General features: G+C 39.5%; 2 protein-coding genes across 2 annotated transcripts; one reads left to right on the top strand and one right to left on the bottom strand.

Annotated features, from left to right (window-relative positions):
• Nucleotides 1-12,039: 12,039 nt before the first annotated feature.
• On the top strand, nt 12,040-13,505 carry LOC131997638 (uncharacterized protein DDB_G0287625). The gene has a single exon (XM_059368801.1). It carries the CDS (start codon nt 12,191-12,193, stop codon nt 13,367-13,369), a length of 1,179 nt encoding a protein of 392 aa, XP_059224784.1. The 5' UTR covers nt 12,040-12,190; the 3' UTR covers nt 13,370-13,505.
• Nucleotides 13,506-64,867: 51,362 nt separating this feature from the next.
• Nucleotides 64,868-261,881, bottom strand: LOC106083260 (uncharacterized). The gene is made up of 10 exons (XM_059368800.1): nt 260,928-261,881; nt 228,987-229,164; nt 227,179-227,405; nt 217,318-217,471; nt 182,041-182,180; nt 179,465-179,594; nt 133,176-133,304; nt 126,567-126,767; nt 65,369-65,547; nt 64,868-65,292 (listed from the first exon to the last, which is right to left on the bottom strand). The coding sequence occupies exons 1-10, from the start codon at nt 261,747-261,749 to the stop codon at nt 64,993-64,995; spliced, it is 2,460 nt and encodes an 819-aa protein (XP_059224783.1). The 5' UTR covers nt 261,750-261,881; the 3' UTR covers nt 64,868-64,992.
• Nucleotides 261,882-288,358: the final 26,477 nt, after the last annotated feature.

Genomic DNA, 288,358 nt, shown 5'->3' with positions numbered 1-288,358 from the left:
GATATGAGATCATAAACTAAATTTTGCAACATCCACTGAAAGTTGACATTTGTCGCTGCTAATGACAATGATGAAGCAGGAGTTGATCTTCATGCTAAGCTGTATGCTTGGCGCATGCGCACACTGCAAGAAGCAGCGGGCAGCAAGACCAGCCAATATGTGTAGCAGGTTTGCATTTCTTGGGCCACCACTCACTCACTCACTCACCATTTAGGTAATGCATGAAAAGCTGGCAAGGTAGGCAAGCCTTGTCGATACCTTTCGTGGGTTGGGGGGTTGGTCCACCGTTTATCTCAGTGGCGTTTTTTGCTTTTTGCTCGCTGACATGTGTGATTGTTTTCATTTAAGTTTCTTTATGGGTTCGTTAAACGATGCTTATGATGGTGGAGTGCCGGCTTGGCCACTTTGGAGCTGCAGTGAATGCGGCTAAAATGGTCGAGTGAGCGCGAGCGTACGGTGTCGTTCATAAACGGTGTTTGTTTTGGCTGTGATTGTTTATGGGCCCTGTTGTCTAGAGTCAGTGACCGTAAAGTGTCATAAGAGTGGTTTTGCCAGTCGTTATTTGGTGACAGCCTTTCCTATGGCTCTCCATATATATTTTTAGCTTCAATTTGTTTTTTTTTCGATGTCATGAATTATGAAAAAGTTACATAATCGCTTCGTAGTTTTTGTGTGTGTGTGTGTGTGTGTGACTTTAGATGGTGTGTGTTTGGGTGTGTTTATCAATGATGCCGGATTTTCTTTTTGCCTATTTATATTTTGGTATTTTGGCAATGTTAAGGCCAACAGGCCTAAACATATGACATGTGAAAATATTCCACGATTTTTGTTACCGGCAAAGGAAAGCCATCATGCATTTGTAATTGAAATTTACAATTGTAATTTATATGATTTTGTCTTGTTTACGTATGTTTGTTTGTTTGTTTGCCCACATGTGTTGGCCCCAGTGCTTTTTGAAGATTTTTGATATGACAACTGACACGATAATGACGCATTGTTTTGCAAAACTTTCAAACAAAAGGAAATTTTAATTAAAATTGTATGAAAAAGTAAAACTTATCATGATTTTTGTTATAGACAATTAACAAAGTCATCATTGTCTAATTAACCAGCAAAGGGTTTCTTGTGCGATGTCATTTTGATGACTTTGGCAAAAGAGCAAGGTCGTGGCATTTAATGTTTGGTCTTATGCAAGAAGTAAAGCATGTTAGGGAAAACATAGGAAAAACGACGACAATCAGCGATAAGAATCTGTATAGAAAATAATTAAGTGAAATTGTATCCTATGTTTTCACAAAGCCTTTTTGAAAAGCTTTTGAACTTAGAAAGTCATATAACTTATGAATGTGTTTTTAAATACCTTTTGTTAACCTACACCCCATGCAAGTGTTAGCAGTGAGTAAAATGGAATGAATATCATCACCTTGAATTAGATGAGAAAGTAAAAAGTAAAAGCGTGCTAAGTTCGGCCGGGCCGAATCTTATATACCCTCCACCATTAATCGCATTTGTCGAGTTCTTTTCCCGACATCTCTTCTTAGGCAAACGAAGTAAAAGCGTGCTAAGTTCGGCCGGGCCGAATCTTATATACCCTCCACCATGGATCGCATTTGTCGAGTTCTTTTCCCGGTATCTCTTCTTAGGCAAAACAGGATATAGGAAAACATTTGCTCTGCTATTAGAACGATGTCAAGATATGGTCCGGTTTGGACCACAATTAAATTATATGTTGGAGACCTATGTAAAATGTCAGCCAATTCGAACAAGAATTGCGCTCTTTGGGGGCTCAAGAAGTAAAATAGAGAGATCGATTTATATGGGAGCTGTACCGGGCTATCGACCGACTCAGACCATAATAAACACGTATATTGATGGTCATTAGGGAATCCGTCGTAGAAAATTTCAGGCAAATCGGATAATAATTGCGACCTCTAGAGGCTCAAGAAGTCAAGATCCCAGATCGGTTTATATATGGCAGCTATATCAGGTTGTGAACCGATTTGAACCATACTTGGTACAGTTGTTGGATATCATAACAAAACACGTCGTGCAAAATTTCATCCCAATCGGATAAGAATTGCGCACTCTAGAGGCTCATGAAGTCAAGACTCAAGATCGGTTTATATGGCAGCTATATCAGGTTATAAACCGATTTGAATCATACTTGGCACAGTTGCTGGATATCATAACAAAACACGTTGTGCAAAATTTCATTCCAATCGGATAAGAATTGCGTCCTCTAGAGGCTGAAATAATCAAAACCCAAGATCGGTTTATATGGCAGCTATATCAAAACATGGACCGATATGGCCCATTTACAATACCAACCGACCTACACTAATAAGAAGTATTTGTGCAAGCGGCTAGCTTTACTCCTTTGGAAGTTAGCGTGCTTTCGACAAGCAGACGGACGCACGGACGGACGGACGCACGGACGGACGGACGGACGGACACAGGGACGGACAGAGGGACGGACATGGCTAGATCGACATAAAATGTCCCGACGATCAAGAATACATATACTTTATGGGGTCTCAGATGAATATTTCGAGTAGTTACAAACAGAATGACGAAATTAGTTTACCCCCCATCCAATGGTGAAGGGTATAAAAAGGCCTTAAGTTCGGCCTGGCCGAACTTTGGATACCCACCACCTCAGGTATATATGTAAACTCCATTTCGTCAAAATCCGGTGAAAATCATCAAATTCCTGTGAAACAAAATATTGGTCTTTTTGGCAAATATATTCAATTATAAACCGATCTGAACCATATTAAGGTCGGATATCGTGAGGCTCAGAAAAACTCACTGTTTCAGCGAAATCGGGTAATAAATAAAGCTTTTACGGGCTTCAGACCCTTATCGGCAGATGGATATATATGATAGCTATATCTAAATATAGCCCGATCAGAACCATAGATAGGTCGGTTGTCAGGAGGCTAAAAATAACACGCTGTTTCAAATTTTAGCGAAATCGGTTAAAAAATAAAGCTTTTATCTGCTTTAGAACCTTTATCGCCAAGTTCTGAAAAAAAGACACTCTAGTCTATAACTCCTTCTGACTACCAGTGCGGGAAACACACACTACCTATGTTCCTTAGTTTCTTCTTCCCCGATCTCCTCACAAAAGTCTGTACTTGCAACCTTCAATGTATAAGTATGTTTTCCGAGCAGACAGTGAGTGAACTGTCATGACGGACACTATGATTGAACCATCTATTCTAGCCTATGACAGTAAAGGGGTAGACCTTTTCAAGTCTAGATAAGGCCACATAATTTTGTAGTGTTCATTAACCCCACTTTGTGAATATCTGTCATTCGTTGACCTTCAGGCCTGCTATGCTTACATGTCGCTAGAGGCATATCCACAGATTCCAGTTCCCCTGGAATGTGTAAGGTAGTTCCTAGTGTTTTAGATATGAACAGTCCTTCTTCTTCAAAGTAAACCCCGAATTCTACCTGGTCGTCTAGATCGGAATCATCCGCATAGAAGTCTATCCAACGTCTCAGGCAATCCGTCTTAGACGGATTTACGCCTAGACCACTTGTGGTAGCCCCCTTAGGGCTTTCTGAAGTATATCTAGGAGTGCTGGGAAATTTTCCCCTAACCGCAATAGTCAAATCATCTGTATAAGTATAATGTTAATGTCAATATTCCTAAGTAGAAGACAAATCTTTTTAGATCCACTAAACCCAAACCTGCGGCAATGCAAATAATTTATTCGTAATCGTTCTAACGGTGGAAGTGATGCTTACAAATTCCAAATCCTTCATGATTGTCGACGGTTTTACAATTTTGAAAGCATCTTCAATGTCAAGGTAGAGAACCCTTTATGTAGCCAACTAGGTCGTGAAGGGCCGTTTCAGAGGACTTGCCCTTACAGTATGGATGCTGTTGTCGAGACAGGCGTTCTCCAGGGATCTTATCCCTAAGATATGTTTATATCGAACTCTTTAGAGTCTTCAGCATAGAGGATGAGAGACTAATAGGGCGAAAATCTTTCGCCTTCGTGGTAAGGTTTTCCTGCTTTCGGAATACAAATGACCTTTGTGTCTCTCCATCCCACAGGTATATACTACATGGTAATACAATCAGTGACAATCTTTTCTGGCGCCACGTTGTCGGTTGAAGAGTTTCGCGGGAAATATGTGTCAACGAGAAGTGTTTCCTCACAAGACATTTTCCATACATTCTTTGACTTCTGAATGTATGCCACCATAAAAGGTTTCGAGGATAGGATCTTCCTTAGCCTAGAGGCCTCAGATGTATACTCTACAGAGCTACGGAACTCCATCCAGGTTTTGTTCTGAGACTTTCTCAGCTAGCCCTTGTATTTTCTTAGCTCTGCCTTGTAGAAGTTCTAATCGTGCAGTACCCTTGTGGCTTTCGCTCTGTTATAGAGCCTTCTGCAACCTTTCTTTAAAACAAGCAGTTCTTGGATCCACCATGGCGGTCGTGTTTTGTCTTGGTTTAGCTCTAGGGCATGCTGACACAAGCGAGTCATTTAGGGCTGTCGTGATCTTTTTGACCATAATGTATATATCCTTCGTAGTTTCCACTTCCTTCTCAAGTCTACCTGGGATGGCGGTGCAAAACGTTTGCCGAAAGGAAAGGAACGCGTCCTTTTGTTTAGCCGAGGTAGCACTTCTGCAGTATTTCCCCCATGGTTGAAACAAAAATAACGATGATCAAAGAAGCAGTGGTTATCCTTCATTTCCCAGTCACATATCCTTCCGCCGATATTCTCTGATACTAAGGTAACATCTAGTACCAGCTGCTGGTAGTAGAGGTCGGTATATTCCTTTTATAACAAATCGGGAGATTGTACCTTACAATATTTATATTCGATAAATAGTTCACCCCTTTCGGTGATATCCGAACTTCTCCATATCTGGTGGTGTGAATTAGCATCACTTCCTACAATGAGGCTCTTCTTCTCTACATAAATGGTGACAACCAGGAACTTAAGGTTTGAAAGTGGCAAAACTTGAATCGTGTTCCACATAAAAGAAAACCTGCCAGTCATGAGACTTATTAGTTTCAAGATTGGCCACTACTGATTCTTCAGTGAAAAGCAACGGAAAAAGAAAAACATTTAAACTATTCTTTGCAGGAATACAGGCTCTGTGTCTCCTTTTCCCAGTACCATCAAGTAGATTAAATCCAGGAATTCTTAATTCACGAACCACATTCCTCCACACAACCATGGTTCCTGGATAAGAACCACGTCAAATCGCCTTTAATGCTGCCGATGCGGCCTTACAATGATGGAGATTTATCTGCAGAACCCGGACCATAGCAGGATTCAGAACTTCCACCAATTTTTTAGATCTTAGTTAGATCTTGTCATGATGAGCTTTTATACGCGTCCAGGGGTAGGTGAGAAAGTAATGGAACCACTCTTCCTCAGGACACTGGACACTTGTGCTGTGGAAGATTCCTCCTTAGATGCCTCACTAACTGCTGCTGTCGAAGTTCTTTTTGAGTTCCGGCCTTCCCCGCTGAAGCACTCCTTGATCCCAGTCCATCCGATAGTAAAGTTAAGTCAACTTGTTGATCCGTGGGACACAACCCCTTATTGAGATCAGACTTATTGAGATCTGCGAGACAGTCGCAGTTAAGTACGAATACTGCATGTCTCCGGTCACCATCAGACTCATCCAATCTACCAATCTTCCAGACGGTGGTTGAAAGATTGGGATTATATTCCCTTAGTCTTCTAAGTATGCATTTAGGATCTGAGGGAATTTTTGGAATCCAATCATGCCCTATTGGTCGAGAAGGAATATCTTCCTTCTTGACTAAATCTTGTGCTGGTTCGATCTAGTTTTTTTAGGAATTGGATGCCTTCTAGGTGACTGCAGCTTTTTGGCTGACTGTGGTGCAGTTTCCGAATCTAGATGCGTAGTTTTTGGGGTAGCCTGTGCAGCGAATCCCCGAGCCTAATTAAGGTCTTTGGATCATTAGCACCAAGCCACTCAATAAACCTCAGAGCGATGCGTCTTCTATTATTTTAACCTCTTGAAGAGCGTGTTAGTTTGCCGGGGAAGGCCGATGGCCTAGGCAAAGTGTAGGCATGCGAAGATAGAATAGCTTCGGCCTTGTCCTTAAGACTTGAACCAGGTGCCTTCGTCACAAAGACCTGTTGACAAGTCCGCTGTCGGCTAGTGGAGCCTAGAGCTGCTGCTCCACCAGTCGAGGTTTCAGTAGCAGATAACATGCTATGGCCTGATACCACCACCGCAGCTGTTGGGTCTTTGGAGTCCATTCTAAGCCTACTCCCGGGCTCTAGATTTGCAGCTCCACTGGAAACAGACGCAGATCTTTAACCACCTAATGCATACCACTATCGTATCTATCCTTGAGTGACCTTAATTTGTCCTCCAAAAATTATGACCTATTACGAGTTACAGAAAAATTCTTGAGGAGCGAAACAACAAAACGTCCGCTCCACTTAACGGTTTAAACAAGATACTTCGCCCTAACGGGCAAATAATGTTAGAAATTAATAAAAACAAGTAAGAGCGTGCTAAGTTCGCCCGGGCCGAATCTTATATACCCTCCACCATGATCGGATCTGTCGAATTCTTTGGGCAGTATCTCTTTTTAGGCAAACAAAGAATAGTGAATAAGAACGGAGCTGGAGACGAGTAGGAGGAGGAGCTATAACTAGTTATAGTCCGATTCGCGGCTCAAGAAGCAAAATCGGGAGATCGGTTTATATAGGAGCAGTATCAAGCTATAGATCGATTCTGACCATATTGCACACGTATGTTGAAGGCTATGAAACCGTTGTTCAAAGTTTCAGCCAAATCGGCTTATAATTGCTCTCTGTAGAGGTTCAAGAAGTCAAGATCCCAGATCGGTTTATATGGCAGCTATACCAGGTTATAGACCGATTTGGACCAGTTGTTGGAAGTGATACCAAAACACCTCATGCAAAATTTCATTCCAATCGGATAAGAATTGCGTCCTCTGGAGGCTCAAGAAGTCAAGACCCCAGGTCACTTTATAGGGCAGCTCTATCAGGTTATAGACCGATTTTAACCGTACTTAGCACAGTTGTTGGAAGTCGTAATAAAGCACCTCATGCCAAGTTTCAGCTAAATCGGGTGAAAATTGCGCCCTCCAGCGGCTCAAGAAATCAAGATCCAAGATTGGTTTATATGGCACCTACACCAGGTTATGAAACGATTTGGACCGTACTGCGCACAAATGTTGGAAGTGATACCAAAATATCACGTGGACAATAAAAGCTAAATCGGGTAAGAATTGCACTCTCTAGTGGCTCAAGAAGTCAAGACCCCAGGTCACTTTATAGGGCAGCTTTATCAGGTTATGAACCGATTTAAACCATAATTAGCACAGTTGTTGGAACACTACGTGAAAAATTTCAGTCAAATCGGATAAGAAGTGCGCCCTATATAGGCTCAAGAAGTCAAGACCCAAGATCGATTTACAATCCCAACCGACCTACACTAATAAGAAGTATTTGTGCAAAATTTCAAGCGGCTAGCTTTACTCCGTTAGCGTACTTTCGACAAACAGACGGACGGACGTACAGACGGACGCACATCGCTAGTTCGACTGAAAATGTCACGACGATCAAGAATATATATACTTTATGGGTTCTTAGACTCATATTTCGAGGTGTTAAAAACAGAATGACGAAATTTTTATACCCCCATCCTATGGTGGAGGGTATAAAAATCGGCTGAGCCACGCCGTGGTTTGAACCCATGACGTACGCGCAATGATGAAAAAAACCATGTATATGCCCTGGAAAAAAATTGTAGGATGTGGAAAACAAATCCTCGCTGCAATCAGACAAACACACATGCATCGAAAAAGTGACACAGCCAGTAGGACAAAGTATCGGAATTGGTTAGTGTGTTGTATGCATTACATAGAGGATCTTTTGCAGTTTCTTCGTGATAAATACAGAGACAATGCACGACCTTAGTAGCCCTCACACCTAAAGATGTTTGATGGTGACCCCCCACTATCAAGAGGTCGAAACGCGTCAATTCATGGTTGGTGTGGTGTGGTGTATCTCATGTGGCTTTCATTTTTCCATTGTATAAAATTTCGATCTTTAAGCTCATCTTGAAAGGAAAATTGACACATCATTTGAAAAATGATCTTCGGCCTAAAGGGCAAATAAAATTTTTGCTGACCAGTCAATTTTAGCTCAAAACATGATTCCAAATGACTAGAAGTTGTATTTAAAAAGTTTCTTCCGTACAATTTATGCCAATTAAAACATTGGGATAAACTCTTCCTCGGTAATGGGTAAACTTATGAATCTTAGCTATTGCCATGTTTTTTAGTGATGTTTGCCAGCTGGCTTTGCGGTACAAAAATTTTCATTCACAATTTATTAAAGTTAGTTGTTCCAAAGCATTTACGCAAAATAAGTCTTTGTTATGGATGTTGACACTTATATTTGTAACATATTATGCTTCAGTATTATTTTCGTTTGATTGTTTTTTGTTGTTGTAATTAGTAAATTTTTGGAAACCCTTAGAACCATATTAGTGGTGGGTCTTCACTTCTTCAGTGAGCTGTAGTTTTTGTTACCCTTCTACAGTAAAGGATGATGATCTTGTGGGAAATGATGATGTGGGTTTTGCTGTTGTTGTTGTTTTTGTTGGAGATGTTTACCTCTGCTCTCGTTTGAGCCAGACTTCTAGCTCGTAGTGTGTGTAGGATTTCTGGTATTTCATTTGTGTAACTTTGTGTGGTGTCCTTAGAGCCTTTGGCTGGGTTAACATGTCTAAGACTTTGACCGTGTAATTTAAACGATGGCAATATCACGCAAACATTCATGGGAACCAACCTTTTAATTCCATTAAAATCGAGCAGAAAGTTAAATATGTGTATTTTTCTTTTTGTTTTGTTTAATTAGTACAAATTGTAAGCGTTTGGTTTTCAGTTGTTACTCAAGCGAATTTCTCTAACACTTCAACACACTCACACACTGTATGATATTTAAATTTGCTTTAGATTCACTCAAATTAAAATCCACTGAAACTAATCCTGGGCTTAGCTGACAGTTGTTTTTGCAGATTTAGAGGATCATATTACGATCAATGTCCAAAGATGGACATAATGTTTGAAATTTTTCTCTTTTCACTTCTTTCTTTATTTAATGGTTATTAATTCATAAGGATTTATGTTGTTGAACGTCTCTTTTGTTTCTTTTGATACTTTATGCAGAGGGTATAGTCGGACGTCTTTTCGATTGGCACAACCGTTGCTTAGCCAACTCACTGAACGAATGAAAGTGAAATTGAAACGACTTGAACATTTTCTTGCTGTTATCACAACCATCATCAACGGCATCATTGTCATCGCTATGATCATCAACATTAGCATCATCATTATTGTGTTGCCTCACAACATCGTCGTCATGATCAACAGACTGTCGTCATCTGAGAGTCACCAACTTAAATGGCATTGCATAGAAATGGAAACAGACCCAAGTAGCAGGAAATTTTGCATGCTTGGACAATGGCGACCCAGGAAGAAAGCTATAATTTGTGGAAATAAAACAATGTAATAAAAACATTCTAATAGTTCCAAAAGGAAACAATTTTGACAACATTTCCTATAAAAAACAAATTTGGAGAAAATTTCCTTCAGAAACGTAATTTTGGCAACGGAAATGAATTTTTATAAAAAAAAAAAACAATCATAGAAAAATCAAATTTTGACAAAATCTATTATATAATAAGTAAAGCTTGCTAATTTCGGCCGGGCCGAATCTTGGGAACCCACCAGCATGGATTCTGCCAAATATTTATTCAAAATAAATATAGTTGAAGGGCATAATTTTATTCTACATACAAAACTTATGTCAAACCAGAAAAAAATTAAAGCTTCTAGCAATCGAACAAGGATGATCGAGGGACCGGATTACACGAGAATTTAAAGAATTTCCCAAAGAATATTTTGTTAAAAATTTTCGAATTAAAATGAAATTTTGACTGCACGAGGATTTTCGCGTATGCGGACGACATCGTGCTGCTGGTCCATGCCAGGTTTTTGTCGACGATCAGTGAGATCATGGAAGGGTCACTAAGGTGGGCTAACAGAAATGGGTTGAGGACCAACCCAGGGAAGACGAAACTGGTGTTCTTCACGCGTATATATAGGATACTGGAGTTCAGACTCCCGTCCTTAGAAAGGAATTACCCATGCGGCAGTCGAAGGAGGCGAAATACCTAGGCATAGTCCTCGATTCGAAACTGTCCTGGATGAGGAACATCGAGGAAAGAAGCCGTAAGGCACTGTGCGCTTTTTACTCCTGCAAGGGGATGTTCTGTAGGAAATGGGGGATAACTACCAATTGGATGTATACGGCCATCATGAGATCAATACTGACCTATGTAGCACTGGTATGGTGAAATGCCGTAGAGAAGATGGCGCGTGCGAGGGAGTTCAAGAAGGTCCAGATACTGGCCTACGTCGGGGTCACAGGGACACTGAGATCCGCACCGCAGGCAGGCATGGCGGCGATGCAGCACATTGAGGCCTATATATGGGACTGCGTCGCCAGGGGCTTAGGTGTTACGACATCAAAAATAGAAATTATATAAAAACAAACAAATTACAATTAAAACTACAAATCAGCAAAATTATTTGGAACGACATTTAAGATTCCAAATAATTTTATACATTCGATTTTGTTATTTCCAAAATTCCAAATAATTTTATACATTAAATTCTATTATTTCCAAAATCGGATATGTCATCACAAAATATTTTGCATCAACCCAATTGTTAAATTGTTTGTAACGACAATGTTGCGATTCCAAATAATTTCACTCTTTCAATAAAAATGCTTTGTAAGACATCTTGAATCCAACACTTAAAATTCCATAGACTTTTATAACACTGTTTCGTTCCCAACAACGATGGAAGCAGGAAACGAAACAGACTTAACAAATAAGCAAGAACCAAAAACGCTTTGTAAGATATTTTTAAGTAACATAAGTCATTGTGGACAACTAACATGTAGAATGAAATAACATTAATAAAACAGAATTATTCTCACCTCCAAATCGCTTGGACGTTTTTTTATTTTGAGTTGCCCTATCGAAATAATCGAAGGGATTACGATTCAATTTTTTTTATTTCAATATCGAGTTGAAATAATAAGTGGCGCAGTCGGTAGGATCCGCGCAAAGGATCCTCGGTGTAAATTAATTAAACCGTACCCCTTTGTTCGTTTTTACGCATTAACGCGGTGAAAGAACTCAATGTGCATTCAATAAGTTAAGTAAATCAATAAGCAAATGAAAGTGAAACGTGACAAATAAACTAAAGTGAAAGATAAGAAAATTAAACAAATCAATTAAATAAAGAAAAACTGTTTATTAAAATAAACAAAGATATTAAAAGAAGAGTTTTATTTTAATAGAACAAATAAAAAAAAAAAAAAAACACAACTGCTAAACGATCAAAAAAAAGAAAAAACAATTGCGAAACGAACATACAACAGTGAAATCTAAGATCAACAAAGACTACAACACAAAGAGGAAGTGTCTATTAAAATCTAATCTGTGAAATTTCCCAAGAAAAGAACCAATTCCAATATTGACAACACAGGATGAAGATCCACAGCAATCAACTGACATCAAAATTTTAGACGACAAAAAGCCAACCCAACATCTAACAACATCTAATACCAAAAAAGAACCAATTCCAATATTGACAACACAGGACGAAGATCCACAGCAATCAACTGACATCAAAATTGAAGACGACAAAGTAGCCAACCCAGCATCTAACAACATCTAAGTAAGCCTAGATCTAATTCTATATACGCTTTATTTATATTGTGAAATGCATTCTTAAATTTTATGAAAATATTACCGAATTGTCCTTTGAATCTAGATAAATTCATTAAGGTTAATTTTTATTTAAAAGTAAGAAAATTCTCTCAATATATTGCTGCGATTCCCATTTTAATAAAAACTAATAAACAAAAAGAGAATATCTTTGAACAAAAACCTTGGGTAAAATTTTTTTTTCCTTCTCTAAAGTGACATTCAAATTGATTAATTAGTTTTTCTTTTGTTCGATATTTTGTTTCAAAATTACGAATGTAGAAACATATTTAACAATTACACTAGACAGCGGTAAACATTTTTTTTCCCCAGTATAAACTTTTCGCTTGACGATATGGCTACTGACACTTCAAATCCACCTCCTCTATCTGTTAGAATTGATCCCCTTAAATATTTAGGAAACCTTCCAGAATTCAGTGGAGACTATAGAGATCTCCAAACTTTTATCAATTTAATAGACAGAGTCCACCCTATCCTTAGAGCTTACGATGAACCATCTCAATATCTGTTCTCTGACATCATAAAAGGCAGACTAAGAGGGAAAGCTAGGGAAATTGTTGAGATAAATTGCCAGGCCGAATCCTGGAACGATGTAAAACAGATCCTTATAAATAATTTCGGCGACAGACACAGCTTAGAGGAATTGTTCGACAAACTGAAGAGCGTGACGTTCAGATCAAATAGTGTTGAATTTTATAATGAAATTAAAACTGGCCTTAGGAGTTTAAATAACAAGACGATTACCCTACTAGGATCGGGCCCAGCAACTAGTGAATGTGCTAGGAATAACATGAAAACGGCGTTGGGGATATTCAGGGAAAAATTGCCCGAACCCATGAAGACTATAATAACATGTAGAAATCCAGACTCTCTGGAAACTGCTATGGATATACTGTTTCAGTCCGGATATGCTTATACTACACAGGCAAATGGTATCTTCAATTCTAACACGAGACAACCGAACAGATCAAACAATTCATACCAAACCCAATATAAAGGTCAGGAAAATAAAACAGACAAGCGTCAACCCCAGAATAATAACAGACAGCAACAAATTAATTCGTATCAAAATAATAGATATAATCAAGGAAATAATAGCTACAAACCGGTACAAAATCAGGGCAATCAATATAATAAAAGCTTTCAGGGTAATAGTTTTCAACAAAGGGATAACAATTACCAACCAAACAAATACAATGGAAACCCTCCTAAACAGCATAATAATCAATATTATCCTCAACAAAATATTCGAAACCCTAACTACTACCAAAGAAACAACCTACCACCTGCAGAACCAATGGATATAAATATGGTGCAGAACAATGATCAAATCAACGTTAATAACCAATATACTTATGGCAACAATTGGGAGGAGCAGATCACAAAACAAGAACAGATAGAATACCAAGGACCCCCTTCTAATTACCAACCAGCAGATAACCCGGCTCGAAATAATATCGAATCATCCCAAAATTTTCTTACAGTAGCCTCCGGGGAAAATTACCCCATATAATCGTGAAAGATTATTTAAAGTTCATTATAGATACCGGAGCAACTCATTCAATAGTGAATCCCGGTTTATGCGACCCAAAATGGAAAATAAAGACAGGACCCTTGACCTTGAAAACACTGCAAAATCGCGTCGAAACCACTACCATTTACCGTGTTCCTTTATTCTCTGAACTAGGAGATGATAAGGAAAACTTTGACCTAATAGAATGTAAATTCCACGATTATTATGACGGAATAATTGGGAATGATGTTCTAAAACGTTTTGGGGCAATAATAGACTACACGAGCGACAGTTTGATGATAAATGATAAGAAAATTCCCTTATTTTATGCGGGCACACACACAGTACAATTTATAATACCAGAAGAAAATGGACTTGTTCATTTTTCAGAACAACGAAACAACACGGGAAGCGTAATCCTAAAAGAAGGCATATACAATGTCCAGAATTTTAAACTTGAAATACAAACGTCTATAGATAGTTTAGACCAAATCTATCTTAATACTGATGCAATAACATCAGTGAATTCCAAGAACTTTTATATTGTGAATGAAGAATTTCAACAAACAGAACCAATTCTTCAACAGATCCGTACATCGCACATGAATTCAGAAGAAAAATCCCAAATATTAAGAATTATAAAAGAATACCAACATGTATTCTATGAACCAAATTCTAAGCTAACCTTTACTGGTGAAATAAAGCACAAAATAGATACGATCGACAACATTCCAATTTGTACAAAAACATACCGATACCCCTACATCCATAAGGATGAGGTACAAAAGCAGATACAGGAGATGCTTGACAACGGAATAATTCGACATAGCAGCTCACCGTATTCCGCACCAATATGGATCGTTCCTAAAAAGGAAGATGCCAGCGGTGATAAAAAATGGAGATTAGTCGTGGACTACAGGAAATTGAATGAAGTGACCATCAACGATCGGTATCCAATACCAAACATTGATGAAATCCTCGATAAATTGGGGAAAAGTATGTATTTTACTACTTTAGATCTAGCAAAAGGATTTTACCAGATCGAAGTCGAAGAATCTGATGTGCATAAAACTGCGTTTACTGTGGAAGGTGGGCACTATGAATTCTTAAGAATGCCCTTCGGACTTAAAACAGCCCCCGCGACCTTCCAACGACTAATGAACACTGTATTGAAGGATTATATTAACAAAATATGTCTCGTTTATCTTGACGACATTATAATATTTTCTACTTCACTTCAAGAGCACATAGAGTCTTTGAAACTTATCTTTAATTGCCTGCAGAACGCGAACCTAAAAGTTCAACTAGATAAGTCCGAATTCTGTAAAAGAGAAACACAATTTCTTGGACATATCGTAACTCAAGATGGTGTGAAACCAAACCCATCAAAGGTAGAATGCGTTGTAAATTTTCCGATACCAAAGACACCAAAACAAATTAAGCAATTTCTTGGACTTACGGGATATTACCGGAAATTTATTAAAGATTATTCTCATCTAACCAAACCCATGACCAAATACTTGAAAAAGGATGCCAAATTGAACATAGTAGACCCATCATATCTCCAATGTTTCGAAACTTTGAAAAAGATTTTAACTAATGATCCTATCCTAGTATATCCAGATTTTTCTAAAATATTCACTCTAACCACAGACGCCAGTAATTATGCCCTTGGTGCAGTACTATCACAAAATGATCGACCTATATGTTTTGGAAGCCGAACCTTAAACGAACATGAAATAAACTACAGTACTATCGAGAAAGAGTTATTAGCCATAGTCTGGGCTACTAAATATTTTCGACCCTATCTCTTTGGTAGAAAATTTATAATAGAAACCGACCACAAACCCTTGACATGGTTATTTTCGATAAAGGAACCTAACTCTAAACTGGTTCGTTGGAGATTGAAATTATCAGAATTCGATTATGAGATCAGATACAAGAAAGGCACCAAAAATGGAAATGCTGATGCACTTTCCAGAATAAGACCCGAAACAGCAGAAATAAACACAATTGAAGAAAATACAATGATCACAGAATGCAAAACCCCGATAAATTTCTATAAGAACCAAACTATAATCAGGAAAATTACATCAGGCTCGACCAAAATAAGATCATTGACTATATTTGGAAAAATTAGAAAAATATTTTACTTTAAGGAATTAGACAGAGCTTCAGTTATAAAATTGTTGAAAACCCACTTTCATCCTACCCAAGTCAACGCAATAATTATCGACGATCCCTTCTTCAATATATTCAGTACCACATACAGCGAAATATTTTCGAATGATAATGGATTAAAGATAGTAAGATGTACAACTCTACTCGAAGATATTGAAGATGAATTAAAATTAACAGAACTAATTAAAGCAGAACACTTGGACAAAAACCACAGAGGCATCCAAGCTGTTTACGAAGAATTAAAACTGAGGATCTACAACCCAAAATTGAAACTTAGGACCACACAATTCATAAATAACTGCGAAGTATGCAATATTGAAAAATACGATAGAAATCCGCCTAAAATACCGCTTCAGATAACTGATACACCGTCAAAACCTAGAGAAATCATACACATAGACGTATTTTACTCCTTGAACAAAAGTCTTTTTATGACGTCTATAGATAAGTTTTCTAAATATGCAATGGCATATCGGATAAACGGAAGATCTTGGACTGAATTTAAAGTAAAACTACTTCAAATGATCAATACCCTCGGAAAGATGGATAAGATTATCGTCGACAATGAACTCGGATTTAAAGCCATACCGATGCAGCAATTTCTAACAGAGGAAAACATAGAAATACACTATACGTCTAACAGCAACCATACATCAAACGCCGACATCGAACGATTACATAACACAATAAATGAACATTTAAGACTACTACGACATGACGACAGGAACAATAGCGAGACAATAGAGGAAAAAATGATTAGAATCATAGGATTCTATAATAATACTATTCACAGTACCACCGGACATAAACCTATAGATTTTATTAATGGAAAAATTCACGAAGACTCCTATAAAGGTATACACGATCTAATGGTCTCGAAAAAGGAAAAGACAATTCATAAACGAAACGAAGGTAAAGAAGATGTTATTCTGGAAGATGGAACAAACTTCATTAAAGAAATTAGAGGTGGCAAAAATCACAGGAAATACAGGAAAATAGATAGTAGAAAGATAGACAATGATCACATAGAAAATACTGTAACAAAATTAAAATATTATAAAACACATGTTAAACCAAAGAAGCAATACCAAGACAGAGACAATCCGACAATAACTACATAGAAATAACTTTCAATTCTTTCCAGGCTATGGACCGGATACTGATATTGACTTTAATTACAACTATTACGGCTCAAACGATGGACATCCAGGACTTAACTAACAATAACGGATACGTACCAATAAAGACAGGAGAATTCAGACCTATTGAATATTATAGTAAAATCTTACACATCTTGAATCTGACCGAATACGAACGCACACTGGATATTATAACGGAAAACATCAATGCCCTCAGAATGACTACATTTAATAATAAACCCCTTTTAGACACAATTGATAAGAACTTTGAATTACTTCAAGTTAAAGTTGATAATTTACATCCTCGTCTTAAATCAAAACGCGGACTAGCGAATATAATAGGAAAAGGACTTAAACTAATAGCAGGAACAATGGATAGTGACGACGAATTAGAAATAGAAGACAAACTTAAATCTCTCAATGACAGACAAATTAATCTGACTGGAAAATTAAATACATTTACACAAGTTAATAATTTTCTATCCTTACAAATACAAAACATAACAAACCATATAAATCGACAACAATACAAAATCGGCAAATACTTAGACGATTTCAAAAACATCCTTCAAAACAAGATAGCTACGCTAGAAGACGAATTTACGTACATGACACAAATTTACCAAATAAATAACGACATTCTCTTATTCAAAGACCATATAGACGATATAGGACAGATAATATTTTCTAGTAAATTAGGAATAATCCCTTCAAACATCCTAACCAAAACAGAACTAGACCTCATAACCGACTTTGACAGCTATAAGGATATTAAAGTTTCAGTTGCATTTCATAACGAAAGTTTAGTAATTATTCTACAAATTCCACATTTGTCTGAAAACTACTTTTCAAGAATTCAGTTCGAACCAATACCAAATATGTTAAATAAATCTATTATACTCGACACAAACGAGGTATTAGTTGACTTAAACAATAATATATTCGAAAATAATGTGAAAAACAAATTAATGAAAAATATGATAAAAGTAAACAACGAATGTCTAAAGAATATTTTACTATTTGAAGAGGCAAATTGCCCAATGGAATTTTTGAAAGACACAGAGATAATAGAAATAATTCCAGGTGTCTTAATATTTAAAAATTTTCTTTCAAATATTACTCATAACTGTAACAAAATGAAACTAAAACAAACTGGAAATTTTATAATCAAATTTGAAAACTGCCAAATTGATGCTTTAAATAAAACATATATGAATGTAAACATAAAAATTTATGATAAAATCATTTTACCCAATATTTTAACAAAGGTTAAAGAAACCGAACATTTTACACTGAATAATATAGAACTCGAATCCCTTTTCATGGAACAAATAAAATATAAAAATAACCTAGATCAAATCATTTACCATAACAATAAATTTACAATAATAAGTAACAGTATCGATGTAATAATAGTAATATGTATAATAACTATATGCGTAATGTTAATTTCTAAATCCAAACAAAAATTTGTAATTTCGTCGGAGCCTCATACTAACGGTGGGGGTGTTACGACATCAAAAATAGAAATTATATAAAAACAAACAAATTACAATTAAAACTACAAATCAGCAAAATTATTTGGAACGACATTTAAGATTCCAAATAATTTTATACATTCGATTTTGTTATTTCCAAAATTCCAAATAATTTTATACATTAAATTCTATTATTTCCAAAATCGGATATGTCATCACAAAATATTTTGCATCAACCCAATTGTTAAATTGTTTGTAACGACAATGTTGCGATTCCAAATAATTTCACTCTTTCAATAAAAATGCTTTGTAAGACATCTTGAATCCAACACTTAAAATTCCATAGACTTTTATAACACTGTTTCGTTCCCAACAACGATGGAAGCAGGAAACGAAACAGACTTAACAAATAAGCAAGAACCAAAAACGCTTTGTAAGATATTTTTAAGTAACATAAGTCATTGTGGACAACTAACATGTAGAATGAAATAACATTAATAAAACAGAATTATTCTCACCTCCAAATCGCTTGGACGTTTTTTTATTTTGAGTTGCCCTATCGAAATAATCGAAGGGATTACGATTCAATTTTTTTTATTTCAATATCGAGTTGAAATAATAAGTCTTAGGCTGAGGGAGCTCGGCATGCTGAAGGAGGATGGTTGCGGCCACAGTTCGATTCTGGGTGTTATGGATGCGAAGGGTAGACTGAGTAGTATCTCCGACTACGTAGCACCAATACCGACTGGAGTAAGGGCATTCAAAATCCAATGTCCTGGGAGGGATGGATGGAGGGCGAATGCTGTGTTTGAGGAGGATGAGATCTCGATCTACCCCGATGGCTCCGAGATGGAGTCAGGCACTGGATTGGGGTTTACTCTGATGCACTCAATATCAGTATGTACGGTCGATTGTACGGTCTTTCAGGCTGAGGTCTGTTGCACTGTAGTGGCTCCAAGGGAAATTCTGGTGAGGGATTTACCGCCCTACTCAAACTCAAAATTTATGTGGATAGTATGACGGCGCTCAAGGCCTTAGGGTCGAGGATGGTGAGGTCGAGATGCGTGGCGGATTGTTTGGAGTCCATGGATAGGCTCCGGACCCACGACGAAACGCTGACATGGGTTCCGGGGTATGAGGGGATTGCAGAGAATGAGAGGGCAGACGAGTGTGCCAGGAGGGGTTCGTCTGCACTGGGCGGACCAATCATCGATCTAGCCTACGTACCCTTTGTCGACCTACTGAACACAGTAGGGGGGATGGTCAGGGATGGCGTCACAGGCGAGGTGGGACTCGGTGAATAGTTGCCGGACTGAAAAGGCGCTATGGCCGGTCATGGACCGGAGGAGGACGAGAGAGTTGCTGGTGTTCGATAAAAGGTCGAAAAGTAACTTGATAAGGGTCATAGCCAAACACTGCGCCATAAGCCTCATGGGGCGCGCATGCGAATACCACACAATGACTTCTGTTGAAGTTGCCTCGATGAGAATGAAGAGGCGACTATTGAGCACTTGCTGTCTTCATGTGCGGATCTGCAGGGACGTAGGCTCACCTTTTCTGGGAAGCCATTTCTTCTGTGATCTGGGTGAACTTGCGAGTGTACTTTTAGGTCTCCTGAGATTTGTTGTAGGAACAGGATGGTTCCGACTGGGGGTGCCATTACCTCCGGCGTACGTACATCGGTGCTTGCGTGGGGATGGCCGTTTCTTCACCCCCCGCTGGGGTTCTCCATTCCTCCTGTCTTTCTTTTTTCGTGTATAGCCTCTTGTCCGAGATTTTTTTTGTATGTTGACAAAATTTCCGATACAAACTAAATATTGAAAAAATTTCAATAGAACTAAAATTTTTACAAAATTTTCCATTTCCGGAAAAATTTCCAAAAAAAAAAGAAATTTTAACAAAATTTTCTATAGAAATTAAATTTTGTCAAATTTCATTGGAAAGAGAAATTTTGAGATATTTTTTAAAACATTTTTTAATAAATTTTTAAAAATTTTTTAAACAAATTTTTAATAGTTAAAATAATTTTTATAAAAAATTTTGAATATTTTTTATAAAAAATTTTAAAATTTTCAATATTGAAAGTAAGTTTTATGTTTATTTTATTATTTTAATTTTTAAGATTTTCTCTAGTCATATCCTTTGAGTTTCTGAAATGACCTCGACCAAATTGTAGCTCAATAATTGAAGCAAGTAAACAGCTTCCGAAAGGCTTTTTACAGAAGTACAAATGCCGATGTTGCTCGTGTAATTTTAAAATTTTCAATATTGAAAATAAGTTTTATGTTTATTTTATTATTTTAATTTTTAAGATTTTCTCTAGTCATATCCTTTGAGTTTCTGAAATGACCTCGACCAAATTGTAGCTCAATAATTGAAGCAAGTAAACAGCTTCCGAAAGGCTTTTTACAGAAGTACAAATGCCGATGTTGCTCGTGTACTATTGCAACAAGCCTGGCTGGTTGTTATGACTTTGCAGAGGTCCAATTGCGCAATTGTTATTTTGTTGTTTTTGGTTGCTGTTGTTGCTGGTGACTTGCACAATGCATAGAGAGCATGCGTAGCATTGTTATGACCAAAAGCGGTGGCAAACAGGCAGTGAGTGTAGAAAAAGGGGGAGATTCAAGAAAACAAGTTTTTGTTTTGAGTTGTCTGCAGGTTTTGTGTGTTTTGATTTCGTTGCATGTTTGTTTGCCTTAACTGGCTACCACTGGGGCCAACTTGCAACATTTTGCACATGACCTTAACGCTGCTGTTGCCAATGAGCTAAGAAATTTTTGGTGGCATGCGGTATGCTGCATAATATTGAATGAAGGCAGCAAAGCGTCACACCAGATCACAAAATATTGTCAGCTCATAGTTGCAGTGTGCACATTGGCGAATCAAGCAGATGGGAAATTTTTGGAACTGGTTTTGAACTTTGTTGTGTGCAGCTATGGAATTTTGGCATTGTCAATTTTAGTAAGGAGAAAGCCCTTCACTGAATTATAATAACAAAAAAAAAAAAAAATTAAAACATACCACATAAAATTGCTTAAATTATTTGGCAGCTTGATGTATGCACTCACATGACGTAATATTGTTAAATGAGGTGCACCAATTATGAAGCAAAGAAAATTAGTTATTTAGAAATATGGTTGGAAACTGAAATATGTATGGTATGTTTATGCGAATTTTGATAACATTTTAAAGAAAGCTTGGTGATCATTAGTTATTGTTAAAAGAGAAGAAGAAGGCAGCACACCTGGGATCAAGTGGAGTGTTATAAACGGTGAGATGAACTGTTATTGGTATTCTTCGCGAGCCGTATGGAATGAAATAGCTGTAGGTTGCGTACCGAATTTCTATCAAAGCAGGAAAAATTTTAAGTTTCTAGAGGCCATAGAAGGCTAATCGAGAGATTCGTTTATATGGTTTAGCCCGAATTGGACAATACTTAGTATGGCCGTTGGAATCATAACAAAACACTCTGTGACAAATTTCAGCCAAATAGGACGACAAATGTGATTTCCGGGGACTCAATACGTCAAGTCGGGAGATAGCTTATATGGGGACAGCTTTTCAACCTAACATAATCACAAATACGGCTTCTAGGTGCTCAAGATCTTAAATCGGGAGATCGATTTGTATGGAAGCTATATCTGGTTTTACACCGATTTAGACCATACTTGTCAGGAAAATTTACCCATATAATTTTTTTTTTTATCTCGAAGACAAAGGCTGTGAAATTTAGTAAAAATCAGTTCAGATTTAGATATAGCTCCCCCGCGAGGCGTAAAAATCTCGCCGCGATGTGGGGGCTTAAGGTTTGAGTCTAGAGTCAATGCATTCACATAGGATATCATTCTGACTTAGGGCGCTGTGGTTTCCTAGTTGAATGCAAGACTTCGAATCCAACCAGATCAAAAAGTTATCTCAAACAAGTGAAAGTGAGCTAAGTTAGGCCGGGCCGAATCATATATGCCCTCCACCATTGCTCGCATTTTTCGAGTTCTTTCCCGGTATCTCTTTTTAGACAAACAAAGGATAAAAGAAAAGAATTGCCATGCTAATTGAATTGAGTGTTGGAGGCCACAGTAGAAGTCTATGTGTAAAATTTCAGCCAAATCGAATAAGAATTGAGCCTATTAGGGGCTCAAGAAGTAAAATAGGGAGATCGGTTTATATGGGAGCTGTATCAGGCTGAAGACCGATACAGACCATATTTGACACGTTTATTGAAGGTCATGGGAGAAGTCGTTTTACAAAATTTCAGCCAAATCGGATAATAATTAGGCCCTCTTGAGACCCAAGATGTCAAGATCCAGGATCGGTTTATATGACAGCTATATCAGGTTTTGTGCCGATTTAAACCGTACTTGACACAGTTGTTGGACATCATAACGAAACACATCGTGAAAAATTTCAGTCGAATCGAATAGGAATTGCGCCCTCTAGAGGCTCAAGAAGTCAAGACCCCAGATCGGTTTATACGACAGCTATGTCAGGCTCTGGACCGATTTAAACGATATTTGCCACAGTTGTTGAAAGTCACAACAAAACACCTCATGCAAAATTTCAGCCAAATCAGATAGGAATTGCTTCCTCTAGCGGGTCAAGAAGTCAAGATTCATGATCGGTTTATATGGCAGCTATATCAGGTTTTTAACCGATTTAAACCATACTAAGCACAGTTGTTGGATGTCATAACAAAACAAATCATACAAAATTTCATTCCAATCGGATAAGAAGTGCGCCCTCTAGAGGTTCAAGAATTCAAGACCCAAGATCGGTTTATATGGCAGCTATATCAAAACATAGACCGATTTGGCCCATTTACAATTTCAACCGACCTACAGTAATAAGAAGTATTTGTGCAAAATGTCAAGCGGCTAGCTTTACTCCTTCGAAAGTTAGCGTGCTTTCGACAGACAGACGGACGGACGGAGGGAATATTCTCCGCTGAAAATTTTGTCTGATGTTCGCGCCAGGATTCGAACTCTGGTGTTCAGCATCATATGCCTACATGCTAACCTCCGACAAGATAACATTGACTTGTCCCCCTGCGAGGATACCTGCGATGGATTCTTGGAAGTTGGAGAGATCCAGTTTTACGAAACGGATGAGGAGGACATCCAGATGGTCTCCTCAGATCTGAAAACAACTGGAACCTCAACTCCTGGTGAGAGGGAGGTGCCTCGCAAAGAGATAATCGGAAAGAAGACGGACAAGCTCGATACGGTATCTGATGAGATAGAGCCATCCAACCTGACTATCAGTGACAAGCGTATAACTGTTTAGCCTTGGCCTTTCTTTGATCCTGCTGCCAAAGTCATTAAGGGTGGTCAGGAGAGTTTCTTCCCGGCAAGGGTATCTCACTCAGGTGACAGGCCCAAACCAAGGAATAAGTGGTCGCGACTTAGCGACGCACGAGGGTCTAATGGCAAACGGGCCAAGAAATCGCCCAGTTTGCCATCAGCACCTGAACTAGAAGTGGTTACCTGGACCGATTTAGTCCGCAAGACCGGCTATCCGAGGAAGATGACTGATTTACGAAGAGTAGTTTCCCCGAGCTTTATCTTAAACTATTGGAAAAGGCGAGGACGACTCCTTGGCGGCTTTCTATGACGCCAAGCGGCAGAAGAGCGCCAAGGTCATTGGATACGTAAATGAGAAAACATTCGACTTTCTTTCGAAAGAGAGAAAGGTTGTTGAGGAATCACAATGGGTCACGTTATGGCCCCTGGTATAATCCTCATCCACACTAACCTAATGGGCATGATCTTGTGCTAGGAGCCGACGCCAATGTACACCCCTATCTCTGGGGAAGCACGGATACTAAAAATGGGGGTGATTCACTTTTTGATTACATTTTATTCACGGGCCTACTTTTTACAATCGGATCAGTTATAGAAGTAATGCTTGTGATAAGCCCAGTACTCATTTTCGGATCACTATAGGATATGAGATGGGGAGGAGGAGGCCATTCAGAAAGAAGGACCAACTGAGAGAAGTTCAGGGAACAGAGGCCACCAACAGAGGCTTCTGGAGGTTGCAAGGGAACTGCAGGCCGAGGTGGGTCTACTCACGGGATGCCTGGACGAGGCCTTTTTGAAGGCATGTCCCCAACGAATACCTCCGCATAAAACCATCCAGTCATGGAAGTCACCTAAACTGGTAGTCACCTAAACCTAGAGTGCTAGGGGGAGAACAGGAGGCTTTTTAATAAGGCCAAGAAAGAAAACACAGCAGAGGGCTCGAACAAATATCGTAATGCCATTGGCATGTTCATGAAGGAGACGAGGAAGGCCAAGAGGAGTTCTCCATTCTTCCTGTATAACCTCTGAATATGGTACGAGGTCTCACATCCTCTTCCACTTCTCTTTCTTTCTATAGTATCACAATAGACCGAACTGGCCTCCGAGAAAACTCACCTATGGTGGTCAATCCATTCAACCTAACCTAACCTTACTTAGATATAGCTGCAAGCGAAATGTTCTATTGCGAAGTTATTCTAATCAGAGAGCATTATGTTCGGAAATTCATAACGTTCATACAACCGCAGCAACTCTTTCAAATGTTGTTTGTTGTGATACACAAAAATTTTATTTATGTATATATATATATTGGGTTGCCCAAAAAGTAATTGCGGATTTTTTAAAAGAAAGTAAATGCATTTTTGATAAATCTTAGAATGAACTTTAATCAAATGAATAATTGCCATTTTGTTCGATAACCTTTTGCCATCTTCCTGGCAAATTTTGTATTCCACGCTCATAGAACTTCTGGCCTTTATCTGCAAAAAACTGAACCAAGTGCGATTTTATAGCCTCATCATTGCCGAAAGTTTTACCATTTAAGGAGTTCTGCAAAGATCGAAATAAATGGTAGTCTGATGGTGCAAGGTCAAGGCTATATGGTGGATGCATCAAAAGTTCTCAGCCAAGCTCACTCAGTTTTTGGCGAGTGACCAAAGATGTGTGCGGTCTAGCGTTGTCCTGGTGGAATATGACACCTTTACGATTGACCAATTCTGGTCGCTTCTCCTTGATGGCTGTATTCAATTTGTCCAATTGTTGACAGTAAACATCCGAATTAATCGTTTGGTTCCTTGGAAGCAGCTCAAAATATACCACACCCTTCCAATCCCACCAAATAGACAGCATAACCTTCTTTTGGTGGATATCAGACGAAAATGCTTCTTTGTGGGCTCAATATTAAAATTGACGCCAAACAAACAAATGTAAACAAAATTTCGCGCACTTTTTTTCTAAAGCAAGCTAAAAGTAACAGCTGATAACTGACAAAAGAAAGAATGCAATTACAGAGTCACAAGCCGTTGAAAAAATTTGTCAACGCCGACTATATGAAAAATCCGCAATTACTTTTTGGGCAACCCAATATATATTTATATATAGGTATGTAGGTTTGCCAACAGTCGCAGGTTGTGATTTTCCAGCCAAACATAACGCGATTGAACCAACTAAATCTCCCATTAACATTCCATTTAGAAACAGAAGATACTTCTCTCATATTAATAAGTGCAGTCCGCTAAAGTCTAATCTTAATGACAAGGGGCTCCTTTTTTATGACGATTCCGAACGGCGTGTCAATACCACCTGGTAGATAAGTTTTAACATGTCAGGATATCTCGCAAATGTGGACAGCATTAGTAAGGGGATAACCACCACTGAAAATTTTTCAAATGTTCATTTGAACCAAGGCGTTCGGCGTTATCGGCGTACCTCTACGCCACGTTGGCCTCCGAGCATTATCAGGAATAACGATCTTTTTTAAATATACTCAGAAGCTTACGCTTTTGGTGGCTTATAAACCATGTAATGAGTTCTAGTTTGACAGATATAGCAGTGTGAACTTGGTATAGCTACGCGTCAGCCACACAGTAAAGACCGAAGCTGTATTTGTACCAAACTCCACCCCTTAGAAATATATTTCTTTTAAGTCAATAAAGAAAATATATAAAAATGGGTTAGAGAGGAACATATCTATGCGTTACAAACATAATGTCAACTTAATAAACATAACTTGTATCCTTAACAAAAAGTAGAAACATAAAAAATGGTCCACATCACAGACTTCCTGTGTTTGTTGTGCCACATTTGGTTCGACTAACTTCCCCAATCGTCTAAACAAAATCTTTGGATTCAAAAACAAAACTAATTCCAATGAATTGATATTGCACCATATATCAGTTTTTTTAAGCCACTGGCTTGGTAAAAAACCTCCTGAAACACCAAAATTAAATCACTTCCTTCCTTACATACCACATACATGTATGACCACTTGATCATTATTAACAACAACGCCTTGGACAAACACAGCAACACCTGCAAAGTTGCACTGAAATAAGATAACGGAAGAAAAATCATGGACATAGTGCTCCATATTAAACAATGCGGTAAAGAAGACAACACCCAACATAAAAAAAATTGAAAAAAAAATCACAAAAAACAGACCATAACTGATGTGCGTTTTATTAACCAAATGTTTGATGTTAACGTTTGAATCCAATAATGAATGACAAGGAAGTGTTTTGTGCTGCTTTCGACAGCCATCATTTCACCATCCATCAAAACCCTGTACCACCATTGAATTCCCCAGCCATCCAGACGCCTAACATCTATCATGTATTCAGCTTGGTTTTGTGAGTGCATTAATTTTTTCGGGATTAATTTGGTTTTTTTGCTTAACCATGCATCTGCTCTCCATATGCGTTTTGAAATTGTGATTGCAGTAGATTTGTACTCATACATGATATTATATAATATGTTGCTCTGTTGTTTGTGCAATTCAATTTATTTGGTTTGCATAAGCTACGATTAAAGAAAGTATGTTAAGTTTATCAATACGTTTCACACTGCCAATAAGACGATATTGTCGAAATATTGGTATAAGACTTCTACGACAGGTGATGCTAAGGGCAAAAGACTGGTTGGACTTCCACAGCTAACAACTTGCCATTCAGAAAACGGAGTTCCTACTCCTAACGAGAAACAAGTAAAAGCGTGTTAAGTTCGGCCGGGCGGAATCTTATATACCCTACACCATGGATCGCATTTGTCGAGTTCTTTTCCCGAAATCTCTTCTTCGGCAAAAAAATTATATAAGAAAAGATTTGCTCTGCTATTAGACCGATATCAAGATATGGTCCGGTTTGGACCACAATTAAATTATATGTTGGAGACCCATTCGAATAAGAATTGCGCTCTTTGGGGGCTCAAGAAGAAAAATAGAGAGATCAATTTATATGGGAGCTGTATCGGGCTATAGACCGATTCAGACCATAATAAACACGTATGTTGATGGTCATGAGAGGATCTGTCGTACAATATTTCAGGCAAATCGAATAAGAATTGCGACCTCTAGAGGCTCAAGAAGTCAAGATCCCAGATCGGTTTATATGGCAGCTATATCAGGTTATGAACCGAGTTGAGCCTTATTTGACACAGTTGTTGAAAGTAAAAATAAAATACGTCATGCAAAATTTCAGCCAAATCGGATAGGAATTGCGCCCTCTAGAAGCTCAAGAAGTCAAGACCCAAGATCGGTTTATATGGCAGCTATATCAGGTTATGGACCGATTTGAACCATACTTGGCACAGTTGTTGGATATCATAACAAAATACTTCGTGCAAAAATTCATTCAAATCGGATAAGAATTGCGCCCTCTAGAGGCTCAAGAAGTCAAGATCGCTTTATATGGCAGCTATATCAAAACATGGACCGATACGGCCCATTTACAATCCCAACTGACCTACACTTATAAGAAGTATTTGTGCAAAATTTCAAGCGCTAGCTTTACTCCTTCGGAAGATAGCGTGCTTTAGACAGACAGACGGACGGACATCGACATAAAATGTCATGACGATCAAGAATATATATACTTTATGGGGTCTCAGACGAATATTTCGAATAGTTACAAACAGAATGACAAAATTAGTATACCCCCCATCTAATGGTGGAGGGTATAAAAATATCCCAGTGGAAGTGGATATGCACATAGACGACATACTGATGAAGACCAAGAGATCGGTCAAATAACTAGGAATGCGACTAGATACAAAGCTGACCTATGCAGACCAAATTCGGCATGCGACAACCAAGGATAACGGCGCAACTCAGCTGACTGATGGAAACCATAGGTGGGCCTCTCCCTAGCATGAGCAAAATCTTAATGGAGACATGCAATAGTATCTTCCTCTATGGGAGTGAAATATGGGGCCAGACACTGCAGAAAGAGAGCCGAGCGGAATCCCGCTCTCGGTACAGAGGACGGCGGCTCTTGGGGCCATATAATACTACCGGACAGTGGCGGCACCTACATACCTTGTAATAGCTGGCCTATTGGTCTATAGACCAAAAAGTCATGGCTCTAGGCAGGCTCTACGCCGCAACGTGCAACAGCCAGATAGGACAGGGTGAAATTTAAACGAGAGGAGACTATCGAGAGATGGCAACAAAGGTGGACGAATCGGGCCAAGTGAACGCGAGGACTAATTCCCGATGTACGGGTGTAGAGATTTGGGAAGCACGCCGACGTCAACTATTATGTCACACACCTGTTGAGAGGCCACGGTAACTTCCGAAAATACCTGCATAGAATGGGCAAATGCTTCGCAAGCAGGTGCATTTATGAGGAGCTAAAATTTGCAGATGATGTGTAACAAACATGCTTCCATTGCTAGCGCTGGGTTTAAAGACGAAGGGAATTGGAAACAGCGATTGGTGACGTTTCGCTGGAGAGAATAGTCCAGTGGATGCTGAAAGACGAGAAGAGGTGGCAGGCAATAATGAGAAACGCCGAGCAAGTACTGCGCAGGTAAAAGGTAGACCTGGACGCAGCGGCGTTGAGTATGAATGCCGAGGTCTGGACGCTGACACAATAACGATGATAATCATCTGATACGGGGTCCACCTCGAAGTAATACGAAAGCGGTCCGATCCCCAAGGGCGACACAGGGTGGGCTTTTAGCCGATACCGGCATTTTAACCCCACTCTTATTAGTGGCCACCATAAATTACCTATCACGGATGCTGACTGAGAAGGGATTTGAACCCGTATGCTACGCAGACGATGTTATAATACATCTAAGCGGTAAGGATCCGAACCAGCAATGCAGAAGGGCCGAAAGTGTCTTATATATGCCATACGACTGGGCTGGACTCAGAGGTCTCAATGTTAATCCAGAGAAGACTGAAATATGCCAGTTCACGAGGAAGACGAAGGTGTCCAATTTAATGCATCGCTTTTCCTTAATGAGACGATTTCAATATCTGACAAGGTCAAATACTTTGCAGTGATCTTGGAGAGGAAACTGAATTGGAAGTGCCACATTTAGGAGCGTACTGAGAAGGCTCACAGATGTTGGGCACTATGTAGACGGGCTGTAGGCTCGAAATGGGGCCTGATTCCGAGGATAGTTCACTGGCTCTACAGGAGCGTGATTAGACCAATACTTACGTACACCTCAGTAGTTTGGTGGACTGCCATGGAGAAAGAGTGCAACACAAGTTTAGAGAACATATTGTCTTGGCATAGGCAAAGCAATGAGGAGCACGTCCACTAGGGCATTGAAGACTATTGTAGATATCCGACCCATTGACATACAGATTAAGTGCGAGGCAGCCACTGCGGCTATGAGACTTAAGGGGATGGGATAATGTATTGAGGATGGGAGCAGCTCACACCATCGCGGTATAATCGAGGCGACGATAGGCAGTAAGGGGGAACTACCGTCGATAAACTTGGTTAACCCGAAGCCTTTCGGGTCGACGCAGTCCGAGTTAAGGGTTTGGGCGACGAATGCGCATGCAACATTATGGAGCAGGACGGCTCAAATCCTATGGGGAGACCCAGATTGTGAGAAGACGAGGCTATTTCTGAAAGGAAGCAAGAAGGAGGTGAGTACAGCTCTCGGTATCATAATAGGACACATAGGACTACGAGCTCACTTATGTAAAATCAGTGCGGCAAGTGATATCATGTGTAGGGCATGCGGGGAAGATGATGAGACGTTGAAGCATTTCCTTCGCCATTGCCCGGCTTTCGCGTCTAACAGATACCGGCACTTAGGTGGGGACACAACACCAGACATTAACCAACTTAGGGGCGTGGCATGGAAAATAATTCAGGATTTTTTAAGCAGCACGGAATTATAACTTAGATTTTCTTTATCGACGTTACTTTTTTTAACCGAACCTAACCGGTACCGTTGATGACAGAGCACGGACTAAGGCAAGAGACATGTCATAGTCATAGTCATGATATTGTAAATCGATCTAGTAGTGTAAGTCTGTCGAAAGCAGGCAAACCATCGAACGAGTAATGCAAGCTTCTCTCAATTTTGCACGAATTCCACTTACATATGTAGGTCAGTTGGAATTTTTTATCTGTCCAATCGGTTCCCATATAAAGCTATCTTCCGATTGAATTTCTTGAGCCTCTGGGGGGCGTAATCTTAATGCAATTTTGCCGAAACTTTGCTCCATGTCGTTACCAACATTTATGTGTAATATTACCCAATTAGATCCATGGCCTGTTTCAACTACTATATATACCCATTTTACGATTTTACTTCTTAAGCCTCTAGAGGGCGCAATTTTTATCCGATTAGTTTGAAATTAGCTTCTAGGTGGCGCAATTATTATCCGATTTGGCTGAAATTTTGCACGATGATGTCTGCTATTACCTTCAACATCAACCGCAAATATGACCGAATCGGTCCAGAACATCATGCAACTCGTATACTGTCTCTACAATTGACTTTTGAAGAGCCCACATGAAGCAATTCTTATCAATTTTTGTAATCCATAATGCATTTTTTTAAAACCCATAGGAATTTGTTCCACATGACAAATAAGATCCATGGGTGCAGGGCATATATGATTCTGTCTAGCCGTACTTAACTCTCTTTTACTTGTTATTCTTATTTAGCTTTCGCTGCTTTACTGACTGAATGACTTTAATACACTTTTTTCGACTAACGCAATAAAGACTGGGATTAAGAGATGGTAAAATGACTACCCAGACCATAATAAAAAAAAATCGTTTAATTGGAATTGCGGTTTGTCTGGCATTAATTATGGATGAAAGAAAAAGCGAATCAATAAAAAAAAAAATCAAATAAAATTGATAAAAATATATGTTAATCATCATTGATAATTCGCATTGAACATCTACCACAATTGAAATTCCCACAACACAAATATGAAATATTTTTGCGGTTGGGGCGGTAAGAAATTTGAAATGGTATAAGGTGGCATAATGCAGGAATTATTAGGGCATATTGTTTATGTAAGGGGAATGAATCATAGCATCATATCATAGACAATATGGATATTTGTATGCCCATCACCGTAGAATAGGGGGTATATTCATAAAGTCATTCCGTTTGTAACACAGCGAAATATGGATTTCCAACCCTACAAAGTATATAAAATTTCTGATCATCGTAAAATTTTTAAGACGATTTAACAATGTCCGTGTGTCTGTCCGTCCGTCGATGTCCGTCAGTTGTAATCACGCTATAGTCTTTAAAAATTGAGATATTGAGATGAAATTTTGCACAGATTCGTATTTCTTCCATACGCAGGTTAAATTCTTAAATGGACTAAATCGGACTATATTTGGATATAGCTCCCATATATACCAATCTGGTGATTTAGGACCTTAAGCTCGTAAAAGTCGCAGTTTTTGTCCGATTTCTCCGAAATTTAAAACATAAACTTGTACTAGGGGCCGCGATATAGAAATCGAATATAGCCCATATCCCATATTGGACCATGTTTTTATACTTCCCAATATCCGACCCAAATGTGGTTCAGATATGACTATACAGGGTGGCTGATGAATATTGCTACAATGATGAATATTGCTACATTTTTTTTTCGGTGTATGGAATACATTTTTCTTTTATTCATGTTAAATTAAATTATTAAATTAATTATTAAATTATTATTAATTAAATTAATTAATTAATTAATTAAATTAATTATTAAATTATTATTATTAAATAGAAAAAAAGTTATTACATTTTTTTTTGGTAGCGGCTTTCATCAGCCACCCTGTATTTAAATATAGCTGCCATATACACCGATCTGCGATAAAGGGTCTTAAGCCGATTTCGCTAAAATTTGAAATGGTGAGTTGTTCTAAGCCGCCCGACATCCGACTCAAATATGGTTCAGATCGGACTATATTTTAACATAGCTGCCTATAGACGGATCTACCGATTAAAAGTCTTGAGCCCATAAAAGCCGCATTTATAACCCAATTTCGCTGCACTTTGACACAGTGACTTGTATTAAGCCTGCAGTCATCCGACCAGCACATGATCCAGATCAGACTAATTAAGATATAGCTGCCACATAGACCGATCATCCCATTTAGGGTCTTTGTCCCATAAAAAGCGGATTTGTTGACTGATTTCGCTGAAATTGTAACTCGCATAAGGGTTCTAGGGACCTCAATCAAATATGATCCAGACCAGTCCCGATTGGTATATCACAATGCCATATAAACCGATCTTGGGTCTTGACTTCTTGAGCCTCTAGAGGGCGCTATTGGAATGAAATTTTGCATGAGGTGTTTTGTTATGATTTCCAACAAGTGTGCTAAGTAATGTTCGAATGGGTCCATAACCTGATACAGCTATTATAGAAACCGATCTGGGGTCTTGTCTTCTTGAACCTTCAGGGGGAGTAATTATTATCCGATATGGCTGAAATTTTGAACAAAGGCTTCTCCCATGACCTCCAACGTGTCAAATATGGTCTGGATCGGACTTTAGCCTGATACAGCTCCACTATGAACCGATCACCCTATTTTACTTCTTGAGCCCCTGAAAGGCGCAATTCTCATTCTATTTGGCTGATATTTGGTACATTGACTTCTATGGTCTCCAACATCCAAGTGTAGTTCGAATCGGTTCATAACCTGGTATAGCTCCAATAGCATAGCAAATCCTATGCATTATCCTTTGTTTGCCTATAAAGAGATACCGGGCAAAGAACTTGACAAATGCGATTGGTGGAGGAAGGTTTATAAGATTCGGCTCGTAAAAAACTTGGCACGCTTTTACTTAGTTAAGAGTATTTTCAACATCGTTCACTTTATTGTAAGTCATTTTTCTTTGAAATGCCAGCTCTGTAAAACCTCTAGTGGTTTTTTTGCACAGAAAAATTCTGTTTCAACAAACGTTATATTTTTTTTTGTCAATTAATTACACTCACATGAAATGAGCTGTGAATATGCATTAATTTTTTTAAGCAATTCTGGTTATTTATTCCGTATCAACATCATCACCAATTGTCAATAGCAACAACGACGACAGCGGTTTTTACAGAATTTTCGCAAGCAGAATTGAATGTGAAAAAGAATGAATTGAACCGTATTAAAAGTGTTGAGATATCGTTCATGCTTAATGATGTAAGGAAATGAAATGAGCAAAGCATACAATCGTTGAATAGTTCGGTTAGATTGAACATTTTACACTCTACTTTCGTTAAGACAAAGGCGCCCCGTAGTCGAGTTGGCAGTGAGCTCAGTTGGTGTAGAGGTTTATCGAAACTCACTCAAATTTCATTAAAATCGGATGAAAAATGCTCCTTTTATGGGCTCACGTCGCACAGTGGGCCAAATGGCAAAAAAATTGGAAATAAGTCTACAACTTTTTATCTGTTGATTTTAGCCATACAAAATGTTCTAGACATTTGTAGAGGAGGACATAGGCTTTCAGAAAAGTGCTGTTGTTGGTCCATATCTTTAATACAGGGTGAGCTACAGGGTGTCAAAGTTGACCACTTTTGACTTCTCCAAGCTTCTGGGGGCCATAACTTTTGATCTACTCAACCGATTTACATGATTTAGGACTCTAGAGAAAGAGCTTGACAAGATCTAAAAAACTTATGCATAAAGTACCATGCCATCGTGTACTGTTAAGGAGTTATGAATTGTTTAATTTTAAAATATGAAAATTTGGCCTTGGTTTTTTTCAGTGTTTTTTTAATAACTCCGTCAATTTTAAAGCTATAAACTTCATACTTCACACAAATTATGCCAGCATATGTGTGCATAAAATACAAAAGGAATCACGTGAATATCTTTGGCGGTTTAAAAATGGCATCGTTTTCAATATGAAAAATATTTTTTTTGTCAAAAAATTGCAAAATTTTTCAAAAAAGATACTCCCATTTCCTTTAAGTTTTCGCAAACTTTGGCCGTCAAAGCATTATCATTTCTTTCCATTTTCACAAAGTCGAGGTATTAAGAAAAGTTTTAAGTGCTAATTTGGCTAATTTCGATATCAAACAACACCGTTATCTTAAGACCAAAATGGCAAATTTTTTTACTAAACTTCAAAAGTTTCTCACTGGAAAAAAAGTTCCACGGGGATTTTTTCGCTTTTTTTGAACTTAAATGAAAGCTTAAAATGTTCCCAACATTTTAAGGTATGTCTCGCCATATCCTAGCCATAAATGAGATCGTAGCGATCAAAATACTGAAAAAAGTCAATTTTCAAGTAGTGCTATATTCATTGCTAAAAAACAAGTATTACGTCACATTTTATTGCAAAGATGTTAAATAAACTTTTATTTGGTAACACTTCTTCTACAAAACACAAAAAGAATCATGGAAATATCTCTATTCTATTCCATTTTATGGAACCGGCAATAAAAAAGTCAATTTTTCAAAAAAGTCGAATTTCCCAAATTTTGTTTTTGTTGTCCTAATTGCACATGACACACTATAGCCATATTTACGCAACATACCTTATCGTAAAGGAAATTTTCATACCTTTCCAACGATGTATAAAACATTTCTCAACTCGGATTCTATCTACTCTAAAATTCATTTACACTTCATTAAACTCTATATAAAAATGTCTATTTGTGAAATGGAACCTTATATGGGGCCTACACTAAAACATTGATAGATTTGCCCAGGGTTTACAATACAAATGTGTTAGAATAAAAAAAGGTCTCCTGCCAAAGTTTAAAAAAATTGGAATAAAAATATGTGTTTTAGAGCGAAAACACTTCGCATCGGCGTGCGTTTATATGTATATTAGCTACTCCCAAAATAAAAAAGCATTTTAGTTTTGTATTATTTGATTTTATTCTCTACCAAATAATCTAAGGTATCAAAATTTAAAAGCTCTTTAATTTGAATGGCATCGGGATCGTCCTTATCTATATCGTCACATATTTTTGGTAGCCATTTAGTTCTGATGCTGTATAGTACCGGATCAGACGATAACAATAAATATTGAAGTAAATCATAATTTTGGTTAAATTTGGTGCTCTTTCGGGTATTGAAAAGCCGGAACTGTTTAACATCTCTATTACGGGATTCCTGAGCTTCTTCTGTAAGTTCTCCTAACGGAAGTATGTTGTATTCCACAATTTCCTTGCCATGATGTAAGACTTTATGTACTGTCGGTGTTAAAGCTTTCCACGAATATAAATCAGATAAAATGTTTTTTGTGTCATTACTATAAGCTTCAAATTTGGTTGAATTTATCATCTTTTTGCTATTGATTACAGCCAAAATCACTTTGAATCGTCTTAGCAAGTGTTCATCAAGACCGGTTATTTTAGATGTCGATACGGGGTCCTCAAAAAACCGCCTTGCCGAGTTGCCATCATTTGTGCTTCCGTATCCGTAAAGAGGTTTATCTATTATAAGTCCCTTTTGTTTAAACTCCAACTGGATTCGATTCTTCTCTTCCTGCCTCATTTTGTGAAGATCTTGGTTGTTTCTAGCAGAGACATCGCGGTTTCCAGGGCTAGTCCGATATTTAAGGTCATACGATAAATGCAAACAATACTCCATGAATCGAATTCTACAGTGCAGGGGCGAAATACCGAAATTGAGCGCATTTTCGTTTACTAAATTTTCATCAGACTTGTCCTCGAATTGCCCATTCTTCTTGCCACAAATATTGCATCTCCAATTGGACATAACGCCAGTTAATGCGTTTGCCACCTTTCCATCGATCATAGTGAGTTGTAGTTGAAACGAAACTTTTATATTTCTTCCCAATTGGTTTATAACAATCATGGGTAATGCAGCAATTTCTTCCTTTATTTCGTTCACCAAAGATCGTGTTGTGTTCCGGTCTTCCTTTGTATACTCAAACCGAATTGGGCGACATAAATATTTTGACCCAGGTGTTCTATTTATCCATATATCTTGAAATGCATTTTCTTTCGATGATGAAGATTGGTCCTTGTACAATCTCATTCTCAATGGTACTAATGATGCCATGAAAATTGATGCGAAGTTGGTATCTATTTCTGTTTGTTGCTTATATTCGGAAAATCCAGATGATCCATCACAACCCCATTTGCTGATCAAAACCACTTCGGAATTATTACATGTGTTCAACTGTTCTTCAGTAAAATTAGAAATAATTCTAACAGCTGTATTTTCAACAAGATCAGCAAGTTTCACTCTTGCTTTTAATTCGTCCACGTATATATTTGATGGCACCATTTTCGTCCTGGTGTTGTACAATTTATGTTTTGAGGGTAAACAACCCCATCCTTTTTCACGAAGAGCCTTCCTCATTGTTGAGTATTTGTTTCTTGAGAGGCCTAGGTTCAAAATCAGGGCCAGTGCATCTTCCTCCGTGAATTCTGTAGTCGATTTTGGAGTTGGAATACTTTCTACCATTCTCTTTACCCTTTTCGGAGATGCTAATGGTAAAACATCGACAATTCGTCCAACATTTTTTGGTTGTGTTTTTAACAATGCTGTTTTGAACGTATCTTTTATTAAATTTGGCGGATGTGCCGCCAATAGTTCCTCTTGTTTTTTCTTTTTGGTTTTCTCCGTAACTTCGTCGTATGCTTTGCTAGGCCGGCCGGGAATCAGCGGTTTAATTTCAATAAGTAGATCCGATTTCAGCCACTTCTCATACATTTTGAAAAACTTGATTTTTGCGAATGAACATTCTGGCAACCTTCTCTCAAATGATTTGTAGAATTTTTCAAGTTTGTCTAAAGCGTCTTTATTTAGCCTTATTCCATATATGTGGTCCAAAGTGTAAACAAGTTCCTTAAATGACTCCGTGTATGATTTGGAATCATTTTTGATGTCCCATACAATTTTCGAAAGAGTGGAATACTTCAGTATGACTTCCATAACTTATAAATGTCCTTTACGCCTCTACAAAATATAATGAAGAAAATTTGGATTTTGTTCAAATATTTATGCAATATATTCACAATTAATGACCCATTTCAGGTATCAGACGCAATCGTAAAAAGGGGTCCAAAGTGCCTCTTTTTACTTACTCTTCTATAATTATTTACCTGGACTCGAATTTGGTTAAAAAAAATGACAATGAATTTTTTATGGGTAGGTTTTTTCACATTCATTGATACGGTGGATTTCCTGGGAATTCGACATAGCGAAACAGGTAACATTTGTCTGCATCAAATCTTAACACAAATATATATATATATGCAGGTATATTTCTAGGTTACTTTTTATTCAAAAATCATCAGCTTACATTAAAAATAGATGTAGGTACTATACAAACGCACGCCGATGCGAAGTGTTTTCGCTCTAAAACACATATTTTTATTCCAATTTTTTTAAACTTTGGCAGGAGACCTTTTTTTATTCTAACACATTTGTATTGTAAACCCTGGGCAAATCTATCAATGTTTTAGTGTAGGCCCCATATAAGGTTCCATTTCACAAATAGACATTTTTATATAGAGTTTAATGAAGTGTAAATGAATTTTAGAGTAGATAGAATCCGAGTTGAGAAATGTTTTATACATCGTTGGAAAGGTATGAAAATTTCCTTTACGATAAGGTATGTTGCGTAAATATGGCTATAGTGTGTCATGTGCAATTAGGACAACAAAAACAAAATTTGGGAAATTCGACTTTTTTGAAAAATTGACTTTTTTATTGCCGGTTCCATAAAATGGAATAGAATAGAGATATTTCCATGATTCTTTTTGTGTTTTGTAGAAGAAGTGTTACCAAATAAAAGTTTATTTAACATCTTTGCAATAAAATGTGACGTAATACTTGTTTTTTAGCAATGAATATAGCACTACTTGAAAATTGACTTTTTTCAGTATTTTGATCGCTACGATCTCATTTATGGCTAGGATATGGCGAGACATACCTTAAAATGTTGGGAACATTTTAAGCTTTCATTTAAGTTCAAAAAAAGCGAAAAAATCCCCGTGGAACTTTTTTTCCAGTGAGAAACTTTTGAAGTTTAGTAAAAAAATTTGCCATTTTGGTCTTAAGATAACGGTGTTGTTTGATATCGAAATTAGCCAAATTAGCACTTAAAACTTTTCTTAATACCTCGACTTTGTGAAAATGGAAAGAAATGATAATGCTTTGACGGCCAAAGTTTGCGAAAACTTAAAGGAAATGGGAGTATCTTTTTTGAAAAATTTTGCAATTTTTTGACAAAAAAAATATTTTTCATATTGAAAACGATGCCATTTTTAAACCGCCAAAGATATTCACGTGATTCCTTTTGTATTTTATGCACACATATGCTGGCATAATTTGTGTGAAGTATGAAGTTTATAGCTTTAAAATTGACGGAGTTATTAAAAAAACACTGAAAAAAACCAAGGCCAAATTTTCATATTTTAAAATTAAACAATTCATAACTCCTTAACAGTACACGATGGCATGGTACTTTATGCATAAGTTTTTTAGATCTTGTCAAGCTCTTTCTCTAGAGTCCTAAATCATGTAAATCGGTTGAGTAGATCAAAAGTTATGGCCCCCAGAAGCTTGGAGAAGTCAAAAGTGGTCAACTTTGACACCCTGTAGCTCACCCTGTATTAAAGATATGGACCAACAACAGCACTTTTCTGAAAGCCTATGTCCTCCTCTACAAATGTCTAGAACATTTTGTATGGCTAAAATCAACAGATAAAAAGTTGTAGACTTATTTCCAATTTTTTTGCCATTTGGCCCACTGTGCGTCGGGAAATAGGTCTGTATGACAACTATATCTAAATATGGTTTGATCTGGACGATATTCAACCAAAAAGGGGTAGAGGTCTATCAAGACTCAGTGTATCAAATTTCATCAACATCGGATAAAAATGCTCCTTTTATGGGCTCAATACTCCATATCAATACACTATATCAAGATCCGAGAACGGTCTATATGTGAGCTATATAAAGTTAAAAACGGATTTGAATCATACTTGGCAGATAAGAATTGCGCCCTCTAGAGGCTAAAGAAAAAACGGACAGACGCACGGACGGACGGACGGACAGACAGACGGACAGACAGACGAACGGACGGACAGAAGGGAAGGGTTGACGCCTAAAATACATGGTACTACATTTTAATATCAAATTCGTATTCTACTCCCAAATACCTTTATTTGAGCCCCATGTTGCGATGGCCAGTAAAGTATTTTGTTTGTGAGGTATTTTGGGAAAGGGGTAGACCCCCAGAAAATTGATCTCGAAAGTGGGTATTAATTCTTGCTCTTCCCACCAATTCCTTTCATTCAAGCCCCACATTGAGATGGTCGGTAACAATGCCCGATTAAGGGGTGTTTTGGGGAGTGGGGTGGTCCCCCAAATATTAAGCCCTGAAAATATATCAGCAACGTGCTCTATTCTCATGTATTTGAACCCCATATTGCCATTGGCCTCAAAATTGAATATCAAATTCGTTTTCTAATCTCAAATACCATTCACTTAAACCCCTTATTGAAAATGCCAGCAGATATGTCGGTTTGGGGTATGGGCCCAAAAAACTACGAATATCAAGCTCCACTGTCTTGAAGACCCAAATTGTCTCGGTGAGTAAATACGGCCTACTTGGCGGTTGTTGTGGTGGTAGGACGTCCCCTAGACAGTTGGTCCCGAATGTTGATGTCAGATTCATCGTCTACTCCCAAATACCCTTCATTTGAGCTCCATTTTTCCATAGTCGGCAAACATTACTGGTTTGGGGGGTGTTTTGGGGGATGGGCGTCCACTCAGTGACTTGGCTTTGAAAATATATATCATATTCGTGTTCTACTCTAAAAACCTTCTTATTTGAAAAAACTTCTTCATATTGCAATGGTCAGCAAATACTTCCTATTTAGGTGGTGTTATGAGGGTGGGGTGGCCCCATAGACACTTTTCTTGAACATTGATATCAGATTCGTGCTTTACTTCCAAAGGCCTTTCATTTGAGTCCCATATGACTATGCTCGTAAATTTGTCTTCTTTGGGGTATGTTCTCGGTGATGGGCGGCCCCCCAAACACTTAGTCCCACATCCGGATATCAGATTCGAATTCTACATTCAAATACCTTTTATTTAAGACCCACACAAAATTTGGCTTAAATCGCACCACCCATCTCTGTGATATGGCGTTTCTGAAAATTAGGTTAAGGGGGAGGGTCCACTCCCCCTTCAGATATCAAAAAATGTAGTGCCCTATTTTCACCACGGGATCATGGTGCACCATCAGTGAAAATTTCAAGAAAATAGGTTCAGCCTTTTCTGAGTCTATAAGGAACACACAAACAAACACAAATTTTTATATATAAGATGGGGTCTAACACGAATATTTCGAGGAGTTACAAACAGAATGACGGAATAAGTATACGCCATCCTCTGGGGGAGGGTGTACAAATTAGGATTCAATTAAAAAATGGTTGATTCAATTATGTTTTTAATTGAAAACATTTTTATACTCACAACCGAAGTATGGGGGTATATGTACTTTGTCATTCCGTTTGCAACACATCGAAATATCCATTTCCAACCCTATAAAGTACATATATTGTTGATCAACGTTAAAATCTAAGACGATCTACCCATGTCCGTCCGACTGTCTGTCTGTCTGTTGAAATAACGTTACAGTCTTTAAAAAAAAGATATTGAGCTGAAACTTTGCCCAGAATCTTTTTTTGTCCAACAGCAGATTAAGTTGGAAGATGGGTTATATCGGATTATATCTTGATAGAGCCCCCATATAGACCGATCCGCCGATTTAGGGTGTTAGGTTCATAAAAGCCATATTTATTATCCAATTTTGCTGACAGTAAGTTTTATTGGCCCCTCGACATTTTTCTTCAATTTGGCCCCAATCGGTCCAGATTTGGATATAGCTGGCATATAGACCGATCTCTCGATTTGTGGTCTTGGACCCATAAAAGGCGCATTTGTTGTCCGATGTCACCGAAATTTGGGACAGTGAGTTGTGTTAGGTCATTCGACAATTTTCTCCAATTTGGTGCAATTCGGTTCAGATTTGGATATAGCTGCCATATAGACCGATCTCTCGATTCAAGGTCTTGGGGCCATAAAAGGCGCATCTATTGTCCGATGCCTCCGAAATTTGGGACAGAGAGTTGTTTTAGGCACTTCAACATTCTTCTTCAATTTTGCTCAGATAGGTCCAGATTTGGATAAAGCTGCCATATAGACCGATTCCTCGATTTAAAGTCCTTCATAAAAGGCTCATTTCGTTGAAATTTGGCACAATGACTTATGCATCGGTCTATATTTGCGTAAAGCTACGAGAAAGACCTATATTTTGTTCTACAAAAGTGAACAATGATTTGTACTTATTAGACCACTTAATGTCCATGCCGAATTTGGTCTAAGTCGGACCATGTTTCGATATAGCTGCTATGGGGGTATAAATTATGCATTTTTCACCCTACTAAGACGAACACAACCCCTTTTTACTTGTCGTTTTCAATTAAATTTTTAATTTAAAAAAAAAATGTCGTGGTTTTTTTCTGCATACGACAAATAATTGATTACAGCTTATTGTAAGGAATGTGTTTGGTTGACTCTTGTATTAATACGAATGAAAATGGAACACCAATACAAATACTTAGTATTGTTACCAACGGACTGCAAAGATAAACATACTTCATATACTGGGGTAAGGGCTTCGAAAGAGGTAAACGGTAAAATTAACGTCCACCTTATTAGGTTCATTATATTAAAGCTTAAGGATGGCAAACAGAAAATATTATTTGGACCTGTTGTGGTTTTCGAATTCGCAAAAGGAAAAAAAATATTTTGGCTATATTTTCTATGTCTTCTTCTTTTATGACTTTAATTCACTTGAAGTTCTTCTAACAATATAGAAATTTCGTTAGAGATGTATTCCATCATAGATATTGCAGCGCTAGCTAGGTATAAGGTTCTGAAAAACTTTCGTTTTGAGTTTTCGAAAAACAGAATAGGACTTATTATTCGAATTCCTTTTTGTATGAGAAGGCGTGTAATAGCACCGCAATAGCATAGGTGTATAATCATTTTGTCATACCGAAATATGGATCGAAGGCCTTAAAAATTTTAACTTTTACCATGAGAGATTTAATTTTTTTTTTTTTTTTTTATTTGGGAAGTGGTAAAAATTTCAACTTTGGCTTATAAAAACAATTTCGATTCTGAAATAGCTGACATCTATTGTATGTATTTTGTGAATTCAATTTATTTAATTTACTACATACTGTGTATTTTTTTTTTGCCGCTGTTCCTCAATGGCATGTTCATGGGTAAATTTGCATTACACACTGTTTATTATTTTCCTTTTTTTGGTTGGTTGGTAATTAAAATTTTGTCAATGCCTGCTCTATTGATGGCGCCTGATGTTGGTTTGGCCACTACAAAAGTTGTACTTGATTGAACACATCGTGTTCGCCTACATCCACCATGGTGCCGGCAACAGCAACAGCATCATCAATTTATATTCAGCAACATGTCACACATATTCATGCATAACTGAACAGATACATCATTACTTATGAAAATGTTTAATTTGCCTATAATTAACTCAATTAAAAATCACAGTTTGATGAAAAATTTAGCAATCATTACACGCACACACATACGCTCAACAGAATACAGCCAGTCGAATGGAAATTGAATTACAATTAAATTGTATAATGAATGAGAATCCTGAAGTGGCGATGTGTGCGCGACATATAATATCGTTTCAAGAGTGACTTCAGTCAAATTCTATTGATTCGAGTTGGATTAAAATCCTTGTCTCCGGTGGGAAGGAAGTGAACAACGATCCCCGATAACGGAGAACATTTGTATAAAATGCTTATTAAAAGTTTATTCCGTTTTATAGCGGGGAATCTTTGCAAGTATTTTACTAAAAGTTTATGTTCTCTAGTACAAACCGTTGGAGCATTGCAAAACGATCCGATAACTTTACTATGAAAGTATATTGTAGGTGATGAAAATTAAATTACGAGTACATAGTAAATGTGTTCATCAAATCCAAAATTTTAGCGCCGAATGAATGTAATTACTGAAATTTTCTAAAAATTACTTCTTTAAGTTTAATGGTTAACAGACAAAATTTCAACTGGAGAGGTAATAAATTTCTAAACAAGTAAAAAGGCGTTAAGTTCGTCCAGGCCGAACTTTGGATACCCACCACCTCGGGTATATATGTAAACCACCTTCCGTAAAAATTCGGTGAAAACTGCATACCTTGTGCCCATAGCAACTATATCAGGTTATAAACCGATTTGAATCATATTTGGCACAGTTGTTGAAAATCAGAACAAAACACGTTGTGCAGAATTTCATTCCAATCGGATAAAAATTGCGCACTTTAGAGGCTCAAGAAGTCAAGACCCAAGATCGGTTTATATGGCAGCTATGTCAAAACATGGACCGATATGGCCCATTTACAATCCCAACCGACCTACACTAATAAGAAGTATTTGTGCAAAATTTCTAGCGGCTAGCTTTACTCCTTCGAAAGTTAGAGTGCTTTCGACAGACAGACAGACGGACGGACATGGCTAGATCGACATAAAATGTCACGACGATCAAAAATATATATACTTTACGGGGTCTCAGACGAATATTTCGAGTAGTTACAAATAGAATGACGAAATTAGTATACCCCCATCCTATGGTGGAGGGTATAAAAATAAACCGATCTGAACCATATACGACACGGATGTCGAAAAGCCTAATATAAGTCCCTGTGTCAAATTTCCGTGAAATCGGATTATAAATGCGCCTTTTATGGAGCTAAGACTTTGCATCGGTCTATATAGTAGCAATATCCAAATTTGGACCGATTTGGGCCATATTGCAGGAGTGCGTCGAAGAGCCTAACACAACTCACTGTCCTAAATTTCGACGACATCGGACAATGAATGCGCCTTTTATGGGCCCAAACTCTTAAATCGAGATATCGGTCTGTGTGGCAGCTATTTCCAAATCTGGACCGATCCAGGCCTTATTCAAATCTGGACTATATTCTAGTCCTCACTGTCCCAAATTTCGGCGACATCGGACAATAGATGCGCCTTTATGGGCCCAAGACCTTTAATCGAGAGATTGGTCTATATGGCAGCAATATACAAATCTGGACCGATTTGGACTATATTGCAGAATTTTATCGAGGGGCTTAACATAACTCATTGTCCCAAATTTCGGCGACATCGGATAATAAATGGCCCAAAGTCTTAAATCGAGAGATCGGTCTATATGGCAGCTATATCCAAATGTGAACCGATCTAGGCCTTATTGCAGAAATATGTCGAGGGGCTAAACTCGACCCACTTTCCCAAATTTCGACAACATCGGACAATGAATGCGTCTTTTATGGGCCCAAAACCTTAAATCGAGAGATCGGTCTATACGGCTTCTATATTCCAATCTGGACCGATCTGGTCCAAATTGTCGAAGGATGTCGAAGGGCCTAACACAACTCACTGTACCAAATTTTGGCGACACCGGACAATACATACGCCGTTTATGGGCCAAAAACCTTAAATCAAGAGATCGGTCTATATGGCAGCTATATTCAAATCTGGCCCACTCTGAGCCAAATTAACGAAGGATGTCGATGGGCCTTACACAATTCACTGTCCCAAATTTTAGCAAAATCAGATAATAAATGTGGCTTTTATGGTCGTAAGAGCCTAAATCGGTGGATCGGTTTATATGGCAGCCATATCCAAATCTAGGCCGATGTGAGCCAAATTGAAGAAAGATATCGAAGGGCCTAACACAACTCACTGGCTCAAATTTCAGCAAAATCGGATAATAAATGTGTCTTTTATGGGCCTAAATCGGCGGATCGGACTATATGGGGGCTATATCAAGATATAGTCCGATATAGTCCATCTTCGAACTTAACCTGCTTATGGACAAAAAAGAATCAGTGCAAAGTTTCAGCTCAATATCTTTATTTTCGAAGACTGTAGCTTCATTTCAACAGACAGACGGACGGGCATGGCTAGATCGTCTTAGAGTTTTACGCTGATCAAGAATATACTTACTTTATACGTTCGGAAATGGATATTTTAATGTTGCAAACGGAATGACAAAATGAATATACCCCCATCCTTCGGTGGTGGGTATAAAAAGACCAACATTTAACAAAATACCAATGGATTCATAAGAAATGCCATTTGATATCGCGAGTGTTAAATCATTTGACTCGGACGAATGGATCTAGTCAATGTCTCTTGGTTGAGATGACTGAAATGTTGATTAGATTGCAGATACGTGTTTTAAATAAATATCCTCAGATGAAGAGGGTGGGTCTTAAGAACATTAAATAAATATTGAAACATTTTTCAAAAATATCTTTACGGCTACAAATTCAATATCCAAGGAAGATTCCACTATTATTTCTTCAGAAGGAAATTCAGTGTTCAGTTCTTTCAAAGAGATCCAGTTGAGGATTTTAGATTTTAGAGGATTGAAATTCGTAAATAACGAATTTAGTTATGTCCATCCGTGGGTCCGTTTATTCTTGTCCTCAAGCTTCACGTCACATTTGCTGTAAAACTGTGAATGAATTTCGATTAAGCCTAACCGTTAAGGTTTAACCATGCATCCGACTATTTATCTGTTTATTTAAATGTATTCAAGAGTAGGTGGTATTTGATATTCTATCGTCACTAAATGATCCATATAACAAATTTTGTTGCAATGAAAAGTACTATTGAATTTGGTGAAAATTAGCTCAGGTTTTGTTGTACCTCCCATATATGTATCGCCCGATTTACATTCACAAGTTTGCAGTAAATGAAGTCTTTCAACGATCTTCCTAAAAAATTGTATGCTCTAACCAGCCGTTTTTATATTAATTTGTTCCATTTCAATATATTTTCGTATATGAAATTCTCGTAAGACATTCTACTTAAAATAAAGGAGCTCAAACCAAAAAAAGAAGAAAAAAATCAATTAAAAGAAAATTGTTTACTTTATTTATTGAATATACAGCTATTTGTATGGCTACACTTTAATTCCATTACCCTGAAGTGGTATGACCATGACCAATGGAGAGGGATGTTTCTTCTTTTCATGTAAAACCCTCAAAGAAAAGAAAATTGTTTCAATAAAATTGTTGGCTTGGAAAAGGTGAAAAGTTTAATACAAAATAACTTTGGGTTAACGTAAAGGAGAAAAAATAAACTTAACTTTTTTCAATTGAAAGGACTACTTGAAATGCATTTCGATTGGAATGGGGAAAGGAAAATCAACAAAATAAAATCGAAAACCTGTTAATATGTAGTGCATACAAATAATCTTCCTTCATTGCTATTCAATTTTACGCATAAAATTTACGAAACAAGTAAAAAGGCATAATGTTCGGCCCTGGCCGAACTTTGGATACTCCCCACCATGAATAAATTAATCATCCTCTTTTACAACAACTCCCCTACCATATCCACAATAATATTAAAATGGGGGCTGGTCTGGATCCCGAGAACTCTTAAACAAGTAACAGTTTCAGCGAAATCGAGCAACAACTTCGCTTTTTATGGGATTAAGACCCTAAATTGGAAGATCGGTCTATGGCACCTACATCGTAATGTAATCTGATCTGGACCATATGATGGTCGGTTGACGGAAGGCTTAATACAAGTCCATAGAAGATGCATTTATTACCATAAAAGATGCATGTATTACCCGATTTCGCTGGAACTTGACACAGTATTCCAGCGAAATCGGGTTATATATACAGCTATTATGGGCTCAAGACCCTTAATCGGCAGATCGTTCTATATGGCAATTATATCTAAATATAGTCCGATCTGAACCATATTTGAGTCCGATGTCGAGAGGCTTAAAACAACTCACTTTTTCTAATTTCATCAAAATCCGGTAATAAATGCTCCTGTTATGGGCTTAAGACCCTAAATCGGCAGCTATATATAAATATTTTCCGATCTGGACCATATTAAGGTGGGACAACTAAAAACACTCACATTTTTAAGTTTCAGCGAAATCGGGTTTTAAATGCAGCTTCTATGGGCCCAAGACCTTAATCGGCAGATCGTTCTATACTTAACCAACTACTAAATTTCCCATGAAGAGGTACAAGGGAAACTTCTCTCATATCAATGAGTGCAGTTCGATTAAAGTTTAAGCTCAATGATATGGGGCCTTATTTTTCATGCCAAGTTTGAACGGTGTACCGTATAGCGAAACCACTTGATAGGAAAGTTTTAATATGGCAGAATGCCTTATAAATGTAGCCAGCATTAGTAAGGAGATAATCACCGCTGAAGAATTTGTTAATGTTCACGACTGGATTTGAGCCCAGGCGGTCGGCGTCATAGACGGACATGCTTACCTCTTCGGTACGGTGGCCTCAGCTCTATATGGCAGCTATATTTGAACATAGACCTATTTGAACCGTGTTTAAGTCGGATATCGGGAGGCTTTAATAACTGCCAACTCTAGTATATATGGCATCTATATCCAAATATAGTCCAATTTGGCCATTCAAAAACTTAACCTGCGTTTCGAAGAAATACAAGTCTCTGCAAAATTTCAACTCAATAATTCACTTTTTAAAGACTGTAGCGTGATTACAACTGACGGACACACGGACATCGTTAAATCGTTTTAGAATTTTACGTCGATCACAAATACACTGTGAAAAAAAGAGGTTTACTAATCTAGTCAATCCGTTTGCAAAACTCCGAAATATTCGTCTAAGACCCTATAGAGTATATATATTCTTGATCGTCTCGACGTTCTGAGTCGGTCTAGCCATGTCCGTCCGTCCGTCTGTCGAAATCACGATAGCGGTCGAACGCGTAAAGTTAGCCGCTTGAAATTTTGCACAGATATTTAATATCGATGTAGGTCGTTGGGGATTGCTTATGGGCCATATCGGTTCAGATTTAGATATAGCTCCCATATAAATTGAACTCCCGATTTGGCTTCTTGAGCCTGTAAGCCTCAATTTTTGTCCCATTCGGCTGAAATTTATCATGTAGTGTTCTGTTATGACTTTCAACAACTGTGTCAAGTACGGTCTGAATCGGTCGAGAGCCTGATATAGCTCCCATATCAACATTAAGTTTTGTGAATACACGTGTAAAAACCTCATTTAATATGTCACGAATGGTGAGGGTTCTATTACAAATAAATCTGAAGAAAAATACGGATGTAATGGACTTAAGACTTTAAAATTGGAGAAAGGTCTATACTAGAAGTATGTCAAAATAAAGTTTAATTTCGGACAATGTGATTACTATTGATTGACGCACAGGCGCTCTGACAAGCAAAAAGCGCCCTTCAATAGTTATAACAGTAAAAATATTTCCTAAGATTTATTCCCAAAACGAAAAATTTATTTATTGAATGTTTACTTAAGTTTCCTTACTATCAATAGACGTTGATTGCAAATACATGGGGGTATATTTTCTCACAACGATAAATGTTCTTTTAACTTTTAAAAAACTTGTCAAAGAAACTCAACTTCAGTGGAAAGTAAATAGAGTTTTCACAATTAGGAGGGAGGGAGGATAAAGAATTTTTGTGTAACATCAAAGGAATATTTTAAATGCAACTTATTCTCGAAATTACAATACTTTGGGGAACATGGACATAACGTTCATGAGCTTCCTTATCATTGAGCTTAAACTTGTATTGCACATTACGCATGGATATGAGAGAAATTTCTTAGCTGTTCTTTAAACCAATGTTGATGGGCAATGCACTTGCAATACTACTGCCTATTGGCAAATTGATCTTTAAAGGGAAAAATATAGTCCGCTCTAGGCCCTGTTTTGTACTGATATTCACCCTGAATGTCTGAGGGCCTAAAGATCTTAACATATCCATCGAAGTACATCACATTTCACTACTTTGAAATTTTTCATCACTTAAGCTGTTTGGCATTTTAAGATAAACCCTTATGACATTTGCAAATATTTACATTCCAAAGTAACAAAAAAGTCTTTTGGAGGAGTAGAATCTTCTCCGTATTGCGTAAATGCAGGATAATATCCCTAACAATGCATCAACTTACTTATAAACTAAAACTTTCTTTTGCTTTGTCTTGAGTGTATGCCTACTTGGAAATGCTTTGAAGTATGCAGACCTGTGCTGAAGGATGCATACAAACATAGTTCTGTGAACTGTTATATTCATTTTTATACCCTCCACCATAAGATGGGGGGTATACTACTTTCGTCATTCTGTTTGTAACTACTCGAAATATTCGTCTGAGACCCCATAAAGTATATATATTCTTGATCGTCGCGACATTCTATGTCGATCTAGCCATGTCCGTCCGTCTGTCCGTCCGTCCGTCCGTCCGTCTGTCTGTCGAAAGCACGCTAACTTCCGAAGGAGTAAAGCTAGCCGCCTGAAATTTTGCACATATACTTCTTATTAGTGTAGGTCGGTTGGTATTGTAAATGGACCATATCGGTCCATGTTTTGATATAGCTGCCATATAACCCGATCTAGGGTCTTGACTTCTTGAGCCTCTAGAGTGCGCAATTCTTATCCGATTTGAATGAAATTTTGCACGACGTGTTTTCTTATAATATCCAACAACTGCGCCAAGTATGGTTCAAATCGGTTCATAATCTGATATAGCTGCCATATAAACCGATCTTGGGTCTTGACTTCTTGAGCCTCTAGCGTGCGCAATTCTTATCCGATCAGAATGAAATTTTGTACGACGTGTTTTGTTATGAAATCCAACAACTATGCCAAGTATGGTCCAAATCGGTTCATAACCTGATATAGCTGCCATATAAACCGATCTTGGGTCTTGACTTCTTGAGCCTCTAGAGGGCGCAATTCTTATCCGATTGGAATGGAATTTCGCACGACGTGTTTTGTTATGATACCCAACAACTGTGCCAAGTATGGTTCAAATCGGTTCATAACCTGATATAGCTGCCATATAAACCGATCTTGGGTCTTGACTTCTTGAGCTTCTACAGGGCACAATTCTTATCCGATTTGAATGAATTTTTGCACGTAGTATTTCATTATAATATCCAACAACTGTGCCAAGTATGGTTGAAATCGGTTCATAACCTGATATAGCTGTCATATAAACAGATCTGGGGATTTGACTTCTTGAGCTTCTAGAGTGCGCAATTCCTATCCGATTTGGCTGAAATTTTGCATGACGTATTTTATTTTTACTCTCAACAACTGTGTCAAATAAGGTTCAAATCGGTTCATTACCTGATATAGCTGCCATATAACCCGATCTGGGATCTTGACTTCTTGACCCCTAGAGGTCGCAATTATTATCCGATATGCCTGTTTGTACGACGGATCCTCTCATTACCATCAACAAACTTGTTTATTATGGTCTGAATCGTTCTATAACCCGATACAGATCCCATATAAATCGTTCTCTCTATTGGCTGAAATTTTACACAGGTCTCCAACATATAATTTAATTGTGGTCCGAACCGGACCATATCTTGATATCGTTTTAATAGCAGAGCAACTCTTTTCTTATATCCTTTTTTGCCTAAGAAGAGATGCCGGGAAAAGAACTCGACAAATGCGATCCATGGTGGAGGGTATATAAGATTCGGCCCGGCCGAACTTAGCACGCTTTTTTGTTCTTTTTTATTTGTAGCAAGACGTTTTTTGTAATGCCGTTGAAAGAGGAAGTAAAGTGAACTTTGTTGAATTACTTAGTTCATTAAGTTATTTATCAATTACGAAAATGATATTGGAATTGTTAAGGAGTTTGAAAAACAGTCCTAACGGAAAGGCTGTAAGTATAAGTTTTTGTTTTAGAATTTTCATTGAGGCAAAATGGAGAGTGACAAAAGCGCAATTTGACAGGCTAAAGTTAGTTGAAACAAGTAAAAGCGTGCTAAGTTCGGCCGGGCCGAATCTTATATACCCTCCACCATGGATCGCATTTGTCGAGTTCTTTTCCCGGCATCTCTTCTTAGGCTAAAAAGGATAAAAGAAAAGAGTTGCTCCGCTATTAAAACGATATCAAGATATGGTCCGGTTCGGACCACAATTAAATTATATGTTGGAGACCTGTGTAAAATTTCAGCCAATTCGTATAAGAATTGCGCCCATTGGGGCTCACGAAGTAAAATAGAGAGAACGATCTATATGGGATCTGTATCGGGCTATAGACCGATTCAGAATATAACAAACACGTTTGTTGATGGTCATGAGAGGATCCGTCGTGAAAAATTTCAGGCATATCGGATAATAATTGCGACCTCTAGGGGTCAAGAAGTCAAGATCCCAGATCGGTTTATATGGCAGCTATATCAGGTTATGAACCGATTTGAACCTTATTTGACACAGTTGTTGAAAGTAAAAATAAAATACGTCATGCAAAATTTCAGCCAAATCGGATAGGAATTGCGCCCTCTAGAAGCTTAAGAAGTCAAATCCCCAGATCTGTTTATATGACAGCTCTATCAGGTTATGAACCGATTTCAACCATACTTGGCACAGTTGTTGGATATCATGACGAAATACTTCGAGCAAAAACTCATTCAAATCGGATAAGAATTGCGCCCTCTAGAGGCTCAAGAAGTCAAGACCCAAGATCGGTTTAAATGGCAGCTATATCAGGTTATCAACCGATTTAAACCATACTTGGCACAGTTGTTGGATATCATAACAAAACACGTCGTGCAAAATTTCATTCTGATCGGATAAGAATTGCGCACGCTAGAGGCTCAAAAATCAAGACCCAAAATCGGTTTATATGGCAGCTATATCAAAACATAGACTGATATGGCCCATTTACAATACCAACCGACCTACACTAATAAGAAGTATTTGTGCAAAATTTCAAGCGGCTAGCATTACTCCTTCGAAAGTTAGCGTGCTTTCGACAGAGAGACGGACGGACGGACGGACGGACAGACGGACGGACAGACAGACGGACGGACATGGCTAGATCGACATAAAATGTCGCGACGATCAAGAATATATATATACTTCATGGGGTCTCAGACGAATATTTCGAGTAGTTACAAACAGAATGACGAAATTAGTATACCCCCCATCTTATGGTGGAGGGTATAAAAAAGCATTATTTACTCAATAAACAGAACATTCCTCCTTCCAAGGTAGCAGGTTCCACTTTTGGTACAATGTTAGGTTAGGTTTAAGTGGCAATCAGACTCACTTAGACGTTTTCGTCCATTGTGATACAACAGGAACAGAAGAAGGAATATGCCTTCTAGTTCCTACCGTTGAACTATGCAGATCGCTTTAAAACTGCCAATAACTTGCGAATGTTCACATCCGCTAAATCAGACAGGTTTTCAAAGAAATGAGAGCCTAAAGTGGAACTGTCTGACTGTCAGTGCGGGACACACATATAGAAGGAGTTCTATAGTCTCTTGTTCTTCGTTGTCCTCACAGTTTCTACAAAAGTCGTTGCTGGCAACCTTCAGTCTGTCAGCATGTTTTCCTATTCGACAATGGCATGTCACGATGGACACAATGACTGAGACGTCTGTTCCAGCCAATGATACCAAAGCCGCAGACCTCTTCATGTCTAGATCAGGCCACATAGTTTTGGAATGTTCAAAGCCCCCTCTTTGTGACCATCTATCATTTGTTGCTCTTCCGTCCTGATCCTGAAAACTTAGCTTTAATGATGCTATAGGCACATCCACAGATTCCAGTCCCCCTGGAATGTGTAAAGTAGTCCCTAGTTACGCAAACTCGTCCGTCATACATTTTCCTGAGATATCTCTGTGGGCCGTCACCCAGAATAGGCGAATTTTGAATTGTTCGGGCATCTCGTTTGAGAGATCCGCGACAGTCGAGGGTGGTTTTTGGGTTCAGAAATAAGTTCTCCTGGTATTTGATTGTGGCTGTCTGAAAAGATATATATTTGGAACCATCCGTATCTAAGAGGATGTAACTTCTGTTACCAGGGATATCGTAGTTCCAATCGGTTGTATCAGAAATAGTGCCAAAGTACTTCAAAAAGCGTCTCAGGCTGGGTGCAATCCACACTGCCTGGAACATCGGATATTGTATCAAGCATAACACACAGCTCGTAGCCGCCACATGACCATAGAGAAAGCTCCCTTAGCTTCACGGCATTGATCGCAGCAATTTGTCTAGCCACAACGTATCCAGAGACATAAGATGTAGCATTAAATTCAGTGCATCAGATGATGTCGTCCTCATGGCTTGTTATGGTTTGTGGTTGGACTTTTGAAGTGGTTGTGGTTGGACTTTTGAAGCGCCCTCCACTAGACAGCATTTTAGCCTTATCGGAAAAATATTAAGACTTCTAGGGGCTCAAGAAATCAAATCAGAGGATAGGTTTATATGGGAGCTTTATCAGTTTATGAACCGATTCGAACCGTACTTGGCACGGATATTGAAAGTCATACCAAAAGTCTTTGTGGCAAATTTAAGCCAAATCGGTTGACAATTGAGGCCTCTAAGTGATCTAGTAGTCATAACCGGTAATCGATTTATATGGGAGCCTATATCCAAATCTGAACCGATATGGTCCTTTTGCAATCTTTAACTGTGTATTAATCTGTGTTTGTTCGATCGCTGTCGTGATGTTAACCCAGAGAAGACTAAAATATGCCTGTTCACGAGGAAGACGTAGGTGGGCCAATTAAACGCGCAACGTTTCCTCCATAAGACGATTTCGATATCTGACAAGGTCAAATACTTAGGTGTGCTCTTGGATAGGAAACCGAATTAGAAGTGTCACATTCAGGAGCGTACTGATGTTGGGCACTGTGTAGGTGGGCCGTAAGCTCGAAATGGGGCTTGAATCCGAGGATAGTCCACTGGCTCTACAGGAGCGTGATTAGACCAATACTTACTTACGACTCAGTAGTTTTGTGGACTGCTATGGAGAAAAAGTGCAACATAAGGACCATACAACAGGTTCAGAGAACATGTTGTCTTGGCATAGGCGGAGCGATGAGGACCATGCCCACTAGGGCACTGGAGACCATTCTAGATATCCGACCCATTGACTTACAGATTAAGTGTGAGGCAGCCACTACGGCTATGAGACTTAAGGCGATAGGAGAATGGATTGAGGATGGGAGCAGCTCATACCATCGCGGTATAATCGAGGCGACGATAGGAAATTTGGAAGGAAAGGAAGAGGTTTCCGATCGGATACCTGAGATGAACCTTGAAGTCATGTGCGAGGCACCGCTGCCATCGGCACAGTTTTGGGTTGACGGAACCCTAGTATTGCCATCTGGAAGATCATGTTACACGGATGGATCAAAGCTAAAGGACAGAGTGGGTCTGGAGGCTTACATTGAAAACCCAGGGACTGATATCTGTTTTAGACTGCCCGACCATAATACGGTCCTGCAGGAGGAGATCCGGGCGATCACGGAATGCGTGAGGTGGTGTGGTGCTAACGCGAGGACGTCAAGTGTGAACATCTTTACCGACAGTAAAATTGCCATAAGGGCAAAACAACCATGATGGTAAGGTAACGAACAGTCTTGCAGTGTAAGAAGGAAATTACCGAATCCTCTGAGGATGGCAAAATCCGCATTGTTTAGGTGCCGGGCCATAACGGAGTAAGGGGAACAGAAAAGTCAGACGATTTGGGGATGAAGGCCAGAGGGCTGCCGTCAATAAACTTGGTTAACCCGAAGGCTTTCGGGTCGATGCAGTCCGAGTTAAGGGAGTGGGCATGCAACATTGTGGAACAGCGAAATGGTCGGTAGGACGGCGAAAATCCTGTGGGGAGATCCAGATCCAGATCTTGAGGAAACGAGGTTATTACTGAAAGGAGGCAAGAAGGAGGTCAGTATAGCTATTGGTATCATAACGGGAAACATAGGAATTCCTAACTTATAATTTTCTTTTTAGAGGTAACTTTATAGTTTTTAGAGCTCACAACAAGCCGATTACTGGCTTAGGTGTATGTCCATAGTGGCATGGGGCGGATTAATATGTGCATCCTCTTTTCAACCTAACCTAAACTAGACCTCCAGAATTATAATTGGAAGGTTGCGCGAAGAAGTGAATTCTCTGGTATTTAATAATATCTGGAATTTGTTTGATCTGCCAATAGGATCTAAAGCATTCAAATCAAAATGGGGTTTTAAGACGAAGAATGACTCAGATGGATATCCGTTGCGATGGAAGGCTAGATTAGTCGCGAAAGGTTTTACGCAGACTGAAAGAATAGACTTTATGGAAACATTCTCTGATGTTGTACGCTATGAATCGATAAGATATTTGACGACATTGGCAGTCAAGCATAATATGATGATTCACCAGAGGAGCGATTACTTAAACGGTTATTTAAAGGAAACCATATATATGGAACAACCAGGTTTGGGAGTGATGGTTCTAAAAAAGGTTTTAAGGTTTAAAACATTCTGGGAGAGTATGGAATGAAACCATAACTAAACTTCTAACTGATATGGGTTTTGTGCGAGGGGATGTTGAACAATGCGTTTATTCGAAGGTATCAGAAGACAAGAAAATTTATATTGCGATATTCGTAGATGATGTTTTTATATTTTCCAATGAAGTAAATGAGATAAAGTCAGTTGAAAACGTTCTTTCAAATACTTTTAAATATCTTTCATTTTAAAAGAAGGAGAAGTTTCAAATGTGCTTGGCATGAGAATATCTCGGAGCGAAGATGGAATTGAAATTGATCAATCGAAATATTTGTCCAATGTACTAATAAGATTTGGAAAGAATGATTGTAATCCATCATCAACACCCAAGGACACCCATTTTTCTGCACCAACACCATATTACAACCAGGATTCTTACCTTTGCATCTTTGCGTATTAAACCAAATCACAATGCACAACAAATCTGTTTGATAATGGCATTTTATTTAGGGGTTTTTCAAAAAATCATTTGATAATTTTTTTTTTACTCATATATATAATACATTGTATATATATACTTTCTGTTGGAATATGTATATATATAATTTGCTTCGGTTGCATGTTTTTCTTCTTTTTTCCGGTTTTTATTAAATTTTATTAATTTTGTTTTTGCTTGATTACCAATGGGAAATATTATTTTAATAATAAATAATACTAAGATTTCTTTGCTTGTATTGGCAAACTTTTCTATGGGAAATGGAACGTGACTTTTGCACATTTAACAATTGGGGGGAGGATTTGGGTTAAAGTCATCGTTAAAAATAAATAGAAAATTAGAATTGTATTTAAATGTTTCCCCAATCATAATAATACAATTGGTTTTCTTTTATTTTTGTTTTGTAGGTAAAACTATGGCAAGGGAAAGTTTAATTATTTTCCTCTTTTGTATTTTTTGGCTTTTGTATTTGTATTCATTTACTATTCAATATAGCAATTGTTTATATTTTTAAACTTTTCTTTTTTAATATACATACATTTATTAAGGGTTTTATCTTGGCTTGTAAATAATTTTTTTTTGTTTTTTTATAATTACGTTTCTTTTGTTTGTTTAATTGTAGTTAACATTACGACGTGTTTTTTCTTGCTTAAATTTATTTTATTTTTATTTTTTAAATAAGATATTTATTATATTATATAACTTGTTTTTTTTTTGTTTCTTTGTTCTCTTTGGGGGGATACATTTTTTTTGGGGGGGTTAAACATAATTGAATTTTGAATTCACCTTTGTTTTGAGGATTTGCCTATATTAATTTTTAAATAACTTATAAACTTGAAATTGGCGTTGCTTTTATTATAATTTTTTTTCATTTAATTTTTGTTTTTTTGTATATTTTTCTTACTTTGTAATTCTGTGTTGTTCGTTTTCCCCAATTTTTACTAATGTATGAAAATTATGTTTAATACAAAAGCTGATAGTTATCGTTTTTTTACATAGTTTTGTTTTTCTTTCCATTTTTTTTTTTTTTTGTTTTAGTTCCTCTAGTATATGAAAGTTTTTTGTTTTATACAATAGTTGATTTTTGGCATTTTTTCCCTCACACTTAGTTATTTCTGAAATAGTTAAGCCATAGTTTTTCTTTTTTTGGTTTGCTTCTTCTTTTACATAAAGTAAGTTTTTGTATTTTTTGTTTTGTTTTGCTTCATAAGTTATGTTTAACTATTTCCTAATTGGAGTTTTGTTTAAAATAATTTCAACAACATTTACATATAATGCTTAATGCTTCTTATTATAATATTGAGCATTTCATTTTAATTTTATTGGTATTCATGTTATATACAAGTCACTTGTAATGATAAAAAAAAACAAAATATAGAGGGTTCTTCAAAATGCTAATCAAACAAAACAAAAATAAAATAAAACAAGTAAAAAGGCGTTAAGTTCGGCCGAACTTTGGATACCCACCACCTAGGGTATATATGGAAACCACATTTCATCAAAATTCGGTGAAAGTTGCATACTTTATAACTTAAAGCAGTTATATCAAAATATGTACCGATTTGGACCAAATACTAATAAATACAGTAGCTATTTTTAAAAATACACCGATCTGAACCATATACAATACGACATATGTCGAAAAGCCTAACATAAATCCCTGTGTCAAATTTCAGTGAAATCGGATTATAAATGCGCATTTTATGGAGCCAAGACTTTAAATCGAGATATCGGTCTATATGGCAGCTACATCCAAATCTGGACCGATTTGTGCCAAGTTGCAGAAAAATGTCGAAGAACCTAACACAAAGCACTGTCCCAAATTTCGGCGAAATCGAACAATAAATGCGCCTTTTATGGGCCCAAAACCTTAAATCGAGAAATCGGTCTATGTGGCAGCTATATCCAAATCTGAGCCGATCAAGGCCAAATTGAAGAAAGATGTCGAAGGGCCTAAGACAACTCACTATGTGGCTTTTATGGTCCTAAGACCCTAAATCGAAGGATCGGTCTATATGGCAGTTATATCCAAATCTGAACCGATCTGGGCCAAATTGACGAAGGATGTCGAAGGGCCTAACACAACTCATTGTCCCAAATTTGAGCAAAATCGGATAAATGTGGCTTTTATCGGAGGATCGGTCTATATGGCAGCTATATCCAAATCTGAACCGATCTGGGCCAAAGTGACGAAGGATGTCGAAGGGCCTAATCTAACTCACTGTCCCACTGTCCCAACTCACGGCGAAATCGGACAATAAATACGCCTTGGGCCCAAAACCTTAAATCGAGAAATCGGTCTATATGGCAGCTATACCCAAATCTGAACCGATCAAGACCAAGTTACCGAAGGATATCGAAGAGCCCAACGCAACTCACTGTCCTAAATTTCAGCAAAATCGGATAATAAATTTGGCGGTTATGGGCCTAAGACCTTAAATCGGAGGATCGGTCTATATGGCGCCATATCCAAATCTGAACCGATCTGGGCTAAATTGACGAAGGATGTCGAAGGGCCTAACACAACTCACTGTCCCAAATTTCAGCAAAATCTGACAAAAAAATGTGGCTTTTATGGGCTTAAGACCCTAAATCGGCGGATCGGTCTATATGGGGGCTATATCAAGATATAGTCCGATATAGCCCATCTTCGAACTTAACCAGCTTCTGGACAAAAAAAAAGAATTTGTGCAAAGTTTCAGCTCAATATCTCCAATTTTAAAGACTGTAGCGTGATTTCAACAGACATGTCTAGATCGTCTTAGATTTTTATGCTGATCAATAATATATATACTTTCTAGGGTCGGATATTTCGATGTGTTGGAAACGGAATAAAAAAATGCATATACCCCCATCCTTCGGTGGTGTTCCATCAATTGTGCGTAGTATGGTTCAAATCGGTCCAAAATCCCATATAAAATTAAAGGTATTCAAGAATAGAGTACGAATTTCATAATAAAAGTAGGGTCCAAGTACCTGGGGGCCGCCCCAGCCCCAAATTCCCTTAAAATAGGTTTATTTGACAATCTTGACAATATGGGACTCTAATGAAAGGTGTTCTGAATTACGAATATAGTCAGGAAGAATTACGAATATAGTCAGGAAGAAGGAATAGGCTTTATAATTTATTGATAACGGAAGGGGGCTGACCCTCCACCGTTACCCCAAAAAAACACCACCCAAAATCAAAAGAAGACCGATAAGGATAATATGGGTATCAAATGAAAATTATGCGGGAGTAGATAACGAATCTGGAATACAAATTCATGTCGAAGTATAGAGGGCCACCCCACCCCCACAAAAACGCCCAAAATGGGCACATTACCCAATCACGGATATATGGGACTCGGTTTGTTTGTTCCGTATAAACTGAAAAGTGTCAGAACCGATTTTCTCGAAATTTTTGCATATTGTATAAGATAAAATGGACCGATCAGAACAATATAGGTATCAAATAAAAGGTATTGTAGAGTAGAATACGAATATGGCATTAAAATTTGAGTTTAAGTACCCATCGGGTCGCCCCAACCCCAAAACTGCCCCAAACAGACATATTGGACGTTCTTTTCAATATGGAGCTCAAATGAAAGGTATTCGGGAGTAGATTTCGAATGTGGTAGACTAAATCAGATCGAAGTATAGGGGGTCATGTCACCACTCAAAAACGCCATTAGACCCTTTATGACTACATGATACTTGGCTGAACCGATTTTCTTAACATTTTCATAGATTGTGTATGTTTGTCAGGAAGGAAACATAGGCTATAAAATGTTTAGATATCGGGTGGAGGCGGACCCTCCCCTTCACCGCAAAATCGTTACCAATATTCGAAAGTGGTCCGATGGGCACAATGAGGGTATCAAATGAAAGGTATTGGAGACCATAACACGAATATGGAATTTCAAATTTTGGGTTCAAGTACCAATGGATTCTCTCGTTTGGATAGTAATTATGCGATTTTGATGCAATACTCCAGTTTTCAAGCAAATAGGAAAGAGTATTGCTTCGTCCAGCACCACTACGGAAAGAGATTTTCCTCGCGAATCCAACGGTGTCTGAGAAATTGTGAAGTTTACAAAACTAAGGAAGTTACAGCAATTGCAAACTCACGTTGGTTTTTTGGATTTTTTTGATAATAATTATGCGATTTTGAAGCAATACTCCAAAGTTTTCAAGGAAATAGGAAAGAGTATTGCTTCGTCCAGCACCACTACGGAAAGAGATTTTCCTCGCGAATCCAACGGTGTCCTTAGAATCTTGAAATTCGCAAAACTAAAGATGTTACAGCAATCTCAAACTCACCTCGATTTTTTTACCATTTTTCGGATACTAATTATGCGATTTTGAGCTTGTTTTTTGAAGGAAAAACATAGGAGTTGCACTAATCCGATTTTTTTGCCATAATCTTCAATACTGTATACTCAACTCAAAAAATTTTTTCGCATCAAAAATTGAAAATTTTCATAAGGGGTTAGCCTTTGCGAAAAAAATGCAAAAAAATAAAATGTGAAATTTTATGTAATTTTGTTTATTGTACGAATCGTTTTCGAATTTCGAACTGCGGAATGCTGGAAAATGATCGAAATTCGAAAAAATGAAGGATTTACAGCGTTTTTAGGCTCGAAAACGACCTTGAATTTTTACGCCCAAAAAAATTGGTTTTTGCGATGTTTTTCACTGAAAACTTTACAGCATTCCTTCAAGTAGCACCACAACGGAATGAGATTTTCCTCACGTATACAACGGTGTCTGAGAAATTGTGAAGTTTACAAAACTAAGGAAGTTACAGCAATTGCAAACTCACGTTGGTTTTTTTGAATTTTTTTGGTAATAATTATGCGATTTTGAAGCAATACTCCAAAGTTTTCAAGGAAATAGGAAAGAGTATTGCTTCGTCCAGCACCACTACGGAAAGAGATTTTCCTCACGAATCCAACGGTCCTTTGAATTTTGAAATTCGCAAAACTAAAGATGTTACAGCAATCTCAAACTCACCTCGATTTTTTACCATTTTTCGGATAATAATTATGCGATTTTTAGTTTGTTTTTTTGAAGAAAAAACTTAGGAGTTGCACTAATCCGATTTTTTTGCCATAATCTTCAATACTGCATACTCAACTCGAAAAATTTTTTCGCATCAAAAATTGAAAATTTTTATAAGGGGTTAGCCTTTGCGAAAAAAATGCAAAAAAAAAAAAAATAAAATGTGAAATTCTATGCAATTTTGTTTATTGTACGAATAGTTTTCGCATTTCGAACAGCGGAATGCTGGAAAATGATCGAAATTCGAAAAAATGAAGGATTTACAGCGTTTTTGGCTCGAAGACGACCTTGAATTTTTAGGCCAAAAAAGATTTGGTTTTTGCAATGTTTTTCATAGAAAACTTTGCACTATTCCTTCATGTAACACCACTACGGAATGAGATTTTCCTCACGAATCCAACGGTGTCTGAGAAATTGTGAATTTTACAAAACTAAGGAAGTTACAGCAATTGCAAACTCACGTTGGTTTTTTTGAATTTTTTTGATAATAATTATGCTTGAAGCAATACTTTAAGCTTTCCTCATTAACTACCACAATATCTGAGAAATTTGCTCAAAATCGGTTCAGATTAAGATAAAGCACCCATATATATGTTCGTCCGATTTTGGAAAAATTGCAATAAAGCGCTCATTTTTTAACGGTAATTTTAACAGTTTGAACATATTTGCCCTAAATTTGATACGGGTTGTTTAATAACCCATCTGAAAACATGCGCCGAGATCCATCAAAATTGGTTTAGAATTGGATATAGCTCCCACAGTGTACTTATAGGGTAAGTGTAGGGTATTTTACCGTCGGCACCGCCCGACTTTTGCCCTTCCTTGCTGGTTTCAAATATATATGAGCTATATGAAGTTATTGACCGATATGGTCCGTACTTGTCATGCCATACAAGTCATAGAAAAATATCACCTCGAAAATTTAGGTCAAATTAAATACTAATTGCGACCTCAAGAGGCAGAGAAAGTCAAATTATGAGCCGATTAAGATCATACTTGGCTCTGTGTTTGGAAGTCATACCAAAACAATATGTGCAAAATTTCAGCCGAATAGGATAAGAATAGTGCAGTCTAGGACTCAAGAAGTCAAATCAGGAGATCGGTTTATATGGCAGCTATATCAGGTTATAGACAGGTCAAGATAATACTTGACACAGTTGTTGGAAGTCATACCAAAACAATAAGTGCGAAATTTCAGCCAAATCGGATAAGAATCACGCCCTTTAGAAGCTCAAGAAGTCCAATCGGGAGATCGGCTTATATAGCAGTTATATCGCGTTATAGACATATTTAGTTCATACTTGTTGGAAGTCATACCATACAGTTGTTGGAAGTCATACCAAAATGACATATGCAAAATTTCAACCAAATTGGATAACAATTGCGCCCTCTAGAGGCTCAAGAAGTCTAATCGGAAGATCTGCTTTTATAGCAGCTATATCAGGATATGGACTGATTTAAACCAAACTTAACACAGTTGGTTGAAAGTCATACCAAACCGATATGTGCAAAATTTCAACCAAATCGGTAAAGAATTGCGCCCTCTAGAAGCTCAGGAAGTCAAGACCCAAGATCGGTTTATATGGCAGCTATAACAAAACGTGGACCAATTTGAACCATACGTAGCATAGTTGTTCGAAATCATAACGAAACACTTCGAACAAAATTTCAGCCAAATCAGATAAGGTTTACGCCCTCACTAAGCTGAAGAGGTCAAGACGCAAGATCGATTTATATGGCCTAAAACGCTGGGTAGCGAATTATCTGTGTGGTCGCCAGTCATTTGTGGAATTTAGAGATAAGAAATCGAAGCACTGTAGAGTGAAACAGAGAGTTCCCCAAGGCGGGATGATATCTCCGGCATTGTTTAACCTCTACTATCCTCCATTCCACCCCCAGAAGGCATAGAGATCGTATCACATTCGGACGATTGAACGATCATGACATCAGGCCCCCGACCCATTGATGACATCTGCGATAGGTTGAAAGTCTAGCTCAACGAACTTGCCTCATATTTTGCAGCAAGAAATTTGAAGATATCTGCAACCAAATCTTTAGCCACATTGTTCACTACAAGACCTAAAGGAAAGGCGGAAATGCTACGGTCCAATACGAGAGATTTAATTGATCCAACTGAAAACAGTCTGTAGATGGCGCTAATTTGGATTAGCCAGCATGAACAGAGAGAGGGCAGAGAGGTCAAAATGAATCATATAGCATTTATCTTTGTTATGACGAATAAAATACAGGAGAGAAATTTCCATATTTAGAGTACTCTTCTGCAACATAGCATTAGGACGCAGCAGAGCGGGGCGATCTCAGCTAGTAATAATGTATAATATGCTCATGGGTCTCAATTGCAGCTACGAAATGTTTTTGTCAATATTTTTAATTGCAAATTCAAGAACCCTTAGTAAAAATTAATAATTTAATTTTGGGTTTAAAACTTTTAACATATCCTTTTTTTCTGTTAAAAATAATGATTTTTTCTCCCAGCTTAATAAATATAATAATAATAATAATTTTTTAAATATTTTTCTTATTTTTTTTTAAGGTTAATTACTAATCAAATGGAAGGAATTTGTTTGTTGATGTATACAAAAAATTATTAAAAATCACTATATTTATATATAAATACAATCGTTAATACAAAAATTAAGAAAACAATGTTTACACGTATTTCATAATGTTAATGTTTTATGTATTTTACAAAATTTTGTTAACAAAAATCAGTCATTTTTGATTATTTTACTCATTTCTTTGTGTGGTTCTATTATCCAAAACGAAATGCTTACATTAGATTTTCCATATCGAAGTTTTTTTTTTGTTTTTTTTTGTCTTTGTTTATACAATCGCTTAGTTTGTTTAGTTGCTTGTGTTTTTTGCCATAAGAAAATATAAATTTTGTCAATATGTAGTTACAAAAATGCTTGACAGTGAGAAAGACAGAGATAGAGATCTAAAGAGAGGAACTTAAATAGTTTAGTTGTGGTTGTTTTCCTTCTCCTCTATTTGATTCGTTTCCTTTTTGTGGTTGTTTTCAAAGATTTGGCGGGTTAAAACTTAAGTTTCACTATATATAGTCGTCGTTTGGTTTTATAGATTTCCGTTTATGGTTTAGTTTTACTTGGCATAAGTGGTGTGAACTTAAAATGTGTTGCATACCTTAGGGGGGAGAAACATTATTTAATAATGTTTTTCAAAGCATACCTTTGGAGGAGTGACAGGAGGTGAAACGCAGTTTACACAGTTTTGCAAATACTAACACAAAGAAAGAAAATGTTCATTATTTTTAAGTGGAGTTTAGAGATGATTTTTGTTGGGGATTATTATTATTATTAGAAGTTTGTTTTTTTTTTTTTGCAAAAATTTTCTTCAATTTATATGATAGTTTTTCATTTTTAGATTTCTTTTTAGGTTTTCTTTTAATAATAGACACAGTATAGCATACGAGTATAAATAGTTGTGGTTTTGTGTATTTTTTTTGTTGGTTTAAAAACTAGTTGAATTTTTGTTTGTGTTTTTTTTTTTTTCATTGTATAGCATACTTTAAGGTGTACCACATAAACTCAGTATATATATATATATATATATATATATAAAAGGGTTAGGGCATTTAAACATAATGAATAGAAAAACCAAAATTTTTACAAAAATTATTACAATTACAAACACAATTTCATTGTTGTTGTTGTCTAATGATTTCCTTTAAAATTTATATCTTAACCATAACAGGGCTATTAACCACAAAAAGTTTTGGCTTAGCTCCATTGCATTGGCGGAAGAACCGAAAACCGGAAAATGTATTTCTTCCGGTTCGCTTAGCTCCTCTTCCTCCTCGTCAATGACATTGGAGAGCGAACGATAGCGTAGGGTGAAATTCACTTTTATAACAGCTTCCGCTACACCACCTGGTGAAGAGACTATGAAGTAAAAAGTACGAGGAACTCGTTCATGCATGCTGACATATGTTAGGCGGGCTTCTTTGCAAAAGGGGGTGGGTAAGTCCTAAAAGCAAAAAAAAAATATAGAAAAAAATTCATTAATTTTTGTTCCAAACACTAGGGAAAGTTAAAAAACCTACCGTAAATCCATAAGCCAACACAGTGTTGCCATATTGGTTACCCGGTGTATATACCCGATCACCATGCAGCCAACGTGCTGCATGCGCCGGTGGATTGGCACAAAATTCAACTGAGAGATGTAAAGGTGAGCCAGGATAAGCAACTGGTGTGGTATTGCGTGCTACAACAGTGGGATGGCCTGAAATGAGAAAAGAAAAAACAAAACATATTAAATTGGTGATTTTTTAGGTCAAATTTTCTTGAAAAGGTTGTAAAAAATATTAACGATATTGCTATGATTCTCTTAAGTTTGCATGTCCTAGATCTAAATCAAGGGGCAAACAACCACCACCTAGTGATCTACAGAATTGTTTGGAATAAGAAAAAGTTGCAGAAGGCTTTTCTATAAACCGTAGGCAACATAGTCACCACAGTACAAGGATATCTATAAGGTTTAGTTAAGATAAATGAAAAACGAGCTGAAACAGACTTTGAACCAATCCGAACGTTCGATGTTACGTGCACACCTAATACATTAGGGTTCATTTAGAAGTCGTCTTTTATATAAAAATGAAATTGTTCCGCTTTGTTTGTTTGTTTATTTGATTGCTTGTTAGTCAGATGGTAGAGGTTAAACCCCCAGTGAAAATAGGGTACTACATTTTTTATTATCCGAAGGGGGGGGGGGGGGGGGGGGGGGGGGGCGGATCCTCCCCCATAACCCGGTTTCCAAAAACGCCAGATCTCGGATATGCGTGTACCGATTTAAGCAAAATTTTGTATGCTACCTTATGGTACCCCAAAAACACGAAATTGGTATAACATTTTTGGGTCAAATAACTTGGGGGGACGCCCCATCCCAAAACCCACCCGGACGGACATGTTTAACGATTGGGACAATATGGGTATCAAATGAAAGGTATTTGAGAGTAGAGAACGAATTTGGTATACTAATTTCGCCCAAAGTGCTCAGGGGGGTCCCCGACCCCCTAAATACCCCCCAAGAGGACTCTTTCATCGCTTTGGACAATATGGGTATCAAAGGAAAGGTATTTAAAATTTGAGTACAAATTTGATCTACAAATTTATTCCTTGATGACCGAGAGAGGAAGGATAATATACTTTGAGGCAATATTATTAATTCGAACTTTCAAAAAAATTTGTAGTCAGAAGGTGGGTGACAAGGGAAACGCCTCAATGCGTGGTGTTCTCGCCGATTCTCAGCAACCTGGTGATAATCGAAGTCCTATTGGATCTTATCGGAGATGGCGTGAAACTGAACGCATATGCGGACGACGGATTCCAGGCAGGTTTATGTTGGACAATCAGCGAGATCATGGATAGGTCAACATGGAGGATATAGGAATGGGCTACAAGTCATGGGTTGAGGACCGACTCAAAGATGATGGAGCTGGTGCTCTTCACTCTGAAACATAAGATACCAGATTTGAGACTCACGTCTTTATACGGCACCACTCTGCAGTTGTCAAGGGAGGCGAAATACCTTGGCGAACAGAAATACGGAGGAAAGGTGACGAAAGCCGAAGTGCACCTTATACTGCTGCAGAAGGATGTGCGGTAGGAAGTGGATAGTTAGCCCGAAGATGATAACTGGATGTACACGGCCATTGTGAGATCAGTACTGACATATGGAGCACTGGTATAATAGAAGACTGTGGAGAAGAGTACACTGGCCAACGAACATCGAAGGCTACAGAGACTGACATGCGTCGGGATCACGGGAGCATTAAAATCCGAACCTCAGGTGGGTCTGGAGGCGATGCTGAATTTACAACCTGTTGAGAGATATATTCGGGGCGCGCCGCTAAGCTCGCGTTAAGGCTGAGCAAACTTGCCATGATGAGAGAAGGTGGACAAGCACTCTGCTTTATTCTGCAAGTCATGGATGCAGGGGGTTGCATGATGACTGCCTGTCACCGGGACGGGATGTTAGATGGGCGGTGATAGGCCTCTGCTGAGAACGTCCAATGGTTTGGCTCTTGATGTTTGTCCGTTTTTTGTCCGTAATGGAAAGTGTTTGTTCTTGTCCGTCCGTCCGTGTTGTCCGTAGAGGGAATTGTCTGTTTTTGCCCGTATAGGTTTCTTGTCCGTGTTTGGGTATTTTGTCCGTTTTTACATCCGCATTGGGTTTTAGTCCACTTTGTTGGCGACCATGTTTTTATCTTGGGGATAGTGGGGGTTCTGGGGGGTAGGGGGTCGGTGAAATGACTTTGGCTGATTTACTTTCAGGTGAAAAAATCTGGAACCGTTCGGGGTTCAACTGGTAGTAGCTTCGACTATGAGGTCTGACCGGTGTCCTTAATCTGGTACCACGGGAGTCGGGAGCCCCTGGGATCCCAGCCCGACTATGGTGAGGCCCCAGTGGGGAGTAACGTGGTGGCTGTGGTTTGGACCCAAATAGCGGGTAGAGCGCAAACTCGATGTGGAACTGGGTGCCGTGTGCAACTGGGTGCCGTGACCCATAGGTCCGGAGGAGTTTTAGATAGTGCTCCGCCCCTAACCAAGGGGGAGAATACGTCCAAACAACGTGCATAGCCTAGGCTATGTGTGGTGGTGGACGCATTATGTTCACCCGGTGTTAAGAGCCCTGCAGGATTAAGGCAACACGGCAGGTGCCTGCATTAAACACCATTAGGACTTGTCACCAGAACCGATTCGGAAAAGGGTTGGGAGGTGGATGCCGTGTTTGAGTTGGTTGAGACCTTGGTCAACACTGACGGCACCAGGATGGAGTCAGAGACGGGACTGGTGTTTTACTGGGAAACACTCAGCATCAATATGTCAGTTAGACTGCCGTAGTAGTTCAAGGACTTTCAGGCAGTGATAAGTGTCATTACGTTGGCCGAAAAGGAGAAACGAAAGTTGGACCTGACACCTTGAAAAATGAGGATATATTTGGAAAATATGACGGCCCTCAAGGTCTTGTATTCAAGTACGATGAGGTTGAAATGAGGACTTATTGCTCATGACGTTGTGTTGCCTGGGTCTTCGGACATATCGGTGTTCTGCAAAATGAGATGGCGGATGAGGGAATTCACCAAGGCTGGTAAACCTGTGGCCGATCTTGCACGCTTGCACATTTGTCGGCCAGTGCGGAGGCGGTAGCGAGGTTAGAGTCTGTGGATGGATGTCGGATTATCAGGACACTCAGGCTGCCTTTTGACTGGAAGAAGACGAGGGAGCTGCTGGCCTTTGATAAGAGGCCACTGAGTACGACTACAGATGTCCCATGGCAGCCGGTTGTACGTACCGGATTGATCCAATGGAGATCTTCATCGGCAAGGGCTGCCGCCTTAGTGTATAACACACTGCTACAACAACAACGACAACAGATGTCATAACTGGATCCTTTACGATGGTTATATGGTCGCGCGTATGGGAGTCACAAACAGCGAGTACTGCGGACGATGGGAACGAACGAGCACCTCCTCTGCTCATGCCCGTATATACAGAGGCATAGGTTTTCCATCCTAGAGAAGGAATCTCGGCGAACAAGCAGATGTGTCTCTGGGGAGTCTCCTCAGATACGCGATGAAATCATAAACACGCCGTAAACCATGCGAAGACCCGAACCATCAATGCTTGCCACTTGGTGAGTGAATACTTGAGTTAGTGTGGGCTTACGCTCCGCGGAAGTTCTCGCGTGCGGGCGTGATGCACAAGCACTTGCTTCCTATTATATACCTATATTTTTGCATTTTTCATATATAGTCTTCTCCCTTTCTCCCCTTTGGGACAGAGCGAGCCAGAATATTTCACCATCATAATTTGTCATCAAATCTTCTTTTTTGTGTTTCTTACTTTTCTTACTAGAGAGTTACAATGAGCTGGACTGTCCTCCAAGTGAACTCATCTCTCGGTTTGAGCTACACATTTAACCTAAACCTGGGACAATTACCGGTATTCACATAACGTAATGTAGCTTTGAAATTGGTTTATTTGTCAGATTTCCTTTATAGAACTGTCAAATAAACCTATTTCAACTCTAAACTAACTTTTGTGAATACGGCCGCTAATAGATATCAATCTCCCCCTAAAAGTATGCCCCAATTTTCTTCAAGCGTTTAGTATTTTCCACAGCTTATAACTATACTACAAATTATGTTATACAAGTGTTTTTATTATTTTTTACAAAAGTTAAAAAGCAATCAATTTAATATTGAACCACTTTAGCTCCCACCAACACAATTTATTATTTAACTACATTAAGTCTCATTTCGCTGGCAATGCAATGGACATAGTCCCCTTGTTAAGGCTAACTGTGTGCATACAATGACACAATGCAATAATAGGAAATTGAATAATTTTTTATACTTAAGAAGAAAAGTTACAAGTAAATAAATGCAAAACATTGCAATAGCTGCCAACAACAACATAAGAGACAACAAAAAGGCCGAGGGTTGCAGCCGTAAGAAAGGCAGCATTTACAATATACTCCTGGAAGTTAGAGATGGTGTACGGTTAACGCAAACGCCAACGCCATTGCCCTTGCCATAGCCACTTTCAGAGAAATGACAGCGGCAGTTGGTTGAGTAACAATTGCAAAAGGCAATATAATGGCAATGTTTTGTAGAAAGCTCTATTCAGAGTTTGTGCATATTTTTTACGCCATCCTCACAGAAATTGCACTCAATGCAGTTTCGTATCGAGGGAATAGTTGTAATTGCTCTAGAACATAGTTGTCGCCGTTTAAACGAATGCTACAAGGACTGTATGAAACTGAACATCAATTGTTTCCTCAGAAACACACAGCTCCTGCCCCACTGTCTCCCTCGTACTATTCACTGTACAATTGTTGTAACTTTTTCAAAATGGGGAAATGACAGTTATTCCAAGAATTGTTAATGCCAAAACACAAAGTGGCAATTTGTTTGGAAAAAATTCAATTTGCAAAAGAAAAATGTTGTTTAGCAAACGCTTTTGTAGTTACACCATCAATTTTTAACAAGGAATTTGCATTTGTATTTGCATTTCCAGTTATCCAACTTGCATTGTCTTTTATTACTGTTGCTATTGCTGTTGTGAAATGAAATTATAAGAAGTGAGAAAAAAATCTTAATTTCCGGAATTTCAACAGCAAATCAATGGTAGTAGAAGTAAAGGCAATGAAAAGTAGGTTGGTTTAGTTTGTAATGGCAGTCACATAGATATTTAAGTCCATTTGAACCATTCGGACCACTTTAAAAATCCAACAACTTGAGTATATTCACATCCTCTAATAAGGACGAGCCACCAAAGAAATAAAAAATCTAAAGTGGAACTTCTATATGCCATATAAAGTTACCATGCACTTCTCAATTATTGGGCTGTAGTGATTGTAGACCAGTGTTGGGCACATGTGCTAGAGTGTGTAATATTTCCAAGCCCATGGGCTTATGTTCTTGTTCCCCTACACAAATATGTGTAATAGTGTGTGTGCCTTTTCCCGCCACTGTTGTAGACTGATTACTATGGTGGTATCTATATCCAAATCTGAATTGATTTTGAAGAAATTTTGCTACATCTTTATAAGTATGCACCGGTCGATATATATGTGGGAGGTATATCGAAATCTTTACTGATTTTTAACAAGATTTATATTAGGCTTCGTACAATAGGCTTCGTCTTCGGTCTATAAAAAAGGCATGTGGAAAGTTTGATGATAATGGGACAACAAATGCGATCTCTTCCTTGATAAAGAAAATGACAGGCGGACAAACGATACGCTATACGCCGACATACGTGCATGGCAAAATCGAATCAGTATGTACATGTGAGTCGAACCATACAGTACATCATTACTGTGGCTGTAATGATGGTGGGTAAAGTTCATGTTCTATCCGTAAATGTCAAAAAGTGTATTTTGGAACTTTAAATCCTCAACTGGATCGTTTAAAATGAATTACATCTAATTTTAGATGCCGTACCGGCTGCAGCTTTAGTTAACCAATTACCATAATATTTGGTACTTTACTTATTTGGATCAAAAGAAAACAAGTAAAAGCGGGCTATGTTTGGCCGGGCCGAATCTTGGGAACCCGCCATCATGGTTTCTGCAAAAACATGGAAGCCCATCTGGTTATGGACTGAATTGTACCGCACTTGGCGTAGTTAGAGAGTCATTACAGATATGCAAAGTTTCGGCCAAATCGAATCGCGGCTTGCAAGGGCTCAAGATATCAGATCGGGAGATCGGTTCATATGTGAGCTATATCACGTACTTGACCGATATAGACTGTACCTTGCACATATATTGGAAGTCATAACAGAACACTATGTGGAAAATTTCAGCAAAATCGAACAAAAATTGCGGCTTGCAAGGGCTAAAGAAGTTAAATCGGGATACCAGTTTATATGGGAGCTATATCAGGTTATAAACCGATTTCGACCGTACTTGGTACAATTGTTAAAAGTCGCAACAGGGCACTACATGCCCAATTTCAGCCAGATCAGTAAATATCGCAGCTATATCTGAATATAGTCCGACCTGAACCAACCATATTTGGGTCGTATGTTAAAATTTCAACGAAATCGGGTAATAAATAGAGCTTATATGGGCTTCAGACCCTATATCGGCAGATCGGTCTATATGGTAACTATATCTAAATAAAGTCCGATCTGTACCATATTTAGGTCAGATGTTGAGAAGCTTAAAACTGCGCACTATTCCAAATTTCAGCGAAATCTGATAAAAAATAAAGTTTTTATGGGCTTCAGACCCCTTATTGGGAGATCGGTCTATATGACAGCTATATCTAAATATAGTCCGATCTGAACTGTATTTTCGTCAAATGTCGGGAGGCTTAAAATAACCCACTGTTGCAAATTTCAGCGAAATCGGGTAATAATTAAAGCGTTTATGGTCTTCAGACCCTTCATCGGGAGATCGGTCTATATGGTAGCTATATCTAAATATAGTCCGATCTAAACCATATTTGGGACATATGTCGGAAAGCCTTAAACTACTCACTGTTTCAAATTTCAGCAAAATCGGATAAAAAATTAAGTTTTTATGGGCATTAGACCCTTTATTGTAAGATCGGTCTATAAAGCAGGTATATCCAAATATGGTCCTGAGCCCCTACAAGCCTCAATTTTTGTCCGATTTGTACAGTCCAAATCGGTCTATATCCTGATATAGCTCCCATATAAACCGATCTCCCGATTTGACTTCTTGATCTCTTACAAGCCGCAAATTTTGTCCGATTTGGCTAAAATTTTGCAGGTAGAGTTTTGACTTCCAAGAACAGTGTCAAGTACGGCCAAGATCAGTCTATAACCTGATATAGCTCACATGTAAACCGGTCTCTCGATCATCTTTATTCGGTTCCTAGACGCTTTAATGTTTGCTGGTTTGACAGAAGTTTGGTATGTAGAATAAAATTATGCCCTTCAACAAAATTTAGTTTGTATAAATTTTTAGGGCGTTATTCTTATTCGATTTGGCTAAAATTTACCACAAAGACTTCTACTATGGTCTCCAATATCCATAGCGAGTATGGTTCGTATCGGTCCATAACCTGATATAGCTCCAATAGCATAGAAGTTCTAATCCATTATCCTTTGTTGGCCCATAGAGCGATACCAGGCAAAGAACTTGATCAAAGAACTCAGCAAATTTTTACTTGCTTCCAGTTGGTTTTCATCTTATGCTGAATATTCCAACGAAAGACCGAGAAAGAATTTTCCAGAGAAACCCCTTCATTGAAACTTCTCAAACTACGTAAATTACCAATTAAAAAGCAAAAATGTTAAAAGCTTTTCTCTAATTGCTAGCACATAGCAAACTTCAATTTACCATTGAAGCGTTGATGTATGGATAGCATACAAAAATTACACTTATTGTGCAATTAAAATGATGTTAGACAATTTATGCTCTAAAATCGTCACAGTCTTTGTTTGAACAAACTCACAAAAAATTGCATTTCCTCTTTTGCTTATAATGGGAAATTTTTTTTTTAATTTTCAAATAACTTCCATACAAAAGATGCGTGGTCAAAAGTTTCATAGTCAAATGTGTGCTTTAGAAAATGATGTACAGTTGCCAGTAGCAAAATAGAGATCAACCAATCAACATTTTAGTGTTATTTCATAGTATGCCACTGCTGCTGCTGCTTCAACACCCAATTCTTCTTTCTGTCATACCATACACAAAAAGAAGTTTGCAGACAGATTTTCTCTAAAAATAAAAGTCCCCCATTGAAATGAAACTCGGGGCGGGATGCTGAAAATGGAAAAAAAATCTGTAAAACTTTTGTCATGTTATGTTTTTAATGACTCCTATTTAATAGCTTTCCATTCAGAATGGCAAACGAACACTATACATTATCAAAACTCGCACACACACACACACACACATACAGAAGCACACTCGAACCCAAGCGCCCAATCACCAACACTTGCATTGATATTTGTATTATATACTCCCACCCCAAAATCTCACACAACTAACCAAATTCTGGCCAACCATTGAGAAACACCCATACAAGCGAAACCATAGTCAAACGGAAATGAGTTCTGAAAAGTTGAAAAGTACCGGATGTAAGCAGTAAAACAAGTTGTCAGAGCTTGTTTGCACTCGCACACGCACACACACACACACGTACAGATAGTCCTTTAGACATTGGTTAGCTTATGCAAAAGACCAGGCAGACATGTGCAATTACTACTCTTTTGTGGCTGTATGTGTGAGATGCTTTTGAAGATAACACTTAACTCCCATTTTCAAAATGTCTAGCATGATGACAAATTTTATACAACTATAATTTAATAATAAACTTTAATGAGATGTAAAGGATCATGTTTGATGTTGGTAGAGGATTATTTTTGTTATTGGGTATTCAAAATAATTTTAAAGATCTATGTTGCCTGATAATGACATTGCATAGATTTTTTCTGTTAATTGAAATGAAAAATCAATCTTTAAATCTACTCTCTCCGGCAGAAGGTACGGTTAGAAGATGTATCGTAGCCAGTAGTGATCTAGACCTCACTATGATTTCACTTTACAGCATTGATGTATCTACCGCATGATGAAAACAATCTCCCGCCAGGGGGCTTTGCATAGATAATGCCAAGTATAGGGGCACAACTTTATACTTGGAGGTGATGCCAAGCCACACCATGATCAATGGCGTAGCACTGATACCAACAATAGAAGTGAGTGTTTTTATACCCTCCACCATAGGATGGGGGTATACTAATATCGTCATTCTGTTTGTAACTCCTCAAAATATTCGTCTCAGACCCCATGAAGTATACATATTCTTGATCGTCATGAGATTTAATGTCATTCTAGCCATGTCCGTCGGTTCGTCCGTCCCTCTGTCCGTCCGTCCGTCTTTCCGTCCCTCTGTCCGTCCGTCCGTCCATACGTCTGTCCGTCCGTCCGTCTGTCAGTCGAAAGCACGCTTCCTTTCGAAGAAGTAAAGCTAGCCGCTTGAAATTTTGCACATATATTACTTCTTATAGGCGTAGGTCGGTTGTGATTGTAGATGGGCCATATCGGTCCATGTTTTGATATAGCTGTCACATAAACCTGTCCGTCCGTCCGTCTGTCTGTCTGTCCGTCCGTCCGTATGTCCGTCCGTCCGTCTGTCCGTCCGTTTGTCCGTCCGTCTGTCCGTCCGTCCGTCTGTCCGTCCGTCTGTCCGTCCGTCTGTCCGTCCGTCCGTCCGTCCGTCTGTCCGTCCGTCCGTCCATCTGTCTGTCGAAAGCACGCTACCTTTCGAAGGAGTAAAGCTAGCTGCTTGAAATTTTACACATATATTTCTTATAGGCGTAGGTCGGTTGTGATTGTAGATGGGCCATATCGGTCCATGTTTTGATATAGCTGTCATATATATAAAGGTCTGGGTTCTTGACCTTTAGAGGGCGCAATTCCTCTCCAATTTGGCTGAAATTTTGCACGACGTGTTTCGTCGTAACTTTCAAGTATGGTTGAAATCGGTTTATAACCTGATATAGCTGACATATAAACCGATCTTGAATCTCGAGCCACTGAAGGGCATGTTTCTTATCCGATTTGACTGAAATTTTCCACGATGTGTTTTGTTATGATTTCCAACAACTGTGCCAAATGCGGGTGAAATCGATGCATAACCTGATATAGCTGTCATATAAACCGATCTGGGGTCTTGACTTCTTGAGCCTCTGGAGGGCGCAAGTCTTATCCGATTTGGCTGAAATTTTGCACGTGTTTCGTCGTGACTTCCAACTACTGTGCCAAGTATGGTTCAAATCGGTCCGTAACCTGATATAGCTGCCATATAAACCAATCTAGAGTCTTGACTTCTTGACCTTCTATAGAGCGCAATTATTATCTGATTTGGGTGAAATTTTGTAAAACGGCTTCTCCCATGACCTTCAATATACTTGTCAAATATGGTCTGAATCGGTCTATAGCCTAATACAGCTACCCTATAAAACGATCTCCCTATATTACTTTTTGAGCCCCTAAAGGGCGCATGTCGTATTCGATTTGGCTGAAATTTTACACAATGACTTCTACTATGGTCTCCAACATTCATTTCATTATGGTCCGAATCGGAAGCTATAGAGAAATCCGAACAAAAACCAACTTATATAGGTTTAGCAATCATGTGCAGAGACTTGTTATGGAGCCCTGGACAGGTTCATGAAAGAGACGAGAAGAGCAATGAGGTGTTTTTGGGCAAATTTCTGCGGAATATTGGAGGGATTTCCCTATTGAAGCATCTACAAGTAGATTGTTTGCCCATAAACATTCCAATAAGGAACAGGAGGATTCAAGTTTGGGCTCAATTATAAGGGACCTACTTTTAATACCCGAGTCCGAACGGCTCGCCGCAGTGCGACACCTCTTTGGGGAGAAGTTCTTACATGGCATAGTAACTCAAAAATATCGTGGAATAACCACCACTGAAAAAGGTTTTATAATGTTCTCGCCGGTACATGAACCCAGGCGTTCAGCGTCATAGACGGACATGCTTGTCTCTGAGCTACAGGGGCGAAAATGCTTTCTAAGAATCCCAGCACCCCAAGCCCTCTAATGAGGGTGGGCGGTATTTGTACCTAAAGCAACCAGGAACACTTTCTAAATAGCCAAGAGCTGCAATAAACACAAGATCTACGTCTAACGGTGATATTGACAAAGGGGAGAAGATTCGCAGTCAATTATATGGCCCAAATAGGACGGATTCATTGTGTCGTTACTGTCTTCTCTTGGAGTTACTCTGCCATAGCTGGAATGGATCTAAAGGAAAACTTGGCTATATCCTAAATACGAATGTCATAGATAGAGGTCAGGGTGGTATTTGTAGCTAAGGCGGGAAAAAGAAACCACAGGAAAAGGAAGGATTATAGGCCCATCAGTCAGCACTTCCATTTCTCCGAAGAGGGAGGACAGAACTAACAGTGAGAGCAACCAGAAGATGGTGAAACAACTGATGGGGACGCAAATTGCAAATTTTGCCCATGAACATTCCACTAAGGAACAGAGGCAAACTTCTTACATATCAATGAGTGCAGTCCGATTCAAGTTTTAGCTCAATGATAAGGGGCCTCCTTTTTATAGGCGAGTCCGAACGGCGTGTCGCAGTGCGACACCTCTTTGGAGAGAAGTTTTACATGGCATAGTACCTCACAAATGTTGCCAGAATTAGGAGGGGAAAACCAAAGCTGAACAATTTTTTCTGATGGTTTCGCCAGGATTCGAACCGAGGCGTTCAGCGTCTTGGGCGAACATGGTAACCTCTGCGCTACAGTGGCCTACTGATGGGGACGCCCTTTCCTGTTAGCCAGGAGGAGGTCAGAGATCAAGATATCGCAATACCTACAGGAGCATCATCTATGGAAGACCCTACAGGTGACATTATCGACGTGTAGAAGAGTGGCCGATTAACAGTTTCCAGACATTTAAATCGGCAGATCGGGTCTTGGAAACACTGCAGGACACCCTTGGAATAACTCTGTCATGGCTGGAACGGATTTTCAGGGCTAGTCTGGCAATGGCCTAAACAACGTAGGCATGGGGAGGGAGAGTTCAGTGTGATATTTAGGGGAATGACTTCAGTGGGACACAACATGCTTTCTTCAAGGGTATGAGTGTTGAGACGGTCCTCTACGACGTGGCTCGAGAAGTCGATATGTCTTTCCCTTTGAAGGAGTACGTGATGGCAGTATTGCTACATACTGAGGGTGCATTTAACAACTCTTAGATAGGGTCTATAATTACCGCTCTGGACTGCATTAATCCACACGATTATTAAAGTGGAAGATAGTGCGATCAAAAGACGGGAGACAAAGGGAATACCTCAGAAAGGTGTGTTCTCGTCGATTCTCTGGAACCTAGTGATAAACGAAATCTTGTTGAATCTCAACGTTGATGGAGGTAAAACTATCGCATATGCTTATGAAGCCGTGCTGCTAATCGAGTCAAGGTACTGTCGATGGTCAGCAATATTATGAAAAGGTCTCAAAGAAGATTGTCGGGATGTGCTACGACAAGAGCGAGCGAGTTTTATAAGATACCATATTTTAGACGCCTGTCTTTAAGTGCGATCACTGTAAAATTGTCGAAGGAGGCGAAATATCTGGCCCAAGATTTCAATTCGAAACTTTCCTGGAAAAGGAAAAGGGAGGAAAAAAAGCCGAAAGACGGTATGCACCTTCTACTCCTTCAGGAACATGTTCGATTGGAAGTTGGGTGGTTAGCCCGAGATGGGTGTACTAGATATGTGGCACTGGTATGGTGGAAATTTGTGCGGAAGAGGAATCTCAATAGGGAATTCCATATGATTCTAAGACTCTACTGCGTCAGAACCACGGTAATATTAAATCCGACACTGTGGTGTAAGTAAGAAGCGATGCTGGATATGTAAACTATTGAGGATTTTATTCGGAACTGTGCCGCCAAGGTTACGTTTAGGCCAAGGGAACTTGGCATGTTGAAAAAGAGCAAAGAATGGCGACGGTTCTATTGCGGTGGATATACTGGAAAGGATCTCAGGCTACTTGGCACCAAGAGCAATTCGAAAGAGTATTTTCTGTTTTGGTTTGCCGTGAAGGATGAGCGGGCGGCGGTTATTGTGTTTGAAGGAGGTGAGACCTTGGTCTTCACAGTTCGTGATTGAGGGTCTACTTCGAGACACTCGACGTCTGTGCCATAAAGAGAAATCCTAGAAACAGATTGATTGCCTTCGAAATTAAGATTTTGTTTGAGAGCACCGTAACGCAGAGGTTGTTATGTCCGCCTATGTCACTGAACGCCTGGGTTCGAATCATAGTAAACACTTCATAAAAAAGTTGGCAATCCCCTCCTTATAGTGGCGACATTTGTGAGGCACTATGTTATATGAAAGCACTGCGGTACGCCGTTTGGACTCGGCTATATGAGGTCCCTTTTATTCTGGCTTTAATTTGGATCGACATGTGAGAAGTTTGCCTTTGTTCTTTAATGGAAAGTTAATGGGCAAATTTGCGGTTACTCAAGTTTTATGTACTGACCACATGGCATCCCTCAAGGCTTTGGTCTCGAGCGCAGTATGTTCGAAGTACTCGTCAAAGTCTTTGGAATCGCCGAATAAATTCTGATTTGAAGACATGGTGTTAACTAGGGTAACCAGGCGCGGCGGTATTCCGGTAAATGAGAGGGCATACGAAGATGTCAGAAGGGGCTCCTCCACTGATAGCTAGCCAGTTGCCGGTCTTGCTTACGTGCCTCTTGTCGAACTACTAAAAACAGTATAGTGCGGAGGCGGTGGCTAGGTGGTAATTTGTACATATACGCCGAACTGCCAGGACACTCTGTCCTACCATCGACCAGAAAAGGACGAAGGAAATGCTGGCCTTTCGTAACAGGCCCTATTACAGGAAGTTTAACTAGGTGTGATAGGCCATATGGCAGCGAATTTGGTAACCCCGCATAGTGATTTGTTTGGAAGCTGGCTTGATAAGGATGATAAGGATAGAACACTTGCTCTTCCCAAAAGAAGTGCTACAGTGGCACGGCTTACTATCTTAAGGAGGAGGTTTTTTTTTATCAAAACATTGACTTATACGGTTCCATTTACAATCCCAACCCATCTATACCATTATTAAGTATTTGCGCAAAATTTCAAGAGCCCAGCTTTATTCCCTCGAAAGTTAGCTTTCTTTCGGCTGACAGAGAGACGGAAGTATATGGCTAGGCCGAATTGACGATCATGACGATCAAGAATATATACTAAATGGGGTCATAGGCAAATATATAGATTTGTTACAAACGGAATGACGAATTTAATATACTGCCATCCCATGGTGTAGGGTATAAAAATTAAATAAAATACTTTTCAACTTATTTATTTTCGTTTCCTTAATGCAGCTTACCATGTAATGTTAGCAAACTATCTGATGTGGTGATTTCTGTAGAAGCTATGCAGATATCAAAGAAAAGTAGTCTTAAGAACACTCAGAGCCTTTATGCCCTATACTTGCTAAAAAATTCCACTTTTGTTTCCATTACTATGAAGATTTCTCTCAAGAGTGATACCAGAAACCAAATTTCATTCCTACCTGTGATATTACAATGCACTGAATTGTCTAAATAAGTCTGAGTCCAGTCAAACACATTAAACTTACTTACGTCTAATCCCAATTGTTCCACATCCGCTACACTTTCGCTTGTTTTTCGCCTAAATCCTAAACATTAATTAATAAATCTCGGTAGTCGAATAAAAGGTCGAATGTGTAGCAGATTTAGCCAAACCCTAGTTTGCTTTTCATTTCGTTACATTCAAATCTTACATCAGTTCTAATCCAAATTGTTTCAATTTTAATTAATACTCTTCCCACTTACAGGCCATACTCAGTGCGTCCCAAGACTAACAATGTTAATGGCTGATAATCAGCCATTGGCCAACTGAGAGTGACCCTTCAACATTTTGCCATAGACAAGCTGAACACAAGCTGAACAAGTTGAACACACCCCAAATCCACAAATGCCGTAGCAACAACAAATCGCAGACAGTCAATATGTAAATTGTACCAAATAACAAATATTTAATCGGTCGTTCGGTTTTTTTTGCGTTTAAGCCTTCACACTTAGCCCTTCAAACAGAGGGTATGGCGAAAATACCAAAAAGGGGGTGTTGTAAATTCTATTAAAATTGAACTAACCAAAAATTCCAATGAATGACTGCTACATTAACATTGACATGGCCACCATCGTCATCATCATCGCCATTGCCATTCTCAAAACACCAGTAAAGTGTGGTTTTCAGTTTCGACCATAAGTGTCTTGAGCGCGACACTGTCTTCCAACAACGTCCAATAAATGAATAGATCCTGGCCTGCCTTATAGTCTTTCAACCCCCCCTCAAAATAAAAAGCCCACTCGGCTTAGGGCAAATTTAAATTTGTTGTCTGCAAAAGTATTTTTGCCTAGGTTGTTAATTGATTTTTCCCCAAGCCATATTAAATGGCGGAATACAACACTCATGAAGAGTTGTAGGCGTTCAAATTGTTGTCCATGTGTTGGTGGTATGTTTATGTGGCTCTTGGGTGGGGATCGAATGGAGATTTTGTTGCTATTGCTTTTGTATTTGTTTTAGATTTTTACGAGTATGGCAAATGGCAGCAAAATTTCAAATTACTTTCATTTCAGAGATTAGTAAAAATGTTTCAAATAAATTCAATTAATTTCAGCCTGAAGATATGCAATGGATTATTTAATAGTGTTGAAGCGTGAAATAGGCAACGTCTGAGCATAATGATTTTTTTTTTGATTAGATGAAATAATTAAATTATTTTTTTAAATATACTTCCCTTAATTGGGTTTTTTTAATGGAAATATTTAAAAATAAATCAAATATTTTAAAATAATAAACCTTCCACCATCGATAATCCTTCAATATGTACTGTGGATGATCTTTGTATATGAACTTTGAATGATACTTGTAAATGAACTTAGGTCATGTAATGTAAGGTTAAGACTTGAGTGTTATCATATACACTCGGAATATAATTAAAGAAAGGACGCCTTCAAGTTTTTGCTTGTAAATTGCAAAATTTGCCCATGAACATTCCACTAAGGAACAGGGGCAAACTTCTCACATATCAATGAGTGCAGTCCCATTCAAGTTTAAGCTGAATGACAAGGGGCCTCCTTTTTATAGCCGAGTTCGAACGGCGAGTCGCAGTGCGACACCTCTTTCTAGCGAAGTTTTACATGGCATAGTACCTCACAAATGTCGCCAGCATTAGGAGGGGAAAACCACAGCTGAAAATTTTTTCTGATGGTCTCGCCAGGATTCGAACCTAGGCGTTCAGCGTTAAAGGCGGAGATGCTAACCTCTGTGCTACGGTGGCCTCGAGTTTTTGCTTATATGCGGTAATTCAGGAGAATCTCTCTAAGAAATTTAATTTCTTATTAGTCGTATGGGATCCATATACAGCAGACGTAATGTTCTCAAGCTATATGAACACTACATTGATCAGTTGGCATTTTTCTATACACGTATGCTAAGCTCTTCATAGTATACCACAAAATTTACATAATCTTGAGCCATGCTCATAGAAGTCTACGTATTTTCATAACAAGGGGTATTGAAGTACTTAGATCGGATTTGATACAGAGTGAAGCAATACTTTCCATCCGGCTGAATATTGAACCATAGGCAAATTTTTTTAGTTCCGTCCACCATACAACAACACCATATAGCATTATAGGTCTGACATAAACGTAGCCCATTACAGTTATATATAAGAGTTCCATTTTCTTCTTTGAGAGATACTGGATTTTCAGTTAAATTATCTTCCGCAAATCTTCGTCCTGCAATATGGGTCTATCAACCTCTCCAAAGTTTTCAACTTAAGGTATAATAGGCTACTGAGACGAAAACCTTTGGTTTTCGTTCGGTTCGGTTATCCTGCTTTTGGTTAGAAAATGACCTTTCCGTCGCTCCATATCAAATACAAGCAGAATTTTTCAGAAAAATCTTCAGAAGTAGCTGATGAGGCGTTCTTTGAGCCCACCACACTCAACTCTTCCATAGATCTTCGACGCGTCACCAATAGGGGGGACAATCAGCAGGATTGAGTGGAGAGTCTCAGTCAGAGGCCGGGCGACACTGGCTCTTGCATAAATATTGAGTACCTAAGTTGCTCGACGTATACCTGATATACGAATGGCGAGGGATAGGAAGAACAGTGACCTCAACTATTACATTACGCAGATTTTGACAGGCCACGGTTAGTACCGGAAATACCTGCATAGAATGGGCAAATGCTCTTCTAGCAAGCGAATTTATGAGGAGCTAGAGGTAGCAGACCATGGGGAACAAATTCTTCAACTGCGAGCCCTGGGCCGAAAAACAGCGTTTGGCTATTTTTCGCCTGGGACAATAGTCAAAGTTATATTGTAAGATAATAAAACTGGGTGGCGGTGATGAGGTACGCCGAACAAGCACAGCGCAGGAAGAAAATGGACCATGAAGCAGCGGCGAAGAGTATGAATAAGGAGGTGTGGACGCAGACACAACGAAAATGATATGGGTAATCACCAGAAGGAATGCGGAAGCGGTTCTGATGTGGAATTACTACCCAGGGGTGACACAGGGTGGTTTTTAGCCGATACCGTTTGAGACCAAAGAGCTCGATAACGTTTGTAAGGCATTTTCCCAGCCTGCCCCACAAAAAAGAAGATGCTTGATACGACAAGGCGAGTTACAGGCTCCTTTAAATAACCAACCGTCCCAAGGCAGCCGGTTGTACGGATTGACCTCATGGAGTCCTTCATCGTTAAGGGCTTCCGCCTCTGAGTACAACACACTGCTAAAACAACAACATGTTCTCGTGGCGATCGGTCCTATGGACCGGATCGAGCTTGCTCCGCTATAAGAGCTTGACGAGGATCTTCAACCCCATATGCAAATGTGGCTACAACTACAACAACAGTAGCCTACTCAGATAAAGTTATGGCTCTTCGATAGGACTATCACAGCCGCAATACGGGCTATCATGATGCAGTCATGGTGCTTAAGGCTCTCTGGCGTCGGGCCATGTGAGGTCGAGACTTGTTAGAAGATGCAAAGGGCATCTAGGACCTGTAGGGATGGTTATCAGGCTTTGCTGAGCAAAAAGCCCTCAAGGGGTGGAAGGGAATTACTGTAAAGTCTTAATCATCGTATTGAAACATTGGTCATCACTGTGTGAACTCTTAAGACAGACAGACGTTTTCTACGATAATCGCGCAAATGAGAAGTAGGCTAATACTGAAGTTACGGGGTAGCCAAGGCCCTGATGTTAAATTTTTTGAGTCGAGGACTAAGGAAGCTTGACCTCGGGCTGCTAATAGCAGTCCTTGGCAGTATTGGTGCTGAAGGCTTTGGCGTAGGGCCATGTGGGATCAACATTTTTAATAAGATGCAAAGATTTTCAGAGATTCATAGTGAAGGTAATAAGCCTGATTGCTGATTATCGAGCCCTTAAAGGGGGACAGGGACTGAAACGTGATGATTGTGATACCGAATCATCGGTCTTCCTGTTTGAGCTCTTAGGAAAGACAGACGTTTTCTATGATGACCAGCCAGAATCAATTTAAAACCGGCAGTTTATATGGCAGCTTTATCAGGTTTTCGACCGATTCGAACCATATATGACGCACGTTGTTGAACGTAATAGTAGGAGGAGTCTCAAGAAGTCATGACATGAGATCGATTTATATGGCAGCTTTATCAAAGCATATACCGAAATGACCCATTTACAATCCCATTCGACCTACGCTAATAGGAAGTCTTGGAAGTCATAACGGAACACCACATGCAAAAGTTCAGCCAAATCGGACTGCGGCTTCTAAGGGCTCCAGAAGTCAAATCCGGAGATCGGTTTATATGGGAGCTAAATCAGGTTATAGACCGATTCAGACCGTACTATGTACAATTGTTGGAAGTCATAATTGAACACTACATGCAAAAATTCAGCCAAATCGGGCAAAAATTGCGGCTTGTAATGGCTCAAGAAGTCAAATCAGGAGATCGGTTCATATGGGAGCTAAATCAGGTTTTTGACCGATTTGTACCGTACTTGGCAGAGTTGGTGAAAGTCATAACAGAACACTACGTGCAAAATTTCAGCCAAAGCGGACAAAAAATGCGGTTTGTAAGGACTCGAGAAGTAAAATCGGGAGATCGGTTTATATGGGAGATATACCAGGTTATAGACCGATTTAGACCGTACACGTCACAGTTATTGGAAGTCATAGCGGAACACCACATGCAAAATTTCAGCTAAAGCGGACACAAATTGCGGCTTCCAGGGGCTCAAGAAGACAAATCGGGAGTTAGGTTTATATGGGAGCTATATCAGATTTTTGACCGATTTGTACCGTACTTGGCAGAGTTGGTAAAAGTCATAACAGAACACTACGTGCAAAATTTCAGACAAAGCGGACACAAATTGAGGCTTCCAGGGGCCCAAGAAGACAAATCGGATGATCGGTTTAAATGGGAGCTATATCTAAATGTGAACCGATTTGGCCCATTTGCAATCCCCAACAACCTACATTAATGATAACTATTTGGGCAAAATTTAAAAGGGCTAGTTTAAGTCGTCCAAAAGATATCCTCTTTTCTACAGACTGACTATCGGACAAACAGGGTTAGATCAAATTAAAATCTTCTAACGATCAAGAATATAACTATACATACTTTATTGGGTCTTAGACCAAAACTTCAGGTGGTTGAAATGAAATGTTGTGAAAGTTAGTATACCGACTTACGTCTCGACTAAGTTTTTTTCGATTTTTTTTTAGATTAAGAACGCCCAAGAAGCCGATTACTGGCTTAGGTGTATGTCCATGTGTATGGGGCAGATTAATATCCGCACACTCATCCAGGTATGCCTACATTCTATGGAGACGTTTAAAAATGTACCAATTACGAAGTGACGTTTCCATTCTTGCATAAGAAATTTAAATTAAAACCACTCCACTGATCGGTGCTGTGATAAGATTGTCTCTATGCTTAATACTTTTCCATGCTTTGTTACGGTGTAGAGTTCAATAAATTTTCGGTCAATTCTTTCTAATACATCCTTTTCGCCAATTATTACCAGTTCTCTTTTGGCCATTGTCTAAGGATTTCTTATTAAATTTCCTAATTTATTTTATTAAGTGTTTAAAAACCAATTTTTGCCACATGTGGTCCTTACGATGCCATCTTCTGAATAAATAATCATAAAAACTCAAATATTTACGATAACAAGCAACCCTTTTTTTGGCCAAACATGAACATGTTCCTTCTTCGGCAGCTCGTTTATCGTGCCTTCCGCCCATATGCAATTTTAATTTGCCAAACAAGATGGGGTTATATGTGCGTGCATGTGAGGTCATCTACTTGTACGTCTGTCTGTCCATCCGCACTTCCTTCCCTCTTGAAAAAAAAGAAACAGAAAAACAGCTTGTCCTCAACAGGACAACCACCAATTGTGCCCCCTGGCTGCCACATATATGGGGTTTAATATTCTTTTTTTTTTTTTGTTTGTCCAGTACATATATCCTGTTAACCAAAGCCAAGTATGGGTTATTCGCAGTAAATTCTACGAAAATTGCTGTGTAACAGATAATGCAATTTGTTTGGACTCTCTTTGGCTTCGTAACTGATTGTTATGACAGAAATGAGTGAAATTTCAATTTCAAGAGTAAAATATATTGGACCCCCCTCAGAGACTTCCACTTCCTTTGGCCTCAATCTGATTCTGCCTGCCCCCATTCACATTTGTTGCCCATAACATGCAAGGGGATAGCAGTGGGTAGTCTGTGTACTCATTGCATTATTGAAGTGTATCATCATGTTCATTAGTTTATTATGAATTTATACGTTTCTTTTTTTCTATGCTGCCTCCTTCTTGCCTGGTTAGTTTGGTAAGCCTTCAGCCTTTGCTGGTTATTCATAACATTGCCCAGGCGTTTACATTATGAAGAGTATCATGTGGTGTTCTAATAAATAAAAGCAATTTTTATTGGCATTTTTGTTTCTCTTTCGCAGTGATTTTATGTCATTAGGGGTGATTGGGTTGTTGATGTTGGTGCCTTTGTTGTTGTAATTGTAGCTAGTTTAATTTTTTTTTTTTGCATTAGTATCGAAAAGAGTTAGTACGAATAATAAATGAAGCAACAAAAAACTTAATATTAGAAGCAAATGAAAGCAAACACATGATACCACATAATGTACAGCCTTAATAATAAGTGAAAGGATTAAGAAATATGGGTATAATAACATTTAATCAAGGGAAAATAGTATAAGGGGAACAAGAATTATAACAAGTAAAAAGGCATTAAGTTCGGCCGGGCCGAACTTTGGATACCCACCACCTCGGGTATATATCTAAACCCCCTTTCGTCACAATCCGATGAAAATAGGATAGCTTGTGCACCCAAATTCGGCACGGACATTGAGAGGTCTTATAAATATAAGTCACTGTTGAATTCTGTATTTCAAATTTCAACAAAATCAGCATACAGCTACATCTAAATACAGTCCTCTTTTTATACCATATTTTCTTCGGATGGCGGGTGGCCTAAAACTACTCACTGTTTCATATTTCAGTGAAATTGGATAAAAAATAAAGCTTTTATGGTCTTCAGACCCTTTATCGGGAGACAGCTATATCTGAATAAAGTCCTATCTGAACCATACTTGGGTCAGATATCGGGAGGCTAAAAATAACCGAATGTTTCAAATTTCAGCGAAATTGGACAATAATTAAAGCATTTATGGGCTTCAGACCCTTTATCGGGAGATCGGTCTATATGGCGGCTGTATCTAAATATAGTCCGATCTATACCATATTTGGGTCAGATATTGGTAGGCCTTAAACTACCCACAATTTCAAATTTCAGTGAAATCGGATAAAAAATAAAGCTTTTATGGGCTTCAGACCCTTTATCGGGAGATCAGTCTATATGCAGCTATATCTAAATATAGTCCGATCTAAACCATATTTGGGTCATATGTCGGAAGGCTAAAAATAACCAACTGTTTTAAATTTCAGCGAAATTTGACAATAATTAAAGCTTTTATGGGCTTCTGACCAGTTATCGGCAGATCGGTCTATATGGCAGCTATATCTAAATATAGTCCGATCCAGACCATATTTAGATTCGAAGTTGAGAGGTCTGAAAGTACTCAATGTTTCAAATTTCAGCGAAATCGGAGAAAAAATAATGCTTTTATGAGCTTTAGACCTTTTATCGGGAGATCGGTCTATATGACAGCTATATCTAAATATAGTCCGATCTGAACCATACTTAGGTCAGAAGTTTCTAAGCTTAAAATAACCAACTATTTCAAATTTCAGCGATCCGATCTAAACCATATTTGGGTCAGATGTTTGTAGGCCTAAAACTACTCACTGTTGCAAATTTCAGCGAAATCGGATAAAAAATAACGCTTTATGAGCTTTAGACCTTTTATCGGGAGATCGGTCTATATGTCAGCTATATCAGAATATAGTTCGATCTGAACCATTCTTAGGTCAGAAGTTTAGAGGGTTAAAATAACCCACTGTTTCAAATTTCAGCAAAATTGGGCAATAAAAAAAGCTTTTATGGGCTACAGGCCTTTTATTGGCAGATCGGTCTATATGGCGGTTATATCTATATATAGTCCGATCTGAACCATGCTTAGGTCAGAAGTTTTGAGGCTTAAAATGACCCACTGTTTCAAATTGCAGCAAAATTGGGCAATAAAAAAAGCTTTTATGGGCTACAGGCGCTTTATCGGCAGATCGGTCTATATGGCAGCCATATCTAAATATAGTCCTATCTAATCCATATTTGGGTTAGATGTCGGGAGGCCCAAAACTACTTACTGTTTAAGATTTCAGCAAAATCAGATGAAAAATTAAGTTTTTTATGGGCATTAGACCCTTTATCGGAAAATCGGTCTATATATCCAAATATGGTCCAATTTGGCCCGTTCAAGCACTTAACCACCGTGCATCAAAAAGACGTATCTGTGCCAAATTTCAGTTCAACATCTTAATTTTTGAAGCCTGTAGAGTGATTACAACAGAAGGGCGGACAGACATACGGACATCGTTAAATCGTCTTAGAAATTTACGACGATCCGAAATATATAATATATACTTTGTAGGGTCTGAAATCGATATTTCGATGTGTTGCTAACTCCCTATCCTACGGTAGTGGGTATAAAAATGGTCCTAGGTTGCTAAAGAGCATGCTTGGCTTAGTTAACTTCGTCAAAATTATGATTATTTTGATAGTTTATAAAATATGAGTACATTTATTTATGTGTCTGTCTAGCTCGCACGCATTTGGTCTGTACATTGAAAGACACTAAGCTACATATGACATATAAAGTGGTCTTGCTTAAGATGTGGGGTCGGAGTCGTGGAGGCAAGCTTGGTCAACCTAGCTCCAGACTGCGACTCGGAGTAAATTCTGTTTACCATCTCCGCAACTCTGATCCTAGCGTAAGATATAAAATCAAGCATTCTTAAGGTTAGGTTAGGTTTAAGTGGCAGTCTGCCATCAAACTTAACATTTTCGTCCATTGTGAACAGAAGACCAAAAGCCCGATGGAAAGATCAAGTTGTGGGAGACACTTGAAACTTGGTGTCAGAGATTTTAGAATGAGCGCAGAAGATCGAGGCGCTTGGAACGCTATTCTACGTTCGGCTAGTGGAACAAATATTCTGTCATAGCCAATTAAAGTAAGTAAAGTGAACAGAAGAATGAAGAAACAGGAACAGAAGAAGTAAGATGCCTTCTAGTTAATACCGTTGAACCATCCAGATTGCATTAAAAAGACCAACAACTTGCGAATGTTCACAACCGCTAAATCAGACAGGTTCTCAAAGAAATGAGAACCTAAAGTGGAACTCCTTCTGACTGCAAGTGCGGGACACAAACACAAAAGGTGTTCTATAGTCTCTTATTCTTCGATGTCCCCGCAGCTTCTGCAAAAATCTTTGCTGGCAACCTTTAGTCTGTTAGCATGTTTTCCGATTAGACAGTGCTCTCTCATGACGGACACAATGACCGAGACATCTGTTCTATCCAATGACGGTAGACCTCTTCAAGTCTAGATTAGGCCACTTAGTTTGGAATGCTCACAGCCCCCTCTTTGTGACCATCTATAATTCGTTGTCCTTCGTGGCTGGTCCTGAAAACTTAGCTTACATGTCGCTCGAAGTATACCCACAGATGCCAGTTCCCCTGAAATATGCAAGGTAGCTCCTTGTCTCGCAATCTCGTCCGTCCTACAATTCTCTGGACAATCTCTGAGGCCCGGCACCTAGAACAGATGAGTTTTTAACGGCTCAGCCATCTCGTTGAGAGATCTGCCACAGTCGAGGGCGTTAATTGTGTTTAGAAATACATTATCCACAGATTTAAAGGCATCCTGGTTGTCTGAGAAGATATTAATGCTAATTCTCGTTATGACATTATATCTTAGCCATTCCACCACTTTCTTAATAGCAAGGATCTCCGCTTGATATGCACTGCAGTGGTCGGGTAACATTTTCGGTATGACCAGTTCTAGATCTTAGGAGTACACCCAGCCCACCTAGTCGTCTAGTTTGGAACCATTCGTATAGAAGTCTATGTAACTTCTACTACCAGGGATATCGTAGTTGCGATCGGTTCTATCAGGAATAGTGGTACAGTACTTTTTATCAAAAAGCCGCTCAGGTAGGGAGTAATCCACAATGCCTGGAACGTCGGAAATTGTATCAAGGATAATACAGTTTCCACTTAACCAATGAGAAAGCTCTCTTAACTTCAAAGCAGTGGACCAGAGGCATAACATGTAGCATTAAATTCAGTGCAATAGATGGTGTCGCCCTCAGTGCGGCTTTGATGCACCAACTAGCCATCCTTTGAATCCGGTTAAGTATTGAGCAGCAGGTGGACTTTTGAAGCGCCGTCCACCAGACCACAACACCATATAGCATTATAGGTCTGACAACTGCAGTATATACCCAATGCATGACATGCGGTCTAAACCCCTCACTTTTGCCAATGGCCCTCTTGCAGGTGCATAGGGCAAGAGTTGCCTTTCTTGTCCTTTCCAAAATTTTGGATTTGAAGTTCAATCGCCTGTCCAGCAAAACTCCCAAGTATTTTGCGCTTATTCTTACAATGCCTGAAGAAGAACAAATATTATGCTTCAATTTTTATTGACCATTTTAAACAAACAGTGAACGACAAAAGTCTACATAGGACTTATGGTATAGTTGTTTTTGAAAACTTTTTGAGTCAAAAACTCCTTCTCTTCTTAAAATGTTAAAGGTATCGATATATACCAAAATATAAGTTTGCACGTAGACTTTTGTCGCCTTCTGAACAAATTAATTCTCTTATAACTTATACTAGATTTATTAGTTTTTCTCTTTTACTTATTTGTTGTTATTACTATTTATTGTTGTTCATCAACATTGATTGGTTTTTGGTCAAGGGTAATAAGTTCCTTTGTTTTCCTTAACAAACTTGAGTTTTCTGCTTGTTGACCAAGTGTTTCATAAGTGCTACCATATGGTTTTAATAGCCTTTGGTCTTAATGGCCAAAGGCAATATGAGGAGAAACAGCAACCCAAAAAGTGAAAATCAGGGTAGAGGAAAAAACAAATAAGAAAGAAAATTTGAAAAATTTCATCTTTTAAGTTATTAGAAAGCACAAAAAAAGGCGTTAAGTTCGGCAAGGCCGAACTGAGTCAAATTACAGAAAGATGTCGAAGAGACTCACACAACTCACTGTCTCAAATTTCGGTCTGTATGGCAGCTATATCCAAATCTGGACCGATCTGGGCCAAATTATAGAAGGATATCGACTAGCCCAACACAACTCACTGTCCCAAATTTCAACAAAATCTGATATTAAATGTGACTTTTATGGGCCTAAGACCCTAAATCGGCGGATCGGTCTATATGGGAGCTATATCAAGATATAATCCGATATAGCCCATTTTCGAACTTATGCTTATGGACAATAAAATAATCTGTGCAAAGTTTCAGCTCAGTATCTCTATTTTTAAAGACTTTAGCCAGATTTCAACAGACAGACGGACGGACATGGCAAGATCGTCTTAGATTTTTACGTTGATCTGTCATAACACAAAAATACATGCATTGGGAAAAGTACAGCTAATAAGCAGCGTTGTCGAGCGTTTTCGCTTTTAATAAGATTCAAATACAATATACCAACACACGGCCCTTGAAGCCATGACACCTAATATGGTTGAAAAGTCTTCTAACCAAAGACGAAACGCGCCCCATAGTGGTTGATGTGTGTTGCTATCTTTGGCTTTCATTTGCATCTCCAATCATTGAGTTCGTCTCGAAAGAGAAACAAACAAAAATTTTAAAATTTAATGATCTCGCCCTAACAGGTGAAGAACTTTAAAATAGTGATCAAGAATATATATACTATACAGGGTCGGAAATGGATATTTTGATGTGTTGCAAACGGAAAGACAAAATGAATATACCCCCATCCTTCGGTGGTGGTTAAAACAAGTAAGAACGTGCTAAGTTCGGCCGGGCCGAATCTTAAAAACCCTCCACCATCGATTGCATTTGTGGAGTTCTTTGCGCGGTATCTCTTTTTAGGCAAACAAGGAATAACGGTCAAGAATTGTTTTGCTATTGGAGATATATCAAGTAATAGTCCGATTCGGATTTGGAATGTTCATTGGGTCTTTGGGTAATATATCAGTCCATTCGGATAAGAATTGAGCCTTGAAGGGGCTCAAGAAGCATAATCGAGAGATCGGTTTATATGGGAGCTGTATCAGGCTGTACATCGATTAAGACCATATTGGACATGTATGTTGAAGGTTATGGGAGAAGCCCTTGTACCACATTTTAGCATCATCGGATAAAAATTGCCGCATCTAGAGGCTTAAGAATTCAAGATCTAAGATCGGCATATATGGCAGCTACATTAGGTTATAGACCGATTTGAACCATACTCGGCAAAGGTGTTGGAAGTCATACCAGATAGCTTCATGCCCAATTTTAGATAAATCGTATGAGAATTGCGCCCTCTAGTGGCTCAAGAAGTTAAGATGCAAGATCAGGATATATGGCAGCTATATCAGGTTATCGACCGATTCGAACCATACTAATCACAGGTATTGGAAGTCATTCCAGATAACTTTTTACTCATTTTCAGCCAAATCGGAATAGAATTGCGTCCTCTAGTGGCTCAAGAAGTCAAGATCAAAGATCGGTTTATAAGGCAGCTATATCAGGTTGTGAACCTATTAAAACCATACTCACCACAATTGTTGGAAGTCATAACAAAACACTTCGTGCAAAATTTCAGCCAAATCGGATAAGAATTGCGCCCTCTAGTGGCTCAATAAGTCAAGATCCAAAATCGATTTATATGGCAGCTATATCAGGTTGTGAACCTATTGAAACCATACTCATCACAGTTGTTAGAAGTCAGAACAAAACACTTCGTGCAAAATTTCACCCAAATCGGAAGAGAATTGCGCCCTCTAGTGGCTCAATAAGTCAAGATCCAAGATCGATTTATATGAAAGCTATATCAGGTTATAGACCGATTAAAACTCTTCTTGGCACAGTTGTTGGAAGTCAAAACAAACAACTTCATGCAAAAATTTAGCCAAATCGGATAAGAATTGCGCCCTCTAGTGGCTCAAGAGGTCAAGATCCAAGATTATGGAGATCCAAGATGTTGTTGTAAGTCGTAACAAAACATTTCGTGCAAAATCGGATAAGAATTGCTCTCTCTCTATAGGCTATAAAAAGTATAATCGGAAGAACTATTTATATTGAAGCTATACCAGGTTGTATACCGATTTGGGCAATCGGTCAAACCGAAACACTTCATGCAAAATTTCAGCCAAATCTGATAATAATTTCGGCCTCTAGAGGCTCACGAATTCAAGACTCGAGATTGTATTATATGGGAGGTATATCAGATTATGAACTGATTTGAACCCTACTTGGCGCATTTGTTTGAAATTAGAACAAAACACTTCATGTGCAATTTCAGCCAAATCGGATAATAATTGCGCCCTCTAGAGGCTGAAAAAGTCAAGATACGAAATTGAATTATATAGGAGCTGTTGTTGGAAGTTAAATCGAAATACCTCATGCCAAATTTCAGCCGAATTGGATAAGAATTGCGCCTTCTAGACGCTCAAGAAGTCAAGATCCAAGATCGGTTAATATGGGAGCTACATTAGGTTATGCATCGATTTGGAAGGTTCTTGACAAATTTATCGGAAGACAAAATAAAACCCTGATCCAAAGTTTCAGCCGAATCCGATAGGAATTTCGCCCTCTAGAGCCTCAAGAAATCAAGATGCGGGATCGGTTTATATGGGAGCAATTTCAAAACGACTCACATTTATAGGAAGTATTCGTCCAAAATTTCAAGCACCTAGCTTTTTCGAAAGTTAAAATGCTTTCGACAGACGAACGGGCAGGACTAAATCGACTTGGAATATCAAGGCAATCAAGAATATGTAAAGGGTGATTTTTTAATAGCAACAGGTAAGTTATTAAATAAAAACCATAAAATTCATAAAAAAAAAATGGTTATTTCTATCGATAGTACGGTCCATATTGAACGTGACTGCGCCTCAAATGGTCCTTCCGCTTAGTCCAATTTTGGCATATTCTTTCCAACATTTCGGCCGGTAACTCACGAATAAATACTTCAATGTTGTCTTCCAATGTGTCAATTGAAGCAGGCTTGTCTGATTAGACATGAGCTTTAACATAGCCTCACCAAAAATAGTCTAAAGTCGTTAAATCGCATAATCTAGGCGAACAATTGATCGGTCCCGAAAGTGAAATAAAATGTTCACCAAACTCGCCTCTCAATAAGTCCATTGTTACACGTGTTGTGTGGCATGTGGCACCGTCATTGTTGAAACCATATGTCATGCAAGTCAAGATCTTGCATTTTGGCCAAAAAAAAATGGATATCATCTCACGAAATCGCTCACCATTCACTGTTACGATTCGCATCATCTTTGAAGATGTACGGTCCAATGATGCCACCAGCCCTTAAACCTCACCAAACTGTGACTTTTTCTGGATGAATTGGTAGCTCTTGCAATGCTTCTGGTTGATCTTCACTCCAAAATCAACAATTATAGGCCCCTTAAGGACCGAAATCCCGATATGACTGCTTGAGACCCAATTAATTTAAATAAGGGTTCATATTTAGCGAAAACCATGGTGGTGGGTATCTAAGATTCAGCCCGGTCGAACTTATTACGCTTTTCGTGTAATTTGTAATTATCTGCCGTGTATCTGTCTAACTTTGCTTAAATTCATGTTGAAAAGTCTAATTGTCAAATTGATTTTCCAGTCTACCTCATCTCTTATTTCCCATTTATTGCTCTTGAATTTTTTTAATTTCTTGCCGAAAATTATAAAAAAAGGAACTTTTCTTTACACATTCATAATCAAGTATAATGGCGCTTTATAGAAGCCCATATGGAGTTTTATATATTTTAATGTCTATTGTTTATGTATATGTCTCAGCGCTTGCATGTATGTGATTGTGCGGCATATGCATTAGTATTATTGGATTTTTGGCTAAAAGATAGAGATGTCTTTCATCTTTTGCTCTTTAGGGATTAGATATTATGTAAAATTTTTGGAAAGGGCAAAACCAGAATGTGATAAAAGTTTAAGGGTGGATGAACCGCACTTTTAGTAAAAAGGTTAATATTTCCGACTAGAACAAGAAAAGATTGCCAAAAATGTAGCTAAGGCGACTTGCAAATACCTAACACCACAAAGGATGTATGTACAAGGCAGTTGAAATGCAAGTAAGGAAAGGCAAATGTCGGGCGGAGACGATCACATAATACCCTGCACCTATGCCATGAGTAGAGATGAGGCGATATCACTAAATGGATGCTATATTCGAATATGAACCTTGGTGGCTAACCGCTTCAATTCTAGAACTTAGGTCTACTGATATAGTGACGAAAGAAAACGGATCATATAGAAAAAGATCTATCTTAGTAGAGCGAAAATCAGTAAATTCAACAAACAAAGGAAGGGTTAAACCGCGCACAAGAAATCTGGTGGAACAGACAGCGACCACTTCAAGCTGGTACAGTAGTCAAGAGCGACGAGAGACCTTAGTGACCAGAACAAATCAATGCACGGAAAGAAGTGTTTACCCACAATTCATAGTGTTCCTCGCGGAATTTAGGAGCAATGACAGGAAAGGCGCTAGGCAGTCCCCAACTCATCCTCGCCATTACAGACCTTGCAGACGTCAGGTGCATCTTGGGTTCAGCCCGAAGTCAAAGGCCTGACGTTACTATGACTACTCAGGTCTTCTATCAGAAGTATGAAGCCATGCCTTTTCAGCGCCAGAATAAGTGACTTCCTGTTCCCCATTTGGCCGCAGAGCTTTGATTACCCCGAATCCCAGGCCTACACTTCATTCTCCTGTTTTTCCTAGAAATCGTCTTCTATCCCAAGAAGCTCGAACAGGGAAGAATCACTGAATAAGTAGCTACATCGACACTCATGCGCTATTCATTCCTGGCTAGTTCGTTGGTCAGGGACCCAGCATAGCCCGCTAGCTTCATCCATGGTTCGAAAAGAATGTTTTTGCATTTCACAACCGATAACGACCTTATATGGGCCGAAGGTGTGACCTTGAGCTCAGCCTGACTGTCAACGAATGTCGTGACAGTCCGTTCGGGCGCTCTTGCAAAGAAATCGCCTCTATTAACTTCAGGATTACGAATACCTCCACCTAAAAAACTACCCGACCAGAAACCTATGTGAATTTCAAGCAACTCCATGTAGACGCCTGCCCCCGACGATGCCATCCACTTAGACACATCCATAAAACACAAGGTCCTAGGAATGACGGAAAACCTCCAACCCAGAGATATCCTTCTGGGAAATTGACATCTGATAAAAGCAGTCTATAAGGTTGTCTAATTCACAGAAACTCAATGTAGATCTCGGCCCCGTTGTTCTCATCCTATTAAACAGTTAAGACTAGGACTGCAGAAACTAGCCCCGGGGTCGGTGTCGGCGAAAGCTTGCTCAATTCCAAACCAAAGTCCGAGCCCCTTTTGGGACAACTAATGTGACATTCCACACTACTTGTAATGCCACAAAGAGGGGTCCTATAAAACATAATTCGTCGAGGAGAGTTCTATTCGAACCTACGACATCCGTGCAATGAATGTCTTTAATCAGATCATATATGGACATAGCTGTCATATAGACCTATCTCACGACTTAAAATCATGAGTTGATAAAAGACGCATTTGTTATCGCTAAATTTGGCACAGTGAGTTGTGCTAGGTCTCCGATAGCCTTGCCGAGCATGGTCTTGATTGGACCATATTTGGATATTGCTGCCAAATATACCGATTTCTCAATTGCAGTTCTTGGGCTCATAAAAGACGTGTCTATTACCGAATTTTTTGGAAATTTTGATGAGATTTAAAACAGTTGGATGTTTAAGACACCTTCATATCCTTCCTACATATAGACGAAATTTAGTTAGTACCTATATATATCCGAGGTGGTGGGTATCCAAAGTTCCGCCGACCTTAATGCCTTTTTACTTGTTTTCTGATGTTCTCGGCTGGTTTCGAAACCAGGAGTTCAGCGTCGTAGGTAAACATGTGTCCAACATTAAGGCGTAAAGGCATAAAAAAGAGCATGTGATTTAGAGCCTCTCTCGGGGCACCATTCTGCGGTCACAGCCGCCCAGAGCCTGATGACATGCCTACGTATCCATCAGTGAGAAACCATGCCTTTCCATCGAGTTGAGGCAGTACTAAAGGGTATTCCGTTGCCTTCTGATCTTTCCTCGAAGTTCTATCTCCAATTTAATTTCTAGTCAAGGGTCACAATTATGCACTTCGCTTACGAAGAAAGTGACATTCCTTTCCTACCTAGGACAGGAGCTGTGGGAAAGCGTATATTTCGTTTTCTGGTGGAAAGTACCATCTCAGTCCTTCTCTTACCCCCAATGGCCGTCGCCCATCTAGGGAACTTCTCAAAGCTTCTCCTCTTTGAAAAAAAAACCTCAAAGTCTTGTTGATAACCAAAAGTCAAAAAATTTCATAATTTTCCTAGTTGAGTGTCTTCTAAAGTTAGGACATTCTTTTAGTATCGTATGCTCATGTCCTCCAGAGAGTCATATTCTCCAAGTCGATCTTTTATAAGCCCCTTCTGTCTCCAAAATGGCCACAAGAGTGCAGTCCCTTATTCCCAAACCCCCTTTCCTTCCAATCACATCAGTTACCTTGTCAATCACCCGACCTTAGAGTAGGGATGCTGATAGCTGGATGCCAATGAAGGCTTGAGAAGGTTTTTAGTCTCCCTCGGGTAGTCTCTTTGAAGTAGTCTGTCAAGTGAAGTTTCTCCAGGGAAGTCTCTCCATGATACTCTCTCTAGGGTGGTCTGTCCTGGGTAGTCTCTTCTATGTAGTCTCACCAGGGTATTCTCTATTGGGTTGTCTGTCCAGGATATTCTCTCCAGGGTTCTCTCTACAGGGTAGCTTCTTCAAGGTATTCACTCCAGTGCAGTCTCTCCAAGGTAGTCTTTTCAGGGTAGTTTCCCCTAGTTAGTTTCACCAGGGGTAGTCTCTTCAGAGTAGTGTCTCCAGAGTAGTCTCTCCAGGGTAGTCTCTCCAGGGTAGTCTCTCCAGAGTAGTCTCTCCTGAGTATTCTCTATTGAGTTGTCTGTCCAGTGTATTCTCTCAAGGGTCGTCTCTCCAGGGTACTCTCTACTGGGTAGTCTCTTCAAGGTATTCACTCCAGTGCAGTCTCTCCAGGGTAGTCTTTTCAGAGTATTCTCTCCATGGTAGTCTCTCCAGGTTAGTCTTTCCAGGTTAGTCTTTCCATGGTACTGTCTACAGGGGAGTCTCACCAGGGTAGTCTCTCCTGGGTATTCTCTATTGAGTTGTCTGTCCAGTATATTCTCTCAAGGGTCGTCCCTCCAGGGTATCCTCTCCAGGGTACCCTCTACAGGGTAGTCTCTTCAAGGTATTCACTCAAGTGCAGTCTCTCCAGGGTAGTCTTTTCACAGTATTCACTCCAGGGTAGTCTCTCCAGGTTAGTCTTTCCAGGGTACTGTCTACAGGGGAGTCTCTCCAGGGTAGTCTCTCCTGGGTATTCTCTATTGAGTTGTCTGTCCAGTGTATTCTCTCAAGGGTCGTCTCTCCAGGGTATTCTCTCCAGGGTACTCTCTACAGGGTAGTCTCTTCAAGGTATTCACTCTAGTGCAGTCTCTCCAGGGTAGTCTTTTCAGAGTATTCTCTCTAGGGTACTCTCTACAGGGTAGTTTCTTCAAGGTATTCAGTCCAGTACAGTCTCTCCAGGGTAGTCTTTTCAGAGTATTCTCTCAAGGGTTGTCTCTCCAGGGTAGTCTCTCCTGGGTAGTCTCCCCAGGCTATTCTATATTGGGTTGTCTGTTCAGGGTATTCTCTTTAGGGTTGTCTCTCCAGGGTACTCTCTATAGGGTAGACTCTTCATGGTATTCACTCCAGGGTAGTCTCTCCAGGGTAGTCTCTCCAGGTCAGTCTTTCCAGGGTAATCTCTGCAGGGGAGTCTCTCCAGGGTATACTGTTCTGGATAGTCTCCCCAGGGTAGACAGTCCTGGGTATTCTTCCAACAATATTCTCTCCAGGGTAGTCTCTCCAGTGTATACTGTCCTGTGTATTCTCTCAACAGCATTCTCTCCGGGATAGTCACTCCAGGTTGACTTCTCAGCAGTAAACTCTCCAGTATAGTCACTATAGGATAATTTCTCAATAGTAACCTTTCCATTATTGGCCATTTATGGGCAATTTAAAGGAGCCAATAACTCGCCTTGTCGTAACAAGCATCATTGGCACTCAGTATTAAAGCAAAAGTCGGTGCGGCTCAGACCCTCGCTGATACTTTTCACTGGATACCGCTGATTGTGCAGGACTAATTACACCGTATGGCGAATTTCTCTATCCTTAACCAGTGGTTGCGCCCACTCGGTATGTAGTTCAGCCAAATGTAGCTTCTAAAATCACCTCAAGGATTGGAAGGAGGCCACCGTAGCGCAGAGGTTAAAACGTCCGCCTGAATCCGAATCCTGGAGAGAACATCAGAAAAGACGTTTTCAGCGGTGATCATCCCCTCCTAATGCTGGCAACATTTGTGCGGTACTATGCCATTTAAAAACTTCTTCCCAAAGACTCGGCTATAAAAAGGAGCCCCTTATCATTATTCCCTCCACAATAGAATGGGGGTTTACTAAATTCGCCATTCCGTTTGTAACACTTACAAATATTCGTCTAAGATTCCATAAAGTATATATGATCTTGATTGTCTTGACGTTTTAAGTCCATCTAGCCATATCCTACCGTCTATCCGCCTGTCCGTCCGTCTGCCCGTCCGTCCATCTGCCCGTCCGTCCATGCTGACTTTCGAAGCGGTAAAGCTAGGCGCTTGAAATTTTGCATGGGTACTTCTTATAAAGTCGGTTGGGATTTTAAACGGGCCATAACTGTCCATGTTTTGATATAGCTGCCATATAAACCGATCTTGAATCATGACATCTTGAGCCGCTAGAGGGCGCATTTCTTATCCTATTTGGAAAAATTGAGCACGAAGTGTTTTGTTTTAACTTTCAAAAACTGTGCCAAATATGGTCTCAATCGGTCATAACCTGAGATCTTGAGCCTATAGAGGGCGCAATTTTAATCCGATTTTATTGAAATTTTGCACAATGACTTCTACTCCAATAGCCAAACCAATTATGGGACTTATCGGCTTATAACTTGGTATAGCTCCAATAGCATTGCAATTCTTATTCATTATCCTTTGTTTGCCTATGAAGGGATCCATGGTGGAGGGTATATAAGATTTGTTAAGCTGAAACTTTAATCGCACAGCACTCATTGATATGTAAGAAGGTTGCCCCTATTTCTTAATAGAATGTTAATGGGCAAAAATGCATTTGCAGTATGCTATCCGGTCACTTTGACTTTTAGGATTCAAACGAATTTACTGCCCAGATTATCTTTCCCTCCTTAAATATGTCCTCGACCAGGGGCAGTGCCACTGAATCATTTGAGAACATCGACCTGCAGGGTATAACTGAGCACCCAGGAAAGTTATCTCTAGCCATGTGCGTCCGTTTGTCTGTCCGTTCGCCTGTCTATGGTTATCACGCTACGGTCTTTAAAAATCGATCAAGATGAAATTTGGTACAGATCAGTATCCATAGGCAAGATAGGTTCGATGATGGGCTATATCGAACAAAATCTTCATATTGCCCCTCGTATACACCAATCTCCTATTAGATATTTTGAGACCATAAAAGGCGTATTTTTGATGCCCTTTGCAAAAATTTGAAACAGTGACTTCATGCCGAGTACAGTCCAGATCGGTTTGTTCGTTGCGTTTTGAAATGCATTGAGCTTAAAAGATTAAAGTTGCAAATTGGCTAGACGCAAGAAAAACATGTAGACGACATCACAAAATGAAGTACTAAACATATAAGGCATGAAATTACAATGATATACAAACCGTATTTGCAGTTATGCATAAATTAAGTTAATAACATTGCATACCTTGCGGCGGAGGCATAAAAACTATAAGGCATAACCTAAGGCTGCTACTCATACAAACAAGCAAACTGTTATATGTTTCAAGCAGATATTTAAGTAACATCTTCCGCCTGTTATCTTACCTCTCCCTCTTAAACTCTTGGGGCATGGGGCCAGAAATGAAAGATATTTCAATATTTTCCCCATCTTTTTTTTTCTCTATTGAATTTTTGGCCATGTATTGTGTACAATATTGATGAGCTTGCCTTTCGTTCAGTCGTTTTATTTTGTACGAAAACTCATTTTAATACGATGCCATCGCAGCATTGGGAAAATGTCAATTCTTGTGCCCGGCATATGAAGTAGGTGTGTATATGCATGCGTTGGTGATATCTTTTCATTGGAGTTTCATAGTTCAGAGCTGATCTGTATTTCGTTGCGATTTGAACTTATTTGACATGTCAAATGATTGATGACATTACGAAGAATTTCTAATCAAAAATTCAACTTTTCACGTACCCCCCACATGCAGGCAAATATTCATGGATTCACAATGGTTAAGGCCAAATAGAGAAGAAGAAGAAAAAAAGAGAAAAACAACGACGAAGAACGGAAATAGCAAGAACAAATGCCGGTCTTCAATGGTGAGAAGTGGCAACGCTTTAACACATTTTTATACCCTCCACCATAAGATGGGGGGTATACTAATTTCGTCATTCTGTTTGTAACTACTCGAAATATTCGTCTGAGACCCCATAAAGTGTATATATTCTTGATCGTCGTGAAATTTTATGTCGATCTAGCCATGTCCGTCCGTCTGTCCGTCCGTCCGTCTGTCCGTCCGTCCGTCCGTCTGTCTGTCGAAAGCACGCTAACTTTCGAAGGAGTAAAGCTAGCCGCTTGAAATTTTGCACAAATACTTCTTATTAGTGTAGGTCGGTTGGTATTGTAAATGGGCCATATCGGTCCATGTTTTGATATAGCTGCCATATAAACCGATCTTGGGTCTTGACTTCTTGAGCCTCTAGAGTGCGCAATTCTTATTCGATTGGAATGAAATTTTGCATGACGTGTTTTGCTATGATATCCAACAACTGTGCCAAGTATGGTTTAAATCGGTTGATAACCTGATATAGCTGCCATATAAACCGATCTTGGGTCTTGACTTCTTGAGCCTCTAGAGTGCGCAATTCTTATCCGATTTGAATGAATTTTTGCACGAAGTATTTCGTTATGATATCCAACAACTGTGCCAAGTATGGTCGAAATCGGTCGATAACCTGATATAGCTGTCATATAAACAGATCTGGGGATTTGATTTCTTGAGCTTCTGGAGGGCGCAATTCCTATCCGATTTGGCTGAAATTTTGCATGACGTATTTTATTTTTACTTTCAACAACTGTGTCAAATAAGGTTCAAATCGGTTCATAACCTGATATAGCTGCCATATAAACCGATCTGGGATCTTGACTTCTTGACCCCTAGAGGTCGCAATTATTATCCGATATGCCTGAAATTTTGTACGATGGATCCTCTCATGACCATCAACAAACGTGTTTATTATGGTCTGAATCGGTCTATAGCCCGATACAGATCCCATATAAATCGTTCTCTCTATTTTACTTCGTGAGTCCCAATGGGCGCAATTCTTATACGAATTGGCTGAAATTTTACACAGGTCTCCAACATATAATTTAATTGTGGTCCGAACCGGACCATATCTTGATATCGTTTTAATAGCAGAGCAACTCTTTTCTTATATCCTTTTTTGCCTAAGAAGAGATGCCGGGAAAAGAACTCGACAAATGCGATCCATGGTGGAGGGTATATAAGATTCGGCCCGGCCGAACTTAGCACGCTTTTACTTGTTTATTTTTCGCTTTCAAATTATAAGAATGTTATTGGAGTTTTTTTTATTGCGTGAGAAAAAACATGGCAACAGTGGCAAGGAAAATAAATTAAAAGTAAAGTTTAGATTTGATTATTCTTATATTTAAAATTCAATTTGTTTTTGTTTGTCGGGTTGCTTGTTTGTTCCGTATAGACTCAAAAACGGCTGAACCGATTATCTTGAAATTTTCACAGATTGTGTAGGTTGGTCTGGAAGGAAACGTTGGCTATATAATTTTTTGATATCAGGATGGGGCAGACCCTCCCCCTTACCCCAAAAGAACTAAAAAAAAGTGGACCGATCGGGACAATATGGGATTCAAATGAAAGGTATTCAAGAGTAGGGTCCAAGTACCTTGGGTCCGCCACAGCTCCAAAACTCCTTAAAATAGGTTCATTTTACAATCATGACAATATGGGACTCAAATGAAAGGTATTCGAGAGTAGATTACGAATAGGCTTTATAATTTATTGATAACGGAAGGAGGCGGACCCACCACTTTTACCCCAAAAACACCACCCAAAATCAAAAGTGGACTGATAAGGACAATGTGGGTATCAAATGAAAAGAATGTGGGAGTAGATAACAAATCTGGCATATAAATTCAAGTCGAAGTATAGGGGGTCACCCCACCCCCACATAAACGCCCAAAATCGGCACATTAGCCAATCACGGATATATGGGACTCGGTTTGTTTGATCCATATAGACTGAAAAACGGCAGAACCGATTCTCGAAATGTTCCCATATTGTGTAGGATAATCTGGAAACAAATATAAGCTGTATAATTTTTCGATATGGGAAGGGGGACGAACCCTCCCCTTATGCCAAAAATACAACCCAAAATCAAAAGTGCACCGATCGGGACAATATAGGTATCAAATGGAAGGTATTGGAAAGTAGAATATTTTATGGTATTAAAATTTGAGTCTAAGTACCCATTGGGCCGCCCCAACCCCAAAACTGCCCCAATCAGACATATTGGATGTTCATTTCAATACGGGGCTCAAATGAAAGGTATTCAGGAGTAGATTTCGAATCTGGCATACAAAATCAGATCGAAGTATACGGGGTCATGCCACCCCTCAAAAACGCCCTTGGCTGAACCGATTTTCTTAAAATGTTCATAGATTGTGTACGTTTGTCTGGAACGAAACATGGGCTATATAATTTTTAGATATTGGGCTATATAATTTTTAGATACCATGTCCGAAAGAGGTCCGATGGACACAATAAGTGTATCAAATGAAAGGAATTAGAACACGAAACACGGTTTTAACATTTGGGGTCACGTACCCAGCGGGGTCCCCTCCCCACCCAAATCCAAAAACTCCTCTAAACAGATATATTCGAAGTTCATGTCAATGCGATACTCACATAAAAAATATAAGGCAGTAGATTACAAATATGGCATAAAACATTAGGTCCAAGTGATGGGAGGTCGCCCACCACCAAATACCCCCAAATGGGCATATTAGCCGATCATGGTTATATGGGACTCAAATGAAAGGTATTAGGGTGTAGATTACGAACATATCATTAAAATTTGCGTTCAAGTCTAGGTGGCACTTTTCCTTCTAAATATACGTCAAATGGGTTATTTGACCCATTGTGATAATATGGGACTCAAATAAAAGGTATTTGAGCTTTTTGGGGCACGCCCTAAAGCACCCCCTAAACTGAACTTCATTTCCGTTGGGTATAAAGAACGAATTTGATATTTATTTTCAGTAAAAAGTGCCGGTGGCCGCCCCAGCTCCAAATCACCCTCCAAACGGTTCGTATTTACCGGCAATATGGGTCTCAAATTAAAGGGATTTGGAAGTGCAGCACGAATTTGATATACATATTTGAGTCGAAATGTCTGAGGTGTCATCTCTCCCCTAATGAGAACTTTACCCTAAGGAAGAACATTACCACCAGGAACCGAGAACGGGCAAATTCTTACACATCAATGAGTGTTTTCCGATTCAAGTTTAAACTCAATGAGAAGGGACCTTTTTTATAGCCCGCAGTCCCGTAGTGCGACACCACTTTGGAGAAAATTTTTTAAATGACCATGCATGGCATTGTACCTCGCAAATATCGTCAACATTAGGAAGGGATAAACACCGCTTTGTTCGATGTTCTCGCCAGGATTCGAACGCGTTCAGCGTCATAGGCTACAATGGCACGAATTCGATATCCTCATTCAGGAGGAAGTGTCCCCAACCTAAAAATATATTAGAGAATTAAAGAAGGCGCAGCGGAGCGGGAACCGGGCCCGCTCCGCTAGTTTAATACAAAAAAGTCTTTCACATATTTAAAACAAAGTAAATGTGAAAAGAGTTTCTAAGGAAAGACTGAAAGGAAGTCTGTAAATGCAAATTTGCCCATGATCATTCTATTATGGACAAACTTATCACAACTAATGAGTGCTGTCCGATTCAAGTTTTCAGCTCAAAAATAAGGGGCCTTCTTTTTAAACCCAAGTCCGAGCGGCATACCGCAGTGGGACACCTCTTTGGGAAGAAGTTTTTACATGGCATAGTACCTCACAAATTTGGCCAGCATTATAAGGGGATAAACACCGCTAAAATTTTTTTTCTGATATTCTCGCCAGGTTTCGAACCCTGGCGGACATGCTAACCTCTGCGCTACGGTGGCCTACTCCAGGGGTGGTAAGACTTTTTTTAAACATCTTCAGATGGTTCTATTTTCATGAAATTTTCGTTTAATAGAGAAAATATTGGTAAAAATATTTTCCATATTTTGTTAAGCTGTTTTTCACTTAAGGCACACTGTACGTACCATCGGCCTTACAACACATAATCACAGAAGCTTTCATCTCTGTATAACTTTTGTTTTTTTTTTTTTGGTTGATCCTTAGCGTTATAAAGTTTTACACACATACACATGTCATTACATCGACAAAAGCAATATTGACAGACAACGGAAATAAAACAAAAATGTACCAAAAAAGGAAAACAAAAATAAAGGCAGAAGACAACAAATATTTTTCTATGAATAAAATGAGTTTTGACAAATAAACGTGATGGAAATTTCTAATAAGCCAAATATACGGCGCCGCCATCGAAATGACAAACGTATTTGCCAATGGGGACAGACTGCGAGTATGTGTGGAAATGAGGGAGGCGGTAGAGATACCGATGGCAGGCATTGTCCTTTGGCATGTACGAAAAAATCGTGATGGTACATCAACCACGATTCTTATACCAAATTCCAATTCGAATGCGATTTTTGTTTTTGTATTTATTATTAAAAGCAATCATCATAATGAAGAGCTAGAGAGAGAGAGAGAGAGAAAGGGACAACAAACAATGTTGGGACATTAACATTCTTCATGGAAATGGACAAATAATCATCCGAATTCCCAATGATTCGTTTGATTTTTAATTATAAACAAAATGAGTTGGCTTTTTTCCGTACAATTTCCATAAAGAAAGGAATTTTTAGTTTTAGTTGTATATCCACCACCATAGGATGAGAGGCATACTAGCTAGGTCATTCCTTTTGTAACTTAATAAAATATTGATATGAAACCCTAAGAGGTTTGATGTGGCTGAATATACAGCCCACCATCGAGGTGAGTTAATTTGAAGGCCCGAAAAGGGATGACTATGAGCATCATATAGGCTGAAACTTTGTGCTCCAATCTGTGTGGTGTTCTTCGTTATCACGAGAAGCTTGCGGATAGTGAAATGCTCCATATGGAGTAGCTGCAACTGCAGATGAGGTGCCAGCTGAGATGAGCAGCTGACACCAGGGATATCTCAGGTATCCGATGTGTCTATTGGTCGGTCCTGTGCCCTTGTAAGCTGGGTTTCGTCACCCTGCCTATGCCAAAACACATTTTCTAAGCCTATTGAAATATCCCTATGTTGCACTTCCTCTCCATCGCCAAATTAATTCGTTACAACTATTTTCCTTCCTATTTCTTTTCCAGGACCATTGCGAGTTTAGGACTAGTCCTTGTGTGCTGTGACAGTCGCAAAGCAATCCCGTCCACCAGAGATGGGAGTCTGTTTCTGGTATCTCGTTTATCTCAATATAAAGTCCACCAACTTCATCTTCCTTGGTTCCGTCCTTATCTAATTTTCTGTCTCCTTTGTTGACAGTTTCTTAAGTGGTCTTTCCATGAATCGCCCAAAGAAATTTGGCCCCGATTAGCAGAACAAAATTTTTTCCACTTGCGACAATTTTCGCGCAATCCCTGTTAATATATTTTAAGACTTTGCTTGTCATAAAGTTCTCAAGAATTACCGGAATTACTGAGGTATCCCTCTTGCCTTCCGCCTTTTAGTCTAACCCCATCCAAAATTTGAGTTGCTGCTACACGGCTTATAATTCCTCCATATTCAGAAAGGCCACCATGACGTTCTTGGTAACAAATGCAAATTTTGCCCATGAACATTCCACTAAGGAACAAGGGCAAACATCTCACCTAGCTCAACGATAAGGGGCCTTCTTTTTACAGCCGAGTCCGAACGGCGTGCCACAGTGCGACACCTCTTTGGAGAGAAGTTTTGCATGGCATATTACCTCACAAATGTTGCCAGCATTAGGAGGGGAAAGCCACCGCTGAAAATTTTTTTCTAATGGTCTCGCCTGGTTTCGAACCCAGGCGTTCAGCGTCATAGGCGGACATGATAACCTCTGCGCTTTCAAATATTTTGAATAAAACCTACCACATTCGGATGAGCCTTTTAGTGGTATATTTTTTCTGACTTGGGGATAAACACCATCGGGTCTTAAAGAAAGTGCTTAGCCGATCAGTTCAACAGCAGAGCAGATCCTGTGGGTAATGTGATATTTTGATCCCTGCCATCAGAAGTTTCTCTGTCTCTTGCTGTTCGCGGTGAAGATCCCGTCATCTTTTTTTTTTGATGACCTATGTTTGTTCGGATCCCATCTTTTGTCATGTCACCCTGCCAAACTTAGCCTGAAAACTCATTGCGGCTCTCCGTCAGTATGTCATCTTTGTCGATAATGTTCCCAATGAAATAGTACACAGAGACAGTAGAAAATGTGATATTATGATAGCAAACCTACTCCATAATGCCTGGAAAGGCATCTCCAATAGAAGTACCATTGCCATTTGTCTGTCAGTGCTGAAGATCCTATCCTCCCATCTCTGATAGCCAAGTGTGTTGTTTTTCTAAGAGAACAGTTTGGATGAAATCCAACAAATATATATTTTGATGATCATCTTGACATTCCAAGTAGCTTTTGTCATGTCTCTCTGTCCACTCGCCTGTCACACAGACAGGCAGCAGCACTTTAATTTCGGAAGGATTAAAGTTAAACGTATGCTTTAAATCAGTTCCGTTCTTATATATAAGTTAAAGCCTGAAAGTATGCAACAATTTTCAAAAACAAATTTAATGTAAAGCCTTAAAATCAGACTGAGGAAAAAAAGCTCCATTACCTTTTAAATATTTTCGATGCTATTTATAGTGTGGTTATTTTTAACGCTGTTTTCCAAGTCAAACATCGTATAAAACCTATTTCGTACCACAAAAATTCTTTCAAAGCAAATAAAACGAAATAAATTAAAAACAACTAATTTGCGAAACTTTTAATTGCTAACAACACTCATCTAATAACATCAAGCCCACTTTTTGGTGGCATCAAAAGGTACAACTTAGCCTTTGATTAATTTGATTAAAGTTTTTTGAGTATATACTCCTTTGGGAGGCACACACACACAAAAACAACCAACTATGGCATACTTGTAGGGGCGGTAATGCTACTGAGTCTTTAATTAACGTATTCGCTACCTTTTTAAGTAGGGTTGGCTTATTTGCAATGGCAAAAATGAAGATATAGTTTAAAAAACTAATGGCAGCCTATATTTGCTGGGAAGTTTAAGCTAAAACTTTTGAAAAGCCTCCTCCCTCATTGTCTCTATCTATTAACTTTTTTCGTAGATTTTTTTCACCCTTCTTTTGAAAATGGGTAAAGTTGTGAATCCTTGAAATATTTTGTTTTCCTATACTTGACCCAAATACATATTTTGTTTAGTTCTGCTTATTTTTCCTACTTTCTGGCCAGAGAAATAAAGAATGAGATGAAAAAAAAAGAAACACATTAACCGAAAAAGGTTGAAGAGAATTCAAGAGCACATGCACAGATGAAAGGGCTTAACCACTGTGGATTAACCATTTACTCACTCACTCGCCCATTCATTCACCCACTCTTCTCATTGGCCTTCAGCTCAAGCCTAGGCGCCTCAAATGGATACATTTTAACATTTTTAAGTTGTTTTTTGTTGGTGTGTTTGCCTGTTTTTTTTTTACTTTCTTTATTTTTTTTTTTTTTTTGCGAAAATGGTCAGCAAATGTAATTCATTAAATTTTCACTTCAATACCATGCCCCAGAATTACGTGCAAAATTGAACGTGGCGGTCAACCGCCTGGAATTGGACAGCAAGTGAAAGCTTAACATTCAGCAAGTGAAAATTACATATTGGCAGCAAGCATAGCAAAGATAATTCGCATAAAACGTGTTTTGCAAAATGTATGGAAAATCCCAATGGTACATTCTTGCAATAAAGGTTAAGAAGATAATTCGCTTTAAATGGACGAAATTGTTTTTAATGAATTCTGAGCATGTTTTTTCTTTCTGAATTCCAAATAAATTTAGCTTTTAAAAAGAAAAAGCTGGACGAATAATAAATTGCCTCATTATATCACTTTTTAAATTTCAATATTATTTGCATAGCAATAATAGAATCATATCTTTGAAATTCGTTGCATACCTTAGGGATGACTACTGAGCTGTCTGAATTATAATTTTGCATGATGATTTGGAGGCCACGCAAATTGAGGGCTAGATGGATGGGTATATGGTTGATGAGCCATAAATTTTTGTGGGCCGGTGGTCATCAACGAAAAATGTTATTGGTAATCAGAAATTGATCAAAAATTTTTTACAAAAGACGGCGCAGCGATGCGATGCGAATCCTTGAGCAGGATAGGGTTATTTTCGTTACTGAGGGGTCCCCGCCTTGACTACGTTCCTATTGGTGGGTTATATAGAAGTATATTTCAAAATAGGTGACTTTACTGTGGCGGTTTTCTGACACATAATGTGTGTTGGGACTCCCTAAACAGCTCGTGGTCGACATTAGAAACCCTCCTCTTTGGTAAATTGGCTGGATAATATGAAGTTCAGAATTTTTAAAACCTTTGTTCTTTTAAAAGAAGTGGCTGGTGTGGGTTCAGGCTCTGGTAGCTTCTGCAATATGATTAAGACGATGTAGGGAACCTTGTCTTGGTTTTCATCCCTAAGCAGGTAAAACGGAACAAGACTACATAAAATGACAACAGTCTAATCAAATCTAATTTTCGGCAACGAAAACCCAAAGGGACTAGTCTTGTTGGGCATGGAAAGTGTTTTTGCTTAAGTGAGTTGGAAGTCCATAAATGGTTCTCTGATGGACAAAAAATACCTCCTCCTGCAAATTTGATTGATATAATGCTGAAGGTCAGGCTGGCACACCATAATGTCGGATTTCTCTCTCTTTTGTGACTCTTGGTTTTGTTAAGAGATGTTGTTATGAGTATTGTTGTCACTTTTACAGACAGTCGGAAACAGACCTCAGCCCTTGGGTTCTCAAAATAGACCCCCAGTCCCACAATGTCCTCAGCATGAATTTCCAGATGGCAGTGTCAGAGTTTATCAATCTAAGCAACAATGCGAACGCTTGTGAACCAGAACAAAAACGGACTAGTCAGGCTTCAGGGACCATACCGAGGACGTATTCCAATGACAACCGACCTCTTTCCATGTTCTAGCGCAGAGAAAGTTCTTTGCTCAACCATCATTGCAGCAGTCAGCCGCTTCGGTGAGACGAGCTTCGCCGAAGCAATCCTACCAGCCCAAGGGTAAGTTCACTTTATCCAATGAAACGTAAACTTATCAGGTTGGTTGGTGGGTGACCACAAGCGGAAGAAAGGTTGGAGCATATACAGACGCAGGTACTTTTATACTTGGGTCCACAGTTAAATTTCCCAACAATCTACCGAGAAACACAATTCTTTTCGCAAAAAACTCCAATTGACTACACATAACGGACTCTTAACGGTGTGCAAGCCATTTTGGCTACATGTCTTCGAGCACCTAATGAAAGAGAAGGCTAAAAATGGCATTCTAAGCAAGGAAGTTCTTCAACGGAGCTGAACCACAGATATTCAATCCAATTAAGTCATGCTATACATATGGAATGTCCTCTACTCCATATGTATAGCATGATCTCCCAGATGGTAATACCAGAGTTCCGTTAATTCAAGACTGTGCCACTGGCAGCAGTTTCTCGCACTCGACCTCAAGGTTCATTTCAGGTATCCTATCGGAAATTTCTTCCCTTCCTTCCAGGTTTTCTTTCGTCGCCTCAATTATACCGTTAAGGTGTGAACTGCTCCTGCCTTTTATCCATTCTCCCATCGCCTTATGTCTCACAACCGCAATGGCTGCCTCACACTTAGTCTGTATGTCTAAGGGTCGGGTATCTAGAATAGTTCCAGTGCCCTATTGGGGGCGGTCTTCAAAGCTCCGCCTATGCCAAAACAACATGTCCTCTGAACCTATTGTATTATCCTTATGTTGCACTTTTTCTCCATAGCAGTCCACCAAACTACTTAGGCATAACTAAGCATTGGTCTAAACAAGCTTCTGTGGAGCCAGTGGACTATCCTGGGATTCAAGCCCCATTTCGAGCCTAAGGCTCGTCTACATAGTGCCCAACATTTGTGAGCCTTCTGAGTACGCTCCTGAAAGTGACACTTCCAATTTAGTTTCCTGTCCAATATCACTCCTAAGTATCTGACCTTGTCAGATATCGAAATAGTTCTATTGAGTGTCGTGGTGAGTCAAATTGGCCCACCTTCGTCTTTCTAGTGAACAGACCCCTGGGTCTAACCCAGCCGTATGCCATCTGCAAGACCATTTCGGTTCTTCTGCATAGGTGATTCGGATTCTTGCCTCTTAGAAGAATTGGAACATCGTCATCGTCGTGGCAGACGGGTTCAAATCCGTCCTCAGTCAGCATCCTTAATGGGTTATTTATGGTGGTCACTCATAGGAGTGGTGATCAATTGCCCCCCTGAGGAATCGGGAAACTATTGTGACTTTCAGTGGCTCAAGATCTCAAATCGGGAGACCGGTTTATATGGGATCTATATAAGGTTATAGACCCATACGGATAGAACTAAACGGTGTTGTTGTTGTAGCAGTGTGTTGTACACTGAGGCGGCAGCCCTTGCCGATGAAGGACTTCATCGGGTCAGTCAGGTACGTACAACCGACTGCCATGGGATTGAGAACTAAATGTGATTGTTGGAAGCCGTTACAGAAAACTCGAAGCAAAATTTCAAGCAAATCAGATAACAATTGCGGCTTCCATGAGCTCAAGATATGTAGTTGGGAGATCAGTTAATATGGGAGCAACATCTAAATTCAGCGGTGGTTTTCCCCTAACTAACGCTGGCTAAATTTGTGAGGTATCCTGCCATGTTAAAACTTTTCTGCCAGGTGGTGTCGCTATGAGGCACGCAGTTTTCATTCGGCATAAAAAAGTAGGCCCCTTATCATTGAGCTTAAACTTTGATTGGACTGCACTCATTGATATGAGAGAAGTATCGCCTGTTCCTAAATGGAATGTTCGTGGAAAATTTAGTAGAAGAATCATATATCTTAACCGATATGTGATCCCTAGCGGCAATCAAATATCAAGCGGATGTATGTTCTTGTTCAACCGCTATCACGATTTCGAAAGACGGACGGATGTACGGGTAGATATAACTGGATCGACTTAGAATGACAAGAAATTATATGCTTTATGGGATCGCTTCTCAATATTTCGAAGTGTTCTAAAGGAACGACTAGGCCAGTATACCCAAATGTTGTCTGTATTCTGAAGAGTTGTATAGAACGACCTCTCTCCTATCTCCAGTCTCAAAAACAGCTGTAGGCTCTACTGCTACCCAGCAGATCATCAGCGCGAATCTCCAACGAAGCACAATACAACTACAACACTTACCCCGGCATGGGATAACTATAAGCATCGCAGAGGCTGGAACTTTTAGCACCATTATGTGTGGAATTCTTCGTTATCCCGGTGGGAGCTACCGGGCGCGTCCACAGGTTGCGGATAGTGGAATGCTCCAAAGGGAGTAGCTGCAACTGCAGTCGCGGACAATCAGAGGTATCGAGTGGAGAGTCTCAGTGAGAGGCCGAAAGACACCGGCTCTTACTTAAACACTGAGTGCCTATGATGCTCTATATGACAAGACGATTATTGGCGCCTTTAAATAAACAATGGCCATCATATTCCCGCGGCGATCGGTCGTAAAAGCCGGAACAAACTTGCAAGCTTATAAGAGCTTGACGAGGACGGCCACCTTCACATGCAAATGTGCCTACAACAACAACTTCACTCACCGCTATCACCATAAATCTCAGACACAATCTGAACGAAGAATGTATTTCGACAGTAAATAACGCGTCGGTTTGACGCAACAACGATAACTTACGATCTAATAAAGCTATAGGTTGGTTGGCATTGTAAGTGGGCCAAAACAGCCCATGTTTTGATATTTGTAGCTGCTATCAATAGTGATCACCTGATTATACTTAAATCTTCTAGAGGGCTCAATGCCTATTCGACTTGGCTGAAATGTTGGACGAGGTGTTCTGTTATGTCATCCAACAAATAGGTCCACAACCTGAAATAGCCACCATATAAACCCATATCCCTATTTTATTACTTGAGCTGCAGTCATTTTCTGATTTGGCTGAAATTTTGCACGAGGTACTAAAATTTTGTTACGAATATGTGGAACCAACATGATTTGAAATTGTATTCAAATAACTTGACAAACGCCATCTATGGTAGAGGGTATATAAGATGAAGTCCTTATTTTCACTACATTTCAAAAAATTTTAAATCTTTGTTCAATTGCTTCCTGTAGCATTATAAACGTCTCAACAATTACTTCATTTGTATTGCAATCTGCTCACTCCAAAATGTTTTTATTATTTATTATTCTTGTTAAACCACAAATCCTTTAATTTCCAAATTACTACCAAAAAGCCAAGAGCCAAAAAAAAATCTCTATGCTAAATATTTTCACGTATTTTAAAAATGATACCCACAGGATTAGAACAAACAGATGATGTGGAAGTCAGTGGTCAGTCATTCCAATTCGTTGATTGTTTGTGTTTTGAAAAGCAGGACTTTGTGATGTGTTGTGGCACAACATCTGGGATGAATAAAAAAACGCTCTAAGCTAAATTTTGACAAGGCCTTTGGGAAATGATTTATGGAAACTGTTAATACCAACACAAACACAGGGGAAAAAGCATTGGGGGGAAGCAGAAAAAAAGGAGCGTATACATTGAGGTGGTATCAAAAGTTCTAACTTATCAATGTGTAAAATCAAACTGGACCATAGTTCATTTAGTGATGTGAGTCCAAATCGTAAACATATGAAGGCGCAGCAAAATTCGAATAGTAATATCGTGCCATTAGAGAATCCTTTCCTAAGGATCGGTTGACAAACTCACATATTATTGCATTGTCAGACAAGCGGACAAGGCTAGATCGAAAAGGAAAGTGCTTTTTAGGCAATCCGTTTACTTAGGACTAAGTCTATCCGTTTTTCCTATTCTGGGTGCAACAAGAAAATGCTCTACATTATAATACCCTACCCATAGTGGTATAGGAGAGTGGAGATGTAGTGTACAAAAATATGCATAAAATTATTTTTTACTATCCTCTCCCCTACAAATTATCATTTTATTCATATTTTCCAAGTCATAGGAAAATAAGCAAAAAAAATAAAAAAAAAATGTCCGAACAACAATCAAATTTAATTTCTCACCATCACACATATGAAAACCCTCATATCAAGGATTTGTACAGGTACCAACTGACATTTATAACATCTCCACTAAGGCCAAATCTATACCAGAAAATTTGAATGTTCTTTTGAGAGCAGGATTTCATGGAACACTACACAACATTTTGCATACATAACAACAAAAAGAAATCCTTAAATTTATAACAAATTCGGCTTAATTCCCAAATAACATTTCATAGCAAAAGATTTTTGATGTAATGCATGTCAATGTGAATAGATCACTACCCTAGAGATATTTGTTGTGTGCTCTATTGTATTATGTTGGATTTCACTTGATTGCTTGCAAATAGATGTAAAGAAGTATGACATAGCTTTTGGGGAATTAAAAATGACCACCAGAAAGTAAAGCATACTTTTAGGGGAATAACTATAAAATTTAAATAAAAAATTTGGATTAAAAGAAAATATGATATCCAAATTTCGTTAATATTAGCGAATGCCAGTAGATTTATCCGATCTGGATCATATCGGGTAAAGATGTTGAGGGGATTGAGAAAAATTACCAACTATTCCAAATTTTGTTGGTAACATGTTATAAATCGGGGATAATGAGCAATGTTTGCAGTATTTGCAATCTCATGCAACAAAAGTTTCAGCGAAATGGGATAGTAAACTTGTCATTTAGAAACTCAAGAACATGAAAAGAAATATCGGCATATATGGCATGTAGATATAGTACATGTGGATCGATCTGGACATATTCATTCTGAATATTCAAAGGCCAAGTGCAACACACTGTTCCAAATTTCACCAATAAATGTGACTAATTCGAAAGATAGGTCTATATGTCAGCTATATCTAATTATGACCCGGTGTAGACTATATTAAGATCTGAAGTCGGGGGTCTAGGAGCAACTCAATGTTCCAAATTTCAGCTAAATTATGCTTACCCCTTTGAAGAATGGTGGGAAATATATGTGCCAGTTTGATTTTTGTAGAAGAATTTGTATTTAATCAAAATAGAACCAATAAGGGATTGGGATATATGTGTCCCATGTTTTTTTATACCCCCCACCGAAGGATGGGGGTATATTCATTTTGTCATTCCGTTTGCAACACATCGAAATATCCATTTCCGACCCTATAAATATATATTCTGTTGAAATCACGCTACATTCTTTAAAAATTGAGATATTGAGCTGAAATTTTGCACAGCTTCTTTTGTTGTCCATAAGCAGGTTAAGTTCGAGATGGGCTAAATTCGACTATATCTTGATATAGCCCCCATATAGACCGATCTGCCGATTTAGGGTCTTAGTCCCATAAAACCCACACTTATTATCCGATTTAACTGAAATTTCAGACAGTGAGCTATGTTAGGCCCCTCGACATCCATCATCAATTTGACCTAGATCGGTTCAGATTTAGATATAGCTGCCATATAGACCGATCCTCCCATAAAATCCACATTTACTATCCGATTTTGCTGAAATTTGGGACAGTGAGTTGTGTTAGTCCCTTCGACATCCTCTATCAATTTTGCTCAGATCGGTCCAGATTTGGATGTAGCTGCCATATATACCGATTTCTCGATTAAAGGTTTTGGGCCCATAAAAGGCGCTTTTATTTTCCAATTTTGCTGAAATTTGGGACAGTGAGTCGTGTTAAGCCCCTCGACATACTTCTGCAATATGGCACAGATCGCATTTATTGTCAGATGTCGCTGAAATTTGGGACAGTGAGTTGTGTTAAAACTTTCGATATCATTCTTCAATTTGGCCCATATCGGTCCAGATTTGGACATAGCTGCCATATAGACCGATCTCTCGATTTAAGGTTTTGGGGCCATAAAAGGCGCATTTTATGTCCGATTTCGACGAAATTTGGACAGTGAGTTGTGTTAGGCTCTTCAACATTTATATGGATCTTGGTTCAAATCGGTTTAGATTTGGGTGTAGCTGCCATATAGATCGATATCTCGATTTAAAGTCTTGTTTTTGCTATTTCTACAATGGTTTTTCCATTTTGGCGACGGAATCAAGTACAAAAAACGTATGCAATAAAATCATAACTTTTTCGAGCGGTTAAGACTTCGCCCTCAAAGGGTTATGACTCCTAATAGGCAGATCGATTTAAATGGCAGTTATATCTTAACAAGGTCCGATATGAATCGCACTAGGTTTGACAATCCGAGGGCCCAGGTCTGTTCAAAAGTTCAGCATAATCGATTAGTAAATTCGGCTTTTATGGAGTGAAGGCCCTAAATCGGCCGATAGGTCTATACCAAAATATCGTCCGATCTGAACTATATTCGGTTCATGCCTAGTATATCTAAATGTGCCAAATTTCAACGAAAGCAGACAATAAGTGCTGCTTAAAACCTTAAATCGCCAGCAATATCCAAATATTGTTCGGCTAGGCTCATTCAACAACTTAAGTTGCATATGGAAAAAATATGGATCTATACCAAATTTCAGCCCAATATATCAATTTTTAAATCCCGACGTATTGCAAACGGGATGACAAAATTACTTTCACATGATCATCCTATAGCAGCAAGTATGGGAGCTTATCGTTCCCCTAGAATGCCTACCCGGGGCAGAAGCCCTGCCAAAAACGTCTTCTTTCGCCGCCAGCTGATTCCCGTGTCTCTCCCTTGTAGTGTTCATTCAAATAATGTCCACATTCCAATCCAACTGTGAGATTACATGGACAGCAATGCTTCATGACTGTGATCATGATACCCTGCGTGATTGCAATAACTTGTCAATGATGCTAATTGTAGTCTGCAATGCTTCTCATTCCTCGTTGACTCATCAGTTCCACGAAATCATATTTTTATGCTTTCCACCTTAGGATAGGGGTATAGTAATTTCGTCAATCTGTTTGTAACACCTCGAAATATGCGTCGAAGACCCCATGAAGTATATACATTTTCGATCATCATGACACTTTAAGTCAAACTAGCCATGTCTTTCCGTCCGTCTGCCTGTCGTAAGCACTCTAACTTTCGAATAAGTAAAGCTAGGCGCTAGAAATTTTGCACTTTTTATTGGTTCAGGTCGGTTGGAATCGTAAATGGGCTATATCGGTTCATATTTTGATATAGCTGCCATATAAACCGATCTTGTGTCGTGACTTCTTGAGTATCTAGAGGGTGCAATTATCGTCCGATTTGTCTGAAATTTTGCAAATGGTGGATTGGATTGTAAATGGGCTATATCGGTTCATGTTTTGATATAGCTGCAACATAAACCGATTTTGTGTCGTGACTTCTGGAGTATTTAGAGGGCGCAATTATCGTCCGATTTGTCTGAAATTTTGCACATGGTGGATTGGATTGTAAATGGGCTATATCGGTTCATGTTTTGATATAGCTGCAACATAAACCGATTTTGTGTCGTGACATCTGGAGTATTTAGAGGGCGCAATTATCGTCCGATTTGTCTGAAATTTTGCACATGGTGGATTGGATTGTAAATGGGCTATATCGGTTCATGTTTTGATATGGCTGCAACATAAACCGATCTTGTGTCGTGACTTCTTGAGTATCTACAGGGCGCAATTATCGTCTGATTTGTCTGAAAATTTGCATGAGGTGTTTTGTAATGACTTCCAACAACTATCTAAGGTATGGTTCAAAGTGATTCATAACCTGATGTAGCTGCCATATAAACCGATCTTGGGTCTTGACTTCTTGGGCTTTGGCAGGGAGAAAGTTTTGTCCGATTTGGCTGTAGTTTTGCACGTAGTGTTTTGGTATCACTTTCAATAACTTTGCTAAGTAAGGTTCAATTCGGTTCATAACCTGATATAGCTGAAATATAAACCGATCGTGGGTCTTGACTTCTTGAGCCTCTAGATGGCGTTATTATCGTCCAATATTACTGAAATTTTGTACGTGGTGTTTTGGTATCACTTCCAACAACTGTGTTAGGTATGTTTCAAATTGGTTTATAACCTGACATAGCTGCCATATAAACGGATCTTGGACCGTGATTTCTTGAGCCGCTAGAGGGCGCAATTATTATCCAAATCGGCTAAAATTTTGCAAGAGGTGTTTTGTAATGACTTCCAACAAATGTGCTTAACACGGCGCAAGTCGGTAGAAAAACTGATATAGCTGCCATATAAACCGATCTGGGATCTTGATTTCTTGAGCCTCTGAAGGGCGCAATTCTTAACCGACTTAGCAAAAATTTTGTACCACGGCTTTTCCCATGACCTTAAATATACGTGTCCAATATGGTCTGAATCGATCTATAGCTTGATACAGCTCCCATATAAACCGATCACCCCATTCTGCTTCTTGAGCCCCCACAAGGCCCATTTCTTATCCGAATGGATGAAATATTACCCAATGACTTCTACTATGGCCTCCTTATCGGACTATAATTTGATATATCTCCAATAGCATAACAATTCTCATCCATTATTCTTTGTTTGCCTAGAAAGAGATACCGCGCAAAGAACTCGTCAAATGCGATCCATGGTGGAGGGTATATAAGATTCGGTCCGGCCGAACTTGGCACGCTCTTAATTGTTTTTTACTGGTTATACCCACCACCGAAGGATGGGGGTATATTCTTTTTGTCATTCCGTTTGCTACACATCGAAATATTAATTTCCGACATATATAAAGTATAAATATTCCTGATCAGCGAAAAAATCTAAGACGATCTAGCCATGTCCGTCCGTCTGCCCGTCTATCCGCCTGTCTGTTGAAATCACGCTACAGTCTTTAACAATAGAGATATTGAGCTGAAACTTTGCTCAGATTCTTTCTTTGTCCATAAGCAGGTTAAGTTCCAAGATGGGCTATATCGGACTATATCTTGATATAGCCCCCATAAAGACCGATCGGCCGATTTAGGGTCAGAGGCCCATAAAAGCCACATTTATTATCCGATTTTGTTGAAATTTGGGAAAGTGAGTTGTGTTAGGCCAGTCGACACCCATCTTCAATTTGGTCCAGATTTGGATATAGCTGCCGTATAGACCGATCTTTTGATTCAAGGTTTTGGGCCCATAAAAGCCACATTTATTGTCCGATTTCGCCAAAATTTGGGTCAGTGCGTTGTGTTAGGCTCTTCGACATTCCTCTTCAATTTGGCTCAGATCGGTCCAGATGTAGATATAGACCGATCTCTCGATTTAAGGTCTTGAACCTATAAAAGGCGCATTTATTGTCCGATTTGGCCGAAATTTGGGACTGTGAGTTGCGTTAGACTCTTCGACATTCCTCTTCAATTTGGCTCAGATCGGTTCAGATTTGGATATAGACCGATCTCTCGATTCAAGGTTTTGGGTCCATAAAAGCCACATTTATTGTCCGATTTCGCCGAAATTTGGGTCAGTGAGTTGTATTAGGCCCTTCAACATTATTTTTCAAGATTTGGATATAACTGCGATATAGACCGATCTCCCGATATAAGGTTTTGGGCCCATAAAAGACGCATCTTTTTTGGCCGAAATTTGTGACAGCGAGTTGTGACATCGAGTTGTATAGCTGCCTTATAGACCGATATCTCGATTTAAGGTTTTGGGCCTATAAAAGGCGCATTTATTGTCCGATTTCGCTGAAATTTGGGACAGTGAGTTGCGTTAGGCTCTTCGATATTCTTCTTTATTTTGGCTCAGATCGGTCCATATTTGGATATAGCTGCCATATAGTCCGATCTCTCGATTAAAGGTCATGCGCCCATATATCTAATAAGTACAATGACTTGTACTTATTAGATCACATAATATTAGTGTCAATTGTGGTCCAAACCGGACCATATTTCGAAAAGCTGCTATAGGGGACATAAATAATGCCGGATTATGACGGTAGGTAGTTTAAATATATACCCGAGGTGCTGGGTATCCAAAATTCGGACCGGCCGAACTTAACGCCTTTTTACTTGCTTTCTTTTTTTTCAATTTTCTCCCACTGTATAACGTTTGCTCTTGTTGTACTGTAAGTGTTAGAGCGTTCTAGTTGTTTGTATTGTTTGATATTTGCTGTTTAAATTTCTTTGCCAACACACTTAAAGCTAAGCTATAATTTATGATTATTTTAACATTTGCAGTGCCATTATAGTTCTGTGTCATTTCAAAATATACAAAAATCTTAGTAAATCAAAATGACTTTACCCAAAGCAAATAACATGCATATATACACATATATAAATTCAAATTCACAACCACCAAATGTCCTTTGGGTCATATGGGATTACTAAGAGATGCCCGCAAAACAAACAAATGACAGACAATACGAAAATTTATAGTTTTATTTTAAACAAATACAAATTGAACATAACAGACATTAGTGGGTATGAATAAATGGATGTGTGCGATAGGGAGAGAGTAGGAGAGGGACAAAGAGAGGCAGCAAAGGGACAATAATTTTGGAAATAAAATTAATGTTCCTTGTTCATTGCAAGGATATGCCATCACTTTGGATTAAAAATATCTCTCTCGCCCTCTCTTTCTTTCAATGTCTATCTTCCTCTTTCTAGTTGCTTGCTAAATTCTTCTATATTTCTAGTGTGTATGTGTGTCTGTGTGTGTTTGTGTCTTAGACACACAGGCATTGTCCGTGACAAGTGAGACACCTCAAGAGCCTGTCCAACAATACTCATATGTGTGATGTATAAAAATGCACCCCAGAGGGCAATATAAATAAAGTGCCAAGGAGTGGTAGAAAAACAGAATCTTAAGGATATAAACGAATTCAACAACAACATTACATCTTATATTTCACCAGCATATGACATAAAAAGGCAAAACCTTGAACGATGAAAAACGTAATCATCATCAACTTCATCAGCATCGTCATCAGCAACATCAACAACTACAACAACTTGCCAACATCAGCTTCATCAACAGAAACTGGGTGCCGCAAACATATTATATAAAGAGGAATAGAAATAGAGATGGCAAACGCAAATGGGCACAGACGTAGGCAGTAGACAAAAAACAATTATTTCGATTGAAAACCAAACCAGTAACCATTGGTTTACTATGTCATAACCTTTCCCTTTAGATTAATGTAAATTTTTTGTTGAGGTTACTCTCTCCTCACAAACAATTTTCTTAGCTACGCCACTGCAGCTTTGGGGAATGATGGTGGAAGGCAAAACATTTAAACCACTTGAAGCTACAAAACTCAGCCACCCAAGGGCAAGCATTCACATCGACTCCATCAAAGACATTGCTACGTTAGCTGCTGCTGCTGTTGCTGAAAGATGAGTGGCAAAGGCGAAAAGGATTTTCTTAACTTGACGTCAAGGAAAAGTAATCAAATTGTAAAGAAAAACAAAGGCATCATCATCAGTATGTACATTGTATGTACGTACATATCCTGTGCCAGGACAATGAAAGCAGCTTAAGAAAGCGACATGATTTTCAAGGTAAGCATCAAAAGTATTTGTCAACATAAATATGTCCTTCTGCTTCTTCTATTTTTTTTTTCTACACAACAATACAAAACAATACCGTCAACGTTTGTTTCTGAAGGATGCGTAGGATGCGAGTGTAAGCGTCAAATAACAAAACAAAACTTTCATTTTCCCCAAAGGCAGAGACTAAGAGCGGAAAGAGAGCCAAAGCATAATGATGTCATATTGTGTGCCGTCTCTCGATTGTGAGCTGTGCTAAAATGTCATTACAGCACATTTGAAGAGCTCGATAAACAACAGTGGAAAATTGCAACCGAATGCCTTGTAAATACCTGTGAGTGAATTCACACAACACTTCTCTTAGACTAAGATGTACGAGTATGTGTTGTATAAGTGCATATGTGTGGAAAGTGGGTGTACGTGAGCTGGATTGCTGTGTCACTGGTAATGAGAACATATGTTTTGATGCTTATTTTTCACAAGTGGCTTCAAAATGAGTTATCTATGGCAAACATTTTGACTGTTTTGACTTTTACTTTGAGGGATTATGCAAGAGTCGTTTAAAGAAGGCAAGTGTATTGCGGGTTGGAAAATTATAAACTCGATCCTTCAATCGAACTATAGCAATTGTGGTCTGACGACTGTGAGGCTGGAGACCAAAAAGTCGGGTATCTTGCTCATCTCTGTGGGTTTACCTGCCCTACGAGGAGACAGACCCACCTAGCGATGTAGTGCGAAGGCTAATGTGCGAGAACGACCGGAGGATGCGGCTATAAAGTCAAGCAGTCAATGGTGAAGTACGTACAACAAAAAGAGAGGTGAGTCGATTTATGAGTTTATTCTGAATTCCTTCTTGCATGTTTGTACAACAGTATTGGTAATGTTCTGACTTCCCAGATACGAAATAGGACAGAAGTGATAGACATAAGGCCACCGGCCTCCTCAAGGATGACTTTTATCATTGAGCTTAAACTTTAATTGAATTGCTCTCCGTCTTTCAAGTTACGTAAAAGGTCAGAGGTGATAGACATAAGGCCACCGGACTCCTCAAGGAGCAATCTTATCATTGAGCCTAAACTTTATTTGAACTGCTTCCATTGATATGAGAGAAGTATACCCTGTTCCTCAATGGAACGTTCATAGGAAATTTAGTAGTTAGATAAAACTTTGACTAATCTTGGTGGCACTACTTTAAGGGATTAGAGAGTATCCAAGAAGGAATTCTCTTCGAACCATAGATACATTTCTTCGATGTGATGTTCTCTACGAGCAACGACCCACCATACAGGAGGCCCATAAAAACCAATTAGAAACGCTGTATGTTGAGCGTTGAAACAAAGCTTCGGGGCATAAGCACATCAATTGCTGATAGAAAGGAGCTTGAATTGGATGCGAATCTGCTGACATGGGTTATTTTGAGTAGTTATGAGGAGAACCGCCCTCGGGCATATACGGCTAAGAGATAACAACCTATTTGGTGGAACATAGACCTGAGGAGACTTAAATAGACTACGAGGAGGCTCTATAATATGGCAAACAAAACCAAGCTACATGTGGACATAGACTTATAAAGGGAGTCCCTAAACAAGTACAACAGCGGGGTGAAATCGTCCAAAAAAGCCTAATGGATCTGTTTTTATGAGTCAATGCAGGGAGTGAAGGAGTCCTCCAGGTTCCGCAGATTGCTCTCCAAGGATCTGAAAACTCTCGGAAGCATTCTGAGATATGATGGAAACGGGACTGAAAGTAGCTCTAAGACGCTCGAGCTATTGACTGCTAAGCACTTCCTTAGGTGCTTGGATATGGACGGTGGGTCAATTAAGCCGAATGGTACCGATGTCCTTTTGACACAACATAGTGCCGAGCTACCATCCGTGGTTGGGGATATTATAACAGAGGGGAAGATATTCTGGGCTGTGAATTCGTTTGAATAGACCTCCGTGGCGCCGAGGTTGGCATGTATGCCTATGATGCCGAGCCCATAAGATCAAATCCCGCCGTCAACATCTGAAAAATTTTCAACGGTGATTATCCCCTTCCTACATTTGTGGCTATGCCGGACGCCGTTTGGACTCGCTATAAAAAAGGAGGCCCCTTATCATTGAGCTTAAACATGAATCGGGCTGCACTCATTGATATGAAAGATGTATCCTCTGTTCCTAAATGGAATCGCATTGATCACCAAAAGCCATAGTAGTAAAGATCCTGTGGTCACAATTTCCTCTATTGAGCCCTCTGCCAGTGATGTGTTGATAATGCGGCCTTTCGTGCCGACCGGCTTTCCACCAAAGCGCCATGTACGAACTGCACGTTATTAAAAGTCCCTTTTGTGTCCAAGAAGGCCGTTAAAGTGAATTTTCCCAATACGTTGACATGTATGGTCCAAATGAATTCGAATTAGTAGTAGTAGAATTCGTTTGGACTCTACATGTCAACGTATGGGGAAAATTCACTTTGGCGGCCTTCTTGCACACGGAAGGGACTTTTAATAACGTGCAGTCCGTACATGGCGCTTTGGTAGAAAGTCGGTCAGCACGAAAGGCCGCATTATCAACACATCACTGGCAGAGGGCTCAATAAAGGAAATTGTGACCAGAGGATCTTTACTACTGCGGCTTTTTGGTGATCAATGCGATTCTGAGGTCTTTTCAGAGTGAAGGTCGTTGCCTTCACGAACAACGTCGTTATTATGGTGGGTGGCCGTCTTTTCTTTGTTATTACGGACCTCTTTCAAGGAGCTTTGAGAAGCTGTCCGGATGAGCGAAGACCAACCGGCGTGGCATAAGTCCGGGAAAGACCGAACTCATACTTTTGACCAGGAGGAGGAAGCTAGGTGCGTCTAAGGGACCTGTGCTGGATGGAGTGAAGCTGGATGAAGCTGCATTGTGATGCCACGTGACGGCATGCTATATGCGGCGCGACTGGTTATATACCAGGGGAGTCCTTCCTTGTTAATGGATTGGAAGTCGTTTTCCCGAAAAGCAGTCTTTGGATTGGGAGCACTTCGCCACTTCCCGGATCCTCCGTATACTCGGATGGATCTAAACTGGATGGGAACACTTGGGTAGAAGTCTTGATTGAATTCCTTGGAATCGGGGAATCCTATAGGCTTCTCAATGGGTGCATCGTTTTTCAGGCGAAGGTTTCGCGGTTTTGAAGGCACTGGAGACGATGTTGAAGCGGAAGCGGAGCCCCAATCAGACTGTCACGATATCCTTGACAGTCAGGTGGAGTTGAAGACGTTGATGTTGGGCCGTGTGAGATCGAAACTGATTAGAAGATGCCAAGAGCTTCTTCGAACCATGGAAAAAGCAGTCGGGGTCTGCCGGGTCCCAGGCAATCAATGTGTGGCGGGGAACAACGATGCCGACGAGTTGGCCAGGAATGGAGATCTTGCTATGGAATCAGTAAGCCCACCTCTACACGAGCTTATTGGCAGGGTGGACGCCTTCTACGGCGACTGCCCTTATAAGCCGTGGTGTGGTGTTGTAGATCGCAGGTTGTCAAAGGAACTTTGGCCGAATATTTCGAGAAAAAGGGCGTCGCTCATCCTGAGGATGAGAGGGCATCACATAGGACTGCTAATGGGAGTCCTGATTGGTCATTGCAAGGTCAGGTCTGTGACGACGCGCTGAGCGCAAGGAGAGACAAACTTCTGCACGATGTGCGATGACGTGGACGAGTTGGACACGGTCGAGCACCTGTTATGGCACTGGCCCACAATTGCGAAGAGAAGATGCAGGATAATAGGCGAAAACCTATTTCCGTGTCTGGAATTTTTACAGGCTCTTAGCCCTCTTGTCATTCTGGAGTTCTATAGAGGCTTGAATTGGCTGACCGGAACATACTCTCGACAGTGAGCGTTGTTTCTGCATAAGTTTCGTTTTTCTGTCTTTATTTGCTGTTTAGTACCGTTCTATGGTGTATGAAGAAGAAGATTTTATCCAAATTATGAACCAGTGTCAGTTTCAATTGTTTGTCTTTTGTGTGAGGATAACAAAAGTTAAGAAAATCTTCTTTGCAAACACTTTTTGGGCCATGCCTTCCGTTGCCAATGTATCGCATGTTGTCCCAACAGATTCTGCATATTTGGCAAACATATAAGGAGCACTGCAAAAGGACTTAGCCTAGTACTTGGCAACTATTAACAAGACATGGCAAACTGTTTGCCCATCTCCTTGTTGGTAAGGAAGGTCTGTTCATAACATCTTGTTTAACATATGTACTGGACCACAAAGCTAACAAAAAAGTTCTCGTTTTTTTTGTTAAAGGCAATGATAACATTTCAAAGAGCAATTATAAGTGAAGTGAATTTGAAAAAGTTTTTCAGACAACCAAAAAAAGAATGAAATTTAAATTTGATTGCTTCCTTATTCTGTCTATTTCTCTCACACTGTGTGTCCCTGTTTTGGATCTCACTCCCCTGACGATTTGACAAATGAAAAACAAATTTGGTTTAATTATCTTAAAAGCTTTTCATTGTTGCGGAATGATGACAACAAGCCAGAACAATTGGTGAATGATGAAAAACTTACCTTTTACAGTGACGCCAACAGTTTGTAAAACTTCCAATTTCTTTTTGTTCTGGGGCGATTGGCCGATACATTTGTAGGTGCCGGCATCTTGATAGACCACATCTTTGAGCGAGACCTGCCCTGTGGGCAAAGACAGGCCATGACCTAAACCTCTTAAACGTGCAGTCACCGGATCCAAATGGGACCAACAGCCCAAGGAACCTGGAAAATAAGGCGAAACGAGAAAAATGAAATGAAAAGAAGACCAAAAACACAGTTAGCAAATAAATATCAATTGTAATTGGTGGGGAGGAGTGAAGGGCAGTCAGTTGCTAGAATGCCTTGAAACATGGCCCAAATGAAAAGGACATTCGTTTCATAAATTATTCACCGCCTCAAAAGAAACGGAAACAAAATAAAATAGAGGCAACACCATGCCAAACATTGAATGGACTCGTGTCGATGAGCAGCCACAAGACGATTGTGTAGTCTATTGTAGGACTTCATGCGAAGACTTTTTTGTTAAATAATTTCATTAATTGCTTCAACACGAAAAATGAAAGGAAAATTTTAATTTCTATAATTGATTTTGAAGGCATTGCCCACCCTGGCTCCACCCACTAGGCATTCCTTCCAACATTGCTGTTGGAGGATGGAGAGGAAGAGTGGGTCAAATACTTGTTATTTGCAGCACATCCTTAGATAGCCTCCTTGGCTAGCTTCAACCGAACGTGCTGCAACTAAAAGTCTATAAATTATAACTTATATCTTGCTTTAGATCTTTTTGCACACACACACACAGAGTCAGCTCTTGGCATACTGAAGATACCAAATATTTGAAGTACTACTAAATTCTTAAACTGTAATGGCATGTTGTTCCATCATTAGTTATTTGGCCTGTTAATTTTGTTATAGCAAATAATATATTGTCGTTATTAATTGCTTTTGGAATTAATTTACAATTGTTGGTAATTATGCCACGGCGCTAAATTGTAGGCAGTATCTGGCAAATACCTAGAAGTATAACAAAAATCCCTAAATTATGCTCAGGTATAGTATAGTATAACGCCTAAAAGTAGGCTTTACTTTTAAAAGTTAAGTATTCTAGGTATTATTTGCTAATTACAGGCCTGGCGTACACCAATTTGCCAAGACAGCATTTATTTTTGATGTTGTTCATTTGCCAGTTTTGTGTTACTGCATTAATTATTTTGAAAGGTTTTTGCAATTGCTGTTCTTTTTCTACATTCTCCCGTTGACTTTTGCAAAAAATAAAGAGAAAAAACAAACACTTGGCTAATTACATTTTGGCTTGAATTTGCTTATAAATTAGCTTATGTGCAGTTTGCTTTATGGACATAGTTGGCTTAAAGTGTTTACATAGCTGGAACCTTGAAGCAGGCTGAACATTTTTAATTAAAAATCACCCAAAAAGTAGGCAACACTTTGTACTGAATTGGTAAATTGTGTAACTACGGTACTAAATATTTTGGTGGTATCTCAGTCGGATGAGGCCTTTGGCAAACGTCAACATCGCGATCATTGCAGTCTGCCCCTAATACATTTAACACACAACAAGTGCTGAGACTTCTTTAAGGTTTTTTTGTATTTAGCTTTGTTTTGAAATAGAAGCAACAAATAAAAACACATTGGTCTAAGCTAGTTAACCCAACAACAAAATGAATACAATCTTCAAAACAGAAGATTTTGAGCTAAAACTATGTGGAACCTTTTATTCATTTGGAGGACACGTTCGAAGATTGGTTAAGCTAACATAGACTTAGACATTTTAGCCCATTGTGATATTACAGGAACCGGAGAAGGAAAATGCCTTCTAGTCTCTGCAGTTAACCCAGCCTGACCGCATAAAAAACGCAACAGCGAAAGTTTATTTCCGGAAAAAGGACTTCTCTTATCATTGAGCTGTCTGCTGTTGCTAAATGGTATTTTCGTGAAAAATTTTGCATTGACATTACTTGATTTCCAATGGCGGGAGAACAAAGCGGCAGACCTCTTCAAGTTAAGATTAGGCCACATAATCTTACAGCATTCACAGCCCCCATTGTGTGAACATCTATCATGCGTTGCCTTTTGAGCCTTATTGTTTTTGAAGGCGGATATTCCCTGGGGATATATCAGGATTTCATTTTTCCCAATATATGAGTAACAATTCCTTACCACGAATTTGGTAGCGTTTATTTCTTTGGGTTGGTAAGCTTAACTTCGAATTATTGGTCTAAGACCCCATAAAGGAAATATATTCTTGATTGCCATGACATTTAAATTCGATCTAGCCATGTCCGACCTTATGCCTGTATGTGGAAAGCACGCTAACTTTCAAAGGAGTAAAGCTAGGTGAGTGTAATGTTGCTCAAACACTTCCTATTAGTTTAGGTCGGTTGGGATTGTAAGAGGGCCATATCGGTCAATGTTTTGATATAGCTGCCGTATAAACCGATTTTGGATCTTGACTTCTTGAGCCTCTAGACGGCGCAACTATTATCCGGTTTGGCAGAAATTTTCCACAATGACTTGTACTATGGTCTCCAACATTCAAATCAGGTATGGTCCGAATCAGTCTTATATGGCTCGAACAGCATGGTAATTGGTATCCCCCATAAGTGGAAAAAGTTCCCAAAAAGTGCGATTCATAGTGGAGGGTATACAGATTCGGCCCGGCCGAACTTAGCAAGGTTTTACTTGTCAATACTAAGAGCGCACAACAAGCCGATCACTGGTTTAGGTATAGGTCCAGAGTGGCATGAGGCGGATTTAATGTCTACACCCTCTTTTCAACCTTACCTAACCCAATCAAGTTGGGTGTATTATGCACTGGGTACATACTACTATTTTCAGGCCTGTCAGGATCCAAATAATGACTTGTTTGAGGACAACATCATTTGATGCACGGAATTTATTAAATGTCATAAGGACGATTGGATTAAATAACTTATTAGACAGGCGGGCAGTCATTAACAACCTCGAAAATGGATTTTGGGAATTCGAAAATCGCCCTCGACTGTCGCAGATCTCTCAACCAGATGGCGGAACAGTTCAAAATTCACCTATTCCATGTGCGGGGCCACAAAAATATCCCAGGGATTTGTAGAGCGGACCGACCTTGCAAGACTAGGAACTACCTTACAAATTCCAGGGGGACTGAAATCTGTGGTTACCCCCTAGAGCGACATGTGTGCTTCTTAGAGTCCAATGGTCTTCTTAGCGACCGACAGTATGGGTTCCGCATAAATTGCTCCACGGGTGACCTGATGGCATTCCTCTCGGAACATTGGAGTCCTTCTATTCACCAGTTCTTTGAGAGTATGGTCGTAGTCAGGATCTGGCATGAAGGGCAACGGATGGTAGATGGTTACAAAGTGGCCATTATAGTCTAGACTTGAAGAGGTCTATCGTTCTGCTATCTCTGGCTAGAACGGACGTCTCCGTCATTGTTTCCGTCATGACAGGTCACTGTTTGATCAAAAAACATGCTGACAGACTGAAGGTTGCCAGTAATGAGTTTTGCCGAAGCTGTGAGGACGTCAAGGAAGAAGAGACTATAGAATATCTGCCGTGTGTGTGTTTCGCACTGGCAGTCAGAAGGAGTTCCATTTTAGGTTATAATATCTTTGAGAACTTGTCCAGTATATGAAATGATGAAGAAAGTAATTTTAGTTGGTATGAAATTATTTATTCTAACCAAAATAATTTCGGTTAAATCAAAGGACAAAAGCTGGTTTAACCAGGCTAGGAAAGTCGTCATATCAAAAGAGGAGACATTTATAAATTGCCGTTTAAATAAAAACGCCAGTAATAAATTGCTGCGCAAACAGACAAGAACTTTGTATGCCAGAGTAGTTAGACGCGAAAAGTTTCTGCACGAACAACATCTTTGGCACGAAGGTCTTGCTTCTCCAAGGGGAAACAAGAGCTTTTGGTGGTTTGTGAACGGTGTCGGCTATCCCGACTCTCATTAAGGACGACCAGATATTCATTGACCCGGTTGAAAAGGCTTACCTGCAGGGTGACTTGTTTGCGAGTAATTCTTCCCTGCCGGAAAGCGATCAACCATTATTGAAGACGGATCTAATTCCTTGCCTTAGATGTATTTTCGAACACGTGAAGTCAAAATGGTATTTGCTGATCTCTACGTGTATATCATCACTTGTTCTATGCAAGTGTTCTTCGACACTTGCGCATACCTTACACAATCTTTTCAACCGTGCGAGTTTTTTCCCTCCGCATTGGAAGATTGCGAGCGTGCAGCCTATCCTCAAGAAGAGTGTAGTGACCAATCCCGAGAATTACTGATCAATAGCGTTATGCTCTGCGCTTTCCAAGGTTATGGAGGGCGTGTGTACCCACCATCTTGTGTAATTCTTAGAGTTCAATGGTCCTCTTAGCGACCGACGGGTTCCGCATAAATTGCTTCACGGGTGACCTGATGTCATTCCTGTCAGAACGTTGGAGTCGCTTTATTCAATAGTACTTTGATACTATGGTCGTAGCTCTGGATATCGCCAAGGCATTTGGCAGGGTCTGGCACGGTGCACTCCTTACAAAGCTTGTCGCTTTTGGTGTCGGTAATGACTTTTATCGATTTATATCGAACTTTCTTAGAGATCGGACTATAAGAGTTGCACATCTGATGCATATAGATTGACCGTAGGATTGACGTTTTCTTTTTTCTATTGACAATCTGTTGGCTCTGACCTTGAATTCGATCTACTCCTTCGCGTATGACAGCAGCCTATGTCATCCATTTTCATTCGATTATAGGCCGAGTCTTATTGACGTAACACTCTGCCAGGATTAGCTGGGCATTTCTGAGTGGGGTCGAATGAACAGAGTGGATTTTAATTCACACAGGACGCAGTGTTGTTTGTTGCCCCCCAAACTTTACAATCGTTAATATCTATCGACGGTGAAATATCAGGCAGTCAGAGGCTCTCTTGATGTTCTAGGCATAAAGATTCAGTGAGACGTCAGTTGATCAAAACATGTATTCGAAGTTTCGAAGGAAGCATTCTACCACTCGGGCTTTCTTAAGCGGTGTAAGAAATATTTTCCTCCCTCTGATCTTCTTAATATAATCGATATATAGTCCGATATAGGCCATCTTTGAACTATGCCTGCTTATGGAAAAGTTTCAGCTCAATATCTCTATTTTTAAAGACTGTAGCGTGATTTCTACAGTTAGACGGACAGACAGACGGACAGACGTACGGACGGACATGGCTAGATAATCTTAGATATTTACGCTGATCAAAAATATTGGGTTGCCCAAAAAGTAATTGCGGATTTTTCATATAGTCAAATGAAGTTGATGATGACCAAATCAAAGCATTAATCGAATTGGATCGTCATGTAACTGAGCATGAGATAGGAGAGAAGTTAAATATACCAAAATCAACCGTTCATTATCACATAAAAAGTCTTGGACTTGAAAAAGCTTGATATTTGGATACCACATGTATTGAAAGAAATTCATTTAACAAACCGAATCAACGCTTGTGATATGCACCTTAAACGTAATGAATTCGATCCGTTTTTAAAACGAATCATAACTGGAGATGAAAAATGGATTGTTTACAACAACGTTAGTCGAAAACGATCATGGTCCAAGCATGGTGAACCAGCTCAAACAACTTCAAAGGCTGATATCAACCAAAAGAAGGTTATGCTGTCTGTTTGGTGGGATTGGAAGGGTGTGGTATATTTTGAGCTGCTTCCAAGGAACCAAACGATTAATTCGGATGTTTACTGTCAACAATTGGACAAATTGAATACAGCCATCAAGGAGAAGCGACCAGAATTGGTCAATCGTAAAGGTGTCATATTCCACCAGGACAACGCTAGACCGCACACATCTTTGGTCACTCGCCAAAAACTGAGTGAGCTTGGCTGGGAACTTTTGATGCATCCACCATATAGCCCTGACCTTGCACCATCAGACTACCATTTATTTCGATCTTTGCAGAACTCCTTAAATGGTAAAACTTTCGGCAATGATGAGGCTATAAAATCGCACTTGGTTCAGTTTTTTGCAGATAAAGGCCAGAAGTTCTATGAGCGTGGAATACTAAATTTGCCAGGAAGATGGCAAAAGGTTATCGAACAAAATGGCAATTATATATTTGATTAAAGTTCATTCTAAGTTTTATTAATAATGCATTTACTTTCTTTTAAAAAATCCGTAATTACTTTTTGGGCAAACCATCCTTCGATGGTGGGTATAAAAACTAGCGGATGTAAGCATTCGCAAGTTGTTGGGCATTTTTAGGCAATCTGGATGGTTCAACGGTAGGAACTAGAAGGCATCTGCCGTTTCCTGTTTCTGAGTCATCACAATGGACAAAAACATCTAAGGGAGTCGGATGTCAGACTGCCACTAAAATCTATCCTTAGATAACATAACCTTACAGAATATGGAGCGAAAACATCCTTATCGATCAGTTATTCTAAAAAATCGAAATCTTTCAGATTTTTTCTTATACATATATCCAGTTTGTAATTTCGTTCAAGAGTTGATGGTTTACGCGAAAGTGAAGAGTATATGCTCATCATCGTCTAACTCTTGCTATTTTTCGTTATATTTTAATGAAAACTTTGTTGCTCCTCTCTACTCACCTTGAGGGCATTGGAGTGTCACAGCTCCACCTAACTGAACTTCTAGTTGTCCCTTATTGGGGTTATGTGAGGCTGCGGCAACCGAGATATCCTGGTCATCAGGTTCGGAGGTAACATCCACAGAATCATCTAAAAGAGAGAGAAAGCAAATAATAGATAAATAATTTCAAATGACAAAAAAATATATATATGCATATATACAATTATGCCTTTTATATACGCACATAATAAACAAATAATTTTTAAAAATATAATTTAACTGTTTTTTATATCTCTTTAGCAATTTCTTCAATTAATTTGATTGAAATTAAAGTTTTGCCAAATATTCAGCCTACTTTTGTGGTATATTAGCATTTCTCCTTATTTTCCATAGCATATTTTTGGGATCAAACATTCTTCCTCTTTTTTTGTTTTCAACCCAAAAGCTAACCCTAATCCTATCTGATTTACACCAAATAAACACTGATAAAAATAATATTTTTGTTTGTAGCAAATCAGTACCAACTTTACCCTTTGCACCACAAGCAAATGCAGAAAAAAAACTTTCATTTTAAGCCAATTCTATTGAATTAAATCTCTATGCAAATTTGTTGAAGATTTCTTCTAATGCCATATAAACTTTTGATGATTTGCATAATATTAAAAGGAACTCGTTGTTAGAATCCAGCGTTCACCTTTAACAATTCGTTATTTATTAATGTTACAGCATACTTTTGGGAGTCTGCTAGAAAACAAGGCCTACCTTTGAGGGTCGAGGAGAAAAACAAAAAAAAAAAACGCACGTATTTATTTTAAATTTCCATTTCCATTTTCATTTTTTCCCATGAATTGAAGCCATGCAAAAAAGGGATACCAAAATTCCCCTATGATTTGTTATTTATTTGTCCATTATTTAAATTTGAACTTCGTCTATATGGCCAAAGAAAGAAGGGAGTAGGGCTGAGAAGGTTGCCTATATCAGAAGTAAAGGAGAGGGAGAAAGCGGCTTGCAGACCCTTTTAACACTTTGGGGAAATCGAACATTTGTTGTTTATGATTTTTGTGTGCTATTTTCTTTGGCTCCTTTGTATTCTTAGGTGCAGAGATCGAACAGCAAATGCCACCAAAAAAAAAAAATAAAGTAAAAGGTTCAATGAATGTAAAAGAAAAATCTCTGGAAAATAGAGATTATTTGCACTCCACCCAAATAGCAGCAGATGACTTTGAAATAAAGGAAAATATTGGTTTTTTACTTAAAAGAAGAAAAACCCATCAACCATTTATTTTGTGGAAAATACTTTCCTACCATTTATAACATTTGAAAATTGAATTTAAATTTTTTAAATCGTTAAAATAGGAAATTGGAGCTTCTATTCTTGGCAAACCTTTCTCAATATTCATTCAAATTCCACACACTCACATTGAATATGCCAATATGTCTTTCTAAGGATTTATGAGCCTTCATCATATCCTTTTTGCTCTCATCAACTGTTCAACGTGTTTTGCTTTTACATTTTCTCTTTCTCTACACTGTATGGTGATTATATTGAGGGCATCTTCGGTTTATGTTTCAATTGGTAACAAAAACAAAGCTCGATTTAAGTATCCTTGATGTATCCTTAATAGTCAAACCTCCTAATGTCCGTCCGCACTTCGGTACGTCCCAGTATCAGTATGTCTTTTCTTCTGTCCGTCTTTTGGTCAGCGCCTCCTACGGTCTATCAATGTCTTGAATTATTCGTTCTTAGGTCGGTCCGTTTCTTGTTCTATCAAGGGGCAGGACCATATGCCATATGGTTCCTTGGATGATTTTTTGGAGCTGCGTTTTGCTGAACTAGGTATCGGCTGGTTGGCAGGAGCTAAGGGTGATTTTCACCCCCCAAAGGCGGGGAAACCGAACTCTACTATACTTCATCATGAAGGTTCGGTCTGGCTCGGTCGATTGACAGTGCCCTTCATGACGCGATTGGCTACTTCGGGCGGGTGGGCGAATTCACTTTGGCAGTATTCTGGAAAATACTTCTTTGTCGGGCTTTAAATAAGTTCGAGGCAATATATGATGCTCTGGAGGAAATTAAGGTGCGCCCTCTTTTGGTTCATTGTATTTATACGATGCTAAAAGGCTGGATTATCAACGTATCAATGGCAAAGGGCTCGATTAGGAAGAGAGTGACCAGAGGATTTCAGCAAGAGGGATTTTATTCCCTCTTTTGTGCCATCTATTAATGTGATACTGAAGCTTTTGGGAGAAAGAGAGGGTGAAGTTAAGTTCAGAAAGACTGCACTGGTACTTTTTTTCAAGCGGGAGCAATCTGGGTATTTTCAAGGAACCTGTCCTGCATGGGGAGCAGGGGATACTTCTCTCATATCAATGAGTGCAGTCCGATTATAGTATAAGTTCAATGAAAAGAGGCCTACGTCGAATCCGAACGAATTTGAATCCAGCCGTTTGGCGTCACAGCCGGACATACTAACCTTTGCACCACGATTGCCTCTATCCCCTGGGCAGCCCCCAACCTTTTGGCCCCACATTTGGATATTAGATTGGTATTCTACTCCCAAATACCTTTTATTTGAGCCCCATATTGCGAGTGGTCAATAAATAAGCGCTGATTGGGGGTGTTTTGGGGAAGGGATGGACCCCCAGAAACTTGGTCTCACATTTGGATATCAGATTCGTATTCTACTTGCAAATACATTTCATTTGAGTCCCATATTGCCATGATCGGTAAATATACCCGATTTAGGGGTGTTTTGGGGTTTGGTGTGGTCCCCCAAACTTTTTGTCCAACAATTGGATATCAGATACGTTTTCTAATCTTAAACATCTTTCATTTAAATCCCATATTGTCGTGATTGGTTAATATATATATTTGGTAGGTTTTGCGGGTGGGGGGCCCCTATGTACCCCATCGAAAATTCGGATACCAATTTTTTTTTTTTTTTTCATAAAGTGTTATGGTTTGACCATCAACAACTGTACCAAGCATGGTTCAAATCAGATCATAAGCTTATATAGCTTCCAAATAAACCGATTTCAGATCTTCACTTCTTGAGCCGCTAGAGGGCGCAATTATTATCAGATTTGGACCGCTAGAGGGCGCATTTATCTTCTGATTTGAAATTTTGCACAATGGAAGTCATGACTTTGGAAGTCTATGACCTTTCATGTTTAATATGGTCCGAATAAGTCCATTACAGGTTATAGCTGCCATATAAACAAATCTCCCGATTTTATGTCTTGAGACACTATAGGGCCCAATTCTTATCCGATTTGGCTACAGTTTTGCACAATGAATTCCACTTTGGATTTCAACAAACAAACCAAGTATATTCAAACAGTTCATAACTTTATGTCTTGAGACACTATAGGGCCCAATTCTTATCCGATTTGGCTACAGTTTTGCACAATGAATTCCACTTTGGATTTCAACAAAAAAACCAAGTATGTTCAAACAGTTCATAACTTGGTATAGCTTTAACTCTTTAACTCTAAAAAATTCTCCCCAAAGAGGTGTCGCACTGCGGCACACCGTACGGACTCTGCTATAAAAAACGCCCCTTATCGTTGATAAGCTCAACTTGAATCGAGTTTATCAACGATACCTTTCATTTGAGTCCCATATTGCCATAGTGGGTCAACTAATCCATTCGACGTATTTTTAGGAGGAAAAGAGCCACCTTGACTTGAACGCAAAATTTTAATGTCATATTTTTAATCTACTCCCAAATATCTTTCATTTGGGCATCCTCCCATTACTTGGACCTAATTTTCTTTTTTGTCATATTTGTAATCTAATACTTCCGTATACTTTTTATTTGAGTCCCATATTGATAGAAACGTCAATATTTCTGTTTAGCGGAGTTTTTGGGTTGGGGAGGCCCGCTGGGTACTTAGACCTAAAATTTAATATGATATTAATTTTCCAGTCTCCAATACCTATTATTTGATACCTATATTGTGCTCATCAGCCTTGTTTTGGTTTTGGGTGGCGTTTTTGTTGTAAGGGGAAGTGTCAGCCACCATACGATATCTAAAAATTATATAACCTACGTTTCTCTTTTTTTTTTGATTCTACGGAACAAACAAACATACCGAGTCTCATAAAGTCATGGTGGGTCATATGCCCATTTGGGGAGTTTTTAGGGGGTGGGGTGACCCCCTAAACTTCGATCTGATTTTGTATGCCAGATTCGTAATGTACTCCCGAATACCTTTTATTTAACTCCCATATTGATACGGACGACCAGTTCTCCTGTTTTTAGATATTTTGGTGTTAGGGCGACTTCCTGAGTACTTGGATCAAATTTTTAATACCATATTCGTATTCTACTCTTCAATACCTTTCATTTGATATCCATATTGTCTTTATCGGTAGACTTGTGATTTTCGGTGGTATTTTTGGGGTAACGGGGAGGGTCCGCCCACTTCCGATATCAACAAATTAAACAAATTTCTTCTTCCTGACCATATTCGTAATCTAATCCCGAATACCTATCATTTGAGTCCCATATTGTCATGATCGTCAAATAAACCTATTTTGACTGGTTTTGGGGCTGGGGCGGCCCCACAGGTACTTGGACCCAATTTTTATTATAAAATTCGTACTCTACTCTTGAATACCTTTCATTTGAATCCCATATTGCCCTGATCGCTTCACTTTTATTTTTGGGTAGTACTTTTAGGGTAGGGGCAAGGGTCCGCCCCCCTCCCGATATCAAAAATTATATAGCCTATGTTCCCTTCCAGACCAACCAACATCAGCCGTTTTTGAGTCTATAAGAAACAAACAAACAAAAAAACACAAATTGAATTTTATATATAAGAAGATATCCAACATATATACCGATCTGCCGATTAAAGATCTTGAGACCCTAAAAGACGCATTTATTATCCGATTTCACTGAAATTTGGTACGGAGAGTTGCATTCGATTATTATTCCGTACCAAATATGTTATAGATCGGACCATATTCGCGTATAGCTTTCATAGCCTGGTCATAAAATGTACATTTTTTATCTGATTTTACTGAAATTTGGCACAGTTTTGTTAGGCCCCTCGACTTCCTTGCCAAATATAGTCTGTGCCGGTTTTCTGGTTTAGGTTCTTGAGCCCATGAAAGACGCATTTATTGCCCGATTTCGCCGAAATTTGGCACCGAGAGTTATTCCTATCGACATCAGTGTCGAGTGTCGGAGTTGTTTTAAGCGTCCCAACATCCGACCCAAATATGGTTCAGATCGTTTTATATTTAGCTTTAGGCGCCATATAGACCGATCTGTCAGCTAAGGGTCTGAAGACCATAAAAGCTGCATTTATTATCCGATCTCGCTGAAATTTGAAACAGTGGCTTGTTTTAAACCTTTCGACATCCGACCTTAATATGGTTCAAATTGGACTTTAATTAGATATAGCTACCTATAGACCGATCTGCCGGTTGAGGGTATGGTAGTGGAGTAATAATTAAAAATGATGAGTTATATATTCATGGTGATTAAGTTTTGTCGCTTAAAGGTAAACTGTTAACCCCATTATTATATATCTCAGATCAGATCAGATGTCATGCTGGTGGTTACACTAAATTCGACCCAACCGAACTGCCATGCCATATCCATTTTTTTTTTTTGTATTTACCATCTCCTCTTACATAATGTATGCTTGTGTGCATGTATAAATCTTGGTGAAGTGCCTTTTCCCATTGTGAGCGTATTTTGATTTTGAAGTGTTGACATATTGAAGTCCCAGTTATTGATGTGTTTTGTTGGTGGCAGAATGACTCACATCAGCAACATTATGCTTGTCATCGTCACAAATGCATAGTGGCTCCTTTTTTCAGGCGCAGCAGAAGTCCTTAAAGCCAGATATCTGAGTGGCAACACTCATCCAGTGATGTATAGAGAGAAAGCACTGTGAAACTAAACCAAACTATTGAGAAAATGAAATGTTGAGGACTTGTCTGGAGATATATAGTTCAAGGATTACTTCAAGAGTCATAAGGCCTCTTTTGTTGCACACTTAAACATATGCTCCCATAAAATGAGTCCGTACTGAGGCATAGTAGTATTGAAGGCCAAGAAAGCCTACCTTCATTTCACTTTCAGTCTGTGTATAAGGTGGTGGGATAAGCTCAAATGATTAATGATTGGTGTATTGTACTACACTTTCAGTGCTCGGACTTTATGTTATGGTGCAGTTGCTCATAATTCAGTCTTTGCTCATAATTAAGTCTTTAGGTCTGCGCTAGTCCTGTGATGAAGATTTTTAAAACTTGGATTTCAGTTTTTGCCCATGTCATGATGGAAAAACCACTGATTAGAAGCTTGTTAAGTTTGTCATTGCATCAAAGAAGGAGTGACCCTTAATTAGACGTTCGCAATTGTGATGATGGGTTTGATTGGAATTGCGCTTGAGCTGAAATGCGCCATATTAGTGTTCGTTAAATTATCACAGCAAAACAGATAACTTGAAGGGAAGAAAAAGTTTTGCATATGTTATGCAGTATTGATAATTGGCAGCAGAAGGCCATGACCATAGATACCAAAGAAAGATTGTTTATGATACCCACCACCATAGGACAAGGGGTATAGTCATTCCACTTGCGATACATGGAAATATCCATTTCCGATCTTATATATTTTTCAGATCGTCATAAAATTCTAAGACGATTTAACGATTTCCAGGTCACTCTACAGCCTTCAGAAATCGAGATATTGGCTTCAAATTTGGTACGCACCAATATTTCTTCTATACAGTTTAACTTCTTGAATGGTCGGATTGTACTGGGATATGGCTGCCATTAGACCGATAGTTTGGGGGCCTTGTGACGCTGAATGCCAGGGATCGAATACTGGCGAGAACATATGCAAAAAAAAAATCAACGGTGGTTTTCCCCTACTAATGGTGGCGTACTTGACTTTGCCGAGCCGCTGAACATAGGTGGGAATATTTTAACCGATAAGCGACAGCGGACGAAGGATTTACTGGCTTTTGATAAGGGGTCATAGATCACTATGGCGGAAGTTATAATTGGGCACTGTGCGATAAGCAATATGATAGATAGCCATGATCAGAATGGTTGCAACTAGGGAACCATCTATGACAACTAGGGAACCATCACACGAACCAAGATGAGTAATTTCATGTGAGTAAACGCGTAAGACCACTGATTGACATACGCGCTATTCATCTAGCTATGTATCATAGGAGAGGCTATGGACAGTGCAAAGTCGGTGGCAAGGTGGGGATTGATGTATGGATGTTGGTCTACCAGAACCAGCATACGGCTGTCCAACCTTAGGACCTGCCAAGTGGCTTCCGGACCACCTAGGGTTTTGAAACGGCATATTATACCCACCACCGAAGGATGGGGGTATATTCATTTTCTCGTTTCGTTTGCAACACATCGAAATATCCATTTCCGACCCTAAAAAGTATATATATTCTTGATCAGCGTAAAAATCTAAGACGATCTAGCCATGTTCGTCCGTCTGTACGTTGAAATCACGCTACAGTCTTTAAAAACAGAGATATTGAGCTGAAACTGTGCACAGATTCTTTTTATACCCTCCACCATAGGATGGGGGTATACTAATTTCGTCATTCTGTTTGTAACACCTCGAAATATGCGTCTAAGACCCCATAAAGTATATATATTCTTGATCGTCGTGACATTAAGTCGAACTAGCCAAGTCCTTCCGTCTGGCCGTCTGGCCGTCCGTCCGTCCGTGCGTCCGTCTGTCTGTCGAAAGCACGCTAACTTTTGAAGGAGTAGAGCTAGCCGCTTGAAATTTTGCACAAATACTTCTTATAGGTGTACGTCAGTTGGGAATGTAAATGCGCCAAATCGGTCCATGTTTTGATATAGGTGCCATATAAACCGATCTAGGGTCTTGACTTCTTGAGCTTTTAGAAGGCGGAATTCTTATCCGATTTGACAGAAATTTTGCACATAGTGTTTCGATATTACTTCCAACAACTGTGCGAAGTATGGTTCAAAACGGTCGATAACCTAATACAGCTGCCATATAAACCGGTCTTGGGTCTTGACTTCTTGACTAGAGGGCGCAATTCTCATCCTATTTGACCTATTTGAAATTTTGCATACAGTGTTTTGATCTTACTTCCAACAACTGTGCGAAGTATGGTTCAAATTGGTCCATAACCTGATAAAGCTGCCATATAAACCAATCTTGGGTCTTGACTTCTTGAGCCTCTAGAGGGCGCAATTCTCATTCAATTTGACTGAAATTTTGCACATAGAGTTTTGATATCACTTCCAACAACTGTGCGAAGTATGGTTCAAATCCATACCCTGATATAGCTGCCATATAAACCGATCTGGGATCTTGACTTCTTGAGCGCGATTCTCATCCGACTTGGCACAAATTTTGTACTACGGCTTCTCCCATGGCCTTCAACATGCGTGTGCAATATGGTCCGAATCGATCTATGGCTTGACACAGCTCCCATATAAACCGATCTCCCGATTTTGCTTCTTGAGCCCCGAATCGGACTATAACTTGATATTGCTTCTCCTCCTCCTCCGTCCACATTCATTATTCTTTGTTTGCCTAAAAAGAGATACTGCGCAAAAAACTCGACAGATGCGATCCATGGTGGAGGGTATATAAGATTCCGCCCGGCCGAACTTAGCACGCTCTTACTTGTTTTTTTTTTGTCTATAAGCAGATTAAGTTCGAAGATGGGCTATATCGGACTGATATACCCGCCGATTTAGGGTCTTAGGCCCATAAAAGCCACTTTTATTATCCGATTTTGCTGAAATTTGGGACAGTGAGTTGTGCTAGGCCCTTCGACATCCTTCTTCAATTTGGCCCAGATCAGTCCAGATTTGGATGTAGCTGTCATATAGACCGATCTCTCGATTTAAGGTTTTGGGCCCATAAAAGGCGCATTTATTGCCCGATTTCGCCGAAATTTGGGACAGTGAGTTGTGTTAGACCCCTCGACATCCTTCTTCAATTTGGCTCAGATGGGTCTAGATTAGGATATATCTGCCATATAAACCGATCTCTCGATTTATGGTTTTGGGTCCATAAAAGCCACATATATTTCCGATTTCTAAGAAATTTGGGACAGTGAGTTGTGTTACACCCTTCGACATCTTTCTACAATTTGGCCCACTTATGTATATAGCTGCCATATAGACCAATCTCTCGATTTTTTTTTGGCCCCATCAAAGGCGCATTTATTGTTCGATGTCGCCGATGTGTTTTAATTTGGCTCAGATCGGTCTAGACTCGGATAGTGCTGCCATATAGACCGATCTCTTGATTTAAGTTTTTGGGCCCATAAAACACGCATTTATTGTCCGATTTCGTCGAAATGCGGGACAGTGAGTTGTGTTAGGCCCTTCGTCATCCCTTTTCCATGTAGCCAAGATTAGTATACAGGATATAAAATTAAATATTAGCAATATTAAAATATATTTTGTAAAAATAAATGGGCTTTCATGTAGTTGCAAACGTAATACCGCAATTATGATTCGAGTCGATGTTTTTTGTTGATGCGGTGTTTGCGGTATTTCCATTCTTGTCTTACATTCACTCATAACACTGCCATCGACAGAGACGATGTTAAAAGCCGTTGTAAATGAAGCATGAAAATTCATACTATCACCACTCATATCAGTGTGCTGAATATAACACCGCATCAATTGCGGTGGTGATATTTATTAGCACCGCATTTTTATGGGTGTACCGCAGAAAAATACCACAGATTGCAGTTCTTTGGTTATAACTGGGAACTGTGTAATAGGCTACATAACAGGCAGCCAAAACGAGATGCTTTCGACAGCAGAGGTAGCTCAGACGTGATGTCTCCGGCAAGGGAAGAGCTGAGATCCCAAATGGTTATGGGCGCGTAGGATCACTTGCTGCCACACACTGATTAGACACTAAGGTATGGATGGACCAATGCTCATCGGGGGATGGATACATATACACACGTCGGCGAGAGGGTAGGTGCTTGCTTTTTTCTCTTCGTCTCTTTGGCTTGGATCTCACACTTTTATGCTTTCTCACCTACACTTACTTTTCAGTAGCGTATCACAATAAGCCAAACTGACCTCTGAGTGAACTCGCGCTTATGCCGTCTAATCATTCAAATTAAACCTAAACCGTGGACAAAAGATTTAGGGATTGCAGCCAACTTAATCATTTTCTTAACCCAAGGCTGACGTAGCGCAGAGGTTAGCATGTCCGCCTATGACTAGGTTCGAATCCTGGCGAGAACATCCGAAAGAAATTTTCAGTGGTGGTTATTCACTCCAAATTTTGGCAACTTTTGTGAGATACAGGGGCAAACTTCTCACATATCAATGAATGCAGTCCGATTCAAATTATAAGCTCAATGATAAGGGGCCTCCATTTTATAGCTGAGTCCGAACGGCGTGCCACAGTGCGACACCTCTTTGGAGAGAAGTTTTACATGGCATAGTACCTCACAAATGATGCCAGCATTAGGAGGGGAAACCACCGCGTAACATTTTTTCTGATGGTTTCGCCAGGATTCGAACACAGGCGTTCAGCATCATAGTCGGCATGCGAACTCTGCGCTACGATGGTCCGAATCGGACAGAACTCATTGATATATGAAAAGTTTGCCCCTGTTCCCTTATGAAATGTCCATGGGCCAATTTGTAAAGCATATTCTGCTACAAACCAATGTCAGAACATGGCAAAGACTTAAATTTACAAGGATTTGTCAAAAATCGCTGACATTGTAATGTTCAAAGCTAACCTTCTAAGGAGTAAGAGTAACTTCTTCCATTTTGGTAAGTAAAAGCCATCATCTTCATGCTATAAATACATCACAAAATCAACTCAACCGTGCCCTTTTATTTGCCTCCTACTCCAAAACGACGTATCTACAAAATTAGTTGCTCAGACAACAGATTTCTATTCATCTCACCCTTTAAATCATCTGAGATGCCATCAATTATGTGTCGTAAAAGCCCTTTTAAATCATATTCGAATGTGAACATTTGTTTATGGCACTTTTTTCCATGCTGGGTAATTGCTGTCATCATATTTTTCAAACCGCCACCACCAGCAGTGATACGACCATCATGGCCCCATCATCAGCGTTATAATCGTCAGCATCGTCATCATCATCATCTACGACACAGTCGCCGGTAGTTATTGTCAACCCATACCAATGTGATATATTTAATTGTTCGAAATGTTAAAACATTTAATTGTCCATGTGGATGAGTCGGGCGAGAGAGGGAGAGTAGTGATGGTGTGTGTGTGTGTGTGTTGATTAACAACCCTTATGTCAGCAGCCGGACGGACAGACAGACAGACCTAGAGCATTTTTTCCGTCAATCAACAATGCGAGACATAATTGCACACATTCTCATTCCAAGCCAAGTTCAGGGTGAAATTCGAGGACTACAATAAACAGGATGCAATTGTCTTCACACATATTTTTTTTTGTTGGTTGTTGCCATGGTAAGGACCTTTTGTTGTCAGTCGGTTGAAAAGTGAGCAAGAAGAATTGTGATTTAACCTTTAAATGTTAAATATAGCCCACAGAGAAATGTGTTGTTTGAAAATATTTTTCATGGCAAAAATTGGCATAGGAGTTTGGGAATGAAATAGGGATAACAACAGCTTCCATAAACTAAATTTAATTTTTCTTATTAGAAATTCATGTTTTTGGAACTTAAATATCTTTGTTTTCTGCTTTAAGCTCAACCAACGGACAGACAGCAATTGGTCCATCATTCGCTCTTCCATATCTCACCATATCTAAAATGGCCAAAATTTGGTTTGTCGATAGCGAGAAATTTCATTAGATTTATTTATAACATCAACCAATGTTGTGTCCTTTTTTATGTCTTTTTGTATGCTTATCACTGCAGTTTAGTGTGTAATAAAATTTAATTCAACACGCAGAAACAAGCCTCGTAAGCTTTATCTTTATAGTGATATATCTACACACAGAGCTATGTGTAAGGGCATATAAATGTGAATGGCCATGCTGTAACGAGGCTGCGCTGCGATACTAAAAGAAAATAGGGTAGGCCAAGGAAAGCAGAACGCAATATATATTTTTTGAGACATTTTCTTGTTTTCTCATCCTTGTGGTTTGCGCCTAGACGAATAGGACACCAGGGGTTGGCGAGCCCAATGTGGTAGTAACGATCCACCACTAAGCAATTGCCACGGAATCATGACCATTTATTTTATTCTTCACTTTTCCAAGAACATTTTCTCATAATCGTTATCAGCGCACAATGTTCTTTTGCCAGTGCGTTGGGTTATATAAGATGTAAAACGCTGAGCATGAAAAAAAAAAATACAATGCACGCAAAGGAAATTAGAAATCTTAAATTAGATTTCATTACAATTGAATTGTTATGATGGATTAAATGGGCAGTGATGAAGTTTAGAAAATAAGATGGCCAAAGGAAACAAGTAAAAAGGCATTAAGAACTTTGGATATCCACCACCTCGGGTATATAAGTAAACCATCTCTCATCAAAATCTGGTGAAAATTGCATACCTTATGTCCCATAACAGTTATATCGAGATATGTTCCGATTTGGACCAAATATTAATAAGTGCAGTAGCTATATCTAAAAATAAACAGATCGGAACCATTTAAGATAAGGATGTCTTAAAGCCTAACATAAGTCACTGTGTCAAATTTCAGTGAAATCGGATTATAAATGCGCCTTTCATGGGGCCAAGACTTTAAATCGAGAGATCGGTCTATATGGGAGATATATCAAAATCTGGTCTAAGCAATATTGCAGATGTATATCAAGAAGCTTAATTTAATTCACTGTCCCAAATTTCGGCGACATTGGACAATGAATGCGCCTTTTACGCGACCAAATCCTTAAATCGAAAAATCGGTCTATATGGGAGCTATATCCAAATCTGAACCGATCAGATCCAAATTGATGAAAGATGTCCGAAGGGATTAAGACAACTCACTGTCCCAAATTTCAGCAAAATCGAATAATAAGTGTGGATTTTGTGAGCCTAAGAACCTAAATCGGAGGATCGGTTTATATGGCAGCTATATCCAAATCGTAACCGATCAGATCCAAATTGAAGAAAGATATTGAAGGGCCTAAGACAACTCACTGTCCCGAATTTAAGCAAAATCGGATAATTAATGTGGCTTTTATTGGCCTAAGACCCTAAATAGGAGGATTGGTCTATATGGGAGCTATATCCAAATCTGGACCGATCTGGACCAAATTAAAGAATGATGTCTAAGGGCCTAACACAACTCACGGTTCCAAATTTTTGGCAAAATCGGATAATAAATGTGGCTTTTATGGGCCTAAGACACTAAATCGAAGAATCGGTCTATAGGGCAGCTATATCCAAATCTGGACCGATCTGGGCCAAATTGAGGAAGGATGTCGAAGGGCGTAATACAACTTACTGTCCCAAATTTCAGCAAAATCGGATAATAAATGTGGCTTTTATGGGCCTAAGACTCTAAACTGGCGGATCGGTCTATATGGCAGCTATATCCAAATCTGGACCGATCTGAGCCAAATTGACGAAGGATATCGAAGGGCCTAACACAACTCACTGTCCCAAATTTCAGCGAAATCGGATGATAAATTTGGCTTTTATGGGCCTAAGACCCTAAATCGGAGAATTTGTATATATGGCAGCTATATCCAAATCTAGGCCGATCTGGGCTATATTGCAGATGTACGTCAAGGAGCTTAACTTAATTCACTTTCCCAAATTTCGGTGACATCGGACAATAAATGCGCCCTTTACGTGCCCAAATCCTTAAATCGAGAAATCGGCCTATATGGCAGCTATATCCAAATCTGAACCGATCAGATCCAAATTGAAGAAAGATGTCGAAGGGCCTAAGAAAACTCACTGTCCCGAATTTTGACAAAATCGGATAATAAATGTGGCTTTTATGGGCCTAAGACCCTAAATTGGAGAATCGGTCTATATGGCAGCTATATCCAAATCTCGACCGATCTGAGCCAAATTGACGAAGCTAGTCGAAGGGCCTAGACAACTCACTGTCCCGAATTTCAGCGAAATCGGATAATAAATGCGGATTTTATGGGCCTAAGACCCTAAATCGGCGGATCGGTCTGTATGGGGGCTATATCAAGATATAGTCCGATGTAGCCCATCTTAGAACTTAACCTGCTTATGGACAAAAAAAGAATCTGTACAAAGTTTCAGCTCAATATCTCTATTTGTATACTTTATAGGGTCGGAAATGGATATTTCGATTGACAAAATGAATGTATCCCCATCCTTCGGTGGTGGGTATAAAAATATTTTTATACCCCTCACCATAGGATGAAGGTATACTTATGTCGTCATTCTGTTTGTAACTCCTCGAAATATACGTCTAACACCCCGTATAGTACATATATTCTTGATCGTCGCGACATTTTAAGTCGAACTAGCAATGTCCGTCCGGCCGTCCGTCTGTCCGTCTGACGGTCGAAAGCACGATAACTTTCGAAGGAGTAAAGCTAGCCGCTTGAAATTTTGCACAAATACTTCCCAATAGCGTAAGTTGGTTGGGATTGTAAATGGGCTATATCGGTCCACGTTCTGATATAGCAGCCATATAAACCGATCTTCGATTTTGACTTCTTGAGCCGCTAGAGGGCACAATTCCTATCCGATTTGGCTGAAATCTTGCATGACGTGTTTTGTTATGACTTCCAACAACTTTGCTGAGTATGGTTGAAATCGGTGCATAACCTGATTTAGCTGTCATATAAACCTATCTGGGGACTTGACTTCTTGAGCGTCGAGAGAGCGCAATTCCTATCCGATTTGGCTGCAATTTTGCACGACGTGTTTTGTTACGACTTTCAACAACTGTGTTAATAAAAGTTCAAATAGGTTCATAACCTCATATAGTTGCCATATAAACCGATTTCGGGTCTTGACTTCTTGAGCCACTAGAGGACGCAATTATTATCCGATTTGGCTGACATTTTGCATGAGGTGTTTTATTATGACTTTCAACAACTGTGCTAAGAATATTTCAAATCGATCCATAATCTGATATATTGGGTTGCCCAAAAAGTAATTGCGGATTTTTCATATAGTCGGCGTTGACAAATTTTTTCACAGCTTGTGACTCTGTAATTGCATTCTTTCTTCTGTCAGTTATCAGCTGTTACTTTTAGCTTACTTTAGAAAAAAAGTGTAAAAAAAGAATATTTGATTATTATTACTTTTTGGGCAACCCAATAGTTGCCATATAAACCGATCTGAGGTCTTGGCTTCTTGAGCCTCTACAGGGAGCAATTCCTATCCGATTTGGCTGAAATTTTGCACGACGTGTTTTGTTACGTCGTCCAACAACTGCATTAAAATCGGTCCATAACCTGACATAGCTGCTATATAAAGCATATATGTATATTCTTGATCGTCGGAAAATTCCACGATGCCCTGGTGTTTGTCCGCCCGTCTGTTGTAAACACGGCTGTAGCCTTCAAAAATTGGGATACTGAACTTTGTCATAGATCTTTTGCGTTCTTTTTTATTTTATTAATATTGAAAAACGATATCTTTTCTTTCAACAAACACCCACAACTGCCCCCTTCTCATGGCAAATACTTTTGATAATCTTTAATATAAATCACCTAGCACAAAAACTCATCCAACCTCTTTGTTCGAACACAAAACAATATGGCACATTTCCTTTTTGAATGAAAGGTAATCAAGACTTAGAATAGAAAAATTGTAACCAAATCCCCTAAGCTTCTTGCTTGGCATGAAGTGTGGTGATATTAACAATTTTCAATTAATCTTTCAACAGCCTTCAAGAAGTAAATCATTTGACTTTCTTCAAAATTCACTTCAAGTGCGCGTGCAACCTTTAATGTCAACTCATTGTAGCGAACATTATTGCCATAATAATTTCCTAGTGCCTGTGTGGCAGAGCGTCAAACACCACCTTTAGCGAAGTGTAAAATATTTTTTTTGATCGATTGGCTTGTCAGCTGACACATGAACGACAGCAAATCTTTTGTCACTTAAATCTCTTACTCTTGGCCACCCACCCAGCACACACACACACACACTCGCACACAGAGCCTCTTCCTTACTGTGCTTAACATAACAATTCAAAATATGCCCGCAAAGGTATGCTATGTTAAAAAAATTTATGGCTTTTTACCACACAACACTAAAAGTATGCTACAATTTTTTGTAGCTTGTTCAGCATTTTGTGGTTGGGTAAAAAGGGAGCTGATTTGAATTGGATGATGGAGGTGTTGTTGGTGCCATGGGCTCAGATGCCTTTATGTGTCATTCTGACATTTCTTTTGACAAAAGATGATGAACAGAAAAAAATGAAAGGAATGAAAAAATACAAAAAAAAAAAACAAATTTGTAAGGATTTACATATCATTGGATTTGGCAATAGCATCCATCCTTGCTGCTATTGCGTCTTTTGTATAGGGCATTGTTATTTTGTGCTGGCATAAACATGCAATAATGTATAATAATAGTATGTTATGATTGCATATGAATTTCCAGGGAAAACCAGGTCTGGGTTTTGGGACGCTGACAAATTGTTGTTGTTCTACTCTTCTCTTACGCTCTCGCACTGTCTTTGCCTCAAATTATGGAAAGCTTAAATCATTGCCGGATTAGGCCGGGTGACAAAACGTAATTGGCGGAAGGTGGAACTTCTTCTTTCTCTCACAAAAGTCTCCTTTTTCACAGCTTTGCTTTTTTAGGCTCCTTCTTTTGTTGTTGACTAAGACACTTTGCTTTCTTAGTTCTTCCTGCCTTATTGTTTGCCTTGTCATTTCACTTTAGTCATCTGCTTTTCAGAGCATTGGTTTCTTTTCGCTGGCTGGCGCAAAGGAAAAATACCAACAGCAAAAAAACAGAAACGGAAATGTGTTGTTTTCCTCTCTGAAGTGGTATTAATTTGATGGTAATTGGCAACAACAACAATGGTAGTATCCTCAAAAGGTATGGAAACCCGATGGAAGCTTTCGTTGCCGGAAAGCAATTTTCAATAGCAATAACTCGGCATACTTTTGGGGATTATGCAAAATATGATGATCAGCTTAAGGTTTTAGGTAGATAAGGAATACATTTAAAGTATGAAGGCCTGCTTTTTGTCTACATACTTATGATAATTTTTGATAATGGCAAGAGCAAGTGAATGCGCAGAAAAAAGCCTGGAAATTTCTCTAAATTAGGAAACCATGAAAAAGGTTTCCTAACGCAAAAGCCTAAAAGGGACCCACATAATTCCAGGCCATATATTTAAAACTAAATTATCAACCAAGTGTAAGCCTTAAGAACGGGCCCTTTAAACAAGTGCCAAATTTAATGGAAAATTTTGTTTAAAACCAGTTCTTTGAGCTAAAAGCGATAAAAAGCTGATAATATATTCATTATAAGAGGGATTTTTGGAGTTATGGTAAATAGATGTGAGATGGCCCAACATATTTTGAGAAACAATCATATCTTTATTGAAGACTCCTAAAAATAGGCAGCACTTTTTAATTTGAGGACTTTATGAAACTTAAAATATTGGGAAAATAGTTTTGATAAAAAAAAATGGAAATTCAAAATGTGCCAAATTTTATAAATAAAAGCTGGAAATGTTCGAACGGGCCGAATCATGGGTCCAACCATTGAAATATTTTTCAATATTTAAACCGTATGATAATGCTTCTAGGGTATCAAGAAGTCAACTTCGGGGATCGATTCATATGTTGGCTATATCTTTTTATGCATCTATCTGGGTGGGATGTGGTATAGGTGTTGGAGGCCAAAGGCATTTTAGACGTACCAAATTGCAGTCAAAGCGACTGAAAGTTAAGTCTTTGGGTTGTTCAAAAAATCAAATCAGGCGTGGGTTTTACATGAGGGCTAAACTTATCGAATCCAAGGCCTATATGAAAGAATAAAAAAAAACCGTGCTAAGTTCGCCCGGGCCGAATCTTATATACCCTCCACCATGGATCGCATTTGTCGAGTTCTTTTCCCGGTGTCTCTTTTTAGGCAAACAAAGTAAAGGAAGGGATAAAAGAAAATAATTGCTAAGCTATTGTAGCTATATCAAGTTATGGTCAGATTCGGACAATAATGAAATGAATGTTGGAGACCATATTAGAAGTAATTGTCTAAAATTTCAGCCAAATCGAATAAGAATTGCGCCGTTTAGGGCCTCTAAAAGTAAAATAGGGAGATTGTTTTATAAAGGAGCTGTATTAGGCTACGGACCCATTCAGACAATATATGACAAGTATATTGAAAATCATGTTGTACAAATTTCACCCAAATCAGATAATAATTGCACCCTATAGAGGCTCAAGAAGTCAAGATCCCAGATCGGGTTTTATGGCAGCTAAATCAGGTTATGAAACGATTTGAACCATAAATTGCACAGTTGTTGAAAGTCATAACGAAACACGTAATGCAAAATTTCAGCCAAATCTGATAGGAATTGCGCCATCTAGAAGCTCAAGAAGTCAAGTCCCCAAATCTGTTTATATGACAGCTATATCAGGTTATGAATCGATTTGAACCATACTTGGCACAGATGTTGGATATCATAACAAAATACTTCATGCAAAAATTCATTCAAATCAGATAAGAATTACGCCCTCTAGAGGCTCAAGAAGTCAAGATCCCAAGATCGCTTTCTCCCACAGCTATATCAGGTTATGAACCGATTTCAAATATACTTGACACAGTTGTTGGATATCATAACAAAACACGTCGTGCAAAATTTCATTCCAATTGGATAAGAATTGCGCACTCTAGAGGCTCAAGAAGTCAAGACCCAAGATCGATTTATATGACAGCTATATCAGGTTATATACCGATTTCAACCATACTCGGCACAGTTGTTGGATATCATAAAAAAGCTCGTCGTGCAAAATTTCATTCCAATCGGATAAGAATTGCGCACTCTAGAGGCTCAAGAAGTCAAGACCCGAGATCGGTTTATATGGCAGCTATATCAAAACATGGACCGATATGGCCCATTTACAATACCAACCGACCTACACTAATAAAAAGTATTTGTGCAAAATTTCAAGCGGCTAACTTTACTCCTTCGGAAGTTAGCGTGCTTTCGACAGACAGACGGACAGGCGGACGGGCATGGCTATATCGACAAAAAATGTCGCAACGATCAAGAATATATATACTTTATGGGGTCTCCGACGAATATTTCGAGTAGTTACAAGCAGAATGACGAAATTAGTATACCCCCCATCCTATGGTGGAGGGTATAATAAGCTCGGCACTTATTTACTTGATATGTGAGAAGTCATTGATATGTGAGAAGTTTGCTTCTGTTCCTAAGTGGAATATACATGGGCAAAATTTGCAATTTGCAAATAAGCTCGGCAACTTTGGCTCGGATTCTTATAGTTACGAAAAAGTTTTTTTCAGTGTATGAAAAATTATTTAACGAATTTCGTATATGCGATGCATGGCGAAGGATATACAAGTCAAACCTCTTACTTGTTTGTATTGTTCTTAATTTTACAAAACAAATTCGCCGACGCACTTATTCCCCTCCTTGCAAATGCTGCCTAATATGCCATTGTCAACACATGTCAAATCTTTCAATACATTTGGCATACTTTTCGCTAGGCTTGACACCGCATTTAGGCAAATAAAGCAAAATAAAAAGCCCTAAGACAATAGACACACATTCACCCCATAACATACAAAGCAAAAAAAAAAAAAAAAAATGCCTCATATAAAAAAAAATTTGCATATTTTTGTAAAATTTCGTTGAAATGTAAGGGCCCAAGCAACGCCACCACCACCGCCATGAACCTACCCCTCCAACAACCATCAATGGCAAATGCAATAATAATGTGAGTAGATAGATGAGAAAATATTCGCAGGTTCGTTTTGTATTTTGTTGCCATTGTCGTTGCTGTTGTTGTTTTTGTTTTCGCTGTTTTGTTTATTTCGCCTCTTCACCACAGTGTTATGACACATTTATCTACTTTCCATTTGCCGAGCCCATTGTTATTAGAATATTAAAAAGTATAAATTACAATTTAAGCCGACATGTATGCAATACACAGTCATATTTGACTGCTTCAGCCTAAAAGTATGCACAAAAAAAACACACACAAGCAGACATACAAACACAATCATATGCAAACACATGCCACCACTCCTGGCACAAGCCAGCGAGGAAGTGAGAAGAATGAGAGTGCCAAATACACATCCACACCCAATTGTGGTACTTAGAGGGGGTATTTAGTGAAAGTGCCAAAAGCCATACACTGAGTAATTCTGTTTTTGTTGTTATTTGTGGCATTGTTTGTGAGTGATATGGAACAATAAATAACAATTGTGGGGCTTGAAATTCCATCTTGTGCATAAATAGAAAAAAACATAGCACATTAAAAACGCAATACATAAATTAAACAATATATGGGCGATGATAGAGAGATGGGGAGAGAGATGGTTGAGTCAAGTAGCGAATGAGCTCCAACGGGGCATGAAGAAGATTAAAGCACGCTTACTATGAAGGGTGAGGGGTGGGGTAATGCAAATAATTGTGAATAGAATAAGAATTGTGAAACTTCAAAGAATAATCATGACAAAGGAGTAGGGAGGCTTTTATACACATCCACATGGGAAGAGAGTTATATTCGTTTTGTCATTCCATTTGTTACAATTTGAATTTTTGATTATAGACCTATGAAGTATGTATAAACTCGATCTTCTTAAATCTAAATCGGAATCTTATTTACTTTACTTACTTTGATTGACTATGACAGAACATTTGTTCCAATAGCCGAACGTAGACTGGCGTTCCAAGCGCCTCGATCTTCTGCGCTCATTCTAAAATCTCTGACACCAAGTTTCGAGGTGTCTCCCACAACTCGATCCTTCCATCGGGCTTTTGGTCTTCACGGTTTGCGTGTACCACCGTATTTGCCTTCAAAAGACTTCTTAGCCGGAGCTTCTCCATTCATTCTGAAAACATGACCTAGCGAACGCAATCGTTGTTGGTCTTCCCGGTTTGCGTGTACCACCCTGTTTGACTTCAAAAGACTTCTTTGCTGTGGCTTCTTCATCCATTCTGACAACACGACCTAGCCAACGCAGCCATTGTATTTTGATGCGTGTAACTATGCTATCGTCGTCATACAGCTCGTGGTTTATACGTCGCCTTAATTCTCCATTATCGCAAACTGGTCCATATATTTTACGAAGAATCTTTCTCTCCAATACTCCAAGTACTACCTCATCTGCTTTCACAAATACCCATGCCTCAGAACCATATAACAACACTGGTAGTATCAGCGTCTTTAATAGCGTAATCTTGGTCCGTCGAGAGGTGGCCTTGTTTCGAAAGTAGAAAGTAGCATATGTTTGCCAGTATTATTTTTCGCTTAATCTCTAAACTGGTGTCATTTGTTTCGGTTACGGCGGTGCCAAGGTAGTTAAAGTTTCCGACTGTCTTAAAGTTGTTGTTCCCAACTTTCTCCATTTTCTTTATTTGCTCGGTTGTGCAAGGCGTTTTGGGAGCTGAAACCATAAATTTCGTCTTATCTCCATTCACAGCCAGACCCATTTTCACTGACTCTCTTTCGATTTTTTCAAAGGCTGCAGTTACTACTTCCGGTGACCGACCTATGATATCTTGTGATTAGTGTGCCATACCTATTCACATCTACATCTCGTATAATCTTCTCCAGCAGGATATTAAAGAGATCAGACGATAGGCTGTCTCCTTGTCTGAAACCTCGTTTGGTATCAAATGGTTCGGAGAGATTCTTTCCTATTCTTACTGAGGAACGCGTATCAGCAAGCTTTATACTGCAGAGTCTTATTAATTTTGCAGGGATACCAAACTCAGACTGGCTTGAAATAGCTACGAACATAAAGGAGTATCGAAGGCGGCTTTGTAGTCAACTAAGATATGGTAGGCGTTGATTTGTCCTTCTCGGGTCTTTTCCAGGATTTGGCGCAGTGTTAATATCTGGTCTAGGGTGGATTTACCAGATCTAAAGCCGCATTGTTAGGGCCCACTTATCTCATTGACTTCAGGTTTTAATCTTCCACACAGTACGCTCAAGTATCTTCTATGTGATGGGGAGGAGACTTATTCCTCTGTATTTGGCACATTCCGTCTTGTTTAATTTTTTGTGTACGGGACATAGTACGCTGAGGTTCCAATCATCGGATATGCGTTCTTCTAGCCAGATTGCGCAGATAAGCTGATGCATACGCCTTATCAGCGTGTCGCCTTCGGTCTTGAATAGTTCAGCGGTTAACCCGTCGGCTCCTGCTGACTTATTGTTCTTTAGTCGTGTCACTGCTGCCTGGAACTCATTCTCCCTAGGATGGAACTTTAGGTCCTAATCTTTCACACAGTACGCTCAAGAGTATCTTGTATGCGATGTGGAGGAGACTTATTCCCCTGTAGTTGACACATTCCCTCTTGTTTCCTTTCTTGTGTATGGGACGTAGTATGCTGAGGTTCCGATCATCGGGTATGCGTTCTTCTAGCCAAATTGCGCAGATAAGCTGATGCCTACGCCTTATCAGCGTATAGCTTCCGGTCTTGAATAGTTCAGCGGTTAACCCATCGGCTCTTGCTGCCTTGTTGTTCTTTAGTCGGTTCACTGCTACTTGGACCTCATTCTGACTAGGAGGTAAACATTCTATACCATCATCAGGGATTGGTTCTGAGGTATCCTCTTCGCCGACATCGCCGGACACTAGCAGTTGGGTAAAATGTTCTTTCCATATCCTCAGCATGTTATCTGTGGCAGTTACTAGATTTCCTTCTTTGTCTCTGCAGGAGGATGTGCCTGCACCAAGGCCATCGGTTTGATGTATAATTCTTTGATAGAATTTCCGCACTTCATTCTGACTCATGTACATCTCAATTCGCTCGCACTCATGTCCATTTCCTTTTTCTTTCTGCGGAATAGACGTTCCTGCTCTCTCCGTTGCGTTGCTACTGATTGCAGGGTTGCTCTATATGCCGCATTCTTGGTTTCAGTAGCATCTCGACACTCTTGGTCGTACCATGGGTTTCTTAGGGGAGGTTTCCGGTATCAAAAAACGGATTCCTCGGCATTTTCCATAGAGTGGGCAATAGTTTGCCACTGGGCCATTATATCATCTGAACAAGGAGTGCTTTCATCAAGCAGGTGGGTCAGTCGAGTGGAGTATGCCGCTGCCATTTGTTGTGTTTGCAGCTTTTCAATGTCCAGCTTCCGTGCAGTGTCAGATCGCACTTTCCTCGCCATGTTCAAATGGGAGCGAACCTTTGCTGCAACAATGTAATGATCCAAATCTATTTTCGCTTCATGGATCGATCGTTCATCTAACACTCATTCATTCAGCGTGTTAGATGTACGGTCGATCCGTGGAGTGAATACAGATTGGAATCATTACCTTGTTGCAGCAAAGGTTCGCACCCGTTTGAACATGGCGAGGAAAGTACGATGTGACACTGCCTTCCCTGTATCACAAAGCGATCAATTTGGTTCCTCGTGTTTTGATCGGGTGACAGCCATGTGGCTTTGTGAATATTTTCATATTGAAATCTGGTGCTACTAACTATCATGTTTTTTGCCGCGGCGAAATCTATCAGCCTCAACCCATTACTGGACGTGATCTTGTGGAGGCTAAACTTTCCGACTGTAGGACCTAAGATATCTTCCTTCCCTATCTTCGTATTAAAATCTCCCAGAACGATTTTAATATCATGGGAGGGGCTGCAGGTCATATTCTCTCTATAGGCGCTCCTAGAAAATAAGCTTGCTCTGCTCGTCTTTCTCTTTCGTCGGGGCATGGGCACAAATAAGGCTGATGTTGAAGAATTTGGCTTTTATGCGTATTGTGGCTAGCCCCTCATCCACCGGAGTAAAGCTGGAGACAAGTTGTTTCAGTCTCCAACTAACCACAAATCAACAGCCAATTCACTTAAACTTGAATCGGACTGCACTCATTGATGTGTGAGAAGTATGCCCCTGTTCCTTAGTGGAAAGTTCATGGGCAAGATTTGCATAATTTGCATTTTACTTCTCTGATATATCCGCCATCGCGTATACTGCATCTTTTCTATAAAGAGTGCGGACATTCCGCAAATCATGGGTGGATCGTCAACGTTGTGGGGGGAGGGGCGAGGGTCCCTTTTTACGATTCCTATGTTTCTTATAGTAGTTCTCATAGTTTTCCATGGGCAGGTTATTGGCCCAGTAGCCCCACCGCATGGGTTTCATGTATCCCTCATTGTGGCGAGCCGCTTGCTTCAAGATCCGACACTCGCCTCCAGCCGCCCCTAACCTAGGAACAGACGCTGATGTTGGCCATTGGTTATTTGAAGGCGCCAATAACTCGCCTTGTCATCTCGAGTATCATTGCCACTCAGTATTTTATTAAGAGCCAGTGCCACCTGACTCCTCACTGAGACTCTCCTCTCGAAAATCGCTGACTGCCCGCGGCCGCATTTGCAGCTACTCCGCATAAAAAAGGAGTTTAACACCATCCGCAACCTGTGGATGCGCACGGTTGCGTTCAGCTGAGCTTCCCGTGATAACGATGGACACCACACAAGTCGGAGCTCAAAGTTCCAGCCAGTGTGGTGCTCATAGTTATCCCGTGTTAGCCGAGAATCGGAAACTTGCAAATGCAAATTTTGCCCATGAACATTCCACTAAGGAACAGAGGCAAACTTCCCACATATCAATGAGTGCAGTCCGATTTAAGTTTTTTAAGCTCAATAATAAGGGCCTCCTGTTTATAGCCGAATCCGAACGGCGTGCCGCACTGCGACCCCTCTTTGGAGAGAAGTTTTACATGGCATAATACCTCACAAATGTAGCCAGCATTAGGAGGGGAAAACCACTGAAAATTGTTTTCTGATGGTCTCGCCAGGATTCGAACCCAGACATTCAGCGTCATAGGCGGACATGCTAACCTCTGCGCTACATGTAACATTATTGTTGTAAAGTGCAAAATCAGTATAAAATGTTCTTAATTCACAACTTTTTCCTTTAAAATATGACGAGTTTCACCTTTGCCAATACCAAACTATTGACAACCTATTGTTATGCCTAAAAAACAGACTTTTTAAATGCTTAGTCAAGCATCATCGGAGAACTCTTCTTAAAGCAGGAAACCATATGCCTAGGAATTTCTGTGTAATTAAGCCTTAACAAAAGTCATCTAAATGACTCTTGAAAAGTTGTTTTTCATTAGTTTCACGTCTTTGTTTTTTTCTACTTCTACTTCTCCTTTTATATTTCTATCTTGAATACGTGCCCAATTAATGTCAAGTTTTATTCTTGTATTACTATTTCTTATGGAAAATTCCTGGAAAAAAGTTTCTTTGTTCTTTCGCCTCCACTTTTTTGTTTTGCTTTCCTTGCAAACAGTTTTGCCGATAATCAATGCAACAATCTGTTCAGTTATTCAGTCATAGTTACAAAATTAGCCATAACAACAATCAATAAGACAAACAAAACCAAATCGACCATAGGAGCGGCCAATCACTGGCAGAACAGAAAAAGCCATAGAAAAAAAAAATAAAAATAACAAAATCAGGGCATAACTTGAACATATGCAGAAGACGGTTCAACTCACTGCACGTATATGGGAAATTTTGAACAAGCGAACTAATTATAAGTCCAAGTAGGCTTCCTGTACTCGTATTAAGGATATAAACTTTGTGAAAAACTTTGCCTTAATGATATCACAAATAGCAACAAAAAGTGGCAAGAAACTATATATGGACTTGCAAACGGAAAGTGGCAAGGATATCCTTCAAAGAAAGTGGCTGGAGGCACGTGTATAAAAAATTTCTCTTCCGATTTACACCCACAAGGAGCTCGTTGATTATGATTTGTGTCTTGAAATCATTCAAAGTGTCACATTAGGAAAATAGTTTAGAAAAAGTATAAAAAATTAGTAAAAATCCATTCGAAATATTATAAAGTGTTTATGGCTCCCAAAAATTACTTCCGCCTTGAATTACTTTAGGTCACATATTATTGTGCCCCCCACTTTGGTGTATGTTACATCTCATAACATTCATCTGTGACCTTATAAAGTTTAAACATACACTAGGGTGGGGTGGGTTAATTTCTGTGGAAAAAACAAAACGAAACCGAGCGATTAAAACAAATTTAACTTAAGAAGAATTCTAAGAAAATGTGCCAGTTAAACCATAGGTCCCAAATCAAAACCGATCGTCTGATTGTAAACGACTCACAGTGGGATAGAAGCGAAAAAAAAAAACAAGTAACAATATGCCATTTGAGTACGGCTACAGATAACTATTTGAAACTGTTAAAGAACAGGGAGAGACTGCAATGTTCTGACTCTGTTTGAAAGAATTGTAAGAAAACAATATAAAAGCGTGCTAAGTTCGCCCGGGACGAATCTTATATACCCTCTACCATGGATCGCATTTGTCTAGTTCTTTTCGCGGCATCTCTTCTTAGCAAAAAAGAACAAAAGAACAGATTTCCTCTGCTTTTAGAGCGACATCAAGATATGGTCCGTTTCAGACCACAATTAAATTATATGTTGAACACCTGTGTAAAATGTCAGCTAATTCGAATAAGAATTGCGCTCTTTAGGGGCTCAAGAAATAAAATAGAGAGGTCGATTTATATGGGAGCTATATCAGGCCACAGACCGATTCAGAGCACAGTAAACACGTATGTTGATGGTCATAAGAGGATCTGCGTACAAAACTTCAGCCAACAAATCGGATAATAATTGCGACCTCTAGAGTCTCAAAAAGTCAAGATCCCAGATCGGTTTATATGGCAGCTGTATCAGGTTATGAACCGATTTGGACCTTATTTGATACAGCTGTTGAGAGTCATAATAAAATACGTCATGCAAAATTTCAGCCAAATCGGATAGGAATAGCGGCCTCTAGAAGCTCAAGAAGTCAAGTCCCCAGATGGGTTTATATGACAGCTATATCAGGTTATGGACCGATTTGAATCGTACTCAGCACAGTTGTTGGATATCATAACAAAATACGTCGTGGGGAATTTCATTCCAATCGGATAAGAATTGCGCCCTCTAGAGGCTCAAGAAGTCAAGACCCAAGATCGGTTTATATGGCAGCTATATCAGGTTATGAACCAATTTGAACCTAACTTAGCACAATTTTTGGATATGATATCAAAACAAGTCGTGCTCAATTTCATTCCAATCGGATTAAAATTGCGCCCTCTAGAGGCTCAAGAAGTCAAGACCCAAGTTCGGTTTATATGGCAGCTATATCAAAACATGGACCGATTTGGACCATTTACAATCCCAACTGACCTACACTAATGAGAAGTATTTGTGCAAAATTAAGTCGATCCAGCCATGTCCGTCCGACTGTCCGTCCGTCCGTTTGTCTATCGAAAGCACGCTAATTTTCGAAGGAGTAAAGCTACCCGCTTAAAATTTTGCACAAATACTTCTCATTAGTGTAGGTCAGTTGTAAATGGGCCAAATCGGTCCATGTTTTGATATGGCTGTCATATAAACCGAACTTGGGTCTTGACTTCTTGGGCCTCTAGAGGGCGCAATTATCGTCCGATTTAACTGAAATTTTAGCACGTGGTGTTTAGGTATGACTTTCAACAACTGCGATAAGTATGATTCAAATCGGTATTTGTTTTGATATAGCTGCCATATAAACCGATCTTGGATCTTGACTTCTTGAGCCAATAGAGGTCGCAATTCTCTTCCGATTTGGCTAAAATTTTGCATGAGGTGTTTTGTTATGACTTCCAAAAACAGTGTTAAGTATGATCCTAATCGATTCATAATCTGGTGTAGCTGTCATATAAACCGATCTTGGATCTTGACTTCTTGAGCCAATGAAGCGCGCAATTCTGTTATGTCTTCCAACATAACCTGATATAGCCGCCATATAAACCAATCTGGGATCTTGATTCCTTGAGCCTCTAGAAGGCGCAATTCTCCTCCGATTTGGCAGGGATTTTGTGCAACGATTTCTCTCATGACCTTCAACATACGTGTCTAATATGGTCTGAATCGAATAATACAGCTCCCATATAAACCTATCTCCCGATTTTGCTTCTTGAGCCCCTACAAGGCGCAATTCTTTTCCGAATGAACTGAAATATTACACCAAGACTTCTACAATGTTCAGCATTCATGTATGGTCAGAATCGGACTATAATTTGATATAGCTCCAATAGCAAAACAGTTCTTATTTAATATTCTTTGTTTGCCTAAAAAAAAAATACCGCGCATAGAACTCGACAAATGCGATCCATGGTGGATGGTATATAAGATTCGGCCCGGACGAACTTAGCACGCTCTTACTTCTTATCCATTATCCTTTGTTTGCCTACAAAGAGATACTGGGCAAAGAACTCGACAAATGCAATCCATGGTGGAGGGTAAATAAAAATAATGGTCCGGCCAGCATTAGGAAGTAATATATCCCCCTAAGTTTTCAACCAAGGTGTTGGGGGCGTGCAGCAACTGCTTCATTGGATTTTCTTTGTTCTTTAAATCGTTGACTAATGCTCCCACAATTGGTTTAACCATACTCCACATTCGTAACGTTTGTTCCTTTGTTTATTTATTTTATGTTTTGTTTCAAATGCAATCATTCAAAGTTAGTCCTTTCAATAAAAAATGGTATTATGTTCAATAAATTGAAAAATATTCAATAATTGCTTTTGCTTTGTCTTTAAATTGCTTGGAAGCTTATCCGGAATTAAATTGAAATCCAATATTTTTCTTGTTCCCGAAAAATCAACAAAAAACCAAATCTTTATTGTTGGTAATCTTTGTCTTATTAAATTATTAAAAGATCTATCTATCAGTTTGATTTGAACAATATTTTCCTTTTGCTGATAAGCAGAAATTTTCTTTTCTTATCCGGCTTTCTCTTTGGCGTTTTTTTATTTTGTGTTGGGAGCGAAGCAGTGGTATGATAGACTTCTACTTTGGCAAGCAAAAAAATCGAGAAATTTTTTAAATTCCGGGGGAAGAAAACATTTTAGTTTGTTTGCCTAGAGAGCCTGTAGGAAGTGGGTTTGATTGAGGAGTGGGATTGTACAGATATAGGAAATGATGTGAAATTTGAAACCAAATTTCTTTTGTTTCGGCGATGCTATGAAAGATTGTAAATAAGTCATTGATTGTCTATTATTTTGTTAGACAAGTTGACATTATTGCTTTATGTTTTTGGTTGCAGTTCAATGTTTAATGGTTTCTAATGGTTTGAATTGGTGTGAATTTAATTTTGTATACAGCACCAAATTTTGTAAAGATCGGACCAAAATTGTGGCTTCCAAAGCCTTAAAAGGCAATATCGGATGAAAAATATATATGAGTGCTATATCTTAATCTGGACCGATTTTTATGAAATTTTGCACACATATGAGGACGTTAAATAAAACGGCCATGCCAAATTTTGTAAATATCGGACCAAAATTATGGCTTGTACAGCCTTAAGAGGTCATATCGGATGAAAAATATATATGGGAGCTATATCTAAATCTGGACCGATTTTTATAAAATTTTCCACACATATGAGGACGTTGAATAAAACGGCACATGCCAAATTTTGTAAAGATCGGACCAAAATTGTGGCTTCTAAAGCCTTTAAAGGCCATATCGGATGAAAAATATATATGAGTGCTATATCTAAATCTGGACCGATTTTTATGATACTTTGAACACATATGAGGACGTTGAACAAAACGGCCCATGCCAAATTTTGTAAAGATCGGACCAAAATTGTGCCTTAAAAGGTCATATCGGATGAGAAATATATATGGGAGCTATATTTAAATCTGAACCGATTTAGATAAAATTTTTCACACATATTGGAGCGTCACAAAAAGAACTTCGTGCCAAATTTTTTAAAGATCGGACAAAAATTGTACTTTCTATAGCCTTAATAGGTCAAATCGGACGAAAATTATATAGAGGAGCTACATATAAATCTGGACCGATTTTTATGAAACTTTGAACACATATGAGGACGTTGAATAAAACGCTCCGTGCCAAATTTTGTTAAGATCGGACCAAAATCGTGGCTTCTAAAGCCTTAAAAGGTCCTATCGGATGAAAGATATATATGGGAGCTATATCTGAATCTGGACCGATTTGTATGAAATTTTTCACACATATGAGGATGTTGAATAAAACGGCCCACGCCAAATTTTATAAAGATCGGACTAAAATTGTGGCTTCTAAAGCCTTTAAAGGCCATATCGGATGAAAAATATATATGAGTGCTATATCTAAATCTGGACCGATTTTTATGATACTTTGAACACATATGAGAACGTTGAACAAAACGGCGCATGCCAAAGTTTGTAAAAATCGGACCAAAATTGTGGCTTATACAGTCTTAAAAGGTCATATCGGATGAAAAATATATGGGAGCTATATCTAAATCTGAACCGATTTAGATGAAATTTTGCACACATATTGGAACGTCACAAAAAGAACTTCGTGCCCAATTTTGTAAAGATCGGACAAAAATTGTGCTTTATATTGCCTTAATAGGTCAAATCGGACGAAAATTATATATGGGAGCTATATCTTAATCTGGACCGATTTTTATGAAACTTTGAACACATATGAGGACGTTGAATTAAATGCTCCATGCCAAATTTTGTAAAGATCGGACTAAAATTGTGCCTGCTACAGCATTAAAAGTCCATATCGGATGAAAGATATATATGGGAGCTATATCTAAATATGAACCGATTTAGATGAAATATTGCGCATTCATTGAGACTTTACAAAAACGACTCCACGCCAAATTTTGTAGAGATCGCACCAAAATTGTGCCTTCTACAGCCTTAATAGGTCAAATCGGACGAAAATTATATATGGGAGCTATATATAAATCTGATCCGATTATGATGAAATTTTTTGGGACATCACAACGAGCACTTCGTGCCAAGTTTCGTAAAGATCGCATCAAAATTGGGGCTTCTACAGCTTTAAAAGGGCATATCGGATGAGAGAGATATATGGGAGCTATATCTAAATCTGGACCGATTTCAATAAAATTTTGTAAGCATTTTGGGTCGTTAAAAAAAAAAAACACTTCGTGCCAAATTTTGAAGGGATCGGACTAAAATTGTGGCTTCTAAAGCATTAAAAGGGCTCATCGGATGAGAGAGATATATGGGAGCTATATCTTAATCTGGACCGATTTCAATAAAATTTTGCAAGCATTTTGAGTCGTTAAAAAAAACACTTCGTGCCAAATTTTGTAAGGATCGGACTAAAATTGTGGCTTCTACAGCTTGAAAAGGGCTCATCGGATGAAAGATGTATATGGGGGCTATATCTAAATCTGGACCGATTTTTTCAAAATCAATAGCGTTCGTTCTTGGAACAAAAAAGACACTTATGCAAAATTTGGTGAAAATCGGACAACAAATGCGACCTGTAGCTTGATTACAAGAATACATGGACAGACAGACATAGCTAAATCGACTCAGGACGTAATTCTAAGCCGATCCATATACTAGCTCTTCTCCTTCTTAGCGTTGCAAACAAATGCACAAATCTATGATACCCTGTACCTCAGTGGTGGTGTAGGGTATAAAAATAATGTCCCTAGTCTCAAATGAAAACTACAGGAGCGTTATAGCACTAAACTTACTTACGCCTCGTTAAGTGCAACATTGTAAACTTAGTAAACTTGATTATCGAAGACCTTTTCAGGCGCCCGAACTTTTGACTTCTTTCTGTTATACGATTACGATTTAACCAGAGTTTTTTTTAATAAAAGGCCTTCAAGAAATTTTTATAAAATTTGGTCGTGATTTTTATACCCTCCACCATAGGATGGGGTTATACTACTTTCGTCATTCTGTTGTAACTCCTCGATATATTCGTCTAAGACCCCATAAAGTATATATATTCTTGATCGTCATGACATTTTAAGTTGAACTAGCCATGTCCGTCCGTCTGTCTGTCGAAAGCACGCTAACTTTCGAAGGAATAAAGCTAGCCGCTTGAAATTTTGCACAAATATTTCTTATTAGCTTAGGTCGGTTGGGATTGTAAATGGGCCATATCGGTCCATGTTTTGATATAGCTGCCATATAAATTGATCTGGGATCTTGACTTCTTCTTCCGCTAGAGGGCACAATTCTTATCCGATTTGGCTGAAATCTTGCATGACGTGTTTTTTTATGACTTTCAACAACTGTGCTTAGAATACTTCAAATCGGTCCATAACCTGGTATAGCTGCCATATAAAAAGATCTGGGTTCTTGACTTCTTGAGACTCTACAGAGAGCAATTCCTATCCGATTTGGCTGAAATCTTGCAAGAGGTGTTTTATTATGAATTCCAATAACTGTGCTGAGTATGGTTGAAATCGGTCCATAACCTGATATAGCTGTCAGGTAAACCTATCTGAGGTCTTGACTTCTTGAGCCACTAGAGGGCGCTGTTAAAGGGTGATTTTTTTGAGGTTAGGATTTTCATGCATTAGTATTTGACAGATCACGTGGGATTTCAGACATGGTGTCAAAGAGAAAGATGCTCAGTATGCTTTGACATTTCATCATGAATAGACTTACTAACGAGCAACGCTTGCAAATCATTGAATTTTATTATCAGATTTAGCTAAAATTTGGCATGAGGTGTTTTGTTATAACTTTCAACAACTGTGCTAAGAATAGTTTAAATCGGTGCGTAACCTGACATAGCTGCCATATAAACCGATATGGGATCTTGACTTCTTGAGCCACTAGAGGGCGCTGGTATTATCAGATTTAGCTAAAATTTATTGTAGCATGAGGTGTTTTGTTATAACTTTCAACAACTGTGCTAAGAATAGTTCAAATCGGTCCGTAACCTGACATAGCTGCCATATAAAAAGAGATACCGTATCAAGATCTCGACAAATGCGATCCATGGTGGAGGGTATATAAGATTCGGACCGGCCGAACTTACCATGCTTTTCCTTATTTTTTATAAAAAGCCCTCAAGAAATGTTTAAAAAGCAACATATCGGAATATCAATTTCCGACCCTACAAAGTATATATACTTCAGATCGTCATAAAATTCTAAGACGATTTAACGATGTCCGTGTGTGTGTCCGTCTATCCGTCTGTCCGTCCGTCTGTAGTAATAACACTAGAGCCTACAAAAATTGAGATATTGAGCTGAAATTTGGCATAGATATGTCTTTTTGATGCACGCTGGTTAAGTTCTTGAACGGGCCAAATCGGATCATATTTGGATATAGCTGCTATATAGACCGATTTTCCGATAAAGGGTCTAATGCCCATAAAAACTTTATTTTTTATCCGATTTTGCTGAAATTTCAAACAGTGAGTAGCTTTATACTCTCCGACAACTGACCCAAATATTGCTGAGATCAGACTACATTTATATATAGCTACCATATATACCGATCTCCCGATAAAGGGTCTGAAGGTCATAAAAGCTTCATCTATTACCCGATTTCGTGGAAATTACCAACAGTGAGTTATTTTATGCCTCCCGACATCTGACCTAAATATGGATTAGATCGGTCCATAGTAAGATATAGCTACCATATAGACCGATCTCCCGATTCAGGGTCTGAAGGCCATTAAAGCTTTACTTATTACCCGATTTTGCTGAAATTTAAAACAGTGAGTTATTTTCAGCCTTCCGACATCTGACATAAAAATGGTTCAGATCGGGCTACATTTAGATAAGCTGTCATATAGACCGATCTCCAGGAAAAGGGTCTGAAGGCCATGAAAGCTTTATTTTTATCCGAATTCGGTGAAATTTGGAATAGTGCGCAGTTTTAAGCCTAATATCCGACCAAATATGTTACAGATCGGACTTTATTTAGATGTAGCTGTCATACAGACCGATCCCCCGATAAGGGGTCTGAAGCCAATAAAATCTTTATTTATTACCCGATTTCGCAGAAATTTGAAACAGTTCGTGGGTTTAGACCTCCCAACATTCGACCTAAATATGGTTCTGATCGGACTTTAGCCGATAAGGGGACTATCAGCCGATAAGGGGACTAAAGCCCACAAAAGCTCTATTTATTACCCGATTTTGCTAAAATTTTAAACAGTGAGTTTTTATGAGCCTCACGATATCCGACCTTAATATGGTTCATATCGGTTTATAAATGGATATAGCTGCCAAAAAGACTATATATTTTGTCCATGCCGAATTTGGGTGCTTAAGTTATCCAATTTTCACCGGATTTTGACGAAATGGGGTTTACATATATACCCAAGGTGAGGGGCTTCCAAAGTTCGACCTGGCCGAACTTAATGCCTTTTTACTTGTTTTTCTGTACAACAACAAAGCTTATTGAAGGTTTATACTGTTCGCCCCTTTTTTGTTAGACATCCAAACACCAACATTGTCTTATCAATCATGTTCATTTGATGTCGATTTTGATGATGTGTTTTTTGTTTTTAGTTTTCCAAACCAATTTCTAAGAAATCTTCCACCCAAAATGTACAAAAAAAAAAACAAAAAACATGAGTGATGGAAGTAGAGTATGTAGTTGTAAATCTCTTCGATTGGCAAGTGTTATTGGTGGTAGTGGCCAGGGGAGGAGCGTGACGAAAAGTTAAAATGTTTGTACAACACGTTGCCTTTATTAATAAAGCATTTGTTATTGTCAATAATGAGCAACGACAGCCGCTTGTCAGGATTTATTTTGCTCGTTTTATTTCCCTAGGTTTTTTTGTCCTTTTTTTCAAGAATCGTTGCTCGTTTGTTCTCTGTTTCCACTACTACATCATTTGTTTGGATGCCTGCCTGTTGTTGCGTATGGTACCCTTAAGGTACTTGCATTGCTGAAGGATTTCCTGTTAAGAATTCCCCAGGGTGAGTTAGCATTTTGTCATGTTGTTATTATAGGAATTTTTCATATATTTGGGAGTATTTTTTGTTGTTGGACTTGGCTGGTTTTTCAATGTTCTTTCATTGGATTTTATTTCGTAAGCTTTGCTTTTAGGCCATGTCAAAGAATTTTTATGTGTAGTTATTATTTTCGTTGGACTTTTTCTCTTATAACGAGGTGAGTTATTTACTCTGTACTGTGTGTAATTGCTTTGTTGTGATAAACGACCCTGCATTTGTTTTTTTTTTTTTTTTTTTTGGTACCATTCCCGTGAGTAATCAGTTGAGAGAGGAACAAAAATCCAAGTATGTGTGAGTTTCGATTTTATTTTTTTATGACAAATCTAAGCATACTTTTAGGGGATCTTTTTTTTGTTTAGTATAAATTCTATGGCTTTATATGGCATAGTTTTTTTTTTTGGAGAAATTTATTTCGCCATTTAATTTTGTGGAATTTTTTCTTCTTTCTCTAGCCATAAATTGTGACATGTATTGATCCATGATTGATGACAAATTATGATTGCAGACAAAGCAAAATAAATTATTTACGGTAAAGCTGAAAAAATGTTGTGAAAAATCTGTGAAAAGATTTATGAAACCTTATGAAAGTGTCTAGCAGACAATTTATTTATTTATATGAAAAATCTCTAAGGTACGGTATCGTTGCCTTTTTTTTGTTTGATTCTAACGAAAACAAATCGCTTTTCCGAAAAAAAAGAAATACATGAAAATTTGATGTATGGGGAATTTTGCATTGGGGGATATTGGTGTGAAAATTTATACATTTTTCAAATGTTTCCAAATTAAGGGGACAATCAGCAGTCACATGATTAAAGACCAATTGAATTGGGTCAAATTTGAAAAAAAAACCGTAAATTTACTCATGTTCTAAAAAGAGTGTGTACTAGGTATTCTGCAAAAAAATTTTATAATTCATACGCGATTTATGTTAATAGAATCAAATTGATCAGCCAATGAGTTGGGTTTCTAGGGGGTCCCAGGATCAAATCTGGGCTATATTATATTATATTTATAAAAGGAGTCATAAGGCCATGTCTATGAATTTATTTTGTATGGGTCTTGGGAGTCATTTGTATAATGTGAAAACTAAATGTCTGCCGCATCGGATACCAAATGAAGTTGTTGTGGCCTAGAAGGTCAAATAGAGAGAATGGTAAACTTGGTGGCTCTATTTGATTACATCCATAGAAATAATCTACCACAGCGTTATCAATATGATCAAATGGTTTTTTAAATTAATCAACAAACAGACGTAATCAGATCGACAAAAAAGAGGAAGAGGACGCTTGCGAGGGAATTCGAGAAGGTCCAGAAACTGGCTTGCGTCGGGATGATAGGGGCACTGAGAACCGCACCGCAGGCAGGCCTGGAGGCGATGCTGGATATGCAGCCCATTGGGGAGTATATTTGCAACTGCGTCGAAAGGGTCGCGCTCAGGCTGAGGGAACTCGGCATGCTGAAGCAGGATAGTTGCGGCCACAGTTCGATTCTCGGTGTTATGGATACGGAGGGTAGACTGAGGAGGATCTCCGACTACTTATTCGTGTATAACCTCGAGTACGAGATCTCACATTTTATTTATCTTCCCTTTTTTTGTCTAGGGTACCACAATGGGCCTAACTGGCCTCCCACCACTTCGGATGTACATATTAACTCTATTACGTCAAACCCGACGAAAAATTCACCGTTGTAAAACCTTAGCAGCTTAATCGTAATATGGACTGATCTGGGCCATATTGCATCATGGCTAACGAAGAGCCTAACACAGCTCACTGTGCCAAATTTCAATGAAATCGGCCAATGAACGCTGCCTTTATTGGCCCAAGAAATCCAAAAATCGGTAAATATGGCAGCTATGTCCAATTAAAGCCCGATCTTGACTAAAATCGGTACAAATGTCAATGGGCCCCACACAACTCATTGTGTCAAACTTCAGCGAAATCGGATAATAAATTAAACTTTTTTACGCTATCCCAAATTTCGGCGAAATCGAACAAAAAAGCACCTATTATGGGCCAAAGACCTTAAATCTAGACATTGGTCTATATGGCAGCTATATCCAAATCTTGACCGATCTTTGCCAAATACAACAAAAATCGAGAAGGGCCTGACACAACTCGCTAGCCCAAATTTCAGCGAAATCGAAATCGAACAAAAGATGAACCTTTTTTATGCCCAAGACTTTAAATCTAGAGATAGGTCTATATGGCAGCTATATCCAAATCTACACCGATCTGTGCCAAACGCAACAAAAGTGTTGAGAGGCCTAACAGAATTCACGGACACAAATTTCAGCGAAATCGATTAATAATTGTGGCTTTAATGCGCCCAAGACCGAGAGATCGGTCTATATGGCAACTATATCCAAATCTTGACCGATCTATTCCAAATGCTGCAAAAATTTCCTAACATAATCCACCGTCCAAAATTCCAGCAAAATTGGGTGACAAATGCGCCTTTTATAGGCCCAAGACCTTAAATTCAGAGATCGGTCAATTTAGCAGCTGTATCCAAATCTGGACAGATCTGGATCAAATTAAACAAGGATGTTGAGTGGCCTAACAGTACTCACTATCCAAAATTTCAGCGAAATCGAACAACAAATGCGTCTTTTATAGGCCCAAACCGTTAAGCGAGAGATTGGTCTATATGACAGCTATATTCAAATCAATACCAATCTGGATCAAATTGAACACGGATATCGAGAAGCTTACTGCAACTCACTGTCCTAAATTTCAGGGAAATCGGACAATAAATGCGGCTTTTATGGACACAAGACCTTAAATCGAGAGATCGGTCTATATGGCAGCTATATCCAAATTTGAACCAATCAGGGCCGTGTTTAGCATGGATGTCAAGAGGCCTTACACATCTCACTGTCCGAAATTTCAGCGAGATCGGATAATGATTTCTCATACGTCATGTATTTTCATCATTACCTTTGTCAAATTGATTAAGGTGTTCTACATACCCAAAGACTATTGAGTATGATGTTGAGCACGCTTTTTTTTTTTTGAAACAGGTCTCAGAAAGCTTGCTGTACACTGTAGTCAATAGTCTTTGGGTATGTGGGGCACTTTTATCAATTTGACAAAGGTATTAATAAAGATACATGGCGTCTAAGAAATCATGATCCAACAAACCGCTCAAATTTTTTTTGGCTCTTTACTGTGCTGTTCTTTGAATATAAAACCTTGAATATTATCTCGAGCTAGAAGATGATCGAAAAATCACGAAAAGAATAATCGGGAGATCAAAATAAACGAGCGCAACCGGACCGATATCGTAGACCTTTACCAGACTTTTTGTGTTAATTTTTGAGCACTATATTTTGGAAATCGGAGCAAAAATGAAGATTTGGCAGCTCAAAAAATTTTTTGAAATACTGAACTTTCCAGTTTCAGGGCCCTGCGAAGAGTGGTCCGGAGCACCTAGGGCTTTGAAATTATGCACATGATCTCCATAACAACTCAGATCTAGCCTCTTCATATTCAATTTCAAACTCAAAGAGTTATCTCTATCCGATCTCAAATGGAATATTTTCACTAGTTTTTTTTTTCTATTATATCCCACTGTGCGACGCCCAATCTTATTTATAAGAAATACGTATCATACAGATCTTATATTAAATCGGAGTTTGGTTCTAGTTAGTCATCTGCTCTCACCTGCTTTTATTGTACATCCCTTGTATTCAAAATGGACCCGTCTTTCTTATGCCAAGTTCCGTCAGCCTAAGTGGAACCTTGGCGAATGCCACCGTAGAGCAGAGGTTAGCATGTTTTCCTATGATGCTGAACGTCTGGGTTCGAATCTTAGCAGGAACATCAGAAAAACTTTCAGCGATGGTTATCCCCTCCTAATGCTGGCGATATTTGTGAGGTACTTTGCTATTTAAAACTTCTCCCAAACAGGTGTAGCTCTGTGGCATGCCGTTCGGACTCGGCTATAAAAAGCCGAAGTGAACAGCACTCATTGATTTTTGAGAAGTTTGTCCCAGTTCCGAAAATATACCTTAATAGGCGCCATACTGAGATTCTCGTTTAAAAATGAGTTACTACTCTGTTACTCTTGCTGTTCAGCAATCCAATGATGTCTACACAGGTAATTCCTTGGATATTGTCGAAATCCCTAATACGATTCCGCCCATCAACAGCCGTTTACCATACCAATGCAAATATGTGAGCACTGGTCTCACGATGGCCATGTTTTTAAAGAAAATCAACATTTGGCTTATTCTACTTAGGCAACTGACTTTGTCTCAAGATGTTTTCTTTTACCTCGGAGTATAGCATCATTCCATTTCATACATTATTCAACACTGATCTTAGCATGATCATATACATTTAGTCGAACATTCTTGAGTAAAATCCTACCTTACTACTTATACCTTCTGAAAGGAATAGACCATCTTATCTTATATTCTTAATGGACTCGAATCAACAAAATGTTTATGTCTCCCCAATCATAAAGCATCAGCACTATCTAGTGTGGGTTCGTATGGAACCCTTTCCTTGTCACCCCTCTCGACAGTCTTCTCAGGGACCTTTTCCTGATTTCCATGCTAGTTGAAATTCACTTGCACTTGATGTATCTGGATGTTCTAAAGAACCGGCAAGAATAGTCTTCTTCGTTTTATTTCCTCATTTCTTAAATTTTATTTAACTCAATTCAAGACAAATCAATATACACCAAAAAAAAAAAAAAAAAATCATAAAGCACATTTCCGCAGAACAAAATGTTGCCTACTTTTGGGGGCCAAACCACATAGTACTTCATGGCATACTTTCAGGCATATCAACTTGTAAGCTCATGCTTTCGGTGTTGTTTGACAATAAATTTTCAACGGCAAAGCCCTCCCTACTTACGCAAAAGGAGAAATAAATAAATGCAAATTAACACAAACCCCACTCGGTGTTATCCTATCGTTGTTGTTGTTGTTTCTTTTTTGATATTTGCTTTCTATTTCGGTCTGGTTTTCTACCAAACGAAGAGTTTGTAGTAAGGCAAACATTATTTTAAATAATCAATTTCGACTGGCACCCACACAGGAGAGTTTATTCCCTAGAATATATTCAAATATGTATACATCACCCACGCAGAGCCACAGTAACAGACTTACTCACAATCTTTTACACACACCCATACATCCATACTCTACCACATAAACATACTTGAGATATTTGCTATGCACCAGGGAGGCTAAGAGCTTTAAGCATGACGGGCGGCATGACGATATTTGGTGTGAGATACCAGTGTCGGCATAGACCGAAAAATATGCGTATGCATGTATTGGTGTTAAATACAAATATTTACGACCTTACCATAAACAAGTGCTTCCACATGGGTATGGGATCTTCTCATTGAAAGTAGCATAGAGATAGAGAGAGAGAGATGGTGTGGGTGTGTTAGTCTACAAATGGTGTAGTATACTAAAGTTAACATAACATTCCAGGGTTTTTGCCATGTTGTTTTATAAACCCACACCCACACTGTCTCCAACGCCCAGACAGGCATTATAAAATCAAACCCTGTGCATATAATTTGGAGATTGTGTTAAATTTTGCACACAAATAACGCACCCACATGCGCTTCAAGCCATCAGACAAACGAGGATTGGTTATCAAGTTTTGTGTCAAAAAAAAAAAAAAAACAACTTAGGTTCTCAAGAAGTAAAATAGGTTAGTATAGGAGCTAATCAGGTTATAATAAGAAATGAGAGACACGAGTCGTTGAGATCCAGCAATAATGGATCATCTACTGCAGGTTTGGGAGAGTAATAGCATAACCATTCCTCGGATTACCAAATGAGAATGGTGTTTCCAATGCAGAACGTGATAAGGACAATGTCAATAAAACAGTCATCGAAGTCGAATCGAAAGACGAGGTCAGTAGTGCGAGAGCTGATGTGAACTGGAACAAGTTAGAGCTGTATTAGGTTAAGGACCGATTCAGAACATGCTTGGCTTTAAAGTACTCTGGCATCAGTTCTCCTGCAATGGAAATTTCAGACCATTTCCTACGGAGGGAGACAAATGCTACAGCTACCTCGGAAGAGCAAGATGGTTGCTGATTAAGCTAAGAAGCAGTAACGAAGTGTGAAGTTATAGATATCAGCAGCACATGCGCTAATCATCAGTTTCAAGTGGTGAATTTGAGCAATGAGAAGATTCGGGAACACCCATCCTAGTGAAATGCATAGTTCGGACATCTTCAAGCTTCCACAAGATCATCAGTTTCAAGTGGTGAATTTGAGCAATGCGAAGACTCTGGAACAGGTGTTGAACCCTGGTAAGGGTCCAGCCATCGTATGAAATGCATAATGCGGACATTTTCATGATGTCCTTAGCACCTTCAGGTGGTATTATTACACTAGGTTGGAATGGCAGTCTTGTTTAAATCAGACTTACAGCGTAATTAGGTCGATACTTACTTACGTCTCAGGAGTTAGTTTGGTAGACTGCGATGGAGAAAAAGTGCAACATAAGGACAATACAACAGGTTTAGAGAACTTGTTACCTTGGCATAAGAGGAGCGAGCAATTTTCTGCAGTTGTCAAAGGAGGTGAAATACCGAGGCCTAGTCCTCGATTCGAAACTGTCCAGGAAAAGAAATACGGAGGAAAGGTACCAAAAGGCTATGTGCGCCTACTACTTCTACAGAAGGATGTTCGGTAGGAAGCGAGAGTTAGCCCGAAGATGATGTACTGGATGTACACGGCCATTGTGAGACCAGTGTTGACATATGGAGCACTGGTACGGTGAAAGTCTGTGGGGAAGAGCAAATAGACCAAAGAACTTCGAAAAGTACAGAGACTGGCCTGTATCGGGGTCACTGTGTTAACAACCTATTGAGGTATATATACCGCATGGACGTGGCCACTGCTCAATTCTGGAGGCTATGGATACAGGATGAAGGCTACACACCTTACAAAGACCTCCCCGGAAACCAACGTTTGGAAAGTATACAATAGCTCTCCAGGTGGACTGATGTGGATGATTAATGCTACCAAGGTATCGTGTTGTCCTGGGATTTTTCTTAACAATTGATATCCAGGTTTTATCTTGATCGTGTGGTTTCGAATGTTTTTCATACGGTGTCACTGCTATTCCTTGTGAATAGCAGGATGTATTCCGTGTTCTGTCAACGTTTCGGTGGCATTCCTCTTTTGGCACAGTCTTGCGCTGAGTCATTTTGGGATATACCACCTGTTTTTCTTTGTTTCTGCTCCGGAACTGTTTGGAGTTCAACTTGAAGTAATTGGACAACGTGGATGGACTAGAGTCCTTAATCAGGTACCGCCGGAGTCAGGATACCCTGGAACTTCAGTTCTAGCCTCACTATGGTGATGCCCCGGCTAGGAGGTACATTATGTCTGTGGTTAGGATTTAAAATCGCAGCAAGGGCAGTTTTTCTCGGTGTGGTTTTCCAACCGGGTGCCGTGACCTAGAGATCGAAGGGAGTTTTAGATGGTGCTCCACTCCGTCCAAACAACATGGGGTGGGATTGGTACTCATGCCAGCTTCGGTTATGTAATGGGGCTTTGGTAGACGCATTTTATTCATCCGGGGTTAAGATTACTGCAGGATTGAACCAACGCGGCAGGAGCCTGCATTAAACACCATTAGGACTTGTCTCGAAGACCGATTCGTGAAAGGTTGTTTCGGATCCGCTTTCTTGGAAGGGAGGACTGGGAGGCGGAAGCTGTGTTTGAGTTGGATGAGACCTCGGTTTACACTGAGAATGGAGTCAGAGACGAAACTGAGGATTTACTAGGAGACACTCGTCATAGGGGAATCAGCTAGATTGCAGGAGGAGTGCATCGTCTTTCAGGCAAAGGTCTGTGCCTTTACATTGGCCGCAAAGGAAATCCGGATGATGTACCTGCTTTGAGTTCAAGGAGGATGAGGTTGAAATGCGGGAGATGTTGTTTCGGATTCGCTTAACCGGAAGGGAGCAATGGGAGGTGGAAGTTGTGTTTGAGTTGGATGAGAACTCGGTCTTCACTGACGGCTCCAGTGTGGTGTCAGGGACGAAAGTAAGAATTTACTAGGAGACACTCGGCATCGGTATGCCAGTGAAATTGTCGGACGAGTATACCATCTTTCCGGCAGAGGTCTGTGCCAGTATGTTGGCTACAAAGGAGATGCAGAGATTGAACCTGCCTTGAATTCAAGGACGATGAGCTTGAAGTGTGTGACGGAATGTTTGGAGTCCTGAACGGGCTCCTGGCCTGGCAGTTGTGTTGACCTGGCCTGGCTGTTGTGTTGGCCTGGCGGCAAGGAGCGGATCCATCAATTTAAGCAGTCTTGTGGCTGTTCTTGCACACTCGCCTTTTGCGATCAATTGAACATAGAGGAGGAGACGGCCAGTGCGGAGGCGGTGGTAAGGCGGGAGTTAGTGGATGTTTGTCACACTGCCAGGACTCGGACCAGCTGTTGACCGGAAGAGGACGAGGGAGCTGCTGACCTTCGATATGAGATCACTGAGTACGATAACAGCCGTCATGACGGGACACTGAGTGGTAAGCCATATGGCTGGGCGCAAGGGAGTCCCGCGCAACGGCTATTATCGACTATGTCTAGGTGAGGATGAGAAGTTCGAACATCAGCTCTGCTCATGCCCGGAGCACAGGCTTTCCATACTAGGGAGGCAGTTATTCTCCGATCTCGGTGAACTTGCAGATAGGTGGATAGGCTATCTCTCAGATAGGTTAGGTTAGGTTGAATGGGTTACCCACCAAAGGTGATTTCACTCGGAGGAGAGAGAAAACGAAGAGAAAGAAGATGTGAGACCTCGGACTAAAGGTTATACACGAATTAAAGAAAGATAGGAGGAATGGAGAAACCGAGGGGGGTGAAGAAACGCCCGTCCCCAAGCAATGCACGGATGCACCTACGCCGGAGATTATGGCACCCCCTGTCGGACCCATTCTGTTTCTTTAGTACTTGCGAACGTACCTCTACTTTTTCTCCTGAGGAGACATACTAGAGATACGTTCGCAAGTTCACCCAGATCGCGTAAGAAACGGCTCCCCAGAAAGGAGAGCCTACGTCTCTGCAGACCCGGACAAGAACACAGCAAGTGCTCAATAGTCTCCTCCTCATCCTCATCGAAGCAACTCCTACAGAAGTCATTGTGCGGTATTCCCATGCGCGCCTCCATGCGGCCTATGGTACAGGGTTCGGTTATGACCCCTGTCAAGGTACTCATCGACCACTTATCGAACGCCAGCAACTCCCTCGTCCTCCTCTGGTCCATGACTGGCCATAGCACCTTTGCAGTCCGGCAACAATTCACCGAGTCACACCTCGCCACTGACGCCGCCCTGGCCATCCCCTCTACCGTGTTCAGTAGCTCAACAAATGGCACGTTGACAAGACCGATGACTGGTCCGCCTGGCGCAGACGAACGCCTCCTGCCGCACTAGTCCGCCCTCTCATTCGCTGGAATCCCCTCATGCCCAGGAACCCATGTCAGCGTCATATCGTGAGTACGGAGCCTATCCAGGGACTTCAAACAATCAGCCTCGCATCTCGATCTCACCGTCCTCGACCCTAAGACCTTGAGCGCCGTCATATTATCCACATACATTTTGAGTTTCGAGGGCAGTAAGTCCCTTACCAGAATTCATCTTGCGGTCGCTGCAATGGCACAGACCTTTGCCTGAAAAACCGTCTCAGAGACATACTGATATTGAGTGCGTCAGAGCAGACCGCCAATCCAGTCCCTGCATCCATCTTGAAGCCATCTGTGTAGATCGAGGTCTCATTCTCCTCAAGTACACCATTCGACCTTCGTTAGTCCCTCTCAGCAAATCGAATGCCCTCACTCCAGTCGGCTATGGTGCCAGGAAGTCGGATCCCAGTGTCACAGGAATACCGACGCAGGCCAGACTCTGGACCTTCTCGCACTCCTTTGCACGCGTCCTTTTCCCTAAGGCATTCCACCATACCAGTGCTCCATCGGCCAGTACTGGTCTCACCACTCACTCATGGCCGTATACATCAAATAAATCATCTTGGCAGTTACCCCCCACTTCCAAGCGAACATCCCCTTGCAGGAGTAAAAAGAGAACAGTGCCGTGCGGCTTCTTTCCTCGGTGCTCCTCTTCCAGGACAGTTTTGAATCGAGGACTATGCCTAGGTACTTTGCGTTTTTCGACAGACGCAGGGTGCCCCCTCCAAGGACGGGAGTCTGAACTCCGAGAGAGAGATTTCTCATAAATTTTAAGCTCGGTATAGTTAACAGTTTTTTTAGTAATTAATCTGTAATATTCTTTATTAGATTCGACATTTTTTTCAATCTATATCCGTAAGAACTCCTTTCACACCTTTGGATTTATACTGTCAAGTAGGTGTAATGAAATTTGCTAAATGCCTAAAGAAATTTTCTAAGCCGCTCCTCAATATCACAATGAAGTGACAAATTTTGTCAACACCCTTACACTCCTTATCAAACTCAATGATTTTACAGTGTTTTTTTTTTTGTTTTTTGTTATTTTTTTTAACACCACACATTTGCATATGGGCATTGGCATGATGACTTTAACCCACCCTCATATTTTCCCATTTAAGGACGGTACATATTTTTTGTCATTTGACATGTGTTATGCCTATAAAAAGCACCCTTCGTATCAATATTTTGTTGCCTGTGATCCTTCGACACCTCACTTGCCTTTATCCAGAGTGTCATCATCGTCATCATCAGCAGCAACAGCAGTAGCTGAAGAGGCAACAACATCTTTGGCAGGCGGAACTTAACAACTTTTGGGGTTTGCTGCGAAGCAGATTTTTGTGTTCCGGCTGTTTGCCAGCCAATGTGTTTTTGATAGTCAACCAATAATACGGGTATGAAAATTATTGTATACGATGGCTCCCAATGGTGGTGGTGCGGCGCTGGCATTTTGTCTCTATGAGGCAAAGTTTTTCAATGTCAGTCTATGTTTTTGCACGACTACAGAATTTTTTGCTAAAGATACAAGCAGAGGGGCTTCTTGTGTGTATTTCATAGGCATCAAGGGTAAAGTTTGATTCTTCATAGCCCTTATCCTTCCTCCGAAAACCAAAAAAAAAATGGACTCCTTTTTCATATGAAGCCTTAGAGCTCAATATAAACTCTATCGCCAGCCATAAACACCGAACAAGTTATATTCAAAATATTTTTTTACACCCTTGCCATTTTTTTCTGCTTCATCCAACGAACTTCGATTGGTATTTTTTTGCCTAGGTAATTTTACGCATTTGTGCAGTCATATGTTATGAAATATTGATAACATTTTTGTTCGTTGTTTGGTTGTAAGTATGGGCTTCTCTTTTGATGGCTAGTAGCTTAAGAAGTGTAGCATACTTTTGGGGGTGGCTTTATTTATATGAATTTAAATTTTTTTTTATTGGTTATCATATTTTTCTATTTTCTAGTTTATACTTACATCTTACGCTTAGATAATAACCAATCGATGAATATTGATAGTTTAAATGTCGCGATGTACACTTGTACCAGCCAGAATGTTCTCGTCTGATGGAGGTAAAATTAAGGAAACCATCACCAGTTTGAGGGACCTGAAAAACAGAAGATAAGAATTAAAGTAGACTTACCATCAACAGTGAGTAAAACGTTATGTGAAATTTTTTTGCAAATTTAACAACAAACTTTCCATCAACGAACAGGGGACACTTCTCTGGAAGTGTCTTTCAATGACAAGGAAGGCCCATATCGGTCAAATAACTTAATAAAGCTCATTTAAAAAGTTTTTCAAAGAACTAGCTACTTGCTATACATGGTGTAGGGTATACAAGATTTGACGCGTTCTTATTCGTGTATGAAGAATTTTAAAAACTACGCAGCCCGAGTTCAGGTAGGTTCAAACACCGTCGTGAACATCAAAAAAAAAAAAAAAATTCAGAGGTGGTTATGACTTCTGAATGCATCCTACCGTAATAGATTTCGAGGACAGGATCTTCTTAGACTAAAGGCCTCAGACGTATCCTCCACGGAGTTGCAGAATTCCACCCAGTATTTGTTCTGAGTCTTTTTCTTCTCGCTCTTATGTTTTGTGGCGCCCTTGTGGCATTCACCTTGATGAAAAGCCTTCTGCAACCCTTCCTTTGACCAACCAGATGTGGGGTCCACCGTGGCGGTCGCTATTTGCTCCTTGGTTTGGCACTAGGACATGCTGACTCAATTGTTCTCACTACTGTCCTCAATCTATCTTTGAACACTCTTATAGTTCCCAGTATCTGGAAAACGGGCAAAGTGATCCCGATACCGAAGCCTGGAAAGGACCCGAGTTTGGAAAAGTCATGCAGACCGATCTCCCTTCTCTCACCGGTAGCAAAGACGCTTGAGGCATTTCTTCTCCGGAGCCTCGTAGGAGAATTTCCATTCGCCGAGCATGAAGTCGGATTTCGAAGACTGCATAGCACAACAACTGGTTTGCATGCCATCACCGCACTCATTTGCCTTGGCTTCAATCAGTCCAATCCATGTGATAGGACGGTCCTCGTGGCACTGGACCTAACGAAGGCATTCGACACGGTCAGCCATGCCAAACTATTTGAGGACATTGCCAACAATTCTCAGTCATTTGGGGAATTTAGGAATAAGAAGTCGAAGCACCGCAGAGTGAAACAGGGAGTTCCCCAAGGTGGGGTGATATCTCCGGCAATGTTTAACTTCTACCTATCCTCCATTCTACCCCCTCCAGACGGCATAGAGATCGTATCATATGCGGACGATTGTACGATCATGGCATCGGGCCCCCGTCTACATCTACCTCAACGAACTTGCCTCATATTTCGCTGCATGAAATCTGAAGATATCTGCCACCAAATCTTCATCTACATTGTTCACTATAAATATGCTTGAGGTGAATACTGAGCTGACTGTGATGGTCGATGGAGAAATGATTCAGACCATCAAGTGTAACAAAATGCTAAGCGTCACATTTAATAGCTCTTCTTTTTCATACTCCCCACATGCCACAGCAATTTGCGATAAAGTCAAAAGTAGAAATAAGGTCCTCAAGTCACTTGCCGGCAGCACTTGGGGTGCAGACCAAGAAACTTTGTTGACCACGTACAAAGCAATTGACCGGTCTGTGGTAAGTTATGCAGCGCCAGTGTGGTCTCGTCAGCTTTGTGACACGCAGTGGAATAATATTCAGATCTGTAAGAATGCCGCCCTCCGAAATGCGATGGGCTCCTCAGTTCTCATGTGGACCACCTCCATCAGGAGACTAAGATCCTATCAGTGCGAAGACATAACTACATGCTGTCTAAGCAATACCTTTTGGGCTGTTATCGCAGAGACCATCCAAATCATCATCTTGTGGATAGATATCCACCGCCCAGAAGCCTTGAGGTAGATCTACATGATCTAGAGCGTGAGGTTCAGCGCTACAAGAGAGAACCTCTCGATCAAGCAGCACATCATGGAGGTCTAGGCAACATTCATGCAGACACGGTAGCAGTTGCGGTAAATGGTTACCAAGTGAATGTCCGACCGCCTCCCATTACGCCTGAAGAAATTGACCTCCACGGAAAACCAGAGTAGGTCTGCCTCTACTGCGTTCCGGCAGATGCAGCCGCCTCAACTCATACAGAGCCAGGTTTGATGCCGACGTGCAAGATGTATGTCCTAATTGTGACCAGGGACCGCACTACCCAGCCAGACCCATTCGACTCAGATCCAGATCACTGTGGACACACCCCATCCTAGTCGCAGAGTTCCTGGGTCTTGACACTCAATAGAATCAAGCAGACGAAAGATAGAACACAACAAACTGATGCAACAACAACAATCCACCCTCCACAAAATACAATTTTAAAAAAACCTCCTATTGCAATGAATTATTGACCAAATTTCTTATAGAAGTGAAACATTGATTAAATTTCCGTAGAAATGAAATGGAAAGGAAATTTTAACAAAATTTCCTATAGCAATAAATTTGTTAAAAAAAATTCTTTGAAAAATATATTTTGAAATAATTTTTTTTGTTATACTTACCGGTGGTTCACCATCATCCTTCTGCCAACGTGGTGTACTTGGTGGGTTCGAGTCGACATCGCACTTCAATGATACCTCAATGCCTTCACGCAAGGGATAACCGAAACCTGGGGTACGTGATATGGCAAAGGAGGGTGTATCTGAAAAAACAAAAACGAACAAGAAAGTAGACATATAAAATCATGATTTGAATAAAAAAGCGACCAAATCCAACTAAATCACTAGATTTCAATTTAAAAAAAACTAGCTGTATCAATAAATACTTGCATGTTTAAAAAAATGCAATGAACATGAAGATTTTGATTAAAATTTAATGCAAATAGAATATGGTAAATGAATTGAATTTTTTTTATGCATATCCATGTATGAAGTGTATTTTATTGACAACCTAGACAGACAAACTTTCAGTTTATGCATTTACATATGTATGTATGAAACCACAAACACATATCTATCTATACAGTGTGCTTAATCAATCATAACCAAATAACATTGGCATTTTCCAGGGAAAAAAAGGAAAAGAAGATTACAAATGCATATATTCGTATTCGTGTTTGCCCAACCAAAATAGCCGAAATACAAACCGTCTGACAAAAATTGCGCATGCAAAACTAATCAATGAATAAAATGCAAATATTTTTCAACCATACAAAACATTGACTGGATGCTGTTTGGTTTTGATTTTCATAGTCTTTTTATACGACCGCTACAATGAAAAGAGCGTGTCACTTCAATCATCATTTGGTTGGAGACAGCATAAAATATAGATATACTGCATATATATATTTGTGTTAGAAAGTTTGAAGTTTTTGTACCAACCACCGAAGGATGGAGGTATACTAATTTCGTCATTCTGCTTGTAAATCCTCGAAATATTCATCTCAGACCCCATTAGGTATATATATTCTGGATCGTCATGACATTTTATGTCATTACTAGCTGACCCGGGCCCGCTCCGCAGCGCCTTCTTTTACTTTATATGGAACAAAAGTTTCCTTGGAATATTTATTTTCGACAATTAGAGAGCTTTTAGTGAAATATCATGCTACGAATATAGTATATCGCTTGACTCATTGTTGAACAATATAAGTGCCTTTGTCCGAATCCCATATGATCTTTATTGGTCTTCGAATTTAAGTTTGGACGTAAGGTGTACTCCATGCTTAACATACTTTATTTCAGCCCGCTACTCTCATGATATCTGATTTAGTGGTGTTTTCGGGGGTGAGGTGGTCTCCCAGGCACTTGGCCCTAAAAAAATATCGCATCGTTGATTTCTTTCAAAAACCATTGATTTAAAACCCTCTTATTTGAGCCTCATATAGCAAAATCAGCAAATACTTACTATTTGTGTGGTGACCCCATAGACACTTTTCTCAAATCTTGATATCAGATATGTGCTTTACTCCCAAAGACCTCTTATTTGAGCCCCATAAGGCTATGGTCGTAAATTTGTCCACTTTGAGGGATGTTTTTGGGAATAGGCGGCCCCCCAAACACTGGGTCCCATATTTGGATTTGGACACTTGGTCCCATATTTGGATATCTAATTCTACACTCAAATACCTTTTATTTAAGCCCCATATTCCCATGGTCAGTAAATAAGTCCTGTTCGGGGGGTGTTTAGGGGAAGGGGATGACCCCAGCAACGTGGTCCCACATTTGGATTTCAGATTCGTATTCTACTCGCAAATGCCTTTCATTTGAGTCCCATATTGCCATGGTCGGTAAATATGTCCGATTTAGGGGTTTTTCGGGGGTTGGGGTGGTCCCCCTAGCACTTGGTTCGACAATTGGATATCAGATACGTTTTCTTATCTTAAATACCTTTCAATTGAGTCCCTTATTGTCGTGATTGGTCTAAATATATGTTTGGTAGGTTTTAGGGTGGGGCGGCCCCCCTAGGTACCCCATCCCCCCAATTTGGATAAAAAATTTTTATTTTTAGGGTACTATATGAGAGCACACAAAATTTCGCTTAAATCGCACCACCCATCTCCGAGATCTGGCGTTTCTGATAATTAGGGTAAGGGGTAGAGTCCGCTCACCCTTCAGATATCAAAAAATGTAGTACCCAATTTTCACCACGGGATCATTATGTACCATCTGTGAAAATTTCAAGAAAATCGGTTCAGCCGTCTCTGAGTCTATAAGGAACAAACAAACATACAAACAAACCTACAAACAAACACAAATTGATTTTTATTATATATAAGATTATCTGGCCATGTCCGTTCGTCTGTCCGTCCGTCGAAGGAGAAAGGCTAGCCACAAATACTTCTTTCTAGTGTAGATCAGTTGGGATTGTAAATGGGCCAAATCGGTCCATGTTTTGATATAGCTGCCATATAAACCGATCTTGGGTCTTGACTTCTTGAGCCTCTAGAGGGCGCAATTTTTATCCGATTGGAATAAAATTTTGCACGATGTGTTTCGCTATGACTTCCAACAACTGTGCCAAGTATGGTTCAAATCGGTCTATAACCTGATATAGCTGTCATATAAACCGATTTTTAATCTTGACTTCTTGAGCCTCTAGAGGGCGCAATTTTTATTCGATCGGAATGAATAAAAATTGGTTCAAAGCCGTCCATAATCTGATATAGCTGCCATATAAACCGATCTGGTATATTGACTTCTTTCTAAGGAGTAAAGCTAGCCGCTTGAAATTTTGAACAAATACTTCTTATTACTATAGGTCGGTTGGAATTGTAAATAGGCCATATTTGTCCATGTTTTGATATAGTTGCCATATAAACCGATCTTGGGTCTTCACTTCTTGAGCCTCTAGAGGGCGAAATTTGTATCCGATTGGAATGAATTTTGGCACGACGTGTTTTGTTATGATATCCAACAACTGTGCCAAGTATGATTGAAATCGGTTCATAACCTGATATAGCTGCCATATAAACCGATCTTGAATCTGATTTCTTGAGCCATTTGAGGTCGCAATTATTATCCGATTTGGCTGAAATTTTGTGCGACAGATCCTCTCATGACCATTAACATACGTGTTTATTATGGTCTGAATCGGTCTATAGCCCGATACAGCTCCCATATAAATCGATCTCTCTATTTTACTTCTTGAGCCCCCAAAGGTCGCAATTCGAATTGAATGACATTTTACACAGGTCTCCTACATATAATTTAATTGTGGTCCAAACCGGACCATATCTTGATATCGCTCTAATGGCATAGCAAATCTTTTCTTTTAACCTTTTTTTGCCTAAGAAGAGGTGTCGATATAAGAACTCGACAAATGCGATCCTTGATGGGGGGTATGTAAAATTCGGCGCGGCCGAACTTAGCACTCTTTTACCTGTTTAAATTTAGATTCTTCCCCATAGGCTAGGTTAGGTTAAGTTTAAGTGGCAGTCTGCCATCAGATTCACTTAGACATTTTCGTCCATTGTGATACCGCAGGAACAGAAAAAGGAAGATGCCTTCTAGTTCCTACCGTTGAACCATGCAGATCGCTTTAAAAAGCCCAACAACTTGCGAATGTTCACATCCGCTAAATCAGACAGGTTCTCAAAGAAATGAGAACGTGGAACTCCTTCTAACTGCTATCGTGGTACACATACACAGAAGGTGTTCTATAGTCTCTTCTTCTTCGATATCCTCACAGCTTCTGCAAAAGTTGTTGCTGACAACCTTCAGTCTCTCAGCATGTTTTCCGATTAGATAGTGACCTATCATGATGGAAACAATGACTGAGACGTCAGTTCTAGACAATGACAGCAAAGCAGAAGACCTCCTCAAGTCTAGATTAGGCCACATAGTTTTGGAATGCTCACAGTCCTCTCTATGTGATCATTTACCATTCGTTGTCCTTCGGGCCTGGTCTGGCTAATAGATGCAACTTTGACAGTGCATGAGAAAATCTATTTTAATTTCGAGTAGTGCATCAAACGTTTTGTGATATCCAACTAAGTAAATAACATTTAAACCCCATTCAGATGTTACTTACAACCTTATGTCGACTTTGATCGTCTTTAGCGCTTACATATCCTTTTTTTTTTTGTTTTAGCTCTTTTGAATGCATGTTTTTTGACTCTTCCACATTCAAATGGTCATAGAAATTTTCATATTAATTTATTTTATTTTTATGCGAATATTTTCCCATGATTTGTTTGTTCATATATACTTTTTTGCTATACTTTGTGTGAAAATAAACAAAAATTTACATAAACCTTAAATTTTAAAGCATAAGTAAACCTTTAAGTTCATTCAACTTCAGAGCAATAATTGTGATGGCATCAAAAAACAAAAAACTAAATTTTTGGTGAATTTTTTTTCCAAAGACAATATTTCAATGAAATCTATTCTATTTACAATATTGGCCGCTGTTCATTTATGGATTGTTTGTGGGCAAGTTTTACATTTTTTTTCCAAATCCCTCAATTTTTAATCATAAATTAAAAATTGTTATTGAAATCAATGAATTGGTCATTGCCATTTAGGTTAGGTTAGGTTTAAGTGGCAGTCTGCCATCAGACTCACTTAGACGTTTTTCTCCATTGTAATACCACAGGAACAGAAGAAGGAAGATGGCTTCAAGTTCCTACCGTTGAACCTGTGGAGGCTAGCAGAGAAACCCTCAAAAATAGATCGCACCACAATTATTTTTTATAAAAAAGAACTATTTTAATGTTTATTTTACGAAGTTTAAAAGATGACTCAAAAAATTTCAAATGTGATGTCACATATATAAGACAAAAAATCAAGGCCTCCTTGGTTACAATAAGCAAAAGAAAATAACAAAATTAACATGAACAGAACAGAATAAAAAGAAAACAATTAAAGGTAAAAGTCATAGCCTACTTAAAAATAAAATGTACAATTTCATGTATTGGAGTTTAAAGTAAATTATGCAACAGGCAATGCCAACTATGTTAAGAAATACTTTGGTAATTGAGGTGTCACCACAAACCATTCAGATCGCTTTAAAAAACCCAATAACTTGCCATCGTTCACATCCGCTAAATCAGACAGGTTCTCAAAGAAATGAGAACCTAAAGTAGAACTCCTTCTGACTGGTGCGGCACATACACACAGAGTGTGTTCTATAGACTCTTCTTCTTCGATGTCCTCACAGCTTCTGCAAAATTCGTTGCTGGCAACCTTCAGTCTGTCAGCATGTTTTCCGATTAGACAGTGACTGTCATGACGAACAGAATGACTGAGACGTCTGTTCTAGCCAATCACAGCAAATCAGTAGACCTCTTCAAGTCTAGATGAGGCCACATAGTTTTGGAATGCTCACAGCTCCCTCTTTGTGACCATCTATCATTCGTTGTCCTTCGGGACTGGTCCTGAAAACTTAGCTCACATATCGCTAGAGGCATACCAACAGATTCCAGTATCACTGGAATCGCAAGCTCGTCTGCTTTATAATTCCCTAGGATATCTCTGTGTTCCGGCATCCAGAACAGGTGCATTTTGAACTGTTCAGCCATCTCGTTGGGAGATCTGCGACATTCGAGGGCGGTTTTTCTGTTCAGAAATACGTTCTCCAGGGATTTAATGGCTGCCTGGCTGTCGGAGAAGATATTTATGCCAATCGTCGTTATGACATTATATCTTATCCATTCCAGCACCTCCTTAATTGCAAGAGTCTCTGCTTGATACACATTGCAGTGGTCGGGTAACCTCTTCGATATGACCAGTTCTAGATCTTTAGAGTACACTCCAAAGCCCACCTGGTCGTTTAGTTTGGAACCATCCATATAGAAGTCTATGTCACTTCTGTTACCAGGGATATAGTAGTTCCAATCGGTTCTATCAGGAATAGAGGTACAGTAAATTTTATCAAAAAGCGGCTAAGGTAGGGTGTAATCCACACTGCCTGGAACATGGGATATTGTATCAAGTATATCACAGTGTATGTAGTCGCCACATGACCAATGAGAAAGCTCTCTTAACCTCAAGGCAGTGGCCGCTGCAATTTGGGTAGCCACAATGTCCAGAGGCATTAGATGTAGCATTAAATTCATTGCATCAGATGGTGTCGTCCTCAGTGCGGCTGTGATGCACAAACAAGCCATCCTTTGGATTCGGATAAGTTTTGAGGAGTAGGCGCCGTCCACCAGACCACAACACCATATAGCATTATAGGTCTGACAACTGCAGTATATACACAAGGCATGACACGCGGTCTAAATTCAAAAAGGTGGGACTTTTGCCAATGCCTCCTTTGCAGGTGTATAGGGCAAGAGTGGCCTTTCTTGCAGTTTCCAAAATGTTGGATTTAAAGTTCAATTTTCTGTCCAGCCAATGAAGATGGTATAGAATATTTTCCTCCTAGTCAGAATGAGGTCCAGGTAGCAGTGACCCGACTGAAGAAGAACAAGGCAGCAGGAGCCGACGAGTTACCCGCTGACCCGCTGGCTAGAAGAATGCATACCCGATGATTGCAACTTCAGCATAGAAGAAAGGATCTGAATGTGCCAACTACAGAGGAATAAGTCTACTCTCCACCGCATACAGGATACTCTCGAGCGTACTGTGTGAAAGATTGAAACCTAAACTCTATGAGATAATTGGGCCTATCAATGCGGTTTTAGACCTGGTAAATTCACCCTGGACCAGATATTCACACTGCGCCAAATCCAGGAAAAGACCCGAGAAGGACAAATCAACACCCACCATTTCTTTGTTGACCACAAAGCCGCCTTCGATACTCCTTTAGGATCAAAGGTATTTCAAGCCATGTCTGAGTTTGGTATCCCTGCAAAATTAATAAGACTCTGAAGGATGACACTTGCTGATACGAGTTCCTCAGTAAGAATAGGAAAGAATATCTCCGAACCATTGCAAACCAAATGAGGTTTCAGACAAGGAGGCAGCCTATCGTGTGATCTCTTTAATATCCTGCTGGAGAAGATTATACGAGATGCAGATGTGAATGGAATGGCACAATAATCACAAGAGAACACATGCTACTCGCCTATGCCGACAACATCGACATCATAGGTCGATCACCGGAAGTAGTAACTGCTGCCTTTGACAGAATCGAAGAGAGTCAGTGAAAATGGATGGTTTCAACTCCCAAAAGACCTTGTACAACCGAGCAGATAAAGAAAATGGAGAAAGTTGGGAACCAAAACTCTATCTACCTCTGCACCGCCATAACCGAAACGAATGACACCAGTTTTCAGACTAAGCGAAGAATAATACTTGCAAACAGATGCTACTTTGGATTAAGTAAGCAGTTTAGAAACAAACCCATCTCTCGACAGACGAAGATTACACTTTACAAGACACTGATACTACCCGTGTTGTTATATAGTTCTGAAGCATGGGTACTTGTGAAAGCAGATGAGGTAGTACTTGGTGTATTTGAGAGAAGATTCTTCGTAAAATATATGAACCTGTTTGCTTTAATGGATAACATAGGCGACGTATGAACCACGAGCTGTATGACGACGATAGCATAGTTAGACCCATCAAAATACAACGGCTGCGTTGGCTAGGTCATGTTGTCAAAATGGATGAAGAAGCTCCAGCAAAGAAGTCTTTTGAAGGCAAACACGATGGTACCCGCAAACCGGGAAGACCAAAAGCCCGATGGAAAGAGCAAGTGGTGGGAGACACCTCGAAACTTGGTGGCAGAGATTTTAGAATAAGCGCAGAAGATCGAGGAGCTTGGAACGCTATTCTACTTTTGGATAGTAGAACAAATATTGTGCCATAGCCAATTAAAATAAGTAAGAGATCTCAGATGTCCACACGGTGTTCGATGTGCCCACCATCGTCCCAGTTTCAATTGATGGGAGTAGAGACCCTTCTGAAAATTCCTTCGTTTTAAGGAACTAACACCACATCCTCACAAAAATGTTCAGCAAATGTTGAGCGCAGAAGATCGAGGCGCTTGGAACGCTATTCTACGTTCGGCTAGTGGAACAAATGTTCTGTCATAGCCAATTAAAGTAAGTAAAGTAATATTTTTTTGATGTGATTTGACCTATTACGGCTACAACGGTCACGAATTGTACGCCTGTCTGTTGAAATCACGCTACAGTCTTCAAAAATAGAGATATTGAACTGAAACTTTGCACAGATTCTTTTTTTGTCCATAAGCAGGTTAAGTTCGAAGATGGGCTATATCGGACTATATATTTTGATATAACCTCTATATAGACCTATCCGCCGATTAAGGGTCTTAGGCCAATAAAAGCCACATTTATTATCCGATTTTATTGAATTTTGGGGCAGTGAGTTGTGTTAGGCCCTTCGACATCCTTCGTCAATTTGGCCTAGATCGACCCAGATTTGCATATAGCTGCCATATAGACCGATCCTCCGATTTAGGGTCTTAGGCCCATATACGCCACATTTATTATCCGATTTTGGTGAAATTTGGGACTGCGAGTTGTGTTAGGCCCTTCGACATGCATCGTCAATTTGGCCCACATTGGTCTAGATTTGGATATAACTGCCATATAGACCGATGCGCCGATTAGGGTCTTAGGCCCATAAAAGCCACATTTATCATCCGATTTTGCTGAAATTTGGGACAGTGAGTTGTGTAAGGCCAGTTGACATCCTTCTTCAATTTTGCCCAGATTGGTTCAGATTTGTATATAAATCCCATATAGACCGATCCACCGATTTCGGGTCTAAGAACCATTTATTGTTCGATTTCGCTGAAATTTGGGACAGTGTGTTATGTTAGGCCCTTCAACATTGTTCTTTAATTTGGGTCAGATGGGTTCAGATTTGGATATAGCTGCCATATAGACCGATACGCCGATTTAGGGTCTTGGGCCCATAAAAGGCGCATTTATTAAGCTAAGTCCCTTGACATACTTCTGCATTATGGCACGGATCGGTCCATATTTGGATGTAGCTGCCATATAGACCGATCTCTCGGTTTTAGGATTTGGGGCCATAAAAGGCGCATTTATTGTCCGATGTCGCCGCAATTTGGGACTGTGAGTTGTATTAGGCCCTTCGACATCCTTCTTCAATTTGGCTCAGATCGGTCAAGATTTGCATATAGCTGCCATATAGACCGATATCTCGATTTAAAGTCTTGGCCTCAGAAAAAGCGCATCTATAATCCGATTTAACTGAATTTTGACACATTGACTTATGTTAGTAATTTCGACATCCATGTTGTTCAGATTCAGATCGGGTTATTTTTGATATAGCTACTAAAAAGACCAATATTGTGTTATACACAATTAAACAATGACTTGTACATATTAGTATTTGGTCCAAATCGGATCATATTTTGATATAACTGCTATGGGATATAAGGTATGCAATTTTCAACGGATTTTGATGAAAGGTGGTTTACATATATACCCGAGATGGTAAGCATCTAAGGTTCGGCCCGGCCGAACTTAACGCCTTTTTACTTGTTAAGATTGTAGTAAAATGATTCTTTGTATACTTCACATGTAATTTCTCCTTAAATTCTACTTCACCATATGACATTTTTCTGTATGTTTGGGCTTCTCATCAGTAAGTACATTATATGCTCGCCTATCCCTATCCTTCCCTTCTTCTCTTATGTACATATGTATGAAATCATTCTTCCATTCATTTATTCCTTGTATATGTATGTGAGGAGAATTCAATACAAATCATTTGCAAGATATTTGTACAGGGTGGCTGATGAAAGCCGCTACCAAAAAAAAATGTAATAACTTTTTTTCTATTTAATAATAATAATTTAATAATTAATTTAATTAATTAATTAATTAATTTAATTAATAATAATTTAATAATTAATTTAATAATTTAATTTAACATGAATAAAAGAAAAATGTATTCCATACACCGAAAAAAAAATGTAGCAATATTCATCATTGTAGCAATATTCATCAGCCACCCTGTATGTGTCTATCTTTGAAACATCCAAATGGCACAGGACCTTGTCTATGGCTGTATTGATGTTACGCTAAGCCGCATATGCAGACATCTCCATTTGGTATTGAATACTTTTGGCCATTTCCATGGCCTCTGAGGACATAAGTTCTGGTCGCATTCAAGGCGAGTCGAGACGAACTGTCTATCAACTGTCTGTAATTTGTGTTTTCATTCATAAGAGAAGAATGAAAGAAAAAAAAAATTAAACACAATGAAAAATAAAACGCAATCTAGAAAATTTGAGTTTTTTTGATTTCAACAAATAATGGTGGCAACATATGGAGTTTTAAATTATGTTAAGGGATTTACATGAACCGAAAATAATAATAAAAGTATACATATTTTAGGAAATTTATTTCACATTGAACCAAGACCAAAATCCCACCTTAACAGTAGTTGAATGTTGTGAATAAATGAGGTGAAGCTCATTCAATCTGAATTTAAAGTCAGGATAAAAAAAACTCAAAACCTATTTTCAAAGTATTCCCATATATATATAAGGATAAATAAAAAGTAGAAGAGCAAAATTCCCTAATATAAAGTTAATGGCCCAATAATTAGTACCTTATCTGATAACAAATAACTCCAAACGGTAAAAATCTGAAGAAATGCCGCATTTGGTTTTTTTATATAACTTGTACCCATCATCGGATGGTCCCCATGGAGCTCTCGTTCTCTGATCACCGCTTCATTAGGCAAAGAATGGCACTGCCAGCGCTGAACCCAAAAATGTTCCGTAATAAGTTGAAAATCAACTGGACAAAATTCGGAAGACTACTCAGAAGAAGACTTGGACACGTTAGTTTAGACTGTCCAAGCATAGAAGATATTGACGACAATGTCAACAGGATTACGACTGCAATAGTGGGGCCTTTCGAAGATAGCTGTTCTAGAGATTTGCAACATTGACAGTCCGCAGTCTTTAAAATAGAGCATGCCGTAAAAAACGGAAGTTTATTATGTTGTGTATTACGCACGCCTCAAAGAATAGAATAAGATTACCGGAGCGGCAAAACGTGCCTTCTGGAAGCTTTTCTGCGAACGCTATCAGCCTGCGTTAATGATGCCGCCAAGATAAAAAAGTTTCCCTCAAAAACCCATGTCCAAACTGAAACGTTAGTAGACGACATGAGAATGAGAGCAAAGACAACGGAGGACATGTTGAGGCTTTTGATGACAACGAAATTTCCACAGAATACGATGGGACTCACCGAAATATCGCAATTTTGGAGTAATGAGAGTGATTGAAGGCTTATCATTACAGAATTTATGGTAGAGGAAACCTTGTGGAGCTTCCAACCATATAAGTCACCCGGACCTGATGGAATAATTCCGGTGCTATTACATGAGCGGGCCGATTATATGGCGCCCCATCTGATCAATATTCTCACAGTGTGCCTAGGACGCGCATATTCGCCGAAAACCTGGCAGGAGGCAAGGGTGGTATTTATACTTAAGCCCGACAAGGAAAGTTATTCTACACCAAAGGTATACAGATCTATATACTCCACATACTTTCTAATCGAAACCATGAACATATTGTGGATACCATGATATAGAGTAGGAAATCCAGCGAACTGCTCAAATACCAACAGCATGACTATGCCAAGGGAAGATCGGTGAAAACTACCTACCCGAGGTTGTGCATAAAAATAGAAGAACCCTTCTATTATAAAAGTACTAAGAGGTAAGGATCGGAACCAGCTATGCAGAAGGGCCAAAAGGATCTTGCAGATGGCACACGGCTGGGCTAGACTTAGGGGTCCCAATGTTAGCCCCGAAAAGACTTAAATGTGCCTGTTCACGAGAAAGACAAAGGTGGGCCGATTTGACGCACCACGTTTCCTCAACAGAATAATTGCGATACCTGAAAAAGTCAAATACTGGACAGGAATCAGATTTGGTTTAATCGAGTCGGTTGAAAGGAAACCCGGATGGAATGGTAGAGGTTTCCTATTGAATGACTGAGAAGATACTTGAGGTCGAGTGCGAGGCACTGCTGCCAACAGCACAGTCTTGGATTGAAGGAACTCTGGTACTGCCATCTGGAAGATCTTGCTACATATGTCAATGGGAGAATAGATAGAGGATTGGAGCAGATCATACTATAGCGGTATAATCGAGGCGACGAAAGAAAACCTGGATGGAATGGAGAGGTTTCGAATCGGATGCCTGATAAGACACTTTAGGTCGAGTGCAAAGCACTGCCGCCAGCGTCATAATCTTGGATTGACGGAACTCTGCTATTGCCATCTGGAAGATAAGGTGATTTCGGATAATGCTACATAAGGATATGGGAGAATAGATAGAGGATAGGAGTAGATCATAAATTGGCGGTATAATCGAGGCGATAAAAGGAAACCCGCATGAAATGGAAGAGGTTTATTATCGTAAACCTGAGAAGACATTTTAGGTCGAGTGCTAGGCCCTGTTGACAGCGGCACATTTTTGGATTGACGGAACTCTGGTATTGCCATCTGGAGGATAGAAGCAGATCATAAATTGAAAGTACAATAGAGGCGATGAAGGGAAACCTGTATGAAATGGAAAAGGTTTCTTATCGGACACCTGAAACTTGGAACTTGAGGTCGAGAGCGTGGCACTACTGTCTTGGATTGACGGAACTCTGGTATTGCCATCTGAAAGTTCATGCTATACGAATAGATCCAAGCTGGATTACGGATTAGGCCTTAGGGTCACCATTGAGAACTCAAAAATAATGCGGTTCTGCAGTGGGAGATTCGGGCGATTACGGAATGTGTGAGGTGGTTGGTGTAAACGTCGAGTGTGAACGTCTTTACGGACAGTAAACTGCCCATCAGGGCAATAACAAACAGAACGGTAAGGTCACAAACAGTCTTGGAGTGTTAAAAGGAGATAAATGTCTTTTCCGAGAATGGCACGATCCGCATTGTTTGTGTACCAGGCCCTAGCGGAGTAAGGGGGAATGAAAGAGCGGACCATATGGCAGTGAAGCCCAGGGGACTGCCATCAATAACCTTGGTTAACGCGAAGCCTTTCGATACGAGGCAGTAAGAGGTAAGTGTGTGGGCGACGAAAACGCATGTTACACTGTGGAACATTGGAACGGTCGGTAGGAAAACGAAAATCCTATGGGGAGATCCGAATCGTCAGAAGACGAGGCTATTACTACGAGCTCGCTTATGCGACACATAGGACTACGAGCTCACTTACGCGAAATATGCATGCGTACGGCACGTGGAGGAGATGAAGAGACTTTGGACCATTTCCTATGTCATTGCCCGTACTTTCGTTGCTAAAAGACAGCGGCGCTTAGGTGCGGACACAATACTAGACATGAACCACCTTAAGGGCGTGTTACGGAAAATAATTAGGGATTTTTTTTGTTTCACGGAATTTGTGACTTAGATTTTCCTTTTCGAGGTTAGTTTTTAGTATTAAGAGTATATGCATAGTAGCATGGGGCGGATTAACATTCATACCTCTTTTCAACCTAACCTACCCATCATGGAATATGCAATGGCATAATGGTAAAAAACTGGCCTCAAATTTTGATGACGAAGCTATAGCTGTAAGGGAGTAAGTTTTCCATCACCTCATTGGACATCCTTGAGAAAGTTCCCGTACGATAGCAAAGTGAGAAAGTATATTCGTTAAAAACAGTATACGTGCTCCTTGAGAAGGGAACTATTTTTACTAAAATGGAAAGACAGCTGAGTGTTTTACTGAACGTAGAATTTATTAACAACTTCAACATTTTGGAAAGGGCGAAAATAGAGGATCTCTTGAATCGTCTGTCATTCATTGCGTTTTGCAGCAGTCAGACTCGTAATGCTATAAGGTGTTTTGTACAGTGGATGGTACTTTTAGAACCCACCTACTATTCAATGTTCAGTCAAATCCATAAGTTGTCTACCTAAACATCAATAAAAAGCAAGCGCTTCCTAGAAATATTATTCTGTGCACCAAAATTATTCAATGAAAACTCCAACTTTCTACCATCTTTTGCCATTAAGCTATTGTTTTGAAAATTTATAAATCTTCTTTACACAATTTACAGCCTTTTTAATGCCTCGTATTCGCTCAACTGTATTTATCCAAAAGCACTGAAGTGTGTTTGAATCAATGCCCATCACCATGATGTGTGACCATGTCTAGGGCTATACATTCCAATCTACTCAATGTCCAACTATCTCGTTCTGCTTGTCTGTCTGTCTGTCTTTCAATGTGTATGGAATTATTAGCTTTGATTGTAAGGGTATTAATAAAAACAATACAACAACAAACAAAAAATAACAACAAAAGGTTTCACCACAACAACAAGCACATCATGTGTAAAAAAAAACCAAATCTAACAAAGGGATTTGTATGATTGTGGTCTACTTGTGTGTATTTGATGCAAAAACTTCTCCCGCACCTAAACTTGCACACACATACACACACACACATGCATATATGCAGAGATCCATGTGAGCATTTAAATACACAGAATAAAGCTGGGACTTACATGTAACTGTGGTCGTACATAGATTTTGCAAAACACACATGTTTATATCAAATATTGAGTGTTGCCAATTAGTAAGGATTTTCGAGTATTTAATAGAGATTTTATAGATTAGAATCTCTTGTGGTTGTTTTGCCAAATTTTTTTTTTTTATTTTATTTTTCATCTTCTATTGTTCCAGCATTATACCGGACAGATATTTTCGTAATTAAAGGCAATCATATATTGGAGAGTAACGATGGAGGAAATGGTAAAAAAAAACAGCTAAAGAAAATGGCAAATAATTATGTATACCCACAACTAAAGGAGATGGGAATATGATTAATTTCTTAGCAACATTTTTTTTTTAAATTTTACTTCCAAAGCTACATATGGCTGTCGCTCTATAGTGAGAAGGTTTTTCAAGGCATATTACCTCACAAACGTCGTCAGAATTAGGAGGGGCTAACACCGCTGAAATTGTTTTCTGATGTTCTGGCTAGGACTCCAATCCAGGCGTTCAGCGTCATACGCGGACATGCTAATCTCTGAGTTACAGTGGCCTCCAATACATAGCAAATGCCTTAGTTTACGTTAATTTAAGAAGTTCAAAATTTTCAAATAGTTTGCTTCAAAAGTCACAACATTTTAGTTAAAAATCAGCTAACAGTAATTGTTGATTTCCGGAAAATTATTTCTCAGGGGGCAGATTAACTGTTTGACTTTAAGCTCTTACACGAAGGGAAGGAGACTTATTTTTTTTATTTTTGGTCTTGGTTCCTTTTTTGTGCATAGGTGCATAGGTTAGGTTAGGTCTAAGTGGCAGTCTGCCATCAGACTCTCTTAGACGTTTTCGTTCATCGTGCTAAATCAGACAGGTTCTCAAAGAAATGAGAACCTAAAGTGGAACTCCTTCTAACTGCTAGTGCGGGACGCACACACAGAAGGTTTTCTATAGTCTACTACCTGTACCGGGCCCGCTACGCTGCGCCTTCTTTTACTTTATATGGAACAAAAGTTTCCTTGGAATATTTATTTTCGACAATTAAAGATCTTTAATGAAATACCATGCTACGAAAATAGTATATCGCTTGACTAACAGTTTAATAATACAAGTGCCTTTATCTGAATCCCATATGATCTTTATTGGTCTACGTTTATTAAAGTTTGGATGTAAGGTGAACTCCATTCTTAAAATACTTCATTTCAGCCCGATATTCTCATGATGTCTGATTTAGTGGTGTTTTCGGGGGAGAGGTGGTCCCCCAGATACTTGGCCCTGAAAAAATATAAGCATTGTGCTCTTCTCTCAAATACCATTTATTTAAACCCTATATTGCCATTGGCTTAAGAGGAGTTTACAGGATGAGGCGTCCCCCAAACACATGGCCCCAAAATAGGTTACCAAATTCGTTTTCAAATCTCAAATATCTTTCATTTGAGCCACATATTGGCATGGTCGAAATATTTTTTCCCTTTGGGGGTGTTTTGGGAAAGGGATGATGCCCTTAATACATGTTCCTACATTTGGATATCCAATTCGTATTCTACTTCCAAATACATTTATTTGAGCCCCATATTTTGATGGATACTAAAAAATTGCTGTTTGTGGGGTAATTTGGGAAAGGGGTAGACCCCCAGAAAATTGGTCCCGAAAATGGGTATCAATTCTTACTCTACCCACCACTACCTTTCATTTAAGCCCCACACTGTCATACTCGGTAAATATGCCCGATCTAGGGGTGTTTTGGGGAGTGGGGTAGTCCCCCATACACTAAGCCCGGAAAATATATCTGCAACGTGCTGTATTCTCATATATCATTCATTTGAACCCCATATTGCCATTGCCCTCAAAATAGGATATCAAATTCGTTTTCTAATCTCATTTAAACTCCTTATTGTAAAAGTCATCAAATATGTCCGGTTTGGGGTATTGGCCCTAAAAACTATGAATATTTAGTTCCACTCTCTTTAAGACCCAAATTGTCTTGGTGAGCAAATACGTCCTATTTGGGGGTAGTTATGGTGGTGGGACGTCCGCTAGACAGTTGGCTCCTAATGTTGATATCAGATACGTGGTCTACCCCAAAATACCTTTAATTTGAGCCCCATATTTCCATAGTCGCAAACAAGACCGGCTTGGGGGTGTTTTGGGGGATGGGCAGCTACTCAGTGAGTTGGCTTTGAAAATATGTATCGGATTCGTGTTCTAATCTAAAAACCATCTTATTTGAGCCTAATATTGCAATAGTCAGAAATTACATCCTATTTGGTTGGTGTTGTGGGGTTTGGGTGCCCCCATAGACACTTTTCCCGAATATTGATATCAAATTTGTGCTTTACTCCCAAAGACCTTTCATTTGAGCCCCATATTGCTATGATCGTAAATTTGTCCCCTTTGGGGGATGTTTTTGGGGAGAGGCGGCCCCCCAAACACTTGATTCCATATTTGGATATCAGATTTGAATTCTCCATTCAAATACCTTTAATTTAAGCCCCAAATTCCCATGGTGAGTAAATAAGTCCTGTTTGGGAGTGTTTTGGGAAAGGGGTGGACCCCCAGAAACGTGGTCCCACATTTGGATAAAAGATTAGTATTCTACTCGCAAATACCTTTCATTTGAGTCCTATATTGCCATGGTCGGTAAATATGTCCGATTTAGGGGTGTTTTGGGGGTTGGGGTGGTCCTCCTAGCACTTAGTCCGTCAATTGGATATCAGATACGTTTTATTATCCTAAATACCTTTCATTTGAGTCCCATATTGTCGTGATTGGTTTAAATATATGTTTGGTAGGTTTTAGGGTGAGGCAGCCCCCCTAGGTACCCCATCCGAAATTTGGATACCAAATTTTTATTTTTAGGGTACTATATGAGAGCACACAAAATTTCGCTTAAATCGCACCACCCATCTCCGAGATCTGGCGTTTCTGAAAATTAGGGTAAGGGGGAGGGTCCGCGCCCCCTTCAAATATCAAAAAATGTAGTACCCCATGTTCAACACGGGGTCTGTTCTAGCCAATGACAGCAGTACACCTCTTCAAGTCTAGATGAGGCCACATAGTTTAGGAATGATCACAGCCCCCTCCTTGTGAGCATCTATCATTCGTTGCCCTTCGGGCGTGGTTCTGAAAACTTAGCTTATATGACGCTAGAGGTATACCCACAGATTCCAGTATCCCTGGAGTGTGTAAGGTAGTTGCTAGTCTCGGAAGCTCGTCCGCTTTACAATTCCCTGGGATATATCTGTGGCCCGGCAACCAGAACAGGTGAATTTTGTACTGTTCAGCCATCTCGTTGGGAGATCTGCAAGAGTCGAGGGCGGTTTTTGTGTTCAGAAATATGTTCTCCAGGGATTTAATGTCTGACTGAGAAAATATTTAAGCCAATCTTCGTAATGACAATATATCTTAGCCCTTCCACCACTCCCTTAATTGCAAGGATCTAAGCTTGATACATATTGCAGTGGTCGGGTAACCTTTTCGATATGACTAGTACTAGATCTTTAGAGTACACCCCAAAGTCCACCTGATCGTTTAGGTTGGAACCATCCGTATAGAAGTCTATGTAACTTCTGTTACCAGGGATATCGTAGTTTCAATCGGTTCTATCAGGAATAGTGGTGCAGTACTTCTTATCAAAAAGCGGCTCAGGTAGGGTGTAATCCACACTGCCTGGATAATCGGATATTGTGTCAAGGATAACACAGTGTCCGTAGCCGCCACATGACCAATGAGAAAGCTCCCTTAACCTCACGGTAGTGGTCGCTGCAATTTCGGTAGCCACAATGTCCAAAGACATAAGATGTAGCACTAAATTAAATGCATCCGATGGTGTCTTCCTCAGTGCGGCTGTGATGCCTTTGGATCCGGTTAAGTATTGAGGAGTAGGTGGATTTTTGAAGTGCCGTTCACCAGAACACAAAACCATATGGATAGGATTATCCCCTTTATTACAAGTCGCGAGATTGCAACTTAAAATATATTCAAGAAGCAGCTCACCTATTTCGTTGACATCCGAACTTCCCCATACAGAAGCAGCTTCAACCAGCGACTTAAGGTTTGAAAGCGGCTTTTCTGAATCGTGTGCCATATATAGGGAAGCCAGCCAGTAATGAGACTTGTTTTTTTCATGGCTGGCTGTTACTAAATCTTCAGTGCTTAGCGACGGAAGAACAAAAACATTTAGACTACCCTTTGCAAGAATACAGGCTCTGTGTCCCCCATTCCCCGTATCCTTGAGAAGTTTCAATCCCGGAATTCTTATTTCACGTACCATTCCTCCACACACCCATGGTTCCTGGATAAGAACCACGTCAAATCCCCCAGCATTAGGAGGACCTTTAGTGCCACCGAAGCGGCCTTACAATGGTGGAGATTTATCTGCAGAAACCGGACTATAGTCAGAACTTCCACCACTTTTGTGTTAGCCTCGTCTTCTGATGTCGCCAGGAGTTCATCCTCAAAAGATTCATTAGAACTTGTTATGATGAGCTTCCGTACGCATCCAGGGGCAGGTGAGAAAGCTGTGGAACCACTCTTTCTCGGGACACTTCGCACTTACGGTGTGGACGATTTCTATTTAGATTCTTCACCAACTGCTGCTGTCGAAGTACTTTCTGAGTTTCGTGCTTCTCACCTTGAGCCCAGTCCAACTTTGTGACCCAACCACACAGGGCTTGTCGGGTCCCGTTTTGATGCCATCCCCTCCTGTCTCGATTGTGGCAGGGGGATTTTCAGTCTTCTGCAATCCGCCAGACTTTAGCGATGTGGTCGATAGTTCTTCAGGCAAGTGTTCACCAACAACTGCTGAGTCGTCTCCTGATTCTCCAACCCCACCGCTTCTATAGATCTCCAGTTTCAACTTATTGAATCTGTTGACTTGTTGAAGTCGCGAGACAACCAGAGTTAAGTACGAATACTGCATGTTTCCGGTCACCATCAGCCTCACCCAATCTACCAATCTTCCAGTCGATGGTTAAAAGATTGGGATTACATTCCCTTAGTCTTCCAAGTATCGCTTCAGAAGGAATATCTTCCTTCTTGACTAAATCATTTGAATTGAACTTTGATCGCCGAAGGCAATTAGTTTGTATCGGTCTCGATGCCAGCCTGCAACGTTACAAGCTGGAGGAGACCCAGGAAATTCCGCAAGGACATCGGAGTATACTGATGACAGTCCATTGACTAATCCACTCCAATTATTCCTAGGTATGCAGCCCTGTTCTTCTCCCTTGTCGACAACTGCCATCACCAAGCTGTCCCTAGCGACATTAGCAAAGGTTCTTGGACCACCTTTTTATTCTTCTCCCTAGTTCTTTTAGGGATGCCCTCCAGGTGACCGCAGCCTTTTGGCTGACTGCGGTGCAGTTTCCGAATCTAGACGTGTAGTCTTTGGGGTAGCCTGTGCAGCGAATTCCCGTGCGCAATTAAGGGAATCTCTCTCCCTATCAGTGATAGCCATAGGATCATTCGCATCAAGCCTCTCAATAAACCTGAGAGCCATACGTCTTCTAATATTTCAACTTCTTAAAGAGCGTGTTGGTTTGCCGGGGAAGGCCAATGGCCTAGGCAAATGAAAGGCATGCGAAGAAGGAATAGGTTAGGCCTTGTCCTATAGACTCGAACCTGGTGTCTTTGTCAAAAGCCCCTGCTGACCAGTCGTCTGTCGGCTAGTGGAGCCTGGAGCAGCCGCACTACCAGTCATGGTTTCAGTAGCAGACAGCATGCTAGGGCCTGATATCACCACCGCAGCTGTTTGGTCTTTGGAGTCCATTCTAAGCCTACTCCCGGGCTCTAGATCTGCCGATTCACTGGAAACAGACGCAGATCATCAGCCGCCCAATGGATACCTCTATAGCAGCTATCCTTGAGTGACTTAAATTTTTCTTCCAAAGATAATGACCTATTACGAGTTAGAGGAAAATTCTTGCGGAGTGAAATAACAAAACGTCCGCTCCACTCAACGGTTCAAACAAGGATCCATTGTGGGCTGAAGTTCCAATCATCGCGTATGGGTTTGACTAGCCATCCTTTCCCTTTCTTCTTCATACTGTATTCACCGCAATATCATTTTTGGTGAAATGCCATAATATATTATGTAGCATATACTCAAGAGCGTTTAAAATTCATGGTTACATTGCCAAAATACCCCATAGACTCTTTTTCGAATTGAGCTGCCTTCAAAATTTTTTTAAACATTTACAACCTCATCATAATAACTACAATTACTTAGAAGTTTGTTTTCCTCCCGTTCTTTTTATACCCTCCACCATAAGATGGGGGGTATACTAATTTCGTCATTCTGTTTGTAACTACTCGAAATATTCATCTGAGACCCCATAAAGTATATATATTCTTGATCGTCGTGAAATTTTATGTCGATCTAGCCATGTCCGTCCGTCTGTCCGTCCGTCCGTCCGTCCGTCCGTCCGTCCGTCCGTCTGTCTGTCGAAAGCACGCTAACTTCCGAAGGAGTAAAGCTAGCCGCTTGAAATTTTGCACAAATACTTCTTATTAGTGTAGGTCGGTTGGTATTGTAAATGGGCCATATCGGTCCATGTTTTGATATAGCTGCCATATAAACCGATCTTGGGTCTTGACTTCTTGAGCCTCTAGAGTGCGCAATTCTTATCCGATTGGGATGAAATTTTGCACGACGTGTTTTGTTACGACATCCAACAACTGTGATAAGTATGGTTCAAATCGGTCCATAACCTGATATAGCTGCCATATAAACCGATCTTGGGTCTTGACTTCTTGAGCCTCTAGAGTGCGCAATTCTTATCCGATTGGAATGAAATTTCGCACGACGTGTTTTGTTATGACATCCAACAACTGTGCCAAGTATGGTTCAAATCGGTCCATAACCTGATATAGCTGCCATATAAACCGATCTTGGGTCTTGACTTCATGAGCCTCTAGAGTGCGCAATTCTTATCCGATAGGAATGAAATTTTGCACGACGTGTTTTGTTATGACATCCAACAACTGTGCCAAGTATGGTTCAAATCGGTTCATAACCTGATATAGCTGCCATATAAACCGATCTTGGGTCTTGACTTCTTGAGCCTCTAGAGTGCGCAATTCTTATCTGATTGGAATGAAATTTTGCACGACGTGTTTTGTTATGACATCCAACAACTGTGCCAAATATGGTTCAAATCGGTTCATAACCTGATATAGCTGCCATATAAACCGATCTGGGATCTTGATTTCTTGAGCCTCTAGAGGTCGCAATTATTATCCGATTTGCCTGAAATTTTGTACGACGGATTCTCTCATGACCATTAACATACGTGTTTATTATGGTCTGAATCGGTTTATAGCCTGATATAGCTCCCATATAAATCGATCTCTCTATTTAACTTCTTGAGCCCACAAAGGGCGCAATTCTTATTCGAATTGGCTGACATTTTACACAGGTCTCCAACATATAATTTAATTGTGGTCCAAACCGGACCATATCTTGATATCGCTCTAATAGCAGAGCAAATCTTTTCTTATATCCTCTTTTTGCCTAAGAAGAGATGCCGGGAAAAGAACTCGACATATGCGATCCATGGTGGAGGGTATATAAGATTCGGCCCGGCCGAACTTAGCACGCTTTTACTTGTTTTCTATTCTTTTTATTATTCCTTTTCCTTTTTTATTTGGTTCTATAGTTACTACCTTTAGAATTATAAATAATATTTATTTCACTACTTTGCGAAACAAGTCCCTCCTTAACAGTCAGGAAGTCCAAGTGAGAGCAGACAGATTGCAGGATAACATTGCGAATGGGAAGAGTGAGAAATTGAGATAGAGAATGTGTAAGGATGCCAAGCGTTGGCACTTGAGTTATATAAAGGGACTCCTATGTTGTGCTATGATGGCAGCTATACTTTGTAGTTTTCATCAGCATTATAAATTGCTTGAATGTTTCCCGCTACCAACCAAACCAGCCAACCAAATATTTTAACCAGGCCAAGCGCAAAAGGATTCTTTACTGTTTATGCCATGCAGCTGCAGACAACCAAAAAAAAACTCTGAGGTAGAAGTGTTGTTATATGATGCCTTGCAAGACTAGGTTTCATTTTTCAGTTTTTTTTTGCAGAATACTTGAGAATATTTCTTTATTTATACTTGCAAAGCAATGAAAGTTGTTTGGGCAACAAATATAATGATGATGAATAAGCAAAGTTGGAGTACTGATAAACAAAGGATTGTTCCTCAAAATGGAACAGTTTCTTTTAAAATACTCTAAATTTATTGCAGCTTCGCTATAATAGGACAAGACTTGAAAGGGAAAATCGAAAATGCAAACAAAGTGAGGTTTATTTTAGGTTTCCATTCTGCAATGCTCTTGAATACGAAAATATATAAAAAAAAGTTTGTAGTTTAGGTTACTTTTAAGCAGACTCGTTGCTACAGCCTATAGCGGTATAGTGTTTTATTATTTTGCTAAGCAATGTCATTATAGGCACAACTATTTCTAGTTACGCTAAAGTAGAAAAAAACAAGTAAAAGCGTGCTAAGTTCGGCCGGGCCGAATCTTATATACCCTCCACCATGGATCGCATTTGTCGAGTTCTTTTCCCGGCATCTCTTCTTAGGCAAAAAAGGATATAAGAAAAGAGTTGCTCTGCTATTAAAACGATATCAAGATATGGTCCGGTTCGGACCACAATTAAATTATATGTTGGAGACCTGTGTAAAATTTCAGCCAATTCGTATAAGAATTGCGTCCATTGGGGCTCACGAAGTAAAATAGAGAGAACGATTTATATGGGATCTGTATCGGGCTATAGAACGATTCAGACCATTATAAACACGTTTGTTGATGGTCATGAGAGGATCCGTCGTACAAAATTTCAGGCATATCGGATAATAATTGCGACCTCTAGGGGTCAAGAAGTCAAGATCCCAGATCGGTTTATATGGCAGCTATATCAGGTTATGAACCGATTTGAACCTTATTTGACACAGTTGTTGAAAGTAAAAATAAAATACGTCATGCAAAATTTCAGCCAAATCGGATAGGAATTGCGCCCTCTAAAAGCTCAAGAAATCAAATCCCCAGATCTGTTTATATGACAGCTATATCAGGTTATCGACCGATTTCGACCATACTTGGCACAGTTGTTGGATATCATAACGAAATACTTCGTGCAAAAATTCATTCAAATCGGATAAGAATTGTGCCCTCTAGAGGCTCAAGAAGTCAAGACCCAAGATCGGTTTATATGGCAGCTATATCAGGTTATGAACCGATTTAAACCATACTTGGCACAGTTGTTGGGTATCATAACAAACCACGTCGTGCGAAATTCCATTCCATTCGGATAAGAATTGCGGCCTCTAGAAGCTCAAGAAGTCAAATCCCCAGATCTGTTTATATGACAGCAATATCAGGTTATGGACCGATTTCAACCATACTTGGCAAAGTTGTTGGATATCATAACGAAATACTTGCAAAAATTCATTCAAATCGGATAAGAATTGTGCCCTCTAGAGGCTCAAGAAGTCAAGACCCAAGATCGGTTTATATGGCAGCTATATCAGGTTATGGACCGATTTAAACCATACTTGGCACAATGTTTGGGTATCATAACAAAACACGTCGTGCGAAATTCCATTCCAATCGGATAAGAATTGCGCCCTCTAGAGGGTCAAGAAGTCAAGACCCAAGATCGGTTTATATGGCAGCTATATCAGGTTATGAACCGATTTAAACCATACTTGGCACAGTTGTTGGGTATCATAACAAACCACGTCGTGCGAAATTCCATTCCATTCGGATAAGAATTGCGCCCTCTAGAGGCTCAAGAAGTCAAGACCCAAGATCGGTTTATATGGCAGCTATATCAGGTTATGGGCCGATTTGAACCATACTTGGCACAGTTGTTGGATATCATAACAAAACACGTCGTGCACAATTTCATTCCGATCGGATAAGAATTGTGCACGCTAGAGGCTCAAGAAGTCAAGACCCAAGATCGGTTTATATGGCAGCTATATCAGGTTATGGGCCGATTTGAACCATACTTGGCGCAGTTGTTGGATATCATAACAAAACACGTCGTGCTAAATTTCATTCCTATCGGATAAGAATTGCGCACTCTAGAGGCTCAAGAAGTCAAGACCCAAGATCGGTTTATATGGCAGCTATATCAGGTTATGGACCGATTTGAACCATACTTGGCACAGTTGTTGGATATAATAACAAAACACGTCGTGCAAAATTTCATCCCAATCGGATAAGAATTGCGCACACTAGAGGCTCAAGAAGTCAAGACCCAAGATCGGTTTATATGGCAGCTATATCAGGTTATGAACCGATTTAAACTATACTTAGCACAGTTGTTGGAAATCATAACAGAACACGTCGTGCAAAATTCATTCCAATCGGATAAGAATTGCGCACTCTAGAGGCTCAAGAAGTCAAGACCCAAGATCGGTTTATATGGCAGCTATATCAAAACATGGACCGATATGGCCCATTTACAATACCAACCGACCTACACTAATAAGAAGTATTTGTGCAAAATTTCAAGCGGCTAGCTTTACTCCTTCGGAAGTTAGCGTGCTTTCGACAGACAGACGGACGGACGGACGGACGGACAGACGGACGGACATGGCTAGATCGACATAAAATTTCACGACGATCAAGAATATATATACTTTATGGGTCTCAGACGAATATTTCGAGTAGTTACAAACAGAATGACGAAATTAGTATACCCCCCCATCTTATGGTGGAGGGTATAAAAACAAGTAAAAAGTCGTTAAATTCGGCCGGGCCAAACTTTGGATACACACCACCTCGGGTATATATGTAAAGCACCTTCCATCAAAATCCGGAAAAAATTGCATTCCTTATGTCCCATAACAGTTTTATCGAAATATGTTCCGATTTGGACCAAAATACTAACAAGTACAGTAGCTATATCTAAAAATAAACCGATCTGAACTATATACGACACGGATGTCGAAAAGCCTAACATAAGTCATTGTGTAAAATTTCAGTGAAATCGGATTATAAATGCGCCTTTTATGGCCCCAAAACCTGAAACCATGAGATCGGTCAACATGGCAGATATATCCAAATGTGGACCGATCTGTGCCGTCTTGCAGAAGTATGTCAAGGGGCTTAACCTTACTCAATGTCCCAAATTTCGCCGAAATCGGATAATAAATGCGCCTTTAATGTGCCTTAAACCTTAAATCAAGAAATCGGTCTATATGGCAGCTATATTCAAATCTGGACCGATCGGGCCAAATTAAAGAAGGACGTCGAAAGGCCTAACACAACTCACTGTCTCAAATTTCAGCGACATCGGACAATAAATGCGCTTTTTATGGCCCCAAACCTTAAATCGAGAAATCGGTCTATATGGCAGCTATATCCATATAAACTTGGTTAAACCAGGTCAATAAACACGGTTAACCACAAAGCCTTTCGGGTCGATGCAGTCCGAATTAAGGGAGTCGGCGACGAATACGCATGCAACATTATGGAACAGCGAAACGTTCGATAGGACGGCGAAAAACCTATGGGGGGATCCAGATCGTGAGAAGACGAGGCTATCACTGAAAGGAAGCAAGATGGAGGTCAGTATAGCTGTTGGTATCATAACGGGACACATAGGACTATGAATTCCTAACTTAAAGTTTTCCTTTTAGAGGTGACTTTATAGTTTTTAGAGCGCACAACAAGCCGATTACTGGCTTAGGTGTTTATCCATAGTGGCATGGGGCGGATTAATATCTGCACCCTCTCTTTAACCTAACCTTACCTAAACTAATATTGTTGACCTCCGGATGGGAGGTCTACATTGGTAGATGGCAATACGAGAATTTCGTCAAACTAAGACTGTGCCGCTCTAGATTAGGAATCGCCGCTTCGATTATACCGCGATAGTGTGACCTGCTAGTATCCTCTATCGCTTTTGCCATCGCCTCTCACTTAATCTGTGTATCTATGGATCGTATATCTAGAATAGTCTCCAGTGCCCTGGTGGGCGAGGTCCTCATCACCCTGCCTATGCCAAGACATCATGTTCTCTGAATCTGTTGTATTATCCTTACGTTGCGCCTTTTCTCCATCACAATCTACCAAACTACTGAGGCTTACATAATAGTGGTCTAATCATTCTTCTGTAGAGCCAGTGGACTTTCCACGGATTCAGGCTCCATTTCGAGCCTACGGCCCATCTACCTTTGTCACCAACATCTTCGAAACTTCTCGATACGCTTCCGAATGTGACACTTCTAATTCAGTTTCCTGTCTAAGATAACTTCTAAGTATTTTACCTTGTCGGATGTCGAAATCGACCTATTAAGGAAACGTGGTGCGCCAAATTAACTCACCTCATGTACACGCAGATTCCTGCCTTCTCTGGGCTATCATTGAGATCCCTATGACTAGCTCAGACTCATGCAATATCAGATCCTTTAGGCCTTTCTGCGAAACTGATTCGGACTCTAACCCTTAGAAGTGTTAAAATATCGTCTGAGTAGCAAACGGGTTCAAATCCCTCCTTAGTCGGAATCCGTAAAAGGTCCATTATGGTGGCCACCCATAGGAGTGAAGATAACATGCCCTCCTGTGTCATTCCCTGTGCCACTTCTCCCTTATAATTATGTTTTGGGCATAGCATATGCTTTATCCAGTCTCTAAAGTCCGGGTCCTCCCGGTTAATGTCTGAGGATTAGAACACTGTTTTGGTCGACACATTGTACTAAGCCTTCTCAATGTCAATGCTTACCGCCAATATGTACGTATCCTGAGAAAAATGCGTTTTCGTCAAAAGCCACAATTTATCCTCGTCTCACTTCCATGTCGTCTAACAACGCACAGTGGGAGAAAATCGAAAAAAACTTGGTAAAAAATATGACTAGTGAGAACGGGAAGAGATATTTCTTTGAAAATTAGAATGGTTAGCGCCAACATTTCAAGGCCCTATTTTATCCGGGCGCAGGCCCCTAAATTTGGTCACCTCAGTATTTCGAAAAATTGTTCGGGCTGTCCAATCTTCATTTGTGGTCAGATTTTCAAATCCAAAAAAAACAAGTAAAAAGGCATTAAGTTCGGCCGGGCCGAACTTTGGATACCCACCACCTCGGGTATATATGTAAACCGCCTTTCATCAAAATTCGGTGAAAAATTCATAACTTATGTCCCATATCAGTTCCCATATATGTTCCGATTTGGACCAAATACTAATAAGTACAGTAGATATATGTAAAAATAAACCGATCTGAACCATATACGACACGGATGTCGAAAAGCCTAACATAAGACTTTGTCAAATTTCAGTGATATCGGATTATAAATGCGAATTTTGTGGGGCCAAGACTTTAAATCGAGATATCGGTTTACATGGCAGCTATATCCAAATCTGGACCGATTTGGGCCAAGTTGCATAAAAATGTCGAAGAGCCTAACTTAAAGCACTGTCCCAAATTTGAGCGAAATCGGACAATAAATGCCTCTTTTATGGGCCCAAAACCTTAAATCGAGAGATCGGTCTATATGGCAGCTATATTCAAATCTAGACCAATCTGGGCAAAATTGAAGAAGGACGTCGAAGAGCCTAACTTAACTCACTGTCTCAAATTTCAGCGACATCAGACAATAAATGCGCCTTTTATGGCCCCAAAACCTAAAACCTAGATATCGGTCTATATGGCAGCTATATCCAAATCTGGACCGATCTATGCGATATTGCAAAAGTAAGTTTAGGGGCTTAATTTAACTCACTGTCCCGAATTTCAGCGACATCGGACAATAAATGAGCATTTTATGGGCCAAAAACCTTAAATCAGGAAATCGGTCTATATGGCAGCTATATCCAAATCTGAACCGATCTGGACCAAATTTAAGAAATGTGTCAAAGGGCCTAAGACAACTCACTGTCCAAAGCTTCAGCAAAATCGGATAATAAATGTGGCTTTTATGGGCTTAAGACCCTAAATCGGAGGATCGGTCTATATGGCAGCTATATCCAAATCTGGACCGATCTAGGCAAAATTAACAAAGGAAGTTGAAGGGCCTAACATAACTCCCTGTCCCAAATTTCAGCAAAATCGGATAATGTATGTGGCTTTTATGGGCTTAAGACCCTTAATCGGAGGATCGGTCTATATGGCAGCTATATCCAAATCTGGACCGATCTGAGCCAAATTGACACTGTCCTGAATTTCATCAAAATCGGATAACAAATTTAGCTTTTGTGGGCCTAAGACCCTAAATCGGAGGATCGGTCTATATGGCAGCTATATCCAAATCTGTACCGATCTGGTCCAAATTTACGAAGGAAGTTGAAGGGCCTAACACAAATCCCTGTCCCAAATTTCAGCGAAATCGGATAATAAATGTGGCTTTTATGGGCTTTAGACCTTAAATCGGAGGATCGGTCTATATGGCAGCTATATCCAAATCTGGACCGATCTGAGCCAAATTGACGAAGAATGTCGAAACGCCTAACACAACTCACTGTCCCAAATTTCAGCAAAATCGGATGATAAATGTGGCTTTTATGGGCCTAAGACCCTAAATCGGCGGATCGGTCTATATGGGGGCTATATCAAGATATAGTCCGATATAGCCCATCTTCGAACTTAACCTGCTTATGGACAAAAAAAGAATCTGTGCAAAATTTCAGCTCAATATCTCTATTTTTAAAGACTGTAGCGTGATTTCAACAGACAGACGGACAGACGGACGGACATGGCTAGATCGTCTTAGATTTTTACGCTGATCAAGAATATATATACTTTATAGGGTCGGAAATGAATATTTCGATGTGTTGCAAACGGAATGACAAAATGAATATACCCCCATCCTTCGGTGGTGGGTATAAAAAATGCTAAGAAAAGAAGGAATAGAAATGTCTTAGTAGTTATTACTGAACAGTTCAGGTTAAAGTGTCCTTAAAATACCAAAAATAAAATCTGCCCACATTTCTTTTACAAAAATCCCCAAAATACCCCTTTTAGGGAAAGTTGGTTTCAAAATCGGCATTTTTTAGTAAATTTGCTGTAGAGGCTACAAATTTTGTTAGGTCCAAAAAACTTTTTGCATGGGTTTGGAGGACATATGGAGTAAAAGATGGTGAATCCGAATGGAGGAACTGGACTTTGGAAAAATATCGGAAATCGGATCACAAATGAAGATTTGGCAGCCTCAACAAAGTTTCGAAATATCGAGGTAACCAAATTTAAAGGTCTGCCAAAAGGCACCCGTTCCACCTGGGGCCTTAAAATTTACACTCTATCTCGCTAACACCTCAGCTCTAACCCTCCCTTTCAAATTTCAAAGAGATATCTCGACCCGTTCACACACGGCATATTTACTAGTTTTTTCAGTTCTAACTCACTGTTTGTCGTCTAACAATGTTTAAGTGTGGATATGGGTTATCCAGAGAAGCTATTTCTTTTTTTACATATCACAGAAGGATAGGGGGTATATTCATATAGTCATTCCGTCATTCGAAATATTCATTTCCGACCCTACAAAGTATATATATCTCGGATCGTCGTAAAATTCTAAGAAGATGTATCGACGTCCGCGTGTCTGTCCGTCTGTTCGTCCGTCCGCCCGTCTGTTGTAATCACTCTACAGCCTTCAAAAATTGAGATATTGAGCTGAAATTTGCCACCGATACGTCTTTTTGATGCATGCTGGTTAAGTTCTTGAACGGGACAATTCGGACCATATTTGGATATAGTTGCTATATAGACCGATCTGACGATAAAGGGTCTGAAGCCCATAAAAGCTTTATTTTTGCAAATTTTGCCCATGAACATTTCACTAAGGAATAGGGGCAAACTTCTCACATATCCGATTCAAGTTTAAGCTCAATGATATGGGGCCTCCTTTTTATAGCCGAGTCCGAACGGCGAGCCGCAGTGCGACAACTTTTTGGAGAGAAGTTTTACATGGCATAGTACCTCACAAATGTCGCCAGCATTAGGAGGGGCATTTATTGCCCCATTTCCCTGAAATTTGAAACAATGAGTAGTTTTGGGCCTCCCAACATCTGACCCAAATATGGTTGAGATCGGACTATACCTAGATATAGCTGCCATATGGACCGATCTCCTGATTAAGGCTCTGAAGCCAATAAAAGCCTTATTTTTTAACTGATTTCGCTGAAATTTGAAGGAGTGAATATCTTAAGGCCTCCCAACAAAGGACCTAAATATGGTTCAGATCGGACTATATTTAGATATAGCTGCCATATAGACCGATCTGCCGATTAAGGGTCTAGAGCTCATAAAAGCTTTTTTTACTACCCGATTTTGTTGAATTTTGACTGAATGCCGTTCAGTCTTGGCTATTTATAAGGGGTCAGCCCTTTATCATTAAATTAAAATATTAAAAAAATTTAATCTTACAGTACGTATTTCAATTATCCTCCTGGCTGTTCCTTAATTTTACTTTGTAGAAGTTAATCCATATGTACTAGGCGGTAACTCTTTCCTGTGGCAAAGCCTTAATCTATTGCATACTTTTGGGATTAAACACGGAAATGCATTGAAAAAAAAAAATTCAACTATTACTTTTATTTTCATGCAAGTCCTTGTTAATTCCCATCTCTCATAAGCACTATTTAAAGGAAAAAAAAAATGAAAAAGATGATGTTAAGTGAATACGATGCAGCTAACTACCGTGCCATATCTGCTTGCCAGTCTACTGGTTACGGCTTTTATACATGCACTTCATAAAGCACAAAGTCAAGAGTCGTTAAAGTGTCATTAGCCCGACAAGAAACTTCACAAGAAGAGTCGTAAAAAATGAATGTTAAAAGCTAAAGTCTATATACAATGCCAACAACAAGAAGAAGGGCCGCCATCACCACCATTGGCCAGGACAAGAACAAGAATTGGTAAACAAACTGCCAACCATGATGACGACAACGACGACGACAACGATAAACAATAACAGCAACAACAAAACTAACAAAAGCGACAATTCAGAATTCGCTACCATTCTTCAGATAGTTGGCAGAGTGCAAAAAAAAATGAAAAATAAAGCCAAAGTCGTTATTTTTTCCCTTTTGGGCTATGATGGCTTTCTTTTAAAAACGAAACTCCAAAAGCCACTAAGGCTGTCAATTGATATAAAACCACCATAGGAAAAAATCTTAGCAGCTACAAAACCAATGTAGCAGAATGCATTTACTCGAAAAGAATCAAAATCGCTGCCAATGAATGAACCTAAAAGAAGAGAAGCGGAGCAAAAAGAAAAAAAAAAAAACGAAATTGCATTCAAAACCAACAACCATTTAAGACAGCTTCAGCATGAGACCTAGGAGCACGACCAGCTACCAGCTCAGCAGCTGGCATAAACAAAAGTTAAGCAATTCGAAAAGACAGCCAGCGACATTGATATACGCATACACTCACAACGGCACCCGCAACAACACCTACAGTTACTCCCCAAACACACACACACCACACACACACACACACACACACACACACACACAAACGCCATACTACAAGTCAGCAGACATTCTTGCAGCAGCATAGAAGGCAACATTTTTTTCCTTTCAATTGCAGAGCATAAAGGAAAAGAAAAACAAAATATCCCTTAAGCCGGTTAAATGATGTGGAAAGAAATTTAAATTGAGATAACAAAGGACACCTAGAAAAAGACCTGGCATTTGAAGGACTTTAATATAAATAACTTGAGATATAATAAAATATATTTAATTGACTGATTTTGGAAAATGGGTTTGAACTTTCACGTGAATAATAAACTAAAATTTTAAATTTTTAAAGAGAAATTTAATTTAAGCATTATGGAAGTATTAAAAACACCAGTAAGGAAGGGTAAGAGTCGGGCGGTGCCGACCGTATTATACCCTACACCTACCCTATAAGTACAATGTGGGAGCTATATACAATTCAGAACCAATTTTGATGGACCTCAGCGAGCAAATATGTTCAAACTGTAATAACTTCGGTTGACAACATTGTTGCATTACCCAAAATCTGACGAATGGGAGCTTTTTCTAATTTTGAACCGATTTCGAGTAAAGTCCTCAGATAATGTGGTAGTCGTCGATGAGAGCGTTGTGCAAAATTTTGACAAGATTGCGCGTACAGTAGCTCTTGGGGTGAAAATCTGGTGATATACATATCCAGAAATTTCTTAATTGTTTTCAATGCCACTCCCCTAAGTTGGCTCATGTCTGATATTGTGTCTCCACCTAAGTACCGGTATCTGTCGGAAGCGAAAGCCGGGCAATCACAAAGAAAATGCTCCAACGTCTCATCATCTTCCCCGCATGCCCTATACATGCTATCACTTGCCGCACCGATTTTATATAAGTGAGCTCGTAGTCCTATATGTCCCGTTATAATACCAACAGCTTTACTGACCTCCTTTTTCCTTCCTCTCAGTAATAGCCTCGTCTTCTCACGATCTGGATCCTCCCATAGGATTTTCGCCGTCCTACCGACCGTTTCGCTGTTCCACAATGTTGCATGCGCAATTGTCGCCCACTCTCTTAACTCGGACTGCGTCGACCCGAAAGGCTTCGGGTTAACCAAGTTAATTGACAACAGTCCTCTAGCCTTCTGCCCGTTCATTTCCCCTTATTCCGTTACGGCCCGGCACCCAAACGATGCGGATTTTGCCATCCCCAGAGAAGGCGTTAATCTCCTTCTTTCACTGCACGACTATTTGTGACCATACCGTCCTGGTTGTAATTGCCCTTATGGCAATTTTACTGTCGGTAAATATGTTCAGATTCAACGTCCTCTCGTTAGCACCACACCACTTCACGCATTCCGTGGTCACCCGGAACTCCGCCTGCAAGACCGTCTTATGGTCAGGCAGTCTAAAACAGATCTCAGTCCCTGGGTTCTCAATGTAGACCCCCAGGCCCTCTCTGTCCTCTAGTTTTGATCCGTCCGTGTAACATGATCGACCAGATGCAATACTGAGGATCCGTCAATCCAAGTCTGTGCCGATGGCAGAAGTCCTTTGCACTCGACCTCAAGGTTCATCTCAGGTATCTGATTGGAAACCTCTCCCCTTCCCTCTAGGTTTTCCATCGTCCCCTCGATTATACCGCGATGGTATGCGCTGCTCCCATCCTCAATCCATTCTCCCATCGCTTTAAGTGTCATAGCCGTAGTGGCTGCCTCACACTTAATCTGTATGTCAATGGGTTGGATATCTAGAATAGTCTCCAATGCCCTAGTGTGCGTGGTACTCATCGCTCCGCCTATGGCAAAACAACATGTTCTCTGAACCTGTTGTATGGTCCTCATGTTGCACTTTTTCTCCATACCAGTACCCCAAACCACAAAGGCGTAAGTATGTATTGGTCTAATCACGCTTCTGTAGAGCCAGTGGACTATGCTCGGATTTAGGCCCCATTTTGGGGCCGTAGGCTCATAGTGTCCAACATCTGTGAGCCTTCTCAGTACGCTCTTGAATGTGAAACTTCCAATTCAGTTTCCTGTCCAAGATCACACCTAAGTATTTGACCTGGTCAGATATCGAAATCGTCTTATTGAGGAAATGTGGTGCGTTAAATTCGCCCACATTCGTCTTCCTCGTGAACAGGCATATTTCAGTCTTATCTGGGTTAACATTGAGACCTTTGGTTCTAGCCCAGTCATAAGCCATATGCAAGACCTTTCGGCCCTTCTGCATAGCTCGTTCTCGTTCGGATCCTTACCTCTTAAAAGTATTAAGACATCGTCTGCGTAGCGACTGTGACTCTAGAAGTTAAAATCGGGCGATATATATACAGAAGAGCTTTATATAAATCTGAACCGATTTGCCAATAATGTTGAGAGTCATAAGAAAATCCTTCCAGCCAAATTTCGACAGAATCGGTTAACAGGTGGCCATTTTATTGCAATATTACTGCAAATCGGAACAAATATATGGGATCTATATCTAAATCTGAACCGATTACGAGCAAACTTTATAGAAATTGGGAAAGTCGTCGACGAAATCGTTGTACGAAGTTTTGGCAAGATTTGTCAATAAATGCGTTTGCTGTGGCTTTAGGAGTGAAAATCGGGCGATGTATATATATGAGAGCAATATCTAAATCTGAACCGATTTCCGTAAAATTCACCAGCAATGTCCAGAGTCATAAGAAAATCCTTCCTGCAAAATTTTGAAAGAATCGGTTAACCAATGACCTTTTTATTGCATTATTGCTGGAAAAAGGACGAACATATTTAGATATAGGATCTATGCCCAAACCTGAACCGAATTTTTCCAATTTCAACAGGCTTCGTCTCTAGGCCGAAAAACACGCCCATACGACCTGTAGTTTGTACACAAATTGACATGGACAGATGGACAGACAGACAGACAGACGGACAGACAGACGGACTTAGCTAAATCGAATCAGAAAGTGATTCTCAGTCGACAGATAGACGGACTTAGCTAAATCGAATCAGAAAACGATTCTCAGTCGATCGGTATACTTATCAATGGGTCTATCTCTCTTCCTTTTGGGTGTTACAAACAAATTTACTAAGTTGTTATACCCTGTACCACAAAAGTGGTGTGAGTATAACAAGAATTTTTTTTCTATGTTTCATAAATGGTCGACGCATCAAAGCCTGTATGTTTTTCATCCTAAGAACAAAAATTGATCCTTAGAGCCATACTTTATGTATAAAATGCCTTAGGCTATATTTTCAATTGATTTTGTGGAATTTTGTTATGCCATATTCGAATCTGTCTGATGATTTTCCTAGAATAAACACCAGTAAATACCAAAAGGCACATTGCCATAACATGATTTCCATCATCATTGACTTCAAATTTACATGCAATACTGCAGAAAAAATCTTTACCGATAATTATTGATTTTCCCAAATACTTCCCTTTAAAATTTTATTTGTGTTGTTTTCAATGAACAATCGATGTGTGTCCTAGATAAAATTGCATTTAAGCTTTACTTACATTGAACATCCAATAGCAGCGAAGCGTTTTGTCGAATTTTCAATGTGGGATGCTCCATAACGCATAGAATGCGTGCATTATGATGAGCCCGGAAAACGGCAGGCAGACGAGCTTCACTTTTGGCACCGCTATTAATTTTGTATGAATTTTTATCCTGAAAAAAGAAACAAAAATAAGATCAATTGTCAATATTTTAAAAAAAGCACATTGCAACACAGTGGATCAAAATCGCAAACTATACAACCAGAAAAAAAAAAATTTGCTGATATCAGCAAACACCAAGTGCTAATCATAAATAACAAGTAAAAAGGCGTTCAGTTCGGCCGCCCCAAACTTTGGATACCCACCATCTATATATGTAAACCACCTTTCATCAAAATCCGGTGAAAAATGCATGACTTATGTCCCATAGCAGCTTTATCGAAATATGTTCCGATTTCAACCAAATACTAATATTGGTCCTTTTAGTAGCTATATCTAAAAATAAACTGATCTGAACCACAAACGATACGGATGTCGAAAAGCCTAACATAAGTCACTGTGTCAAATTTCAGTGAAATCGGATTATAAATGCGCCTTTTATGGGGTCAAGTCTTTAAATCGTGATATCGTTCTATGTGGCAGCTATATCCAAATCTGGACCGATTTGGGCCAAGTTGCAGAAGGACGTCGAACAGCCTAATACAACCCACTGTCCCAAATTTCAGCAAGATCGGATAATAAATGTGGCTTCTATGGCCCCAAATCCTAAAACCGAGAGATCGGTCTATATGGCAGCTATATCCAAATTTGGACCGATCTGTGCCAAATTGAAGAAGGACGTCGAAGAGCCTAACAATACGAATTGTCTCAAATTTCAGCGACATCGGACAATAGATTCGCCTTTTATGGCCCCAAAACCTAAAACAGAGAGATCGTCTGTGCCATATTGCAGAAGTATATCAAGGGCCTTAACTTAACTCAATGTTCCAAATTTCGGAGAAATCGGACAATAAATGCACCTTTTATGGGCCCAAAACCTTAAATCGAGAGATCGGTCTATATGGCAGCTGTGTCCCAATCTGAACCGATCTAGACCAAATAAAAGAAAGATGTGGAAAGACCTAAGACAACTCACTGTCTCAAATTTCAGCAAATTCTGATAATAAATGGGCGTAAGACACTAAATCGGAGGATCGGTCTATACGGCAGCCATATTCAAATCTGAACCGATCTGAGCCAAATTGAAGGAGGAGGACGAAGAGCCTAACACAACTAACTGTCTCAAATTTCAGCAAAATTGGATAATAAATGTTGCTTTAGTGGGCCTAAGACCCTAAATCGGAGGATCGGTCTATACGGAGAAAGATGAAGAAGGGCCTAACACAACTTACTGTCTTAAATTTCAGCAAAATTGGATAATAAATGTGGCTTTTATGGGCCTAAGGCCCTAAATCGGTCGATCGGTCTATATGGGGGCTATATCAAGATTTAGTCCCATATAGCTCATCTTCGAACTTAACCTGCTTATGAACAAGAAAAAAAATCTGTGCAAAATTTTGGCTCAATATCTCTATTTTTATACCCTCCACCATAGGATGGGGGTATACTAATTTCGTCTTTCTGTTTGCAACTACTCGAAATATTCGTCTGAGACCCCATAAAGTATATATATTCTTGATCGTTGTGACATTTTATATCAATCTAGCCATGTCCGTCCGTCTGTCCGTCCGTCCTTTCGAAGGAGTAAAGCTAGCCGCTTGCAATTTTGCACAAATACTTCTTATTAGTGTTATTAGGTCGGTGGGGATTGTAAATGGCCATATCGGTCCATATTTTGATATAGCTGTCATATAAACCGATCTTGGGGTCTTGACTTCTTGAGCCTCTAGAGTGCGCAATTCTTATCCGATTGGAATGAAATTCCGCACGACGTGTTTTGTTATGATATCCAACAACAGTGCCAAGTATGGTTCAAATCGCTCCATTATCTGATATAGCTGCCATATAAACCGATCTTAGGTCTTGACCTCTTAGGTCCTTACTTATTGAGCATCTAGAGGGCGCAATTCTTATCCGTGCCAATTATGTTTCAAATCGGTAAATAACCTGATGTAGCTGTCATATAAACCGATCTGGGTACTTGACTTCTTGAGCTTCTAGAGGGCGCAATTCCTATCCGATTTGGCTGAAATTTAGCATTACGTATATTATTATGACTTTCAACAACTGTGCCAAATAAGGTTCAAATAGGTTCTTAACCTGATATAGCTGCCACATAAACCTATCTGGGATCTTGACTTCTTGAGCCTCTAGAGGTCGCAATTATTATCCAATTTGCCTGAAATTTTGTTCGACGGATCCTCTCATGACCATCAACATGCCTATTTTTTATACCCTCCACCATAAGATGGGGGGTATACTAATTTCGTCATTCTGTTTGTAACTACTCGAAATATTCGTCTGAGACCCCATAAAGTATATATATTCTTGATCTTCGTGACATTTTATGTCGATCTAGCCATGTCCGTCCGTCCGTCCGTCCGTCTGTCTGTCGAAAGCACGCTAACTTCCGAAGGAGTAAAGCTAGCCGCTTGAAATTTTGCACAAATACTTCTTTTTAGTGTAGGTCGGTTGGTATTGTAAATGGGCCATATCGGTCCATGTTTTGATATAGCTGCCATATAAACCGATCTTGGGTCTTGACTTCTTGAGCCTCTAGCGTGCGCAATTCTTATCCGATCAGAATGAAATATTGCACGACGTGTTTTGTTATGATATCCAACAACTGTGCCAAGTATGGTTGAAATCGGTCCATAACCTGATATAGCTGCCATATAAACCGATCTGGGATCTTGATTTGTTGAACGTCTAGAGGGCGCAATTCCTATCCGATTTGGCTGAAATTTTGCACGACGTATTTTATTTTTACTTTCAACAACTGTGTCAAATAAGGTTCAAATCGGTTCATAACCTGATATAGCTGCCATATAAACCGATCTGGGATCTTGACTTCTTGACCCCTAGAGGTCGCAATTATTATCCGATATGCCTGAAATTTTGTACGACGGATCCTCTCATGACCATCAACAAACGTGTTTATTATGTTCTGAATCGGTCTATAGCGCGATACAGATCCCATATAAATCGTTCTCTCTTTTACTTCGTGAGCCTCAATGGGCGCAATTCTTATAAGAATTGGCTGAAATTTCACACAGGTCTCCAACATTAAATTTAATTGTGGTCCGAACCGGACCATATCTTGATATCGTTTTAATAGCAGAGCAACTCTTTTCTTATATCCTTTTTTGCCTAAGAAGAGATGCCGGGAAAACAACTCGACAAATGCGATCCATGGTGGAGGGTATATAAGATTCGTCCCGGCCGAACTTAGCACGCTTTTACTTGTTATGGTCTGAATCGGTCTTTAGCCTGATACAGCTCCCATATAAATCGATCTCTCTATTTTATTTCCTGAGCCCCCATAGGACGCAATTCTTATTCGAATTGGCTGATATTTTACACAGGTCTCCAACATATAATTTAATTGTGGTCCGAACCGGACCATATCTTGATATCGCTCTAATAGCAGAGCAAATCTTTTCTTTTATCCTTTTTTTGCCTGAGAAGAGATGCCGGGAAAAGAACTCGACAAATGCGATCCGTGGTGGAGGATATATAAGACTCGGCCCGGTCGAACTTAGCGTGCTAAGTTCGGCCTTGTTTTTACTTGTTTTTGAGTAAGACTTTTTGACACATTAGGACACAAATATCGTAACGAGACTTCTTTAGCCCATTTTAGGTCAGTTCGCTTATTCATAAGTACTCTGCCCTTATGATGTGTGTGTATGCGAGAAATCATTTACGCCTTGGTAAGTGTGCATTTTATAGGCAAGAATGGTAACATGTCCCAAATGGCCATTAATATGCTCGTTTATTTTATGCTTGAGATCATTATAATGCATGATGCACTAAATGCTCACACAAATTCGTTTTGCTCTACAAATTTCCTTTTTCTGTACTGGTCTAATGCATTCTGAGCTGGGAATGCTGCTAGCCTAAGCAGAGAATATGTGGATGCGTACTTTTTGGTTTTTGGGTTTATTCTTTAGCCATTTTGTTTTGATGTTTGCTTCCAATAACAATGCATGGGGCAGAGAGCTCCTCCATAGGATGGAGTGGTATGTCAAATTCGTCATTGTGTTTGCTATATCTCAAAATATTAGTTTAGGACAGCCAAAATTAAAAATGTATGATATTTCATAGTAAGCTCTTAGTTGTTTTGTCCGTCTGGAACTATGTTTCAAATGCTCCAAACTGTGTAGAAATATTTTTTATTGAAGCTGTTCGGTGCATATTTTAGTTATAGCTCCCATCTAAGCTTTTTGTACTTTATTATACCCAACAGAAAGGATGGGGGTATATTCATTTTGTTATTCCGTTTGCAACACATCGAAATATCCATTTCCGACCCGTCTGTCCGTCCGTCTGTCTGTCTGTTCGTCTATCCGTCCGACTGTCCGTCTGTCTGTCGAAATCACGCTACAGTCTTTAGAAATATTGAGCTGAAACTTTCCACAGATTCTTTTCTTGTCCATAAGCAGGTTAAGTTCGAAGATGGGCTTTATCTGACTATATCCTGATATAGCCCCCATATAGACCGATCCTCCGATTTAGGGTCTTATGCCCATAAAATCCGCATTTATTATCCGATTTTGCTGAAATTTGGGACAGTGAGTTGTGTTAGGCCCTTCAACATCCTTATTCAATTTGAATCAGATCGGTTCAGATTTGGATATAGCTATCATATAGACCGATCCTCTGCTTTAGGGTCTTAGGCTTATAAAAGTCACATTTATTATCTGATTTTGTCGAAATTTGGGACAGTGAGTTGTGTTAGGCCATTCGACATCTTTCTTCAATTTGGCCCAGGTTGGTTTAGTTTTGGATATAGCTGCCATATAGACCGATCTGAGGATTTAAGGTTTTGGGCCCATAAAAGGCGCATTTATTGCCCGATTATGTTAAAATTTGGAACAGTGAGTTGTGCTAGCCCCTTCAACATCCCTCTTTAATTTGGCCTAAATCGGTTCAGATTTGGATATAGCTACCATATAGACCGATCTCTCGATTTAAGGTTTTCGGCATATAAAAGGCGCAATTATTGACCGATGTCGCCGAAATTTGGGACTGTGAGTTAGGTTAAGCATAGATCGGTCCAGATTTGGATATAGTCGCCATATAGAACGATCTCTCGATTTAAAGCTTTGAGCCCATAAAAGACGCATTTATTATCCGATGTCGCCGAAGTGTGGGACAGTGAGTTGTGTTGGGCCCGTCGACATTCTTATTCAATGTGGCTCAGATCGGTCCAGATTTGGGTATAGCTGCCATATAGACCGATCTCTCGATTTAAGTTTTTGGGAGCCACAAAAGGCGCATTTATTGTCCAATTTCGCCGAAATTTGGGACAATGAGTTGTGTTGGGCCCTTCGACATCCTTTTTCAATTTGGCTCAGATCGGTTCAGATTTTGATATAGCTGCCATATAGACCGATCTCTCGATTTAAGGTCTTGGGGCCATAAAAGGCGCATTTTTAATCCGATTTCGCTGAAATTTGACACAGTGACTGAAGTAAGGCTTTTCGACATATGGATATAGCTACCAAAAAACGATTTTTTTGTTCGATAAAATTGGACAGTGACTTACTTATTGGAGCACTCAATGGCCATGCCGAATATGGTCCAAATCGGACCATATCTCGATATAGCCGCTATGGGGCATAAATTATGCATTTTTCACTGCATTATGACGAAATGTGGTTTACATATATAGCCGAGGTGGTCTGTATCCAAAGTTCGGCCCGGCCGAACTTAACGCCTTTTTACTTGTTTTAAGTTATAAATCATCTACTAAGAAAAGCGTGGTAAGTTCGGACGGACCGAATCTTGGGACCCACCACCATGGATTCTTCTTAAATATGGGAGCTTTATCTGGTTGTAGACCGATTTGGACCGTACTTGATACATTTGTTGGAAGTCATAAAAGAACACTATGTGCACAATTTCAGCCAAATCGGACAAAAACTGTGGCTTCCAGGGGCTCAAGAAGTCAAATCGGTAGATCGGTTTATGTGGGAGCTATATCAGGTTATAGACCGATTTGAACCGTACTTGGCACAGTTATTGGAAGTCATAACAGAACACTATATGCACAATTTCAGCCAAATCAGACAAAAACCGTGGCTTCCATGGCCTCAGGAAATCAAATCGGTACATCGGTCTATAAGGGAGCTATATCAGGTTATAGACCGATTTGAACCGTATTTAGCACAGTTTTTGAAAGTCATAACAGAACTATGTGCACAATTTTAGCCAAATCGGACAAAAGCTGTGGCTTCCAGGGGCTCAGGAAATCAAATTGGGAGATCGGTTTATATGGGAGCTATATCAGGTTATAGACCGATTTCGACCGTACTTGGCTCAGTTGTTGGAAGTCATAACAGAACACTATGTGCAAAATTTTAGCAAAAACGGTAAAAAATTGCGGCTTCCAGAGGCAAAAGAAATCAAATTGCGAGATCGGTTTTTATGGGAGCTATATCAGGTTATAGACCGATTTAGACCTTCCTTGGCTCAGTTGTTGAAAGTCATAATGGAACACTATGTGCGAAATTTTAGCCAAATCGTTGGAAAATTGCGGCTTATGTGTAAAATTTCAGCTAAATTGGTAAAAAATTGCGGTTTCCAGAGGCCCAAGGAATCAAATCGGGATATCGGTTTATATGGGAGCTATATCCAAATCTGAACCGATATAGCCCATTTGCAATCCCCCACTACCTACATCAATATTACGTATCTGTATAAAATTTCCGGCGGATAGGTTTACGCGTTCAGCCGCTATCTTGATTTCGGCAGACGGATGGACATGGCTAGTTCGACTCTGAATATCGAGACGGTCAAGAATATATATACTTGATAGGGTCCTAGATCAATATTTCGAGGTTTTACGGAATGACTAGTTTAGTATACCCCCATCCTATGGTGGTGGGTATAATAAAATTCTCAAGGTCTGGCATATATACAACAAAATATAGTGTAGCTAGCACAGTGTTTCGATTGGACCTACATTTTTTCAACTTGTTTTTTTTTTTTTTTTTTTTTTTTTTTTTTTTTTTTTTTTTTTGGGGGGGGGTTAGGTGGCGTGTTACTCTGGTCCCAAAATGGAATAATCAAGAAAAGAGCTGCTAGAATATTTTACTTGGTCAGCAGTATTATTTTTGCCTTGTAACGTTTATTGACTGTGTCAGAATGTCTGTTCGTTTGAGTCTGCAATGTGTTGGTGTATTTGTTGTTAAGCGAGCGTGTATGTGTGCTATTGAGTGCCAAAGTTTTTGTTACGGTGATGATGTGCACATGATATGTGTGGTTATCGGAAGTATATATGGCTTTGGGTAAAAATGCAGGCGTTACCCATTCTCCATACTGAGCATGGATGTTCACCATTCTAGTTATAGTCAGCGTTTGATGTTAATGCCTTTGCTTTACGTTATGCTTTTATTTTTTCTTCCGAACGCTGCTATCTGTGGGCTCTCACTCTGGGGTGATAACAACAGGATGGGGTTTTTAGGAAAATGTTACAAATTTGATGCTTTTGTTCAAAAAGAGCTTCTTTTGGTATATTCACTTTTTTGTTGTTAGCTGGTCTATAACAATAGCAACAAAAACACAATGTACGTGAAAATATAGTTCAATAAATTTCCATATAAAAGACCATAATATGTAAATGGAGAGGAAAACGTTCATCGACAAAAAAAAAAACCGAAGCATAAATGCAGAAACAACAAAGCTCTATGGGAAGGATGTAATTGCAAAAATGTTAAATTTTTTATGTTTAAAGGGGATATGTTTCTATACAAGTTATGAAGCTGAAGAAAAAAAGGGGGGCACTTTGAAATTTTGTGGTAGATCCCATTTGCCAAGAATATGTTCACTGAAAAATTGTTATTATCCATATATTAGGTTATAGAATTTAAGTAAGAGTTTATATTTAATGGAATTTATAGAACAATTTGATAAATAATTTGCATAAAATAGGCATTCAATTTAGAAATACAATATATATTTTAATGTTCAAAAATTTTAGTTTAGAGTTTTGAGGCTAAATTTAAAGAATATTTTCTAAAAACTAAAAAAAGTTAGGAAGTCTTAAAAAAATTTTTTGTTTTTTGGTATTTTATTATTCAGATTCAGAACATTTCAACATGTACCTCAACCCACAAGGACGCCGTCATAATGGAACATATCTCTGCCTGAAAGACAGCAAACATGTCATAACAAAATTCTGTTTCGTTGAGTAGACCCTCAATGCTGGCTCTGGCTCCATCTTGAAGCCATCAATGAAGACCCTGGTCTCATCATCTTCAAACAGAGCGTAGAGTCTACCTGCGTTCTCCTCCGGGAAAAGGAATCCTGAAGATGCTTACTCGATTCGGTCTTAATATCAGGTAGACCCAAGACCTTGCTTATTCTACCCTATACACCTAAAGTATAGCAAATTAAACTTTGTGCCACTTCCCTTTCTCCTTAAGCATGCCGACATCCCTCAGACAACCTTGGTGATATAGTACCGATAATGCCCACATTGGTCCACACCGCAAGTGTTCAGTGTCCTGAGGAAGAGTGGTTCCGTAGCATTCTCACTTTCTCCTAGATGCGTTCTGAATCTCATTATGACAAGTTCTAACGAATCTTGTGAGGATGAACTCCGTGTGCAATCAGAAGACGAGTCTAACACAACAGTGGAGGAAGTTCTGAATCCTGACTATTATCCGGTTTGTACAGTTAAATCTCCACCATTGTAAGGCCACTTCGGCGGCACTAAAGGTCCTCCTGATGGCAGAGTGATTTGATGTGGTTCTTATCCAGGAATCATGAGTGTATGGAGGAATGGTTCGTGGACTAAGAATTTCGGGATTTGAAATACTCAAGGGTACGGGGAATGGTAGACACATAGCCTGTATTCTTGCAAAGAGTATTCTAAATGTTTTTCTTCTTCAGTCGCTAAGCACTGAAGATTTAGTAGTATCCAGCCATGAAATAAACAAGTCTCATTACTTGCTGGCTTCCCTATATATGGCACACTATTCAGAGATGCTGCCTTCTAACCTTAAGTCGCTGGTTGAAGCCGCTTCTGTGGGGAAGAAGAGCCTCATTGTAGGAAATGATAACCAGATATGGGGATGCCACTTTGAAATATTGGTCTAGGATCATGTAAACTAGATACGCATATTCTTGATGAATAAGACATTTAATGTGAATTAAGCAATGTCCGTCCGTCTACCAAAAGCAACAGCTAGCCAGTCGATATGTTAAAAAATATTTCATGTAATATTTTGCAATCTACCGATTTTGGGTTCTTAACCCCTTAAAGTAGTATTTTTGATCAAATTTTGAACCAAAACTTTTGCCATGGCTTACAGTATCACTGACATGTATGGTCTTCATTAGTCTATAGCTTGAGATAGCTCCCATAATAAATGATGTTCCAATTTGACTTCTTGAGAGCCTAGACGGCGTAATTCACAAGGTTAGTTTATGTTTAAATGGCAGTCTGCCATCAGACTCACTCAGACGTTTTCGTCCATTGTGATACCATAGGAATAGAAGAAGAAAGATGCCTTTTAGTTCCTACCGTTGAACCATCCTGATCGCTTTAAAAAGCCCATCAACATGGGAATGTTCTAAATCTGCTAAATCTGCTCAAAGAAATGAGAACCTTAAGTGGAACTCCTTCTGACTGCTAGTGCGAGACACGCACTCAAAAAGTCAGAAACTAAGACCTTTCATAAAATAGAGATTCGTACTACTTTCATTTCTTACCTTTTCATTTTTTATTTCTTCCAGTTCCAAGACTTCAGCTGAAACCTTTTGAGCATGTCGATCTACACCAGGACTTAACAGAACTTCCCATGTGAGTGTGGGTCTAGGATTACCACCTTCACTGACACAAGCCAAATTCAATTCCGAGTTCTCTTTGACGGGTACAAATATATTTCCAGCATCCAGCCGACGACCGTCGATTAGTAAGTAGGGTGGTTTGGGCCGATCTAAGAAGGAAATAGGAAAAAAAAATTAATAGATATGATTTATGGAAATATTCGTATACAGTATTGAATATATAAAAATAACTAAAAATTAAATAAACAAACAAATAAAAACGTGTTAGGTTGTCCCGAACGGTCCACTTTAATATTTTGTGGTACTTTTAGGGCGGTTTTGGGTTTGAGACGGCTCCCTAGGTACTTGGAACCAATTTCATATTCTACTCCCAAATACTTTCCGTTTGAATTCTATATTATCCCGATCGGTTCACTTTTGATTTTGGGCGCTACGTTTGGGGCGGTTTTGGGCCTGGGGAGACCTCCTAGGTACTTGGACCCAATTTTAATACCATATTCGTATTTAACTCCCAAAAAGCTTACGTATGAGTCTCTTATTGCCAAGTTTGTACTCTACTCTTAAATACCTTTCATTTGATACCCATATTGTCTCAATCAGTAAGCATATCCTTTCGGGTGGGTTTTAGGATGGGGCGTCCCCCCACGTTATGTAAGCCCAAAATTGTATACCACTTTGGAATTTTTGGTGGCATACAAAATATCGCTTAAATCGGTGCACCCATCTCCGAGATCTGTTGTATGGGGGAGGGACCGCTCCCCGCACCCACTCCCCCTTTTGGATATCAAAAATGTAGTACCCTATTTTCACCGGAGGCTAAAACTCTATCATCTCTGAAAGTTTCATGAAAATCGGATCAGACGTTTTGAAGTGTTTTCGAAGCAGACAAACAAGCTAACAAATAAGGAAAGCGCAACAATTTCAGTTTTTTATATAACAGATTCTCATAAGATACAGTGGAGTATTTTAATTTAACTGACCTAAAAGTAGGCAAAAACTCCCCGGTTGATGAGTTGATAAAGAACTCAGGTTTTGGGTTCGGGTCGGTTCCCCCCTACTGTCGCTACTATGGTATTACAATGGACTACAAAATGTGTAAGTGAGTACTGGTATGTAATGGACTGCAAACCTTACCTAACCTAAAAGTAGGCAACATATTTTCAAAATATATTTTTATATTTTTCCCACGCTAATATTTTCTTTTGGCATTTAGCTCATAGTCGTACGCACATTTATTAAACTATGGGCATTTATTTTTAGTAAATGTAAGCCTCTCAAATAATAAAACTATGTCATGGCAAATAAGTTCACCAGAAATTAACCTATCGCTTATAAGCCGAAGGCTATAAAACTTTAAAAGTTGTCAGCCATTAGAATGCTAATGGCAGATTTCTTCAACTCAAGAGCTATGAAAACTTTTCGAAAATCTTTTGTGTTGGCCTCTTGAATTTGTCATTTTTCATTTTCCATTTATTCACTTTAACACTGTTGACCCCTTGGCCATTAAATGTTGATGGCATACTTTTAGGAGTTTGCGAGAGGCCACTACAACAAAAATTAAAGCACACTTCAAATTTTATGGTTAAAGTATACTTTTGAGGACTTTATTAATTATAACTGAAATGTCGTTGTTGATGTTGTAGCTAGCTGTAAATGTTTATTGGTAATAATGTTGTTCGGTTCGTGTCGTTGTTAACGTTGACGCTTTTGTTGTTATGGTGCACACTTACCTAAAACCACCAATTTAACCGGTCTGGCATTTTCCGTATAATGCCTGGTATTCTCAGCCTCACACTGCCATTTGCCATCATCTTCGAGCATAACATTGGTTATGGTTAAAGCACCATTTGCCTCCTTAATGAAACGATAATCAGTCACTCGGGTGGTTCGGTCCATGGCATGTACAACCTGTGTGTTAATGACAGAACGACAACAATATTAAGACATTATTTTTAAGTATTCAGGTAATGATGTTAGTAATTATGTTAAACAATATTAAACATTTGTGGCTGTGTGTGTATGAGTGTGTGTTTGTATGCATGGATGTCCAGGTGCGAATGACAAACCTTACAAGCATTGGTTGATTGTTGCTAAATGAGAGACAGTGCAGAGAAAAGGAGTAGGAGAAGATGGTGAAATATTATGGCAATGGTGTATTAAATGTCAATGACATTTTTAACTAAATGCCACACTGACTATTTAGTTTGCCCCATAAACATTGGATATTATAAATGATTTATAAAAAATTTTGGCAAATCAGCTTAAACTGTAATCCTGATTCAGACACAATAAAAAAAAAAACAAGTAAAAGCGTGCAAAGTTCGGCTGAAAGTTGAAACCCCACCACCATAGAAATTGCTTAAAATTTATACAAAATAAATTTAGTTGAAGGGCATAATTTTATTCTACATACCAAACTTCTCTCAAAGCTTTTGGAAACCAAACAATGATAATCGAGAGACCAGTTTATATGGGATCAGGTTATAAACTGATGTTGATCGTATTGCAAAATTTTAGACAAATCGGACAAAAATTGCGGCTTATAAGGACTCAAGAAGCCAAATGGGAAGATCGGTTTATGTGGTAGCTATATCAGGTTATAGACCGATTTGGACCAAAAATTGCGGTTCCCAGGGGCTCAAGAAGTCAAATCGGGAGATCGGTTTGTATGGGAGCTATATGTAAATCTGAACCGGTATGGACCATTTGCAGTCATCAATGAGCTACATCATTATTAAAAATCTGCGCAAAATTTCAAGCGGCTAACTTTAAGCGTTTGGCCGCTATCGTGATTTCGACAGACGGTCGGGCGGACGGACATGGCTAAATCGACTCAGAACGTCGAGGCTGTCAAGCATATATATATCTTATGGGGTCTTTGACGAATATTTCGAGGTGTTACAAACAGCGAAATCGGGTAATAAATACGCCTTTTATGGGGCCAAGACTGTAAATCGAGAGATCGGTCTATATGGGATCCATATCCAAATCTGAACCGATCTGGGCCAAATTGAAGAGAGATGGCGAAGGGCCTACCACAACTCACTGTCCCAAATTTCGGCGACATCGGACAATAAATACGGCCCAAAAACCTTAAGTCAAGAGATCGGTCTATATGGCAGCTATATCCAAATATGGACTAATCTGTGCAATATTGTTGAATTATGTCGAGGGGCTTAACTTAACTAACTGTCCCACATTTCGGCGACATCTGACAATAAATGCGCCTTTTATGGGCCCAAGACCTTTAATCGAGAAATCGGTCTATATGGCCGCTATATGCAAATCTGGACCGATCGCGACCAAATTGAAAAAAGATGTCGAAAGGTCATTGTCCCAAATTTCGGCGATATTGGACAATAAATGCGCCTTTTATGGACCCTTATTCTTAGATCGAGAGATCGGTGTACATGGCAGCTATATCCAAATCTAGACAGATCTGGGCTAAATTAAAAAAGTTGACGAGGGCCCTGTCACAAATCACTGCCCTAAATTTGGGCGACATAAATGTGCCTTCTATGGGCCCAAAACCTTAAATAGAGAGATCGGTCTATATAGCAGCTGTATCGAAATCTGGACCGATCTGGGCCAAATTAAAGAAGGATTTCGAAGTGCCTAAGACAAAATCGGATAATAAATGTGGCTTTTATGAGCCTAAGACCTTGAATTGGCGGATCGGTCCATATGGGAGCTATATCAAGATATAGTTCGATATAGCCCATCTTCGATTTTAAGCGGTATACACAACACACTCTACAAATTTCCAGGGAAATCGTGTAGTTAATACACTTTATTTGGCGCAAGGAGCCCAAATATTGATATCGGTGTATAAAGAGGCTATCTCCAAATATGCTCTGATTTTCCCTACTCAAGAACTTTACCAGCGTATGGATATGAAAGGAATCAGTGCAAGATGTATGCTTTATATTAATTTTTAAAGGCTTATTACAAGAGAGGGAAGGGCGGATGGATGGACAGGTGGTATGTTGGTAAGGTACATGGTTGCGTATACTGTATGTATTAAATTGCCAATGATATACCACATACGCTACATGGTACTACTGTATGGAGATTATATTTAAAATATGGCTTCTAAAATTCTCTCAAAAAGCTTTGAAGCAACATAGACCCTCTTCCTGTTAACTGTTTCTTCTACATACGAACTTGATTAAAGCAAATCTTCTGTTAATGTATGTGCTTTACCCTTAAAATATCTAACATACGCAAAGCCCAAAGGCTTTTCCATACAAATATTAACAATTTTTGCTTTTGCAATTTGTACTGTTACATATTTTGTTTTTGTCTGTCTTCTTAGGCAATATTTGTTTTCATTGTTTTGCCGATATAAAGTTCATGACATGCATAAATATTTATTTAACAATTTAACTTAAAGCTACTTAAATAAGTGTTTACATACAAATAAACGACTATATATATACATACGAGTATGCAGATATGGATGTAAGTACGCAGCACGCACACGTGTGTTGCGTAAACAACATATGCGTGCGAGAGAGCTTGCGAACGCGTAAGTCACCAGGGTGGAGTAATGTTATGTATTATCCAATTTTTGCCCATTTATATAAGGTATGCAGAGAGCATTCGCAGAAACCGAACTCGTAGAAGCAGAGGTGGATTTTAATATTGCTTTTATACTCTTATATAAATGCGTACTTATATGCATAAATTTTGGGGGTTTTATTATTGTTAACTGCCTGTACAAGAGGATTGAATTTAAAATCTCTATGGTATCTATAATATGTGTGTATTTTCATATAACAATAAAGAGCTTAAACTAAGGTGGTAGACCTTAAAATGAACCATTGGCCAATATATGTATATACATATTTGCTATTATAAAATACATTCCAGTTAAGATTCATGGGAATGTGTATGAGGGTGGTATAGTTTAAAGGTAAGCAAATAATGTTTTTATCATTTAATATATATTTTAAATGATAAACAATTATACAAATACGATTTAACATATATGCTAAATCGTATTTTTAATCACAACCCTATATGTGGTAATTATTTTTATACCCACCACCAAAGGATGGAGGTATATTCACTCTGTTTGCCGCACATCGAAATATCCATTTCTGACCCTATAAAGTATATAAACATTCTTAATCAGCGTAAAAATCTAAGACGATCTAGACATGTCCGTCTGTCTGTTGAAATCGATCTACAGTATCCAAAAATAGAGATATTGACCTGAAACTTTGCACAGATTCTTTTTTTGTCCATAAGCAGGTTAAGTTCGAAGATGGAATATATCGGACTATATCTTGATATAGCCCCTATATAGACCGATCCGTCGATTTAGGGTCTTAGGCCAATAAAAGCCAAATTTATTATCCGATTTTGCTGAAATTTGGGACAGTGAGTTGTGTTAGGCCATTCGACATCCTTCGTCAAGTTGGCCCAGATCGGTCCAGATTTGGATATAGCTGCCATATAGACCCATCCGCCGATTTAGAGTCTTGGGCCCATAAAAGCAACATTTATTATCCGATTTCGCTGAAATTTGAGATAGTGAGTTGTAGTAGGCCCTTCGACATCCTTCGTTAATTTGACACTGATCGGTTCAGATTTGGATATAGCTGCCATATAGACCGATCCTCCGATTAAGGGTCTTAGGCCTACAAAAGCCACATTTATTATTCGATTTTGCTGAAATTCGGGAGAGTAAATTGTGTTAGGCCTTTCAACATCCTTCGCCAATTTTGCCCAGATCGGTCCAGATTTGGATATAGCTGCCATATGGACCGATTTCTTGATTTGAAGTTTTGTGCCCATAAAATGCTCATTTATTGTCCGATGTCGCCGAAATTTTAGACAGTGAGTTAAATTAAGCCCCTTAACACACTTCTGCAATATCGCACAGATCGGTTCAGATTTGGATATAGCAGTCATATAGATTGATATCTAGGTTTTAGGTTTTGGGGCCATAAAAGACGCATTTATTGTCCGATTTCGCTGAAATTTGAGACAGTGAGTTAAGTTAGGCTCTTCGACGTCCTTCTTCAATTTTGCTCAGATCGGTCCAGATTTGAATATAGCTGCCATATAGACCATTCTCTCAATTTAAGGTTTTGGGCCCATAGAGGAGGCATTTATTGTCCGATTTCACTGAAATTTGACACAGTGACTTATGATGACATTAGATATAGCTACTGTGCTTATTAGTATTTGGTCCAAATCGGAACATATTTTGATATAACTGATATGGGGCATAATATATGAAAGTTTCACCGAATTTTGATGAAAGGTGGTTTACATATATATCCGAGGTGGAGGGTATCCAAAGTTCGGCCCGGCCGAACTTAATGCCTTTTTACTTGTTTTTTATTCCATTTCTGTCATTCTAATACATTCAAATTTTTTCTCCAGATAAAAATATTCATTGTTGAAGAATTTTAAGACGAATTTTGAAGTGAGCCGTATTCTTCAAATATGTTCTGATGAAAAATTTCATTTTTGAAAAACTAAAATGTTCCTATAATGAAAAAAATTCGTCCATCTTTAAAGATTTCAGATTAGAGACTTAATTCAAGAGCTTCCGACTACATTAGGTGAAGACTGGTAATGAGGTGTGAAGAGTTGCACGAAACTTGTTGAATGCTTTGCTTGGTTCGGATCATCTGTGAGTAGTGGCGGGGAATACTATCAGGTTGCTGTGTCATAAGTCATCAAGAAGGAGTTGAGGGAAACGAGACAACAGCCGAGCCAGCATTATGATAGGATAGACTCTTTCGATGAGAACTCTGCAAATAAGGCGTGTGCTGATATCGTGGGTAACAGGTTAGCCAAGGTACTGTGGCGGAGTGTTTGGCGAAATCAGACGTCACTAATCCAGGCACTAAAGAATCATAACCATGAGCCATGTCCTTCCGTTGCTCAGCTGAAACCACGGATATTGCTGAATATGTGTTTTTTTTTTTAGTGTTTCCCAAACATCTCATTGCGGAACAAATTAGAGGGAAACTAACTTCTCACAATATCAATTGTGTGCTGCTCGATTCAAGTTAAAGCCAATGATAAGGGAAAATCCTGTTTTATGCCGAGTCCGAATGGCGTGTCGCTGAAAAGTAACACCTCTTGGTTGAGAAGTTGTACATGGCTGAAATACTCACAAATGTTGCCAGCATTTGGTGAGGGGATTACCACCGCTGAAAAATGTATTTTAAGGTGTTCTCGCCGGCAAGTTTTGAACCCGGGCGTTTGGGCACTATAGGCGGGCATGCTAACCTATGCACCACAGTGGCTCCCGATGGCTGCCGATTGCTGAATAATGCTAAAAAAATATTCAACCGAAATATGGCCCATATCGGACCATATTTACATACAGCTGCCAAATAGACCGAAATGTCGGTTTAGGGCCCTAAGCTCGTAACAGGGGCATTATTATCCGATTTTGATGAAATTGAAAACAGTGAATTTGTTTACGCCTCCCGACATACGACTCAAATATGGTTCAGATCGGACCATATTTAGTTAGAGCTGTCCTATAGACCGATCTGCTGATTTAGGGTCTTAAGCCCACAAACTTTAAAACTTCTCTACCAAAAGGTGTCGCTATGCGAAACGCCATTTGGATTCGGCACAAAAATGGAGGCCCCTAATCATTGAGCTTAAACTTTAATCGGACTGCACTCATTGATATTAGAGAAGTATCCACTGTTTCTTAATGGAATGTTCATGGGATATTTTGTAGTATTAGTAGTAATATCCGACTAAACATGGTTCAGATCGATCTTTATTCAGATATAGCTGCCATATAGACAAATTTGCCGATTTAGGGTCTTGAACCCTAATGTTGGCAACATATGTGAGGTACTATGCGATGTAAGAACTTCTCCTTAAAGAGGTGTCGCACTGCGACGCGATATAAAAAGGAGGCCAGTATCACTGAGCTAAGAACTTGAATCGTGCAGCACACATTTATACGTGAGAAGCTTGGAATGGAATGCTAATGGGAAAACTTGCATTTGCTAAGTTTCCTGTCTAAGATCACCTCCAGTTATTTAACTCTTATATTCTAATGTTGACGCATCTTTGTCTTCCTAATCAAAAGGCAGCTGCCTATTTTCTCAGGATCACATTGAGACCTCATAGTCTTTGTCCTGTGCATACTTTGATATAAAAAGATAAAATTCCCACATAAACCTATCCCATGGCAGCTGGTTGTAAGTACCGGATTTATCCGATGGAGTTCTTCATCGGCAAAGGCTGCCGTCTCAGTGTATAACATATTGCTGCAACAACAACAAGAAGTAAAAAGGCGTTAAGTTCGGCCTTTGGATACCCACAACCTCGGGTATATATGTAAACCACTGTAAAAATCAGGTGAAAAATGTAAACCTAATGCCCCATGGCAACGATATCGAAATATGTTCCGATTTGGAGCAAATACTAATAGGTGCAAGTCATTGTTCAACAAAATATTGGCCCTTTTAGAAATCGGACAGTAAATGCGCCTTTTATGGCCCCAAAACCTTATATCGAGAGATCGGTCTATATGGCAGCTATATTCAAATCTGGATCGATCTGTGCCATATTGCAGAGGGAAGTCGAAGGACTTAACCAAACTCTATGTACCGAATTTCGGCGACATCGGGCAACAAATGTGCCTTTTATGGGCCAAAAACCTTAAATCGAGAGATCGGTCTATATGGCAGCTATATCCAAATCTGGACCGATCTGTGCCATATTGCAAAAGTATGTCGAGGAATTAAACTTAACTCAATGTCCTAAATTTCGGTGACATCGGTCAATAAATGTGGCTTTTATGGGCCCAAAACCTTATATCAAGAAATCGGTCTATATGGCAGCTATATCCAAATCTGAACCGATCTTATCCAAATTGTCGATGAGTGTCGAAGGGCCTGACACAACTCACTGTCCCAAAATTCAACAAAATCGGATAATAAATGTGGCTTTTATGTGCCTAAGACCCTAAATCGGAGGATCGGCCTATATGGCAGCTATATCCAAATCTGGACCGATCTGAGCCAAATTGTCGAAGAGTGTCAATGGGCCTAACATAACTCACTGTCCCAAAATTCAACAAAATCGGATAATAAATGTGGCTTTTATGTGCCTAAGACCCTAAATCGGAGGATCGGCCTATATGGCAGCTATATCCAAATCTAAACCGATCTGAGCCAAATTGACGAAGGATGTCGAAGTACCTAACACAACTCAATGTCCCAAATTTCAGCGAAATCGGATAATAAATGTGGCTTTTATAGGCCTTATACCCTAAATCGGAGGATCGGTCTATATGGCAGCTATATCCAAATCTGTACCGATCTGGGCCAAATTGTCGAAGAGTGTCAATGGGCCTAACATAACTCACTGTCTCAAATGTGGTTTTTATGGGCCTAAGATCCTAAATCGGCGGACCGGTCTATATGGGGGCCATATCAAGGTATAGTCCGATATAGCCCATCTTCGAACTTAACCTGCTTATGGGCAAAACAAGAATCTGTGCAAAATTTCAGCTCAATTTCTCTATTATTAAAGACTATAGCGTGATTTTAACAGACAGACGGACAGACATTGCTAGATCCTCTTCGATTTTTATGCTGATCAAGAATATATATAGGGTCGGTAATGGATATTTCGATGTGTTGCAAACGGAATGACAAAATGAATATACCCCCATCCTTCGGTGATGGGTATAACAACTTAATGGGACTTCTTGACCCACTAGTGCATGATATACACAATATTCCCCTTATTGTCAACTCCATGGTTGTGGGTAACCAAAATTCGTTTCTGGCGAACATAGGCCATTTATACCGTTTATTGAACAATATTTGATTTTGAAAGTGTTATGACCATCCTTATGTGAAATAAATACATTCATTACACTCCCAGATTTGACCATTCATTTCTTTAAGCCATCAAGTGATTATTTGGTCAGTGTGAATGGCTCACCAATGACCTGTTGTATGACATCGCTATTGCTTGGGGCAAAAATATGCTGCAGTGCAAATATTCAAATATACTCCTATATATGTTGTATGCGATATTATTTGCATATTTGTATGTATTTTCCCTGTGGTGTACATGTGTAGGTATGCATGAATGTGCAAGTGCTTATGTGATTTTGTTTACGTCATAAATAATATAATATGCAGGTATTAAAAATATATACATAATAATAATAACAATAACATTGGTAACAGCAATGGCAACACAGTTGCCTTTGTTGCCATTCATTGGCTGGTCTTTTGGGTTGCTGCCTGGCTCGGTGGCTAGCTGGCAATGTGTCACTTGCATTTTGGCCATTGTTTGTTGTTGGCAAAGAGGCGTATTGTTGTCCGATTGCCATAATTTTTTTTTTCTTATTTTTATTTTTGGGATCATATTATTGCGGTTATTACTTAGTATTTATGGCCTTTTAATACTGCCACTTAGCATATGACACAATGCTCGTGTAGCACAATATTTCCCAGAACCCCACATTTATATAAACTCACTGGCTCAGCTCATACCACTCACACTGTTGAGCAAGAATCCCTTGACACTAAAGCATGAAACATTTCATTGTAATTTTGTTGAGACCTTAATACTCTGCTTCTGCTGTGCTTGGGTTGTGAGCTTTTGTTTGTGAGTTGTTGGGGTTTTTTTTCTGTGTGTATTTGACAATGTGGTTTAAATTTTCAATTCTCTTTAAATACTTTTTGAAATTTATTTTCAGCAACAGCTTTGCCAATGTAATCTATCTGCTATCACTTTTTTTATTGCAAAGAATTTTAGTACCTTTTTTCCTGGCCATGTCATAAAAGTCTTACAGCTGTAATATTCTCATTCATGAGAAAATCGCTCTTGTTTTTCTGCTTTTGCCTGGCTCAGCAAATTACAGCGACAAAGGCAAAACTTAGAATGGCTCAGGGAACATGGTTTGATGGCCATTTCAGTAGCACTTGCCTATAATAGTTCACACATGGTTTAATGGCTTGCTAAAAAACTACAGTCATGTGTAGTTGGCAACGTTAAAGAGGTGTTTTTTATGTGCTCTACCAAAGGATGGTAGTGTTATTTTGTTCCACTTCATATTGGAATATCGATATAAGATATTCTAAGTAAAACAAACACTTGCACAAGTGCTTGGCGTTCCTAGCCCAAAAGTTTTTAAGGCTCTTCACAAGCCTTCCGAGATGAAAAATCCGTATTACAAGGCGCTAGATTTGGCAATATTTACAACAGAACTTTAGAAGGCCACCCTAGGGCAGAGGTTGACATGTCCGCCTAAGACGCTGTAAGTTTGTACTCGAATCCTGGCGAGAACATCAGAACAAACAAGTAAAAGCGTGCTAAGTTCGGCCGGGTCGAATCTTATATACCCTCCACCATAGATCGCATTTGTCGAGTTATTTTCCCGATATCTCCTTTTAGGTAAACAAAGGGTAAAAGAAAATAATCGCTTTATAATTGGAGCCATATCAAGTTATAGTCCTACTGGGGCCATAATTGAATTTAATGTTGGAGACCATAGTAGAAGTCATTGTGTAACATTTTAGCCAATTCGAGAAAGAATTGCGTCCTTTAGGGGCTCAAGAAGTAAAATAGAGATATCGGTTTGTATGGGAGCTGTAACAGGCTATAGACCGATTCGGACCAAATTTGACTGGTATGTTGTAAGTCATAGGAGAAGCAGTTGTACAAAATTTCATCCAAATCGGATAATTATTACGCCCTCTGGAGGCTCAAGAAGTAAAGATCTCAGATCGGTTTATATGGCAGCTATATCAGGTTATATATCGATTTGAAACATATTTGATACAGTTGTTAGAAATCATAACAAAATACCTCATGCAAAATTTCAGCCAAATCGTATAAGAATTGCGCCCTCTAGTGCCTCAAGAAGTCTAGATTCAAGATCGGTTTATATGGCAGCTATATCAGGTTATGTGCCGATTTAAAGCATACTGAGCATAGTTGTTGAAAGTCACATCGAAACACGTTGTGCAAAATTTCAGCCAAATCGGATAGGAATAACGCCCTCTAGATGCTCAAGAAGTCAAGACCCGAGATAGCTTTATATGACAGCTATATCAGGTCATAGACCGATTTCAACCATACTCAGTACAGTTGTTGGAAGTCATAATAAAACACCTCATGCGAAATTTCAGCCAAATCGGATAAGAATTGCGCCCTCTAGTGGCTCAAAAAATAAGATCCAAGACCGTGTATATGGCAGCTATACCAAAACATCGACCGATATGGCCCATCTACAATCTCAACCGACCTGCGCCTATAAGAAATATTTGTGCAAAATTTCAAGTGGCTAGCTTTACTCCTTCTAAGGTAAGCGTGCTTTCGACAGACAGACGGACATGGCCAGATCGACTTAAAATGTCACGACGGTCAAGAATATATATAGCCTAATAACCTCTTCAAGACTAGATTTTGCTCACAGCCCCCTCTTTGTGACCATCTATCGTTCGGTGTCATAACAAAATACCTCATGCAAAATTTCAGCCAAATCGAATAAGAATTGCGCCCTCTAGTGGCTGAAGAAGTCAAGAACCCAGATCGGTTTATATGGCAGCTATATCAGGCTATGAACATATTTTAACCATACATAGCACAGTTGCTGGAAGTCATAACAAAATACCCCATGCGAAATTTCAGCCAAATCGGATAAGAATTGCGCCCTCTAGTGGCTCTAAAAAGTTAAGATCTAAGACCGTGTATATGGCAGCTATAACAAAACATCGACCGATATGGCCCATCTACAATCCCAACCGACCTGCTCCTATAAGAAATATTTGTGCAAAATTTCAAGCGGCTAGCTTTACTCTTTCGAAAGTTAGCGTGCTTTTGACAGACAGACGGACAGGCAGACGAACATGGCCAGATCGACTTAAAATGTCACGACGGTCAAGAATATATATAGCCTAATAACCTCTTCAAGACTAGATTTCGCTTACAGCCCCCTCTTTGTGACCATCTATCATTCGGTGTCCTTCGGCCTGGTCCTGAAAGCTTAGTTTACATGTGAAATATGAAAGGTAGTTCCTAGTCTCGCAAGTTCATCCCCTCAACAATTCCCTGGGACATCTGTGTATCCGCCGCATGACCAAAAGGAAAGCTTCCTCAGCCTCGCAGTAGTGGTCGCATCTGGACATTGTGGTACTGAACAGTAGGTGGAGTTTTGAAGTGCCGTCCACCAGACCGCAACACCATATAGCACCAAAATACTTGCGGTTTAAATCCCCAACTTTTGCAAATGGCTCTCTGGCAGGTGCATAGGGCAAGAGTTGCCTTTCTTGCCCTTTCATAAATGATGGATTTGAAGTTCGATCCATGTACAACAACAAGACCTGAAGGACGAAGCGGCCTTACAGTGGTGGAGATTTGACTGCAGAAACCGGACCATAGTCATGGTTCAGAATTTTCACCACTGTTGCATAAGATTCGTCTTTTTAGTCCGCCAGGAGTTCGTCTTCATAAGATTGGTTCGGTCTTGCCATGTTGAGGTTCCTAAAGCATTTAGGTGCAGTTGAGAAAGCAGTGGAACCACTCTTCCTCAGGACACTGGACACTTGCGGTGTGATCTATTCCTCCTTAGATACTTCACTAGCTGCTGGTGTCGAAATACCCTTTGATTTCCGTCCTTCGCCGCTAACGCACACCTTGAGCCCAATCCAACCGAATGACCCACAGGGCTTGTCGGGTCCCGTTTTGATGCCTTCCCTTCTCTTTCGATCGTCCCAGGGGGACTTACAGTTTAGTGCTCCGTCTGGCCAGATCTCGCCAATCTTCTTTAGGGCGCAACGATACATTTTAATTGAGCGTTAATTACCGAAGGCAATAAGTTTGTGTCGGCATAGATACTAGCCTGCATCGTCACTGACGAGAGGAGGTAATTCTGCAAGGACGACGGAGTATTCAGATGGCAATTCATTGACCAACCCACTCCAATTGCTCCTAGATATGCAGCCCTGCTCATCTCCTTTGTCGACAACTACCATCACCAAACTGACCCTAGTGACATTAGCAAAGGCTTTGAACCCATCTTACTATTGTTCGCCGTAGTTTTTATAGCCATGGTCATTCAGTTACCCCAGCCTTTTGGCTGACTGCGGTGCTGTTTCCAAATCTAGACCTTTAGTCTTTGGGTTAGCCTGGGCAGACAATCTCCGGGCCCAATTTAGGGAGTCTGTGTCCTTATCGGTGAGAGTCTAAGAATCATTCGCACCAGGACTCTCAATAAATCTTTTATTATTCCAAACTTTTAAAAAGCGTATTGTTTTGACAGAAAAAACCGATGGCCTAGGCAAGTTTTAGGCATGCGAAGATAGAACGCCGGTACGAAACAAGGCCCCAATGACATAAAGCCCCAAACAGAAAATTATATAAGGCCCTAAACTTTTCATACCGCCAATAGCATAGGTTCACATTTGTCCTAATTATTTGACTCAGGTATCTTCTTTAAAAGGCCCTGCTGACCAGTCGTCTGTCGGCTAGTGAAGTCTGAAGCAACAGCTACACCAGTCGAGGTTTCAGTAGCAGACAACATGCTATGGCCTGATACCACCACCGCAGCTGTTGGGTCTTGGAATCCATTCAAAGCCTACACCCGGGCTCTAGATCTGCCGCTCTACTGGAAACAGACGCTAATCATCAACCGCCTAATGGATAACACTATCGCAGTTATTCTTGGGCTAAAACAAGTAAAAGCGTGCTAAGTTCGGCCGGGCCGAATCTTGGGAACCCACCACCATGAATTCTGCTAAAATATGGGAGCTATATCAAGTTATAGACCGAATTGGACCGTACTCGGCGCAGTTGTTGAGAGTCATAACAGAACACTATGTGCAACATTTCAGTCAGATCGGAAAAAAATCGCGGCTTATAAGGACCCAAGAAGTTAAATTGGGAGATCGGTTTATATGGGAGCTATATCAGGTTATAGACCGATTTGGACCGTACTTGGCTCTGTTGTTGAAAGTCATAACAGAATACTTTGTAAAAAATTTCACCCAAATCTGAAGAAAATTGGGGCTTACAGGGGATCAAATGGGGATATCGGTTGATATGGGAGCTTTATCCAAATCTGAACCGATATGGGTTATTTGCAAGCCCCGATGACCTACATCAATAATCAGTATCTGCCCAAAATTTCAAGCGGCAAGCTCTGCGCGTTCGACCGCTATCGTGATTTCGACAGACGGAAGGACATGGCTAGTTCGAATCAGAATTTCGAGATGATCAACTGTGTATATACTTATTGGGGTCCTAGATCAATATTTCGAAGTGTTGCAAACGAAATGACTAGATTAGTATACCCCCGAGGTGGAGGTGGGTATAAAAATTTTAAAAAATTTCCAAATATTGGGTTGCCCAAAAAGTAATTGCGGATTTTTCATATAGTCGGCGTTGAAAAAATTTTTCACAGCTTTTGACTCTGTAATTGCACTCTTTCTTCTGTCAGTTATCAGCTGTTACTTTTAGCTTGCTTTAGAAAAAAAGTGTAAAAAAAGTATATTTGATTAAAGTTCATTCTAAGTTTTATTAAAAATGCATTTACTTTCTTTTAAAAAATCCGCAATTACTTGTTGGGCAACCCAATATAACACGAGTTAAAAAAATTCTTGCGGGTATTATTTCATTATGAAATAGAACCACATTTTTTAGGTCATTATTTCGCTTTCCGTTCGGGGATTTATTGCATTAATGAATTTTTGCACAACTGGTCTGAAATTTGTTGCATAAAATACTTTTAAACCTCTTCACCATTTGGCTCAATTACTCCATAAGGCCCTGATATAAATCGAACCCCCAGTTTTATATCTTAAGCCTTTAGATACCGGTATTCCCTCCCAATACGGTTGAATTATTTGCCTCTAAAAATGCCATATTGCTACAGTTTCTAGAGCCCCTTGAAGATCTAAACATTATTCCATTTGATTTCCTTGGTTTCCAAGATTTGGACCGCCCGAACTTTACACGCTACTGCTTGAATATTTGTAACTCTTTTCAATACAACTTCCATACATTCAGTGGAAAAAGTTTAAGCTTTAGTCAAATGCAAATTTTAAATTAATTTTTCCTGGCAATCTTATTTAAATTGACATTTAGTATAAATCCTAACGCCTTGTGCTTTGTGACCTCGTTCGGTGAAATGAAGTGATCTCTATACCAATTTCCATTTATTACACACTTCTGCACAAATTCATTGGTATCATAAACATGCAAGGTTTTTTTGTTATAACATCTGCCCTTAAAAACGATTTTGGCAAATATCCCCAAGGAACAATTGGGAAAATTGACTTCATTTCTATTTTTCAACAGAATTTTCATAACGAATTGCAATGGTGTTTTGCACCAATAAGTTTGCAATCATTGAGTGTGCATCAGCGAAAATAACATTCAGTTCACTAGATCAAACAGAAATATTTCAGGCAAAGACAATCCATCCATATACACATATTCGTGTAATTGCAAATTGCAAAATACTGTTCATGCTTATTGCAAGATTTACGGATGTATTGACATGAGCATGTAAAAAACACGTCTGGTTGTATTAAAAACGGGATTTGCAAAATTATGTCTTAGAGATGTAGCTGCACAAAAACAAGCTGCATTTACGCTGACATTGAGAAGTTTAACATAGGGAAAAGTTTAAACATGGAAAATGTGCCAAGTTCGTCACGCCGAACTTTGGATACCCACAACCATGGATATGTTAATCATTCTATTTTGTCATCCCATATGAAACCAGTAAGGAATGGCAAAAGTCGGGCGGTACCGACTGTATAATACCCTACACCTACCCTATAGGTACAATGTGGGAGCCATATCCATGTCTGAACCATTATTGATGGACCTCGGCGAGCAAAAATATGTTCAAATTGTAGTAACTACGGTTGACAAATGACAACATTATTGAAAATACCCAAAATCTGACGAACATATATATGGGAGCTATATCCAAATCTGAACCGATTTTGATGAAATTTCGCCTTTAATGTCGGGAGTCATAAGAAAATCACTCCTGCCAAATTTCGAGAAAATCGGTGTGCAAATGACCATTTCCTCGCAGTATTACAGCAAATCGGACGAACATATATATGGGAGCTATATCCAAATCTGACCCGATTTTTTTCCAATTTCAATAGGCTTCGTCTCTAGGCTGAAAAACACGCCCATACCAAATTTCGAGAAAATCGGTTAACAAATAACCATTTCCTCGCAGTATTACAGCAAATCGGGCGAACATATATATGGGAGCTATATCTAAATCTGAACCGATTTCTTCCAATTTCAATAGGCTTCGTCTCTAGGCCGAAAGACACGCCCATACCAAATTTGAAGACTATGGGATGAAAACTGCGACCTGTAGTTTGTAGACAAATTAACATGGACAGACGGACAGATAGACGGACAGACAGACGGACAGAGAGACAGACGGACAGACAGATTCTGAGTCGATCGGTACACTTATCAATGGGTCTATCTCTATTCCTTTTGGGTGTTACAAACTAATTCACTAAGTTATAATACCCTGTACCACAGTAGTGGTGTAGGGTATAAATAGGAGCTGGTCTGGATCATTTATGATTCAGGTCGAGAGCAGCGAAATCGGATCAAAAATGCATCTTTTATGGCTTTCAGACCTTAGTCGGCAAATCGTCCTATTTATATGGCCGACATATCTGCAAATAGTCCGCACAACTAGTCATCAGACTAACAAAGGAGGAAAAGACGGATAAACCAGGTGGATGCACAGTTCGTCCCCACCCTTTAAGTAAAGGTGGTGTTTCCGATTCGGATTCAGACAGCGATAGGGTCAATGAGACAGTCATCGCAGACGAATCAAGAGAAGAGGACAGCGGGATGACGGCAGAAGTGAGCGATGGCTTTGCTAAGCTCACAAGCAGACCGTGAAAGCAATCCGCGACAAAGGAGGCAGAGGAGTATGCCCCGGCAGTGCATTCAGGCGAAAATGCAGGATGCTGGAAGGGATAGAGCTTGACATTACAAGCACTTATTCGGAAGCTGGCAAGAAAATCAGATCTCCCGAAGAGCATAACACTGCTAAAACGCTGAAGAAAAAAAAAGAGCTCCCCGCTTTCAAGTACTCTGGGAAAACCAACAGAGCCCTTCCGTAATGAAAACTCCAGACAGTGTCTTGCGGAAGAAGTCAGAGTCGGATCAGCAACGAAGCAAGCGCTCACGACTTCTGAGTCTTCATGGCGGACTGTGACTTTCAAAAGGAGGCCACAGCCATCACGGAAGGAGAAGATGTTGGCTGAGAATGCTAGGGAGCCGCCCTCTTACGCCAGAGTGGCGAGGAAGCACAACAGAGATGAGCGGGCTTATGTAGTCAGTGATCAATATCGGCAGTGCATCCAGTAGAATTCCACCAAATCATCGTTCCCAATTATCGTTTCTTGCCAGCATAACACTGCCAAAACGCTAAAGAAAAAAAGGGCTCCCCGCTTTCAAGTACTCTGGGAAGACCAAGAGAGCCCTTCCGTAATGAAAACTTCAGACAGTGTCTTGCGGAAGAAGACAGAGTCTTCTTTTTACGCTGCGTTTTACTTTGGCAGATTGTTTTGATACCTTCAAAAAGTTGGTCGGATAGATCCACACTCCCTTGGAGGGCGGAAAGCTTGACCTTGTGAGAAAGATAGACATCGCTCAGCTCACAAAGGCGACGATCTTCTTCAAGCGAAGTGGCAATGACTTCGCTCGATTTATATCGAGTTTTCTCAGAAATCACACTATAAGAATTGTTGTAGATGGGTTTTCACCTGACGAATGTGAGTTAACCGCAGGAGTACCACAAGGCTCTGTCCATTCGCCCTCTCTTTTTCTTTTTTTTTTCAATTGGCAATCTTCTGGGTCTGACTTTCAATCCGATCTACTCATTCGTGGATAACAGCAACCTCTGTCATTAATATTCATTCGACCATAGGCCAAGTCTTCGAAAGATTGAAGACAGGAATCGGCTTATGGACGTAACACTCTGCCAGGATTTCCTGGCCATTACTGAGTGGGGTCGAATGAACAGAGTAGATTTTAATGCAAGCAAAATGCAGTGCTGTTTGTGGTCCCACAAACGATTCGCTGACACTTTACAATCGTCAATATCTATCGACGGTGTCAAGCAGTAAGAGGCTCTCGATGCAGTGGGCATGAAAATTCAATGTGATGTCCGTTAGTCAAAACATGTATTCAAATGTCGAAAGAAGCATTCAAGTGCTTGGGCTTTCTTCCACGGTGTGTATTCTTCGGAAATTAGTCTTCTGATTCCTAAAAGCGCGCCCCGATTTGTAATCGATTGCCCAGCTGATCGGACCATGCAATACAGAGAGAATTCTTTTTTCGCAAGGATGGTTCGTTTGTGGAATCGACTTCCGGTGGATGTTTTTTCGGCTACTTACGACATCTAGAAATTCAAAACAAGTGTCAATAAATACTACTCCCTCTCTCACCTCCATATTCTCAACTTTCCTCTCAAACGCAATGCACTGCATACATAGGGGACCTCCCCAGCGTGTTGGTTGATTGAGAAAAAACATTGGACGCTGGGAAGTGTCTTCCACAGGGAGGAAAAGTAGGAAGGAACTATCATTGTAGTTGGAATTGATCAAGTCAACGTAACCTGTTTGGCAAAGACTAAAGGCATGGCGCATTATTGGTTCAAGGCTGTCTTTTTCAAGATTGGAAAGACAAGGATAGGCAAAGATTCTCATATTGAGATATCATTCCCTGCAGTGGCAGGTGACTCAATACCGCCTATAAAACAAGGGGCTGACGACGAGACCATCATCGTCTCTATCAATAATGGAAACACTTGCATAAGTAAAGATACTAATATCAAAACATTAGGCAGTGCATGGGCGAGGGACTCAACACAGCCTAATGAACAGGTACCCAACCATGGAACCATTACCAACTCATTTCGAAAAAATTGGACAATAAATTGGCCTTTTATGGGCCCAAGACCTTAAATCAAGAGATTGGTCTACATGGCAGCTATATTCAAATCTGGTCCAATTAAAGAAAGATGTCGAAGATCCCAACATAACTCACTGTCCCAAATTTCGGAGAATTCAGACAATAAATTCGCCTTTTATGGGCCCAAGACCTTAAATCGAGAGATTGGTCTACATGGCAGCTATATCCAAATCAGGTCCGATATGGGCCAAGTTGAAAAAAGACGCCGAAGGGCCTAACTCAAAGCACTGTTCAAAATTTCAGCAAAATCGGATAATAAGTGTGGCTTTTATGGACCTTAGACCATAAATCGGGGGATCGGTCTGTATGGGGGCTATATCAACTTAAAGGCGGATATAGCCCATCTTCGAACTTAATCTGCCTGTGGACAAAAAAGGTTAGAGTTTTAAGTGGCAATCAGCCATCAGACTCACTTAGACGTTTTCGTAAATAGTGATACCACAGGAACAAAAGAAGGAAGTTGTCTTCTAGTTCCTACAGTTGAACTATGCAGATCGCTTTAAAACACCCAATAACTTGCAAATGTTGACATCCGCTAAATCAGACAGGTTCTCAAAGAAATGAGAACCTAAAGTTTAACTCCTTCTGACTGCTAGTGCGCGACACACACACAAAAGGTGTTCTATAGTCTCTTCTTCTTCGATGTCCTTACAGCTTGTGCAAAAGTCGTAGCTGGCAAACAGTCTGTCAGCATGTTTTCCGATTTGACAGTGACCTGTCATGACGGACGCAATGACTGAGACGTCTGTTCCAGCCAATGACAGCAAAGCAGTAGACTTTTCAAGTCTAGATGAGACCACATAGTTTTAGAATGATGACAGCTCCCACACACATTTTGGAATGATCACAGCCCCCTCTATGTGACTATTTATCATTCGTTGTCCTTCGGGCCTGGTACGGTAAACTTAGCTTACATGTCGCTAGAGGCATATCAACAGATTACGGTAACCCTGGAATGTGTAGGGTAGTTCCTAGTCTCGCAATCTCGTCCGCTTTACATCTCCCTGAGATATATCTGTGGCCCGGCACCCAAAACAGGTGAATTTTGACCCGTTCAGCCATATCGTTGAGAGATCTGCGACAGTCGAGGGCGGATTTTGTGTCCAGAATTACGTTCTCCGGGGATTTAATAGCTGTCTGGTTGTCTGAGAAGATATTTATGCCAATCTTGGACAAAAAAAAAAATGTATGCAAAGTTGCAGCTCAATATCTCTGTTTTTAAAGACTGTGGCGTGATTTCAACAGAGAGACGGACACAGCAAGATCGTTTATAAAGGGTGATTTTTTTGAGGTTAGGATTTTCATGCATTAGTATTTGACAGATCACGTGGGATTTCAGACATGGTGTCAAAGAGAAAGATGCTCAGTATGCTTTGACATTTCATCATGAATAGACTTACTAACGAGCAACGCTTGCAAATCATTGAATTTTATTACCAAAATCAGTGTTCGGTTCGAAATGTGTTCATTCACCGTAACGTTGCGTCCAACAGCATCTTTGAAAAAATACGGTCCAATGATTCCACCAGCGTACAAACCACACCAAACAGTGCATTTTTCGGTATGCATGGGCAGTTCTTGAACGGCTTCTGGTTGCTCTTCACTCCAAATGCGGCAATTTTGCTTATTTACGTAGCCATTCAACCAGAAATGAGCTTCATCGCTGAACAAAATTTGTCGATAAAAAAGCGGATTTTCTGCCAACTTTTCTAGGGCCCATTCACTGAAAATGATTTGCAAGTTAGTAAGTCTATTCATGATGAAATGTCAAAGCATACTGAGCATCTTTCTCTTTGACACCATGTCTGAAATCCCACGTGATCTGTCAAATACTAATGCATGAAAATCCTAACCTCAAAAAAATCACCCTTTATATCATAAGGTCGGAAATGGATATTTCGATGTATTTCATGATGAATATACCCACATCCTTCGGTGGTGGGCATAAAAAAATCATGTTGTTAGGTTTAAGCATTACGCTTTTCCAACATAATGCCGTTTTCCCTTTAACTTCTTAAATTCAAGCTACTATAATTTCACCTCTTCAAGGTTTATCATTTCTGTGTACCTAACTCACCTCAACTACTTCATTACGAGAAAATCTCCACATTGACATGTCTTACTTAACTGGCAGTCGTTCTTTTGCTATATTTGCTATGGGATTTTTTATGCCCTTCCTAGAAACGAATCTACCCTTCCAATATATGTGTTGTGTTGGTCCCAGCACATACATTGCCGATGACATTAACTACATATGACTTGGAATAATGAAAAAATGAACATGAAAAGAAGAAAATGTGAAACGTTGGCAATTCTTATGAACTGGCGAAATTATCAAGAGGCTAATTTATTTAGCCGTTAGCAATTTTCTAAAAAAAAAAAAACATAAAGACTCCCAAGTAGGTTGATGAAAATTCGCCTGAAATTTCAATCTAGGCAAATGACAATCACTGAGATTTAACACAATCATGTTTTTCTTTTTTTTCTACCAAAGATATTATCTGAGATGAGATGACATGTTTTGGTGCATAAAGCAGCAAATAAAAACTCATTCACCATGGTAAGATATTACCAGGTATGAAGGATAAGGCAATATCAGCAGCACTCAACCATTTGAGGATATTTTAAACAATAAATTGCAAATGTCTCATAATCCTCTGGCTGGGGAAGTCCTTGAAAGAACATATTTAGTTGTCCTGGCTGCCAACATACGGCTTACATAGCCACTTCCACCTACTTCGGTATATGATTGTTTTAAAGCTTAAAAGAAAACATCTTGGCTTGGTACTTGTCTTCATTTTTTGCTTTGTTCTTATTATTCAATTCTTTTACTTCTCTTGAAGAGTGGACATAACATTTAAGTCCTGACATGGAACTATCATATAACAACGATTATCCCATTTGCATAATATGACAGTCAAAGAGGACAAATGTCCTTACGAGTAGATTTCTATCCAGATTATATGAATCATTTTTTTTTTGTTCTTGTTTCAATTTACCACTTATATAAGAAGTGCAATTTGTGCTGCTGCTGATGCAAGAAAGAAAATGTTAAAAAAAAAGACTAAAGAAGAAAATTGTGATGAAATGGATGCTAAGCAAATTGATGTTGGGGTAAGTAAGAAGCTTGAAATGTTATGCAAAGATTTCAAATGGAAAAAAAGGACAATTTATATTTAATGAATTGGCTCAAAACTTTTGTGGAGATGTCGTCAAAGGAAATAATTTGAAGTGTACATTTGCGAAACAAGTAAATTCGCCCTAAGTTAGAAGGGGTCAGGCATTAGGTATCCAACACCAAGTATTCTTGAAAAGGTTTACCCAAACTAGCTAAGCTTATATCAGAATTATTTTGAAGGAAGAAAATTGGCGAATAATTTTAAGGCTACCAAGTGTATACAAAATGTTAGATCAGGCTATAAATTTGTCAACTAAATTGAAGGATGGAGGTATATTCATTTTATTATTCCGTTTGCAACCCATCGAAATATCCATTTCCGATATACGTACGTATGTTGAGATCACGCTACAGTCTTTAACAAGTAAAAGACGTTAGGTTCGCCCGGGCCGAACTTTGGATACTCACCACATCGGGTATATATGTAAACCATCTCTCATCAAAATTCGGTGAAATTTTCATACCTTATGTCACATATCAGTTATATCAAAATATGTTCCGATTTGGACCAAATACAAATAAGTACAGTAGCTATATCTAAAAATAAACCGATCTGAACCATATACGACACGGATGTCGAAAAGCCAAACATAAGTCACTGTATACAAATTTCAGTGAAATCGGATTATAAATGCGCCTTTTATGGGGCCAAGACTTTAAATCGAGAGATCTGTCTACATAGCAGCTATATCCAAATCTGGACCGAATTGGGCCAAGTTACACAAAAATGTCGAAGAGCCTACCACAAAGCACTGTGCCAAATTTCGGACAATAAATGCCTCTTTTATGGGCCCAAAACCTTAAATCGAGAGATCGGTCTGTAAGGCAGCTATATTTAAATCTGGACCGATCTGGGCAAAATTGACGAAGGATGTCTGCGGGCCTAACATAATTCACTGTCCCGAATTTCATCAAAATCGGATAATAAATGTGGCTTTTGTGGGCCTACAACCCTAAATCGGAGGATCGGTCTATATGGCAGCTATAGCCAAATCTGAACTGAATCTGAAATCTGAATTAACGAAGGATGTCGAAGGGCCTAACACAACTCACTGTCCCAAATTTCAGCGAAATCGGATAATAAATGTGGCATTTATGGGCTTAAGACCATAGATCGGAGGATCGGTCTATATGGCAGCTATATCCAAATCTGGAACGATCTGAGCCAAATTGACGAAGGATTTCGAGAGGCCCAGTACAACTCACTGTCCCAAATTTCAGCAAATTCGGACAATAAATGTGGCTTTTATGGGACTAAGACCCTAAATCGGCGGATCGGTCTATATGGGGGCTATATCAAGATATAGTCCAATTTAGCCCATCTTCGAACTAAACCTGCTTACGGACAAAAAAAAAAAGAATCTGTGCAAAATTTTAGCTCAATATCTCAAATTTTAAAGACTGTAGCGTGATTTCAATAGACAGACGGACGGACATGGCTAGATCGTCTTAGATTTTTACGCTGATCAAGAATATTTATAGGGTCGGAAATGGATATTTCGATGTGTTGCAAACGGAATGACACAATGGATATACCCCCATCCCTCGGTGGTGGGTATAAAAAGGAAATGCAAAAACAAGGGTTTCAGCAAATCAAAATGTACTGTAGTCATAATTAAGACCGAATATTTGCCCAAAGAATCAATCATAAAATTGATGGCTTTGGTACAGGCGCATCCTCCTGCACTTACAAAGGAAATATGGTTACAGATACTCATAGTGTGCTAAAGATATGAAAATAAAATTTTCCCCCAGTTGCTAGTATCCGATAGTGGCGGAACCAATCCCAGATGGTGGTATATAATGTGTACGGCCTAGTCAGAATGATGACCAAGAAACAGTGACCCGACTAAAAAATAGCAAGGCAGCAGGAGCCGATGAACTACCAGCGGAGCAAACCCCTGATAAGGCGTATGCAACAGTTCGTCTGCGCTCTTTCCTAGAAGAACACAACTCCGATTATTGAAACCTCAGCATACTACGCCCCGTATACAAGAAATAAAGATTACACAGTATGTGCCAACTACAGTGGAATAAGTCTCCTTCCCATGGCATACAACATACTATTGAACGTATTGTGTGAAAAATTAACAACTATCAAAAATGTGATAAGTTCGTCCGGGACATATATTGCTAGATTAGGTAAGGTTAAAGCGCACGCGATTAGCAACATTGATTACTAGCCGCTTCACTCGGAGATCTTGGGACCTTTGTGTTCACCTTAGAAGAAATTAGAAGAAACTAGAAGAGAAGAATATGAAGAACAGGTAAAAGCGTGCTAAGTTCGGCATGGCCGAATCATAAATACCCTCCACCATGGATCGTATTTGTCAAGTTCATTGTCCGATATCTCTTTATAGGCAATCGATAGAAATTGATATGATATTGGAGCTATAACAAGTTATAAGTATATTGGGGCCATACTTGGTTTGGCTGTTGGAGACCAAAGTGGAATTCATTGTGCAAAATTTTAGTCAAATCGGATGAGAATTGGGTCAATCGGCTTGATTGCGCTCAAGGCATGTACCAACGGGAAATGACGGAACTCAAAACGAACTTAGATATCAGCAGCTAGTGGAGTACCTAAGGAGGAATCGTCAACACCGCATGTGTCCGGTGTGATGGGCAAGAGTGGATCCATCGCTTTCTCAACTGCCTCTGGATGTGTAAGAAAACTCATCATGGCAAGATCGAACGAACCATGTGAGAATGAACTCCTGGCAGGCACAGAAGACGAAGCTAACGCAATGGTGGTGGACTGACTGTATCTTGACTATAGTCTGGTTTCTCCAGATAAATATCCCCCATAGTAATGTCGCATAGGCGGATAGGATAGCAGGAGGATTTGACCTTGTTCTTCTACAGGAGCCATAGATTTATATGAGAGCTATACCAGGTTATAGACCTATTTGAACCGTACTTGGTACAGTTGCTTGAAGTCATTACAGAACACTATTTGCAAAATTTTCGCCAAATCGGAAAAATTGCGGCTTCCAGAGGTTTAAGAAGCCAAATCTGGAGATCGGTTTATATGAGAGCTATATCAGGTTATAGTCCGATTTAAACCGCATAGTTCTTAGAAGTCATAACAGAAAACCGCATGCAAAATTTCAGCCAAATCGGACAAAAATTGCGCTCTTATGGGCTTAAGAAGTAGAAGAATATAGGGAGATCGGTTTATATGGGAGCTATATCAGGTTATAGACCGATTTGGACCGGGAATTGGCACATTTGTTGGAAATCAGAACAGAACACTACGTGCATAGCCTCTCCGACAGCCAGGCAACCATTTAACTACTGGAGAACGTATTTCTGAACACAAAACCCGCATGGGCTCAAGAAGTCATATCTTGAGATCGGTTTATATGAGAGCTATATAAGGTTATAGACCGATTTGGATTGTACTTGACACATTTGTTGGATATCAGAACAGAACGCGACGTGAATAGCTTCTCAGACAGCCAGGCTGCCATTTGACCCCTGGATAAATTTCTGAACACAACTGTTAAAATTCACCTGTTCTGGCTGCCGGGCCACAGAGATATCCCAAAGAATTGTAAAGCAGATGAGCTTGCGAGACTAAGAACTACCCTTCACTTTCCAGGGATAATAGAATCTGTGGATATGCCCCTAGCGATATGTATGCTAAGCTTTTCAGGACCAGGCCCGAAGGACAACGAATGATAGATGGTCACAAAGAGGGGGATGTGAGGATTACAAAACTATGTGGCCTAATCTAGACTTGAACAAGTTTACTGATTTGCTGTCATTGGCTAGAAAAAACGTCTCAGTTGTTAGGTCCGTCATGGTCACTGTCTAATAGGAAAACATGCTGACAGACTGAAGGTTGCCAGCAACGACTATTGCAGAAGCTGTGAGGATATCGAAGAAGAAGAGGATATCGAAGAAGACTAGCAGTCAGAAGGAGTTCCACTTTAGATTCTCATTTCTTTGAGAACCTGTCTGATTTAGCGAAAATAAAACATCACAATTTCTTGGGATTTTAAAGACCCCTGGATTATTTAACGGTAGGAGCTAGAAGGCATCTTCCTTCTACTATTCATGAGGTAACACAATAGATGAAAACGTAGAAGTGATGGCACACTGCTACTTAAAATAACCTGACCGTGATAGTTTACTGAAAAAATAAGTAAGTGGTAATCTACCACTAGTTGAACGAATTCATCTGACGGCAATTTTTTTTCTAGCAATCAATAAGAAAATCCTTCCTTTTGCTGAAATTCTTTCCCATAGATAAAAATTAGTGAAGGCCATCGTAGCATAGAGGTTAGCATGTCAGCATATAACGCTGAATGCCTCCGTTCGAATCCTGGCGAGAAAATCAGAAAACATTTTTAGCGGTTGTGTCGTTGTTTTAGCCACATTTTCATGTGGAGGTGGCGATCCAAGCTCCTGTAGGTGAGCAAGCTCGCCGCGGGAACAGTGTGTCCATTGATTATTTAAAGGCGCCAATAACCCGCCTTGTCGTATCGAGCATCATAGGCTCTCAGTATTTATGCAAGAGCCGTTGCCGCCTGGCCTCTTACTGACATTCTCCGCTCGATACTGCTGATTGTCCGCGACTGCCGTTGCAGCTATTCCATATGTGGCATTGCACTATCCGTAACCTGTGTGTGTCCCCTGTAGCTCTCAGCTTAGCTTCTCGTGATAGCAATGGACACTACACAAATTTGAGCTCAATGTTCCAGCCTGTTTCAATGTTCGCAGCCACGCCGGGCCGTGTCGGTGGTTATCCCCTCCTAATGCAGTTGACATATGTGAGGTACTATGCCGTGCTCAAACTTCTCCCTAAAGAGATGTCTCACTGCTGCACGCTGTTTGGACTCGGCTATAAAAAGAAAGCCCCTTATCATTGAGCTTAAAATTTGAATCGGACAGCACTCAGTGATGTGTGAGCAGTTTTCCCCAGTTTCTTAGTGGAATGTACATGGGCAAAAATCAGTTCCTTTCTCTCCCCTTTGTGAACAATTTTTCTTATTCTTCTCACAATTAATTTGGCAAATTTTAAAGTCATTTTCACAATTTAATGCGAAACTCAATAAGCAAAGCTGCTACGTTTCCACTTCAGCTCCCCGCATTTAATTGTGCCCTTGCTTATGACTTTGGCCATGTCGCCAGACACCACAGCACATTTTTGTCGCCTAACCTTTTAACTACATTTCCGTTTTCCGGTTGTTTGTTACTGTTGTTGTTACAACTTGGTTATCAAACTTTAACCAAGCACAAAAAGTTTTTTAAAACAGAACAAAAGTTATTGAGTTGTAATTGCACATTTTGTCATTGCATTGCCGTTGTTCTCGTTGGTTTTGTTTGATGTGAGTGTGTTGAGATTGTTGTAGTTGTTGTACGTGTATTTAATACAATTTATAGTTGTATAGTTATGTACTTGCCCCAAGAGCAGCCATTTTCCCTTTTCTTTCTTTACCTATACGAATGAATGTACACTCGGAAAAAAACGACTGTGTCATGTAAATCTGTCCCTATCCTTATATAGCCGCCATATAAGCCCATCTTTCAATTCTAGAGGCCGCAATTATTACTCGATTTGCCTGAACTTTAGGAGGTGGTAATTTTCTATCAAAAACTTGATATAGCTCATATATATTTGAAAAAGTCATTCCAAGAATAATCTTATAAAGCGCTAAATTCTTAACTTTATCCCATTGATAATGTCTTTTTTTTCTCAGTGTATAACTTGCCCAGAGAGTGCTGAGAGCTGACAAAGAAAGTTTCGTTGCCTATATTCCTGGTTTTGGTTGGCTTTTGTACACGTGCTACAAATGCAATTAGTAGTAAAAATAAGTTTACAACCAATTTTTGAGTACACCAAGTAGAAACTTCCTCCGTTTTTGGGTCCTTTGGTTTTTTGTGCTCGATGCCAATTTTTTGCTTTTTTTTTCTAGTTTCCAGCTTAAACTGTCCTTCGTCTTTTCGGGTGTTTTAACGAGTTCAGGCATGACTTGTGTTAAAGGTTGTTCCAGCGAAAGCAATAAAAGATGTTGTTGAATTATCCCCGCTAGTGCTTGGTGTGTTGGTTTAGCAGGACTCTTTTGAGGATGCTTAACATTGAGGTAAGCCCAGGTATATACAGCCAACTTGCGAGCAGTGCAGCCACAACAAACGGCGGTAAAGAAGTGACTTAAAAGTCACTCTGTCACGACCATAGCTACCATTTTCATTCACAAAAGATGTCGATGTTTTCAACTTTTCTTGTTAACTATGGCTTGTTTAATGTTTAGTTTAAAACAAGTAATTCTGTTGAAGTTTTGCTTGGGCAGATTTCATATTGTTTGTAAAAAAGTCAAGCTTAGTAGGGATTAATCGAGGTTAAATAATGTGAAATAATTTGAATTTGCAACCTCTAGAGGATCAAGAAGTCAAGGTCCGAGATCGGTTTATATGGCAGCTATAACAGAATTTAAACCGATTAAGACCATTCTTGGCACAGTTATAGAAATTGAAAACAGAGCACCCTGTGCAAAATTTCAGCCCAATCGGATAAGAATTGCGCCTTCTTGAGTAAAAAAGTCAAGATCCGAGATCGGTTTATATGGCTGTGCAAAATTTCAGCCGAATACGATAAGAGTTGCGCCCTCTAGAAGGTAAAAAGTCAAGATCCGAGATTGGTTTATGTGGCAGCTATATAAGATTATAAACTGATTTGAATCATTTCGAACAAAGTTATTAAAAGTCAAAAAAGTCATGTGAATTTTCAGCCATATCGGATAAGATTTGCGCCCTCTAAGGGATCAAGAAGTCAAGATCCGAGATCGGTTTATATGGCAGCTATATCAGATTATAAACCGATTTCAACCATTCTTGGCACAGTAATCAAAACAGAGTACCCTGTACAAAATTTCAGCCGAATACGATAAGAGTTGCGCCCTCTAGAAGGTAAAAAGTCAAGATCCGAGATCGGTTTATATGGCAGCTATATAAGATTATAAACTGATTTGAACCATTTCGAACAAAGTTATTAAAAGTCAAAAAAGTCATGTGAATTTTCAGCCATATCGGATAAGATTTGCGCCCTCTAAGGGATCAAGAAGCCAAGATCCGAGATCGGTTTATATGGCAGCTATATCGGATTATAAACCGATTTCAACCATTCTTGGCACAGTAATCAAAACAGAGTACCCTGTACAAAATTTCAGCCGAATACGATAAGAGTTGCGCCCTCTAGAAGGTAAAAAGTCAAGATCCGAGATCGGTTTATATGGCAGCTATATAAGATTATAAACTGATTTGAACCATTTCGAACAAAGTTATTAAAAGTCAAAAAAGTCATGTGAAATTTCAGCCATATCGGATAAGATTTGCGCCCTCAAAGGAATCAAGAAGTCAAGATCCGAGATCGGTTTATATGTCAGCTATATCAGATTATGAACCGATTTCAACCATTCTTGGCACAGTAATTGAAATAGAGCACCCTGTGCAAAATTTCAGCCGAATACGATAAGAGTTGCGCCCTCTAGAGCGTAAAAAGTCAAGATCCGAGATTGGTTTATGTGGCAGCAATATAAGATTATGAACAAATTTGAACTATTCTTGGCACAGTTATTAGAAGTCAGAAGTCAAGTCAAGATCCGAGATCGGTTTGTACGGCAGATATATAAGATTATAAACTAATTTGGACGATTCTTAAAAAAGTTATTGGAAGTCAAAACAAAACGATTTACGCGAAATTTCAGCCAAATCGGCTACGAATTGCGCCCTCTAGAGGCTAATAAAGTCAAGATCCGAAATCGGTTTATTTGTGTCAGCTATATCAGATTATGAATCGATTTTAATTATTTTAGATAAAGTTATTGAAAGTCAGAACAGAACACCTCATGCAAAATTTCAACCAAATCGGATAAGAATTGAGCCTACTAGAGGCTCAAGAAATCGAGACCGGTGTATGCGGCAGCTATATTCGATCATTAACTGATTTTAACCATTCTTGGCGCAGTTTGTGAACGTCAGGACAGAGCACCTCATGCGAAATTTCAGCTAAATCGGAAATGAATTGCGTCCTCTAGAGGCTCAAAAATCAAGACCCGACATCGATTTATATGGCTGCTATATTCGATATTGAACGATTTGAACCATTCTTGGCACAATTATTGGAAGTCAGAATAGCACATCTCATGCGATATTTCAGCCAAATCGGATAAAAATTGCGCCCTCCAAGGGATCAAGAAGTCAATATCCCAGATCGGTTTATATGGCAGCTACATCAGATTATGAACCGATTTTAACCATTCTTGGCACAGTTTTGAAGGTCAGAATTATTTAGCCCTCCAGAGACTCAAGAAGTCAAGATCCGAGATCGGTTTGTGTGGCACATATATAAGATTATGAACCAATATAAACGATTCTTGAAAAAGTTATTGGAAGTTTAAACAAAACTATTTACGCGAAATCTCAGCCACATCGGATAAGAATTGCGCCCTCTAGAATAAGGATAAGATAAATAGGATAAATAGGAAATAGGATAAGAATTGCGCCCTCTAGAGGCTAAAAAATCAAGATCCGAGATCGACTTATTTATGTCAGCCATTTCAAATTATGAACCGATTTGAACCATTTTAAACACAGTTATTGGAAGTCAGAACAGAATACCTCATGCGAAATTTCAGTTAACTCGGATAAAAATTGCGCCATCTAGAGTCTAAAAAAGTCAAGATCTGAGATCGGTTAACACGGCAGTTATATCAGATTAAAAACTGATTTAAACCATTCTTGACGCAGGTATTGCAAATCAGGACAGAATACCTCTTGCGAAATTTCAGCCAAATCGGAGAAGAATTGCGCCCTCTAGAGGCTCAAGAACCCAAGATCCGAGATTGGTTTGTATGGCAGATGTAAATATTACGTTATGAACCCATTTGGAAGCTTCTTGACAAAGTTATTGGGAGTCAAATCAAAACACTTTATTCGCCATGTCAGCGACATTGGGTAAGAATTACGCCATCTAGAGGCTCAAGAAGTAAAGATCTGTGATAGGGTTATAGGGCAGCTACATCGAATCGATATGGCCCATTTACATCCCAACCGATTTTCACTAATAGTATTGGGTACTTATGCAAAATTTTAAAGTGACTAGCTTCACTCATTCGAAAGTTAGTGTGCTTTCGACGTACAGACGGACGGACATGACTAAATCGAGTTGGAATGTCAAGAGGACCAAGAATTTATTGGGTCTCAGATGGACGGACATGACTAAATCGAGTTGGAATGTCAAGAGGACCCAGTATTTTTTGGGTCTCAGATCAATATTTCGATGTGTTACATACGGAAAAACGAAATAAGTATACCCCAATCCTATGGTGGAGGGTATACAAATTTGTCCGTGGTGGTGGGTAACCAAAGTACAAAATTTACTTCTCCAAAATATGTTTTATTGATCAGACAGCAATCCACATGTACTTAGGGTCTTAGGCCAATAAAAGCCCTCTGACATTCTTCTTCAATTTGGCTCAGATCGGTTTAGATTTGGGTATAGCTGCCACATGAGTCATCATTGCTCTCCGAAAAAATTACGGTTTGGTGCCATTCATGGGCCAGAGGCGTCATGGAGCGTACTTCTTCCGTTATTATAAAGACTGGCACGTTACTGTGAATGGGAATCGCTGCCATTCCATGATAACAGAATTGGATGATATGGACTTGGAGGACATGTAGTTTGAGCAGGATGGCGCCACAGGCCACTCAGTGAATGTCCCAATCAATTTATTGGAAATCAAGTTTGGAGAACGTTTTTCAGGAAATGGTCCAGTCGATTGGCCGCATCGGTCGTACGATTTGACGCCATTAGACTATTTCCTGTGGAGTTACGTAAAGTTTATGGTCTATGCCAGCAAGTCAGCGACGATTGATGTACTTCGTACGAATATCGAACTCGAAATTGCAGCAGTATCGGCCGATTTATACTTGAAAACTGTCAAAAATTTGGTTCAGCATCTGAACTTCTGCTCGAGGTGGCCTTGCAAAATTCGAGTTCCATACATAATGGCATTGAAAGTTCTTTCACGAACGAAGCTCGCTACTTGAAATTTTGCACATATACTTCTTATTATGTTTATCGTCCGGGATTGCAAATGGGCGGTATAGTTTATGATCCCCAGTTTTGACTTCTTCAGCCACTAGAAGCCTTAATTTTCATTCGATTTGGCTGAAATTTGGCACAAGCACTTGTGGTCTGACTTCAATCATCCGAGTCGAGTATAATCCGAATCGGTATATAAACTGATGTAACCTCCATATAAACCAATCCCGGATTGGACTCCCTGAGCCTCAAGAAAGAAAATTCTAAGGGGATATTTAAGATTCGGCCCAACCGAACTTGGGCCATTTACTTGATCTCTATGGTTATGGTTTGAAGATTTTTTGCGTTTTTGCATCATAGAATCAACTTTTCATCCTGGACACCATGCATTTTAACAATGTTCCTTAACACACAAATAATAATTATTATTATTTCATTTTCTTTACTTACCTGACCATTTTTGTACCACATACTTGAGGCTATGTCTAAATCAACCTCACACATCAGCCGTATCTCGGAATGTTGCTCTGCATAAACTACCGACATTTCTTCGGCATCATAGGGATTTGGCAAAATCGGTCGTAGCGGTAACATTCGGGGCTCTTCGTCATGTGAATACTCATCACTTTTATCATCAGGTCCACCTATGACACCCATTTGGGCATATTCATGTTGACGCTCTGCTGCACCTTCATACTCCTCGACCTCATCTATAATAACCATGGCTTCTTTGGGGGTATTTAAAACCTCAACCGGTACGCGCACATTTGTGTGAGAGCGTTTTGATTTCAAAGGAGCCGGTGAGGGTAGCAAGCTCTGAGCTGTTGATGGTAGTGGCGAAGTAGATGGTGTCGAGGTTAAAGAACTTGTCACTAAAGTTTGATTTAAATACAAAACTCTAGGTTGCTCCACAATGCTAACCCTTGATGGAGTAGTGCCCTCAAAATTCCCCGTTGTTGTTGAGACACTCCCTTCTTCGAGGGCAACAATTGAATGATCTTCGGCACTTTGCCTACTCTCTGATTCTTCAGTTTCGCGACGCGTTCGAACTACATGCTTGACTCTTTCCTCCTCGTGTGAGTGCGAGTAGCTATCCCTGGTATGGGATCTTGGCTTGTGTTGACTTTCCCTATGTGTCTTGACTTCTTTGTGTTGCAGCTTGTGGGCCACATGTATTCTTTGGTGCTCTTTTTTGGTTAAAGCTTTTAAGCTTAATTTGGCAGGAGTTTTATTTGAATTTGAATAAGCGTTACGCTCATTCTTTAAAGGCATTTGGGATGGTTGTTTGTGAAGAAGGCTTCTCTGCGCAGAAGAAGATGACACAGTGGAAGCGAGTAACGCAGAAGAAGGAGAAGAGACAGAAGAATACAATGGCAGTGAGGCAAAATCGGCATCAGCAGAAATATCATCAACATCATCATCATCATCAACTTCAGAGTCCAAAGTTAATGCTGTGGAAAAGGAGGAGGAGCTCAGGGAAGAAGAGGAAGCTGAGGCATATCGTTCATCATTGCCATAATGATGTGGCTTCGCAGATGTCCATAGTTTAGATTTAGAGTTGAAGTTCTTAGAGTGGTTATTTTTGCTGGGGCTATCCCTTTGTTGTTCTTTGTTGACTTTTTGTGGGGTTTTACAATTTTTGGCACATTTTTCTCTATTTACAAGTTCATCCATAATCTCGTCGCTTTCGGCATTGCGCGTTTGCTGCAGCAATTGTTGCTGCTTCTTCTGTTGTTGCTGATGATAGAAGGCTTTGTGAAGCTTCAGCTGCTTCAGTTTAGTGTCATCTCGCAAATGCAAGTTGTGGCTCTCTTCTAAGTCCTGCCGCTGTTGCTGTACTTGCTGTTGGTTCTCCTCTTCCTCTTCGCTGTCCAAGTACTGTGACAGTTGACTGGTGTGCCTCAATTGATTGTACTCTTCCCGGGCTGCTGTATGTTTTCGATTCCATTGTTTCGATGAGGCTGTCGATGTTGAGGTGGTGATCGATAATGTACCCTCTGCAGGTTCTTTGGCAATGGCGGCGGGTCTGTGTTGCTGGTGCAATTGCGGTTTGATATTTTGTTGTTGTGAATGAGAAATACCTGAAAAATAGACAGAGACAAAAAGAAGAGAAAAGTCAGAGGTGTGTGACAAAATAAAGAAAAATAGAGATGGTATACAAAGAGAGCAAGGAGAGTACTATCGATGCAAAGAAAAGCAGCGCTACGAATCACATCAGCTTATCACAGGCTAGACCCCCTTTGATATCCTCGCTATGGTGCGATCTTCAGTGCCAAACACAAGAGAGTGCATCAAACTAACCTCGCAAGAAGAAAAAGTGACTATCCAAAGATGGCAACAGAGATGGTTAAATGACACACGGGATAAGAGGACACACTGACTGATCCCTGATATACAGAAGTGGGGAGATAGTAGGCACAGTGATGTTAAAATAACACAGATGTTATCAGGCCATGGTGTTTCAGGAAGTACCTACATCGAACGGGTAAATACACTTCTTACATCTGCATGTATGAGGCGGAAGAAGTCGAAGATGACTCCAAGCATAATTTCTTTGACTGCAGTCTCTGAGCTGGACGACACAGTGAACTAGAGACGCTAATTACCGATTTTCAACCCGATAACATAACGCAGAAGATGTTGGAAAATGGCAGAAATTGGTGAGCAGTCACCATATGCGCTGGACAAATACTGCATAGGAAAAATATGGACTTCGACGCAACGGCATAGGAGACAAAGCGGGGGTGTGGGCGCAGACACTATGTGGAGAAGAAGGTTAATCATTAAATGAGGAAATCCACCTCGTTGTAATGCGAAAGTAGTTCCGATGTGGAATCTGAACCCCAAGGAGATATAGGGTGGATTTTTAGCCTGCACCGCATATTCGAGGAATCCGGCATGCGACGTTAGCCGTAATCGTTAGATACGTAAATTATTTTCCCTTGCCGCAAAAAAGTGCCTTGATAACAAATTTCCTTAACATCAATTCACAAGGATTTCTCTCAAAAAATGTGATACACAGCAGTGAAAACTTCTTGCCATGATTACACAACACGCACATGCACAATAAGTCTTGGCTATAAACTCATAACGAAGTGTGTGTCCTTTCCCAGGACTACTACTTTAGCAAGAAAGGCACGTTTATTTCATTTTCCTATTTTTTTCTCTTCCACATACGATTGAGGATGTTTCCTATCCACATCTAAAGTGATTACCACACAGATAGATTTAAAGCAGTATACACTCACATAAGCATAAACAGGATGGTACACTTGGAAAAAAATTGATCAGCTAATAATTGTGCCCTCTAGGGACTGAAGAAGTCAAATCGGGAGATCGCCTTATATGGAGGCTACATTAGGTTATTGGCCGATTCTGATCATACTGGGTAAAGCTCATAGGGGAAATCATGGCCTAGAGACGTCATATTCAATTTACATGATCTGGAGTGAGAGGTTTAGCGTTACAAGAGAGAACCTCTTGATCAAGCAGCATTATAGGCGGGCTTAAAAAGTCTTTGATAGCCATATAAGATAAGAACTGAAGCATTTACAGGGTACTTTCCCTTGAGGAAGGGTACTTAAACTACCCTTTCCCTTGAGGAAAGGTACTTTAACTACCCTTTCCCTTGAGGAAGGGTACTTAAACTACCCTTTCCCTTGAGGAAGGGTACTTAAACTACCCTTTCCCTTGAGGAAGGGTACTTTAACTACCCTTTCCCTTGAGGAAGGGTACTTTAACTACCCTTTCCCTTTAGGAAGGGTACTTTAACTACCCTTTCCCTTGAGGAAGGGTACTTAAACTACCCTTTCCCTTGAGGAAGTGTACTTTAACTACCCTTTCCCTTGAGGAAGGGCACTTTAACTACCCTTTCCCTTATTCTTATGCCGATTCTGGACAGCGTGCCGCATAGCAACACCACTTGGTAGAGAAGTTTTAACATGGCAGGATACCTCACAAATTTGGACAGCATTAGAAGGGAATAACCACCGCATAAGTTTTTTCTGATGTTCGCGCCAGGTTTTGAACCCCGATGTTGCTTTAGCCACATTTGTTATGTGAAGGTGGCAATCCTTTAAGTGAGCAAGATTTTTCGGGGCCTTAAGACTAATCGCCGCTGGAACGTAATAGCCATTGGTTATTTAAAGACGCCATTAACTAGCCTTGTCGTATCAAATCAAAGGCACTGGGTATTGAAGCAGGAGTCTTGGCCGCTAAGTCTTTCACTCAGACCCTCCACTCGATACCGTTGATTGTCCGCGACAGCAACTTCTGTTACCCCGGCTGGAACAATGCATTATCCGCAACCTGTAGATGCGGCCGTTAGCTCCCAGCTAAGGTTCTCTTGATAAAGATTAACACCACACAGATCGGAGCCAAAAGATACAATCCGTGTGGTGCTCCTGGTTTTTCCGCGCCTGGATCCTAGGTGTTCGCCGCCATAGACTGACAAGTTAACCTCTGCGCCACTATCTCCACTCGAGGATCACTCTGGTCATTTGACAGATATCGGGAAATTTGAGAGTGCTTGGAGACACAATGAGGACCTTAGTATTCGCTAGCTGATACATCAGATTGGTTAGCAACATTCTGTCGGGAACCAGCGCCTAGAAAGCTTTGGCGTTGTGAATGGCTTGTGTAACTTCATTTGTGGTAAATTCCGCTAGTTGTTCATTGTTCCACTATCCTCCGTCATTCTCGGTGTGCTCAAATAAGGACAAAGACATTAAGTTCGACCGGGCCGAACTTTGGATACCCACCACATCGCATATATGTAAACAATCTTTCGTCATAGTCTAGTGAAAAATGCATTATTTATGCCCCCATAGCAGCATTTTCGAAATATGGTCCGATATGGACCCAAATCAGCACGAACTGTTAGAGGTCGAACAAGTCATTGTTCAATTTTGGTTCAATATTTTGGCAGCTATATTCAAATATAGACCGGTCTGAACCATATAGGACATGGATGTTGAAACGCCTAATATAAGCCACGGTGTCAAATTTCAGCGAAATCGGATAATAAATGAGCCTATTATGGGCCGATCTGGCTCATCTTCAAGAAGTATTTCAAGGGACCTAACACAACTCACTGTCCCAAATTTCAGTGAAATTGGACAAAAAACACGCATTTTAAGCATCCAAGACCTTAAATTGAGAGATCGGTCTATATGACAGCTATATCCAAACCTGGATCTATCTGGGCCATCTTCTAGAAGGATTCCTAAATATCAGTGAAATCATACAAAAAAATAGCCTTTTACGGACCAATGATCGAGAGAACGGTCCATACCCAGCTATATCCAAATCTGGATCGATCTGGGTGAAATTGAAAAAAGTTGTCGAAGGGCCTAACATTGTGACAAATTTCAGCGAAATCGGACAGTAAATGCGTCGTTTATGGGCCCAAGACCTTAAATCGAGTCACGGTCAATATGGCAGCTATATCCAAATCTGGACCGATCTGAGTCAAACTGTAGAGGGATGTCGAGTGGCCTTACACAACTCACTCTTTCCACACCTTCGAACTTTAACTGCCTATGGACAAACAAGTAAAAAGACGTAAAGTTCGGCAGGGCCGCAATTTGGACACCCAACACCCCGGGTATATATGTAAACCACCTTTCGTCATAATCCGGAGAAAAATGCATAATTTATGCCCCCATACCAGCTTTATCGAAATATGGTCCGATTTGGACCAAATATTTGGACAATAAATGCGCCTTTTATGGGCCCAAGACCTTAAATCGAGAGATCGGTCTATATGGCAGCTATATCCAAATCTGGACCGATTTGGGCCAAATTGAAGAATGATGTCAACTGGCCCAACACAACTCCATGTCACAAATTTCGGCAAAATTGGATTTAAAATGTGTCTTCTGTGGGCCTAAGACCCCAAATCGGCGGATCGGTCTATATGGGGGCTATATCAAGATATAGTCCGATATAGCACATCTTCGAATTTAACCTGCAAATGAAAAAAAAAGAATCTGCGCAAAGTTTCAGTTCAATATCTCTATTTTTAAAGACTGATTTCAACAGACAGAAGGATTCAACAGACAGAAGGAAAGACGGAATAACATGGCTAGATCGTCTTAGATTTTTATACCCTCCACCATAGAATGGGGGTACACTAATTTCGTCATTCTGTTCGTAACTACTCGAAATATTCGTCTGAGACCCCATAAAGTATTTATATTCTTGATCGTCGTGACATTTTAAGTCGATCTAGCTATGTCCGTCCCTCCGTCCGTCTGTCCCTCCGTCCGTCTGTCCCTCCGTCCGCCCGTCTGTCCCTTTATCCGTCTGTCTGTCTGTCGAAAGCACGCTAACTTTTGAAGAAGTAAAGCTAGCCGCTTGAAATTTTGCACAAATACTTCCTACTTGTGAAGGTCAGTTGGGATTGTAAATGGGCCATATCGGTCCATGTTTTGATATAGCTGCCCTATAAACCGAACTTGGGTCTTGACTTCTTGAGCCTCTAGAGGGCGCAATTCTTATCCGATCGGAATGAAATTTTCCACAACGTGTTTCGCTATGACTTCCAACAACTGCGCTGAGTGTGGTTCAAATCGGTCCATAACCTGATATAGCAGTCATATAAACCGATCTTGGGTCCTGACTTCTTGAGCCTCTAGAGGGCGCAATTTTTATCCGATCGGAATGAAATTTTCAACAAAGTGTTTCGCTATGACTTCCAACAACTGTGCTAAGTATGGTTCAAATCGGTCCATAACCTGATATAGCTGTCATATAAACTGATCTTGGGTCTTGACTTCTCGAGCCTCTAGAGGGCGCAATTCCTATCCGATTTGGCCGAAATTTTTCATGACGTATTTTGTTATGACTTTCAACAACTGTCGATTTATAATCTGATATAGCTGTCATATAAACCGATCTGGGGACTTGACTTCTTGAGCCTCTAGAGGTCGCTACTATTATCCGATTTGCCTGAAATTTTGTTCGACGGATCCTCTAATGACCATCAATATACGTGTTTACTACGGTCTGAATCGTTCGATAGCCTGATACAGCTCCCATATACATCGATCTCTCTGATTTACTTCTTGAGTCCCCAAAGGGCGAAATTCTTATTCGAATTGGCTGACATTTTACACAGGTCTCCAACATATAATTTAATTGTGGTCCGAACTGGACCATATCTTGATATTGTTCCAATAACATAGTAATTCTTTTCTTTTATCCTGTGTTTGCCTAAAAAGAGACACCGGGAAAAGAACTCGACAAATGCGATCCATGGGGGAGGGTATATAGGACTCGGTCCGGCCGAACTTAGCACGCTTTTACTTGTTTAAACACTCTAGCATGATTTTAACAGACAGACGGGCGGACATGGCCTTCTCGTCTTAGACTTTTAAGACGATCAAGAATATAGGGTCGGAAATGGATATTTCGATATGTTGCAAACGGAATGACGACATGAATATATCCCCATCCATCGGTGGTGGGTGTAAAAAAGAATTTGTGCAAAGTTGCAGATCAATATCTCTATTTTTGGAGACTGTAGAGAGATTTCAACAGACAGACGGACGGACCGATGAACTGGCAGATGGACGCACATGATCGTCTATATCGTCTTAGATTTTTACGATTTCATGCAGGGGTCGGAAATAAATATTTTGATGTGTTGCAAACCACCATTCTTTGGTGGTGGCTACACAAATTTATTGTTGAATAACCTTCAGATTTTGTCTGAAGAGAAAATTTAATTAAAATTTTGTCCTTTGGAAGAAATTTTCAAGAATTTTTGTTTTAAGAGAAAATTCAATTGAATTTTTGTTAGGAAAAAATTCCATGAAAATTTGTGTTAAGTGGAAATGGTATTGAAATTTTGTAGAAGAACTTTAGAGGAAAACTGTTGCAGAAATTTTGGGTTTCTTAGAAATTCTTTGGTTTTAGAGAAAGTTTTAATGAAAATTTCTTAAAAAATGTATCTTCAGAGAAAATTTCTTAGATATCGTGTTTGGATTTACTTTTGTATAGTGTTTGTCTTTGGAGAAATGTTCATGCCAATGTTATGGTTAAAGAAGTCTTTTGAGAGTAGTTGTCAGCTAAGTTGAGTTGTTAATCTTCCTTCGATATTAAAAATTTTTCTCTGTGTTACTTTGTGTATTTAGCAAAAAAAAACTCCTGTTTTTTTATATCTTTCGTCCTTTTTCCTGTTCACGTGTCTTCTTTCTTGCATTGATATGGTAGCAAAAGTTGTTTCAAGTATAATGTGATTATCTTTTATACAATCATCAGCAACATTGTTGTACGTAACTCGATTGTGTAATAAGCAACAAAACAATTCAATTGTCAAAAGCATTTAGAAGGCTATGCGTTCAGAGAGGGCGAGAGAGAGAGAGGGAGGGGGTGGGCTTGTTTAATGGCAAGAATTCTTGATTCTTATTTTCCATTTGCTCAACTCAAATCAAACACAAGTTTATGGTTAGAATTTCATTTCTGGGAGGTTGTCTTTTTTCTGTGCTGCTGTTTTCTCAACGATCTTTGGAACATTAGCAGCAACCATTTCCGACTCGAGCAGGCGAGCAAGCGAGCCTTGTTGTAGGGATTGGTTTTCAATTTGAATAAAATAAATATTCACAATTGTCCTACATCTTCTCATCATCTTATTTAATGTTTATTATTTTTTTTTTCTTCATTCATTCTTTCATTTTCTTCAATTTCTATTTCTTGTCATTTGCTTTATTTGGGGTGGCGGGAGGAGGGGGATTTTTATGTTTATTTTCCACCACAGAGAACAAAAACACACCCATAATGGCTATAGTGAAAATTGCCATTGTGTCAGCAGAAATTTTAATAGAAATCATTAGAGTTTGATTAAACCGACGAAACACATCAAGGTCCTGTGCCATAACAAGTATAGCAACATCTCTATACCCCCCCACCCACACTCCTACTCATACAAGCAAATGTTTTTATTACAGATTCCCCCCAGAAAGAGCGTAAATGAAAGTTACGTTATTTCATTTCTCTTGCTGCCACAACAAAATTGAGTCAGCAATGGTGATTTGAGAGTTTAGCCTGTGCACCAAAGAGGCGGGGCCTAACAATAGCTATGGCCATAAAGATTGATTACACTACCAATAATGATATATCCTGAAAATGGCAACAATTTAGAGGCTTTATAGCCTTTGAGGAAAAAAAAAAGCTTTTGAGGAAAATTACAAAACATGCTACATGGTAGTATATGACAGTTGGATAAATTGGTAGGAGGCGGTTAATGGCAAAGTGGATTTCATAACTATGTAAGAATCTTGAAGTTAGAGCATAGGGATTTTATAGTTTTTCTTTCGCATATGACTTAGAACAACAAAATACAAAGTGTTGTTGTAAATTTCCTTGGAAATCATCTGAGGTAAGGTAATATTATAAGGATTCTAAAGGTTTTAAAAAAATTTTGATTTTTACAAAAAATTGTACCAAAATATTTGTAATGATTAATATTTTCAAAAATGTATTATTTTTATACAAAAATTAAAAACGCGTTAAGTTCGGAGGTGACGAAACGCATATAACCTCCATCATGGACACTTTCTTGAGTGACTCTTTTTTACAAATATAGGAGATACATAAAATTAGCGAACGTACTTTTCATGACTATAAGAAGTCATAAAAAAAACACCACGTTAAAAATGTCAGCCACATCTGATAATCCAAGAGATCGGTTATATGGTAGTTATATAAAGAAATGAAGAGATTTGAATCAAATTTCGCACAGATGTGTGAAATAAAACACCTCATGCAAAATTTCAGTGAAATCGTAAAAGAATTGACCCCTCTAGTGGCTCTCCATCCTTCCATTGGCTCAAAAATTTAAGATCCGAGATGGGTTTATATGGCAGCAATATCAGTTTATTGGCCGATTTAGACCATATTCAGAAAGCGTGTTGTTAGTCATAATAAAACTTAACGTTCCAATTTCAATTACATCGGGTGGTAATTGCGACTTCTAGACGCTCTAGAAGAAAAATCTGAAGATCGGTTTATGATCCTATTTAACCCATATTTAAGATATTTGATAGATTTAACAAGTAAGAAGTAAGAGCGTGCTAAGTTCGGCCGGGCCGAATCTTATATACCCTCCACCATTGATCGCATTTGTCGAGTTCTATGCGCGGTATCTCTTTTTAGACAAATAATAATAATTGAATAAGAACTGTTATCCTATTGGAGCTATATCAAGTTATAGTCCGATTTGGACCATAATTGAATGCTGATTGACATTGTAGAAGTCATTGTGTAATATTTCAGTTCATTCGGATAAAAATTGCGCCTTGTAAGGGCTCAAGAAGCAAAATCGGGAGATAGGTTTATATGGGAGCTGTATCAAGCTATTGATCGATTCAGACCATACTAGACACGTATATTGAAGGTCATGAGAGAAGGCCTTGTACAAAATTTCAGCCAAATCGGATGAGTATTGCGCCCTCTAGAGGTTCGAGAAGGCAAGATCCCAGATCGGTTTATATGGCAGCTATATCAGGTTCTATATCGATTTAGGCCATACTTAGCACAGTTATTGGAAGTCATAACAAAACACCTCATGCAAAATTTAAGCCAAATCGGATGAGAATTGCGCCATCACTTGGCTCAAGAAGTCAAGATCCAAGATCGGTTTATATGACAGCTATACCAGATTAAGAACCGATTTGAATCATACTTAGCATAGTTGTTGAAAGTAATACCAAAACACTACGTGCAAAATTTTAGTTAAATCGGACGATAATTGCGCCCTCTAGAGGCTCAAGAAGTCAAGACCCAAGATCGGTTTATATGACAGCTATACCAGATTATGAACCGATTTGAACCATACTTAGCAAAATTGTTGGATATCATAACAAAATACGTCGTGCAAAATTTCATTCCAATCGGATAAGATTTGCGCCTTCTAGATGTTCAAGAAGTCAAGACCCAAGATCGGTTTATATGGCAGCTATATCAGGTTATGGACCGATTTATACCATACTTTGCACAATTGTTGAATATCATACCAAAACACGTCGTGCAAAATTTCATTCAAATCGAATAAGAATTGCGCACTCTAGAGGCTCAAGAAGTCAAGACCCAAGATCGGTTTATATGGCAGCTATATCAGGTTATGGACCGATTAGAACCATACTTGGCACAATTGTTGGATATCATAACAAAATACGTCGTGCAAAATTTCATTCAAATCGGATAAGAATTGCGCACTCTATAGGCTCAATAAGTCAAGACCCAAGATCAGTTTATATGGCAGCTATATCAAAACATGGACCGATATGGCCCATTTACAATACCAACCGACCTACACTAATAAGAAGTATTTGTGCAAAATTTCAAGCGGCTGCCTCTACTCCTTCGGAAGTTAGCGTGCTTTCGACAGACAGACGGACGGACGGACGGACGGACAGACGGACGGACATGGCTAGATCGACATAAAATTTCGCGACGATTAAGAATATATATACTTTATGGGATCTCAGACGAATATTTCGAGTAGTTACAAACAGAATGACGAAATTAGTTTACCCCCCATCCTATGGTGGAGGGTATAAAAAGGCGTTAAGTTCGGCCGGGCCGAACTTTGAATACCCACCACCTCGGTATATATGTAAATGAACTTTCGCAAAATCCGGTGAAAAATGCATACCTCATGCACCATAGCAGCTATATCGAAATATGTTCCGATTTAGACCAAATACTTATAAATACAAGTTTTCAGTAGCTATATCTAAAAATAAACCGATCTAAACCATATACAACATGGATGTCGAAAGTCCTAACATAAGTCACAAATTTCAGTTAAATCGTATTATAACTGCGCCTTTTTTTGAGCTAAGACTTTAAATCGAGATATCGGTCTATATGGCAGCTATATGCAAATCTTGATTGATCTAGACCAAATTGCAGAAATATGTGGAGGGGCTCAACTTAGCTCTCTGTCCCTAATTTCGGAAACATCGAACAATAAATGCGCCCTTTATGGCCACAAAAAATTAAATCGGGAGATCGGTCTATATGGCAGCTATATCCAAATCTGAACCGATCTGAGTCAAATTGAAGAAGGATATCCGACTGGCCTAACATAACTTACTGTCTCAAATTCCGGCAACATCCGACAATAAATCCGATATAGCTTCAATATAAGCCGATCTTCCGATTATATCTCTTGAGCCTCATACGTATTAAATATGGCCTGAATCGGTCCATAACCTGATATAGCTCCCACATTAACAGATCTTCCAATTTAATTTCTTGAGCCCCTATAGGGCTCAATGCTTATCCGATTAAGCGAAAATTTTGCATAATGAATTCCATTTTGGTATGCAACAAAAGAAAAAAAAACAAGTATATCACCAGTCACTTGATATAGCTGAAATAGCATAGCAATTCTTATCCATTATCATTTTTGTGTCTATAAAGAAATATTGGCCGGAGAACTTGACAAATGATGGGAGGTATATAAGATTCGGCCCGGCAGAACTTAGCACGCTTTTACTTGTTTGAGAAGATTTGGCCCGGCCGAACATAGTACGCTTTTACTTATTTGAGAGTTATATCTTAACATGGACTGATTTTGGTCATTTACAATCCTGTCCCTGTTCCTTATTGGAATGTTCATGGGCAAAATTTGCATTTACTACCCCAACTGGACCTACATCAATGAGAAGTATTTTTGCCACATGTCGATCGGCTAGCTTTACTCGTTCGTGAGTTATTGTGCTTTGGGCAGATGGACGGACAGACAGACGGACGGACAGAAAGACGGACACGGCTAGTTTGACTTAAAATGTCATAACGATTAAAAATATATGGCCTTTTGGGATCTTAGAAGGTTAATTCGAGGTGCTACGAACGGTATGACGATGTTAGTATACCCCCATCCTTTGGTGGAGGGTATAACAAAGAAATATTATCCCATTGTTTACTTCTTAGGTCCAAAAATTCTTAGATTCTCGAAACGTTTCAACTTGTAAATTTAATTCTACTCCCCCCCAGATTGTCCTTTAACTATGAAACATGTTCCTCATATTTATGTTCATCTAATATAAATACTGCTGACATTTTGCCATTATTTGTTTCTAAGAAAAACTGTAGTTTTTGTTTGCCTTGTTATGGTTGTTGTCCATGAGTGAGTGAGTGCCTTATCAATGCTAAATGACTACTAACCTAATTTTCTTTTTCCGAAATTTTATGGACATTAATTTCAGTGAATTGATGAAGTACAATTGGACAAAGTGACAGCTAAATGACCCCTTTGTGACAGTTCCACCACTCTCTGTAGCCCCTTGGTTTCTTCTCTCGCCATGGCATTGGCTTGCCATGGTCATGTATTTCACAGTATTTATTCATACACATGTAGTGGTAACAGCCGTTACATCTAAAAATGGAGCAAAAAAGGACGAAACTCCGGGAATAACACAAATATGCAATGATGTGTTAACAAAAATAATCACTCACTTTGTCAAAATCAATGGAGGACGACAGAGTTTTTATGACTGTGTATGAGAGTAAGAGTGAGTGTAGGTGTGTGTTTGCTATTTTCCAATACTAAGGGTACATTGAAGTATGGAGTTCTATGCTGGTGCTGATGAGAAAGATGTAGAGGCCAAATTTTAAGGGTCGTATAGTGTAAGGCCTTAAAATAAATAAACGATTAGACAAGTATTAATAGTGATAGGTGAACACCAACTAAGTGGAGTCGATAACTATGTTTGTATATACAGTCCTAGTGATAAGAATGCGAGTGGCTTGTAATCACGTCCTGATTCCATTTAGTAAAAATCGACATTCGTTTTTTTGTGGTGGCCACCGTAGAGCAGAGGTTAGCACGTCCGCCTATGACGATCATTAGAAAACAAATTTTCAGCGGTGGTTATCGCCTCCAAATACTGGCGATATTTGGGAGGTAGAATGCCATGTAAAAGAGGTATCGCACTGCGGTTCGCCGTTCGGACTCGGCAAAAGATCTCTTATCTTTGAACTTAATATTGAAACTAACAGCACTCAATAATGTATAAGAAGTTTGCTCCTGTCCCTTAATAGATTGTTCATGGGCAAATTTGCATTTTGATATTCGATTTTGAGATATCCATTTGTCTAGTGTGTCTGTTTCTTATAAAGACAATACAGATCGGATTTTGCCACTTTTATGACCCAAAGAAAAAAGCTGAGGACTTTTGCAACATTTCTCTTTTCGATACCCCCTTTTTTGTGTAGGACTTCCAAGGAAGTTTTCTAATAATTGTAATAATTGCGCCACCACTGGGCGCAATTATTATCCGATTTAGTTGAAATTTGCATGAGGTCTTTTGTTATAACTTTCAACAACTGTGCTAAGAATAGTTCAAATCGGTCCATATAGCTGCCATATAAACCAATGGGTGATCTTGTCTTCTTGAGCCACTAGAGGGCGCAATTATTACCTGATTTGGCTGAAATTTTGTACATAGGCTTCTCTCATGACCTTTAACATACGTGTCGAATCGGATTATAGCCTAATACAGCTCCCCTATCAACCAATCTCCCTATTTTACTTCTTCAACCTCTAAAGTGCGCAATTCTTACTAGATTTGACAGAAATTTTACACAATGACTTCTACTATGGTCTCCAATATTCAGTTCAATTATGGTCCGAAATGAACCATAACTTGATATTGTTCCAATAACATTGCAATTTTTTTTCTTATATCCTTTGTTTGTCTGTAAAGAGATACCGTGGCAAGAACTCGATAAATGCGATCCATGGTGGAGGGTATATAAGATTCGGCCCGGGCGAACTTAGCACGTTTTTACTTGTTTAAATTGTTTAATTTTAGCAGTCCCCGTTCCTTGTTGGCGAAGATAAGCAATTTCGTACTATTTTGCACTATTTGGTACCAAAATGTACGAATATGGAGTGGATCACCTACCCATTATACATTTTCTTCTTGTAGCTACATGTCAAATTTCAGCCCACCAGCTTCATCTGTAAAGAAAGTAGCAAATGGTACCAAAATATACGAGTTGTGAATATATTATTTAGTCACCCATCATACTTTCCCTGGTTATACCTGCATGCGACTTTTCAGACCTCTAGCTCTATCTGTAAAGAAAGTACCAAATGGTACCAATTTTGGTACCAATTGTGTTACCAAAATGTATAAATTTTTAATAGATCATTTAGTCAACCATCTTATTTTTCCTAGTTGTACCTGCATGCCACATTTCGGACCTCCAGCTCTATCTGTAAAAAAAGTACCAAATGGTACCAATTTTGGTACCAAAATGAATGAACTTTGAATGCATCATTTAGTCACCCATTATATATTTCTTAATTGTACCTTCATGCCAAATTCTAGAACTCTTGCTCAATCTCTGAAGAAAGTACCAATTTTGGTAACAAAATGTGCGAATTATAAAAAGACCATTTAGCCACCCGTATTTATATTTCTTAATTGCACCTAAATGCCAAATTTCAGACTTCTAGCTCCATCTGGTAAGAAAGTACCAAATGGTACCAATATGTACGAATTTTTAATAGATTATTTAGTCACTCATCATATACTTCTTAGTTGTACCTACTTGCCAAATTTCAGACCTCTACCTCTATCTGAACAAAGAGGACAAAATGGTACCAATTCTGGTACCAAAATATACGAATTTCGAATAGATCATTGAATCTTCCATCATTACTATCTAAGTTGTACCCACATGCCAAATTTCGGACCTCTAGCTCCGTCTTTGAAGAAATTACCAAATGGTACCAATTTTGGTACAAAAATGTTCGAATTTTTAATAGAACATTTATTCACTCATCATATACTTCTTAGTTGTACCTACATGCCAAATTTCAGACCTCTAGCTCTATCTGAACAGAGAGGACAAAATGGTACCAATTCTGGTACCAAAATGTACGAATTTCGAATAGATCATTGAGTCTTCCATCATTACTTTCTAAGTTGTACCTACATGCAAAATTTCGGACCTGGTACCAATTTTGGTACAAACATGTTCGAATTCTGAAAAAATCATTTAGTCGCCCATCATATATATCTAAGTTTAACTACATGCCAAATTCAGACCTCTTGCTCCACCTACCCAGAATGTACCAAATGACTCCAATATTGGTACCAAAATGTACGAATTGTAAAAAGATTATAGTCACCCACCATATTTTCCCTATTTGTACCTGCATGCCAAATTTCACTTGCTCCATCTGTAAAGAAAGTACCAAATGGTACCATTTGTGGTACCGAAATGTACGAATTTTTAATAGATCATTTAGTCACCAGCCATATATTTTCTAGTTGTACCTACATGCCAAATTTCAGACCTCTAGTTTCATATGTAAAGGAAGTACCAAATGGTACCAATTGAGGTACGAAACGTACTTTTGCTCCCGTTACCAGTACTATTTTTCCTTTTTTTTCCTTATCCTTTTGCATCAAATTTCTTTTCAGTAAAATTTTAAAATCCTACCTCTATTCACCCGCCCTGTACAAAGTTCACCCATTTCGTACCTCTATGGTACTTTTTTTAGTACCTTACTGTACAAATTTCAAATAGTCAACCAGTTAAGTTTGGTACCTTAGTCCTAAAATTCAGAGTTTTAGTTCAATTTACAAATAAAGTACCAAATAGTACCAATTGCGGTACGGAACGTTCCATTTCTCCCACTTCCGGTACGATTTTCAGCCCAAGAACATAATTATAATCCTTTCGTTCGCACTGGGCAAATATGTACCATTTCGTACTTTTTGGTACTTTTTATACCCTCCACCATAAGATGGGGGGTATACTAATTTCGTCATTCTGATTGTAACTACTCGAAATATTCGTCTGAGACCCCATAAAGTATATATATTCTTGATCGTCGTGAAATTTTATGTCGATCTAGCCATGTCCGTCCGTCTGTCCGTCCGTCCGTCCGTCTGTCTGTCGAAAGCACGCTAACTTCCGAAGGAGTAAAGCTAGCCGCTTGAAATTTTGCACAAATACTTCTTATTAGTGTAGGTCGGTTGGTATTGTAAATGGGCCATATCGGTCTATGTTTTGATATAGCTGCCATATAAACCGATCTTGGGTCTTGACTTCTTGAGCCTCTAGAGTGCGCAATTCTCATCCGATTGGGATGAAATTTTGCACGACGTGTTTTGTTATGGTATACAACAACTGTGCCAAGTATGGTTCAAATCGGTTTATAACCTGATATAGCTGCCATATAAACCGATCTTGGGTCTTGACTTCTTGAGCCTCTAGAGTGCGCAATTCTCATCCGATTGGGATGAAATTTTGCACGACCTATTTTGTTATGATATCCAACAACTGTGCCAAGTATGGTTCAAATCGGTTCATAACCTGATATAGCTGCCATATACACCGATCTGGGGTTTTGACTTCTTGAGCCTCTAGAGTGCGCAATTCTTATCCTATTGGAATGAAATTTTGCACGACGTGTTTTGTTATGATATCCAACAACTGTGCTAAGTATGGTTCAAATCAGTCCATAACCTTATATAGCTGTCATATAAACCGATCTTGGGTCTTGACTTCTTGAGCCTCTAGAGGGCACAATTCTTATCCAATTTGAATGAATTTTGGCACGTAGTATTTTGATATGATATCCAACAACTGTGCTAAAAATGGTTCAAATCGATTCATAACCTGATATAGCTGCCATATAAACCGATCTGGGATCTTGACTTCTTGAGCCTCTAGAGGTCGCAATTATTATCCGATTTGCCTGAAATTTTGTACGATGGATTCTCTCATGACCATTAACATACGTGTTTATTATGGTCTGAATCGGTATATAGCCCGATACAGCTCCCATATAAATCGATCTCTCTATTTTACTTCTTGAGCCCACAAAGGGCGCAATTATTATTCGAATTGGCTGACATTTTACACAGGTCTCCAACATATAATTTAATTGTGGTCCAAACCGGACCATATCTTGATATCGCTCTAATAGCAGAGCAAATCTTTTCTTATATCCTTTTTTTGCCTAAGAAGAGATGCCGGGAAAAGAACTCGACAAATGCGATCCATGGTGGAGGGTATATAAGTTTCGTCCCGGACGAACTTAGCACGCTTTTACTTGTTAGTACCTAAAAGTTTATCACCAAAGCCAGCCTTAGCCCGTGCATTTGATCCAAGATCAACATTTGTGCAAAATTTCATGATTCTAGCTTAAGGCGTTTGGGCTGGGCGATGATCAGTCAGTCAGCAATCAGTCAGTCACGCAATTCTTTTCTATATTTAGAATGCTGCCGCTCAGTATCTCGGTGGTATGGAAAACAATTGGAGATTTTTAATTAGCACCAAATTTCTGGCTTCGATGATTTCATTTTCCATTACTGGCTTAGGTGTATACCCACAGTGGCATGGGGCGGTTTAATATCCGCAACCTCTTTTCTACCCAACCTAAACCTACACAGGCTCTAACCTTTTGTCTATAAAATATCACCATAATATATACAATATAAGGCCCTTTTAGTGTTGCTCTTAGATTCAGCCATGCCTAAGCATTTCCAGATGTGTCCATATATATATTTGTGTGTGTGTGACTCTATGTGTTCTTATATGTTTTAGCGTATTGATGCAATGTTTTTACAATGTATTGAGTTTAGCATTTTTATGGCCAACGATAGATAAAAACGTTCTCTAAAAGCAAGTCTTCCACGGTATTCGCAAATGGTTTGCTGCCATTGATGATATATTTTTTTTTTTGTTTTGAAAGAGCTGCCATGAGCTTCATATCCTCCTATAGTATATCACATGATGTTGTTGATGGTGTGGAAGAGATGCGAGCATAAATGATTATACTGAATAGACAAAGCGAATGTCAGCATCAAAAAGTAAGTTTCGAGTAACATTTGTAAGCGCCAATGGTTTCAGATGTATGCTACTCTAAGGGTTGGAGATTAGCATAAAGGAGGGCCAAACCCTAAGCTAGATGAAGTTTAGGATAATTGTTAAAACAAGTAAAAACGGGCTAAAATTGGCCGTGCTCAATCTTGGAAATTCACCACCATGGATATTGCTAAAAATGTCCACGAAAGACACGGAGTCCACCGTAGCGCAGAGGTTAACATGTCCGCCTATGACGCTAAACGACTGGCTTCGAATCCTGGCGAGACCATCAGAAAAAAATTTCAACGGTGGTTTTCCCCTCCTAATGCTGGCAACGTTTGTGAGGCACTATGCCATGTAAAATTTCTCTCCAAAGAGGTGTCGCACTGCGGCACGCCGTTTGGACTCGGCTATAAAAAGGAGACCCCTTATCATTGAACTTTAACTTGAATAGGTCTGCACTCATTGATATGTGAGTAGTTTGCCCCTGTTCCTTAGTGGAATGTTCATGGGCAAAATTTGCATTTTTCGACGGAGTTAAGGCGCATGTGTACTTAATTGACCAAACGGGCTGTATCCGGCCCGCCCTGCAGCGCCTTCATTAGTAACACGCGAATAATTAGTTTCTTACTTACTATCATATGTATCTCCCCAGTACAATTTGTTCATCTACTATCCAATACCTTGTTTGAACCCCATAAAGCCATGATTGACTACTATTCACATTTTGGGAGGAGTTTGGTAGGGTAGGCAGCCTCCTTCCACTTGAGCCTCATTTCGTAGTCTACTGCCGAATACCTTTTATTTGATACTCATTTTGTCATGATCGCCTAATATACCCACATGGGGCGGTTTTGGTTTTGGGGCTGCCCCCTTGGTAATTACAGTCAATTTTTAATATTTGATAATCATATTCATACTCTACTCTCGAATGTCTTTCATTGAAGTCCCATATTAATGCGATCGGTCAACTTTTGATTTTGGGAGATACTTTTAAGGCCGCTTTTGAGCCGGGGGCGGCCACCTTGGCCCCATTTTTACTATCATTTTATCATTAACTCCCAAATATTGGGTTGCCCACAAAGTAATTGCGGATTTTTTAAAAGAAAGTAAATGCATTTTTAATAAAACATGGAATGAACTTTGAACAAATATACATTTTTTACACTTTTTTTCTAAAGCAAGCTAAAAGTAACAGCTGATAACTGACAGAAGAAAGAATGCAATTACAGAGTCACAAGCTATGAAAAAATTTGTCAACGACGACTATATGAAAAATCCGCAATTACTTTTTGGGCAACCCAGTACCTTTCATTTGAGTCTCATAGCTCCGTAATGGGTAAATATGACCTGTTGGGGAAATTTAAGAGGTGGCAAGGCGTTCAGACATCAAGGAAGCCCCCCGATACTCAGGGTGAAACTTTTATACTCTTAAATACTTTTCATGTGATACCCATATTGGGACGTTCAGGTGTGTTTTGGAATGTGGCGTCCCCCAGGTTATTTGACCCCAAAATTTTATATCAATTTCGTGTTTCTGTGGTACCATAAGGTGGCGCACACATCTCCGAGATCTGGCGTTTTTGAAAATGAGGGTAAGGGAGAGGGTAAAGTTTCTAGGGGACACAGAAGATTAAGCGGGAGATCGGTTTATGTGGTAGCTATATCAAGTTATATACCGATTTAGACAATACTGATCACGGATGTTGGAAGCCATAATAATCCGTTAAGTGCACAATTTCTGCAAAGTTGGATAACAATTGCGGCTTAAAGGCACCATAGAAGTAAAATCGGGTGATCGGTACATAACACGGTTGTTGGAGTCGTAACAGAATACCATGTCAAAATTTCAGGTTAATCGGTCAAAATTTCATAAAATCGGTTTATATGACTATTTTATGTGAAATGGATAAAAATAAAATACAAACAAGTAAAATAGTGCTAAGTTCGACCGGGCCGAATCTTATATACCCTTATCCATGGATCGCATTTGTCAAGTCCTTTGCTCGGTAACTCTATATAGGCAAACAAAAGATAATGAAAACTGAAAATGTTAATGCCATTGGAGCCATATAAAGTTATCGACCGATTCGGACCATACTTGGTTTGGATATGGCAGATCATAGTAAAAGTCATTGCACAAAATTTCAGCCAGATCGGATAAGAATTGCGTCCTCTAAAGGCTCAAGAAGTATAATCGGCAGATCGGTTTATATAATAGCTATATCAGTTAATGAACCGATTAGCGCAATTGTTGGAAGTCAAAATTAAACATTTGGTGTAAAATTTCAGCCAAATTGTATAATAATTGCGCACTCTAGAGGTTCAAGAAGTCAAGATCCAGGATTGGTTTATATGGAAGCTATATCAAAACAAGGACCCAAATAGCCCATTTATAATCGCAACTGACCTACATCAATATAAAGTATTCGTGCAAAATTTTAAGCGCCTAGCTTTATTTCCTCGTAAGTTAGCGTGCTTTCGAAAGACGGACAGACAAACGCACGGAGAGGTCTAAAAGGTCTTAGATTGTCAAGACGATCAAGAATGAGGGTCTCCGATCAATATTTCGACGTAGTACCAACGGACTAACCAGAAAAGTACACCCCCATCCTATTATGGTGGGTATCAGAGAACTGCATGAGACCTAAAATTTGGCACTCAATAGCCACTTCGGCCAAAGCAATTGTCTGTTACGCATGCCACCTAAAAACAAAGATAGCTAGTAACACACACACACACACACACACACATATACCATAGACTGAGAGTTGGCCGAAAGTTTTAGTAAAGTGTGGATGTGTTTTTCGATTTGGTCGTCAGACATTGTGTGTTGGTTGGAAATAAGCACCACTCAGATGATGAGAGGAATGAGACATCAGGTGTTGTTGAGCGGTATAGATACATATATTTCGTTGTTTTTCTGCATGTCCTTTTTTATTTTTGAATGAGAATTGATTTTAGCAGTGACGTCTCCGTCTGTTTCAAAGTGACAGACTTACATCCATGTTTTTCTTTGCAATTCGTTACAAAGCACGCAAACGTTAGCTGTGTGGGCTAACCAGATATGTACACCCCCATCCTATTATGGTGGGTATCAGAGAACTGCATGAGACCTAAAATTTGGCAGTCAATAGCCATTTTGGCCAAAGCAATTGTCTGTTACGCATGCCACCTAAAAACAAAGATAGCAAGTAACACAAACATTTATAATAGCTCAACGAATTTAAAGGACGATTTTATGTTTTGGGAGCCTTCAGCTTCAACTAAAATTGCTGGTATAAGGTGTGATCTTGCCATTCGCTGCGCGTCCATAGTATGCACTTATTATACCCACCACCGAAGGATGGGGGTGTATTCATATTGTCATTCCGTTTGCAACACATCGAAATATCCATTTCCGACCCTATAAAGTATATATTCTTGATCAGCGTAAAAATCTAAGACCATCTAGACATGTCCGTCCGTCCGTCCGTCTGTCTGTTGAAATCACGCTACAGTCTTTAAAAATGGAGATATTGAGCTGAAATTTTGCACAGATTTTTTTTTACCATAAGCAGGTTAATTTCGAAGATGGGCTATATCAGAATATATCTTGATATAGCCCCCATATAGACCGATCGGCCGATTTAGGGTCTTAGGCCCATGAGAGCCACATTTATTATCCGATTTTGATGAAATTTGGGACAGTGAATTATGTTAGGCCCTTCGACATCCTTCGTCAATTTGGCTCAGATCAGTTCAGATTTGGATATAGCTGCCATATAGACCGATAATCCGACTTAGGAACTTAAGCCCATAAAAGCCATATTTATTATCCGATTTTGCTGAAATTTGGGACAGTGAGTTGTGTTAGGCCCTTCGACATCCTTCGTCAATTTGGCCTAGATCAGTCCATATTTGTATATAGTTGCCATATAGACCGATCCTCCGATTGAGGGTCTTAGGCCCATAAAAGCCACATTTATTACCCGATTTTGCTAAAATTTGGTACAGTAAGTTGTGTTTGGCCCTTCAACATCCTTCTTTAATTTGGCCTAGATCGGTCCAGAGTTGGATATAGCTGCCATATAGACCGATCCTCCGATTTAAGGTCTTAGGCCTATAAAAGCCATATTTATTATCCGATTTTGCTGAAATTTAGGACAGTGAGTTGTGTTTGGCCCTTCGACATCATTCGTCAATTTGGCCCAGATCGGTTTAGATTTGGATATAGCTACCATATAGACCGATCTCGCGAGTTAAGGGTTTGGGCCCATAAAAGGCGTATTTATTGTCTGGCTCGGCCGAACCTAACGCCTTTTTACTTGTTTTTAAGGTGGCTTGGCTATACAAATGATAGAAGGATAACATTATCAAGTAAGAACGTACTAAGTTAGGCCGGGTTGGATCTTGAAAACCCTTCACCATATATTCTGCTACACAAATCGGTGAGTGTAAAGGAGGCCACCATGGCGCAGAGGTTTGCATGTCCTCCCATGACACTGACGGCCTGGGTTCGAATCCTGGCGAGGGCATCGGAAAAAAATTTCCAAAGAGGTGTCGCAAGGAGGTCCCTTGTCAATGAGCTTAACTTTGAATCGGACAGCAATCATTGATATGTGCCAAGTTTGGCCTTGTTACTGAGTGTTATGTTCATGGGCAAAATTTCATTTTTACTTAGTTGAAGGGTATATTTATAATTCATCTTGAAACTTCTAGGGGCCGTCGATCGTTGTATAGGGAAGTTTTATCAGTTTATAGACCGATTTAAACCGTACTTGACACGTTCGTAAAGGAACACCACGTGCAAAAATTCAGCCAAATCGGGCAAATATTACGATTTCGAGCCAAGTCCGAACGGAATTCCACACCTCTTTGGAGAGAAATTTTACATGGCATAGTACCTCACAAATGTTGCCAGCATTAGGAGGGAAAACCACCGCTGAAAATGTTTTCTGATGGTCTTGCCAGGATACGAAGCCAGTCGTTTAGCGTCCTAGGCTAACGTCTACGATACAGTAGCCTACCTACCTTTAGATGCTTGAATTTTTGGTACGCAAAGTTCGCACATGCCCTTCAAGTTCTTGCGTGGAAATTCTTAACATAATCCATGTTGGTTGGTACCAAAGATTCGGTCCAATCAAACTGAACCCTTGCACCACAGTATGTCTGATAATGCAGGCTTTAATTGATTAATGTTTTCAATAGAGAAATTCATGTTTCCACATATATTTTCTCATTATCCCACAGTTTAGCTAGCAAAGCAAAAGTTAAGCCTACACAATTGACTTTAAATCATCCACCAAAGCCCATTTCAGCCATTTGGCTTTATAAGCAAAATTTAATATGTTTAACTTCTCCTTCAGGAGGTATTTAGTGCAAGGATTTTCGCAAAAAAAAAGAAAAAAAATTGCTAAATAGACGATAAGGGTTTGTGGCGGCAAGTATGTGTTTATGGCGTGAGACAGGAAATTCGATTGCTTTATTTATTATCAACAGGCCAATGTTGTGGTTGGTGGGAAAGGCTCACAGTGGCACTTTCTGATAAATCACCTGCTGCATTGGCATCAATTGGGCGCTTGGGCGCTGCCATTCGCTCTTTCGATGTTTTACCTACCGCCATTACTTACATTTGATTTGTGTTTATTTGTATTTATGTGTGAAAAGTCAACGGTTTGAGGAAGTTGTTAGACGAAGCGTAAATGATGTAGGATCGGCGTTTTGGACCTGAGGCCATTGACTGTGTTGGCCAGCCAGCTTGTCAGCTAGGTGGCTTAAATGGGTTCACTCATATGTGAAGCCTTAAGGGTACCTTGCTGTTTTTCTTCTCCTCTCTTTTTTCGTTTCATTTTACCGATAATTCATTTGTTTTTATTTATTTTCTCCAGGCCTTGAAATTGTTTTCGTTTCTGGCCAGCCACATACTCTCAAGTGTTTGATTTGAGCCGTTATTTTGTAATTTATTTGTTTTGAACTTGCTCGGCCCATCGCCTGCCATTCACGAGCAATAAAATCGATTGATTTTTCTTTTTTTGCTACGCCAAAAAAACAAAAATAAGAGACGAAGGTTTGCTCGCTGTTTACCTTTATTTCGCTTCGGCTGAATTCCATTTTGGTAGTCTACGTTTAAATGGATTTCAATGAAGCATTAAGCCAATCAATAAAAACCTCTATAATAATAACAACAATAATAATAACATTTGTTGAAGATTATGATGATGGCGATAATGGGATATTTGTGCAGCATGATTCTTTTTTTTTTTGTTTGGCTAAAGATTTTTTTGGGGTTTTGAGCACATAAGCGATATAGAAGTTGGAAAAAAAGGAAATCGGCAAAAATTTAAGAGAAATTGATAGATTGATTGGGGGACCAGGTGGCGTATGATTGACATTCATTTTGTTTTTTATTGAAAATACTCAAATGCTCCTACCACAAAGTCCAAGTGTACCTCTGTCTATCAGATCACGAAATTTGATTCTCATAATTTGTGTTTAGGGATTTGAACCTAACTCTTATTTCTCGTTTCTGCAATGAAGACTTAACGGTAGTAGCCTTGGAGATACCGCACAAACCATTGCTGACCCTGGCCTCCATGTACCTACCATACGATGTACAGAACACAAACACAGTTCGAGCCCTGGTCAGCTGGTAAGAGGTTAAGGGACAAGACCTTGTGCTAGGAGGTGACGCCAATACACACCACAGTTTCTGGGGCAGCACAGATACCAACACGAGAGGTGAGTAACTTTTTCTGGGGAAGCACAGATACCAACAAGAGAGGTGAGTCACTTTTTTATTATATTTTATCCACGGGCCCGTTGTATGCCTAAAGGTCTACGCCCCTACTTTCTACAACCGGATCAGGGAGTAGGCTATGGATATAACGCTAGTGGCAAACAGGAACTCGGTGAAAGTCTTGGACTGGAACGTCTCCACTCATTGCCCCTTTTCGGATCACTATAGGCTATGTTTTCAGGTCGAGCACGAGATAGGGAAGAGGAGACCATACAAAAACCCTAGAAGGACCTACTGGAGGACAGAAGTTCAGGGAACAGATATTCACCTCAGGCGCCACTAGAGGACGCAAAGCAACTGAAGACTCAGTGAGTCTTGTCACCGGATACCTGAACGACGTCTTTTTGAAGTCATATCCTGAAGGAGTACTGCCGCTGAAAACCAGCCGGTCACCGGAACGGAAGGTGCTCTGGTATAATGCGTTTTAATAAGGCCAAGAAAGAGAAAACGGTGTAGGGTTGAGACGAATATATCGAAGGCCTCAAAGTGATCAAACAGGAGACCACGAAGGCGAAGGCATGTCCTGAAAGAGAACTGTCGCTTAAAGTCAGCCAGTCATGGTGGTAATCGAAGTGGAATAGGGAAAGTATTGGTTGCCCAAAAAGTAATTGCGGATTTTTCATATAGTCGTCGTTGACAAATTTTTTCACAAAGGGTTGGGACTAATATCGCGTAGCCCTAGGCAAGTTCAAAAAGGAGTCGACGAAGGCGAAGGCTTGTCCTAAATGAGGACTGCCGCTTAAAACCAGCCATCATAGTGGTCACCGGAGCGGTAGGTGCTCAGGGGCGAGAGTAGAATGCTTTTCAATAAGGAAAAGAGAGAGAAATTGGTAAAAAAAATATAGCGAATCGCTTTGCAAGTTCAAAAAGGAGTCGACGAAGGCGAAGGTATGTCCTAAATGTCACTTAAAACCAGCCACTCATAGTGGTCACCGGAGCGGAAGGTGCTCAGGGGCGAGAGTAGAATGCTTTTTAATAAGGCCAAGAGAGAGAACAAGGTAAAGGGTTGTGACGAATATCCCGTAGCTCTAAGCAAGTTCGGAAAGGAGACCACGAAGGCGAAGAGAAGTTCCTAGGTGAAATTCTGCGAAGAATTGTAAAACACTTGTGAGGCATCTAGGTTGAGCACAAACCTCTCGAAGGATCCCAGCAAGCCTAGTTGCCTGAGGAGGGAGGACGGGACTTACACCGAGAGAGGCCAGAAGATGGTGGAACTTCTGATGAAAACGCATATCCCGAGTAGCTAGGAAGAGATCATCGATCAAGATATCGCAGTACCTACATATGCGGCCTTGGCGTATGGCCTCATCAGGGACATCCCGGACGAGGAAAAGATAGTGTGGGCAGTCCGCACTTTCGCGAAATTGAAGTCAACCCAACAGACACCGGTACATAGGTGGGGACACGGTGCCAGGCATGAACAAATTTAGGGGAGTGGTATGGAAAACAATTAAGGATTAAGGATAATGTATAAGTAGAACGGAATTCCTAAATTAAAATTTTATTTTTCGAAGTAACTTTTAAGTTTTTTAGTTTTTAGAGCGCACAACAAGCCGATCACTGGCTAAGGTGTAAGTCCATAGTGATAAGGGGCGGATCAATATCTGCACCCTCTTTACAACCTAACTTAACCTAAGTCAACCGGACCTGATGGTATTATCCCAGAACTACTGCAGGAGTCCCTTGGAGTCATTCTGCCTTGGCTAGGACGGGTTTTTCGGACGAGACTGGTATAGTACTACATACTAAGGGCATGGAGAGAGGTCAAAGTGTCTTTATCCCCAAGACGGGAAAAATAGATCACAGCATAATGAAGGATTATAGACCCATTAGTCTGTCATCGCTGTTGGAGGCCACCGTGGCACAGAGGTTAGCATGTCCGCCTATGAGCTAAAACTTTAATTTGGGGTGCACTCATTGATATGGGAGAAGTATTCCCGTTTCTTAATGGAATGTTCATGGAAATTTTAGTATGAAGTTGTAGTCTGTCATCGTTTTTTGCTCAAAAAACTGGAAAGACTGATTGACCGGATGGTAAGAGGGGGACTGACGCCGGAGAAATTCAGTGGAGCACAAAACACATACCTCAAAGGCAGGGCTGTGGTGCCGACGCTTCATGAAGTGGTACGGCAAGTCGAGACGTCCCTCTAACAGAAGGAGTACTCTATGGTGACCTTCTAGGATATTGAGGGGACTTTAAATGGATTTTTGATATTGAGGCAATTTGGGACTCGGCGAATGGTTAACGGACTGCTGG

Source organism: Stomoxys calcitrans, chromosome 5, assembly GCF_963082655.1.
Source record: "Stomoxys calcitrans chromosome 5, idStoCalc2.1, whole genome shotgun sequence".
NCBI lineage: Eukaryota > Metazoa > Arthropoda > Insecta > Diptera > Muscidae > Stomoxys > Stomoxys calcitrans.
This window is presented reverse-complemented; position numbering and strand designations above follow the sequence as displayed.

Bases quoted from the DNA above. Each gene is read 5' to 3' on its own strand.
- LOC131997638 (XM_059368801.1), top strand. From the start codon at position 12,191: ATGGCTACTGACACTTCAAATCCACCTCCTCTATCTGTTAGAATTGAT.
- LOC106083260 (XM_059368800.1), bottom strand. From the start codon at position 261,749: ATGCCTTTAAAGAATGAGCGTAACGCTTATTCAAATTCAAATAAAACT. The intron at 179,595-182,040 runs GTAAGTATAACA...TCTGTTTTTCAG, and splicing joins AGGATGATGGTGAACCACCG to GTCCCTCAAACTGGTGATGG. The intron at 126,768-133,175 runs GTGAGTAGAGAG...CTTATTTTCCAG, and splicing joins GACACTCCAATGCCCTCAAG to GTTCCTTGGGCTGTTGGTCC.